This window comes from Haliotis asinina, chromosome 10, assembly GCF_037392515.1.
Source record: "Haliotis asinina isolate JCU_RB_2024 chromosome 10, JCU_Hal_asi_v2, whole genome shotgun sequence".
Taxonomy (NCBI): Eukaryota; Metazoa; Mollusca; class Gastropoda; order Lepetellida; family Haliotidae; genus Haliotis; species Haliotis asinina.
In genome coordinates, this window is record NC_090289.1 from 49,847,573 (window position 1) to 50,117,403 (window position 269,831).

At 40.5% G+C, this 269,831-nt stretch overlaps 9 protein-coding genes, 1 long non-coding RNA gene and 1 pseudogene across 16 annotated transcripts; all 11 read right to left on the minus strand.

The window, feature by feature from the left end:
- Positions 1-1,404: 1,404 nt before the first annotated feature.
- LOC137298238 (O-acyltransferase like protein-like) lies at positions 1,405-18,366 on the minus strand. The gene is made up of 15 exons (XM_067830411.1): positions 17,487-18,366; positions 15,997-16,202; positions 15,115-15,214; positions 14,562-14,658; positions 12,698-13,053; positions 12,235-12,399; positions 11,642-11,735; positions 9,244-9,342; positions 7,993-8,155; positions 7,461-7,543; positions 6,629-6,760; positions 5,725-5,851; positions 4,823-5,015; positions 3,970-4,112; positions 1,405-3,142 (listed from the first exon to the last, which is right to left on the minus strand). The coding sequence occupies exons 1-15, from the start codon at positions 18,109-18,111 to the stop codon at positions 3,035-3,037; spliced, it is 2,691 nt and encodes an 896-aa protein (XP_067686512.1). The 5' UTR covers positions 18,112-18,366; the 3' UTR covers positions 1,405-3,034.
- A 3,675-nt stretch (positions 18,367-22,041) lies between these two features.
- On the minus strand, positions 22,042-37,413 carry LOC137298025 (O-acyltransferase like protein-like). Its single transcript, XM_067830060.1, has 15 exons — positions 36,559-37,413; positions 36,065-36,273; positions 35,217-35,313; positions 34,592-34,688; positions 33,561-33,916; positions 31,801-31,965; positions 31,572-31,665; positions 29,830-29,928; positions 29,093-29,255; positions 27,887-27,969; positions 26,688-26,819; positions 25,937-26,063; positions 25,262-25,454; positions 24,822-24,964; positions 22,042-23,648 (listed from the first exon to the last, which is right to left on the minus strand). The coding sequence occupies exons 1-15, from the start codon at positions 37,181-37,183 to the stop codon at positions 23,541-23,543; spliced, it is 2,691 nt and encodes an 896-aa protein (XP_067686161.1). The 5' UTR covers positions 37,184-37,413; the 3' UTR covers positions 22,042-23,540.
- A 2,588-nt stretch (positions 37,414-40,001) lies between these two features.
- LOC137298314 (O-acyltransferase like protein-like) lies at positions 40,002-54,689 on the minus strand. Its single transcript, XM_067830518.1, has 15 exons — positions 53,842-54,689; positions 53,360-53,568; positions 52,448-52,547; positions 51,978-52,074; positions 50,951-51,306; positions 47,947-48,111; positions 47,631-47,724; positions 47,324-47,422; positions 46,087-46,249; positions 44,954-45,036; positions 44,413-44,532; positions 43,421-43,544; positions 42,954-43,140; positions 41,883-42,025; positions 40,002-40,790 (listed from the first exon to the last, which is right to left on the minus strand). Exons 1-15 carry the CDS (start codon positions 54,464-54,466, stop codon positions 40,683-40,685), a joined length of 2,673 nt encoding a protein of 890 aa, XP_067686619.1. The 5' UTR covers positions 54,467-54,689; the 3' UTR covers positions 40,002-40,682.
- Positions 54,690-59,933: 5,244 nt separating this feature from the next.
- On the minus strand, positions 59,934-72,061 carry LOC137297675 (O-acyltransferase like protein-like). Its single transcript, XM_067829588.1, has 15 exons — positions 71,141-72,061; positions 70,860-71,050; positions 69,696-69,783; positions 68,989-69,085; positions 67,690-68,051; positions 66,853-67,017; positions 66,481-66,574; positions 66,140-66,238; positions 64,934-65,096; positions 63,799-63,881; positions 63,242-63,361; positions 62,507-62,630; positions 61,824-62,010; positions 61,148-61,290; positions 59,934-60,275 (listed from the first exon to the last, which is right to left on the minus strand). The coding sequence occupies exons 1-15, from the start codon at positions 71,724-71,726 to the stop codon at positions 60,168-60,170; spliced, it is 2,610 nt and encodes an 869-aa protein (XP_067685689.1). The 5' UTR covers positions 71,727-72,061; the 3' UTR covers positions 59,934-60,167.
- Positions 72,062-78,292: 6,231 nt separating this feature from the next.
- LOC137298749 (uncharacterized) lies at positions 78,293-92,671 on the minus strand (annotated as a pseudogene).
- Positions 92,672-97,037: 4,366 nt separating this feature from the next.
- LOC137298522 (uncharacterized) lies at positions 97,038-131,501 on the minus strand. The gene is made up of 42 exons (XM_067830815.1): positions 131,436-131,501; positions 130,289-130,416; positions 129,932-130,039; positions 129,211-129,433; positions 127,687-128,525; positions 127,098-127,313; positions 125,868-126,106; positions 125,146-125,446; positions 124,300-124,374; positions 123,506-123,669; positions 123,083-123,215; positions 122,585-122,675; positions 121,748-121,868; positions 120,550-120,683; positions 120,220-120,347; positions 119,825-119,926; positions 119,185-119,398; positions 117,560-117,951; positions 116,817-117,242; positions 115,984-116,211; positions 115,450-115,685; positions 114,463-114,766; positions 113,883-113,957; positions 113,625-113,788; positions 113,184-113,322; positions 112,876-112,966; positions 112,511-112,631; positions 112,259-112,377; positions 111,824-111,951; positions 111,392-111,493; positions 110,701-110,914; positions 109,827-110,316; positions 108,831-109,158; positions 108,276-108,497; positions 107,387-107,622; positions 106,651-106,951; positions 106,343-106,417; positions 106,004-106,164; positions 104,458-104,590; positions 103,788-103,878; positions 103,030-103,144; positions 97,038-98,572 (listed from the first exon to the last, which is right to left on the minus strand). The coding sequence occupies exons 2-42, from the start codon at positions 130,371-130,373 to the stop codon at positions 98,390-98,392; spliced, it is 8,247 nt and encodes a 2,748-aa protein (XP_067686916.1). The 5' UTR covers positions 130,374-130,416; positions 131,436-131,501; the 3' UTR covers positions 97,038-98,389.
- Positions 131,476-140,985, minus strand: LOC137298750 (protein-glucosylgalactosylhydroxylysine glucosidase-like). Its single transcript, XM_067831025.1, has 15 exons — positions 140,918-140,985; positions 140,428-140,555; positions 140,133-140,260; positions 139,630-139,731; positions 139,020-139,233; positions 137,687-138,525; positions 137,219-137,446; positions 136,668-136,903; positions 135,957-136,260; positions 135,427-135,516; positions 134,797-134,960; positions 134,076-134,208; positions 133,508-133,598; positions 132,977-133,135; positions 131,476-131,554 (listed from the first exon to the last, which is right to left on the minus strand). Exons 1-15 carry the CDS (start codon positions 140,945-140,947, stop codon positions 131,476-131,478), a joined length of 2,925 nt encoding a protein of 974 aa, XP_067687126.1. The 5' UTR covers positions 140,948-140,985.
- Positions 140,986-142,288: 1,303 nt separating this feature from the next.
- On the minus strand, positions 142,289-143,489 carry LOC137297788 (uncharacterized). Its single transcript, XR_010957699.1, has 3 exons — positions 143,401-143,489; positions 142,758-142,832; positions 142,289-142,372 (listed from the first exon to the last, which is right to left on the minus strand). It is a non-coding gene; the product is annotated as an uncharacterized lncRNA (long non-coding RNA).
- A 1-nt stretch (position 143,490) lies between these two features.
- LOC137298751 (protein-glucosylgalactosylhydroxylysine glucosidase-like) lies at positions 143,491-155,418 on the minus strand. Its single transcript, XM_067831026.1, has 10 exons — positions 155,366-155,418; positions 150,015-150,142; positions 149,038-149,125; positions 148,138-148,416; positions 147,202-147,750; positions 146,350-146,651; positions 145,125-145,361; positions 144,488-144,723; positions 143,554-143,710; positions 143,491-143,516 (listed from the first exon to the last, which is right to left on the minus strand). The coding sequence occupies exons 1-10, from the start codon at positions 155,416-155,418 to the stop codon at positions 143,491-143,493; spliced, it is 2,055 nt and encodes a 684-aa protein (XP_067687127.1).
- Positions 155,419-160,076: 4,658 nt separating this feature from the next.
- Positions 160,077-166,445, minus strand: LOC137299139 (uncharacterized). The gene is made up of 2 exons (XM_067831684.1): positions 166,274-166,445; positions 160,077-161,008 (listed from the first exon to the last, which is right to left on the minus strand). The coding sequence occupies exons 1-2, from the start codon at positions 166,443-166,445 to the stop codon at positions 160,077-160,079; spliced, it is 1,104 nt and encodes a 367-aa protein (XP_067687785.1).
- An 11,194-nt stretch (positions 166,446-177,639) lies between these two features.
- LOC137298887 (cAMP-regulated phosphoprotein 21-like) lies at positions 177,640-249,266 on the minus strand. 7 transcript variants are annotated; one of them, XM_067831246.1, is made up of 18 exons: positions 248,941-249,266; positions 214,432-214,579; positions 204,348-204,478; positions 203,527-203,631; positions 202,719-202,794; positions 199,901-200,045; positions 199,390-199,530; positions 197,967-198,066; positions 197,274-197,381; positions 193,968-194,008; positions 193,577-193,758; positions 192,369-192,518; positions 190,718-190,819; positions 189,185-189,348; positions 186,987-187,142; positions 184,217-185,171; positions 183,400-183,508; positions 177,640-177,728 (listed from the first exon to the last, which is right to left on the minus strand). In XM_067831246.1, the coding sequence occupies exons 2-18, from the start codon at positions 214,568-214,570 to the stop codon at positions 177,722-177,724; spliced, it is 2,811 nt and encodes a 936-aa protein (XP_067687347.1). In that variant the 5' UTR covers positions 214,571-214,579; positions 248,941-249,266; the 3' UTR covers positions 177,640-177,721. The 7 variants fall into 7 exon arrangements, with proteins under 7 accessions (XP_067687347.1, XP_067687346.1, XP_067687345.1 ...); XM_067831245.1 differs by having other exon boundaries at positions 190,742-190,819; positions 193,577-193,782; XM_067831244.1 differs by having other exon boundaries at positions 189,200-189,348; positions 193,577-193,782.
- Between the last annotated feature and the right edge of the window lie 20,565 nt (positions 249,267-269,831).

A 269,831-nucleotide genomic window follows, 5' to 3' on the forward strand; every position in this document is an offset into this window, starting at 1 on the left:
TTATTGGGGGTGAGGGTTGGGGGTGGGGAGTGGGTGGACAGGGACACACATTTACGACGCATGTTGTAGATGTTCGGTGGCTGGGTGTAAATCTGTCAAGTTTCTTTTGGCCGTCAGTATGTACTCTTTCATGAATAGTAAACGAATCCGTCACTTTAATATACGCCAGAGGGCTAGCAACGCTATCAACCACCAAGATTTGCCTCGATGTGTGAAGAGCTCCACTAGTGATACCTTACTTCATTGCTTCATTGCGAGTCCAAACAATAATAGCCCCAGATTTTCCCTTGCCAAAATGCCGATGTCACTGAACGTCAAAACAAATGTCGAACACCAGTGTTCATATGATGACGTTCAAGAACTACTTTACAACACCCCGAATACTACTTTAGAATACCCCGAGGCAGGTTATTATTAGCCGTGTGGTTTGGGCTTTTTTGTTTCTTTATTATTTTTTTTCTTTTTAATCTAGTTATTCTAGTCCAGTCCTGGTTATTACAGTTAACTGATGGAGAATAAGTACGTTTTAATCTGGAATGTGTGTACTGTGAAATGCGCACGTAAGATCAATATATTTCTGAACATATATTTCTGAGAGATTTCTAAAGGTTTTACTTATCACTGGAAACAACCAATCTGAAAAGTTGATTGTCTTAAGATTGTCTTATACTGAACAAAATGTGTTAGGGATCATTGGTGGTTTTCAGATATATGTTTATGAAATTTTGTAGTCAAGTCGTCAGCCCTTTGAACATAACTAATAATTTTCATTCCAATATTGCTTTCTTCTTCTTCAGAAAACATTTCTATGTGGTCTAAGACAACCTTTATTGTACTTCATTCTTCATAGTGTTAATGTGTGTTATAAATGATATTTGTCAGTCAGTACATTCTGTACACGTCGTTACATTTGCAATATATAAAATGGTGGCAATCTCATATCAGATATCAAACACAGGGACAGCTTTACCCTCCTTGAAGTTAGTTCCGGTTATTGCCTGTAAGGTATAATACTCATTTACGCACATACGTTCTGCAGCAGTGTTGAGGGCCTCACCTCACTCAGGCCTGAGGATCACCTTCATAGCATGCTGAAGTCCTGGGTTCGACTCCCAAAGTGGCTACAATATGTAAAACCCATTTCTGGTCTTCTCTGCCATGATTTTGCTGGCATATTGCTAAAATCATGTAAAACCCATCTCATTCACCTCACACACCTGTCCATCATACAAGTGGGAAGATACAGATTTACATGTATCAACTCACCATGGATTTGCAGTGTTCTACATTCTATTCTAAGATTGAAATCATATGTTCCTGAGGGATAAAAAATGTCAAAGATGTCATACAACCTCATGTATACTGGTGCGTGATTAGGGAGTTATGCAATAGTAAATTCTTCTGTTATGTTTTTAATTCATTTATTGTTTCATCCATGATATATATTAATACTCCACTTACTCTCTTTATACGTATATGTTTTTATACATAACATAATATAACAAAATATTGAATTTTTATGTGCTGAATAAAGAAATGGACACATACCATCAGGCTTTTGTGATTAATGCATATTTACGGACGATGCTTTACAGTTGCACCAGCAACCAGTCTTCTATATCAGGGGTTAAAAACTGTTTTGCATATTCATCCTTTTTCATTATATTTTGGGATCACACTTTGTGTTGGCTGTTCGGCGCCTGACTCAGAGTGAGAGCGTATGTGCGATTGTAATGGACTCAACCAAACGAAAGTACCAGAATGTGTACTTTACCAAGAAATTATTGAAACAAGCATACCCAAATCAAAATGCCCTAATGGCGCGCCATAAACAGCAGATATGTTTAGGCATACTATATTCCATTTCCAAATAGTTCGTGACTAAATTATACAATGCACGCTTGTAAACGAAAATTTATAACACATCTCGACAATATAGTAAGGTTTATTAAATGCATTTGAGCTATTAGTACATCACAAACATTTCACTGAAATAATTATACCCAGAACATAGTTTAAGCTCACAACATACGGAAAGAAATGCAGATCTAGTATAACGTCTGTTATGGAAAGCGTGTTTTGAATATAGGCAAACAAGAGGTAAGAATGGTAAAAATAGAGGTAGTATCATGCATTGATTATAATTCAGTGTGATTATGTCTTCTATCGTGTCATATCATGTCATATTATGTCATGTCGTGTCATGTTATTATATTATGTTATGAATTGTTATGTTGTATGATATTAAACGGTCACAGCGGAATAATACTTTGTAATTTAGTGAAATCGTTCTCCTGCAAAATGAACAGCAAAAAAAAATACCAAGTTCATATCACTGTTCAAAACTATCAATTCTTTCCAAAATATGAATAGGGTATCGAAAGGCAGTGAACCTTACGATTTACCCGTGTATAAGCAACTGGCAACTTATCTTCTATGATTCAAATATGAGGGTTTTCAGGCCAGTACTGTGTCAATGCAATCACATATTGGCCGGTGTAAAAAGACAATTATTTCTTTGATTCGAAAAGGACACCAGGCTGTCTCTTTCACCCATTAAAAAATACTCATGGAAATGTCAAGTCTGGTTTATCTTTGTTCGTCTGTTTCCATTTTACATTGTTTCCGAAGGAACTAATACCAAGACTTTACCAAGCCAAGCCACCTAAATTCTATAAGGATTTAGAAACGCAAAACTATGGGTGGCCTTATGATATACCATTAAGAAGTTGAGAATATTCAACTAGCCAATGTCAATGCATATGAGAAATAGTAATACAAAACCACACAGATGAAATATTTCAAAAGGAGTGAAATAAATTGTCATATTTTCCCTTCATTTCTCTTCATCATTTGTTTCCTCCTTGGCCTCATCAATCTTGTAAAACCTTGACAGCTACAACTTGAAATTCAAGGCGAGACTGCAATATTTAGGAATGGTATTACAGTTTTGTCACAAAGGATGGTTGTCTGTTTGTTTAATGAATATTTTAAAGCCGTGAGACTCGCTAACATGACCGGAAGCTGTTGTGACTCAGGACAGGAGCAACTTCTCCAGCTGCAACAGGGGCGCCTCCACCAGGATGGACACCATAAAGGATAGGATGAACGACATGCACGTGTACCCGAAGAAGCGGTATACCTGGAATACACAGCAAAGTGGTGTGACATTTTTCATACGGCAGAACGTGATTTTAGCAATAGTTTCAAAATATACACTATAGGAGTCATACATGCTGAATTACCTACAATGCATTGACATCCGAACATCCGGTGTGTGATATGAACGATTCTTGGGCAACGTATTATTTTTAGCGTGTTGGGGAAAGGTAAGTTTTTTCGAAATACATTCCCATCGTCTTTCACGTATCAAGGTTGAGTCTCACATGGAACGATCTGGCCTAAAAACATCAGAAAATGAATTAATCTTAACATTTTTCCGTTTGTGTCAGTTTCCGTTGGCTGTCTAAAAACTCCAAAAAAGGCATCAAAACAGATTCCGTCAGAATTGTCTTCATGTTGGTGAGCAGATCTCAGGCTCTGTTAGAGCAAGATCAGGCGAATGGGATGAGTGCTTGTTGCATTGTCTTGGTAACAAACACTGTTTGATCGTTGTGAACTCTGTTTCATCAAGATAGACAAAATGTTGCAAGAACATTTTTGGATCAGTTTCAAACAGAGCGACGTTGCCACAAGGAAGCCCTGTATGTTTTTAATCAGATACCAGAAGCTTTGGCATCAACCTTGTAACATTTCTTCATTGTCAAAGTTTCTCTCATAATGAAATATACTCTCCGAAAACTGCCTACTTGTAGGTTTCTACCAAAGCAGACGATTCCTTTCCATGCAGTTGTTTTTCTTAAAAAATCGGAACGCTTCATGTTTAGCAAGAGGTTTTAAAGAGCATTAAATTTTGTTTCATAGTGTTAAACCCTCTACCGAACCCACTCTTCAGAGAGATGTACTTACAATGTACCCGGATGTAAAGTTGACGAGGGATCTCGCAGTGGCCGTTTCAGTCTGTATCAGCATGATGTGCATAAGGTAGGCCCCGTATGTGAGTCGAGAAAGAGGCTGCCACCAGTCCCAGGACAACATCCAGTCCACGAAACCTGTGGGAGGGGCATTGTATGTACAGATGTTCATGCTACAATAGTAAATCAATTCAGCAGTTAACTGAGGAATGAGTTTAGTTTTGCACCACTTATAGCAATATTCCAATAATACACAGTCTTCACACATTGTATCAATGCGGAGGATCGAAACCGGATCTTCAGCGTGACGAGTGGACCTTTAACCATAAAGTTACCACACCACCCCTTGCAGTCAGCTGGGTTAAATATAAAAGAAGTCTCTATTATTCATCGAAACACATTCCTTATCATCTCGTCCTCAAAAGCGGCGGGTGACATTGATATGAGGAATACGATTCAACCGGCCTAGTTAATACAACACTGTCAGTGGCCATGAGTGAGTGAGTTAATATTTACCGTTCCATCTGCAACAGTTCAGATATAACGTGAGGAGAGAAATTTGTAATTAAAGAGAAACACTTTTTGAAGATTGAAACCTGTTAAAAGCTGCTAGAGTATCACAGATAGAAAGGTAAAGCTAGCACTTTATTAAAGATGTATAATTAAACAAAATAATCAAAAAGAAAAAGAAAAACGGGAATAGATCGCCGGGAACTGAAGTAAGAACACCACACATAGGACCATGAGGGCATACAGTACATTTTCTACCTGCATGGACCAATGACCAACCAGAAAATCATAACATGACATAATCGTGACAACTTCTGAACACTTTTGGCTGCACGCACCTGCTTTCCCCTTGCAACACATGAAGATGACCCAGGCCAGGACCAGACCCCACACGGGTCTGTATAGCGTCTCATGAGCCGTCCTTGCTTCCACTCCCCAGCCATGTCTCCCCTCAGCATTGGCGTCATAGGTCGACAGTGTACAGGCCCCAGCTGCCACCAAAGCCAGGAGCCAGCCCACACCTTGCAGGAACTGCAACAAATAATATACCATAGTTGTCTAGTGCCATCTGGTGGAATCTCTGAAATTCCCTGTTTAACTTGGGAACATTGAATTCGTGTGTCGTGTTTCTATTATACTCGAATAAAATAATTCTAACTACCCAGGCTAGAATTAGTCTTAAGCAACCCATTGTTGTCCGTATGATGCGACCAAGGTGCACAGTCTCGCTGACTTGGTTGTCAACGGTTCCCAGTTGTGTAGATCGACGCTGTTGATCACTTGAATGCCTGGCCCAGATTTGATTATGAACAGACCGACGGCATATAACTGCCATTGTTTTGTTTTGGCTTAATCATCAAACAAACAAACAAACAAACTGTGATCCCACCGACTGGGTTCAAAACAAGCCCATCCATTAAACCAAACCTGTTATATACAAAAATGAGTTATGCATCTTAAATTCATTTGCCATTTCCAAATCCGCGTTATCACACTGACTGAACTTGCGTGTTTAAATAGGAGTTGGATTTGTGTTTCGTAATATGCGTTTGCAGCCAGGTCTCCGTCGAGGACAATTTAGATTAATAATTCTTATCCCCAACGTCATAATTATTATCTATATTCACGAGAAGGTCAGCGGAGTGGATATTCCCATGGGTAATCTAAGGACTGGACTGGGCGAAATGACATGTTTCTGAAATCTACTTTTCCTGTAAGCTGGACGATGTATACTACTCACTGGAGACATCTTCACCTCACGGGACTTCATGGTGTGAAGGATATAGCCTAACGTCATCCCTATAGCGAATGTTCCGATCCGACACCAAGGTTTCTCGTACACCATTTCAAAGTACACCGAAGCATTCCTGAAAAATATCAATAATCATGTCAGCTTAACTTACATTGTGTATTCTTTATATTAATTACTCAAAAGTACCCCGGGGTATTAAGCTTATTTGCTCTTGGGAGAACGGTCCGTGCAGGGATCTGTTGGTTATTTGTTCGAATCCGAAATACCGATTAAGATAGGTAGATAAGTTGATGCGGTAAAGAGGGATGGGGCAGTCATGCTGGTTAGGCTCATCCAAGCTCAAGGTTCTTTGAACCTTTACAGACAACGAATGGGACTTCTCCCAGGAAGCGCTGCCTAAGTCTATCCCACCAAGAACATTTCGGAGAATGAGTAGCCTGCAACACTCACTGCAACCTTCAGCATCATCCAGCAAACTCGTTCAATGTCAATCAAGAGATTGGGGCGTACCAAAGCTATGGCACCAAGAAGAATGGGGAATCAATAGCTGCCCAAACAGGATGATGTTTATGAATCAAGGGAATGAATCTTCAATAGCCAGGGCCACCACGTAGAGGCCTACATCAGACGTTATAACTATTTACGATAAACAGATTAAGAGTTCTTAAATCCAGCAGAGAGGTTGGGTGGTCCTGGTACAGTCGGGCTGGTAAGGTTCATCATTACCTCAGGTACCCTTGCGAGTGCATTATCAACTTAAAGTCAACACCCATCCCAGTTGTCTTGAGTATTGATGTTCGTGCGACCTCAGTAAGATTTTACACACTGTCCGAAAACAGTTGTAACTTATCGATTGAACATTTGAAAATATGTTGACGTGTTTCCTCCTTACGTGAAAAGGTCAGCGTTGTACTTGTGTACAAGTGTGGCGGTGGTGGCGACGCTGCAGATGAGGTAGCCAATCACAACAGTGACACCAGCTGCCTTGAAGATCTTCCCAGCTGTTGTCCCCGCCCTTCTCGAACTGCAACGATGGAAGGGATGGAACACATATCATTTTTGCTTGTAATCAGATACGGATGGATGAAATGGATGGAACACAGATTTTATTAATCGCAGTAAGATATTCGTTAAGACATATTTGTAGTCAGATATTCGCCAGAAACTACTTGCAGTCAATTGTACGCTAGGACATATCTGCAGTATTTATTGCACAAGAGCTGTAACCAAACTCTCTTACTTATACCTAGAAGAGGGCAAGCGCCGCAATCAACCAGACACTATCACTTTAGTGAAAGGGGTCCATTGGAGCTACCTTACCTTAATGTGTGAGAGGACTCCACTAGAAATGCCTTACCTTAATGTGTGAAAGGGCTTCACTAGAAATACCTTACCTGAATGAGTGAAAGGGCCTCACCAGAGATACCTTACCTTAATGTGTGAAAGGGCTTCACTAGAAATACCTTACCTGAATGAGTGAAAGGGCCTCACCAGAGATACCTTACCTAGATGTGTGAAAGGGCTGTACTAGAGATACCTTACTTCAATGTGTGAAAGGGCTCCACTAGAAATACCTTACGTCAGTGCCAGTCCAAAAAGAAACAGAACATCCCTTTCCCCGAAAGCCTGTGTTATGAAGCCGCAATATACATGATGTACATCAGCGTTGATGGGTTGGGGGTCCAGAAGTAGCTTTATCTCACGGGCTTAGTATGAATATGTACCTTAACGCCCATGGAACGAGGGCCAGTGGAGCGACCACGTAGAACTGCATGTCGTTTGCCAAGTACCAGCCCCAAGCCATACACTGAAACAGCGGAGGGAAAAGGAACCGTGATGTGACAATGTTAGCCCATGATCTGACCTGGTTAAGGCCATAATGAGAACTGGTGACCATACTTAGGCCATGTCGTGGAGCGCCGATACTAAGGCCATGATCTGAGCAGGAGACGATACTAAGGTCATGATCTAATCTGGAGGCCATACAAAGACGATTACTGGACCAGATGACTACACTGGACCTTTGAAGGAGGTAAGGTGAGGAGAGGGTTGGCTTGACTCCGCCCTACCCTTGACTCTGCCAACGCCAAAACAATCTTCAGTGTGATCCCAAATCAGTTTCAAAAGGGCGGGTTCGAACACCATAAAAACCTGATGCTCACCGTAACAGTGACTTGATTTGAAGTTGCATGACCCGGCGTTAAGCAACAAGTAAACAAATCACAAACTCATTCCAACGGCTGATAAAGGTGTTACCTGTTTCTTTGTTTCATAAACATTGTTGATGTAAAGTAGGCTCGTCCACCACTGTGTTTCACAGCTCTTCTTGTCATACGGCCCAACCCACGTTGGACCATCCGCCAGATGACTCACTAGGAACGTGTAGACGAACATTATGTAGGCATAGACGGGCGTCAGTCTGTATCATGAACACATTTTACATTTAACTAGAGCTATTCTTAAAGAATGATATTCACACATGCTTACATTATGGAATTGAACATTAGCATCTGTTTGTTTGTGGATTGTTTAAAGGCACAATGTCACACCCCACTTCTCCTAAAATACATAAAGTATTTCTCTCAATAATGCTAACTATCAGCCCTCAGGGAATCTACCCTATAATTATTCCCAATATTAATATTAGGTATTTTGATTACTGGATCAAATGAAAAAGTTCGAATAATGCAACGTTGCATTAAATCGACTATCGCGTCCTCCACCAGCCGAACACTATTGCAAGCGAACCCCACAGAGTTATGTCCCTTTCGTCTCTTTAAGCCTATCTTCCGAGGAACGCGTGCAACAGTTTTCGATGTACGGAGCAACCGTTTTCATTCCATACATGTATTGGTCAGTGCTACCTGTTTGGACGTTCCACTACACCCTGGATGCGGCATATACCCTAATATACAGCATAAGAGACTCAGACATATTATAGTTGTGTGGCTGATTATTGAATCTGGACCAGACAATCCAGTGATCAACAGTATGAGCTTCGATCTACTCAGCTGGAATACTATGTGTCAAGCCTAACCACCCGATCCCGTAAGTCGCCTCTATGGATAGATGAAGACCCATTCTAACCGGGATCTTCATAAGTTAAGCATTCGTGTGACATGAAACGGTTAGATAGAGGCTCTTTGGTTGACTAAGTGGACGTGTGTTAGAGACTGTTGCAAGAATCAACAACAAATTGTCGAAATTTCCCAATCGTTGCCATCAACACTTCTTAACTATTTAGTTATTGAATTACTCCATAACCCCCTACCCCACCCCACCCCACCCCCCCACCCCCCACCCCCCACCCCACCCCTTTGTCTACTATGTCCCATATTTGTATAGATTGTGTGTTTGGACAATACAAAAATGGTTTACACTGTTCCCCATGTAGCATGACCATCTAAAATACAGCACAAAGGAAATAATTATGTACTTTTTATACCGTTATACAATTTTGGTCAAATACAATTTTCAAGTGAAGCTTTCAACTGAGAGTTGACTGACCTCAGATAGCGGTGGACATAGTACATGACCATGTGCTTCACCTTCAGACCTCCAGCCTTCTCTGTCTCCTTCAGGAACAAGTACGTCACCAACAGGCCACTGCGAAACACGGATGTTAAAGTCAGCTTTTATTCAAATATGAAACCATACATGTAGTGTTTATAGAAGAATATAATTATAAATAAACAAATGAAAGTGACACATACTCAATTACTAAAATCAACTGAAAGTTTCACTGAATGCAGTGTGTGTCGATTGTATGACTCCACATAAACTCAAATTGTGACACACAAACAGCAGTCAGAATCAGTGTTGAACATGCAATGCCGTTTGTGAATTGTTATTACTTTGAAAAACAAGTGTTGCAAAATATGGTAACGATCAACAAGGCGTAAGAACAGGGCACCTGACACATGCAAAATAACCCAAATTCTAGATCTGGAGATCTAGGTCAGTGATCTCCACCATGTGCGTTGATGCAGGTCTGGCATTATCGCCGGAACCTGACTTCTTGAGTTGAAGTTAATGTTCTAACTTCAAAACCGGACTTCTCGAGTTGAAGTCAATGTTCTAGCTTCAAAACCGGACTTCTCGCGTTGACCTCGTCGAACGGTTCTCACCACATTTGGCAGATACGGGTTGTTGACTGGAACCTGAGAGGTTCCGTCACGCTGCGAGATATTAGACTAAACTATGCCTATAGTCCACGTTACCCGATCCATGGCTTGTTGAATTTGTTGACAGATGCACTTCTCAAGACTGTATTGAGGGAAACTGACTCAGCGTCTGCCATTCTCTTACACTATATGGCATGCTTTACGCAAATTTCGTGTCATACGATACTGATATACCATGCCCAAATACAATACTTATATACGAGTACCATGTCAAGATACCACACTGATACACCATAATGAAATATCACACCACCTCGGGATAGTCGATATTGATATACATGTACCATATGGACATACCAGGTGACATACCACAAGATAACATATTGATACATCACGCCAAGTAGCACGCTGACATAGCATTCCGAGATAAATCACCCACATGCCATGCCGAGAGACTAGACTGAGATACAATGCCAATATACCACACAAACGCACCATGTTAAGATATCACACTGATAAATCATGCGAGGACTTTACGTTGATATACTAAGGCGAGGTGCCACACTGATATACCATTGCCAAGACACCAGATTGATATACCATTGCCCTGATACCAGACTGGTATACTATGGTCAGGTACTACATTGATAAACCTTGATCAGATACCACATTGACATACCATGCCCAGAAACCACACTGATATGTCAGTGTATCAAGATACCAGACTGATATGCCATAGCGAGATACTACATTGATATACAATGCTGAGATTCGTCATTGATACACAATGTTCATATACCACGTTCTCATACCATGGCGAGATACCTGAATGATATACCATGCCAATATAACAAATTGGTATAACGTACACAGAGACCCTATAAATATACCATGCCCAGGTGCCATACTGATATACCATGCCCAAATACCATACTGATATACCATGCCCAGATACCATACTGATATGTCATGCCCAGATACCACATATATATACCATGCCAAGGTACCGCATTGGTATGTCATGCCCTGATGCCATATTGATATATCATGTCCACATACTATAATGATCTAACATGTCCAGATACCATACTGATATACCATGCCCACATACCACATTGCTATACCATGCCAAGATACCACATATATATACCATGCCAAGGTACCGCATTGGTATGTCATGCCTATGTATCATATCGATATGTCATGCCCCGATGCCAGAGTGATATACCATGCCCAGATATCATATTGATATACCATACGCAGATACCACATTGATATACTATACCCAGGGACCACATTAATATACCATACCCAGATACCACATTGATATGTCATGAACAGATGCCATACTGATATATCATGCCCAGATACCATATTGATATATCATGCCCACATACCATTCTGATATACCATGTCCAGACACTATGTTGATACATCATGCCAGATACCACTCTGGTGAATATAGCATGACAAAATACCACATAACTTAACACATAGTTATACATTGAGATACGGACTCTCAGCTGACTAATTCTTTAATGCCAAGCGCCTCACAGCAAACAAGGAAGATCATATCTGGTCTGACTCGAGAGGGACAGAGATTCTACCCACTACACCACAGAAGCGGTCTGAAACAACCGCAAATTACAAAACGCGTGTTTGGTGTGTGTCAATAGTTATAACGTATTAGGGCAAAATGCAACTGATCGGGGCATTTGAGAAACAAATATTGCAAAGTAAGTCTCGAATTATCATTTATATGTGACTCCTTCGAATCTTACCTGAGAACGAAGAATGAGTCAACAGAAACTGTTGCGTTCAACATAATTTGGAAACTGAAGCTTTGTACGATCTTCACGAATGATTTGGGGTTTCCTGCAAGACAAGGATAAGCGAGCTGAGGACATCCACTTGTCGAAAACAGAGAATGTACAGTAAATGTGTGTTTTCGCCTCCTTTAGCAACATTCTAGCAACATCACGGTAGGGGACACCATGAGTGGTCTGAAGAGGAGTCCTAACATTTTTCAGAAGTATGCAGATGTCGTTTACAGAACCAATGTTACTATTCTCACAAGTCGTCCATACTGTTTCATGTGCCGTATCCACACCTCACGAAGCCACTAACGGGATCGGCTGGTCGGACTCCGTGACTTAGTTGACACATATCATTATATCCCAGTTGCGTAGATCTATACTCATGCTATTGATCACTGGAATGTCTGATTCGATTACTTATTGGCCGTCGACACATGACTGGAATATTACTGATACCGGCGTTAAACAACGCTCACACAAACAAAATAAAAAAATACTTTCATATGTATATCTGTATGGGTAAATTGAATTGTTAACTATAAATCTATATGACCTACCTGCGGTAGACATGGTAAACAAGTACGTGTGGCCCAAAATGACCCAGCCGATGCTAAGGACCCGGATGCCGTGGAGACAGGTAATAGATGCAGGTGAACGCTTAACGCTGAGGATCTTCTCCCCATTGCTGACGGCAGAGAAACACAACAGGATCCGCTCCAACACTGCCAATATCAAAACAGCAGTTTCAGTGTCACTTTACGTGTTTCATTGTGCCTATATATATATTGAACTAACAATTCCGTTCCTCAAATACACAGCAAACTGGTCATTTAGAAAGAAATATCTGGCTTTGACGGGTTATACTTTGTTAAACCTGAGGCCATTTTAGTAGTTCCTTCCTATATAACTTACAATTTACATTACACAATAAAGCCACAGAACTCTAACATCGCAGTTCTGAATCTGCATAAAACTTGAGTGTAAAATGTCACTTATCAACAAGACCATTACATAACGTACACTTAGGCTTATATTTCTGGTCACGCTCTTTGTCCACTGTGCGGGGCTGTTGTCCACCATTAGGATACACCAAGTGTCCACCATTTGTCTCCTGAACTTGTGGACCTGCAGGGTTGTCTATTCCACCGTTCACAATATTGAGCCGTGGATTCTCAATCAAACCATTTGTATCTATTTTCCCATTTGTAAATGTCGTTTCCCCAGAATGGTTCAAGGTAGTGCAGATTTCTGTCAGTTTAACTTCGTCCTTACGAGGACTCAAGGGAACCTTTCGACGACGACCTTTGGTAGCCCGGATGTACAGATCCAGGCCGGAACCCAGAAGTACCATGCATCCCATGATGGCTGTCAAGACGCTGAAATCGTCCAAGACAGAGGGTATGTATACACGTGAAATGGAAAAAACATGGCTATTTGAAAAGCGGTTATTAAACAGCAAATGTTAGCTCTTCCTTGGTGCGCCTGCTTTAGTGTCCAGGAACACGCTGTAGTAGTTGGAAAGTTAAGATACTTTATGGATAACAGCGTTGCATATTCTAGAAAACGGTTTAACAACCTCCATCGAAACGTCGCATCATAGCTCTAAAAACAAGTTCTCATTCTATCCTATTCTATCAACTATCCTGTCTTTTTATCTTTTCTCTCTTTTATAAATTGCCAGTCTAATAGAGGCTGAAGGAAAGTGCATGAATGTATTTGCAGCTGCTGCGCATGAGTTCACTAAATTAGTCACCTTGTTACAATTCGCTGTCGAATCCCAGTTAGCCCCGATTAGGTTTGTCAGAACCATTCCTGAGCTCGTGGGTTTCACCAAAGACTTGCGTCACATCCGGCTTTCCTATATAACGGGATTGTTGTTGAAGTGGCGTTACAACAACTCAGTCACTAACTCCCATCACTCAGTGTAATCACATGGTCAGGTGACTGACCAATCAGTGGCGGATAACCCCCCGTCATGGTCCGGGTTAAAATATTGGCCTTCCTTAGTCCATGACTGTCGTAAGAGGCGTTCTGGCTCGCTGACTTGGTTGACTCATGTTTATAAGGTTATTTAAACAAAGATTATGAGATAGTTTAATTCTACTCTGAGAGAGTTGCTACTCTACCCTTTTTAATTCCTCCAAATGCAACTATCTGAACATTTTAAATCAGCGTTAAATGTCGAATGTTATTTATCATTTACCTTTCTACACATATAGCACAATTTGGATGCGGTAATTTTAAAATAGCTGTAGAAACTGGGCGTTACAGAAACACTGACTATATAATCAAAGATACTTTATATCATGTAAATCTAAAGATCCAAGCTATACTAAAGATTAATTCCATGCACTGTTCATTTGTGAATCCTATTCTCAAGTTAGAACAGAGGTGTATCACAAAATGTGCTAAATAGCCTTATATATTCTTTAGCAAATCCTTTCAAGAATACTAATGTAGACATTGGAAAATCTGTTGCCTTGTATCGATTTTATTATAAACATACTTGAATGATCACTGTCCCCTCGACCACATTTGGATATCATTTTGAATGTATTTTGGACCTACAGCCTTTTACTTTTTACAGTCTGACTGTCATGTCATCGGTTGCACAGGGCTATTATGTACAGAACGCCGTCATACAGCTGGAATATTTTCAGTACGACGTAAAACTGCACTTCCTGTAGGACAAACGGACGCCCAAAAGGAGAATAAATCAACCCGTTTGCCTGAGATTGTGGCACAGATATTACTAAGTGTTCTTGTTGCGAGTATCTGAAATCTCTGCCTCACCAATGACTATCTGCCACAGTGGCTGTAGTAACTCTATAACTAATAACATCCAAAACCTGCTGATGTATATATAATATATGTCAATACTCACATGGCTCCAACCGCACCACTGTCGTTACTGACGGGGCCGTTTTTTATTTCCGAATGACACACCACTCTTGCGACTGTCAAGTTGACTCGCGATAGACCTGTAAGACCAATGTTGAAACAGCATACCTAGATTGTAGATACTGAATGGTGCAGTCTATATACTGGTCACATTGGTTGGTGCTTTTTACATGTTAACTGCCTTGCAAAATATTTACACCCACGCTCTTGAAACGTGCTCGTATATGGCTTTGTCAAACAATCCTGCCATTCGAACATGAATGATTACAATTACGACTACTGTTATTTTATATCTCCTGTTTCCACAAATACTTTTTCATCAATGACGAGGGGTGGGGCCATGAACTGACCGCAGTTAGCCTTAGTCCATGAAACAGTCTGTTTGGTCCCCAAGAACTGGCACTGGTCTGGCATCTACACACATGACAAGTGCGCTTTGAGCACAAGGGATTAGGTTTTGTTATATTTACATGTAGATTAATATATTTAAAGACTACATGTTCAGACGGGTTTGCCTGTCCAAGTGACACACTCACGGCTCTGAAGCCCAGACTGGACCATGCTACCACCGCAGCTACTGGGAAGACACAGGTGCCAGTTGAAGGCCAGTTGTTGTCCGCCCAAAATACCAGCACCCTGTGAATGAAATGTCAGTTTAAATAAACCATGAAATATGTTGTATTGGGTGTAGCTTATTCAGAGCGGAGTGTAAGTAGGAAGGGTAAGGGACGTATCAACCACAAATCGCACCCCGCAATCCAACAAATCCTACATGCCTTGAATACAAGTATAGTTCACACATGCGTACTCGCACACATACTCATATTCTAAACACAAACTTCACTCACGACCAACGCAGAAACCCACCTCACAATCTAAACGCTAATTCTTCACAATCACGTCAACATTCTTCACAATGACCTAACCCTAACTGATTCAGATGCCTGACTCTTGGAGTGGATTCAGCCTAAGAAAAGAACAAAAATTTGTCATTTACTGAGAAACTGTAATCCTAAGTACAACACATGTTTCATGTGACCGCTTTCTGAATGACATCAACAGTTCATATCATACAATCGTCACCATACAAGTCCTACACAGTCCCAATCTACTTATCACTTTCACTTCCTCAGATGCAGAGGTGTCTGTTCTCTGTTCACCCAGCAGTGACTGAGTGTCCAGAAGGACGAGATTTTAATGCGAGGGTAAAATGATACGTTTCCTTTCACGTATAATATTAGGATTGCCATATCGATTGAAATACCAAATCTGGGTATCCATTGACAAGATGTTGATATCATTGTCTGATTAAATTCACAGCATAATAAAAATAACTATCCTCTTTGGTACATGGATGCAAAATCAGGCATTGATAGTTGTAGTGGTAAAAAGTAAAAGTGAAAGTAGTCGGGACATACATTTCCCCCACCTCCACCTCCGGCTCCCATCGCGGCCAGCAGCTGTGCAGGAGGTTTGATGTTTACAACGCAGGTGTCCCCCTTTATTTCTCTCCCTGTGGCTGGATCCACCTTACTGGGTCCGTCAAGACATTCGTCAAAGTTGCCGAAAAAGGTCGTTGCCCCTTCCATGATGGCGGTGCCAGGTTTTCCTGATGCATCGAACACTGCAAGAAAGGAAAAATAAATATTATTTGTAATTTTGTCCAATTATGCACCCTAGAAAAAAATATGTAGGTTACCTCTCGCTGTTTCGGCAAACACTACGCTTGCCCTTCATATATTCTTAATACAACATGAATGAAATGTATCTATTAAGGCAAGGTATCAGAAATACAAAAGCGGAATACGTCTTCATTTTGGAAAGATCTTCATTAACTAACGTTAAGTAAGAAAACCCAGTAGGGACAGTGTCGTGTTGACACATTGACCCATCTGATGTCATGCGTTGTGTTAATATGTGCCCCAATGTAATCGAAGGGTCGGTTTCAACGTCACAATATATCGCGTTGTGGCAATATTGACTCATCTGATATGAGGTATTGTCTTAGTAAAGTGGCCGCGGTGTAATTCCACTGCTTAATATTCACAGGGTCTGCATTTGAACCTTTTGTCAAAAAATTATTTATTGGCATGACAATCAAATATTCGTATCCATCGCTAGATTTTGCAGACGACACAAGAAAAAACAGATTCAGAGTTATCTCCCTTCCAATGATTTGCGTTCGCAAAATACCGGTAATTTTTGTGCATCGTGCGTGATTCAATGTTATTCGACCTAAAGGAATAATACTTCCAAGTACAGAGTGAGTTGCCATTGTCAGCAGGGTACACTGAAATGTACCTCGCTTGTAAGGGTGGTACATTGAAAATAATAGAAGTGTGCTTAGCCAATCACAAAATGTCATTTACGTGTGAGGTAAGATGTGAAGAAAAATTCCATAAATATGTATCCCAATTTAATGGAAGAGCTTATTTCAACGTCACAATATATCTAAAATCATGTGAGTAGGCACAGTGTAAACATTCGCGAGGACACGGCAATGCCCCATGTCGCATCATTGCCTTGTTTAACTCCATTAACACAAACTTTACAAGGGGCACCAAAGCCATGACTCTATAATATCGTTGTTGAAATACATTACATATTATTCAAAGCGCGAAAATGAAACAATACGAGGAATGAGTAAAATGTCACGTTGTTGCGTTGTTGCGTTGTCGCATTATTGCGTTTTGGTGTATTTCAGTACTTGTTTTGTAAGACCTACAATTCAGTCCTATGATTCTACACTCATTGGTTGTCTGTTGATTGTCTGATAAATTGTCTTTCGAATCGTGTAGTGTCCAGATTAACTAGTCATGAAAAGATTCGGGTGTTCGCACACTTCTTTTGAGTAGTACAAAGGTCAGTAACATCTCAACGCACGTCCCTCAAGGAGCATTGTACTCACTGTTAAGTGCCCACATCTTCGTCTGTAGGAGATCGGTTAGATACGTGTCCATGTCTTCAGAACATATCCGTTCCTCTGTTGTCAGTCCGCTTGTATTGGACTGTAGCAGGGCCTTCAATATGGACGGAAGCACAGGAGAGAGGCTCTTAAAGAGACGTGTGATTGATTCCAGGTCGGGCGTTCCTCCCTCCATGAGAAGGGGCAGCAGGGAGTTCCTCATTTGTTCTGGGATTATGTTCTGCTTGGACAAGACTGAGAGCGGGAGCTTTGAAGTAGTCGTGGACGTTGTGTTGACGGAGGAGTCCAGGACCATGGGCAGGAATGAGTTCAACAGCCCGGATAGGAAAGAACTTAGTGTTTGAGTGGTGGTATTGCTGGGTATCGCCGAAGTATTAACCGAAGGCGTAGTCGTGGCAGGTTGGAAGGACGATGTGTTCTCAACTGAATTGGACAGACTTGTCACAGATAATGGTGATGTTTCAATTGCTGTGTGAGTGGTCTCACTACCACTCATTGACGTACGCTTGGGAAGTGAAGATCCATGATCTGTTGTTGAGGAGGCCCCAGCTGACGAACGACGCATTGAGAGGAGACAGAAGAGAAATAAGAGTCTGCTGAACTCCATAGTATGGTTTCAAGAAACAGCCCCTGGCTGCAAATGTTTCAACAATAATCTAGGAAAGCTCTATTTCCTGTTTCACTTGATATATATTTAATGTGAGTTCATTTTTTTAGGTGATCACGTTTCTCAGCAATGAACTGGAAGGAACCTGTAACCACAAAGGTCAGCCGAAATACAGTCTCCGCAATATTGTCACCCGACCACGTACAGTCCTATCTGTTGTTTGTCAGCCCCCGTACTGATAGCAACATCACAGAAGACGAGCTGTTATCAGTACACGTTAAATATAGCATTTACTCATAAGCATGAGATCGTTGTACCTAATTTCACATTCTCCTGTATCCAAGCACAAACGTCCAGGTAAACTTGATCCCACATATAGTCAAATTAACACCCTCAAAACAGGTTTCTTGTTTCTTGGTTTATTTTGTTTTATAACAAAGAAATAACATTTTGATGGAAATAATTACACGATGTTTGGACAATGTGTATGTATTTCTCAAGGTTGAAAGTTGATTGTCAGCACAACTTTATAGCATGCACCTCATACTATGAATCAAATTTATTCTTCAAATGTTAATCACCAGATGATTATAAAAGATAAATTCATGGCTGCATGATGACTCCCACAGTGTACAAAATGTAACAGGGACGAGGTATATTCAATGTTGGAATCCCAAGAACTTTGTACTGGACCCGATGTTCATCAAGAAAGATGGGCATTTGTTCTAATATTGACATCCCTCTTTGTCGTTTAGCACAGTATTTTATAGTCCATTGACTCAAATGCGGACAGATGAATTGCAATCTAACTCGAAAATATGAAAAAATAAAACAATCCATGAAACGCTGATCACAATCAAAACATCATACCAACTCTGTGAGATGTCTGCAGAATTTATTTATTGTTTGACGGAGGCGGTGTGGTAGCCTAGTGGTTAAAGCATTCGTTCGCAATGACGAAGACAAGGGTTCTGTTCCAAACATGGGTACAATGTCTGAAGCCCATTTTTGACATGTACCATATGTTCTTATGTTTTTAGGTGACCAAGTGACTTGCCAATGTTTCTGACGCGTATGATCAATTGGACAGAATACCTTTATATCGAGACACCTAATATCACCAGTATTTGACAGTGATTCATGAACGAATCTTCTTTAGTATATTCGTAACTTATGCTCATAACTGAATATGTTCTATATGTTTGTTTATATTTTATATAACAATATTTAGCGTTCGTTTAAATACTCTGCACAGAGTGACTTACGAGTGAGTGAGTCATTCCTCCACTTTAGTTCGAAATGAGTGAGTGTATTCCTGGCGATCAGTGGTCAGTGTGCATGTGAACTCCTAAAGCCACTAGCCACTTACAATACATTTGTCACAAACGTCATTTGTTTTTATCACGATTCACCCGTGGGAGTGAGTAAGCGAGTTCAGATTTGAGTCACTTCTATCACGGCAGGGGGATAGAATCCAAATGTATCCTTACCCCCATCCCCCCTCCCATGTTTGGTATACCGTTGAGAGGTCAGAACAAACAATGGTAGTTTATTTTGCAATGCTGATAAATTCATTCATATCATTTTATGTCTCTATAGGCGAGGTCTGGTTGGTAATGTGATGGTGCGAGTGTATTCCTTGGGATGTAAAAATATAACTATGCTTGATGTTTATTATTCATATCACAGATATCATTTTCGTGAAAAGATTTCATCGCAAGGGACGGTTTGCTTCTTGTATGTATTAACCGACTCTATCAGTAACACGATGGTGCAGGGCAATACTGATGATGTCAATCAGTGGATTGTGTGTGTATTTACAGACCGTCGTCTTATAGCTGGGCAGCTGCACGGGGATCCATCATGTTACATCAACATACCCAAGGGCATCTTGAAGACGTCGTATCAGCAAATGATGGAAAATAATTGTTCTTAGATTTTACCATGTGGATTTATTGTCAAAATTCCTGAAAATGTGTAATTCAACATAAAATGTTCGGCTGTTGTGGATAGTATATTTTGTTGTCCGCCCCATCCCACGTGATGAATACACACTTATAATCAAATAGAATCATATCTGATGCCGCTTTCATCATCATGCATCTATCTATGAAACCATCTAAGATTTTTGTTGATCAGGAGTGTCCATAAACTCGTACAGTCTTGCACTACAGGTCATAATAGATCTCTACACGACCTATTTAGCACTTACCACGTTAGAGATAAAAGGCTACACTACTGTTGGCCATGGAGAGGTTGATACTCATGTTATTGCCCGGTGACTCTACCCCGTTATTCCATGATTGATATCAACACAATGAACATGATTAATACAACAATTACAGGTATGATTCATGCATTGTACTGAAGTAGTAGAGATACCTAAATATATACATCGAATATGAACTGTATACGCACTCTTCTAGTGGACCGGTCATAATCTGTTCCTACTGTCACGTGTTTGACTAGCCACTTGGCAGCTTGGCCAAGACGTGATTGCTGAGAGTGTCAAATCTTGTCTAGTGAATTTTCCTATTGTTGTGACATGTTTATGACTTAAAAGATAAGAGAGAGTGAAATCAATATCATTGTTTACACTTCTCGGGGAGGTCTGAAGCCTGTCTTAATTTGTTTCAAAGTCCATGGTACATGGGCACTCGAGAATGTAAACAAATATGTTGCAATAAACTGAAATAGTTATTCGAGCTTTAAACCTTTAAACCAGCATTTGCAATACAAAACACGCACACGCACACGCACACGCACACGCACACGCACACGCACACGCACACGCATGAGTAAACAAGTGCAATAATTTCAATGCGACATTCAACCCCTTTTCATTCACTTGCCTGGCTGTGGCTAGCACTATAACCCGAAATGTTAAACCGAAAGTGACTGATTTCATGTAAGGGAACAGCGACCAAGCGGGTGGACACAAACCTAGAACATGGTACGTTCACTAGAGGTGTCACTGACCTTACATGAAGCGAAACAAGAGGTATCATGCTGTCACTAGCATGTGGCCCCGATCCCATAACATGACACTGAAATGGAATATACTTAACCAAATTATTAACTTAATACTTGCTGCACTGAATCCAACATTGGATGTTGTGTGTACATTTTGAATGCCAATCACACTACTAACATTCGGGTTATTATTGGGAAAATAATGCATGGCGATCCCTGACACTTAATCACCTCAAAAGCGAGTTTGTCGTCCTCGAGCGGCCTTGTCTCCTAATCAGGAAAACATGCCGGAACATTCCCACCGGAAGGCATTACCATTGGTCGTTTTCGCAAGGTCTGCTGCTGTGTTCGATCGGCCTCATGTCTTGATAACAGGAAGGCCAGTCCATGGCATCGAAAACACCTTGTCCGCAAGATGCCGTGTGAAATGCCAGTCTGGGATCATGTAACTGCAGAAATGTCGGACGTACTGAGGTATAAGACTGGTGCCGATATCGTATAGCGGTAGAAACCCCCTGGCCGGCAATCAGTAGAGATCGACCGTTGTCAGAAATACCAGTCCACCCATCATCCAACTAGGTCACCCTCAGGAACACAATACTCTGTGTGATGCCAATCCCCCAAACCCCCTGCCCACTTGGTAATGTATGCTGTGCAGGATCCTGCGTAAGGATAGATTCTGCTTACAGTCATCTAGCATGGAATCCAGACGTCCGTGCTGGCACGCTGCTTCTTAGGACAGCTGTCATAATCAGCGCCTTGTGCTTCGGGTCACCTGCAACGGGTCTGTTGCAATGTGTCCCCAGAATGTGCCTATTATCTGCCGACTACAACGGATCGTTTAGCACTAAGCCTATCAATGACACGCTCACGTTGGCATTCCAGCACGGCCTTCCTATTATGTGTTCTGTTCGTTGTGTTGAATAATATACTATGCAAAAATGAAAAAGAAACGTCACAATTGAGAAATTAATTTTACTGCCAAGTTCACATGTTAACATGGGCGAATACCATACTGCCCAGGTCTAACCTGACGCATACATTGTGGTGAACAATGAGGAGTGCAGCAGAACGCTCTTTTGTGAACGTGGCAACAATTTCATGTGAAAACCTCCCACACGTGTGCTGAATTTGACGATGATTCAAAAGAACACCTTAACATCCCTTGAGACGTAGGCAGTTCCAGTACCACGTATTACAGATGTTCACACCAATTCAATGGTACTTGTAATGAAGTTACAAAGTTGAGCTTCAAGCTAGAAATCCTCATTAGGAACTTCATACCTACAATGACTGGTGCCATGAGCACATGGCCTAGAACAAGAAGTCAGATGAGAGTGTTTTCCCCTTAGTATGTACAGCTAACCTACAACTGGTCACATTAATGATACTGTGTTTAGTGATCCTCTGTTGGCCAACATACATATGTTACAGTACTTAGATTTAAATTTTACTAATGATCAAAAATTGAAAATTCATACCAAAAATGGTCTGTGTCTACCAGTCTGTGGCATGATTTACTTCAAAATTAGTGACATACGTAAATACTGTATGCTCTGTTTTTTGTTGTTGTTTTGTGATGTTTATAGGTGGATTAAACAATATTCGTTATTTGAGGCAAATGAATTTCACTGCCTTCGAGATTATTTTACGTCATTAGCGTTCGGTGTTCATTAATCTAATTTATTTGTTGATAAAACTTTTGACCTATTTCAGCATATTTTTTGTCATGTAGCTTCAATAATAACATACATTTAGTACGGATGTATGTACAATTATCATGCGATCCCTTCACACAGTACTTTTATATGTTGTCTTTCACATGCTTGACATACAGTTGGTTCAGCTTGACCTGATAAGTGATTACTAATGCATTGCCTGACCGTGTCACAATTGGTTGGGTCAGTTATTGTGGAGGGGTGCGCTTTTGTCAGGTGATTGTCAGCATGTCCGAATACCCGAGACAAGGTCACAGTTTGACATCTCAGTGTCGAGAAATCGTCATCAATGTCCTAACTTTCTTTAACAATTTGCAGATGGTTTAATGTTTTCTATTCAGACTTTTAGGCAGCCAGTAGCAGCAGTGAATCCGATTCTGAACGTAACTGACTTTACGTTGTAAAGTTAGTAAACCAAACTAGATAGCTACAGTCTTACTGTAAAAACAATTAGATTAAAACATGAAGTGATTGTCTTTTCCAGAGGGTTGTTTTCCAGGACAAGTTCAGTAACGAAACCATGTATTCATGTTTCACACGAATGCAGCAACAACAACAATCTCTGCTCCCCTATTTAATGAAGTTAACTCGACCAGCCGTTTGTGCCATTTGACCTCCCAGGTCATGCATATGTAGAGCAGCTCAGGTCAAGCTGAACAACCTGTAGGTATGAGCACTTGTATCACACAGGCCTTATACAGGTGGGGTGTAGTAGACTGCGTGGACAGCTGCTATAACTCAGGACAGGAGCAGCTTCTCCAGCTGCAGCAGGGGCGCCTCCACCAGGATGGCCAGCAGGAAGGAGAAGATGAAAGACATGCACGTGTAGCCGAAGAAGCGATACACCTGGAACAAACAATCAAGCGGTCTGACATTCTGTATATGAATGAACGTATTTTCAGCAAGCGTTTCAATAAACTACAATATGGGAGTCAGTTATAAATCCCAACTTCCGGTATGTCATATGAACGATTCCTTGTGCAACGTATTATTTTTAGCATTTTCGGGAAATGTTTTTCAAAAGAAATTTCCAGCGTCCTTCACGAAGGAGGGTTAAGTCTAACACAGAAAGATGTGACCTAAAAACATTTGAACATAAACATTCAAAACATTTCAGTTATTCCAGTTCCTTATGGCTGTCAAAATAGTAGTCGAAATAGATCCCCTCAACACATTCTTCATGTTGGTGAGCAGATGGCATGGTCTCTTGGAGCTAGATCAGACGAATAAGATTAGTGCTGAATGTGATCAAGCAGTGATATTGTCTTGGTGAAAGAACACACATTGTTGACAGACTGTTGCACAAACCTTTCTGAATCAGTTTCAGACAGAACTAGATTGCCACAAAGCGTATGGTGATTAGCTACCAGAACCGTTGCCATACTATTAATAAAATGAAAGGCCTACTGAACTTTCAGTGTTCCGTTCAGATGTTTGCCAGTCTGTCATCACTGTATCGGACCCATGTCTTCTCGAACAGAAGAGGAGTCGTGTTCAGGCTTCCCTGGATACGTGTACACAATGGCACAGGAAGGATATCCTTCCCCTGTGTTTCTGTGACTTTATGACTTTTAGTGTTAGGCCTTTTTCTGCAAGTATTTGATCAACGATTCTGGAAAACTTCCTCGCTCCTCTAGTCTATTTTTCAAAGGCAACAGCCATCATATTGTTCAACGAACGAGAATGTGGGTGTCTAAAATTGTGTATCCTGTAATGTTTACTATAATACAGTTTACTATTGCACATTTTTTTCGAATATCCAATGGTCATCCCAATGAACTGTGCTCACACATAGTTGTTGGTATGTCGTCCGGACGCACACTATTTGCTTTTAATATTTGTAGTGGCCATAATTTCATACAATTTAATTTTGGGCACGGTTGCTGGCGAGCCTGCTTCTATTTATGGAGCCGATTCCTTTCTAATGCATGTTTTATTGATTGGAATTCTCAATGTTTCATGTTGTCAAATAGTGTCAAAAAGCTTTACGAAGCCCACTCTTCAATGATATATACTTACAATGTACCCGGACGTAAAGTTGAAGAGTGATCTCGCAGTGGCTGTCTCAGTCTGTATGAACATGAGGTGTACAAGGTAGGCCCCGTATGTGAGACGAGACAGAGGCTGCCACCAGTCCCAAGACAACATCCAGTCCACGATACCTGTGGGAGGTGCATTGTATCTACATATGTTCAAGCTACAATAGTTAATCAGTTCAGGAGTCAATTGAGTTTAATATAAAACAGAACAAAACAGTCCCTATTGTCCTTCAAAGCTCATTCCATATTATCCATGTATCTCATCAATGCCCTGCTTGTCGAAAGCAGTTAGTGAGACTGATATGGTGAACATGACATCAGGTGCATTGTTTATACAAATTTGTCTATAGCCAAAAAAACGATCGTTTCAATCAAGCATTACAATCACATCAGCCTCTCAGTACTCCTGGCTGCACACACCTGCTTTCCCCTTGCAACACATGAAGATGACCCAGGCCAGGATCAGCCCCCACACGGGTCTGTATAGCGTCTCATGAGCCGTCCTTGCTTCAACTCCCCAGCCAGGTCTCCCCTCAGCATTGGCGTCATAGGTCGACAGTGTGCAAGCCCCAGCTGCCACTAAAGCCAGGAGCCAGCCCACACCTTGCAGGAACTGGAACAAATAATGTACCATAGTTGTCTAGTACCATCTGGTGGAATCTCTGAAACTCCCTGTTTAACTTGGGAACCTCGAATCCATGTGATCGGCCGACGGAATACAGAAAAGCTTCTTCAAAAAATATAATGGTTGGAGAATCAAAAGCTGACGCCCAACCACACTGAAACAGACCGCCACCATATGTTGCCGTGTGCAGCGTAAAACAACAAACCAACCCTCTCAGTTTTACATAATATCACATTGCACAGTTGCAGTATTTGTATTCAGGTGGAGAATGCGTAGTCAAAACCAGAACTACTGGTATGCCTAACACGTGTTTCAGTCAGTGATCTGCAAACGCGTGAAGATCTGACTAGAACTGGCCTTCACCAACAAATGCTTACTGTAAGAGGCCACTAAGGTGGTCCGGCTCAGGCACAACATACCAATTTCGGAAATCTACCTTTGGTTTGAGATTTACGATGTCCACTACTCACTGGAGACATCTTAACATCACGGGACTTTAAGGCGTGAAGGATGTAGCCTAACATCATCCCTATGGCGAATGTTCCGATCCGACACCACGGTTTCTGATACACCTTGTCAAAGTACAGCAGTGGGTTCCTGCAAAAAAGCTGTTGTAATCATTATGTCAACCTATAACACTGTGTATTCTTTACATTGATTACCCAAAGGTACCTCGGACATTGTCAGTCAGAGATTGGGAAGAACCAAATCAGATGAGTCACGAACAAACGGTTGTCAATGGCTACCCTAAAAGAATGATGTACGTTTGGTTCGGGGGAATGAATCCTCCCCAACCAGGTCCACCATGCGTACATGCTCAGGTACTGAGGGTGGTAGGGTGGTCCTGGCACAGTCAGGCTTGTAGGGTGATCCTGGCAAAGTCATTCAGGCAGAGTGGTACTGGCAGCGTCAGGATGGTAGGGTGGTCCTGCCATAGTCGGACTGATCATTTCTATTAGCACTATTATTGGAATTCAATCGCTACATATGGAAGATAATGGTGATAATAGCTATATTTGTCATGGTCAAATCAGTGTTTCTGTATAACTTTGATCATCACTGAAAGCCAACAGGTTCCTCGAGGTACTCTTACCGTTAAAACTCCACCTGTCACCCCCATGTGTATTGATATTCATGCGACCCATCTAAACACTGCCCTTAAACATGTGTTACTGTAAGCGACGGAACAGCTGAAAATATATTAACATGTTTCCTCCTTACGTGAAGAGATCAACGTTGTACTTATGGACGAGTGAGGCGGTGGTGGCGACGCTGCAGATTAGGTAGCCGATCACAACAGTGATACCAGCAGCCTTAAAGATCTTCCCAGCTGTTGTCCCCGCCCTTGTCGGACTGCAATGATGAAAGGGATGGAACACATATCAATACTGTTTGTATTTAGATATTCGTTCGTGACAAGGGGACTCTAATGAGACCATGTGACTATAATGAGGCCATGACTAAATCGTGACGTGACTAAACAGAGGCACGTTGTTACCAAGTGACTATATAGAGGCCATGATGTGACCACCAGACTATAATCAGGCCATGATGTGAGCACCTCACTATAATAAGGCCATGGTGTGACCAGGAGACTATAATGAGGCCATGGTGTGAGCACGTCACCATAATATGGCCACGGTGTGACCAGGAGACTACAATGAGGCCATGGTGTGACCAGGTGACTATAGTGACCGCGTGATGTCCCTACGTCACTATGATGAGGCCATGATGTGAGCACCTCACTATAATAAGGCCATGGTGTGGCCAGGTGACTATAATGAGGCCACGATATGACCGGGTTACTATTATTGGTTTAAAGGGACAGCCAAAAGAAACTTTACGACAGTTTTAAGTCTCTCTAGTTTGAAAACCAGAAAAAAGATAAATGACTGAAAGAGAACATGTTGAAAATGTGTATTAAAATCTCAGCGAAATGAAATGAGAGTCAATGGTGTGGGAGCTGTGCGAATATACGTGGGGTGGCAAAATTGAGTTTTTTACGTAATGGACAATGGGCTGACACATTAAAATCGCTTAATTCGAACGCCACGACATATTAATAGTGTATGTGACCACCAACTGGTACAAAAGACACACATTTACGACGCATGTTGTAGATGTTAGGTGGTTGGGTGTAAATCTGTCAAGTTTCTTTTGGCCGTCAGTATGTACTCTTTCATGAATAGTAAACAAGTCCGTCACTTCAATATGCGCCAGAGGGCTAGCAACGCTATCAACCACCAAGATTTGCCTCAATGTGTGAAGAGCTCCACTAGTGATACCTTACCTCATTGAGAGTCCAAACAATAATAGCCCTAGATTTTCCCTTGCCAAAATGCCACTGAGCGTCAAAACAAATGTCGAACACCAGTGTCCATATGATGACGTTCAAGAACTACTTTAGTATGGATATGTACCTTAACGCCCATGGAACGAGGGCCAGTGGAGCGACCACGTAGAACTGCATGTCGTTTGCCAAGTACCAGCCCCAACCCATGCACTGAAACAAAGGCAAGGAAGAGAAACGGCCATGTGGCATGTCACGATATGGCCATCATGCGACCATGATCTGAACAGGTGACGACACTAATGTAATAATCTGATCAAGTGACGATACTCAGGTAATGTTCTGACCAGGTGACGATACTCATGTAATGATCTGACCAGGTCACGAACATAAGGCCATGATCTGACCAGGTGACGATACTTAGGGTTTGATCTGACCAGGTAACGATACTAAAGAGTTGATCTCACCAGGTGACGATGCTAAGGATTTGATCTGAACAGGTGACGATACTCATGTAATGATCTGAACAGGTGATGATACGAAGGATTTGATCTGACCAGGTGGCGATACTCACGTAATGGTATGAACAGGGGACGATACTAATGTAATGATCTGAACGGGTGACAATACTCACATAATGATCTGAACAGGTGACGATACTAAGGACTTAATCTGACCCAAAAGGGCTTGTATCACTTAGAAACGGCGTTCGAAGGACATAGGTGTATAGGACCTACCCTAGCACTATATGAAAGGAAAGGGATGTAATGAAGAAACCACCCCCTCCTCGAAGTGTCACCGCGTAAAACATTTGTAAGGCCCCGTCGAGGCCAACGGATCGAACGCCAGATGATTTCCCTACAAAACGAGCTATAAATGGTCACAATCAGATCATTATTTCAAATGTTATACGCCACGAATCATCGAAAACAGCTACCTCCGCAATTTCACGACAAAATCATGGATCACCAAATACGGTGGAAACTCACCCTTTAAATTAGCTTACGTTGACAGCACCAGCGTTGGGCTGGATTCGACCGGCTGCGGCAGGAAAACTGACTGCAACATCTACATGTGATTTTCTGGACAGTAAGCAAACATTTTCACCAAAATCGCTGGCAATGCTACTCACTTGTCGGCAATAAGTGACCTTGACATTCAAGTGAACTGAGCAGATCTCAGGGTCATCCGTTTGGCCATTCCCTCTGTATATTTTATTTCCCACCAATTGGAACTAATTTAAAAGGTGAGTTTCCGCCGCAGTTATCGCTGAGATTAAAAACTCAAATGAATTAATTACAGGCCGTAGCCATACAACGAGTGATAAAGATGTTACCTGTTTCGCTGGTTCATACACATTGTTGATGTAAAGTAGGCTCGTCCACCAGTGTGTTTCACAGCTCTTCTTGTCATACGGCCCAACCCACGTTGGACCATCCGCCAGATGACTCACTAGGAACGTGTATACGAACATTGCGTAGGCATAGACGGGCGTCAGTCTGTATCATGAACACCTTTTACATTTAACGATACTTATACACATACAGTATGGTATTGAATATTAGAGTGAGTTTGTTTGCTTGGTTTGTTTATGGGTTCGTTGGTTGGTTGGTTGATTAACGTTTTTCTCATCAATAGTCCAGCTACATGGTAATCGCTTCCTATGACAAGCCTGGGCTGGACATTAGTGTAACATGGCAAGGATAAATAGAGGAATTTAGGTTGAATGTGAGAACATCAGTTCGTATGCAGCAACAGGCGAGAGTTTATATCCCCACAACAATGTTTAAGTTCACTAGTGGTGCTTTGGACATTTCTTGATATTCTGATCGTAACACCCCAAGAACTGTGTCTAAAATATCCCTTAATATTTGGTTCGACAATACAAAATGCGGTCCAAAAGGTTCCCCGTACGACATTGCAATGTATGCTGTCGCGCAATGGAAAGAATCTATGTTCTTATACCGTTGTACGTTTTTCCGTAAAACACAATTTTCAAGTGCATGCTTTATTGTGCCCGCCAGTATATCATCAATGATAGGGGCCTGAAGCATTCTGCTAGAGTTGACTGACCTCAAGTAGCGGTGGACGTAGTACATGACCATGTGCTTCACCTTCAGACCTCCAGCCTTCTCTGTCTCCTTCAGGAACAAGTACGTCACCAGTAGGCCACTGCGAAACGGAAGACAATGTATGTTTTAAATATGAAACCAGATAATGAATGCTTACGTAAACTATATAAATAAACAAATGAAAGTGGGAAATAGTCTCGAAATACTCACTAAATGAAAGTGAAAAATGCTCTATAAGATCATAAGAAATGAAAGTGAGAACTACTTTCCAAAATCGTAAGAAATTCCACTAAAATCAGTCAGTTTCCATTGTGCAATTCAATCTAAACCCAAAATACAACCGTTATTGACATTCAGGCAAAAAAAAGAATCAGTGGGACCTTGCAACGCCCTGAACAAACTGCCTTTATATGGAAGGCCAAATGTTTCACGGTATGGTAGCGATGAACAATCAAGGAAAACACTGCATCCGACACATGCAAAAGTGCCACAACGCAGGAGAAGGTCTTACAAGCATGTTCCCTCGGTGAGGCCACGCAACGCCAGTGAAGGCTTTGGTGAAGAATATTCGGTATTCGGAGGATTTGGACGACCTGGCAGACCTCTCTCGAATTCATCTCGGTGTCATCGTGTTGAAACGTCTCTCCTCTGTTGCAAAACTGATGAGCGGGCATTTACTAGGTGTCGGTACCCAGATGTATTCAACCTTTCCTTTGGCGTCCTTGTTACAGATTTTATCCCATCTCACATCATAACGTCCCCAGCTCCAAAACGACTCACGTCATGAACACATGGCCTGATGTAAGGCCCATCGGGAAAGAGAACTTGCCTCCAATCACGTATTCCCCATCTCCTTGACGTTGACGTCAGTGTTCGAGCATTAGAATCGGACTTCTGTTGACTTCGTCAAGCGGTTGTGGCCTCTCTTGCCAGGAACCTGTGCTGCACTTCCTATCAGTTATCATTGAGGGGAACTGATAAGCGTCTGCTTGTCTGACCTTCTAAGCACACATTGCTTTCAATTTTCTTAAAACATCTGACGTGCTTCATGCAAACTGTGCAATCTCAGTGTTGTACCCAAACTTCCTCGGTGTGTTACTAAATACCCAACTGTCTGAGTCGTGAGTCCAAGTCCAGATACCACACAGATATCGATACACTATTCTTAAAAAACCTTACCGATTTAGTATACCTATATACCGGACCGATACACTATATTCTATACCATTTTAAGATACCGAACTTACATACCATACCGATATACAGCACTTATATACCAGGCCAATAGAGTATGCCTATATACCATGGCGAGATACCACATTTACAAATCATGACGACATGCTATACTGACACACCATGCTGAGATACAATATTGATACGCTATACCAATCTACTACACATACCATACTGATATAGTATTCTTGTATACTAAGCCGATATAGTATGCTTATATACCATTCTGAGATACTGACACGGACACGACTCGTCTTTGTTTCATTCCTTTAGCGTCAACAACCGTGTTTTGGTGTGACACAGTCATGGAATCGAACTATCGACCTTCGACACCCCGGGCAGAAACTCTACCAACTTAACCAGATGTGGCGCAAAAGACACGCAAATCACATAGGATTCGTTTAGTGAGTTAGAACCAATTTGGGAAACAGTAGGTTGATCGGGGCACTGGAGAAACTATTGCAAAAATTGTCTCGAATGTCATTTATATGTGAATCCCAGGAATCTTACCTGAGGACGAAGAAGGAATCAACAGAAAGTGTTGCGTTCATCATAATTTGGAAACTGAAGCCCTTAATTAACTTCAAGAGTGATTTGGGATTTCCTGCAAGACAAGAATAAGTAAGCTGAGGCATGAGCGACATATTGCCAAGTGCGGAGTTAAACACTGAAACAACACAAACAACACTCAAACAACACAAACAACACTCAAACAAAGAGCAACACCTACATGACCTACCTGCGTTAGACATGGTATATATGTACGTGTGGCCCAAAATGACCCAGCCGATGCTAAGGACCCGGATGCCGTGGAGACAGGTAATAGATGCAGGTGAACGCTTAACGCTGAGGATCTTCTCCCCATTGCTGACGGCAGAGAAACACAACAGCACACGCTCCAACACTGCCAATATCAAAACAGCAGTTTCAGTGTCACTTCACGTGTTTCATTTCTATAAAACCATGCCTTAAATATTTCGGAATTTCTGTAAAGAGATGGGACCTTGATTTAATTTACAGTACTCTTTGTGGATCGAGGCCAAAACTATTCGAGAAGAATAGAAGTTTCTGGAATATTAGACTGAATGATATAAAACTGTATTTCTTAAATAAGGATTTTTGTTATACCATGTTTTTACATGTGTGGGAGGCACATCGGTACATTTTAAGAATAACACAGTAATTAAAATTTTGTTGATTAATTCACTAGAAATTATGGCAAGGCGTGTTTTAAGAATCAGTAAACGTAGCAAGGTACTAAAATAAATAACAGTTTAATATATTAATATAAATTATTATACTGACTTGACTGACATATTAGATTCATGTGGTTTTAAAGCAGGACTAGTCATACAAACATTATACACACATTAAGGCAGAGCAATCACTTGGTACTAACTTAGCTTCGTGGAGTCTGCTTTAAGATGTCTTCTTTTCAACAAAATATATTTACTAATAAGATTATTCTGAATTCTTCAGTCTTGGAACAGAATAATTTACAAAATTCTCAGCTGACTGTTCATGTAACTGGAATGAATATTGAAACATATTTAAACCAGATTTGATGTAATACTTCTTAGAAATTATCAGCTATTGAGGAGGTTGCCAATATTTGATGACTGAGCCAAAGTGATGTTTATTAAGTTGCTGGTTTGGGACAAATTGTTGAAGGCTTGTTGATTGTCAGTTGGAAAATGAGCTTCACATTAAATGCACACTGGTTTGCAGGAGGTACAAACTTCAAGATTATTTTCATGTGTGTATTAACCTTTTGTTATGACTTTTACCACATTTTCAAACTTGAATAATTATATTTTTGATGACACTAGTAAGTATATCAGAAAAGGAAACAGAGCAGAATTAGTGTCCTCCAGGGATGTGGTCTAATATAACTAGGATTACCATTGTTTAAGATGACCATTTGTAACATTAATGATACAATGCTTTCAACTTATGATATATTCTTCGCACCTTATGTACATTACTAATTAGCAGTTAAGTATCTCTGAGGTAAAAGGGTATATTGTATTTCAAGTAACAAGGGGGTGGGGGTGGATAACTGGATCCTCTGTTCAAAGATTTTGCATCCCATGTTTCTTATTTCTGCAAGAACGCCGACGTTACCAAATATAATATCCCCGTGCTTCAAATACTCAGTAACATCCGTAAATGGCAAAACTGAGGAAAATCCATCATGTCCAGTTAAAGGTACATTCGCGAACACCTGGTGTCATCTGATTGACATTCACCCGCCTTTCACCGCTATTTAAGTTTTCTGAAGTATGAATCTGTTTCGATGGATGAAAATGGTTAATGTCTGGCTTTGACGGGTGTCACCATGTTAAACATGAGGCCTATTTACTTGTTCCTTCTTATATATAACTTACAGTTTACATTATGCATTAGAACCATGTACCTCAAATACCACAACTACTTCTGCATCTGAATGAAACTCGGGCTGGGTTTAAAATTGTTCAAGAACAACATTACATAGCGTACACTTAGGCTTGTATTTCTGGTCACGCTCTTTGTCCACTGTACGGGGTTGCTGTCCACCATTAGGAAACACCAAGTGTCCACCATTTGTCTCCTGAACTTGTGGGCCTGCAGGGTTGTCTATTCCACCGTTCACGATATTGAGCCGTGGATTCTCAATTAAGCCATTTGTATCTATTTTCCCATTTGTAAATGTCGTTTCCCCAGAATGGTCCAAGGTTGTAAAGATTTCCGTCAGTTTAACTTCGTCCTTACGAGGGCTCAAGGGAACCTTTCGACGTCGATCTTTGGTAGCCCGGATGTACAGATCCAGGCCGGAACCCAGAAGTACCATGCATCCCAAGATGGCTGTCAAGACGCTGAAAGTGACAGACAGAGATGAGTGAACACACGTACTGATGATACATATGAATGCCAATCAAACACAATAGGTCTCAACAGAGACGTGTCAAAATGTTGAACATGCTTATGTTTGCAACGAAACGAGACGCCCTCTTGTTTCATGTGCCGCAATTCGCAGTTCCAATCCCGGTTAGCTCCGGTAGACCTATTACTCCGCCCATGGCTTTCACCAAACCTGGCGTCACATCCGGCTTTCTTACATAGCTAGAATATTGTTGAGGAGGCGTTAAAACTACTCAGTCAGTCAGTCACTCCTATCAACCACAAGGTCAGCCAGTAAGCCTGATATCTCTAATGACTCTGTAGGACCACGGCCTACGACCTTTCATTTTTTACTGTCTGTCATGTCATCGGTTCCCTATTGCTCAGATCTATTATTTACAGAACGCCGTAATACAGCCGGAATATTTTCAGTACGACGTAAAACTGCACTCCCTGTAGGGCAAATGGACGCTCAAAAGGAGAGCAAATCAATTCGTTTGCCTTAGAATGTGGCACAGATATTACTAAGTGTTCTTGTTGCGAGCATCTGAAATCTCACCCACGCCTGTCTGCCACAGTGACTGTAGTAACTCTGTAACTAGCAACATCCAAAACCTGCTGATGTATATATAATATATGTCAATACTCACATAGCTCCAACCGCACCACTGTCGTTACTGACGGGGCCGTTTTTTATTTCCGAATGACACATCACTCTTGCGACTGTCAAGTTGACTTGCGATAGACCTATTACATCAGTGTGAAAACAGTGCATACATGGACCTAGATTGTACATAGAACATGGTGCAGTATGTAAGTTTATTTACTTGTCACATCGGTTTGTGCTTTTTGCACGTTAACTGTCAGACAGGAGAGATACACGCCGATGAACCCAGACGAGGCTCATAGTCTTGCCAATCCAGGTATTCGAACACGACTGTCGTACCTCCTCCTTTACTGTAACATAGGCTTTTAAACAGTCACAGGGATACGGTAGCTTTGTGAGACGAGGCCCTGATTCTTCTTTTATGTCTACTTTCTACAAATATGTTTTTTCAATAATGACGAGGGGTGGGACCATAAACTGCCCGCGACAAGCCTCACTGATCGGCCATAACACAGTCTGTTTAATCCCCTAGAACTGGCACTAGTCTGACATCTACACACATGACAAGTGCGCTTTGAGATTATGTTTTGTTATGGGTAGAGTTATATGTTATGGTATCTACAGCCTCTGTTTTCAGACGGGTTAGCCTGTCCAAAGGACACACTCACGGTTCTGGAGCCCAGACTGGACCATTCTGCTGCCGCAACTTCTAGGAAGACACAAGTGCCAGTTGAAGGCCAGTTGTCCGCCCAACGCGTCAATAATCTGTGAATCAAATATCAGCTTGAAAGTGTAGCTGCAGCTTATTATTCAGAGTGGGGTTAACGTAAGAATGGAATAAACCACGCCCCCCCCCCCCCCCCCCCCCCCATCTAACAAAAACGTACACCCTTTACATACAAACATTATTCACACATGCGCGCACACACACACACGCACTACTCAAATTATGCACGATCACACTCACAGTCCGTGCACAACCCCACCTCTCATTCTACACATTAACCTTTCACATCCACGCCGACATACATCATTATCACGTCCACATACCAGCACAACCTACACATTATCCCAGTCACATCCTTCATAATCACATCATTCACGATCAACCCCCTATCCTTCACAACTGATATTTTTACACTGAGAGTGTAATACGAGAGTTAAGTGATATTGTGTTTATACCAAAGCTAGGCATCCATGACAAGGTGTAGGTGTCACTGTCCGAATAAATTCATTGCAGAATATAAATTTAATATTGGCAAGGAATGCAAATCATTTTTTGGCAGCTGTAGTTGGAAGTGACATGATTCTTTGAAGTAGGTGTCAATAACCTGAATTTCTTGTTTTGTCCAAGCAACACCACCAACAGATTCTAGAAATAAGGACGGGTTTGATTCCCAGCATCGGTACAGTAGTAGTAGTAGTAGTAGTAGTAGTAGTAGTAGTAGTAGTAGTAGTAGTAGTAGTAGTAGTAGTAGTAGTAGTAGTAGTAGTAAGAAAGAACAACTGTACCTACATCATTTCCCCCACCGCCACCTCCGGCATCCATCATAGCCAGCATCTGTGAGGGAGGGCTAATGCTCACAACGCAGGTGTCCCCCTTTATTTCTCTCCCTGTGGCTGGGTCCACCTTACTGGCTCCGTCAAGACATTCGTCAAAGTTGCCGAAAAAGGTCATGGCCCCTTCCATGATGGCGGTGCCAGGCTTTCCTGATGCATCGAACACTGCAAAAGGGAAAGACAAACAATGTTTGTGATTGTCCAATTGTCCAATTATGAAACCTTTGACGGTTACCTCTCGCTGTCTCGTCATACATATGTCTTGTCCTTACGAATGTTGTATATACAACACCCATGTCTCTTACATCAAGGTATCATAAATCCAAACGTTCTGTAAATTGTCGTGAGAACTATATCAGGTCCAGATTAGAAAAGAAGCGTGCGTTCTTACACTTCTAGGAGAATGCAAGACCAGTGCATCTTAGACATCTAAAGGAACATTGTACTCACTGTTAAGTGCCCACATCTTCATCTGTAAGAGATCGGTTAGATACGTGTCCATATCTTCGGAACATGTCCGTTCCTCTGTTGTCAATCCGCTTGTATTTGACGGTAACAAGACCTTCAAGATGGACGGAAGTACATCAGTGAGGTTCTTAAAGATACGTGTGATTGATTCCAGGTCGGGCGTTCCTCCCTCCATGAGAAGGGGCAGCAGGGAGTTCCTCATTTGTTCTGGGAGTTTGTTCTGCATGGACAAGACTGAAAGCGGGAGCTTTTGAGTTGTCGGGGATGTTGTATTGCTGATGGAGTTCATGAACACGTTTAAGAACGTGTTATACAGCCCGGATATAATAGAACTCAGTGGCTGAGTGGTGGTATTGCTGGGTATCTGCGTGGTAGTAACCGGTGACGTTGTCGTTGCAGGTTGGAAGGATGATGTGTTCTCAGCAGAATTGGACAGACTTATCACAGATTGTGGTGATGTTTCAGTGACTGACTGAGTGGTCTCACTACCACTCATTGACGTACTGTTGGGAAGTGAAGATCGATGATCTGTAGTTGAGGAGGCCCCAGCTGACGTACGATGCATTGAGAGGACACAGAAGAGAAGAAACAGTCTGCTGAACTCCATGGTGCGGGGTTTTTTTTCAGGAAAAAGCACCTGGCTTCAATTGTTTAAAAATAATCTAGTAAAGCACTCTTCCAGATTAACGTTTTTACAGGTTTAGTGATTACGTTTCCATACAATGAAATGGAAGGATAGTTCCTGTAACAACAAAGATCAGTGACAGTACAGTCTGCACCGCATTGTCACCCGACCACCTGCAGTCCAATCTGTTGTTTGTCAGCCCTCGTACTGATATCAGCAACACTAGTCTTTTATCGGTATATGTTAAATATAGCACTTACTCATTTTTCTGGGACGGTTGCGCTTCATGTAACATTCCCGTGAATCCAAGTGCACAAGTCCAGGTTACCTCGACCCTACAGATAGTCAAAATACCATTTCAAGTACAGGTTGCTTGTGGCGTTTATACTTTGTTTGATAATACAAATAAAGTTTTGATTGAAATAATATTTACAGGGTGTTTTGAAAAAGTGTATATCTTTCTCAAAGTTGATAGCTTTATTTTAGCATCTTTTTATGTATCTCATACTTTGAATTACGTAAATCATCAATCCGTGTCAAATGCACTTTTTTCCTCCAATGCATTGATAGATGATAACAAAAGATAAAAATCATGACAACACGACGGGTATGGCTTAACCCCACTTTTACCAATATTCAACATCATGGCGGGGGGCGCTAGAAATGGGCTTCACATATTGTATCCATGCTGGAACCCGAACTCGGGTCTTCGTCGTGACGAGGGAACGCTTTAACCACTAGGCTACCCGTTGCTCTATTATTGGCACCCCTCTGTCGTTTTGCACAACTTCTTAGAACCGGTCGAGAGATATGTTCTTCTTGGACTGTCAGAATCAGAACCAGAATCTGGCTGGATGGAATCTGAGCGCTGGTGCTTGTCCTATTCACCCATGACTTTGCACATTATTATGTATGTCATTTCAATGATGTGGTTTGCTTTCAGTGTATTTCTGAAATGGCAGTGTGTGTCAAATTGTCAGTAGTCAAGGCGTTGTAGGTAAGAGTTCCTATGTCACCTGTGGCTTTCAGTTGTAATCGGTATTTATAACAAACTGGGCCGTCGTGGTAGCCCAGTTGTTAAAGCGTTCGCTCGCAAAACATGGATTTTATTTCCAGTATGAGTACAATGTGGGAAGCCCGTTTCTGGTGTCTCTGGAACATTATGCAGGAATATTCTTTCAAGCGGCGCAAAATCACAGTCTATCATTCATTCAAACGAAAACATGCGATAGTGCGGTTTCAGCGACATATAAAAATGCAGCACGACTTCAACGTTATAACCGTAAAGGTCTCCAGTGGAGTATTTAAACTGTCACAGTAGACACGTGTACAACATTGCCAAATCCATCTGTGATAGAATGACATTTGCCATTTTGACGTGTACAATATGTTCTCATGTTGTTAGGTGGCCAACTGATTTGCCTTTGCATGTGTTTGTGTGGCGTTTGCTATATGCTGGGCAGGATACGCTAACCTTTTCGGGCATCTAGTATCATCTGTATTTGAAGGTGAATCATGAATTGCCTTGAATTTGTTGGAATCGAAAATGTGATTTTTTCTGAATCATTTCTATTTTCATGAGTTTGTATTTCATATAAGGCTACACTGAATGACTCCGAGTCATTCCATCACTAAATTTAGAAATGCGTTTTTTCACACCCTTATCTGGTATTCACCGTGACGGAGGAACGTAAACAATGGAGGGTGAAAAGTCCGACAGTTACTGAGTACACATAATGAATTTGTCACAAACCTGATGTTTTTTACCACGATGCACAGTTTCGAAAAAACGGCTCAGAGCCGTCCTATGTCCAAAGTCCAGTTTTATGAACATAAATGATCTTTGGGTGAAAGGACTAAAGAAAGGTATTTTGTGTCGCAGTGCCGATATATTTGGTCTAGAAAGCTTCCCCACTTGCGTCAAGTTACATGTCTGTGCTCATGCGCATAGAGCTCAGGGTGCAAATCAGTTGCAGTTAAGCAGCGGAGAGTCTTGAATGTGTCAGAGTTTGGCAGCTGGACTCCCATGAGTTTCTAGGACTTCAGTCCCTCCCCACAACTCACTTTAGGCAAGTCAGTGTTCAAGTTTGCCTCTTCCCCGACGCAGCAGGAAATGGGCAACTGGTGGGATAGGTTACCATTTTTTCTTCTCGATTTACTCCCGCCTGTAGTAGGCAACTAGCTATGACGTCAGAAACTCAGATGATTTTAGCCAACTATGTACACGACTGATGTACTCAACATCACCTTTTTCCAACAGCAGTGAAAATATGGAATGATATTCCCTTAGCTATTAGAAATTGCGACTCTATTGCATCAGTTAAATCTGATATGTTTCATTACTCCCTTGAATGCCCATTGTATACTTGACTGTATACTCTTCAATCTTTAGAAAACATTCAATTTGTTAAAATTAGGAAACTGATTGGTTTAATCTTATCTTCCATGGCAATATAGGTCTCTCAATATAATATAATTGCTGAAAAACCTCTCAGTAACGAACCTGTCTCTATCAAATGGGTGTCTGTCAATTGGGAGATAACCACTCATTACGCCCACAAACCAGATTTACCCACAGAGTACAATTTGTTCCACATGTATATGGGTATACTTGCGAAATAAAGCTCTGTGTGTGTGAAATTTCATTTCTGTTTCGTATATATTCAAAAATTCAAGTGCTCCAACTCTTTATCTTTAGTTCATGTTACGACACAAAAGTATTAGGATTCGTATTGTATTTTAACATGTGCAAAGAGATGCAGAAATACTTTAACACATATTTAAATACTAAAACTGAACATAAATTGGTAAATACACTATGAAACAGTGTGTTTATTCAGATATCACTTGTTCAAAGAGTTAATGATGGACAAACATGTGTCTAAATCATTACACCAATCTGGTAACGACACCATCATACAATGGCACTTAGATGACAATACATGTGGTGATAATGGGATCTGTGGAATCTTGGTCTTGATAAGTAATGATAAATAGATATTACAAATGATCCAGAATTGAAAATTGACACGAGGTTAAACTTCACATGTACCCGACAGGGACACCTTTTTAAGTGGCTATGAATTAGTTCAAACGTTTAATCAAAGTACTATAGTTCTGCTTTCCAGGAGCCGTGATTCTATCATATAGATGAAAGAACATTCGTTATTTTAGACAAACGAATTTTGCTGCTTTCGAAATTTTTTCGCATCACCAGCTTCAAGATATGTCCAGTCCAACCGATTTGCCAATAAAATATTAATTACAATATAGTATACAATAGAGTTTCGTTTTCATGTAGCGTCAATACAAACACCCTTGAATCAGTACAAGTGCATGTACAATTATCACGTGATCCTTTCATTCACTTCTTTTATATAATTGTTTTTGATTACATGCTTGACAAAGGCATAAGCACTTGTATCACACAGGCATTATACAGGTAGTTGTGGTAGACCGCGTTGATAGCAGCTGTTATGACTCAGGACAGGACCAGCTTCTCCAGCTGCAGCAGGGGCGCCTCCACCAGGATGGCCATCATAAAGGATACTATGAACGACATGCACACGAAGCCAAAGAAGCGGTACACCTGGAATATATGCAACAACTCTTGATTAATTCTGTGTCATTTGAATCAGTGCGTAAGCATTCGAAATGACGACACCAAGCGGTGTGACAACGGGAAAGATATCAATCATTCTACCTTTATCACATCATGTACCCGCGAAGCTTCGGGTTAGAATTGATCTTTAGTAACCCATGCTTGTCGCTGACGTGGTTGATATATGTAGTCGGTTCCCAATTACGCAGATCGATGCTCATGCTGTTGATCACGGGATTGTCCGATCCAGACTCGGTCGTTTACAGACCGTCGCGATATAGCTGGAATATTGCTGAGTGCGGCGTAAAACTAAACTCACTCAATGTCACATCTTGCACATTTGGAATTAATAGCGAGGGTGTTGTTTGGGATAATACTGATGTATGTCTTAGCTGCCAATATAAAATATACACAAAACGTCTGTCTTGAAACTAATTCCACTGAGCCAAAAGGGCAATACGGTTTCCAATACAGTTTACGCCGCTCAGCAATATTCCATCAATGGCACCTGAAATGGGCTTCACTCATTGTACCCATGTTGGAAATGAAATCTGGATCTTTGGCTTTGGACAAGAGAGCGCTTTAACTACGAATCTACCTCACCGCCACACATAACGGAGAAATCGATATGAAAAATCAGGTATGACATTAGGTCTTCTTGAAAAGCATGTCATGCCATCGGAAGCACCCGCCGTGCTATGTGTTTGTTGCCAATTGTCAATTTCAGTAGCAAAAATCATGTCAAATGAAATCATCTACCCCGTCCGGTGAAGATCGGGGTTAGAACTGGTGTTAACTTGTCGTAAAAGGCGACTGGTCTTGGCAGACACACGTCATCGTATCGCATTGACCATGATGTTGATCACTGGATTGTCTTGTCCAGATTTTTCCCAGACCGCCGGTATATAGTTGGAATATTGCCGAAGACGGCGTTAAACAACAAACCGACCAAAACCAAACCATCTATACCAACTACAGAGGGGAAACCTTATATTGTGAAATAGTGACCAATATAAATACTCAAAATTCTCAGATAACGCGACAGTCAAAATACATGCTTATTTTTTACCAAATACTTACAATATATCCTTGCGTGTAATAGATGAGTGACCTCATCGATAATGTTTCAGTAATCATGAGGACAAGATGTACAAGGTAGGCCCCGTATGTGAGTCGAGAAAGAGGCTGCCACCAGTCCCAGGACAACATCCAGTCCACGATACCTGAGAACAAAACAGTGAACTACATTCTGATAAATGGACATGGATGTTGTTACAGGAAGCTGTGTTGGTTAGAACATAACCACGTTGATACATACACTGTGTTGTGCTGTTGGTGTAACTTGGCGTTTCCTATGTACAAGTAGTGCAGGACAAGACACGATACAAACACAACTGACTTTGGAGGGATTATTGCATTTTGAACCACAACACAGATGAGTTAAATGGGGTCGTGTTCAATACCTTTGTACACATGTATTTGTTTCTGTACATGTGTCTGCACGTGTATCTGCATGTGTCTGTACACATGTATTTGTTTCTGTACATGTGTCTGCACGTGTATCTGCATGTGTCTGTACACATGTATTTGTTTCTGTACATGTGTCTGCACGTGTATCTGCATGTGTCTGTACACATGTATTTGTTTCTGTACATGTGTCTGCACGTGTATCTGCATGTGTCTGTACACATGTATTTGTTTCTGTACATGTGTCTGCACGTGTATCTGCATGTGTCTGTACGTGTGTCTCTGTGTGCGCATGCTGAAGTTTATCTGTCCGTGTGTGACTGATCCATGTTTTGTACGGTCAGACCACCAAGATACCGGGGAGCAGTGAATGTCCCTTATTTCTGATCTCTACACAGGGTCTCAAATGTACCATCGCTTAGGATCTTTAGTTAGGACACAACTTGAGATCCAATCCCCGACCTTCCTTTCTCAGGACAACGTTTTAGGGTTCAACTAGCAAACGTGAAACGTGCTCTGCATGATTTAGACAGAACCACCATGAAGATTCGCTAAAGCGTCAAGGAAGGCAGTTGGCAGTCAGGGCTGATGTTTGCTTCTACATATAGCGTTTGTCTTCGACAAGTCAAGTTTCATAACCGACAAATCTACAAGAGTATCTGAGATACATTCTGTCGCAAGCACCTCCTTTTCCCGTGCAGCACATGAAGACCACCCAAGCCAGGACCAGAGCCCACACAGGTCTGAACAGCGTGTCGAAAGCGGTCCTCCCATCGATTCCCCAACCTGGTCCTTTTGTGTCGTCATATGTCAACAGTGTGCATAGTCCGGCAACGGCTACAGCCAGGACCCATCCCAAACCCTGCATGAACTGGAATATATAAAGCCAAACACCACTTTTCTCAAGTCTTCTCTGTGCAACTAGGACTGTAATAAGGATGTTGGTGTGAATCAAGTGTTCCCGAAACAGTAAGCGTATCAGGCTCCGCCGGTTACAGCCGTCACATGCATATTCAAGGTCACTAATTATTGCTAACAAGGTATGCAAACCTGACAGTACAGAATAATAACGTACACCATATTGCTGGAATATGGCTGAGTGTGGCGTTTAAGAACAAACAAACAGTAACACCCAATTGTGTAATGCTCACTGGAGAAATCTTGATCTTTGATTTCTTCGTTTGAATCAGGTAGCCTACCAGCATCCCTATGGCGAATGGTCCGATCCTGCACCAGGGTTTGCTGTACACATGCAGGAACACCCCTGTGATATCCCTGTAATTGAATTCATGTTTATAATATAGACGAGTTTTTATACATCATACAGAGTAGCTGTCTTACAGTCAACTGCCCACTGAAAACAACTACATATGCAAAACAAAACATTCCGAATCATTAAAGTACAATGATACAAGGTGTTGGAGATGTGGACATACACGTAGTGTGACGTGCTTATCAGAACTATTCCGTTTTTTCTTCTCTCTGCCTTTACTTCTTTTTGACCCGTGAAGGTCCCGGGGTAGAATAGGCCTTCAGCAACCCATGCTTGCCATAAAAGGTGACTAGGCTTGTCGTAAGAGGCGACTAACGGGATCGGGTGGTCAGACTAGCTGACTTGGTTGACACATGTCATCGGTTCCCCATTGCGCAGATCGATGTTCATGTTGTTGATCACTGGATTGTCTGGTTCAGACTCGATTATTTACAGACCGTCGCCATATAGCTGGAATATTGCTAAGTGCGACGTAAAACTAAACTCACTCACTCACTCCTTTACTTCTTTTTAATGAAAGAGCTACACAACCATTTACATAATCTGCCTTCCCCTGTCAGATTCAGACATTACAGTGAGCGAATGTTTATGGGTCACAACACCATTTTAGATTTATGATACTAGATGTTGCGAAAAGGTAAGGCTATTTGGCCCTATCGGCAAGTCAATAGGTCACCTAAAACACAGGAACATTATTATTACAAGTATCAGAAACGCATTACGCATTTATGGTTTGAAAAGGTTTGCTGAGGCCGTCCATGTTTTAATTTTGATCAAACATATTTTGAGCAAGAGTCGTAGAACGAGTTGTCTATAAGTCTCCGCTCATCCTAAATGAAAAGCAAAATCAAAGACTGGGAAAATACGAACTGGAAGTTGTTATATGAATAGTAACCAGTGCAGGCGATGCTGATGATGATGCATGCGAGAGCCACGCATATACCAGTAAGCTTCAGGACCTTTCTTGTAAAGGTGTTCTTCACCTGTGAACTGACAAAATAGCAAGGGTTAGCTGGTTGATTCGTTGGTTTGATGTTTAACGCCCCACTCAGCACTATTCAAGCTACACGGCGGTGATCTGTAAAGAATCGAGGGTGGAACAGACAAACCAGTGATGAACAGCACGCCCATCCATCTATGCAATGGGATACGATGACATGTGTCAACCAAGTCAGGCTGACTAACCGATGCCGTTAGTCGCCTCTGACAAGGTGGGTAACTGAAAAACAGTTCTGCCCTGATCTTCACGTGTACAAAGCACCAGAGACAAATCGACATGTTACATCAGTTCATACGTTTTCAACACTAAAGAAAATCAGAGATCAAAATTGTAAGAAAGATAATTAGAAATACTATTGACCACGAGGCAAGACAAAGTGCATCATGTGAGAAATAAAGGGATTATTTGTACCTTAGTGCCAATGGGATCAACACCACGGGTGCCACAAAATAGAACTGCATGTCGTTAGCGAGGTACCAGCTCCAGGCGATACACTGAAACACACAGAACATATGTGATGTTTGTGTTTTGTGAAGCCATGCCGTCAATATGTTGCGTTTTTCCTTTGTTGTATTTTGGTTTCTTTTTTATTTTGTTCGTTTGGGTGTTTGACATGCTCTTTGGGGGTAGTTTTCTTTTTGGTTTTCAGTGTATGTTTTTCTGTTTGTTGTTGTTTTCCTTTTCATGCTGTAGGGGGTATTAAGCCGCACTCAGCATTATTCCGCTACAGCTATATGGCTGCGGTCTGGAAATAATCGAGTCAATGATCAGCAACATGAGCAATTCCTTTCAAAAATTCTTAACAAATCTTTCACCAAAACGCAGCTGTCCACATGCACGATATTGTACGTTTCTCACACACACACACACTCTTCTCTCTCTCTCTCTCTCTCTCTCTCTCTCTCACACACACACACACACACACACACACACACACACTCACTCACACATACGTACATGCATACATACAGGCCCAGACTTAGGCTGATACCATACAGCAGTTTATCATGAATACACCACTCAGACACATTATACTGACTCTGAGCCGACCAGTCCTTGTTGCATCCATTACTGCCGAGCGCCAGCCAGGCATCAGTAAGTACCATATTGTAACGTCTTTTGGTATGATGCGGCCGGGTTTTGAACCCGCGACCTTTCGCTCTCCGGACGGACGCCCCCACCACTACACCATGGAAGCCATTTTAAGGATGAACATTTTGTTATATGAACATACAGTGTCTGTTTCCATGCACATGTGCATACTCACAACACTAACGCATTATCACCCCAGATAACCCAAGCTGCTTGTGAGGTACTAGAAGGTATATGACCTATCCCACCGGATATCAATCGCCTAAGGTGGCACCTCGTGTGTCAGGTGTGCCTCGTTCCAGGGCAGGACTGATGTCCTGAAAACTCTCAAGAGTCAGGCTGTCAAACAAATAGAACGATGACTATATTATTTAACACTTGCTTCGATAGTGCCGTTGTGTGCAAATCATCCTGTTTTATGTCATATTGTTTTAATCTACACATGTCGTTACCATTTGGTCTGCTCTGAGTAGATTGTTTATGTATAGCATGTTTATCCACCAGTTGTTCTCACAGTCCGTCTTATCAGCAGGACTTGTCCAGGTTGGACCATCAACCAAATACGGCACAACGAACGTGTAGACGAATATCACATAGGCGTACACAGGTGTCAGTCTGAAAATGATCAACAGAAACTATTGCTGAAATTCCTTCATAAATCTCATAATCAAGAGGCGGTAGGGCAGCTTAGTGATCGAAGCGTTCGCGCTTCACATCGAAGACACCGGTTCGATTACCCACATGGGTACCATGTGTGAAGCCCGTTTCTGATGTCCACGCCGTGATATTGCTGGAATATTTAAAAGCGAAGTAAAACTACACTCATAAACAAATTATGTGAATGGTTATGTGAATGGATGACCTTATAGTTTCACTATTTTTTCTTGTGTTTTCTTCCGTGGTACTCGGTGTTCTGAAAGATATTCGCAAATCGATTCATTTCCAAGCAATGACAGTATCAGGGAGAAGTACACTTGTCCTGTTCGTTGGTAGCTTAACTCATAACGTGCACAGGCATGCACGTGTAATCCTATTGACCGAAATATGACCGTTCAGAAAAATGATGACAATCACGATCCTTTTGAGATGCAGGGCTGGAATCTGACCGAACCTGTGTTAGACGTACAGTCTCACCCACTGTCACGACAACACCTTGCACACTAAATACGCAGGTAAAAATATTTCCAAGTGCGTCTTTAGTTATTATATCTCATTAAAAGGTAAATAGCTTCCCTAGAAGAAAATTATTTGTTATCCAAAACTGACTCCCACAGTAGACATCGCTTCTGCGAGATCAGGTGATATATATATTGTACATATTGTCACAACCGAATTATCATAATGCCAATATTTTACATAGTCACGTAATAGCCTCACAATGCCTTGACATCATTAAGAAGTCATACCACAATGCTATGATATCATAAAGGTGATGACGTCAAGAAGCCTATTGTCAGTTCTGTGTTCAGATAAATTCATTCTTTTACTGTTAACTGATGGAGAATGATTATGGATTATAAATAAAATCTCTACCTCGTGACCCGACAAGCCTCGGGAAATTGTTGCTTTAATCAGCTCGTCTCGATATATTTGATACCAGCAGACACTTCGGCGAGATTTTATCTATCTCAACATTTAATAATACATCTACAATGTGTATATAAGTGGAATGAAACAGGCGTGACTGACCTCAAGTAGCGGTGGACGTAGTACATGACCATGTGTTTCACCTTCAGACCTCCAGCCTTCTCTGTCTCCTTCAGGAACAAGTACGTCACCAGTAGGCCACTGCGAACATTTTCGCAGATAATCGATTGAATTGTTTTTCTAAAGACAGTTACGTTTACTAAAATATGGTTTGTCAGTTTTACACATATAATTTGTACTGTAATAATTATTTTAAACGATGAATAGATGCACACAAACTTTGACAGTGACTATGGTTGTTCAGTGTAACTGATTATGCATCATAACGTGATGTGGACAATGCTGTTACCTGAGAAAAAAGAACGTATCCACAGATAATGTTCCATTCATAATAACCTGGAAACTGAAACTCTTTGTTATCGGCAAGAGGTCTGCTCCATTTTCTGAAAAACAAATAATCTACGATTTAATAGCACATCATACAAGTTTTCAGTCCACATGCAGTCCTTACTTCCACAGTGGTCCTCACCAGATGCTCAGGGTGTCGTGCCTTAACATAGACATAAGATAGTCATTCCACATAAGCTGATCAAGTTGAATAAACTATACACCATGATATATTCTGTGCACATATGTTGACAGTGTGAATCATATGCACGACGTACCTACGTTAGTAATGAGATTAAGGAAAGTGTGGCCCAAAATGACCCAGCTCATGCTTAGGACCCGGATGCCGTGGAGACAGGAAATAGATGCAGGTGAACGCTTAACGCTGAGGATCTTCTCCCCATTGCTGACGGCAGAGAAACACAACAGGATCCGCTCCAACACTGCCAATATCAAAACAGCAGTTTCAGTGTCACTTTAAATGTTTCATTGCGCCTATATATCTATGGAACTAACAATTCCGCTCCTCAAACACAAAACATTCAGAGAAGCCGAATATTACGTGGTTTGTTTTAGTTGTTTGCTTTTTTGTTTTGTTTTGTTTTTGTTTTTGCTTTTTGTTTTTTTGTTTTGGTTTGGGGTTTTTTTTGTAGTTTTTTGTTTGTCATTTGTTGTTTGGGTTATTTTTTGTTGTTGTTTTTGTTTTGTTTTGTTTTGGTGGGGTTTTTTTATTGTTTTTTATTGTTTCCCGACATAAAATTCGTTTTCTGACAGGTGCAAATCAGTTTTTTTTTATTGTTTCCCAACATAAAATTCGTTTTCTGGCAGGTGCAAATCTCATATCGCACACAATAGACCGATCCAGTCTTTCAATCAAAACTGTCGCATGTGTCAATTTCTACCGATGAGCTGCCCGGGCGAGCTTCATGGATTTGTCAGACCTATTTCGAAGGTCATATGCCTCGGAAGCGATTTGCTTCGAATCGCGCCATTCACGCTCGCTGTTAATTATATATTGCTGCGATTTGTGCTGTACCTTCAACAACACCAACACGGTCAAGACAAAACAAAATAGGCAGATCAAGGAATACGATAGGCCTCACGATAATTTAAATGTCGGCACCATCCTTTACGAAACCAACGGAAGCTCGAAGGTGATAATTTACACGAATTTCAAAACTTTCGCAGTTGTGCAAAATCATTACCAAGAACAAGCACATGCAACATGCAAACAGCACTTTAAGACTTTGCAAGTGCTATATACACGTACAGTTCTTGTAACTACAAAATTGTTTTCGCTTGAGGTTTTCTGTCAGTGCCTGGCATTGTGTTGGTAGGCCGAAAAACTAAAATGAGACAAGTGAAAAAGCCATGGCACAATCTTTACAAATCTGATACCTATCTGATTTCGTTTAGTGTCGATCAAAATAGCAAAACGTGTTACATTAAAGATGGTGGATATTTGCTCTTTATTTACTCGGAAATTTTTCTCATATTTTCGGACGTTTTCAATAGGCCTTGTTGTGCAGTGCAGTGTCCGTTAATAGTGCAACATATTCGAGTAATACTTTTTCATTCAAATGGACAGTGTCAGTAGATGCCTATCACGCAATATCAAATGTATTAAAATTATTCCGAACGAGTGTCTATAAAGCCATGCCTTGTTTTGAATTGCTATCAAGATTTCTATAACCTTGAGTTAAATTACCGTACTCTATGTGGATCGAGACTAAACTTATTCGAGAATAGAGATTTCTGGAATATTAGACTGAATGATATAAAACTGTATTTCTTAAATAAGGATTTTTGCTACAACATGTTTTTTACATGTGTGGAAGGCATATTGGTACATTATACGAGTAATGCAGTACATGTAATTAAAATTATGTTGAGTAATTCACTAGAAATTATGGCAAGGCGTGTTTTAAGAATCAGTAAACGTAGCAAGGTACTAAAATAAATAATAGTCTAATATATCATAAATAATTAATATATAATGATATAATAATATTATTATTATACAAACTTGACTGACATATTAGATTCATGTGGTTTTAAAGCAGGACTAGGCATTCAAACATATACATATTAAGGCAGAGCAATCACTTGATACTTATAGCTTCGCGGATCCTGCTTTAAGATGCCTTTTTTTCAATAATAATAATAATATATTTACTAATAAGATTATTCTGAAAGTAATTACCGGTATCATGACTCATAATAGTTATTTCATTGTCCAGAGAATTTGAAGAAACAAACGGCACGTTTTGGTCATACCCTGGTTAGGAATTCTTCCGTCTTGGGACAGAATAATTTACAAAATTCTCAGCTGACTGTTCATGTAACTGGAATGAATATTGAAACATATTTAAACCAGATTTGATGTAATACTTCTTAGAAATTATCAGCTATTGAGGAGGTTGCCAATATTTGATGACTGAGCCAAAGTGATGTTTATTAAGTTGCTGCTTTTGGACAAATTGTTGAAGGCTTGTTGACTGTCAGTTGGAAAATTCACATTAAATGCACACTGGTATGCAGGAGGTAAAACATTAGGACATTTTCATGTGTGTTTTAAACGTTTGTTACGACTTTTACCACATTTTGAAACAACTTGACACTAATGAGTATATCAGAAAAGGAAATAGTACAGAATTAGTGTTATGTCCTCCAGGAATATGGTCTAATAAAACTAAGATTACCATTGTTAAAGATGCAATGATGACCATTTGTAATATTATTGACCCAATGCTTTGAACTTATGATATATTGTTTGCACCTTATGTAAATCACTAATTAGCACTTAAATATCTCTGAAGAAAAAGAGTATATTGTATTGGGGTTAGTGTTAGTTGGAGGGTGGGGGTGGGTGGAGGTGGGGGCGGGGTGTCATAACTGTTCAATAACACCCGGAAATGACCAACATTTGATGTTTATCTCTAAACTGAAGGCAATGCATCATGTCCAGTTAAAGGTACATTCGCAAACACCTGGTGTCATCTGATTGACATTCACCCGGTTTTTACAGCTATTTTACTTTTCTGAAGTATGAATCTGTTTCGATGGACGAAACCGGTTAATGTCTGGCTTTGACAGGTAATACCTTGTTAAACGTGAGACCTATTTGCTTCCTCCTTCTTGTATAACTTACAGTTTACATTATATGCATTAGAACCATGTACTTCAACTGCTAGTATCACAGCTACTTCTGCATCTGAATATATGAAACTCGAGCTTCGTTTAAAATTGTCCGGTTATCAACAAGACCATTACATAACGTACACTTTGGCTTATATTTCTGGTCACGCTCTTTGTTCACTGTCAGGGGTTGCTGTCCACCATTAGGATACACCAATTGTCCACCATTTGTTTCCTGAACTTCTGGGCCTGCAGGGTTATCTATTCCACCGTTCACGATATTGAGCCGTGGATTCTCAATCAAACCATTTGTATCTATTTTCCCATTTGTAAATGTCGTTTCCCCAGAATGGTCCAAGGTTGTAAAGATTTCCGTCAGTTTAACTTCGTCCTTACGAGGACTCAAGGGAACCTTTCGACGTCGATCTTTGGTAGCCCGGATGTACAGATCCAGGCCGGAACCCAGAAGGACCATGCATCCCAAGATGGCCGTCAAGACGCTGAAATCGTCCCAGACAGAGATGAGGGAACATGCGTATTGATGATACATATGAATGCCAATCAAACAGATCACGCCAGAATAGGTCTCAACAGAGACGTGTCAAAATGTTGAACATGCTTATGTTTGCAACGAACCGAGACGCCTTTTTGTTTCATGTGCCGCAATTCGCAGTTCCAATCCCGGTTAGTTCCGGTAGAACTATTACTCCGCCCATGACTTTCACCAAAACTGGCGTCACATCCGGCTTTTTTACATAGCTAGAATATTGTTGAGGAGGCGTTAAAACTACTCAGTCAGTCAGTCACTCCTATCAACCACAAGGTCAGCTAGTAAGCATGATATCTCTAATGACTCTGCAGGACCACGGCCTACGGCCTTTTACTTTTTACTGTCTGTCATGTCATCGGTCATCGGATCTTTTATTTACAGAACGCCGCCATATAGCCGGAATAGTTTCAGTGGGGCGTAAAAATGTAGGGCCAATGGACGCTCAAAAGGAGAGCAAATCAATTCGTTTGCCTTAGAATGTGGCACAGATATTACTAAGTGTTCTTGTTGCGAGTATCTGAAATCTCACCCACGCCTGTCTGCCACAGTGGCTGTAGTAACTCTATAACTAACAACATCCGAAACCTGCTGACGTATATACACTATAATGTCAATACTCACATGGCTCCAACCGCACCACTGTCGTTACTGACGGGGCCGTTTTTTATCTCGGAATGACACACCACTCTTGCGACTGTCAAGTTGACTTGCGATAGACCTATCACATCAGTGTGAAAACAGTGCATACATGTACCTAGATTGTAGATAACACATGGTGCAGTATGTAAGTTTATTTACTTGTCACATCGGTTTGTGCTTTTCGCACGTTAACTGCCAGGCAGGAGAGATACACGCCGATGAACCCAGCCGAGGCTCATAATCTTGCCGATCCAGGCATTCGAACATGAATGATTACCAGCGCTAGGAACCAGGGCCCCGTTTAACCTCCTCCTATATTGTAACATAGACTTACGACAGTCGTAGCGCTACGGTAGCTTTGTGAGACGAGACCCTGATTCTTATTTTTCACCTACTTTCTTCAAATATACTTTTTCGTCTGACTCTTTAGCCTGTACAAGTGACACACTCACGGCTCTGGAGCCCAGACTGGACCATTCTGCTGCCGCAACTTCTAGGAAGACACAAGTGCCAGTTGAAGGTCATTTTTTGTGAACCAAACCACTCAATAATCTGTGAATTAAATATCAGCTTGAGAGTGTAGTTGTAGCTTGTTATTCAGAGTGGAGTAAACTGAAGAAAGGACACCTCCCTCCCAATCCAAAAAGCCGTACACCCTTTGAATACAAACATTACACATGTGCACACACACACGCACGCACGCTCACACACACACTACTCACAAATTATGCAAAAACACACTCACAGTCAGGGCACAACCTCACCTCACAACCTACGCATTAATCCTTCACAACCACCGCGACATATATCAGGATCACGTTCACATACCAGCACAACCTCCGCATCACAGTCACGCAAACATCCTTCATAATCACATCCTTTACGACCAACCCGCCATCCTTCACAATTGATTATATGTATCTGACATTGAGCGTGCGCGTGCAATACGAGAGTTAAGTTATACTGCCAAAGCTAGGCATCCATGGCAAGGTGTTGGGGTCATTGTCCGAATAGTTCATTGCAAAATATATAAATTTAATATTGGCAAATGAATACAAATCAGGCTTTCACACCTGCAGTGGGAACTGACTGGACTAAGCACCAAACAGCTATCTGTTTCACTTTTCAGGCCACTCCAAGCGGAGGAGGTGTCATGTGTTGTCTAACATGATTCTTTGAAGTAGGTGTCAATAACCTGAATTTCTTGTTTTGTCCAAGCAACACCACCAACAGATTAAGAAAGAAGGACGGGTTTGATTGGCTGCATGGGTACAGAAGCAGTAGTAGTAGTAGTAGTAGTAGTAGTAGTAGTAGTAGTAGTAGCAGAAACAGAAGCAGCAGTATAAGCGAAGAGCTGTACCTACATCTTTTTGTCCAACTCCACCTCCGCCTCCTATCATAGCCAGCATCTGTGGGGGAGGGCTAATGCTGACAACACAGGTGTCCCCCTTTATTTCTCTCCCTGTGGCTGGGTCCACCTTACTGGCTCCGTCAAGACATTCGTCAAAGTTGCCGAAAAAAGTCATGGCCCCTTCCATGATGGCGGTGCCAGGCTTTCCTGATGCATCGAACACTGCAAAAGGGAAAGACAAACAATGTTTGTGATTGTCCAATTGTCCAATTATGAAACCTTTGACGGTTACCTCTCGCTGTCTCGTCATACATATGTCTTGTCCTTACGAATGTTGTATATACAACGCCCATGTCTCTTACATCAAGGTATCATGAATCCAAACGTTCCGTAAATTGTCATGAGAACCATGTCAGGTCCAGATTAAAAAAGAACCGTGTGTTCTTACAGTTCTAGTAGTATACAAGACCAGTGCAGCTTAGACATTGTACTCACTGTTAAGTGCCCACATCTTCATCTGTAAGAGATCGGTTAGATACGTGTCCATATCTTCGGAACATGTCCGTTCCTCTGTTGTCAATCCGCTTGTATTTGACAAGTACAGGACCTTCAAGATGGACGGAAGTACATCAGTGAGGTTCTTAAAGATACGTGTGATTGATTCCAGGTCGGGCGTTCCTCCCTCCATGAGAAGGGGCAGCAGGGAGTTCCTCATTTGTTCTGGGAGTTTGTTCTGCATGGACAAGACTGAAAGCGGGAGCTTTTGAGTTGACGGGGATGTTGTATTGCTGATGGAGTTCATGAACACGTTTAAGAACGTGTTATACAGCCCGAATATAATAGATCTTAGTGGCTGAGTGGTGGTATTGCTGGGTATCTGCGTGGTAGTAACCGGTGACGTTGTCGTTGCAGGTTGGAAGGATGATGTGTTCTCAGCAGAATTGGACAGACTTGTCACAGATTGTGGTGATGTTTCGGTGGTTGTGTGAGTGGTCTCACTACCACTCATTGACGTACTGTTGGGAAGTGAAGATCTGTGATCCGTTGTTGAGGAGGAACCAGCAGACGAACGATGTATTGAAAGGAAAAAGAAGAGAAGAAACAGCCTGCTGAACTCCATGGTGCGGACCTTTTGTTCAAGAAACAGCACCTGGCTTGTTTTAACAATAATCTAGTTAAGCAATGTCTCTGTTTTATCTTTTTTCCGGTTTAGTGATTACGTTTCCTTACAATCAGTTGGAAGGACAGTTCCCGTAACAACAAAGATCAGTGACAGTACAGTCTCCAGTGTATCGTCACCCGACCACCTACAGTTCTGTCTGTGGTTTGTCAGGTCCCGTACTGATATCTGCAACACTAGGAGACGTTCTTTTATCGGTATATGTTAAATTTAACATTTACTCATATGTCTGAGGTTGTGCCTCATGTAACATTCCCCTAAATCCAAGTACACGACCCTACAGAGAGTCAAAATGCCAAGGTTGCTTGTGTTTTTTTTTATTTTCTTTGATAACACAAATAGCGTTCTGATTGAAATAATATTTACAGGGTGTTTTGAAAAAGTGTATGTCTTTCTCAAAGTTGATAGCTTTATTTTAGCATCTTTTTATGTACCTCATACTTTGGCGGGGGACACTAGAAATGGGCTTCACATATTGTATCCATGCTGGAACCCGAACTCGGGTCTTCGTCGTGACGAGCGAATGCTCTAACCACTAGGCTAACCCATCGCCACTGTAAAACAGGGAAGAGATGTTAGGGTCGACGTTATTCCATGTTTGTTTCCCAAGAGTTTGTGCTGGAACCAATGTTCATCAAGAAAGGTGGGCATTTGTTCCATTATTGACATCTCTCAACCTCTAAGAGGTTTTGCTCAGCCTCTTGGGACAAACCGAGAGACATGTTTTTCTTGGACTGTTATAATCAGAATCTGGCTGGATGAAATCCCAGCGCTGGCGTTCGTCTTATTCACACATGACTTTACACATTATTATCTATGTCATTTCAATGACGTGGTTTGCTTTCAATATATTTCTAAAATGGCAGTGCCTGTATCACTGTCGCATTTAAACTGTCACAATAGACACGTGTACAACATTGCCAAATCCGTTCCATCAGTGATAGAATGACATTTGCCATTTTGACGTGTACAATATGTACTCATGTTGTTAGGTGGCCAACTGATTTGCCTTTGCATGCGTTTGTGTGACGAGTACTACCAGCTGGGCAGGATACGCTAACCTTTTTTCTAGTATCGTCAGTATTTGAAAGTGAACCATGAAATGCCTTAAATTCATTTTAATCGTTAATGTTATTTTTTTTTCTCTGAGTCTTTTCCATTTTCATGAGTTTGTATTTCATGTAAGGGTAATACTACACGGAGTGACTCTGAGTCATTCCATCACTAAATTTAGAAATGCGTTTCTTTCACACCCTTATAGTGTATTCCGCGTGAAGGAGGAACGTGAACGATACAGGGTGAAAAGTCCGACAGTCACAGAGTGCACACAATGCATTTGTCACAAGCGTGATGTTTTTTTACCACGATGCACAGTTTAGAAAGACGGTTCGGAGCCGTCACATGTCCAAAGTCCTGTTTTATGAGCATAAATGATCTATGCAAAACCGACATATTTGGTTTAGAAAGATTCTTCACGTGCGTCAAGTTACATGTCTGTGGTGGTGTATGGTATTGTGCATTGAGCTCAGGGTGCAAATCAGTTGCAGTTAAGCAGCGGAGGGTTTTGGAGCGGGGAGTCTTGGATGAGTAAGAAGTATCCCGGGTTCCATTCATTATGATCAGGAGTGTCTATAAGCTCATAGAGTCTTGCACCACAGGCCATAATAGATCTGTATACGACCTATTTAGTACTTATCCCGTATCAGAAATAAACCCACACTACTGTTGGCCATGGAGAGGTTGATACTTATGTTATTGCCCGGTGACCCTACCCCGTTATTCCATGAATGATATCAGGAGGATTAATGCAGGAATTACCGGTATAATTGATGCATTGCACTGAAGTAGTACACATATGAAATATACATCGAAAGGTTAACTGATATACATTTGTTACACATTTACTCCTTGTTGTACCAACACCATACTCGGTTTGTTGACGTAGGACTATTCTCGTAATTGTATCAATTAAGAACAATCAATTTTTTCCGTTGTATTTTAATTTTATTTACCGTAAAATCAGTACTGTCACAAGTTTGACTGTTTGGCAGTATTCAGTCAAGACTTGATTTACTAGCCGACAATAGGGGAGTGCGAAATCGTGTGTAGTGAATTTGGCTATTGTTGTGGCATGTTTATGACTCAAATGATAAGAGAGAGAACTCAATATCTTCGTTTGTATTTCTCGGGGATGTCTGAAGGGTGTCTTAGGTTGTCTCAAAGTCCACGATACACGCACACTTGAGAAACTAAACAAGTATGTTGCAATTAAGTGAAATAGTTCTTTGCGCTGACAGTGCTCGTGGGAATCAAAGTGGAACTGCAACATGGTATGTCAATGGTCTGCATCAGCAATGTAACACGCACACACATGTTACACGCACACGCACACGCACACGCACACGCACACGCACATGCACACGCACACGTACACGCATATGCACACACACAGGCATGCGCACACGGCAATACAATTGCAATAATTTATAAAGCAGCATTCAAGCCTTTTTAAGTCACCTCGCTCAATTGCGCTCATCCTGAACAGTTGGAACAACCAGATATAGCGTTTTGTATGCAACTGAAGTTAAAAGTGACAAAACTCTTTCTATATTTATAACACATTTCTGATAAGTTCCGCCCGGACAGAGGAAGGCCATTTCGGGTGTCCCCGCCGTGATATTGTTGGAACATTGCTGAAAGCGGCGTAAAAGCATACTCACACTCACATACCCGGAGTTTGAAAAATGTGTCAGTGGTATCGGGTTGTGTCTACATAAACTAGCTGCTTTAAATGTGTTCTAAGTAAGGATTTAGAAAAACGTAAATGACCAGGCAAATGCATCCTACCATGTACTCATGGTCTTTCATACCATAAAGAAATGAATTGAATTGAATTCACAAGTTATGCTCATATTTCGATGTCATCAAGTGTTGTGGAGCTTAACAGGCCAGCAATGACAAATCAACATTGCCAAATACCAGTCTATGAATAGTAATGATTGTGACTTCAAACTATGTCGTTTTTGGACGTTCTGATAACACTGCAACTGCATGTACAAACATGTAATGCTGCCAAACCTCGGCTGTACTGTCTGTAACATACCCGATCACGTCAATCACTGACATTTTACCCATTGCTGCCACCACATCAAAGGGATGGCTAAAGGTTCGTACTGATACCAGAGAGGACTGTACTGATTCAGCTCTGTTACGTGCTGTTAATTTGTGTTAATACGTAGATTTTAACTATATCGTAGGTCTTCTGTACGCTGTTGAATACAATACTGAACAAAAAAAGAAACGTCATATATGGAGAAATGAATTATATTGAAAATGAGTGGTAGAAGGTAGAAGGTAAGAGCGAATATTATATTAGCCAGATCTAATATAACCTGATGCACCTATCCATTTCATCGGGGAGAAACTTAGCGGGATGCATGCAGCACGCTCCTTTGGAAAACGCGATCCAGCACATGTGTGGGTGCACGTGACCACAGTTTCATGTGCCTAACAACCAACACTGGTGTAGAACTTGACGGTGATTAGAAAAAACACGTTAACAATCCATCAGCGATAAACATTTCCAATGCCACATGCTTTAGGCTGGCTTGTCCACTGTGGCTGTGGCTGGGATGCGGTAGACGGACAATTCACAATCTGAGGACAGGTGTGCATCATACGCGAACGGCACGTGGTTTCCCCAGGTCAGGATGGCCACGTGATGTCGTAAAGCTCTGTTTAGCGGTCCCGTAACTGCCCAGGTCATAGGAAAGGACGTGCTGCCCATTCCTGACGTCATTCTGTTTGGCCGATTCTACGTAAGTAAACCGTAATTAACGTCTACTCGTGGCACAATAGCAACTGCAAAACCATGGAGAGGCCATCGAAATCACCTGACCCTCCCTGACCCTCGAACACGTATTGGAACGCTCTTGGAAGAAGTCTTCTTGCCTTGAAGGTCAACCCTAGAATGCATAAGAGCTTGGCGTCATGCTGGTAGAACAATGACGCAAGTTGCCTAATGATGTGTCCAAGGGGTGTGAATGAAGTGACGTTGCTTTGCTGCTGTGAATGTATGAAAGTGTAAACGCGGTACTGAACATGCTCCAACACAGATGCCTCTTCCCTGTGAAATAAAAAAAACTCACCCAATCGTCCAAGTGTTGGCTGAGGGTGAGCAGAGCACACATTCATACCTACCCATAACGTTCTCCCATTACGTAGACAGGTAGTTCGCAGGCGACTTAAAACAACGATTCAATGAAGAGATTAACTACTGCCTGTTGCCTACACATTATAATGGAATAGTCCAAGTAAAGATATATATACATTAATTTGATCTGATTGCTGCAATATAAATTCATGCAATTCATTTTAACCTTATCTAATGGGAGTTGAAAACAATCATATTGAAAACAGTGTTGAAACATTGTGTTATTGGAGGATTTCACTGGTGTTGTTCAATTTGGTAGGAACTTCAAGTTCATACTAAACTGGACAACACCAGTTTTTCTTCCGGATTTACTCCCACCTGTAGTAGGCAACAAGCTATGACTTAAGAAACTGATAATTTTAGCCAACTACGTACACGACTGAGTTACTCAACATCATCTTTTTCAATCAGTAGTGAAAATATGGAATGATATTCCCTTAGCTGTTACAAACTGCGATTCTATTGCATCACGTAAATCAGATGTACTTCATTACTATGTCCACTGTATACACTTCACTCTTTAGAAAATATTGATTGCTTTTAATCTTATCTTGCATGACAATACAAGTCCCTCAGTCGCTGAGAAAACTTCTCAGTAACGAACCTGTTTCAGAGTCAGCCTTCCCTACCCACGAGACAGTGGCCTGTTCCACTGTATCCGTAGGTGTTGCCCTAATTATCCCTCTTGTACGATTGTCTGTCAAATGGGTGTTTGTCGATTGAGAGATAACCACTCATTAAGTCCACAAACCAGATTTACCCACTACAGTACAATTTGTTCTACATGTCTATGGGTATGCTTGCGATATAAAGCTGTGTGTTTACACCAATCTGGTAACGACGCTATCATACAATGGCACTTAATACATGTAGTGATAATGGGATCTGTGAAATCTTGCTCTTGATAAGTAATGATAAATAGTTATTACAAACAATCCAGAACTGAAAATTGACGCGAGGTCCGCCAGTTATAGTAATAAAGTCAGATTAAACGTAAACACATGTACCCGAAAGGGATGCATTTTTAAGTGGCTATGAATTAGTTCAAACTTTTAATCAAAATACTATAGTTCTGCATTTCAGGAGCCGTGATTCTATCACATAGATGAAAGAACATTCGTTATTTTAGACAAACGAATTTTGCTGCTTTCGAAATTATATCACATCAACAGCTTCAAGATTTGACCAATCCACCTTATTTGCCAATAAAATGTTTATTACAATATAGTGTACAATATGTAAATCTTTCATGTAACGTCAATACAAGCACCCTTGATTAAATACATGTGCATGTACAATTATCACGTGATCGTTTCATTGAGGTATTTTATATAATTGTTTTTTTATTAAATGCTTGACAAAGGCATAAGCATTTGTATCACACAGGTGTTAGTTGTGGTAGACTGCGTTGACAGCAGCTGTTGTATCTCAGGACAGGACCAGCTTCTCCAGCTGCAGCAGGGGCGCCTCCACCAGGATGGCCATCATAAAGGATACTATGAACGACATGCACACGAAGCCAAAGAAGCGGTACACCTGGAATATATGCAACAACTCTTGATTAATTCTGAGTCATTTGGATCAGCGCGTAAACATTCGAAATGACGACATCCGCAGCACCAAGCGGTGTGACAAGGGGAAAGATATCGATCATTCTACCTTTATCACATCATATAGCCGTGAAGGCCAGGGTTAGAAGTGTTCTTTAGTAACCCATGCTTGTCGCAATAGGCGACTAACGGCATCGGGTGGCCAGGTTCGTTGTCGTGTTTGTTACATGTCGGTTCACAATTGCGCAGATCGATGCCCGTGCTGTTTTATCACTGGACCGTCTAGTCCAGACTGAAATCTGGATCTTTGGCTTTGAACAAGAGAACTCCTTAACTACTAATCTACCTCACCGCCAAACATAGCGGAGAAATTAATGTGAAAAATCTGCCTGAATCAGTTATGACATCAGTTGTTCTCGACAAACAAGTCATGCAAATCGGTAGCATCCGCCATGCTGACTGTGTTTGTTGCCCGATGTCAGTTACCAAAAACTATGTCAAATGAAATCATCTTCCCTGTCCCTTGAAGATCCGGTTTAGAAACTGGTGTTTGCTTGTCGTAAAAGGCGACTTGTCTTGGTTGACACATGTCATCGTATCGCAATTGCGACCGATGCTCATGATGTTGACCACTGGATTGTCTTGTCCGTATTCGAGTATTTCCGGACCGCCGCCATATAGCTGGAATATTGCTGAAGGCGGCGTCAAAGAACAAACCGACCAAAACCAAACCATCTATCCTAACTTCAGAGGAGAAACCTTATATTGTGAAATAGTGACCAATATAAATACTCAAAACAAAGATTCTAAGATAAAGAGCCAGTGAAAATGCATGCTTGGTTTTTACCAAATACTTACAACATATCCTTGCGTGTAATAGATGAGTGACCTCATCGATAATGTTTCAGTAATCATGAGGACAAGATGTACAAGGTAGGCCCCGTATGTGAGTCGAGAAAGAGGCTGCCACCAGTCCCAGGACAACATCCAGTCCACGATACCTGAGAACAAAACAGTGAACTACATTCTGATAAATGGACATGCTTGTTGTTACAGGAAGCTGTCTTGGTTAGAACATAACCACGTTGATAAATACACAGTGTTGTACTGTTGGTGTAACTTGGCGTTTCCTATGTACAAGTAATGCAGGACAAGACACGATACAAACACAACTGACTTTGGAGGGATTGTTGCATTTTGAACCACAACACAGATGGGGTCGTGTTCAATACCTTTGTACACAGGGTCTCAAATGGTACCATCGCTTAGGGTCTTTAGTTAGGACACAACTTGAAATCCAATCCCCGACCTTCCTTTCTCAGGACAAGGTTTTAGGGTTCAACTAGCAAACGTATAACGTGCTCTGCATGATTTAGACAGAACCACCATGAAGATTCGCTAAAGCGTCAAGGAAGGCAGTAGTTGTCAGTCAGGGCTGATGTTTGCCTCTACATATAGCGGTTGTATTCAGCAAGTCAAGTTTCATAACCGACAAATCTACAACAATATCTGGGATACATTCAGTCGCAAGCACCTCCTTTTCCCTTGCAGCACATGAAGACCACCCAAGCCAGGACCAGAGCCCACACAGGTCTGAACAGCGTGTCGAAAGCGGTCCTCCCATCGATTCCCCAACCTGGTCCTTTTGTGTCGTCATATGTCAACAGTGTGCATAGTCCGGCAACGGCTACAGCCAGGACCCATCCCAAACCTTGCATGAACTGGAATATATACAGAATGATAAACACCACTTTATGAACATAAGATAAGACATCTTCAAGTCTTCTCTGTGCAACTAGGACTGTAATAAGGATGTTGGTGTGAATCAACATTGATTATTCTAAGTGTTCCCGAAACAGTAAGCGTATCAGGCTCCGCCGGTTACAGCCGTCACATGCATATTCAAGGTCACTAATTATTGCTAACAAGGTATGCAAACCTGACAGTATAGACTAGTAACGTACACCACAGAATGCAGAATGAGATCATTGACACTGAATCAGTCGCAAGAGGCGACTTACAGGAATGGGTGGTCAGACTTGCCGATTTGATTGACATATCGTATCTCAGTTACGTAGATCGATGCTATTGATGTTCATCATTGCAATGTCTGGTCCAGACTCGAGTATTTACAGACTGGTCCCATATTGCTGGAATATGGCTGAGTGTGGCGTTTAAGAACAAACAAACAGTAACACCCAATTGTGTAATGCTCACTGGAGAAATCTTGATCTCTGATTTCTTCGTTTGAATCAGGTAGCCTACCAGCATCCCTATGGCGAATGGTCCGATCCTGCACCAGGGTTTGATGTACACGTGCAGGAACACCCCTGTAATATCCCTGTAAGTGAATTCATGTTTATGATACAGACGCGTTGTTTTATACATCATACAGAATAGCTGTCTTACAGTCAACAGTCCATGCAAACAACTACATATAACAATGCTCATTCCGAATCATTAAAGTACAATGATACAAGGTGTTGGAGATGTGGACATACACGTACTGTGACGTGCTCATCAGAACTATTCCGTTTTCTCTTCTCTCTGCCGTTTGCGTCTTTGTAATGAATGAGCGACACAACCATTTCCATAACCTGCCTTCTCTTGTCAGATACAGACATTACAGTGATCGCATGTTTATGGATCACAACACCATTTTAGATTTATGACACTAGCTGTTGCGAAAAGGTAAGGCTATTCGGCCCTATCGGTATGTATCGCCACAAACACATGCACCAGCAAGTCAATAGTTCACCTAAAACACAGGAACATTATTCGTACAAGTATTAGAAACGCACTACGCATTTATGATTTGAAAAGGTTTGCTGAGGCCGTCCATGTTTTAATTTTGATCAAACATATTTTGAGCAAGAGTCGTGGAACGAGTTGTCTATAAGTCTCCGCTCATCCTAAATGAAAAGCAAAATCAAAGACTGGGAAAATACGAACTGGAAGTTGTGATATGAATAGTAACCAGTGCAGGCGATGCCGATGATGATGCATGCAAGAGCCACGCATATACCAGTAAGCTTCAGGACCTTTCTTGCAAAGGTGTTCTTCACCTGTAAACTGACAAAATAGCAAGGGTTAGCTGGTTGACTCCTTGGTTTGATGTTTAACGCCCCACTCAGCACTATTCCAGCTACACGGCGGTGATCTGTAAAGAATCGAGGGTGGAAGAGACAAACCAGTGATGAAATACACGTCCATCGATCTATGCAATGGGATACGATGACATGTGTCAACCAAGTCAGGCTGACTAACCGATGCCGTTAGTCGCCTCTGACAAGGTGGGTAACTGAAAAACAGGTCTGCCCTGATCTTCACGTGTACAAAGCACCAGAGACAAGTCGACATGTTACATCAGTTCATAGGTTTTCAACACTAAAGAAAAACAGATATCATAATTGTAAGAAAGATAATTAGAATTACTATTGACCATGAGGCAAGACAAAGAGCACCATGTGACGTTCGATATGTTAAAGAAATAAAGGGATTATTTGTACCTTAGTGCCAATGGGATCAACACCACGGGTGCCACAAAATAGAACTGCATGTCGTTAGCGAGGTACCAGCTCCAGGCGATACACTGAAACACACAGAACATATGTGATGTTTGTGTTTTGTGAAGCCATGCCGTCAATATGTTGAGTTGTTGTTTTGTTGGGGTTTTGTTTGTTTTTGATTTTGTTCATTTGATGTTTGGCATGCTCTTTGGGGGTAGTTTTGTTTTTCGTTTTCAGCGTGTGCTTTTCTATTTGTTGTTTCCTTTTGTTGCTGTTTCAGTTGGTCGAACCAAGTTAGTGGATATATACATCTTAACAAAATTTTACAGCAAAATGCATGCGTACATACATGCATGCGTGCATTCATCCATACATATATACATACACACACACACACACACACACACATACACACATACATACATACGGGATACACAATGCACATTAAAACATATTAAGGATGTGGTGAAATGGGGTCTAGAATTTGACGACGTGCATATGCGTGTTTGTGTGGCTGTGCTTGTACTGGCTCAGACTGGCTGGTTTAATGGCGCTTTCTCACTGAGATACCACACAGCACGTTATCAAGAATACACCACTCAGACACTTTACACTGACTCCGAGCCGACCAGTCCTTGTTGCACCCATTACTGCCGAGCGACAGCCAGGCGGCATCAGCATTTACCATATTGTAACCCGCGACATTTCGCTCTCCGGACGGACGCTCCCACCACTACACCATGGAAGCCACTTTCAGGATGAACATATTGTCATGTGAACATATAGTGTCTGTTTCCATGCACATGTACATACTCACAGCACTAACGCATTATCACCCCAGATAACCCAAGCTGCTTGTGAGGCACTAGAAGGTATATGACCTATCCCACCGGGTACCCATTCACTGCTGGGTAAACAGAGACAATTCATGAACAAGCTCAGTCGCCTAAGATGACACCTCATGTGTCAGGTGTGCCTCGTTGCAGGGCAGGACTGATGTCCTGAAAACTCTCAAGAGTCAGGCTGTCAAACAAATAGAAGGATGAGTAATGTATTTATTTGACACCTGCTTTGGTAGTACAGTTGTGTGCAAATCATATTTTGTCAGATTGTTTTAATCTACATTTGTCATTACCATTTGGTCTGCTCTGAGTAGATTGTTTATGTATAGCATGTTTATCCACCAGTTGTTCTCACAGGATGCCTTATCAGTAGGACTTGTCCAGGTTGGACCATCAACCAAATACGGCACAACGAACGTGTAGACGAATATCACATAGGCGTACACAGGAGTCAATCTGAAAATGATCAACAGAAACTATTGCTGAAATTCCATGACTCTCATAAATAATAGGCGGTAGGGCAGCTTAGTGATTGAAGCATTCGCGCTTCACATCGAAGACAACGGTTCGATTACCCACATAGGTACCATGTGTGAAGCCCATTTCTGGTGTCCACGCCGTGATATTGCTGGAATATTTTAAAAGCGAAGTAAAACTACACTCATCAACAAGTTATGTGACTGGATGGTGTTATAGTTTCACAATGTTTTCTTGAGTTTTCTTCCTTGGTACCCTGTGTTCTGAAACATTTTCGCAATCGATTCATTTCCATACTGTGACAGTGTCTGGGAGAATTCAGCTTGCCCTGTTCGTTGGTAGCTTGAGTCAAAACTTGCACAGACATGCACGTGTAATTCTGTTATCCTACATATGACAGTTCAGAAAAGTAATGAGAATCTCGATCCTTTTGAGATGCAAGGCTGGAATCTCACCGAACCTGTATTCGACGTCTCATTAAAAGGCAAACAGCTTCCCTAGAAGAAAACTGTATTTGTTATCCAAAACTGGATCCCACAGTAGACCTGTGATATCTATATTGCATATATATACATATATATATATATAAATATATAAATATATATATATAAATAAAATGACAACCGAATTGTCATAATGCTATTATACTACTCCGTCACGTAATAGCCTCACAAAGCCTTGACATCATTAAGAAAACAGCTGACAGTGCTATGACGTGATGTTGATGATACCACAATGATATGATATCATAAAGGTAATGACGTCACTGAGACCATTGCTCAAGAAGCCTATTGTCAGTTCTGTGTTCAGATAAATTCATTCTTTTACTGTTAACTGATGAAGAATGACTATGAATTATAAATAAAATCTCATTTCCAGGCAAGCCTCGGGAAATTGTTGCTTTAATCAGCTCGTATTGATATATTTAATACCAGAAGACACTTGGGCGAGATTCTATATCTCAACATTTAATAATACATCTACAATGTGTATATAAGTGGAATGAAACAGGCGTGACTGACCTCAAGTAGCGGTGGACATAGTACATGACCATGTGTTTCACCTTCAGACCTCCAGCCTTCTCTGTCTCCTTCAGGAACAAGTACGTCACCAACAGGCCACTGCAAACATTTTCTCAGATAATAGATTGAAATTTCTGAAAGGCCATTCTAACATGAACTGGAAATTTGTGTCTAAAACCCAATTACGTTTACTAGGATATTTGTTTTCAGTCTTACACAGATAATTCGTAGTGGAATTATTATTTTAAACGATGAATAGATGCACACAAACTTTGACAGTGACTATGGTTGTACAGTGTAACTGATTATGCATCATAACGTGATGTGGACAATGCTGTTACCTGAGAAAAAAGAACGTATCCACAGATAATGTTCCATTCATAATAACCTGGAAACTGAAACTCTTTGTTATCGGCAAGAGGTCTGCTCCATTTTCTGAAAAACAAATAATGTACGATTTAACAGCACATCATACAAGTTTCTAATCCACGCGGTCCTCACGTCCACAGTGGTCATCACCAGATGCTCACCAGGTGTTCTTGTACAAAATAACAAGCGCTAAGACGATCCTAAGTCCCATGCCTTTACTTCGACTTAAGATAGTCATTCCAAATGTGCCGATCAAGCAACGATATATAGAGCTATAAAGAACTATACACTGTGATATATTCTGTGCACATATGTTGACAGTGTGAATCATATGCACGACGTACCTACGTTAGTAATGAGATTAAGGAAAGTGTGGCCCAAAATGACCCAGCTCATGCTTAGGACCCTGATGCCGTTAAGACAAGAAATAGATGCCGGTGAACGCTTAACGCTGAGGATCTTCTCCCCATTGCTGACGGCTGAGAAACACAACAGGATCCGCTGCCATACTGAAAATACAACAACTTCCATAATTATGATAAACCTTGGCTGTGAAGAGCCGAAAATGCCAACACAAGGGATATTGCAATACTGGTGTTTCCGTTTCACTGGACATAGATTTTAAAGGCTCACTGGACATAGATTTTAAAGGCTCTATTAGCGCTTAGACAGTTGTAAATTAATGACTGTTAGTCTAAGGCACTTGCAACTATCATTGTTTTATTGTTGTGAGCACATGCGTCAGGTTTAGAACCGGTCTTCAGTAGCCACTGGATGTACTTTGATCGAGAAGAGACTACCCAGGTTAATTTGTCACTGACGTGTACGATGAATAAATTCGTATTACGATTGCTCATGACTTCAATGACTGATTGACACAATTGTAATTTAGAAATCTGTCATTCATCTGGGACAATGCTGAGGACAATAGGATATGAGAGTATCCATTGTGGTGAGGAGAACACACTGGCAGAATGTCTCTATCTGAACAACAAACTTTTACTAATTTACAGATAATCACTTTCCCCGGTAAATGCGGACAACGCCTTCCACAGAATACACCGCTTGTTGAATTAATGTTAAGAACAGTTTTGAAACAATCCACACAAGCTCCCCAAGTCCGCAATTACAACTTCTTGGATATTGTTGTAGACAGAGAAAATGAAAGATATGCAACTTACACTTTGGTTTCTGCTTCTTTGGATTTTCTTCTGATGTGGGCGGCTGAGCACCATTAGGATATCGAAAGTGTCCACCGTTTGCCTCAGGTAGTGTTGGACCTGCAGGGTTGTCTAATGCACCATTCTCTACGTGACCAGTCCCTTGCCGATTGTCAATCAAATTATCTTTATGGCCATTACTAACTTGTTTCTCAATCCCCTCAGTGTCCTTAGACTGTAAATGTGCACTGATTTTTTCCAGCTGAACAGCATCCAGACCAGGAGTGACAGGGGCCTTCTCGCAATGATCTTTGGTTCCCCGGATGTACATGTCCAGAGCAGAACCCAGAAGGACCATGCATCCCAAGATGGCTGTAAGGACGCTGAAATTGGACCAGAGAAAGGCAATCAGCAAACGGAGAATGGAATTGCATGAATTTATAGAAAAAACTATTTGAACAGCAATTGTTTGTTTTGTGGCGCGTCGTCTATAACGACTAGCAACCCTATTGCCACACCATTCAACCCGGCTTTCAGCTAATGTTAATACTGAGCCTAATGTTTCTTAGCAGCAGTTCTGTCTGTGGTCTTTGCGGTGGAGATGTACTGATGCATATTTCAGGGAACTGCCGAATTCCGGTCTTCAGCAGAAAACAGTTTGAATGTACAAGGGCAACAGATAATAATCAAATCTTGACCGACATTTAGCCCCAGTAAAAAACGTCATCATATTTGAATTGCAATATCTAAAAGTAAATATACCTATCAGAAGATAGTTGACTTTGCGTGCCAGTGGGATCCAACCCAACAAAAGCAGTAGAATCTGTACTTTCAGGTGTAATCCAAAGTATAACATGTCCCTCCTTGTTAAATCCAAATAAAGTCAAAACAACTTCAGACCAGGCGCACCCCAGGGAAGATCCTGGTTACAGTTGGTGTACGGCAACCACTGCTTGTCGTAAAAGACGACTAACGGAATCGGGTGGCCAGATTGGATGACTTGTTAGACACATGTCGTATCACAACTGGTAGAGCGAGGACACATGGTGTTGATTACCAGACTGCGTGGTCCAAACTCAATTATTTACATCCCGACGCCACACAGCTGGAATATTACAGTGTGCGGTGTTAAACACCCTGCAAAGCAACCAGAGAAGACGTCTGGCCCAAGCTTTGTATATGGGAGGTGGACTGATGTTTTAGTTTCTAGATTTGTCTGACCTTTCTAACGCATTCCTGCACTATCTGACAAACGTTCTACTCTCTAACTAGTACAATCTGATACTGTCTCTAGTATACAACTTCTGTTTCATCACTCACATAGCTCCCACTGCCTCACTGTCCTCACTGATAGGGCCGTTCTTGATTTCAGCATGACACACGACTTTATCTATTGTCAGGTTCACGTTAGACAGCACTGCAACACGAATAAACGCAATGGGTGACAAACTTCAGTTATAGGACACCTCTGTCATCATTCAGGTTTATAGACTAAACTAACTGAACGATGACTAAGCTGGAAACTTCATGTATTTGATTCAGAATAAGTATCATTGGGTAGGATTTTGCACTGGCGTTATATCTGATACCGGAATAACGTAATTCTGCCATATTTGATGATGTGTCAAATTAAGGCAAAACGTAATAACATAATTTTGGGTGTCTTCCTTAATCTCTCAGGATAATATCGAAATCTGTATGATTTGACACAAGGTATCGTATCGCCCTTTAAGAGATGTGGCGTCTAGAGTCACTTCACAAATTCAGTATTGTGTGTCAGCAATGGTTATGTAACTAATTGATGGCTGAACTAACAGTAGAAACAATTATTTCCAATCACCAATGTGTGTTCTACGTTGTACGATACTCGTGCATGACGATTCCTAAACCAAACAAATTTTATATCACTTTCTTGTATTTTCAAAAACTGCAATCCATTTACAATAAACACAAAGAACCGTTATCATTCTGTAACAAACAGTTATTAGTTAAATGGCATTTGTTTAAACGAGCGACACAATACGTACTGCTTTGTAAGTCTGACTTGACTTTACCGCTGCCACATGTTCGTGGGAGGCACAGGTGCCAGTTGATGCCAAGATTCGGAGCTAAGGCCTACAAACATGATCATGGGTTATCTTCAAAACAACATTCACGATATATTAATGTCACATGATTGATATATTCGGTCTATTTTGAATAAACTGGTTATGTATTTGATACTGAACTCCATAGGATCAGAAGACAAGTTTTCCCAGGACATTTGTTCCAGGATTAAGCACCATGCTGAAATATTGGTACTGTTCAAAGCAAGGTTAAACCAATTCATTCACTCAAAACATTCTGAGTAGAAAATGTTAGTACCAAAATAAGATACATGAGTAACATATTTGTTAATCAGTGGAAAATATATTAAATCATCTCAGTGAATCAATTACCAAGAAAGAACATTAAAAGTCAAAACGTGACCGGGCTGAGGGTACTTGAGGACATTCTTCAAACTGTGTATAGCGCGAATGACAACTTTGGCAATTTCGAATACATTGATTTACACAAAAATGTTTTGATCAAGTTCATGTACATGTAGACACTCTAGGGTCCTGTTCTAGGAAGTGATTTAGCTTAAACCTATGCTTTGTGAAGTAGGACATGTGAAGTAGGACATGTGAAGTAGGACATGTGAAGAAAGGCGTATACGTAACTGTAATTGCCAAATCCATTTCCTTCAGCTGCCCAGATCCCGTCGTCTTGGACTAGCCAGTAGGATTTGTATGATCATGAGGTTAGGTGCAATTGTTTCTGAGTCGCTTTCAAGATTGTTTAACTTACATCCGAGCATGCACATGTGTATTAGTATCATTTATTTATTTGTTCCCATTTTGCTATATGAAATTTGACGCCTTGGCTATATTTCTGAACAACACCAACCCGTTAGAACTGATCTTCAGCAACCCATGCTTGCCGTAAGAGGCAACTAAAGGGATGGGTTGGTTAGACTCACTGACGTGGTTGACGCATGTTATTGTATCCCAATTATGTAGAGCGATGATCATGCTGTTGATCACTGTCTTGTCTGGTCCAGACACGGTTGTTTACAAACCAACGCCATATAGCTGGAATACTGCTGAGAGCGGAGTTTAAAGACACACAACAAAAGCATCAAACGCGGAGCTTAAAAAAACTGAACATACACTTCCGGGTCCCATCATGGCTAGCAGCTGTTTAGGGGGTTTAATGGATACAACGCATGTGTCCCCCTTTACTTGTCTTCCATTGGATATGTCCACCTCACTGACAACTTCAAGGCATTCATCATAGTTCCCGAAGAAGGTGGTTGCCCCTTTAAACAGGGAGGTACCAGGCTTCCCAGATGCATCGATCACTGTAAAGGGCAAAAAGGAAACCAGTTTAGATGACAAATTATACAAAGAAAATAACTACAAAGGAGAACGAAATGCGAAAAAGTTCTTACTTGTGAGTGCCCACATCTTCCCCACTACGAGATCGGCCAGAAAGGTATCCACATCTTCAGAACACATTCGTTCATCCTCCGTCAGTCCGCTTGTGTTTGACCGTAAAAGCCCCTTCAAGATGGACGGAAGCTGAGGACCCAGAGTTTTTAAAAGATCTGTAATAGTGTTCATGTCGATAGATCCTCCCCCAATGAGAAAAGGCAAAAGGGAGCTCCCCATTCCTCCTGGAATCTTATTCTGCATGGACAACAAGGAAAACGGGAATGACGCTAAAGGTGAGGATGTGTTGGTGGAGGGAGTGGAGTTCCCAGAAGACGTTGGTGTCATCTGTGTATAATTTGAGGTGGAAACATCCGGGACTGAGGCTGTGCTAGTGTCGGATGATGAATTTACATTCAGGGAATGTTTGGGAGAACTGGCTGATGCCCAAATTTTAGTAGGTGTAGTCGGTGCAAGTGTTAAAGAAACATCGCTGGTTGATGAGGAACATAAAGAGGACGCCACAAATAGAAACGTCCATAGAAACACACAGACGGTGAAGCTTTTCATTGTCCAAACTAAACAGTCTGTATTACGCTGTAACATGTAGATCCTCGGCCAATCGCTCTCACTAGACGATTGGGCTCACAACATCGCCTCTAAGCACAAATCACTTATGTCTTCAGATAATGAATTAATACAAACTGTCTGCTATACACTGGACGCTTTTTTCAGGAGACGATCTGCACACAGTGTGAGCACCTGAAAAGTGTTGAAAAGTGTCAGCAGCCTCTTTATATCACCATGCGTCCCTCACGAGGAGCCTTCAACATTGCCCTATATCTATGGTCTCTGTGACCTTATATGGATAGCTCTAGTGAGCCAACACGCACCATGTGAGATGTCACACTAACCGTATTTGTCAAACAATATGTACCCATGTATACATCTGTAGGCAATAAGAAGTGTTGTGAACACTGTGGTATCCAAATGCCCTTATAAGGAATACGCACGCTACTATACAGAGTAAACACTAGCTTTATATGGTATTGGTCGAGTACTGACGAGGATTCATGCTCAATGGCAAATTGCACAGGGAAGGAACTCCACATTTCTGTCGGGAAATCTCAGTGTTGTTCTATGCAGGTTGTGTTGAACCTATGGCGTCTGTTTGATCTGTTCCTGGGATCCATGCTGTGTTTTGCATGCATTGTTGTTTGAAGTGAGTGAGTTTTACGCCGTTTTAGCTATATTCCAGCAATATCGCGATGGGGGGGGGGGGAGGGGGGGGCACCAGAAATGGGCTTCACACATTGTACCCATGTGGCAATAATTCGTTGTTTGAAGTTTTAAATTGTGCACGATTTTTTTGGGGGGCATGGTGGTTTATCCCTGTACTTATTGGTAAGCCTAAGCCTAAACGTTAAGGTTGATAAACGATGTAACGATAAAGTGTGTGAAATACAACTTGTAAAGGTTTGCATGATATACAGGAGTATGGGTTATGGGCGACAGATAAACTGTGGTTTATCTAGGTTACATGTCTGCAGCACGTTCAGCTGAATAGTTGGGATGTCATGGTTGTAGTGGAGTGCATGAGGCCTGTGTTGCTGTGTCCATGGGACAGTATTCGAAATACGTGCGTGCATGCATGCGCGCATGCGTGAGTGAGTGAGTGAGTGAGTGAGTGAGTGAGTGAGACTTTACGCCGCTTTCAACATTATGGCGGAATATCAGGACGGAAAACACCAGATATGGACTCAAAGGCATTGTACTTTTGAAGATAAGCCCGGACGAGCGAACGCTTTAACCACTAACTTACACCCACTTGAGTTAGCCACATAAAGTAAACGTCACTCGCTCACTCACTCACTTACTCACTCACTCACTCACTCTAGACAGATGATAAAAACCCACGCTAATGGTCAAGTAGCCTCACGTCGACTCCTGTTCAGTCCCTCCTGCACTGCCCACGTTTGACCTCTGCATTGTTGTCTTCTGCCCATGTTTGACCTTTACAGTGTTGTTGTCTATCCATGTTCGACCTTGACAGTGTTGTCTTCTATCAATGTTTGACCCTCAAAATATTGTTGTCTGTCCATATTTGACATTTACAGTGTTGTTGTCTACCATGTTTGATCCTTTCAGTGTTGTGTGTTGTCCATTTATGACCCTCACAGTGTTGTCATCTATCCATTTTGGCCCTTACACCCTGCCCGTTACTGTTATCGCCCTGCGGTCTTTACCGACATCATGTATATTTTTATCAGTGAACATCATATATAGCCCTGAGTCAACAGCTGTCCCATGTAGCATTGCCATGTTGGAGAGTGACGCAAATCTCATCTGTCACTACTGTTCGTCACATGCCACTGACAACAAGCGATTCTGGCTGTAACTTGTTTTTGGGATTGTTCAGAGGCTTGAAGAACTGGGCCCTTATTATCGAAACGTTCGTAGCCCTCAGACTTTTTTGACCGTAGCCAATATGCTCGGAATGGGCTTAAGACGTTCGTAGGTCAACGAACGTTTCGAGAATAGCAAGCCTGAAGTATTGGGTGACATCCGTGTTGTTTTAGTAGGGTGATCTGGCTTCTATCTGTCACTGTTAATGTGCATATTTCCTTTGTCTTTTACATCTGATACTGCTAATCGTTGCATGTAGCTGCAACCTGACCATGAACCGTCACGTGTTTCTACGTCTGCCTGGACTTCAGTGTGGTCTGTCTCTGTCTACAGTTTCTTCACTTTCCTCAAAAACTGCGTTTTGTTTTAAACATATTCATGAGAAAACGATTGAGTAAAACTTATAGAGCTTAGAATACCCTCTCCGTAGTACTTACATAATATTACTTCATGCTGTTGATCACAGCTTTGTTTCCTCCAGCCTAGAATATTTACAAAACCTGCCATATAGCTGGAATATCGCTGAGCGCGGCGTAAAACAACACTCCAAGCAACCAACTAAGTAATCATTCAGCCATATATATAACACTCGGCGCTTGCGTATTCACACAGGAAATCAAGTACCAACCGTGAAATAAATGACAATAAGTGTCAGTGAATAAACACATGCACGTCAGAGCCAGACAAAACCAGTCGAAAAAGTGGAAAATATATGAATGGATAGCTAAACATGAGTGCTGACACCAGGTGTTCGCTAAGAGACTATGTCTGTTTCTCCTTCCGTTAGTGGACCCGTCGTTCGTCACAACGTTACACGTGAAATGTTGCCTGATACAGTATTGCTTAGTTCACCGACGTCCCGTATATTATCCTGCCCCAGTACGTTACAGTTCATGGAGTTCACGTTCTGAAGGGCTGTCTAGCAATGTTAGGTATATGAATTCGTTGGTACTAAAGTTTACTATTTTGGAGATCACATCCAACGTTTAAAGCTTCTACAGAGAAATACAAATATATCTCCACTAGCGCGCCTGTAATCGTTCTGTATTCAGACAGACAGACAGACAGACAGACATTTTTATTCAGCATATGAGGCCATGGCCCAGAATACAGAATAATATAACAATGTATTTGTTTCAACCAGTAGCAGTCATACATTATTGCCTTGGAAAATTATTCAACGTTTTGCACACAGTACAGGCGTAATACGTCCTTTCAAAGATAACGTGGATAATATGTGCAAAATACTGGCTGAAATTTGTGCAATAGGCTTTTATCAGAAAACATAACAATACTTGTCAAACATCATCCCCATATGACACAAGCCTTACGGAACTTTCCTTACAAGGGTTACAAATATATAGATATGGTGAGAAACATTCAATTTTACATCTTTTATGACATTGACAAGCCATCAAGAAGTCAATTACAGTACAGCATAGTGTGCCTCTTTATTGCAGGTGGAAATAATAATACCTGGACTGGCTTAAAACATGATCATTGTGCTATATAATATATCTAAGGAAAATATCTTTCCAGTGTCTCTGTGGTGTCTGACAATATATAGTGTTACGAGTGTGTATTTTCTGTATATTTTGTTATTAATTAGGCAATAATTATGATGGGTCACATTTCGTATAATAGATGGTCAACACTTTCAGGATTCTGGTTTTCCGGACATTATGTGCTCTTGCTATTTGCTACTTCCGGGAGACTGCTAGAGATTTCTACAGTGTTGGCGATGGTCGTATGTGCCCGAACTTTCGGCAAATGACTGAATATATATAAAGAGGCTCGTTGCCGTGTCACAACACGGCCATTCACTGGAGTTACATCGCCAACATATCCGTCAACGCCTGAAACTGCTGTCAGATCGCTCGCTGTGTTTTCATTCTACATAACTGTTTCTCCTTCGTACTAAGACTTTGGTGAGTTTGCTATAATATATTTTGTGACCCATTGCCTTAGATTTTGTTTCACTTGTATTGTATTTGAAATCCGTATTGTGAAATTTACTCGCGACCTTGTATAACTTGATCTCTTTGCCTAAATAATACAGAATTTTGAACGTTTATGGCTTGTCTTTGTTCTGTTTTGCTGGTTTACGAGGGATTTCTTACATCGTGTGTCACGGCAAATTCTTAACTGTAACAATAGGCACCGTACACCTTTCTAAGAAATATCATATGTATAATATTGTTCACAAACCTTTATCAGAAAACTAAGCAATACTGATAAAACATGATAAGTCTTACAAAGCTTTCCCTGCAGGGCTTACCAACAAATACGTATGATGGACAAACATTTGACAAACCACTGCTTTGTAAAGTGTAAACTATTTTTATACAATACGTAGTGTCAAGATATGATGTGATGCGAGTGGGTGATTGTGATGGTTTGTTTCTGGCGTGAGACTGAGTCGCCCGAACGTAACTTAACTGTATGGACTATTAACGGGGCTGATGGTGCACGTGCTGCACTTGGTCAGAGGAGCGTAACTGTCTGGGTGACTGTGAGGGTTGACGCTCGTCCACGGCAGTGAAAGCTGAGATACCGCTGGGTGGTGTCGGATGGCATTTGTGTAGAAATGCGTAAGTATGTTTATTTTGTATATGAAGTGGAAGAATGTTTTCATGTACTTACTTTCATGTGGTTATGTGTAGGAGAAGGTCCGAAGTCCGTCGATTTGTTTCACGAGCGAAACTTATCGACGGATTGAGAGGACTTTCTCCAACTTAAAACGAAGTCAACATTGTATTCACGTGTGGAACTAATATACAGTGACATCTAGACACCAAAACAGGTTCTGATCTCAAACGTACTAAAACATTCTGAAAAACGCACCCGTCACAAACATTCGTGCTGCACTAATCTACAGCTACGTATAATTAGGAAAGTCACAACAGAAACTACCTTCTCGCCACCGCTTACGACAGTCAGCCTAAAGAATGGATTCCGACGAAGAACTGTTTTTGACCCCAAACCAGTATAACATTACCCTTGGTGTTTTTGCCATAAATGATGAACTTGAGACTTTAATAAATCTGGATAAATCAACCACCAATGAGATTACTTTGAAGAAATTTGAAAATGAGAACTCTGTTTTGGGAGAGGGTCAAAATTCATCTGATACTGAACTTTTTCTAGCCACTCAAGAAATTGAAAACAAACAGCAGTCTCAAGCCCAGAGATTCAATCCCCCGTGTCCAAGTATCTGATAGAGGAAACAGTGCCCCTGGCACGTTTCGTTTCGGAACTCCTTTGTCGGGTAGTCAGTTAGAGACACTAAGCAAATCTGCATTTTCGACTATTTAATTCTTGGAGGGAAGAAAGACAAGAAAGATTTCCCAACTCAAGACAACGTGACCTTTTGACCTTGGCCAGAAATGAACCCGATCTGAATCGAACATTAATTATATCTATTGCCGAGGTTCGCAAGCAGAACGGAACAGAATACCGCGGGAACTCTTTGTACGAAATTCTCGCTTCCTTACAGTATTACATCCGAAGAAAGGTATCCCATTAAACTTCTTCACGGAGCACTGTTACGAAGGCCTGCGAAACATACTAGACGCCAAAATGAAAGCATTCGTTAGGCAGGTGATAGGAATGACAAAGCGACAGGCGAAAGTCATAACGGAGGAAGAAGGGGATATTTTGTGGGCGAAATCACTTTTGGGATGCGATTCTCCGCAACAGCTCAGTGACACCCTAATCTATACATCTGGAAAAAAGTTTTGCAACACCAAAATAGTCAAATTTCTTTGATTTTGATAGTGACCTAGTTGTAGAAGAAAACTCGTACTTTTTCTTCTCCTCCATCTGTTGCATCTCCCAAACACACCCATGCAAGAGGCATGCAGGACAAAATGCACGTTTAAGTCATGCACCAAGAAACCTATAAAAAGACACTTTAAAAACTTGATCAGTTCAGTACCGAATTCAAAAAGCACAACATATCTGGGCACACAGGTGAAGAAAATGGGTCCTCCACAATTGTCGACTGCATTGAGATGGCAGATAATTGGAATGAGGAACGCTGGTATGTCACTGCGCCAAATTGGTGTTCAAATTGGTCATCATCCATCAACCATCAGCCGCATTTTGAAAAAGCATCGGGAAACTAATGATGTGAAGGACAGAAGACGTTCTGGCAGACCTCGATGCACTTCTTACAGGGAAGACGGGGCCCTTCTGAGGCATGTGCGGCGAAATCCTTTTGCGCAGAGTAATGTTTTAAAACGAGAATGGCTGCCCAATCGACGAATTTCCGACAGAACTGTCCGGAATCGACTGAAAGCAGCAGGTCTTCGTGCTAGACGGCCTGTTAAACGTCAGCTGCTGACAGCTGCTCACAAAGCTGATCGTCTGGGCTGGTGTAGGGACCGCAGGAACTGGAACTTGGCATCGTGGAGAAAGGTCCATTGGTCCGATGAGACTAGGTTTTTACTCTTCATGACAGATTGCAGAACCCTTGTTTGGCGACAGAGAGGCACAGCTTACACACAGAGGAACATTATGGAACAGGTCCCATTCGGCGGTGAATCCTTGATGGTATGGGGATGTTTCTCCTACGATTGCAATCTGTCTCTGGTGACTGTAAGGGGGAACCTCAGTGGCGTTAAGTATCAAAGAGACATCTTGCAACAGGTCGTTGTTCCACCCTTTGACAACCACCCTCACCGTACAAGGCCTGTTTTTTATGGATGATAACGCTAGGCCTCACAGATCTGCCCTGGTTCGCGATTAGCTTCGTCAGGAAGCCATTACAACATTACCCTGGCCTGCACGAAGCCCTGACATGAATCCAGTTGAGCATGTGTGGGACATTTTAGGGCGTAGGGTACGACAAAGACAACCTCCAGTTCAAACTCTCGCACAGCTTGATGTGGCTGTCCATCGGGAATGGAACTAATTGCCTCAAAGGCAAATCCAACGCCTTGTTCTGTCAATGAGGAGGCGTGTTGCTGCAGTTGTTGCTGCTGACGGAGGTTACACCAGATATTGATATTCCTGTCTGATTTAATGACTTCAACAGTAATTCTTGTGACATTAATGTTCCATTACCTTCTGACCAATAGTACCTTACTGCTACGACCATAGTTATTCTGCAACCGGTTTTGTGTGTTTTGTGCGATTGTTTTAAAATGACAAGAATGGATTGAAAATATGACAGAATACATTCAGTTTTGTTGTCATGTTATTGTCAATAGTCTAATTATCTCACGATGATGGGTTTTAGTCCATTTTTTGCACAACCATATCATACAATTCGTATATGTCACAGCAGATTTCGAAAATCCTAGTGTTGCAATACTTTTTTCCATATGTATATTTGATTGGCCTTCGTTTTGTGCTCAGAGCAGGAGACGAGCATCGATTTTTTAGGACAGGAGAAACATCCCAAATTAAGGTAATGCAAAACGAGAACGAAGGGTCCAAGTACCTAGTTTACACCGAGGACATGTCCAAGACCAACAGGGGCGGCGGCCTTAAACACCGAAAGTGCGAACGAAAAGTAGTAAAGGTGTCTCAAAACAACGAGCGGCCAGAGAGACGCTTGGTTCGTTTATACGAAATGTACGTAAATCTAAGGTAAGGTATTAGGAATATGTCAATTTCAGCGATCTGTTTTCATTAAAAGCTCATTTGCAATATAAGTGAATACATGAATACTGAGCGTTGATATAAATATGAAGATTATTTTACCCTTATGTGCATGGAACTCTGTCGCGACCTTGACCTTATGTAACAAATATTGTATACCCATCAGCGAACAATTTGTCTGCATTTTCAGGCAACGTAATGGTACTTGCCAGGCATTTTATCTCGGACTACTTCGGTACCCTTCGGCCGAAGACAGATGTCTGGTTTGCTGACGTCCCGATAGGCGTGCATACTCTCACCCAAACCATCAGCCGTCTTTGCAAGGTTGCAGGTTTCAGTGGTTTCTACTCTAACCATTCGCTTAGAGCGACCACAGCAACTCGACTTTACGATGCCTGGCTTGATGAACAGTTCATCTGCGAGCGAACTGGGCACAAATCATCGGCTATCCGTTATAAGGTACGTGTTTTACAAAATACTAAGTACGTGTCATTTGATGGAGTTCAGATTGTGACGTGGGTACATGGACTGTAGAGTTCTTGGCGAGGATAACCTGTAGTTAGAAATGTATCACGGTTAATTAAAGTATGGCTTGCTAACACTATGCTTGTCGTAAGAGGCGACTAACGGGGTCGGGTGGTCAGGCTCGCTCACTTGGTTGACACATGTCATAGGTTCCCATTTGCGCAGATAGATGCTCATGCTGTTCATCACTATATTGGCTGGTTCAGACTCGCTTATTTACAGACCGCCACCATATAGATGGAATAATGCTGACTGCGGCGTAAGACTAAACTCACTCACAACCCTGATATCATATGATTTTATTACGTTTTAAAGAAGTAAGGCATACATGTATTGTATTTCCCAGTATTAAAAGCTACCACAACAATGTTTTGAATTATGGGTAGAGAGCACCTGAAGAACTGACACCGAAAGTGGACAGCATCGTACAGAGGAAGTCGAGGAAGGTGGCATCTCACAGATACGACAGGCACGGCACCAGTTACAGGAACCGACACCGATACAACACCGCCCGAAGACCTCAAAAACAGTACACGTGGTATAGCCATGATCCTTCAAGACGGCACGTACCCGTCTGTGAACACGTGATCTCGAGTGAGCAAGTAACTCGCAATAAAAGTGAACTCATAAAACTGCCAGACACTACTTTTGTTTGTTGTTTTATGTAATTTGTATATTACTACGAACCTTGAGCTGCGAATCACATGCTTTTCCTCCAGATCTGACAAAGCCCATTAGTTCGGCACGTGGGGAAAAAATCTGGGTGAAATGAAATGTGTTCCACTGCATATAATCGACTGTTATTGTAGAATAGCTTACTAATTGAGTGTTGTAAAACCAATACAGGTCTCAAATAGTTGCTAGTAGCAGCGCAACTTCGTTTTAATAAATGCTAGGTATGTAAACACAAGTAGTGATTCTTTTGTATTTGAGGCGGGTATGCAAATGATGTTTGATGTATGCATTGAATGTTTACTGCATTTGTTGAAAGTAATAGCACTTCAAGATGCATACTGTATCAAAGTGTAAAAATGTATGAATTGTTTATCAGTAAACATGTTGTGGGTGACTGGACGGGGTGTCACAAAGTTTACGAATCCATCTGTAAGAATACTGTTGTATTTCAGCGCCCAGGGCATGGTGCACGGTGTGAGCACACGTTGGTCTGTGGTCAACCGAGGGGTTGATGTGATCCCTGTGAGTGGGCAGTCGAGGACTGTAAGGGACATCACTTGGAGACGCGGGTATACAGACAACAGGCAGTGGCCAATGTGAACTATGGGAGGAGTTGGACACTGAGAGCGACTGTCAACAGTGGGCTGAAACACCAGTGAACTTGGAGAGCAAGGTTCATGTGTGGAACTGAACTGGACAGTTTGACGGAGGTCATTCAGGGATGTGGAATGTGACATGCGGTCAACAGAGGTGTAAATGTAACCCCGCAACCGTTCAGTTTCCAATGTTTAATGATAATTACCTACTCATCTAATTACAGTTGCATAATGTTGTGCATGTAGAGTGCATGAGATGTACCGTGGGTTGTATGTAGTTTGTGCGTGTGTGCAATGACTGGGATCTGAACACGCGCGCAAGGTGTGTGCTAGACATGCAGTGGGGTGGACATAAATATATTTTGGAAACTGAAATTTGTCTTTTCTGGTTTGTGACACATAGGCACTTTCAATTTCACGTCTTTTTCAGAAACTTCATAGTACTTATCAAAACATTTTCATCCTTACTTGACATGTCTTACAAAACCTTTCTTACACGGGTTACCCACATCGGTATGGTGAAAATTTCAGTTCTTGCATCTTTATAGCGTTGACCACCAATGGTCATCAACCAATGGCATATCCCTGTGACAATATAAACAAAGTCTATTACAATACGGTGCGTTATTATGCCATCCTATTTCATTCGCAAGTTTAAGTTATTACATCTGAACTGGCTTAAAACATGTTTGTCATGCCATGGGATGTAAATATCTTTCAACATGCAACATTGTCTTGCAACAAGTGAAATAATATGAAATCCTGGCTCAAACAATCAAACAGTATCTGCTTAAAGAGTGACATAAACGTTTTAACATTTCCTATGTCTTAATTTATCCATAAAACACCAAAACCAATAATAAATAGAATATTTCTGGTATGCGTTTCACGCAATGTTATGTATTCAGCGTTGCATACACTTGCCATTTGCGATTAGCAATGTTTACAACTCGCCATATGTTACGCCTGGAAATGCTATCGATGCGGCTAAGAAGTAGCTCACGAGATATCGTTACTGTAATACTGCCGGTCACAAATGACCTTTTACGGTATTGCGATAGCAGTGATAAGTGGGACTGGACTTGCTTATTTCGTCTCCGTAACTGTTTGTGTATCCAGGACAGCAACGCCCTGTAGCAAGCAACGTAACCGGGCTTGGTATGGGTGCGATTGTGGTGTTATCAGACCGTCCAAAGACCACAAAGGTTCACTTATCTCATTGCTGTTAAACGGTTGACAGGCTGATATTTGGCAATATTGAATTGTCACTGCTGATATGTAAAGTGTCATCGCACTTCGTGACCTCAAAACTGTGTACATAAATAGTCGACCTTTGCAAATGTTAATTAACGCCTGCTAACATGAAGTGTTATAGGTAGATGGCGCTTCATTGCTATCGGAATCGTATGTTGGTACGTTTTAATCCGTTATTTGTCATTGGGAGAGTGTTCGAGTTTAGAGACCAAAAGTCATCGTTAGGTGGTATTTGCATTTTTCGAAAAGGTTCTCCGTCGCTTCCACAACAAAGCTTCTAGGAGGAAGTCTCATTCCTTGTATTGTACTAAAGAGTGAGTCCCGAGTTGGTGTGATGAGCCTACCCAGTCTGACGGTGGCGAGATAACCGAACCTGGCATCTTATTGTCAAAAGAGTCCAAGCTTACTTCGTCGCTTGACCGGTATGCATTCGTTATGGGGGAACATGATACAATGTTTAGAGAAATGGAGATCTCAACATGAATAGGACAATACATACTTTGATAACGGGAGAGTGAGTTTAGTTTTGCTCAGCAGTATTCCAACTATATGGCGGCGGTCTGTAAATAATGAAGTCAGGACCAGACAATCCAGTGCTCAACAGCATGGGCATCAATATACGCATTTGGGATACTGTGGCACGTGCCAACCACGTCAGGGAGCTAGATCACCCTATCCCGTTTTTGCGCCTTTTGTGATTGTAATGAGAATACATCTGGATTGCACAGAAACATCGTAGTTTCAAAATTCAATGTATCATTCATAGAGGTATTCTACAAGTATCTGATGGTCGAGGAAGTAGTACTAGTAGTCATTATGACTTTATTTAGGTCACGTTTCCATCAGTGCTTTATGTACACTGTGTATAGGTACAGACCGATATAGCTGAGCCATTTCAGCTCTGTGAGTGAGTGAGTGAGTATGCTTTTACTCCGCTTCTCGCAATGTTCCAGCAATATCACGACTGGGGACACCGGAAATGGACTTTCCACAAGTATCCATGAGGGGAATCGAACCCGGGTCTTCGGCGTGACAAGCAGACATTTTAACCACTAAGCCAGCCAACCGGCGCTAGGTATCATAAAACTCACCGCTTGTCTGCTCAGGCAATGGCTCTGTGTAGCTGAGACATTTAATGCTCTACGACTTTTTACTATCTTAAATGTAAGGCGTAAACTTACAATATATCCAGATGAGTAAAAGAAGAGAGACCGCATGGTACCAACCTCTGTCGTGATGAAGATAAGATGGATGAGGTAGACCCCGTATGTTAGACGAGAAAGACCAGTCCCAGGGCAACATCCAGTCCACGATACCTGGGGCATAAGTAAGATCAAGCAAATAACTGCTGATCTAGAAACCAATTTTGGAAACTGAAATGATTTATCACATTTTCATTATAAAATACTTTTTTTTACAAATCCCACATCCACGAACTCCACTTATTTACAGAAAGTAAGCTGGCAGCATACTAGGAAAATGAGTCATGTGGTTGTCAATACTTCTCGTCAGTAGTACCTCCGGCCTTTGGTCTTTTTAGGTTCATGGTGTTTTTAGAAGACCTGAACTAGATTCATATGGTCCTTTTTCCAAACCTTTATGAAGCTTTCAAAACATTTCATGGCAAATACATGGTGGGCATTTAAAATAGAAGTACATAGCATCCTTCTTTGCCAATTCCTATTTTGGCATGTGCCGGTGTATTTCATTTTAAAAAATCTGACTTTGCATTACCCAGAATCGCACTGCGAACTCTTCTTTAAGCAGAAACTACTTAAGATTATGGATAAAGCTTTCGTCGCTTTTGTATGCAACAAGAACGACATTGGCTATATCTACAACACACATACCTGCTTTCCCCTTGCAACACATAAATATGACCCATGCCAGGACCAGCCCCCACACGGGCCTATATAGCGTCTCATGAGCCGCTCTGGCATCATTCGCCCAGCCGGGTCTCCCCTCACCAAAGTTATCATACGTCGCCAGTGTACAGGCCCCTGCCGCCACCAGAGCCATGAGCCACCCCACGCCCTGTAGGAACTGAAAGGGAAAGAAGACCAGTAGTTCAGCATAAAATGGTATACATCAAGACGGATTGAATGTGTCTTCATATTTATTCAACTTCAAAGAGAGAAAGAGATTAAAGAATGATGTTGAAAGATGGAGAGGTGGAATTTTTCGACGTCAAGAATTCAGAATTTATGCATTTTAATGAGTGGTGTGGTAGTCTAGAAAGCATCACTAGGATTAAAGTGTTCGCCCGTCAAGCCGAAGACCAGGTTCGATTCCGGAAATGAGTATCGTTGTAAGCGAAGTTCGTTCTAAGCGATTCGGGAATGTTCGGGAATATTCGGAAATTACTAAGAATCATCACCACGCCACTGGTTTGAGACAAGATCATGTTCACACAGAAAATAAAATAAGACAAAACCAACGAACATATAATTGTCATGGATCGTTCATTTCATCATCGATCATGTATTTTATTATGCATCTTTAACAAAATCGGTAATTTTGTGCTTCTGTGACGTCGCCAATCATCAACTGACTTGCTGTCAACAGACGAGCTTTCTCCGTGTGTCATGGCTGAACATATCCTTCGTCGCTTCTTAAATCTCTCTAACCACGACTGATTGGCCTTGAAATCTGTATGTCCAAGTCAGCTGCAATGTCAGTCTTGGATTTACCGCCTGCATCTACAGCTTGGATGATTTGGTATTTTGTGTCGAGATCTAGAGCTTTACGTTTCCGTGACAAGCCTTCCATGCTGACTTGAAAGAAAGACTTCCCAGATCGCTATTTATGCCTTGACAATGTCAACAAGATTCACAAGATTAAATAAATGATAAAATTTCACAGGTAAGTTTATTTTATTATCCCCTTCATCCCATGTGAGGAAGCCTGTTTGTTTTCACAAGCTAATTGGTGACACGTGAGATGACACGCGAGTGGATTCGGATCAGCTGTTCGTTATAAACACGTCAATTAACGCGTGAAATAGCACAGAGGGACCCATCAATTTGTTTGTTGTAACAGATAATTCGTACTATCAGCGTTCGCTGTATACGGTAGTTAATTCATAACAATATATGGGAAAGCAGTCGGGACTTCTGAATTTGTTCGTTGTAACCGGCAATTCGTTGTAAGCGTGTACGTTATAAGTGAACTTTACTGTACACTGTACTAACGACTTTTTCAAACCATTACATGCAAGTGTTTGAAATTTCTAGCCAACGAACCCATGATTATGTGGGCGGAAGTGTAACTCAGTTAATACAGAAAAGACCAAGAACCCTTTTTGTATGAACTGTGTGTTTCCTTTAAACACCGACGTATTACGTTGTTTCCGCGCTTTGACAACAGTAAGTACCGGTCTGTCTGTTTTGAGGTTTAATATACGTTTCTGCCTGTTTGGAGTTCTGCTGTAACTATTTGTCTGCATCAAAGAAGACCATTATTACCTGCCTATTTGAAGACAGAAGATATGACACGTCTATTTGAAGACAGAAGATATGACACGTCTATTTGAAGAAAGAGGTTATCACCTGGTTATCCTCCTTGTAGACGTCATTGATGTAGAGAAGGTTTGTCCACCAGTTGTCTTTACAATACAGGGAGTCAGCAGGCCCCGCCCACGTCGGGCCGTCAGTCAGGTAACGCATCAGGAATGTGTTGATGACGATCGAATAGGCGTACACGGGAGTCAGTCTGACAAAAATCAGTACATCCACCAGACGCAGGTATAACACATTGAAACATGTTCCCAATACTAGTTATACTTTACTACAGAGGGGGACACGACAACAGCCCATAAGAAATCGCGAGTCAATAGCTTTAAGAAGTAAACTTGGAAGGTATAGTAACAGAACACCGTGATGCCAATAGCGTAGAAGTCTGTTTTTCAAACAGAAAACGACTGAGAATTGACTGACCTCAAGTGGTGTCCACCATGACCATGTGCTTCCCCCTCAGACCTCCACCCTTCCCTGTCTCCTTCAGGAACAAGTACGTCATCAGTAGGCCACTGAGAACCATTATAGAACGTTTTAAGTAAAATGAATATACTGAGTGAACGCAGGGGATATAGCAGAAAAGTCGAACATTGAACGTTCAAGGTGTGTAAGTTTGATTAGGGACCAAATCTCGAGATGACGTGTCTTAGAATTCACTTCTTTGACCAGGGTATTGGTATGGCGTTGACAAACCTAGGAACTTATCATCCAAAACTGACTGCCACAGAAGAGATCAAGCGATATCTACAATAACGCAACAATTGAATTATCATAATGCCATTCACTTAAAACCAATTGGCAGGTCCATTTGCATGTGAGAAAACGAAAAAAAACCAATCAGCTGAAGTTCAATGATAACCAGTTTAGTTCCTAATAAACAATAAGTTTGGCACTTACGACTACCACAGCGCTAAGAGACCTTTGAAAATCTAGGCCTGTGACATAGACTCACGACAGTCATAGCCCTGCGGTAGCTTTGTGAAGCGAGGCTCTGGATTGGCACCTATGATCAATTACGCCTTTCAGAAGCAGCTCCAACAGCGAATTCGTCACTCAAGATGGCAAAATGTGTTGTTAAAACATTTACTTTACGCGAATTACATGTTTTTGGGTGATGACGAAAATATGTTTACATGTTAGTAAAGATTACTGATGTATATAATACAGAAACAATATACAATGTGCTTATATTTTCAGATGCACTGCCATTGGTGCATTGGTTAAAGAGTCGTTCCAGCTTATATTTCTGAATATGTGTAAACATATTTCACTTACGACACATGTGCACCACGGAAAAGATTGGTGAAAAATGTCGATATTTTTGCAAAATATAGGACTGTCGTAGGTTAGTTCTAAAAAGGACACCAAAATATATTTTACTTCTTTTGATAAAGGTGACAACACAACAATAAAGGGTTTAAATAACTGTCTGGAGATATGGATATCGGTACAATATTTCTGATATTACCTGAGGAGGAAGAATGCGTCGACTGACAGAGTTCCGTTCGTGATAATTTGGACACTGATGTGCTGCGTTAGTTTGCCAAACATCGATGGGTTCCCTGCAAAGCGTAATCAACACAACATTGATTGCCATAAACGTGTATCATAGGTTTCGTATCTGAACGCCTAACTGGCTATGTATCCGAGGAACAGGCTGCAGGGCTCCTGTTGTAAAATTATTGAACCTTTCTTGCATACAACATTTTTCAACCAGCATCTCAACCCTGTGTTCATTGTATAATTAGTATAGTAATTTGAATGGAGATTTTGAAATAAAGTACGAAAAACACATAAGAAAATGCAAAAATAACATTAATTGAGTTTTACCCATTCTAAAACAGTGCCTAATGGAATTTTCTTGGTGTATTTTGTTGATAGGTGTAATGTGATTGTTTATCTTGTTTGAAGTGTCAGGTTGACATATCCCATGCCTTACTTTCATTTTAGGGATCGCGTGGATAAATACATATCGTGTGTAATGAAGCTCGCATCTGTTCAGCAACGCTATTAACAAATGCTACGTCCAGTCTGTCTACAGTTATCTAGAATTATCTCTAAACTTATACTGGTACCAACGTATCACCATTGTAATGTTCAAACTCCTTGTGGATTGTAGGTGTGAGTGGTATGATATTTTATCGCTTTGGCAACTATTTCAATGTAAACGGACAAACCCAGATACCATAGAGATAATAAAGCTAGGATTCCGATCAGATTTACTAAATTGATTGGTCTCACACCTTTAGTGGAAACGAAAGTGGTACACAGTTATACTTTGACTTTTCAGCTCACACTTTGGCCTACCTGTGTTAGGCATGAGCGAAAGAAACGAGTGACCCAGAATGACCCATCCCATGCTGAGGACCCGGATGTCGTTAAGACAGATGAGAGGTCCAGGTGAACGTTTCATGCGGAGGATCTTCTCCCCATTGTTGATGGATGAGAAACACAACAGGATCCGCTGCCATACTGAAAAGAATGAATCTTTGAGAAGCACCAACATCTGACAGATCACGCAATTACAGAGTGAGAAGAGTAACGTCCTATTCAATTATACCACAAGTAGGCCATAGTCTCCGCTGAAAGCCAGGCTTGTAGCATTTATAGGGAAAACATCACAGATCCTCAAGGTAAGTTTTAGTCGTCACATTTTCATGCAATAGGATGATTGTAGCTGATATTAACATATGGGCTCCAAAATATATCTTCCACTCTAAAAAGTGCCTTCAAAGCAGAGGTCATGTTTAGGAGGTAAAATACTTTTGTTAGGTTCGTAATTGCTTATGGCAGCACACGATTTGAACTACCGGGAATATATGTCAGTGTGTAATGTGACCTGAATAGTTGCTGCTGCAATTTCATGACTTACCGTATCTTCCTTTTATTGCAAACGTACTGTAAATTTGTGTTGTTTGATACTTATTCCAGGCCTTTATTGGGTCATTTACTGACCAGTTCACCTGTTGGCATCAAACTGGAAACTACCCACAATGTTTATTGTAGGCGGATAACCATATTTGAAATTGTTTGTAAGATTACAAGCAGGGTCATGACGTACACATAGACTATATTTCTTGTCACGTTTATGGTCCACTGTTCGGGGCTGCTGTCCGCCATTTGGATGCACCAAGTGTCCACCAATTGCCTCCTGAAGTTGTTGGCCTGCAGGGTTGTCTATTCCAACAGTCTCCAAGCTGGGAAGTGACTTGTGTTCACTTACTTTCACGCTGCTAACTGGTACCTCTGTGACCTTCACGTCCAGGGCCCGAAGCTGGTTGTTGATCTTAGAGCACTGAACTCCATCACGTAGGGCGGAGACTGGAATTTTATCAACACGACCCTTGGTAGCCCGGAAGTTCAAGTCAAGAGTAGACACCAAAAGGACCAGGGAGCCCAAGATGGCCACCAGGACATTGTCAATGAGTGAGTGAGTGAGTGAGTTTAGTTTTACGCCGCACTCAGCAATATTACAGCTATATGGCGGCGGTCTGTAAAGTTTCGAGTCTGGACCAGACAATCCAGTGATCAACAACATGAGCATCGATCTGCGCAATTGGGAACCGATGACATGCGTCAACCAAGTCAGCGAGCCTGACCACCCGATACCGTTAGTCGCCTCTTACGACAAGCTGAGTCGCCTTTTATGGCACGCATGGGTTGCTGAAGGCCTATTCTACCCCGGGACCTTCACGGGTCCATTGTCAATGATTTATTGAAGTAGTTATTACATAATGTTTCGAACTAGTTTAAAATGAAGATATTATGCAAGAGATTAAGGCGGATACGCTCTCAAGCACAGAGCTCTGACTCCAAGCCGACCTTGTTTTATAACCTCGCACCGAACGGAATCCGTCGTGAAGAAAGTCAGGAATAGCCTTAATTTCATGATAAATTAACGTGGTGAATTAGGAGCATAAGGTAACTAGGTCCATTCTACGTCCAGCTTAAACAGGTTCTAGTCACTGCACTTACATCGCTCCTACCGTAGCATTGTCATCACCGACGAAGCCAGGCTTTATCTCAGCGTGGCACACCACACTCTGTACTGTCATATTGACCTCGGAAAACCCTAGAACATCAGCATGTTCACATGATAATGGGGCTGACGGATAATATACGGAAATACCTTCATGTTTAAAACTTAACAGAAAACCACAGACATCAAACTTTAGAATTCCCTAAGTTCCAAAACATTTGAGCTATACCTTTCAAGGTAAACCGCAATAATGTTTTATTTCCGATTGCACAGATAACACGCTTTGTATTTAAAAATAAATTGTCCAAATCGGGTTTAAAGCGGACCTGCTGAGACATGATGAAACACATGACTTCAGCAGAAGAAAGTTTCTCGGCAGTCTAGGGGCATGCTAAGAGGCAAATATCGCAAACTGATATATAAAAATTAATGTTTTTCTTATGAAAACAATATCGTTCATAATGTAATTAAACCCCAAACATATCAGTGAATATTCCCTAACCACTGGCGATAGCGCTGAAGCTACGAGTCGGATGGCTGCAGTCAACAGGGAAAGTGCGCGCGCGCGCGCGTGTGTGTCTATCTGTGTCTGTGTGTGTGTCTGTCTGTCTGTTTGTGTCTGCCAGTTTGTGTGTGTCTGTGTGTGTGTGTCTGTGTGTGTCTCTGTTTTTGTGCCTGTGTGTGTCTGTGTCTGTGTGTTTGGTCAGGCATTCCAACGGGTGTCACCATGATATTGAGCTTGGGCAGGGAATGCGTTCGTTTGCTCAGGTTGTTCATCTGTTCTTAACGTTCCTGGATCTATTTCTAAACAAGCTGTCCTGGGGCGTAGCTACCTTTATGTAAAAGAATCTCGGGCTTACTCATCATTTTTTGCAAAAGTTCACCATGAAAGTAGGACAAGCCCTTAATACTATATAATATAATGTTTTGCAACCCACCGAGCTTACACGAAACAACTGGCTTACCACGCGTCTGATGTCCCTTGACACCATTCTCACGACAAACACATGACTTGAACCAGTCACCACACTGAACTGCACTCATTCCACTGTTGACAATATCCCCAAGTACCCACATCTCTGAAGACCAGTCTTCATACTGTTGCTGCCACAAGAGCGAGGGACACACAGATGCCAGTTGATCATAATGTTCTTAAACATACCAGAAAACACGCCATCCTGTGCAGAAATGGTAACAATAGCATTAGGTAGTAGAATATTCAGGATTTCCGAAGGTAATCCAGAAAAAAGAATTCAAGAGAACTTTAGTCATTATTCAAACGTTTTGGCTTCATTGGTTTGTCTGGTGATGATTACATACTATCAATTGTTTTCACAATTCAGTTTTGCTTTGCTTTTTACGCTAAGTGGAATGGACAGAATACAAAAAAGGATTTCACTCTGGTGTGGACGTGTACCATCGTCACGCCGACTGCCCTCAGCCGATTCTTCACATGCGTCCATATGTGGAGCCAATCAACCTGTCTCTCATTGATAAGACCGGCACAAAATCTCATCATTCTATGACACAAACTGTATGCACCGCATCCGTGAAGTCCAGGCTAGAATTGATTTTCACAACGCATGCTTGTCGTAAGAGGCGACTGATGGAATCGAGTGGTCAGATTCGCTAACTTGGTTGACACCTGCATCGTATCCCAGATATCCAGATTATTTATAGACTGACGCCATGCATCTAAGTGCGACGTCCAACACTAATCAAACCACAACCCCCACCCATTCAGGAATATATACCGCTCCCGCCATCATAGCCAGCAGCTGTTGGGGAGGGCTAATGCTGACAACGCAGGTGTCCCCCTTTACTTCTCTCCCTGTGGCTGGGTCCACCTTAGTGGGTTCGTCAAGACATTCGTCAAAGTTGCCGAAAAGGTCGTTGCCCCTTCCGTCATAGAGGCACCAGGCTTTCCGGACGCATCAAATACTGAAATGTAATACCCGTGTGAGTGCGAAGACTGTTTGATGTATGAAGCTGAGCTCGTAATTTTACTGGTTTTTTCTGAAAGACCACGGTCTATAAAAGCGTTTTGTTCTGGACGTGACAATTCAATGAGTGACGTCATTTACATGGATCTACGTATTTGGGATACGATCCAGTCACCGATCCAGATCAGCCCAGTTTGTTAGCAGCCTCTATAAGGACTCCCGATGCCCAGTGCTAGCAGGCATCTTCACTGGATGTAGTCCACATGTAACAGAATAATAGTCTTTCGTCTAGATATTTTATGTGATAAAAATGATTATGCATGGATATGCTATGTTGTTCATATATGTTACGGTATTGCAACAAAACCTGTACTCACTGTTTAGAGCCCACGGCCTCCCCTGTACGACATCGATAAAGAAAGTATCCATATGTTCAGAACACATTCGTTCGTCCTCAGTCAATCCGCTTATGTTTGACTTCAACAGACTCTTCAAGATGGAGGGAATCTGAGGACCCAGGCTCCTAAAGAGACGTGTAAGAGACTCAAGGTTAACAGACCGTCCCTCCTCCATGAGCAAGGGTAACAGAGGGTTCTTCATTCTTCCTGGAATCGTGTTCTGCATGGTCATGAATGAGACCGGAAGTGATGTTGAGTTGGTGGACGGAGTGGAGTTGACGGCAGAGATCAACATGTTGACCAGCATGGACAGGAAAGGATCAGATGTACTGTTGGAGGTGATATTACCGGAATGGGAGCTGTGTAAATCGTCTCTAAGTTGTTCAATGAAACAGAGGTCCCGGTTGTGACGTAGTATCAGATGCAGACTTTGAAGAGGCAGATTGGATTGCTGAGGCAGGTTTCAATAAACTAAAGGTTGGTTCTAACGCATTTTCTGAAGAAGTTACTTTACCTGACGCACTGATTCCTCGTTTAATGGAAGCGGATGTTGTAGAATAATCTCCGGCTGTGCCTTTGGTGGAACCAGTGTCTGAACAATTTGTGAAATGTAGCCAAGAACAAAGGAACACCAACGCCGTGATGTATTTCATTGTGCCGATCGTGCAGGTTCAAAATCACAAGCTGATGACTACAATGCCATCAAGCAGTGCTACTCGTTCGCTTTGCTGTGAGTGTATATAGTTTCAGAGCAAACACTATTGCCTGCTGAAGTCATACTCTGTCGCCTAGAAAGGACGACAGTGCAGAGTGATCAACCCCTGTACGTCCCTGAAAGTTATCACCTGATGAAAAGCTAGCAATTAGTAAGGCCCTCGTGGTGAACTAGTACCGTCCAGCGTACCTCTTGCTCCAGGTTGTGTTGGAAGTTTCGTCCACATTCATCCGACATGGTGACGCGGATGGCATGAATGTACCTGTTTAATGTAGCAACATTAGCTCACAATATCAACGGGCATGTCGGTGGTGGAATTATCTGGGGTAAAGGCGAGAAATAAAATGACTCAAAACTCTTAGGTCAGATGAAAAGCCATATGCTAAGGCCCCTTGGCGGACCTTCCGACGGAAATACAAGAACAATGTTACTCATTCATAGAGCAGTGTCACTTCATTGTATAATTGTATATATGAAAGTTACCGCATTTTACAAAGAGGGCAGGTATTTGTTTCAATCGTCACGACTGTCTGCAGTTCAAGGAAATGGATTTATCATCCAAAACTGTGTTCTACAGGTGATATCTCCCATTGTAAACCAAAAGTTACTGTGTTCTGTAATCTGATTGGTTGAAAAACATGATTAAATGGTATTAGATTCCCGGAAACTGAAAGACTATTCACCGCGTATTGACACGTAAACAATTGTTTTGTTGTGTCATCAACAGTGGTGACGTCATTCAAATCATATTATGACGTTAGTTACAGTTAGAAGTTAGAATGACGTCACAAATGAGCAACTCCAGATGCTACCATGGGAACCAGCTGAAACGGCCAGCTGATGACACTTTACTGCTGTACTCATACCCGATGTAAACGAGTGCAGACAGTAAAACCCCTTTGGTTTACTTTTGTGTTTACAATGTCGATAAACATCATGTGTTGACCAATTTCTGGGTGTTATTGAGTATTTGAAGCACGGGAATATTTCATTTGAAACCTCCGGCTGACGCCGTCGGTTCCAAATGCATTCCCGTGCTTCAAATACTCAATAACACCCGGAAATTGGCCAACACATGATGTTTATCTCCTAAGGAGATACTGTTTTGACGGTAGATTTTGCACAATGCCCTGACGTCATGAACTTGATGACGTCACAATGCTATGACACCGCTGCACTGCAAATCTAATGGCAGTGCTGTGTTCAGAGATGTACATCATTCATTAAAAACAAATGAAGAATAATTTTGATGTGATAAGAAGATTCTCACCTTAGGCAAGCCTCGGATATTTGTTACTTTATGAACTACATTTGATATCAGCAGACACTTGGGTGAGATTCTCTATATAACATGTGAAGTCTTTGTTTCTGTATTACCGAGGTCTTGATGAAACAGTGTTAAAAGACATCAGATATTACCCACAGTATTGATTCGGGTATGACATTTTGTCGTGAATCCCTAGTGAGTAGCTTTTACAGCCTTTCAGGATATAGTTTCAGATATAGCAAGGCTGTACACAATGTGCCAATGTTTGAGACCGAATTTCGATATCTTTGTCGAATGAAACTAAACACAACCCGGCCAATGTCTGATGTTACAGAGTGACTTGTTCATGCATTACACAGTAAAGTGCAATCGGACAGACCTCGGAGACTTTGGGGAGGGTAGTTCGAATACTAACATTTGGTGTGCTATCTCATCGACCTCTGGGGTTCAATCGTGAGGGGGCGGCGGCGTGACCCCGTGGAAAGCGTTCGCTCGTCGAATCGACTCCCTACATGGGTACAATGTGTGGAGACCACATTTGGAGTCCCCCAGCGTGATACTGCTGGAATATTGCCCAAATCGGCGTAAAACTAAATTCACTCACTCAAGGATCACTTGTGGTACTGTGCCATGATACTTTGATACAACAACCAAAGCAACACTTGATCAGGCGATACCACTCTCAACGTTATACCGTTTGACGACATTGTCAAGATCTTTAGTTAAACCGAGAGACGTTTCGTTGGAGTAAGAATGTGTTGTTTGTTACACAGATACAGATAATGCAAAATGTGTATGCATTCAAGTATGTAAATTCATCCATTGTCTGTGGGGATTAGTATCGTTTTCCACAATGCTTCCTGAATATTGCTGCCATCCATCTGTCCCGATGTTATGGAAAAATGATTGTCTTAACGTCATTTTACCGACATCCATAATCAATAACATTTAAATATACGTCATCTTCGTGAAATAAACCATTTGATCAGATACCCGTATATTTAACTTGCAAGTGAATGGTCTTTGCTGATGAACTGATAATAGTAAATAGGTTAACTATACGAGGGCACCCTGTACATAGCGGAGCCTCCACAACACAAAGTAGCGGTTGATATCAGCTATAACAGCTCACTCCGTCAAAGTATGATGATAAACTAGGTCACCCAGCCTGACAACACACTGATCTAGACGCTCCTGTTGTGATGCACAATTACACACAACCGATTTATCATTTTTTGTAATTGTTTATCATTACGTATAAGCTGCATACGTGTCATGAAAGCTGATATGGGCAGATATAATTAGCCAAATTCTAATTTAAGACAGACTGTTCTTGATAAATTTGGCACAAGGTACATATCGTATTATCTTACGCACACATAAATGTCGCCTTCGGGCTCAGGGAACACAAACAAACATTGAGGGTACATCAGCCCCATGATCAGGGACCAACTTATAATGTAATGACGTGTCTAAGAGGGACGTAATGTCGCTTTTGATAAAATATATGCCTTCCTGAACGATTCCTGGCTGTGGGGTAGCCTAGTAATTAAAGCGTTCGCTCATCACGCCGATGGTCCGAGTTCGATTGCCTACATGGGTACAAAATGTGAATCCCTTCTCTGGTGTCCCCCGCCGCGATATTGCCGGAACATTGGTAAAAAGTGCGTAAAACCAGATTCACTTATGAATGAACTCACGATGTGGGTCGTTTCCCATGCTATCGACCACTGGTGTATCTGGTCCTGAAATTTAGCGGCAGACCTGGCTTAAATGATGGAATCAAGCCCCCACCAACTAATCCACTCACTAAAACATTTCATTTCTGGTATCCCCCCGCAGTTATGTTGCTGGAATATTGCTAAAAGTGGCGTAAAACGCTAAAACATTCAACTCCTCATTGACCATTAAATCAACAATTTATCATATATTCAACGTCTTTTTCAAAAAGTAACCCAACCACTCACTCCTCTCTCTACTCATTCACTCACTTCTAATTATATTTAACCGACCCGTGAAGGTCCGGGGTAGAATAGGCCTTCAGCAACCCATGCTTGCCATGAGATCCCTCGGTAGAATAGGCCTTCAGCAACCCATGCTTGCCGTAAAAGGTGACTGTGCGTGTCGTAAGAGACTAACGGAATCGGGTGGTCAGGTCCGCTGACATGGTTGACACATGTCATCGGTTCCTAACTACGCAGATCGATGCTCATGTTGTTGATCACTGGATTGTCTGGTCCAGAATCGACTATTTACAGACCGCAGTCATATAGCTGGAATATTGCTGTGTGCGGCGTAAATCTAAACTCACTCACTCACTCATATTTAACCACTCCAGTACAGATGTCCCATGTACTGGCTGACATTCAGGGAGTGTTTTCTGGGCCACAACTCTGGGGATTAGCACGTCGCCCTCTAACTGCGAGATACAGGCACGTTACCCAGATAAACACAGTCATCCTGTTATCTATACCAGTACGACAGACTATAATTCTTGTCTCTTTTGATCTTGTGTGTTGTGTGGCAACGCATACATCTATATGTACATAAAGTTCTGAATCATACAAAAACATCTTACCCCTTCGAGAGAAATTGTCAGGTGCTTCATGTAAAATATGGTTCGTCCCAGTTTGTGTGACATATACAACACATTTACAAAATATATGTGTATGTTCTTGCTCTCGTTGAAAACTGTGGCTAATTGTATAATCGATTTATTATTGAGGAGAGTCTGAAAGATATTCATGTATGCTACTCCACGTATAATTTCTTTACACCGTTTTCATTTCATTCAAATTTCCAAATTAGACAACTTTTCAGTTACGAAAGATATAACAGATGTTGTTATGACCAATTTCTAGCTTTTCACACATAATGATTGTATGCAGTCATGGTCTTAATGGGGAAGAAGGGGGGCACATTGTTGGCAGATACAGTCGTAACAAGGGACTATAGACAAGTTGTTTGCAATCATGGTATTAATGTGGGGCCACTGACCCCGTCTGAGGTCTTTCCTTAAGATAAACAAGTCAACAAGTGTACAGTCAGACTGTTTAATGAGTTAATAGAAAAATATAGAGAATGACATCAAAGCAGTGACATCGATCATCACACTGACGCAACCCCAGCCTCATTCTGTTACTAGCCAATCGGACAACAAAATACCATTCGTGAGTGTGTCTTGTTCCTTTTCATTGGAAACATTTATCTCAAATCCTTTGGTTAGTCAGTCAATGTCATGAAATCACATGGCGTTTAAACATGTAACGAATTCAATTTTTCATGTCAGTCCCAAACCGTTCTTACATTGTCTATGCTACATACTGCAATATATCAGCCTCGATCAGACTGGAACATTCAAAGCAGTGTTATACGTAAATGGTTCATGACGGGAAATTAACCTACACGTATCATTTCTCTTCTCCTTAATCTCAAATGACAATCTTGAAGGTGAGGCTGGTGACACTGTATATCCTTTAATGGTTCCAAAGAGGGGATCAAATCTTTATCTTTCCTCCTGCCTATGCTATTGCAGAGGCTGTATATACGGGGATGCTAAAGAGTGATGCGTCAGAGTCAGATTCAGATTTTTTCAGAGTGACAGTACATTTCGCACAGATAACAGAAGTACAGATGAAGCATGAGAAGTATATTTGTAATAGATATGTAACACTGAAGCACACAGTGTCATGTAGTTTGACACACTGCTAAGGGTGTAGTTTCGGATGTTATTACTGTAAATGCAACTTAGTGCAATAACCAGTCCAGAATATATAGACGAATTCATTTAACTGGATACATAAATATCTATATACGGTGTTATTGAAGTTTAAAATTAAAATTCATTTGTAAATATCATTTTCTCATGATACAAAGAATTAGAAGTCAGTGTAACCCTTCACAAGAGAAAATTCCTACGGGCAGAGTCATTGGCTAAAGAACATAAAGAGACACGTGTTTCGGTGTGGTGTTTATATTTCCTAGCGCATAAAAAAGTGCGATTCTACAACCAAATGAAGTGACGAATAAACTTATAAAAGATTACGTTCAGATATACCTACAAAAAAACGAAATATTACACGCAAAACGCCAACACACATGTCAACCAGAAAGGCAAATCACTATGTATTGCTGATTTTATAGTGGACATAAAGCTCAAAACAGATCGAAAAACAAAACTAACAATGTGGATATACCTCGCATCAAACATAAGTATACTTTGTATCTAGATGGGATACATTTAAGAACGCAACTACCAAAGTAAATGAAGTACAGTGGGAGCTGTCCAATCCGGCAAGCTGCCACGACCGGCATAAAATCTCGTTTTCAAATAACATCCAGATGTTATATATGATAATGATTGGATATACAGTTTAAACTGTCTTGTCATTACCTGAGCAGCATGACTGATATATATGATAACACAGCGAGGGTGAGTATAGCGTGTGAGGGGCTTGCTGCACCACATGTCACCGTGGGTCCGGGGCGGTTCGTTGGGACTGGTGAAGGAGGGGCAGTCGGAATCGTTCCACACTCCGGATCCAGGAATTCTCCCCCAACTTGATGATTACTCTGGAAAAATATGTGATATATTCATATATACAACATTCATGGGGTATATTGTTAAAACCAAACTTTTATTCAGTCCTAGTAGACAAAGGGTGGCGGTGGGGTAGCACAGTGATTAAGGCGTATGTTCGTCACGCTGACGACTTGGGTTCATTCCCCTACGTACTACAGACATGGGGCAACTGACCAGTGTCCAGTTTCAGTCGCAGTTTAGATTAATGGTTCATTACTGGCCTGATGAAGAGTACCAGAATTACTACAGTACTGACAGAAACTGAATTTATTTTCACATTTATAGCTACAATTTATGTGGTTGATATGTGAAAGTGTGTTATAATCAGTTCGACCTAACTAGAGTCTCAGTGGTAGGGTGATAGGAAACGTAAAAAAGGACTTTACTGAGGAGAGATTAGTGCAGAAATGAGCAACGTGGGTTTTTCGAAGTCCAAAGCAACTCATTTGGAACGGACCTTTGCTTTGTGTAAATTAGTGTGCGATGATATTGTACTGCAAAGGACACTTTTTATATGTCCATTTTAAAATCAAACTTAGCTTCACTATAAACGTAAGCTGACGTAAACAATAATAATTATAGTACTGAAACTATTAAGGGTTAGCTGCCGTAAAGTATTTTTGTATATAACTATAATACTGAAACTATTAAGGGTGTAGCTGCCGTGGAGTATTTTTGTATATAACTATAATACTGAAACTATTGAGGGTGTAGCTGCCGTGGAGTATTTTTGGATATAACTATAATACTGAAACTAGTGAGGGTGTAGCTGCCGTGGAGTATTTTTGTATATAACTATAATACTGAAACTATTAAGGGTGTAGCTGCCGTGGAGTATTTTTGTATATAACTATAATACTGAAACTATTGAGGGTGTAGCTGCCGTGGAGTATTTTTGGATATAACTATAATACTGAAACTAGTGAGGGTGTAGCTGCCGTGGAGTATTTTTGTATATAACTATAATACTGAAACTATTAAGGGTGTAGCTGCCGTGGAGTATTTTTGTATATAACTATAATACTGAAACTACTAAGGGTTAGCTGCCGTAAAGTATTTTTGTATATAACTATAATACTGAAACTATTAAGGGTGTAGGTACCGTGGAGTATTTTTGTATATAACTATAACACTGAAACTATTGAGGGTGTAGCTGCCGTGGAGTATTTTTCTATATAACTATAATACTGAAACTATTAAGGGTGTAGGTACCGTGGAGTATTTTTGTATATAACTATAATACTGAAACTATTAAGGGTGTAGGTACCGTGGAGTATTTTTGTATATAACTATAATACTGAAACTATTGAGAGTGTAGGTACCGTGGAGTATTTTTGTATATAACTATAATACTGAAACTATTAAGAGTGTAGCTGCCGTGGAGTATTTTTGTATATAACTATAATACTGAAACTATTAAGAGTGTAGCTGCCGTGGAGTATTTTTGTATATAACTATAATACTGAAACTATTAAGAGTGTAGGTACCGTGGAGTATTTTTGTATATAACTATAATACTGAAACTATTAAGGGTGTAGGTACCGTGGAGTATTTTTGTATATAACTATAATACTGAAACTATTAAGGGTGTAGGTACCGTGGAGTATTATTGTATATAACTATAATGCTGAAACTATTAAGGGTGTAGGTACCGTGGAGTATTTTTGTATATAACTATAATACTGAAACTATTAAGGGTGTAGCTGCCGTGGAGTATTTTTGTATATAACTATAATACTGAAACTATTAAGGGTGTAGCTGCCGTGGAGTATTTTTGTATATAACTATAATACTGAAACTATTGAGGGTGTAGCTGCCGTGGAGTATTTTTGTATATAACTATAATACTGAAACTATTAAGGGTGTAGGTACCGTGGAGTATTTTTGTATATAACTATAATACTGAAACTATTGAGAGTGTAGGTACCGTGGAGTATTTTTGTATATAACTATAATACTGAAACTATTAAGAGTGTAGCTGCCGTGGAGTATTTTTGTATATAACTATAATACTGAAACTATTAAGAGTGTAGCTGCCGTGGAGTATTTTTGTATATAACTATAATACTGAAACTATTAAGAGTGTAGGTACCGTGGAGTATTTTTGTATATAACTATAATACTGAAACTATTAAGGGTGTAGGTACCGTGGAGTATTTTTGTATATAACTATAATACTGAAACTATTAAGGGTGTAGGTACCGTGGAGTATTATTGTATATAACTATAATGCTGAAACTATTAAGGGTGTAGGTACCGTGGAGTATTTTTGTATATAACTATAATACTGAAACTATTAAGAGTGTAGCTGCCGTGGAGTATTTTTGTATATAACTATAATACTGAAACTATTGAGGGTGTAGCTGCCGTGGAGTATTTTTGTATATAACTATAATACTGAAACTATTAAGGGTGTAGGTACCGTGGAGTATTTTTGTATATAACTATAATACTGAAACTATTAAGGGTGTAGGTACCGTGGAGTATTTTTGTATATAACTATAATACTGAAACTATTAAGGGTGTAGGTACCGTGGAGTATTTTTGTATATAACTATAATACTGAAACTATTAAGGGTGTAGCTGCCGTGGAGTATTTTTGTATATAACTATAATACTGAAACTATTGAGGGTGTAGCTGCCGTGGAGTATTTTTGTATATAACTATAATACTGAAACTATTAAGGGTGCAGGTACCGTGGAGTATTTTTGTATATAACTATAATACTGAAACTATTGAGAGTGTAGCTGCCGTGGAGTATTTTTGTATATAACTATAATACTGAAACTATTAAGGGTGTAGGTACCGTGGAGTATTTTTGTATACAACTATAATACTGAAACTAGTGAGGGTGTAGCTGCCGTGGAGTATTTTTGTATATAACTATAATACTGAAACTATTGAGGGTGTAGCTGCCGTGGAGTATTTTTGTATATAACTATAATACTGAACTATTAAGGGTTAGCTGCCGTAAAGCATTTTTGTATATAACTATAATACTGAAACTATTAAGGGTGTAGTTGCCGTGGAGTATTTTTGTATATAACTATAATACTGAAACTATTGAGGGTGTAGCTGCCGTAAAGTATTTTTGTATATAACTATAATACTGAAACTATTAAGGGTGTAGCTGCCGTGGAGTATTTTTGTATATAACTATAATACTGAAACTATTAAGGGTGTAGGTACCGTGGAGTATTTTTGTATATAACTATAATACTGAAACTATTGAGGGTGTAGCTGCCGTGGAGTATTTTTGTATATAACTATAATACTGAAACTATTAAGAGTGTAGGTACCGTGGAGTATTTTTGTATATAACTATAATACTGAAACTATTAAGGGTGTAGGTACCGTGGAGTATTTTTGTATATAACTATAATACTGAAACTATTAAGGGTGTAGCTGCCGTGGAGTATTTTTGTATATAACTATAATACTGAAACTATTGAGGGTGTAGCTGCCGTGGAGTATTTTTGTATATAACTATAATACTGAAACTATTGAGGGTGTAGGTACCGTGGAGTATTTTTGTATATAACTATAATACTGAAACTATTAAGGGTGTAGCTGCCGTAAAGTATTTTTGTATATAACTATAATACTGAAACTATTAAGGGTGTAGGTACCGTGGAGTATTTTTGTATATAACTATAATACTGAAACTATTGAGGGTGTGGCTGCCGTGGAGTATTTTTGTATATAACTATAATACTGAAACTATTGAGGGTGTAGCTGCCGTGGAGTATTTTTGTATATAACTATAATACTGAAACTATTGAGGGTGTAGCTGCCGTGGAGTATTTTTGTATATAACTATAATACTGAAACTATTAAGGGTGTAGCTGCCGTGGAGTATTTTTGTATATAACTATAATACTGAAACTATTGAGGGTGTAGCTGCCGTGGAGTATTTTTGTATATAACTATAATACTGAAACTATTGAGGGTGTAGGTACCGTGGAGTATTTTTGTATATAACTATAATACTGAAACTATTGAGGGTGTAGGTACCGTGGAGTATTTTTGTATATAACTATAATACTGAAACTATTAAGGATGTAGGTACCGTGGAGTACCGTGGAGTACCGTGGAGAAGATACAGGTAGGAGGGTTCGTCTCAAAAGTAAACTCAGGTGGGTGTCGCAGGCGATATCTGAGGTCGGGGTGGGGGATGGAGAGATCAGCTAAGATACGACACTCCTTTCATAACAATTTCAAATTATATACAGTCCTGTCGATATTCGGGTGGTCATACCACTTATATATTTTGAGACATTAAATACGATGGCTCATTTATGCTTTTCTGTGAAAGAAAGACACGTAAGATTTTATTCAATATATGAGATCCATATAACACATGAAAAAGCACACAATATCTTTGAGACATTACTTCGGGGTTGCTGATAGTGTCATTACTGCTAGTATTAAAAAGGGGTAACTCACCCAGTGTCTGAATGTCATAATTTCACAGAGCATCAGATCGCCGGGACAGGCGGTACATGTAGATGGCGCCACTTGCTTCTCCCATAGCAACGTGTAGTTCAATGCAATCTTGTTTCTGTAGCATGTAACAACTGACTAAATAGGAGTAACGCAACTACTTGTAAACATCTATACCCGATGTTTGTCTGCCTTTGACAAATAAACATTACGCTTCATATAACAGTTACTATATTTCATATGGCATTTCTCTTTAATATTGTACGGCCGCTTCGAACAATAGGTTCGCGTATTTCCACAAAGCCGAACTGGGAGGATAGAGATTGCGGAGCTACAGTGAAAATCATTAAATTGTCGATTTCTCCAAAAACTATGCAAAAAGACCCGTAGTTACATAGGTTCTGCTTTCGTTTAAATTTGGTATGTCCAGATTTGTTGATGTGGTTATGCGGAATCGAGAAAAAGAAAAAAACATTCATTTGGTGAAGGAGCAAGAATTAGCTCTGAAACGTCATGTGAAGAATATAAAGAAATTGTCATTCGTAACACGTGTCACGTACTCAAGAAAAATTGTGTCATTTCATCTTAATAGTTCATGCTGACATTAGCCATTGTATGATTGATGTATGCGGTTACCTGTAATTTGACACAATGATCTGCATCAGGTTTTACTTGTTTAAAATGCTAGTGAATTCCTGAAAGAGTCAAGAGCGACGACACTGACGTCATTGTGGTATGCCACAAGGTATTGATGTCGTTACCTCTCCATTCCACATTTGATGAGTCTTCTGATTTGGCTGACGACAAGTTTTGAGGGTCGATGATACGTAAAATCCCCGATCACTGCAACACCTGCAAATGAGGACGTGAGCAGAATTTGTATGATATTTTCCATAAAACTAAACAAGGGGGACACATGAGATAATGTTTGTGGTATCTATTACACGTTCTCGCAATTTCTCGTTACATGTCCCAATTCGAGGCTGCGAGATTATGCATCATATCCAAACGTTGCACACTTGCGCTCCCGATTTTATTTACATAAAGAGTAAACTTCTGTTATCCTGAAGTGTTTCTGACATTTCACACTTTGTACCAAATGTCGAATGAAGTAAACTTCCATTATCCCACTGGCATTATTTCAGCCAAATGGAACGATGGAAAGCGTTCAAACCAGATAATGCAACCATGTCCCTCAGAATCTCATAAATAAAGATTAACGATTTCGTTCGTTAACAGAAATGTAAATTTCCCATTTTGGGCAAAACATTAGAATGAACTGGAAAGGACTGTATTTTCACACACAGCCACATATATGCATTGCCCATACAGAAAGCAAAAAGGCAACTCGAAGACGTTTTCTTAACCATTTGGGTACGGACCAGAATAATAGCATTATGTGATATGGCCAGATCTCTGTGCAAGTCCTACCTATTGCCTCTGTGTTGAAGTTGTCGGCGAAGTCCCCAACAGCGTTCCATCCCCGGCCCTCGTAAACGCGGCCGTCCCCACCCACGAGGAAGTTGTACTGCAAGTCCTGCTTCCCAGAGGACCTCGCGGTAAGCTAAAGAAAACACATGAAAAACAAATTTCTTAATGAGTTTGTTTTTACCCCGCTTTCAGCAATATTCCAGTAATACCAGCATACGAGACACCGAAAATGACCGTCATTTTACTGATATGAGGATTCGAACCTTGTCTTTAGCGGTAAGAGCGAACGTCATGTAAAGTGCTAAGCTACACTAGCGCTTTATTTCCATCTTAGAAATCAAATATCTCAGAGCATCCCTAACTAAATATCCTCACTCTGTTTTATAACGGGTATTAATTTAATTTCTCGAGTCCGTGTTCTTCTTGTAAAGATGTAGTTTATATTATTTAGTATAATACATGGCATTGTATTGTAAACTGATCCACCCAAATTCTAAATACAATGGTTTTAGCTCTTAAGGCATATTTCAGGTACAACACTTAAAACCATACTACAAGTCAAAACAAGCCAGACAACAGTCTCATTTCCTACTGACTGAGTTCTGTCCTACTGCGCAACAATAACCAGTTCAGAACCAGAAAGTCTGGCGGTCTGGTATGGATTTCATAATCACATTATACTTTACAAAAATCCACATAGTACGCGCAATTAACACATAACAGGGGGAAACATTGTGCCAGATGCATTTTACGACCTCTTCAAACAGGGGTGATCTGTGACGTCTTTGTTTGCCACATGCTGCCTAAACCTCGACATAACATCATAAAATATAGAAATTTGATTTTTTAAACTTTAAAATTAAAAAAAACTTATAAACACCATTTTCTGAATATACCCAAACATTACATCATTATAAGTTGTTCACTGGTCACGAGGAGGACATGGGTTGACGAAAATACACAAACAGGGAACATAAACAAACATCGAGGGTACATCAACCAATGTGCGCTGAGGAACACATGAACAACACTACGTATTTATCACCGAACACCTCAATGTTAATTTTGAACTGTTTGTAGCATCGTTCACATCAGTCAACCTGTGTGAATTGAACGATTCGAATCCTGCTTCTTCCAGTTTTTCCCGCAGGTATTGCCTTAGTAAAGTCGGTATTCCCCGTCTTAATATACACAGCGGCTACATTTGAACGTTTTGCCAAAATTTAGTTATTGGAATGCGAGGCAAAATATGTTCGTAGCCATCGCTGGATTTTGCAGACGACACAAGAAAACAGATTTAAAGTTGTATCTCTTCCATGGATTTTCATTCGCAAAAACATCGGTAATTTTCGTCCATCATCCGTGATACAATGTTATTTGAGATAACGAAGTAGTACCACGTAGTACAGAATGAGTTGCCATTGGCATCGGGGTACATTGAAATGTACCTCGCTTGTAAGTGGGGTACATTGAAAATAATAGACGTTCGCTTAGCCAATCAGAAAAAGACATTTATGTGTGAGGTAAGATAATAGTTCATGTATACCTGCATTTGCTGTAAGGCTAGAGTGCAGTCCCTCCAGTTCGTGCACGTCTCCCCGCCTGTCTGATGTACAACTACATAGTTCTCCAGGGACGGGGAGCCCCGTGGGCGAGACAGCTCTGACCCCCAGTCCGACCGCTTCACGATCTCGGGACAAGAAGACTCTGAAAGGATTTGCACTTATAGCACTGATTAATAGCAACAATAAATATTTGGACTTTGTATCCTTAGCTTCTGCATGTAAGCTTTCCATACAGAATGTAATGGTTTGAATCAATCAAAAAGATTTTTTTATCCAGCTCAGATTATTCAGGTCACCGTTACTGGTTGTATGGGGGTTACCTTCTGGTAGAGGACACTCTGAAAGCTCTGTAGTTCTGATGGAGAATGGCTGTCGGGAAAGTAGCATCTCTTCATCTTTAAAATAAGTAACGATCATTAATATGAGTATGAATGTAAAGAAATATATAACTTGACATCATGTGTTGAAAAACACATTGTATACTAATGATACAGAAAATATGAAAAGAGTGAAATTATATCTTTAGGTTTCAAGGTAGAAAACAGTCAGAATTGTAATTGTAATTGTATTTAGTTGTCGCCATCACACCCATATACCCAGAGTCGTTGACGATGTCTCTCTCACTCACCTTGATGCAGATGGTACACAGCTGTTGTCGCATCAACTCTCAGTATTAGCGGGAACGATGACGTCTTCCTGACCACCACGCTCACATGATCTGGCCTTATCCAAATGTCCAGGCTATTTCCGAGATAGTCTAAACCCTCGAAAATGAGGCCTTTACTGCCAGGGAGAACACGTGGGTTGAAGGAGAGTTGCTCGGTGTGTATTCTCAGACCTCCGTAGCCGAAGATGACAGACTGCAAGAAGCCTCCCATTCCCGTGATGAAGTTCACGGCACCGATACCAGCACGGGTTTCCGTCCATACCTGAAGCAGATTTTAGTGGAAATGGTTAAGCCTGGCGTACAACACGGAATTTGGCACCATCCCACCAAGTCGTTAATGGCATGATGTACAGCGGTTTGTTTAACTTACCCAGCATTACTTCAGTAAGTGCCGGCGGTCTGGAAAACATTGATAATGGACCACACTAACTTATGACCTGACATCAAGAGCATCGATCGACACAAATGGAATATGATGACAACCAAAGTCAGCAAATCCTGACGACCAGATGCTGTTAGTCTGGTTGTCTATTGTTCCAAGATTTCCGTCCGGATTACACAGCGTTTACTTAATAATGAAATGATGTATTACGTTTTTACTGTGACTTTTGTCCAGTACTGATGCGAAAATTTCGTATTCCGCATCCAGTTAAGACTAATTTCAATGTATATCCGATCCTCACTGTGTGCAACATACCCTGAACGGTTCTCGGACATATGGTCGGTAGCTGTGATGGAAGAGTTCCTCCGCTTTGTCCTCCTGGTCCAACTCCAGCCAGCCTATACTGAACATCCCCCATGTCATGGCAGGTCCCATCACGTTCGTCACTTTCTCGTATTTCACCAGGTCGTTCCGTCTCACTTCACGCTCGACTGGCCACATCTGGGGGTACCCGAGCAGGATCACGTCCGCCTGCTTCACCCCTCGGTCATCTGAAGGGTCAAGGTCATACGATGTTCACTAATGACTCAAATGTCGGTGTGTGTAAAAATGGCGGTCTCTCTACACGGACGTCATTTCCAGAGTCATGGTCATAGGATGTCAAGTAATGATACTGGCATTGCCTTAGGCTGCGATCATCTTCAAGGTGAAGGTCATGAGAAATCTCTTTAAAGTAACGTCAAATGCGTTAAATATGCCAGCATGGCAAAGGGCACAGAATCTCGCTCGCAATCGATGTCGGAAACATTTCAAGCTATGAATTTAAAATGATCGCAATTCATTCTGACAAAAATAGTTATTTATTGATAAGAAACGTATCATTCAGTTTCTCAAAAAAACAACGGGTTAAAGTGTGAGCTTTGATTTGCATTCGAAATATATATTATGGGGCTGAAGAGAAACAGTGAACACGCATATGAAGAGTGCCATGTGAGAGAAGCGCACTAATGGTTACTAGTCTACTGTTTACCTATATACTGAGCGAAAAAAGAGGGATCACATGAAAGGACAACTGGTTTTTTTTATTGTTTGTTTTGTTTTGTTGTTTTTGTTTGTTTGGGTTTTTTTGTTTTTGTTGGGTTTTTTTGCTTTTGTTTTTTGTTTGTTTGGTTTTTTTTGGGGTATTTGTTTTTTATTCTCCTACCATCTCCATCTTGATAGCCTTCATATTCCGGATGGAACATCTTGACATCATCGTACGGCAGGGCAATCTGGTCTGCTATCCTGGACCAATCAGTGTCCACGTCGTCAGTCATGTTGTTGAGACAGGCTGCGTAGCGAGCGAAGTTGATGGATAGCTTGGCGCCGACGTTGGTGTACACGGAGTTGGTGACGTTGATGGCGTGTTCATCCGGGGGCATCACACCTGAGGAAACAGGGCTACAGTGGACTGATCGTCGATTGAGAGTTTGAAAGGTCTGCGAGATATACTGATGACTAACATAATTTTTGGATGTTGAAAGGGGTGTGGCCAATACTCATTCATGATATTGATCCCCCATCTCTGACCTACCAGATGCAAAATTTACAAATAATCCCAAGTAGTAGTAAGCTTGTTCGTATTATCCGTCAGCTCGTTATGAGCGCTGTTTATTATAACAAGGACACAATGGGAACAAGGAAAGACTGCAAACATGAACAAATATTTACTACCAATCAGATCAAAGGCATTACTCTCCACATGTCTCCCCGTGCCCACCTCTGATGTCATACTTTCGCGTTTGCTCATTCCACTCGACCCGACTGGTCCAAAACTTTCCCATGTCTCGGATCAGCTGATACCCCGCCTGGTCCTTCAGCCAAGGCAGGTCTCTGGTGACAGTGAGGTACTGCCGGGCCGCCAGGGCAATATCCCCGGTGATGTGTTGCTGGTTCTCACGGCATGGGACACAGATCTCTGGAGTCTGCTCGGCACCAGTGAAGGCGCTCTCCCATGGGAAGCGAAGACCCTGATATCCTCCCTCCCGAGCGCGCTTGTACGCTTCATGCATGCCATAGATCCTGTACGATAGCATCGCCTTGGCTAGCTGTTGCAAATATATTTAAGAAACGGTAAACTGACCTAATAAAATGTGGGTGTGTGCGTGCGTGTGTGCGTGTGTGTTACCCAATCAGGATATTAAGACATGTACCAGAAAATTCAGCTTTGGCCCCATACGATCAAGAAAGTTGTTTCATACGACAAGCATGGGTGGAAGGTCAATTCCAGCCCCGGAGATACATTTAGAAACAACTTATCTTGAGTTAATTTAATAAGCACAGATAACACGGATAACTCATAAATCAGATATATTTGTTTTTAGACTGTCTTTCAAGGTATATACTGGGATTCTGTGCGAACGTGGATAGGCTTTCTGTGCATAGTTAAAAACAGGGATATTTTTATGCAAGCTACGCGATTGTATAATTTAATTAAAATCACCTTGGAAAGGAATGTAGCTTTGGTGTCAGATGGCAAAGAATTAATACATGTATCTGTTCCACAACACCACGACCACGTGTTATCTCCCTTTAGCAATGACCTAACCTCGGCTCGTTCGAATCCCAGGTTTAGCCTGAATGTGTCCAGGTCTGTCAGCACCACGCACGAGCTACAATGTTTCTCCAGCTGTTAAACGTCTTCGACCTACACCACTTTGGACAGTTTCCGTAACCTGACATCAAGGTAATACTCACAGATATTGCCTGTACATACCTCGGGGTGAAACGCCAGAATACCTGGATACATCCACGTTTCCATGTCCCAGAACACGTGACCCTGGTAATCGGTCCAGTTGGCACCATTGGCCAGACCTCCAGGACTGAGGCCATAGAACTGGTCATTGGGGAAGGAAGGATCAAATGAAGGAAGGAATGAGAGAAGATAGTAGAAGCATCCATTGATTAGTTTCGATAGGAGTACATTTCCTTCAACCAGCACTCTTCCCCTCGACCATCTTTCAGTCCAAGCAGTGACATGACTCTCATAAAGACTGTCTTTATTGGACTCAACAAGTGAGATGGCATCATCGAACGATGCCTTAGCAACTCGGCCGTCCTTGTCGATGGCTGTGAAGAAGACCCATGTGTCTGATGCTACACCAGACTTGAGTGTGAGCTTGTTGGGCAGTTTGGAGTAGTACATGACGACATCGCTCACGGGAGTATCTGCAGTCTCGGTCTGTTTAGTCTGGCCAGTCTGTTTCCTGGAAAATCGACGCAGTATGTGTTTTAAGCCACAATAAGTATAAAATGGAAGCTGTATTACGATTCACAACTATCAGGGTTATAAATTGTATGCCGCATCAAATATTACTTATTCTTCGGAAAGTAAATATGAGATAAGCAAAACGTCAAAAGGGGAGACTCCATTTCTGAAGTATCAAAGGACAAGAGGTCAAAGGACAAGAGGTCATGGATATCCAAAACTGTAAATATTGAAAGGGAAGTAACACTCCATCCAGAGTTATGTCGCTCAGTGACAATTGTCTGTTACTCTTGAGTGACAGATGCGATTATACAATAGTAACATGCAACCAGTTAATGAAAAAAATCAATGTCACGCAAACGTAATACAACGTCCAGCCTACCAGTAATCCCCTCTGTATGTCTGTGCCTCGTTGAAAGCTATGTCATCACTATCCTCTCCCCTGTTATTGGTCAATGTCATTGTCACCTGACCAAGGCTTTCAGACAGTCTTTTTGCTCGGATCTCCGTGATAAGGAGACGCGTGTGTTTCTGATGAGCATACGTCCGGATAATAACCTCAGTGTCCGGTGTGGTCAGTTTCTCCTCGAACGTGGCTAGGAGATGTCAGAAAAGCAGACATCAGAGAAGAAGTAACATTTTATACACATTTGAGTATGAAATTTGCATTATTCTATTTAAACCAAACTGAAATTCGTTCCAGTATATGTGTATTGTAACGGAAGCATACGGTGATGCACGATATCCGCATCTTTCCACTATCTGTTGGTATTACTTTAATGGTGCTTCATAACGATATAACAGAAATTTAGAGTGAGGTCACTTTCACCTATATAGAGGGCAGGTTTTTTTAACTGTCTTTGACATTAGTCTTCCTGTGTTAACAGATTTTAACCTTAAAACGAATTGTTTAATTAAGGGTTTATTTTTTCTGATCTCCTTTTTCATATATTTTGTATGGTATCTATATATGTAGAACGTACATCACTTAATATTTGTACAAACTAGTTTCTCTGCAACAGCAATATCAAAGAGGATGTGAACAGACTTACAGATACTCTAGATACCCTCACCTTTCTCTGTGTCCAGAGTGTAGTGGTGCTGGACATCAGTCTCACTGTCCAAATGGACCCGCATAGCCTGTGTGGACGGGATCCGTGCTCGGTGACTCCAGCCTGGGCAGCGTACACATGAGTGAGCGAGGGTGACTTGTGACGTGCTTAAAGTTGGACTACATTCCACGGTCTGATCGCAATTTTCACGTTGAAATTAGTGACTTTGTGTCTGAGCTACAGTCGAAATAGGGTAATATTTGACTCCCAGATTGATATTATATACTGCGAAATATGAGTTACAGACACAAAAATGGAATGTTTACTGCAATAATTAATTATTATGAACGACCACAGGTGTCCTCATGTACTAATAACGGCATTAAAAATACCAGCTAAAACTAGCTGTTCCTGTAATGAGTTCTGTATTTCTGTGTACACAAATCATCTCACCAAATGGTCCATTGTAGAGGCCATTAACATAGATTGTATCGCTGTACACGACTGTTCCTAGATGCCCATTGGCCACAGACGCCATGTACCGGAAGTCGATCATGTTGCTTCCTGGAGTCATCGGGAGTCTGAGGGTCAACGTATCAGTATACAGTTGTGAGAAAATAGACAATCAGGCAGGCAAAACAGTGTGTCGGTATGACACAGGCGTGACATTATAAGAATTTACACTAGGTTTCTATTTGAAAATACACCCGTCCTACGGAAGGAATAATGAAGAAAAGCAAGCGATTTAAATTTATCATGAGCGTTAATGCCAGCAGATAAATTTGTAAGTGCTCATACATTATAGGACGTTTGAGATTTACGGAGATGACCACCCATATATGCGGAGTGGTTAACAAAATGGCACAGTTCTTTTATAACCCACAATACCTGTCCGTTTCGAACAGGTGCGCGTTTGGCCCTGTGTCAGGGTAAAGGTTGGTGGAGGTGCTCTCTGTGACGTCATCACATGGGGTGGAACAGTCCGGCTCCCGGTCAGTGTGGGTTTCCTTAAGCACAAGTTACCTTTAATTACTACTACCTGCATAGACTATAACATTTAGAGTAAGATGAATAATTGACAGTTGACGATATCGAGGTTGAGCTGAAAATATATCTGACATGAAAATTGCGTTATCCTACCCAGTGTTTCATCGTGGTAACGGCACAGAAGAGCCTGTCCCCAGGGCACCTGCTAGCTGTGCAGGGTGAACTGCTGACCTGGGACTCGTATTTCACCCGGTAGTTCTCCGACAGGTGTCCCCTAAAAACACACATACAATTCCATTACCTTTATTGTGACGCAGCGTTCACACTCACTCACTTGTTTACCAATTAGAAAGGACATGAACGCATTTAGATTTTTTTAAACGTAATGCAACTGAATTTTTTTCTTCGAAAGAGATCACCTCTTGTATCCATCCACCTCCCCATCTGTTGAGCTTCACTTCTACAACAGCACGCAGAAACGGGCAAAGTTAAAACAAGATCCTACCAAGTAAACTTACATCTCTACGGCACACTTGATGAGTCTCTTCATGGCGTGAATGTAGATATCGGCAGGGTCTGTGCAGGTGAAGTCGCCGATAAACCCAATACCTGCAACCAGTAGTAAATATAAAATTTATCTCCACCACAAATCGTTGTATAATAACGGTTACCACAATCATGCGTTGTTTGGGCAACAAACTTTGATTATTTCTTTACTTGCTAAACACATTATTGCACTGTAGTAATATTCCTTCACAATATACATAGTGAATCCTTCCCTTGAATATCAAATTAAGCTCTATGTATCTGAATGCGAGTCACTCACTGATCGAGTCTCTGCTGATATCCTCATCGTGTTGCTGTGACATGACGCCCCAGCCCCGCCCCTCATAGACACGCCCATCTTTTCCTACGAGGAAGTTGTACGGTATATCGCTGTTCTTCTGCGTCTCCTGGTGCATGTACTTAACGAAAAGGAAATAGTAACATTCGGGTAAATCATGATATTGGAACAAAGCAGATACTAATACGAAATAATTATTTATGTATGATCCAATGTTCTTACTCTGAGTCAACGAAATACCAGCAATCTCTAGGACAGGTACATCAGAAATGGGCTTCAACAAGTGTATATAGAATCTCAAACTAGGCCCTCATGGACACTAACGACCATTTTAACGGCCAGACTACAAACGCAAACGTCTGTCATATATAGTTTACGTATGCACTTGGTTGGGCACACTCATCCATGTTCCCCAAGACGCACCTGGATGTGTTTCACGGATCTCTTGCAAGCGTCCAGTGTCTGACACACTGGCCCTCCTGTCTGATGAATCAACACCATAGTCACGTGATCAACCTTCCCAGCAGCCTCCTTGGCATCCGCTGCACCCCATTCACGGCGACCCACGATCTGCGGACATGATGTCTCTGTGGACATAATCATCGATAGGATTTCATATCGGTGTCATGACGCACTCAGACCACAGATTACGAAGCAAGGAGCGTTGTTACTATGTCATACCTTCCGGAAGCAGGCAGTCGGTGACCTCCAGGGACTGGAGACTGAAGGCTTGGCGTGGCATCAGGAACTCCTTCCCTGGAACACGGCATCATGACTCAAACAACGTTGAAGCGTTTATATATAACTGTACATAAAAATGTCATTTTGTCGTGTACCACTCGTGCATTTGTTAAGGAGTATTACCGTGAAAATGTTCAGTGCAAAGATCCGATACAGAGAGCAGATTCGTTCCAACATATACACCGAACACAAAAATCAAGCGGTTTGGAAACATATTTCTGTAGTAAAGAAAAACACAACAGATTTAATAAAAACAGTTAAAACATTATCCCTAGTTCCTTGACCGGTATATCATAATAAACTGAAACACATCCATTTGAACTGTTTGATTGATATTGTTTGATGGCTGATTTCATTCGGGTTACGTTTCAAATGAAATCATTAAGATTTCCATGTTTCAGGCTGAAAAACATCCGTAAGAAGCATTTTGACGTTAGAGAAGGATTAATGATGTGCCAGGTCTAAAGAAGTGTTACACTAACCGATTTCGCTGTACATGATCTATCTATGGTAGGCTCACCTGTCTTCAGTAGGAATAAAGCACCAGTTTTCTTGACCGTCAACAGTAGCTGGTTCAGAGGAGACTCTGACCGGAGGAGCACAGATACATGATCTGCTTTGATCTTCATGTCGATGCTGTTGCCGAGGTAGTTAAAGCCGGTGAAGCGCATGCCTCTGGATCCTGGGGGAAGTCTGGGATCAAAATCCAGTGACTCAGTGTGGAGACGGGCTCCTCCGTAACCGAAGAATACAGCCTGGAGAAAACCTCCCATGCCAGTCAGGAAGTTGACAGCCCCGATACCCTGCCTCGCCTCGGTCCAGATCTGTAAGCAGCCATGTCAGTTTAAATGAACGGTGGGGTAGCCTAGTGCACGTGGTTAAAGCGTTCCCTCCTCCCGTCGAAGGCTTGGTTTCGATTCCGCACATTGGTACAATGTGAGAAGCCCATTTCTTGCTCCCCGCCATGTTATTGATGGAATATAGCTAAAAGCGGCGTAATAACGCACACACTCTCTCAACGCTTAGCGTGATAACAAAAGACACATAACCTATCCTCAACTACTTCCTCTGATAAACAACAATATATAAAGAGGTTTTTGTAAAACTAATTGTACAAATAGACCGATAAAAACATAAGAAACGACTATTCTTTGTATTTGATGCGCATATCATAGTTTGGTTTTGGACTTTAAGCTTGTAGTGTTTCAATAGCTTTTCTTAAAGTTTTGGGTTAAATCCATTTTTAGGAATGGATCTTTTTTCGCCTGACAGATTATTCAACATAGCGCTTAAACACTGTGTCATTAAATTATCATTACTAACTGCCCAAAATGTTAAAGCATCCCATAAGATAACATAATGTTATTCCATGGTTCAAAATGGTCTGACCAATCTGAACATTGCTGACTGCCGCGTTAAACAAGAACCGAAATAGAACTTATTACTCCAACTTCTAAATTCCTCTCAAAGGCGAAAGAACCGAAATGACGTTTAACGTCATCATCACCTTAAATGGTTCCCTGTTGTAGAGACCGTAGCTTCTTTCAAACATCTCAGCTGCCTTTTCCTCATCCCCTAGTTCCAGCCAAGCTATGGAGAACATCCCCCACGTCATAGCTGGGCCGAGAGGGTTGTTGACACGCTCGTAGCGGACCAGGTCATTTCTCCGGACTTCCTCTGGCATGGGCCACATCTGGGGGTAGCCAAGCAGGACAACGTCGGCCTGCTTCACCCCGCGGGGATCTGGAACAACACACACACACACACGGGATCATCAGTTGAATGAGTGAGTGTGGTTGTAGGTTAAAGGTATTTGGTTTGTTAAGGGGTACTAAAACAGGCACAGCAGTCTGCCAGCGATTGATGTTTTAGTATTAATTCAAGTACTGTAGCATTGATCTCGTAATTTTGATGGTCAGAAAAATCAGTTTCTTCAACATAAACGGTTCGTAAATCCCATCCTGTCCCTGGTTAACCTGACCAGTAAATGTTACACAAGGCACGCATAAAGTTGTATGTTTTACTGCAGGTCGTTCCTTACCTTTCTCATCAGTGTAGCCTTCGTATTCTGGGTGGAAGTTCTCATTCTCATCAAAAAGAAGCGCGATCTTTCGGGAGACTTCCAGCCATTCATCCGGCACCTCGCTGTGGGCGTCTTTACCCGCCAGACAGGCAGCGTATCGCCCGAAGTTAATGGCGAGTTTAGCGCCTACGTTGGTGTAGACGGAGTTGTTGACAAACTCAGCATGTTCATCTGGGGGCATCACACCTAGGGAGCAATTGGCTTGCCGTTTAACACCCAGCACAGCAATATTCTCGGTATGTTATGGCAGCTTTAACATAACTGAGGCATGACAAGGCGAACCAGCTATCAGTATCAAGCAAAATGATCTACGTCGTTCTGGTAAAGATCCCAGCAGTTGCCAACATCATCGTATCAGACCACTATAAAACGGGATTCCCATGGAGGTGAACGGATGAAATAATGCTTACATCTCGCTCAGTCAAGAATACAAATGAAACCTTATTCATGTTGGGTATTGTCAATATATTTTCTGACAAGGTTGCATATAATGTCACAGGGCAGAGTAGCCTTTAGAATGAGTGATGATTTCAGCAAAAGACATTGACAAATTCATCTGAATAGACAGTAATTCTGATTATGGTCACTGACCACAACGATCAGTACTTCACTGTTTGATTGTAGATCTTTAATAGGTAGCCTAATAAGGTCACCACGACGCAAGTCTATAACATACTGTTCACGTATATGGTTGCGCAAAGAAATCCGTGTTACCTAAAGGCTCATCTAAATGTGCTTGCGTGCTTCTTCCAATTTTTCATCGATAATGCTTTCCATACAACAATCATTACCATTAATATCATACTGGAGAGTTTCGGGATTGTACGTCGGCCTTGACTTCCAGAACCGCGCCATATCCTTCAAGAACACATAACCCTTCTTCCCACTCAGCCAATCAATGTCCCTGGTCGCTGTCACGTACTGGCGTGCTGCCAGGGCAATGTCTCCGGTCACATGCTGTTGGTTCTCCCTGCACGCAGGGCAGACATCTGGGGTCACCTCAACCCCTGTCTGTGCACTCTCCCACGGGAACCTAAGACCCTCGTATCCTCCGCTCCGGGCGCGATCATACGCAGGTTCCATGTTGTTGATCCTGTAGGACAGCATCTGTTCGCCAAGTTCCGGGTGGAACATGAGCATTGTGGGGTACATCCACGTCTCCATGTCCCAGAACACGTGACCCTGGTAGTCAGTCCAGTTGGCACCATTGGCAAGACCTTTGAAAGTTATTAATCGATATCAGTAGCAAATAATGCCAACCAAAGGCTAATGCACATATACCCTGTATAGTGACTGGATGAAATGCAAGCGACTATAATTTTTCGATATCTTTCATTATACTTCAACCCAAGATGTCGCATACATGTTCGCGAATGTGCAATTAAAATGATGTTTTCTTACAAGTATATGTATACGTTATCCATATGGTTTCTTGTGTTAAAAGTGTCCGCAAAAATGGTTTGTCAGGGGCAAACTCCGAGAATGGAAAAAAAAATAAGCCTTGGGTCCCTCGGGCTACATCAACAGACCGTACCTCCTGGACTGAGGCCTCCGAACTTCCGGTTGGGCAGGAAGGTGTCCATAGATGGCAGGAAGCTCATGAGGTAGTAGAAGCAGCTGTTGATGAGCTTGGAGAGTTTGGTGTTCCCGTCAACGTCAATGCGGCCCCCGTCCCACTTGTTTCTCCAGGCCTCGAGGTGCCTTTGGTACAACAGCTCCGGCTTGATGGCCATTATCCGCAGAGCTTCATCAAAGTTGTTCCTAGCAGTATACCTGTCAGGGTCAATAGACGTGATGACACAATACGTCTTGGATTTCTCTGAGCTTCTAAATGTCAGGGTTGATTGAATGGTGGTGTAGTACAGATAAACGCTCTGTGTGTCCTCGCCTTCAATCTCAGGTATGCGTGTTCTACCTTCTTGGAATCTGGAACAAAATCCAAAATACCAAATTCTAGAAATAGATTAGGGTACGTTTTGTGCTATCATATCAATTTTCTGGTGTGTATATATATAGCAAATATTGGCAGTATCATCGGCAGTGATAATTTGAAATGGCTTATTTAAGGTCGCTGTTCTCACCCATATTACATAACTTCAGCACATGGCAATGTAAGTCTCGCATCGCAGTATCGTGAGTATATTTGGCAGCAACACGACAGATAATCATTCGAACTTGAACTTGAGAAATTGTGTTCTGTATCATGAAAGGGTTACATGGAATAGATGCAATAGACTATAATCAGTTGATTTCAAGATGTTGATTAAGAAAGTCACTAACTAATTTAGTAATGTATTATGTGTGAAACGTGATAAGAAACCAAATTATGTGAAAGTATTTGTGGTTATTGCTTATTGACAATGTTTACCTGCTAGTAGCTCTGTTAAACTCGACGGGGCGTGTTCTGAGTTTATCACTACATACGCGTACTATGTGTACAACACAAACGCAGTAAAAGAAAGATTTATACTTCTGTTTCACAAATAATCTGTCAGGGCTTTTGATTAGAGTAAGACACGGGGTTAGTTTTCCTATATACACTGCAACACGTGATTCGCAAAAAATAACCTGTGTTTTCCCTAGTCGTTTGTCATTTTCTATCCTGCTTTATGCTACTGCTAGTTTTGATACACAGTGTTCTATAAACGTGATATGCTTTCATAGAACATTCCATAAACCCAAAGTCTTTATCTAATAATGATAATAGTTATATTCATTTATAGAACGTGCAAATTCACAACATGAAAGTGTTGTTTGCGCTAAAAGAAAACGATAATTTGAAAAGTATAAGTGTAGAAACAACTAGGTCTTCAGATGAGATTTGAAAGAAGAGAGACTGGAGGCAGATTTGAGATACTCTTAGGAATGTTCAAAGAAGGAGTGTTCTTTTGAGTTGAAGTATTCACTCTAGGGGTTGCGAATAAAAATATATCTCGTGATCTTAGAGTCCTTTGTGGGCATTAAGCTGGTTGGAGTTGTGTCAAGTACAAAGGAGCACTGTTGGTAAAACATTTATGGGCGAGAACAAGGACTGTATAGTCAATGTGTGCAGCTACCTGAAGCCAGTTGAGTTGTCCTAGCAGTTGAGATATATGGTCAAATTTAGGAGTCTACATATATCACGTTTATTAAGTAACAATCACAAATACATATACATACTTATACATGGATGACACATAGTCCTCTGGCTCCGTGAACGTGATGTCCTCGCTGGGGCCACCGTGGTTGTTTACGACGTTGAACACGATGTCCTCAGTTGCAGATGTCCGTGTGAAGATCACGTCAGTTACTAGCAGGCGGTTATAGTACTGGTGGGCATATGTTCTCTGTGTGACCTTCACACCGGGCAAAGTCAGAACCTCTTCGAAGGTGCCTACGGACGAACAGGATAAGTGAGGTTTCATGTCAGCGGGTAAATGAAGGGTTTGACGCCAGAACATAACCAGCCACGATTATAGCCCGATTTCGTGGAGCGTTAAAGGCATAATTGTGAAAGAATTGACGAAATGCTGAAAATCGGTGATGGCTCAAGGCGTGAGACAGACGGTTAAAATGCCCTGCTCTTAGGCGAACAACCAATGAAGATCACATTTAATACTGACGTAGGGTGATCTCGTATATGTTAGTTTGAAGAACTAATATTAACAGAATGGAAAACCCATTTCTATTGTCCAGCAACTTTATATTGCTGGATTATTGCTATAAAAACGGTGTAAAACCATACCCATTCACTTAGCAAGACAACTAAACAGGCGCTTGTAATCACACATATATAGACAATGAAATGTTTGCACCCTACCCTTCTTGACATACAAGGAGTAGACCCGTGTGCCTTCATCCCCATCCTGGGGGGTGACAGTGATGGCTTGTGTAGCGGGGATCCGGGCCCGGTGACTCCAGCCTGGATGGGGAATAGATGTGGGTCAGTGAGTGAGTGAAGACAAACACACTCATAAGTATCACGCCTTCACCTATATAGCTACTCGCGATGACACAAGCTGACAAGGAACGACTTAGCGTGCAACAGGGCACAAATAACACACTATACCATGACGTCATGTTTGAAACATACAATGAAACAAATATCATTTAAAACGAGTAATTCATTACAGGTTTATGAAAATCAACATCCTATTAATATGAACCGACGGTGACAGAGATTGACGAGACATATTGATGACAATGGCTCCCTACCTTTAGGGCCATTGTAGAGGCCATTGACGTAGATGGTGTCACTCTTTACCAGCGTAGCAAGGTGACCGTTGCCGACTGAAGCCATGTAGCGGAAGTCTATCTCCTCACTGTTATCTTTCAGCGGCAGTCTACCATGAAATGATATAAACGTTAACCAACATCAGCTTGTTTGTTAAGGACAATTCAGTTGACAAAAACGAAAATGATGGTAACATATGTTCGCTATAAATGATTGCCCTTCTGATATAACATAGAATAGTACGGTAAACGCATTCTGCCTGAACATGTTTAGTTCGTGTTGGGTGAACGAACTGCTACAGAACCACTCACTTGTCAGTGCTGAAGATGTCTGGGTCGTCCGAGATGTCACTGTACTTGGAGACTGGCGAGGCTGTAGCAGTCGGCGAGAGACACAGGCCATCACAGTTGGGCTCCCTGAACTCTCCTCCCGTTTGAAGGGGTTTCTGTAGTTACAGAGGTATACATCACATTGGGTGCAAGTGAGAATTGGGTGGCACGGTCTTGTTTGTACATATATGTGTAGATGTATAGGCTATCATAAGCAGTCATCTTGATACAACCTGCTGTTTGGAGTGAGTGAGTGAACATTAGTTTACGGCGCTTTAGCATTATTCCAGCAATATCACGGCGGGTGACACCAGAAATGAACCTCACACATTGTACCCATGTTGGGAATTCAACCCAGGTCTTCGGCGTGACGAGAGAACCCTTTAAACCTAGGCTACCCCAACGCCACTTACTGATTGGCATGTCAACCCATAAGGGAAACGAGGAAAGGACAGTTTCAGTCATGTAAGTTTTAGTCATGAGAAGCTACATGTAATCTATTTGTAAAATACTTAAAGAAAACGAATATAGTGTATTTTACGGAAACGTAGTAGGGCCACGGTGATTGTTTTAGGATATAGGAGATACAGTGGAAACTGTCAAAACCAGCATTTTTCCAATCCGGCAAGTTGTCAACACTGGCGTAAAATCTCAGCCTCGTCCGTAGCTTGACATTTATCATCAGCACTACAATTCGGCACATTGTCTAAACCGGATTGTTTCTTCAGCCCCAGTTAGTGCCGGTTTAGACAGCTTCCACTGTACTAAGTCCTACGTATGAGATAATATGTCCTACGGTGGCCTAAATAACTCCTAGGTAGGAGATAGTGACACCAACAAAAAATGGCCCTACTAGGCTTTTGTAGTATTTTGATTTGGATATGTTTGTTTCTCAGGTCTGTACATGAGCTGTCCAGGTAACTGTTTCACATTTGACTGTGCAGCAACATCATTCCGGTAAAACCTACATAGTACTCACGACTGTTTTCACTAATGGTTTTACATCGTTGCGTTATTTAACTGAAAACACTTCATGTGCATGATAAATATTCCCCCATTCCATAGCTATCATGTGATGGTGAAATACCAAATGCGATTTTCGACTGGTGATGGTATCGGTAACTTTCTTGGGAATATAACAGCACTGGGATGTACAGAAGTACAGTGATAGTGGCAGTACCCAGCGTCTCCAGGTCTTGAGGGCACACAGAAGCCGGTCCCCTGAGCAGGTGAGGGTGGGGCAGGAGAACGTCTTCACCTGCCGCTCCGACAACACGTTGTACTCTGCCAATATCTTCTTCCTGGTAACAGATAAAGGACATTTGTTTCAGGAGACACTCGGGTGGATGCGTATAGCAGTGAGATGCAATGCATGTGTGACAGTAAAGCCAGGTTACAGGTGAGCCAGGATAAAGAAGTCTTCAGTGAGTTAACAACGATAGCTAATACAGATTTCCAGTCCCGTCACCTGATCCTGGTACGGCTAAGACCGTTCCCGACCACTGATGCACTGGAGTGTTACACAGCCAAAGCAATATGTCAGTAAGCGTGAATGTACGTACAGATCACATGTGTCCTGAACAATCAAACGTCAATATATCAATACTGTAAAACGTTAACGCCAGAGAATAATCACTCAGTGTTTATGGAAACAGTTTCCAATGGGCGGAAAAGGCAAATTGGTATTGAAAATTATGTGCGAATGGATTATTGCAAATTAAGGATGGCATCATAGATGTTAGCAAAAAGGGTAAGCATATTCTGCTGTACTGGTAATTCCTGGCACCGACAAAATATTCCTATACAGTCGAGTTCTGTTTGTTGGCAGAGGTGAACCGGAACACCGGAGGTAACGCTGCTGCGGAGTATTCATGACCACGAAAACCGCTCCTTTAAAGGGCATTGTGGCCAGTGTCAATGTTCAGTGTTGTGTGAATTCACTAATACATGCCCATCTAATCTACATGGTACATAAAATGTTAGACATTATTTTTGTTTGTCTTGAATATCAGCTTACTTCTCAACGCCACATTTGACGAGTCGTTTCAGAGCTGCTAGCGCCCTCTCACTCGGACGGCTGCACGTGAAGTCACCAAGGAAGCCAACAGCTGAATTATATTTCCAAAAATGATCACTTTTTCACAAAAATACAGTAGCATGTTGAATTGTGAAATATATGCTAAGTTCTTGACTACTTAATGTCACTCCTGGCTGTGAATGGTTCATTGCTACAATAAAGTACCATAAACTTTTGTGAGAATTAAAATATTCTGAAATATAGTTTGTATGTGTTTCAGCTGATATAGTAAGTCAGTGTAATAAGAAAGGATATTAGTAATTCCAGAAACATCATTGAAATGGGCTTAAACAACGTTCCCATTACGGAAATCGAGATGGACCCTTCGGTTACGTGAGTGGTCGTTAGAACCAAAAGGCTGCGCCACGTAAATGTTCGAACTATTATTGTCGGTTCAAAGATGCATATATAAGTGTGAATGGATAAGTGTTGGCTTACCTAGACTGGTATCAGCATAGTCTCCCGTCAACACAACCAGTCTGTCCCAACCTCGACCCTCGTACACGTTGCCGTCGTTGTCGATGAGGAAGTTGTAAGCGATGTCGGGGCGCTGCGTCGTTACTTGTTGTCCCTTTGATACAAACCAAAGAGTTAGTTTGGCAAATCCCTGACATGATGCCGCCACCAGGAGATTCTAACAAGCAGGAGACGTGCACAAAGACTCAAAGACTGACCAGATGGGACGTGCGTGCGTGCGTGTGTGTGTGTGTGTGTTTTCCCTCAATACAGAGTACAACAAATTGCTTCAGGTCAGGGATACGAACCAAAGAGATTCCCGTCTGGAGGTGGCACCTTGCACTTAGGAGATGTTCCTAACAGAGAGGCATGGGTACACACATGTTAAATACCTAACCTACTTACCTGTATATGATGCATCATTCGTTTACACTTTACAAGCTCCTCACACATTTCTCCACCAGTCTGATAGACTACAACATGGCTATACATCGAACTCCTCGGAGTAGAGGTGTCCACATCTACCGCCCGCCAAGCACGTCTGCCCAGTACGACCGGACACGAGGAACCTAGGACAGTCATAGCCAAACAGTATTCAGTCAACACAACATTCAGTGGCTGAAGACAGATGGGTGCTCGCCAAGTTATGATGAGTGCAGGCGGGCTGTGATGTCTCTGTCCTGGCTTTCTGATACAGAATGGATTACATTTTGAGGACATCCTTCACTGTGATCAGCACCAGTTGCAATATCTCATGGACCGCAATATGAACCAATGGATAAAATATCTATTTGATTTCTATCAAATCACTTCAAAGCAAGTATTACATGAAGTAAGCTCTTTTAATGTAAAATCAACTGATCGCTGCACTGGTTTATAATAAAGGCCACAGAAACATCATTGTACACTCTGCCACAGCCCTGGTTCGTCATAGCAGACGAATTATATCAAAATACATGTTTAAAGCTTAAAGTCAAAAGAGAACAAGTACAAATTCAATTTTACGGCAGGGTGAGAACAACACTGAAAAAAAGGTAAAAGAATGAACCTTGACTTTAGTTGGGGTTCACGAAAACCATACTTCTTTGTGTCAAAAGATAGATAAGTTGGAATATCCAATCGTGAAACCGAAGGGTCTAATTTATAGACGGCCAATGCAATGACTACCACACGAGATAGGGTCCATCTGTTCGTTATACCTTCAGGAAGAGGGCAGTCTGTTGTATCAACACCGCGGATACTGAAAGCTTCCCGTGGGATGACCACTTCGTTGTCTGAAATATATAGTTTCAAATTTATTAATATTGCAGTCGTAAGCAAATCGAGAGATATGTTCTTGCACTTTCATATAACCGCGCTCGAGCTGTACGTATGTGAATAACAGACAAATCAGCGACTGGTACAATCAGCATCGGTTCACACCGTCGTCATGCGACGATAACATCTTTATCTAAGTTGACTTGGGGTTGGTGTTTAGTCAAAGATTTATACAGTTTATCATTACTATCGTTTGTATAAATTAGAATTGCTAAATAAAGCTGGTTCAGAGACAAATAATGGTTATCATTACTATCTTTTGTATAATAGAATCATATGTATATGAACTTGGTATTTTGTCACCCCTGAATATCTCATGATGTGTTCTGTGGGACTTTTTTCAAATAATCAAATCTTGCATCGAATGAAGGCATGTTTGGTTATTACGATGACACGAAAGAAAGATGTCGCGGAAAATGACACTCCGATCTGGTAAGTAGCTACATTATACGAGGGCATGCTTGTGATGGACCATAAAATTTTATCAAATTCAGAATTCAAGAATTAAATTCAGTTCAGTGTTTATTAATATCTTGGAAAACAGCCCTTGAAATTGTTCCAGTGGACCCCTATAATATTTATTTCAATATAAGTTATATTAGTATTGGAATGTGTTATTACTCTGAGTTATTTTGTATCCTTTTTGTCCTTTATGGAATAGTGTCACTATTGGTACATGGAACAACTGTGCAGTATCTTGTATGTTGTTCAGTGACATCATAACAGACCTCTTTCTAACAACAATCTCTGCCCAGTTCTGTTGACGATCAGCTCTATGTCATGTTCCGATGACTTGCTCTTGACGACACGTACGGTGTTGATGCCGATGTCGACGTCCAGGGAGTTACCTAGGTAGTCGAGACTGACCAGTCGCATGCCGGATGTCCCCGGAATGACCTTAGGGTCAAGGTCCAGCGTCTCCACGTGAAGTCGTGCTCCTCCATACCCGAACAGCACAGCCTGGAGGAAGCCCCCCATTCCAGTGATGAAGTTGACCGCACCGATGCCCGACCTGGCCTCCGTCCAGATCTACAAACATATGCATTTGATGAATAACTGCACAATCTTTGTCCGACAAGGTATCAACTGATGTGGTAACCGCATGAAAACCAATAAAGCTGTAATTCATACAGTAAATAACCCTAGTTACTTACATGACGATGGAGGACATATGGGTTCATTCTTTGTTACAGCTGATCCTATTTCGGAGCTCTGTCGCACATGTGTAACCGTTAACAGCAACGTTCAATGTTGATGCTGAGATGGGTAGACATTTCCCGGCACCAATATGTTGTGAGTCGCCTTAAAGAGTTCGCGAGCATAGAGCGAGTAGCTATTGTGATGGATGCACATTTCCTATCGCCATACCCTTGTCATAAAATCTATATAATCCTAATGCATAGTCACATTTTCTCGAGTCATTACAGAAAGCAGATATAAAGGGAGTCACCTTGAAGGGTTCGCGGGCATAGAGCGAGTAGCTCTTATGGAATAACTCTTTGGCCTTAGCTTCATCCCCGAGCTCTAGCCAGCCGATACTGAACATCCCCCACGTCATGGCCGGGCCTAGCGGCGTCGTCACATCGTCGTACACCTCAAGGTCATTCCGTCTCACCTCCCTGGACATCGGCCACATCTGGGGGAAGCCGGCAAGGATCGTGTCCGCCTGCTTTACCACGGCCTTCTCTCCTACAAAGGACATATATTTTACTTGTTGACTGCTCCACCTACACATAAACACCTGTTGTCTAAAAGGCAATTCTTTCTAACCTGCAAGAGTAAGTCTCCGGGCCATTTCCAGTACCTGACGCCCGACATATTTCATAGCACTGTCGATAACCCACTCATATACATTTGGAGTCGATTAGTAATTTGAATAACGTGACAGTATACGCTTCCTATACGGCCTTTAAAACACAATACTGTTGGGACAGATATTATCATCTCCTTTGACTACTGTTGAGTTACAATGCCACTTAGTGACATAACTTGCTTTCAAAGGAGTATATAATTATATATAGTTTGCCCATTGCTGTGAGTGACGAAAGCCTCCGTTGGAGAAGAACAACCTTTGTGTCAAATTCTGATGCCATCAGTGTTTGCCAGTGATGCATGCGAACCGTTTTCATCACGACTGTTTTTGTAGCGCAATGAAGTTCCTTTCGAGTCGTAATCGAGACTGATTATTCACTGGTGTGACATGAAATATACCCTCTGAGGTAATAAAATGGTCGACTACTGTTGGTGATTCTGCTGCCACTTTGTAAGTATGGTGGAATTACTAGAACTGTTACTCAACTGCAGTATTATCAGGGTTCAGTGAGGTCATGTCATAGGAATGTTTGCTTTCTGCTTGTTTGGTTGGTTCGCCTGTTCTTTAACGCAGCGTTCAGCAGTATTCCAGCCATATGGATTTGGTCAGGACCAGACATTCCAGCGACTTACCTCATTAACATCGTTCTTCGCCTTTGGAGACAATGGCATGTATCAGCCAAGTCAGCCAGCCAATGGCATGCCATCCTGACCATCAGATCCCAATCGTCGCCTCTTACGACATGGGCTGCTGAAGATCAGTTTTAACCTGGATTTTCACGGGTCTAAGAGTAGAGTTTGAATCGTGCACTGAATTCCCATCACCCGTCCGTTTTAAATACTTGTATAACTAATATATATACATTACCCGTAACATCTTCATAGCCCTCAAACTCTGGATGGTACTGTCTGCGTTCATCAAATGGAATGTATATTTTGTCGGCAATGTCCGTCCACGTGGAATTGACGTGTTCTCCGGCCAGACAAGAGGCGTAGTTAGCGAAGTGGACGCTGAGTTTAGCTCCAATGTTGGTATACACTGAATTGTTGATGCTTATCTGATGTTCATCAGGGGGCATTACACCTTAAACAGATCATAACATCAGGTATACTAGTTCAGCACCTATTATTTTGGATACGGTTAGTATGGAAACGGAAAATATCATAATAAAGTTATGTAACGATTTATGATTTATAAATGAACCTTTGTCAAAGTTGGGTAGTCTTGTGCTTAGAGAAGTCATTCGCCATACTGCAAACATGATTTCGCTTCTCGAAGTGGGTACTTCGGACTTTGAATTAGCCATCTCAAGGGTCAGAGGCTCAGTCACCACTTCAAACATCCACTAACCCTTTCAATCACACACCAGTAAAACCAACCAGCCAGGAACTCGTTCACGTAAACAAAACGAACTAACTACAACTATTAAGAATACATAATGACATACAATTCTCACCATTTATTTCAAAAGCTTGTTTGTCTTCATTCCAGGCAGGTCGCGTGACCCAGAACTTGCCCATATCTCTGATAAACTCATACCCTTTCTCGTGTTTCAACCACTGCATGTCTCTCGTGGCTGACAAATACTGGCGGGCAGCAAACGCAATGTCTCCTGTGATATGTTGTTGGTTTTCACGGCAGGGAACACATATATCTGGCGTGACCTCGGCCCCAGAGGACGCCCCCTCCCAGGGGTACCGTAAACCTCCATAGCCCCCAGACGCTGCTCGTTCATATGATGGCGGCATGGCATAGATCCTGTAGGACAACATCGCTTTGGCCAGACCAGGATGAAACATCAGAATGGGAGGATACATCCACGTCTCCATGTCCCAGAACACGTGCCCTTGGTAGTCGGTCCAATTTGCACCGTTGGCCAGACCTCCAGGACTGAGGCCATAGAACTGATTGGTTGGTAGGTATGTCTTCTCTGAAGGGAGAGAACTCATGATGTAATAGAAGCTTCCATGTACCAGCTTAGCCAGCTGGAGATTGTCCTTGATTTCTATATGTCCATTATTCCACTTCGCCGTCCATGCATCAACATGGCGCTGGAAAACCAGATTGTTGTCTGATAGGAAGTCCCGTCTACCAGCTTCAAAGTTCATGTTGCTTCTGTCAATAGTCTGGTCAATGGCGGTCATGTAGATCCATCGGTCTGTGTTCGAACCTGTATGGAGCGTCAGAGTGTCGGGGATCTCATACCACGCAATGTAGATATCCTGTAGAGGAGTGCCCTCGCGTTCTGGTATCAGGGTCGTCCCCTTTGTCCTCCAACAGTTCCACCGAGGACATCTGTATGGAAGTCACATTCTACATCTTATTTACACCATATGAGTAGTCCTTCAGCGGTACATGCTGACGTTAAGGCTAGTTATACGGAATAATTTTGGATTTATTCCCAGAAACATACTGTTAGGAAAGAGCATCTTTGAAATGAACAGGTGTGTGAAGTAGCTTGACTGTGAAACCGGTTTCTGATCCTTTTTCATATCACGGTATGTCAGTATTGCGTGAAAAGAAATCATGAAAAATTACAATGCTTGGCTTTACCCCACCTTTCGATGAAATCCGTTAGCATGGGAGGTTGAATAAAACAAAGAAACCTAATCCGCGGGATATTTAATAACGGTAACGTCGCTTGTCTTCCTTAAACAGCGGGGTGGTAACATATATTTTCTTTTACGCTTTCTCAGTAAATTCTAATTCTACTAGACTTTAGTACTTCCCATATTTTAACATACAGCTGACTACTCTTTATATGGCAATACGTATTCACACAGGTGGTGGGTAGAAATGGCACGTGCATGAAATGATTATTCAGTACTGATATGTTGATACAGGATGCTTTCGTAATGTTTTTAAAGTTTCCAGTTTTCAAGTGCATACATTTTTCCCGGCATTTTCATCGTCCACCAAATTCACAAATGTCACACACTTTGATGACTTCATAGACACGTGTTGCTATGTCAGTACTTACAAGTCCTCTCTTCCAAGGTTCACCTTGGGTTCAAACTGAATATCCTCACTGGTGAAGTTGTTCTGGAAGCTGTTCTTGACGTTAATGATGACGTCTTGGCCCTCCGCAACAGCTTTTCTCGTGACGATGACCTCTGTGATTAGCAGTCGGACGTAGTACTGATGAGCATATACTCTATGCTCAATGCTCAACATAGGAGTGTCGATAGTCTCAGTGAAAACAGCTGCCAACAAACAACAGCTTCATGTGAGTGAAACGTAGCTAGTTCACTTACACAGCGTTTTCAGACATTATTTATTTTGTACCGGGTTTTCCTCCAAAATGACACAGGGCGAAGATAGTTTCAACCAAAAAGCCATTGCACCGGAAGGCCAAGATTCATAATGGAATAGAAATGTGACTACAAACAGAAACGGCGACCCAGACGCAAGTAAAGGGACACAACTGTGCACAAGAACCCGATTCAGCCGATTGTTACTGAAAGATAGCCGCCTGCTACGTTTACGCTAAGGCGATATTTCTAGCCGATGTTGTTCTTTAAATCGTCAATTCTGGGGAAAAGTAACGAACTAAAGAACTCTGATTGTGGTAAACACCTCAGACGTGCTTCAGATGCATCACTTTCAATACATTCAGGAAAATGTGAAGAAGAAAATAACCACTCTCGATTATCTGCCAGAAAGTGTATCTACGTAGCCAGTGATGTCCTGTGCAAACTCACCTCGCCTGACGTCCAGAGAGAATGTCCTCGTGGTGTCAGTCTCGCCCACCCCCGACACCGTCAGATGTAGAGAATTGAGGGAAGGGATGCGGGCGCGGTGTGACCATCCTGCCAGAACGTAAACACAATATTACAGCTATACTTACACATATACCGCTATCAGGAATTATTCCATGTAGGAGTAGAAATAGTTTTATTAACATCGTGTCAGGCAAATCTGTCTTAATTTTTTATATATTTTTCAAAAGTGGATCAATCAGTATGATTAAAAATGATCGAAACAGTTGCAAACAATTTCTTGTTTATCTTAATGCTGCTGATATTGAAGTATGATACTTTAACGTGTTATGGTATTACCAGTTGGTCCGTTGTACAACCCGTTGACGTAGACGGTGGGGCTGAGTGCCACCGTGGCCAGGTGCCCGTTACCCACAGACGGCATGAACCGGAAGTCGGTCTCCCCCGTGTCACCACGAGTCGGTAGTCTGGAACAGGCAGTTTCTTCTGGTCACTGATTATCAGGCCAGCAATCATTTGTATAAGCCGTCCTTTCCGTGTCAGTTTGTGATTTAATCATTAAAGTAAAATATACATCGGATATACCTCACAGACAGATAATGTGTCTCTTTGTGATTCCAAAAGAAAAGTACGGTAAATAGAATTCTGAACGTGTTTCTCGTGCAAAAACAATAAACGTCTGTTGGAAGTTTCGAATCCCTGTAATGTGTTGTAGAATAAACAATGTCTCTGACGAAGACAGTCTATTATCTTGGAACAGTTACCCAAATGTATTCCTGTGCATGGCCAGGGGAGAAACTATATTCGGGAGCCTAATACTGCCGACCTCAGTAGCATAACAAAAGAAATATAGAAATGTGAAATGGAACATCTTAAATTTGGACAAGCCGTCTAGACCGTACGACTTATATATAATGGGGCGAGATGGCTAAAAGCGCCAGGCTAGTGATCCAGCGAGGTTGATGTGTCGGGACCAAGCCCACCTGTTACCGGGTGTAAAAACCTTGGAGTCAACTTTGTGTGCAGACCTATTTCGTGTTGTCACATCCCCTAGTGTGCAGTACACAACCCTGTGCACTTAAAAAAAAAACATGAATTCGTTGGTATATGACCAGATGGTGGCCACATGAATACATGCATACACCTAGTTGCGGGTACAACAACGTGCAGTAAACTTGGACGAAGTACTGTGACTATCTGTTCCAGTCTACCCAGCTGTGAATGGGTTCTTCGTTAGGATGAGACAGCCACAATTATACTTGGAGCGCCCAGTTTCAGCAAGAGGTGTTTCAGCTGAGATTGATAATGCGATGTGACGCTGAGACTGACATGACCGAGGGAAACAATGTCCACTGCCTTGAGCAAGCAATAGTTGCATGAATATGTGCACTAAATAAATATCCTGTTATAATTATACTTGGTGCTAACATATACAAAAATAGAGTGGTTATGTAAAATGAAATGAGAAGCTATTGTAATATCAGACCTGTCACTAGTGAAGACTGTGGGTGACGTGCTGGTGTCCTTCACCCCTCCGGGAAGGGTGGGCGTGGCATCATCACAAGGCATGTCACAACTGTGGTGCCACGACGAATCGTCACTCCACTAGAAAAGCAAGGGAAGTGGAGATGTACGACAATGCAACAAGTGGTGTTGCTGCTGTTTCCACTACAAAAGTACTTGTACTGCAATACCACAATTGTACTGACCATCACTTGCCTTCTCATCACCTGGACTTAATACAAGACCTTGCCCGTGCTCTAATGCAACACGAATGCAACACGCAATGGCGAAATTATTTTATTATTTTTTGAGTTTGTTCTCCAAATACCCTAAGGGTAAGTGAGATACCAATATTAATATCTTGGGGTAAGAATCAGTTATTGAAACACGCAACCATCTGCTTTCACGACCTCGGTAGCTCTCTTGGCCAGTGCATGAGTACTATGCCCAATTATGTGAGTTATACACAGACACCACCTATGCCTGTTTGGCAGAACCTCTGAGAGTACCTGTAGTGGTTCCTTACGTCGCTCTGTCACGCACTTATGTAGAGAACTGTCGCACACTCGTATGTCACAACACGAGCTCAAACTATCACAAGGTGCCGTACATTTCCACATGTTCAGGAACATTTCAGTAACAGAGCTAACACCAAGGAAACACGTATAAGCTGTATGCAGGATGTTATGTCTGTCTCTATGGTGTGGGCTCATAAACATGATACTGGTTCATGGTTCACGTGGAGGATATTCATCCGGACACAGTTCGGGTGTACGTGAATTAGCGTGTGGGGCTTAAGAAAATGGTAGTGAAGAAACCTCAGCGTATTGAGGATATCTATTCTCACTTTTAGTGGCCATGCAGCCAAGTGATCATCTTAAGTCACATTCGTTTTAAATTTCGTCTTTTTTGATCCACCTATTCAAGTAACATATTGCATAACCAGTGCTTCCACTATATCTCAAATAGTGCTTCCAATATAATTTATATCTCACCTATTGCTTCTAGTATATATCTCAACCAGCTCCCCAACCATACATCTAAACCAGCGCTCACATTACATCTCCAATATATATCTCACCTGGTGCTTCCAGTTTATATTTCACCCAGTGTTTCCAATATATATCTCCCCTAGCGCTTCCAGGATACATTTCACACAGTGTTTCCAGTATATATCTCACCCAGTGCTTCCAATATATACTGGTCAAAATAAGTTAAGATATTGGGATTTTATGACTGATATTTCATCAGTATGTCAATGAAAAAATACATCATTATTTATAATTTCAAAATTTACAAATATCTCTACCTATTTTTGTCCAGGATATACTAGTATTTCACCCAGTACTTCCACAATATATCACACCTAGTTCTTCCACTACATATCTCACCAAGGGCTTCCAACATATATCTCATCCAGTGCTTCCATGATGTATCTCACTCAGTGCTTCCATGATATATCTCACCCAGTGCTTCCACTGCATATCTCATCAGCGCTTCCAATATATATGCTGTACATCTCACCTAGTCCTTCCAATAAATATCTCACCCAGTGCTTCCAGGATATATCTCACCCAGTGCTTCCAGGTCCGGAGCTGACAGTGGACAGCGAGAGGCACAGTCGGCATGTCTCCTTCCACCCCCGTCCCGCCCACCAGGTGGTAGTCAGTGTTGATCTTACCACTGTGATACACAGACAGGTGTAAGTTGATATGAAACGTTACAGCATTGGGTAATGGCGGGTTTTGTAAAATATATGGCATGCCGTAGACAGGTTTGTGACAACGCAAAAAGGCACTAGTCCATATCAGACAGGTACGGCCGTAAAATATGACGTTTTTGCGAGTAAATAATGTTGCTTTTCAAACTATTTGTATAGATATGTTAGTAGAAGTTATTAGTGAAAATATTTTAAAACCCTTGGGAAGAGTATTAATAAGGCTAGATAGAGAACTAAGGCCGTTCTCTGGCATACTGTATATTCCATATTATATTCGGCGACGCATTCAAGAGCACAGAGGATCTGATCCTACAAAATAATGATTTGACACTCACAGTTCCACACCACACTTGATCAGTCTCTGTAGTGTTTCTTGTATCCTCACGTTTGCCGGTTTACACCTGAACACTCCCACCAGCCCGATACCTAGGGGAATGGTCAACAGTACAGCGTCATAACTCCTTCCAATATGTACATTAGATGAACACTTTATGTAGCACTGGCTTCAATTACGATTATCAAATGTTCGCTTTCCTTGTCCAAAGATAGAAAATCAACATCTTTATCGACCAGTATGTACACACATGTATGCATCTCTTCGTTATCGTGTCAAGTTGTGAGTATGGTTTACCTTCTGTTTGCAAAGACCGCATGGTCTGTATGAAAAAAGAATGCTATATAATATATATATATAATGTTTACATTGCAAATATCATGTGTTTTATCCACGCATGTTTCGTATTTTAGCAATAAAATGAGAGGTGATTAAACATAGGAAGAGCAGATGTTTTAATTTTAAAGAATATTGAGGGGTCTGCAGCAGTATGTATATGTTTTCTATTAAATCTCTGTTCTGTTTCATTTGTTGTGTCTTTACAAGCTAACCCCAGAAAAGCGACTCACTTAGAGATTCCTGACTACGGTCAGTGGCATTCCCGGGAACAACATCCCAGCCTCTTCCTTCGTAAAGACGGCCATCCTCGCCAATCAGGAAATTGTAGGCAATGTCTGGGTACCCGATCTTCTGATGCCAGTCCTGGACCGAGCGCAAATATAGCGGTTAAAGGGAAGTAAACAAGTTTATAATGGCTGTGGTAAATGCCTTGATCACGCAAACCAGGGACTTAAAACATGGACAGCAAACAACCACTACTCCGACAACACTCCATTAACCAACTGGTATATAATACCTATATCAGTCGGCTATTTCGAGGACACGAGCTACAGAGGACCTTTCTGGTCCGCTTTTCACAACGATATTTCCTTCTTCTTCATGCCTAAATTATGCACTAGATTATGTATTCGGAAAGGCCAATAGTTAGTGCTTACGCCATTGTCCCCGCGTTAAGTCATCGTTGAACTCTCAACAACTACATTTATCACCTACCTTAAACGAATGTTAGCATTCGCAAAAGTGTTCTTTAAAATAATAATACTTCCACATATTTAGTACACATTAAATTCCCCAGTAAAAATAATATAAAAAATACGGCTGAATTTGCCTGAATACTATCTGTACTAACAAATATATACAGAAAGTTCTCAAAATTTACATGACATTAATATATGGAAACATTCACGTTGAATCACTGAGACTTAATCACATGCATGCATAAAAAGTTACCTGTATGTGTTTTATAGCACGGGTACATGTTGCAAGGTCTGTACACATCCCCCATGCCGTGTGGTCTACGACAACGTAGTCTGCTGCTGCCGACGTCGGCTGCGTCGCATACTCATTGTCCGCTTTCCATGCGGACCGAGCAATGATGTGCGGACAGTTTTTTCCTGGTGGTCGGAATGATCACATGCTCTTGTTTTGCATATATTGGTAAGATAAGTATACCTGGTTTTGTGTAGAGGGAATATAAATGACATATCATATGGTCTTTAGGCCTGTAAGGTTATTTAAAAAAGTGAAATGTTTCTCGTGCATCGGCGCGTCACTTTTTGTGTGCTCGTAACATTTTTTTTATTGCCATTTAAAACCATATTTTTGACTTGGTCGAGTGCCGATCATCCATTTGTCCACTATAACAATAAGTGTCTGTAAGAACGAGTGTGACTGAATGGACAACGCATAAACAGGTGACAAACTTCCCAAGCTGTATTTCTGAGAGAAAAAATATACAAATGTGTTCCTCCTCCTGACTTTTTTATCTATAAAAAAATGTTCATGCCCTACGCCCTCGCCAAAAATGTGGCTGAGAAACACAATTTGGTGTATGCAGCCTAAGTACTTTGGAACACTCACCTCTAAGTACTTCATCCTTAGGTAGAAGGCAGTCTGTGACCTTGTGTGTTCTGATGGAGAATGGGACCCGGCCGATCACAATCTCCTTACCTGAAATGAAACAGGGAGATGGGTAATCCTGAGAAAATAATGCTTGATCGAAAAACAAGGTTCGATTCCCAGGTGCTATGTGTATACTGTGCTATGTGTGAAGAATTTTTTTTCTGGTGCCATGATATAATGCTAATGACAATGGGCAAATACCCTCATTTTCGTATTAAAATTTGCATTTTAAATTCATGTTTGCATAAAAAGTTGAGAATTTGAATAAATGAGTGTTTAGGGACAGAACTTCACATTAATCAGTACGATATTAGACCTCTTCTTGTTAAAAACCTGCATCGTTTGTCCTACTAAACGCCCATCTGAGTATGCTTCACTACTGACAGTCATTGCATCACCTCTATGTTATCACCATCCACCGAACTGATCAAGCGAACAATGAAACACAGTGATGACAATCATGTATTACGTCCACCTGCCCGACTGACCTTGCCGTAGCCAATGTTCAGCGCCTGTACCAGTAACCCTCAAGATTAAGGGATACTCTGTTGATGCTTCTCTGGTTATTACAATCACTTTCTTGGTATAGATCTCGATATCCAGCGAGTTGCCGAGGTAGTTCGTCCCGATGAACTTGAGGGCCTTGTTTCCGGGGGGAACCCGAGGATCAAACTCCATGTGCTCTGTGAAGATTCTGGTGCCACCGTAGCCGAAGAACAGTGCTTGGAGGAAGCCCCCCATACCGGTGATGAAGTTCACTGCTCCGATACCTGACCTGGCCTCTGTCCAGATCTGTTGAAATAATGAATTTAGGTAAAGCATTTTCATACAACACATAATGAACTATAGTGGCAAATAATTAAGAATAATTAAGTGTGGGTTGTCACTCCAAGGTATGTGCGGCGTTAAGATCAATGGGTGTTTTCTAATAACACATCAACTACACATCCCTACTATAGACGGATTGTAAAACTTAACCAGCTCATTTTCCTTCTTACTCATTCATTCTCATACGGCCTTCAGTTCCAGTCAGACTACTACTACTACTACTACTACTTGTTTCAGGGGTAGTAGTAGTAGTAGTAGTAGTAGTAGTAGTAGTAGTAGTAGTAGTAGTAGTAGTAGTAGTAGTAGTAGTAGTAGTAGTAGTAAACTGTAGTAGTTTTGAAAATAAGAATACAACATTAATTCAGTCTCACCTTGAACGGTTCCCTCACATATGGAGAATAGCTTCTATGGAAGAGTTCATGGGCCGTGTGTTCATCCCCTAGCTCCAGCCAGCCAATAGCAAACATTCCCCAGGTCATTGCGGGTCCCAAGGGGTTCGTGACCTTTTCATAGGTTACAAGGTCATTGCGTCTGACCTCAGAGGTCATAGGCCACATCTGAGGGTAGCCTAACAGAATGGTGTCAGCCTGCTTCACGCCCCTCTCATCTGTAACATCAGCAGGAGCATCATTCCCTGGCACCCAATTAGCGTACAGTCGTAATAAACGGATTCATAAATATGTACAGATCCAGTAAGAAGAGTTTTAAATGATAAGATGTAAATGAAACACTGCTCTGCTCGAAGCTATATGACGGTGATCCGCAAATAATTAAATCTGGACAAGACAAGTCATGATCAACATAATGAGCATCGATCTACGCAATTGCGATACGATGGTATGTGTCAAAGAAGACACCTGACGACCCGATTCCGATTCCGATTCTGTTATGACAAACTTGACAGGTATGTGAAACTTCATACCTGTCCAGTCTTCAAATCCCTCAAACTCTGGGTGGTATTGTTTCTCTTCATTGAAAGGTACAAACAGACGATCAATGACGTCTACCCAGGAATCAGGTACCACTCCTGTTGCATTCTCTCCGGCGAGGCAGGCAGCATAGCGTGCAAAATACACGCTGAGCTTAGCACCAACATTAGTATAGGCGGAGTTGTTGATGCTCTGAGCATGCTCATCAGGCGGCATAACTCCTGAAGAAGTGAAATCATAAGACCAGTACAAGACTTAGTAATAAACCAAATAAAGTAGGCTTCTCTTACTAACAAGTAAATCCTTCAAATGCATACTCCAAATACCAAGCTGTCATGAATTGTAAGACGAATATTTCTTGCAGAGAAGAAGGGTGGTTTCTTTACGCTAATAATGCTGTTCACTACAGCAGGAATGTCTGCTGAGAAAGGAGATATCAACCGCAATAGAAGCCAACCAACCGTTGATGCTGTAGGTGTCCCTCTCTTTATCATACGTCGGACGGGTTACCCAAAAGTTGGCCATATCTCGCAACATTTGGAAACCTTTCTCCCTCTGCAACCAATCAACATCTCTGGTGACTGTTACATACTGCCTTGCTGCCAGACCGATATCGCCAGTGATGTGAAGCTGGTTCTCCCGACACGGCACGCAAATATCTGGAGTCTGTTCAACGCCAGTCAGGGCACTCTCCCACGGGAAGCGTAGTCCTTCATATCCACCTTCCGCTGCTCTCTCATACGCAGGACCCATAGCGTAAGTACGGTAAGAGAGCATGTCTTTGGCAAGTTCAGGGTGGAACATGAGCATTGTGGGATACATCCACGTCTCCATGTCCCAGAACACGTGACCCTGGTAATCGGTCCAGTTGGCACCGTTGGCCAGACCTCCAGGACTAAGGCCATAGAACTGGTTGTTCTTGATGTACGGGTCAAACGCAGGCAGGAAGCTCAAAAGATAATAGAACGAGCCATAGATTCTTTTAGATAGGTAGGTATCCCCATCAATTTCAATGTGCCCTCTTGCCCATCGTTTTGACCAAGCCTCCACGTGGGAAGTGTATAGTGCATTTATATCATCTTTCAGTAGGTCCAACGCTTTCTTGAAAGTGCCCTTTGCGTATTCGTCAAACATGTCAATAGAGGAGAGGAAGACCCATGTCTTGTTGGTCACTGCCGCTGGCAATGCGACACTCTCCTGGACCATTGTGTTGTAGATGTGGACGCTTCTTGGATCTGTGGTGTTACTTTCGGTCACCAAGGTTACCCCAGTTTGGTAGTGGCACTCGGACAGACAGTTTCTGGAAGCAATTACAAGCTAGGTTGAACTCGTTCATTTGCGGACTGGGTCGAGTTGTCAGTTCAGAAAAAGACGCCTGTCAACAAATCTATTTATCAGCTTATGTATCATTTGAACGTTGATATATTCATATAAATTTAGGAAAAGTAAAACCTGGGAAGTGGTCTTTCCAGCGAAAAGTAAAACCTGTCCCTCCAAACCAAAACCTCAAATGCGGTTATTCTGAGAACCACACTTCAGGCTTATATTAAAGGTCATACGTTGTGTATCAGTATCAAGGGTCGACAGACATTCTGAAAGTTTGAGATGAATGAAGAAGGAAGTGTTTAAATTTCATACAATATCACGAAGTGTTTCTCTCCAAGTTCCTGTGTCAAAATACGGTGCAAAGGAAATCAAATAAGACGTATGTTTATCGATATACAATTCTTTCTCGTAGCTTGGAAATGGCGTAAAACCAAACGTAGTCATTCACACAATGAATAAGGAACTTACTGAAATTCTCCTGAAATATCCACCTCTGGCTGAAAGTTGATGTCTGTGCTTGGTTCACCTGGGTGATTGGCTAGCGTCACCGTGATAGTATCAGAGTTATCTCCCATTCTGTGGACCGTGACCTCTGACACCAGGAGGCGTGTGTAGTACTGGTGGGCGTACAGTCTCAGAATCACCCTCGATGTCGGAGTCGTCAGCGTCTCCTCAAACACACCTAATGAACAACGTACAAATTCCTAAACAGATCTGTACAAAACTATCCATGCCATATAACACCTTTCTGGGCTCATCCATACAAACAGAGTACCATTAGGCCTTCTGCCGATATGCCAGGAGACGGGCTGAAAAATAAAGGCTGATAATTGCTGTCTCCTCTCGAAGAATCAAACCCAGGCTTCAGGCTTCAGCATATAGTCTACAGTTCCTAGTCGCATAAATGTTACATTCTTGGCTACGGTGTTCTACGACATCAGTTTCTTTGTCTCATCCTTTCCAGAAACACCACCCCATACAATCGATCACCTCCAGCCTCATCTCTCCAAATTTTGAAAGGTCAGCTCATTGTTTAAACACTGTTTTTGATAGGAGACACTGAGATGATGAGACCCACCTCTCTTCACGTCAAGGGCGTACAATCTCTTGGCATCCGGGTGCCCGCTGATGTTGGCCGTGAGAGCCTGAGTTGAAGGTATTCGTGCACGATGACTCCATCCTAAAGGAAGACAACTAGGCATGTGAACGCATCACAGTCACAACGTTTACATCACCAATTCAATAGCAATACATTACTGAAAACACTTAGTCTCGACAGTGAATTTTATAGAAATCTGAATTGTTTGCATCGCTGTCTACTTTATGTACCAAAACGGTGCCTTCAGTGCTGTACGATACACGATGTTGATGGTCTTGATGCTGACAAACCTACACACATTCGGCGTGGACCAGGATTTTAACCCTCGATCAAATATTGTTGGCGTGCCCAACGGATACAACTCTACACAAAATGTCCTGGGTCATCCGGGTTAATTAAATGCTGTCGCTACAAAAGGTATTATGATTTGTGAATTGTTTTGATTCAGTTCAGAAGCTTCCCGACGATGCTGGTGTGTTTACCTGTGGGTCCATTGTACAGTCCATTTAGATATACAGTGGGACTATAGACGAGGGTAGCGAGGTGGCCATTGCTCACTGACGTCATATACCGGAAGTCTATCTCATCAGAGTTGCCTTTCCTTGGTAGGCTGAGCAGATGTCACATTATCACATAAACATCATCAAACAGCATATCCTATTCTTAGCATATCCTGAAATACGTTGAATAATACAAGGAACTTTTCACGAATCTAAAAAATCAAAAGTTTTGTTGGTAAAATAAAATTAAATTGTGAATACAGCACATTAGATTTACCTGTCTGTCTGGAACACTGTCGGGTCGTTACTGATATCTTCATACTGGCTAGCTGGTTTAGGGATGGGGCTGAAGCATTCTCCACTACACCTCGGAGCTGTGTACGGCCCGCCTCGCTGATACTCCATCTGATGGTTCAAGGCAAGGTTTATGACGGCGTTGGAGGGAGCGTAAGCCTATCAATCGCCTAGTGTTTAATCCAACCCGTTCTGGTGATACCCCGTACCCAAAAGGATTACAATAACCCTATAATCACCATGCTAACGTTGCAAGGAACCTAACTCAACCTATACGGTATCCATCCACATCTAGCCTCAGCTTGCACGGTGTTTCCGGAAGCCGAACATACTCAATATCTGTCTCCATCAAGCTCAGCATGCATGGTGACCGTCTTCTCTAGGCTCCCTCTACATCTATATCTACCAACCTAGTGCCTGCCTCCATCTACATAGACAAGGTGAAAGTGATCCATATATTTATATCTACCTACCCAGTGCCTATCCGACATGATCCTGCACATGAGACGGTCGTGGTCACTGACGAACTCTGAAGGAAGCTGTGTTTGCCTCCCTCCCAGTAAGGTGAAGTTCTGGGACACGATGTTCCTGGTTCCATGTAAAATGCAATTGCTTTAAAAAATACACCCAATGGAAATATTATAGGAGTTTCCCTGTTGTAAAGATGAGAACATCCATAAATTGTGAATGTAGCTTGTACAATCAGTATGAACAAAAAGAAACAAGGAAAGTGTCGTGGAGTGAGTGACACAATGTTGGGCTGTCGTGAACTAATATTTACTTTGTCAAGTCGTCATAGAGCGCTTTGAATAGGGTTCCACGGCATGGCGTGATTAATCAAAGCAGATACCACACGGTGTGTTGTTAGGTAATACGCTAGTGCAAACCCCTTACTTGGCCACGGCACACTTGAGGAGATGCCTGTAAGACCGTAGAGCGACGTCGTTAGGACCAGAACAGCTGAAGTCGCCTATAACTGCTATGTCTGTGAATGAGGAGAAGAGAGTTTAAAATACTCTTGTTGCGCCACCCATCTCGGAAACCCATTGGATCTGCCTCTATGCCTCCATATCAGATGAGCACTAAATGAGACTATGATGAGAATAGTCAATCACAATCTATTTTCATGTCGTTCGTTCGATAACGATTTTGTTAGTTTCAAGAGTAAAAGCACGAACTGTACAGATGTTACCTATTGACTGTTTAAATCCCGCAAACCCAATAAAAGACCCCATTTCTCATCGCCTGTATCACCAATACTTGCATTATCCGGAAGTGACGTAAACAACGTACTGAGAGAGCTGGTGTTTATCCTGGAATTCCTGGTTACGTTCCATCCTGCACCTTCATAGATTCGGCCATCTTCCCCGAGGTAGAAGTTCACAAGAACATCCTGTTCCTGTTGCTGAAGAATGAAATATTATGAAACGGTATAGCAATAACATATCAAATTGTAATGGTACAATTTATTAAGATTTGTCCACTATCTACTGGAAAACCGTTTTCAGTTGTGACTTCTGAACACATGTCCATCTCAATGACGCCATACCTTTAATTGCATCTCTCTCTGAACACCCCCCCGGAGTGAGCAGTTGTCTCCTTTCTAAATGACACCATACCCTCAGTTGCACCACTCTATTGGCACACATCCAGATATTGGATAAGTTGTTTCCCCTATCTACAGAGCAACGTAATTTTCACAGCACCACTCTCTCAACACACGTCCAGAGACTAATCAGTTATCTCCCATTTCTAATACAAACACACCTTTAGTTGCCGTATTCTTTCAACACACGTCTGGTGCTGGGTACAGTTATCTCCCCCTGTCTGGCTCATAACGATGTAGTCTACAGTATCAGCTGAAGACAATGGCGCAACTTCGTCGACCATCGCACCGTCAGTAGTAACGATTGTTGGACATGATGAACCTGAATGGATTACACGTCAAACTGACATATGGATTCAGACTGGTTCTGTATTCTTTTTCATGTATCATGAGTATGCAATATATTCCGGGCATTTTGCAAAAGCTGTACCCGGGCATGGTGTTTCTTTCAATGTCCTTATATAATCTCCAAAAGATTCGTAGCAACGAAAGATCTGTTTTATGCAGTTTCGATCAGGAACCATTTGTGTCAAAATGTGTGGAGAATATCACCCAAATGCTAATATAAGTGCATGTATAGTACCATGAATGTAGTTTCTCTTATCCTCAGCACACGTTAGACATCCCGGGCTAGGTGACTAACGTGACCTTGCACAATGGATTTTGAGTGGAGCAGTAGGTACACTACTGACTCTTCCTATTCTTACCTTCAGGTAGAGGGCAGTCGGATACCTCCACGGTGTACAGGGAAAAGGCTTCCCGTGGGATGACCAGTTCACGACCTACAGAACATATACACACTGTGCTGGAAACACTACCTATTTCCAACAGGAGACATTCACATTCAAAAAGTTCTCAAAAACAACTCACCATAAGTAATTCTCAAACCGGGTGATAAATTTAACTTGCGATACACAGAGTTTCTCCCTTAAACGTATGCAAGGAACGGTATTGGCATCAACACACGTCTAAAATATTTGGTAAAGTGCTGGTATTCTTTTTTGGGACTAGACGGGTTAACAACTTTGTTCTGGGGTGTTCTAATGCAATTGTAGGAAAGCGTAGAGTATTCCTACTTATGACACCCTACCATATCAGTTTGCTAAGGGGGTTAACTCCCATGGTCATGTGGGTAACGCTTCCAACCTCGTCGGAGAAGGCCCTTGGTTCGAATCCCATCACAGGAGTAAACAATTACATCACCGCTACACAAAAAACAAAAATGTCTCTGCCACGACGTCCCAATATTAAATTGGCTCTATCAGGACCTCCCAATATTAACTGGCTCTCCCTGAACTTCCCAATATTGAATTGGCGGCCCCTGTGCGTTGTACATATTAACACTGGTACCTTGCTTGAGAACCCACTCTGTTCCTGTGACCTTCAGCCTCAGGTGCAGACGCTTGTACAGGGTCTCCGATCGGTTCTGGACAGTCACGATCACCTTGGACGGTAATATGTTGAGACTGAAGGAATTTCCAAGGTAGTCGAGCCCAGTCAGACGCAGGCTGGTCGTATTCCTAGGCAGCTTTGGGTCAAAATCCAGTTTCTCTGGATGGAGACGAGTGCCACCATACCCGAATATCAAAGCTTGCAGAAAACCGCCCATGCCAGTGATGAAGTTGACGGCACCTATCTCCGCTCTCGCTTCAGTCCATACCTGCAGGAGCGAGTGAGGAGTTTGGTTTTATGTTGGCGTTATTCTAAGTACTGTCACCTCGGACTTCACTCATTGCACTCATGTGGGGAATCTGACCAGAGGTTTCGCGCGAACGCAATGAAACACAAGGCTAAACCACCGCCCTTCATAAGAATCGACAAGGGAAACATGTTTCCTTTAATAACCAACCTTTTGATACTCGATGGGTTCAATAAACTGCCTTCAAGACAATTCTGGAAAGAATACTTTGTCCTCAGGTTTTACCAACAAAAACAAATAGATCCTTGCAGCATCCTATATTCGGATTAGTCTGTATATTAGAGATTCTAGTACTTTTTGAGGCTCGCGTCCCATCCGGGTTCGAATCTGCAGTGTACTAAAATCTGAAATGTGACGATCTTATTCACAAGTTCACATATGCTTATTTGGCCACTTTCTAAAAGCAATTGTGTATTTATATAGTTGGCTATATACGTCTCACGTAATAAAAAGATGCCTTTCACTTGTTAGACCGTTGACGTGTCAATTTTAAATTAAACAAATTTGTCATTACATATTTTGATGCTATGTGCAAGCATTTCTTTCTACAAATAAAGGGTTCCCGGGTGTACGAGTTCTACATTAGAAGGTTCCCGTGTGTATGAGTCCTACGTTAAAAGGTTCTCGGGTGTAAGATTCCTACATTAAAGGGTTCCCGGGTGTACGATTCCTACATTAAAGGGTTCCCGGGTGTAACAGTCCTATACATTAAAGGGTTGCCCGGTGTACGAGTCCTACATTAAAGGGTTCCCGGGTGTACAAGGCATGTGACTGGTCGAACATCTGGTCAGCTTTGTCCTTCTCGTCCAGTTCCAACCAGTTGATGGAGAACATGCTCCAGGTCATGGCAGGTCCACCCAGATCCGTCACGTTCTCATAGATCATCAGGTCATTGCGGCGGACCTCCTCGTCCATTTCCAGCATCAGAGGAAATCCCAGCATAATGACGTCAGCCTGCTTCACGATGTGGGAGTCTGTGACATAAAGCCAGAATATTATATCTCGTTGGTTCACTGTGCAGGAGTCTACATTGCATGATGCCTTTTCTCCACAGCATTCCATCACAACACTAATGAAGCGTTCCTCACAGTCGCGAGAGGGTACCATGTTACCTCAGCGGCGTCATATACGTTGCTAATACGTAGTTGGTTTGTCTGATCCGACTCAAAAGTTGACAAACCATAATGGATACAGCTGGGATATTGACGACAGCAATGCAACAAGCAAGAAATGACTCATAATCACTCCGCCCTGTGCATGGTTCATAACCTAATTCTTCAACCTGGTACAACAGAACCGTTAATATATCAGTTGAGTCTAACTTCATACACCTGTAATGATCTATCTATGTTACATACGGAAAAGTAATGCCTACCATTTACAGTGTTGGTGTAGTCGTACCCCTCATATTCCGGGTGGTACTTGCGGCTGTCATCGAACGGAATGTACAGATTGTCAGCCACGTTCAGCCAATCAGCGCCCACCTCATTAAACTTGTCAGTGTCAGTCAGGCAAGCGGCGTACCGGGCGAAGTGGATGCTGTTGCGAGCACCGATGTTGGTGTAGATAGAGTTGTTGATGTACTTAGCATACTCATCAGGGGGCATAACTCCTACAATAAAAAGGCATGCTCTCTTAATCTGTCGCCAGTAAGAGCACAACAACATTTTAATTGGACTCCATTGATTGTTGATGAGTGGGATTGAGAACGATTAAAGTAGTGTTTAATGCCTGTTTCATTGTCATTCCCTAACCCCTGGTGATTCAGGTTACTACTCCATCAAACTACACTAGGCCAGTTAAACGTCATCGTGTGCCGAAGGCGGCGGGTGCGTTGTCTGCTATCTCACATAGATTGAATACCCCTGTTAATTAATCACGTTTGGTTGGTTGATTGCTTGGATGCTTGGTTGGTTGTTTAACGTCACGCTCAAAAATATTTCTGCTCAATGACGACGGTCTGCAGATAATCGAGTCTGGATTAGATCATCCATTGACTCGCATCACTGTCATCACGAAGTCGGCGAATCTGAACGCGCCATCCCGTTTAGTCACCTAAGAATGGGCTTCTGAAATTCAGTTCTAACTCGGATCTGTACGCGTGGGTTTTGAAACACTGATATTTAGTCATTCATATCAAGGGTTGTGTGCGATATAGCCACTTGCCCGCTAGCTCGGGGCTAGTACAAATCCAGCATAATATACGTCCGTCCGACGTGTTAAGCTATAATACACTTTCTCCGTCTTTTGCCTAGTTTCTACATTCAAATTTCGGAATAGTTAATTATTTTGTGGGCTAGTAGGTTTCAGGCATAGCTAGTCCGACTGGCTAGTAAAATATGGAAACTACTTCGCACACTGATCAAAGGTACTTAGCTCCATATTCTGTTGCCCATTTACAGCAAATATCCGTATGTGTATGTAAAACCGAGACCCCATCATCTGCGTCATGGTAATCACTGGATGGTGTGCATCATAAAATTGGAATACACAGAAACATACAGTAATCAAGTCACCTAACAGTGCCAATTGTCTGAAGTCTAAGTGAACACCAAATACGCCAAGACGCTACGACATGTACAGTGTCTTCTCACAATTACCGTTAATCTCATAAGCTTGTTTCTGTTGGTTCCACGTTGGCCTGGACTTCCAGAACTTGGCCATGTCTCTGATAAAAGTGTACCCATTCTGTTTCCTCAGCCACTCTACGTCCCTGGTTGCTGATATGTACTGCCGAGCCGCCAAAGCAATGTCCCCTGTGATGTGCTGTTGGTTTTCCCGACAGGGAACACAGATGTCTGGGGTCTGCTCATCCCCAGTGTAGGCGCTCTCCCAAGGGTAACGCAAGCCATCGTAACCACCGGATCGCGCACGATCGTAGGCAGGATCCATCCCGTGTATTCTGTAACACAGAAATCATCTATTTTAATTTCAAGTGTGTGCAGGTAGTAGCATGCTCTTCCAACAAAACCTTGCAATAAACTTTAAGAGATTCCAAAACGAAAATAACAATAACGTAATAATAGTCCATTTACCGTGTGCATTGTTCCATGCACAATGCATGCTCGAAGCGCCCAAACAATCAGATAGTTAAATAATAGTCCATTTATCGTGTGCATTGTTCCATGCACAATGCATGCTCGAAGCGCCCAAACAATCAGATAGTTAAATAATAGTCCATTTATCGTGTGCATTGTTCCATGCACAATGCATGCTCGAAGCGCCCAAACAATCAGATAGTTAAATAATAGTCCATTTATCGTGTGCATTGTTCCATGCACAATGCATGCTCGAAGCGCCCAAACAAACAGATAGTAAAAATACATTGTTCTCAATAAGCCCGGCTGAAGGAGGCATTCTTCAAAATAAAAGTAGAAACCAGCCCTTTTTTAATAACTACCTGTTGCATGTACGTTCATTCACAAGTTGCTCACAAAGTGACGTCTAAATACCTGTACGAGAGCATGTCCTTGGCAAGTCCAGGAAATAGCATCAGAATGGGTGGATACATCCACGTCTCCATGTCCCAGAACACGTGACCCTGGTAGTCGGTTCCGTTGGCACCGTTTGCCAGACCTCCAGGGCTGAGACCATAAAACTGTTCATTGGGTTGGTTTGGATCTGTTGACGGGAGTGAGCTGAGGATATAGTACAGGCTGCTATGGATTAGTCGAGACAGGACGTCGTTTCCGCTCACGTCTACCCTACCCTGGTTCCACTTGTCGGCCCAGGCTGAGAGATGACTGTTGAGGAGTATATCTGGGTCGTTCCTCTCGCTTGCCTCAAAGAGGCGCAGGGCAGCGGACTGGAACGCCGTCTTAGCACGTTGTTCGTTGGCGTCCATGCTTGTGAAATACGTCCACTTGTTGGACTTTGTTCCAGCGTCCAGAGTGATGACGTCGGGTATGCGCGTCCAGTAGAGGAAGACCTGGCTTATCTGTGCTCGAGGGGATTCGGTGGTGAATGTCTGACCGCGTGTCTGGAAGCATCTGCTTGGACATCTGGGAAAAAACGAAAAACATTTAAAGTGGTGCTGTGCTCACTGTTCTGGAGACAAACCAACACTGCAATTACTGTGCCTCTCTGGAAAGTGTTAGGGGTCTGGTGGATGGCAGGAATTCATATGTGAGAAAACACACAAAGTGGAAAGATTTCGATTGATTACTTGGATTTCAAATGGCGAAATCATGGCCACCGCAACTCATCTCTCCATTCTGACCAACCTCTCAGTCGCTACCTACCTCTCCACTGTAACGTACCACTCAGCTGCGACTTGACTCACCAAGGGTACTTACCTGAACGACGGACTTCACTCTAAACTCAGAGTAACTAACCTGACCACTACAACTTGCATCTCTACTGTAACTCACCTCTCCACTTTGACTCACCTCTCCACCTCTTCGCTCTCCGTGATATTGTCAAGGACGAGATCAACAGTGCTTCCAATCTCCGATCTGGTGAGATTGACGGTAACGACAGCAGCCTCGGCGTCTTGTTTCCGGTCTACGACAATCTCAGTGACAAGGAGCTGCGTATAGTGTTGGTGCGCATATGTCCTGTGTTTAATGACCACCGATGTTGTTTCAATTGTCGTCACGAACATACCTAGACATGGATCAAGCAGGTAATGTTTGGGTTGTGTGATACACAATCCAAGGAAATACGGACTTTACATGAGTCTAACAGTCCCGTACATCATTTCAAAACACCGTGTGACGAATTTAACACCCTTAAGATCTTTTAATATAGCTTATCTTTAAACAACAACATTCAACATTCGACAGAATGAGACGCGAAATGTTTCGCCATAGTTCCTGAACGATCGTAAAGGGGGATAACTCGGGATGGCTTAGTTTATGATAACAAACATGAAATTTGAGGTCTTGTTAAACGACAGGTGAAATACAGAGACATTTTATTTTGTCAATACATTTATTAACACAAACAACAAGAAATTATGATAACATTGTTTTACCTGTTTCTACTCATAATTGTATAAGTCAGCTTTAATATTTCGAAGCGATCAGCCGGTTGGAAGCCACATTCCATCTAAGGTCAAGGTCATTCGTATAACCCGTGTAGTGTGTCACGTGACAGATTTGCCGGGATGTACGGTTCGTACACCCTGGCAAATCCGCCGACATGGTTTCGCAGGCTTTGGCTATTAACCAATCAGAATTCGATAAATTTACCTTAAGGGTAATAATGGTTGTGTGTATCACGCTTGTAGGTGTGATGTAGTTGACGATCAAATCGCGGCTATAATCAATTTTTCCCTACCTCTCCACATGTCCAGGGCGTGGTTTCTGTTGGTTTCCCCCGCAACGGAGAGAGTAAGGTCGTGCTGTGAGTGGATGGCCGCTCGATGGCTCCATCCTAAGGACAATGTGTATTCATTACTTAATAGCGTAAAAACAGACTCGATTCTTTGCCATCAAGTTGATAAGTAAGACATAAAACCACTAACAGGCAGGTTTATAAAGCGTTAAGAAAATGATTTGAGCTACAGGAAGTGCTTACCTAATTGGAAAGCTGTTTGTTGCAAAACTGAAGTCATCCCTCATGTGAATTTTGTTTGTATTGTTTTGTCAATCTGAATCTTTATACATAGATTTATTCCTCGTTTTTTTTTGCTAATCCGAACCCGTGTTCTGATTCATGTTCTTGCAACATCCCACTTCTTGCCAACACGTTTGTCTTATAAACAATGTTGTTGACGATGCGTCTTTGTTGTTGCTCAGGTCTCAAATGTTGTTTCCTTACGTTCATAACTCTGGTGTACACAAAATTCTCATACGGGCAATTAAGCATTATGTTATCTCATCTTATCTCATCTTATCTCATCTTATCTCATCTTATCTCACCCTATCCCCAATTGTCACACTGCTGTAATAATTAAGAAGTCCGGCATTGAGTATATATTGGTTCTTCAGTGAACTTTAAGTGGCACTGCTTTCATTTCGGAGAAACTGTCCAGAATAGATAGATTAAGATGGATGAATAAGCACATTTATTTCCACCTTTTTGTTTGAATGATTTTCTTCTTAGAGTGTGCTCAATGGGATAACTTTGTACGAAGTTCAAAAATATAACATTTTACGGAATATTAATGATTGATATTATATCATTATTCAGCTTGATCTGAAGTTCGCTTGGCTATGTAAATTACATGACACTGTGATTGAAGCTGACCTTGTGACACATTCAGTGATGTTTACATGTGAATCTTATGAAGAGTTCTATATCCTTAAAGCGGGCTTGTTACCTTGAGGTCCATTGTAGAGACCGTTCATGTAGACGGTGGGGCTGTAGACGACTGTGGCGATGTGGCCGTTACCTACGGAAGCCATGTAACGTAGGTTCAGTTCCTCACTCCCATCTTTCTTTGGCAGACTAAAATATAAGTAGCAACGTTTGTTTTATAATAGATAAAAGAAATTAAAACGATACAGATACGCATTACTTGAACACGCCCTCCATCAAGACTTGCATGCAATAGGTCAACCTCGTCTGATACAACCAGTATGGAGGTCAAGGATGTTATTGTATATGGCGATGTTACACAAGGTACTGAGGATCTGCTCGGTTATCTACACTTAAGTGATTTCTTGCAGACTGCATGTTGTTATAGTCATTCCACCAGTTATCATCACTACAATGTGAGCTTATTTTCCCTACGTTTGCCCCTTTGCGTAAGCTACAATTTTTCGTTCTTTTTCGTTTACATTTGCTATTTGGCTATTCCCGGTGGGTCGGTTTATGGTACGTACAAATACGGTTTGTTGAGTTTATTTGCTGTACTTAATGGTGGCATAATGATACACAAAATATGGGGTGGTGCGATACGTTTTTCCTAGTGTATGCATTAGTACAACGTCACGCGTTAGGTTTTTCTCTGCTTAACCTTCTGGACAGCGGTGTCTTTGTCTGACTCCACCGTCATACACCGAGGTCTTTTTACCAGTATGTCTCAATCTGATCTCAACCCTTCTTCGGGAAAAAAAACTGATCTGAGCTCCATTTTCTTGGTGATAAATGAGACCCGCTTTTTTACACCTTTTTATCATATACATAATTCGGTCAAACATTCAGTGGTTAAACAACTCGCGTTGATCAAACATCGACATAGATGGAGGGTCAGTGTGGATCAGAGGGGCCTCATTGTGGGTGGCGTAACACTAGATGATGAAACTACACAACGGAAGAAAGCTGTCTGTGGTGTCTTATTACTCTCGTTTGTTAACAAACTACCCAGCATGGACTTGTGAGACTTGTGAAAACAGCTGATGATATCAGCAAGTCGATGTAGAAAACGTTTAGAATGAAATATCTGTAGATATATCAATATGAAATTACACGCATTAAGAGCGACCCTCCTCGCCGCTTTCATTGTTATTGCTTATCTGGTAATAATGGAATCGTGGTTTCTTTAAGTTTTCACGACATGATCCTTAACTTTCAGACATATCATTAATATCGATATCAAGCCTGTTCATATCCATATTCTTACCAGGCCTATGTATTAAAGGTACGACGTCTAGTCCATACATAATATCCGTATCAGGCATGAATCTAGTCATGGTATTTTGTTTACTACAAATACCAAACAAATTGCATGCGCAATGCATGGAAGACGGAGTGGAAGGTTGATGAATAATTAGCACTTTCCTTGCAAACTATATGTAGGTGTCAAAAGAAAACAGTTTGTGTAGTTTTCACATAATGTGGTCCTGGTTGTCAAGGGAATGATAAGTGACCTTCAACACATTAAAGAAAATAGCGGTCTCAAACCAAAACCAAATACTCTCATTACATGTCTCAAGGAGTGGCCAGTGTATTTCCTTGCTGGTCCCTCATCCGGATGATTTTGTGTTGTAGGGTATACAACTGATCACACATGTCTCAAGGAGTGGCCAGTGTATTTCCTTGCTGGTCCCTCATCCGGCTGACTTTGTGTTGTAGGGTATAACGCTGATCACACATCTCTCAAGGAGTGGCCAGTGTATTTCCTTGCTGGTCCCTCATCCGGCTGACTTTGTGTTGTAGGGTATACAACTGATCACACGTGTCTCAAGGAGTGGCCAGTGTATTTCCTTGCTGGTCCCTCATCCGGCTCATCCGGCTGATTTTGTGTTGTAGGGTATACAACTGATCACACGTGTCTCAAGGAGTGGCCAGTGTATTTCCTTGCTGGTCCCTCATCCGGCTGACTTTGTGTTGTAGGGTATAACGCTGATCACACATGTCTCAAGGAGTGGCCAGTGTATTTCCTTGCTGGTCCCTCATCCGGCTGATTTTGTGTTGTAGGGTATACAACTGATCACACATGTCTCAAGGAGCGGCCAGTGTATTTCCTTGCTAGTCCCTCATCCGGATGATTTTGTGTTGTAGGGTATACAACTGATCACACATGTCTCAAGGAGCGGCCAGTGTATTTCCTTGCTGGTCCCTCATCCGGCTGATTTTGTGTTGTAGGGTATACAACTGATCACACATGTCTCAAGGAGTGGCCAGTGTATTTCCTTGCTGGTCCCTCATCCGGCTGATTTTGTGTTGTAGGGCATAAAGCTGATCACACATGTCTCAAGGAGTGGCCAGTGTATTTCCTTGCTGGTCCCTCATCCGGATGATTTTGTGTTGTAGGGTATACAACTGATCACACATGTCTCAAGGAGCGGCCAGTGTATTTCCTTGCTGGTCCCTCATCCGGCTGATTTTGTGTTGTAGGGTATAACGCTGATCACACATGTCTCAAGGAGTGGCCAGTGTATTTCCTTGCTGGTCCCTCATCCGGCTGATTTTGTGTTGTAGCTGATCACACATGTCTTGCCGTGCATGTGAATAACGATCGACTGACAGTCGATAAATCTCTCAAATCATGTTGAGTGGAGAGTAATACATGCATATACCTACAGTAAACATACTACAAGACTAGGCTTCACACGGCCAACTTGATAATATTACCGGCAGAACCGGATATGGTCCTTGAGCGGTCGCCACGTATGCACGTGTTAAAATTGCAGAAACTGTTGTTGAACGCCAAACGTGAGTGAGCTGTTTCGGGATGTTTGAAAAAAGGAAAAGGAAAGCCCAACAATAAAAATGTGTCCACTAGTATCACCATCATCATCATCATCATCATCATCATCAACATCATCATCGTCATCGTCATCGTCATCATCATCGTCGTCATCATCGTCGTCATCATCATCATCATCATCGTCGTCGTCGTCGTCATCATCATCGTCGTTATCATCATCGTCGTCGTCGTCGTCGTCATCATCATCATCACTACCATCATCATCATCATCATCACCATCATCATGATCATCGTTCGTGACACATTAGTTCGATTCCCCACATGGGTACAATATATGGAGCTCTTTCATGGTGTCCTCCGCCGTACGTGATAACTGCTACAATATTGCTTTGAAAACGGACTTATGTTATTTCACATAATAATGCCCTGTACTCTACTGCTATCAGTCGTGCAGTAACCAAGTCCCACATCTGTAAAATACGATAAAACATTCTCTCATTTCAGTGATATTGTTAGAAACTCTATTTTTGCACTTTAATCGTCAAGGCTGATAACTGCAGACTCTACAAAATGGCCTGTGATTTTGTAAAGGACAAATGTTTCTTGTTCAAATAGTTGAATATTCAAAATATTTCAGAAGCCGACTGAAGAAATATTACCGAAAAATTTCCACCGGAAGTTTTACCAGTCATATTGCATTCCATGGAAAGATTATCTCGACGAATACGTATCCAGTTACACCATGGGTGATCACGCAACCCTTGTGTCTGTTTAATACCCAAATTCTGCAATTTATCAGAATGTATTATATTCAACAATTATGACATTTAATACATTTGTTCGGATGTCGGACTTTTGAAAATGTGTTTAGAACCAAGTGTCTTTTGTACATAGGTTTCAAAATACAACTTCAAGAGTGAATGAAACGTGATGATCTTATCCAAATGAACCCTTAGATGTTTCCATATACATGTACACTGTTCTGCAAAATATCTGTTCAAAGATCGAGCATTTGTGCACAAGTTGTAACCTTGAGATTCTGGCTGCAAATTAGATTTCAATTGGCACTTGAGATGAAGGGGTGAGAAGTCAGTACACGGTGGCCTAGATGCTCCCTGCTACGGAAATGGAGAACTGTAAGACCAGTTGTGGCTTCTGTTGACACTTCGAGTGTACATAGTAATATGTACTTTGTAGGTCAAGGTGCGACACGGCGCGTCCTTCTCAGGATAATCCGGGTCTACCATCAGAGGTCAAAACCAGGAACTGGGGGACCTACACGGCGGGTCTGGATGGAAACCTACATGGTCTGCTAAAGGTCTAGAGAGAGACCTACAAGGTGTGTTAGTGGTCTAGATTAAGATCAACTTGTCAGTGGGTTTAGGTAGAGACCTACATGGTCTGTTAACGGTCTAAATGGGGATCTACATCGTCTGTTACAGACACGTGATATGTAGGTATTCGTGCAGACCTACGTGGTCTGTTATGGTCTAGATGGATACCTATGCTGCCTGTTGGCGATCTAGATGGAGACGTACATGGTCACTGTAGTTTTGGATAGAGACATACACAGTCTGTTAGCGGTCTAGAATAGAAGGAGACCTTTATGGTCTATACGTCCAGATGGAGACCTACATCTTCCGTAGGCAGTCCAGAAGAAAACCTTTCATGAACAGGGAGTAAGTTTGTAATGCTTATAGTTAAAAGCTACAAGTGACATTCTAGTGAAATAATCGATGAAATAATCGTTATGTATAAGTTATCCATCATGACCAGAAATGAGGCAGTCCTTTCATGAAGCTGCCACAGTAACAAATGTGATAGTATTGATCAGCGTGGCACAAAACATCATTCATACTCTCACCCCAACCCCAGGGAGTACAAATCTTTATTTCTTCAACGATTTCGCGAGTATGGTTTAGACCGCTGATGGCAATACACAGCGGGGGACACCAGAAATGAGCCCAACGATAGTTCCTGACTTTAATAACTTTAATGCCTGAAACTGTAAACCCTTCAGGTGTACCGGATGGCAAAATCATTGGATGTGAACGTAATGAGATCTGCACCAGACTTCAGGCCTGTAAGGATATATACTTTAGACTCGGCTGTAAAACGACAGAACGTTACGATGTTTCTCGAACATAATAATTTTGTTTCTACAGATACACTACAGTTCAATACGTATAACCATTAATTGCTATCTGTAAATGAAATCCAAGAACAACTTCAGTGATCAACAGCATGAGCATCGATCTAGTTGATTTGTATACGCTGACATGTGTCAACCAAGTCAGCGAGCCTGATCACCCGATCCCATTAGTCGCCTCTTACGGCAAACATGGGTTTCTGAAAATCAATTCTAACCCGGTGCTCCACGGTCTCTTGGTCTGGAATCAAAACACAGTTGTCTTCACCCAAATCGCCAAACGCGTTAAACTGACGTGCGGTGAAAATATACTGTTTTGCAAAGAGACGAAAAACAAACACGAAGAGACATACACATGTATGCGGCACAAAATTATAGATACGAGACGAAATGTAGGTTTACGTCCAAAATTAAGCAGTATAATTACCTTTCCGCCTCCAACATCCAGGTGCTGGCCGCGACTCCATGCACGACCGCCATCGCGAGACACGCCGTCAACAACATCGCTGCGATATTCAGAACTCAGTGTGCACGTGCTCCCATTTTCTACAACTAAGAAACAGGGCGTGAGAGGTAACTCTGGGGCATGATACATTACTTCCCGGATTGTAGGTGCACATTCAACACAGATAGCTGAGTGAGGATTCTGGATGCAGCTAGCAGCATGGGTGTCCTTGGAAGCACTTTTTCCCTCTCTGATCATTCAATTCCATTTAATGGACAAAATGTGCATAATAGTGACAAATGAAACAGAGAATATGTGAAATGGTATAAAATTAAAGGCACTGGTACAAAAAAACAGTACAGTTAGACTTAATTACCATCATAATTTTATCATACATGTACAATTCTACTTCCAGGAACTCTATAACTGTTTCTGAATGTATATCATGTACTTCGATTCATATCCATTCGCTTGAAGTATAATCATTCGATGATGCGATTGTTAGATATATCTTGAGTATGTTGAACAGAACAAACACTCATCTGTCTCACCTGTACCGTGCGTAGCTCAGCCGCGTGTGGGCGTCTTCCAGCGACTGCAGTATGTGATGACAGTGTTGGTCGTTGTCGCGCGTTCCGCCTCTCCCGGAGGGGTGTGTGTTACTGTGACATCCTAAACTATGTCAACACTACACACAACTAACCATGTACACTGGGAGATAAATACATGCAGGACGGTAGAAGGAGAAAGTCAGTTGATAAACGTTCTAGAATATCATTAGGGGTATATGTCGTTTTATAAGTCAGGTTTTGTATTATGAACCAGATGCAACTGGTATATACCTCAGCGAGTTACGCATGAAGTCACATAGACCACAACCTGCAATTTTTCATCGAATTCATCTTACAGATACTTTCCAATCTTCTATTATAAAAATCTTAAACAAAATAAAAAGGGAGGTGGCTTGTGCTATGGCAAGCCGTTTACACGTTTTAAGAAGTACTGATACTTAGATCACTTTAAACACACCCCAAAAGAAAATAGATATAAATTGAATTGAATTGGAGATATCTTGTAATTAATTAAAGATATCTCAAACAGAAGTACCTTTTCGGTTCTTTCCTGATACTTGTATTCTAAATATCAATAATTAATTTATAGATATGTTCACATTTATTAATAATATTTTTCATTTGATGTTAGATAACAGTAAAGGGCAGAAGGAAGATCAATGTAACTGAATTAAAGATATAAGGAACACTATCAAGAACAACAGTATTACGAGACATTTCTGCATTTGCGTTTGGTATCGTTGGCCTTTGGCAATACGTACACAATCATTGTGACTGTTACATAGCAATCAAACACTTTTCAAAAGTCCGCCCGTTTGTTTTTAATAATCCCAGAGCACTAGCTGCCAGTATAGCTAGTCACACGAGAGGCCCGACGACTTATGGTCAGCCCCTGTATGCATGGGATACTCTGATACAAAGGTGTAGTAACTGTAATAACATACCACTCAATATTTCATACTAATACTGAGATATTTCACGCTGTTGCGTTGTATGACAATCGACACACGTCGTCGTATCTCATTTGGGTAGGTCGGTGCTCATAATATCAGTCACTAGATTGTCTGGTTTATACGCGATTATATTTACAGACCGACGACATACACAAATAAAATCGTGGATTTGCAGTATTTAATTATTGCTAAAGTATCGATATCGATCGCGAAATAAACACTGTATTTTTAGAGACAGGAAGCGCTATATTGCACCATCGCTATACATGTAATGGTTCAGTATAGTGCATAATATAGCTAAAGTGGGAGAAAAACCTTGGAATGTTTCCCTTGTCTGCGGGACATCATAACACTGAGTCCGAATACTACCGTCTCCAGCACAGTGGGAATTCGGGCAGAATAGGGCTTCACGACCTGTCAATGTGTCATACAGTGCGTTCAAAAGTCGATCCTGTTGCATTCAGGATCGTGAAATCCCCGGGCGTATGCATCGTAACATAGCCCAGATGGTAACGTTCTTCAACGTATCCCAGTTGCACACACCGACACTAATGATGTTGATCCCTGAATTGTCTGGTCCAGACTCGATTATTTACAGACCGCCTCCAAATAGGTGGAATACTGCTGAGTGCGGCGTAAAACAACAGCCCCCCAACCAAAGTCGTAGTGGAATCGTCCGGTTAAATAAACGTCCGAAAATATGCTCATGCAATGAAACAATGTCTGTTTGTATGTTCGCATCGGGTTAAGGATGGATCTGAGGTAGGTAAATCGGTCAAGGATAATTCTCCGAAGTTAAATATGGATATATGACCCTGGCTCAGTCACAAGTTACCTGAAGCAGGTTATCTCTCTTGCATCAGTTTACTTCAGGGCATTTTGAAGGAGGACCAGCTGCGAAGCTAACTTGTGATCAGACAACTTGCACTAAGGGGCAAGCCACCTTCTTTGAAGGCCGCCCGAACCACGAAAATGTGTTGTGTTTTGTATACTTGGATCATTTGGTAAATATTTTGTTGATTTCTGTTGGTGTAAAATAAACAATACGGTAGACAATTTATATGTCTGCATGACAACCGATATGTCAAAATGTATTTGGAAAATTATGTAAGATACAAATGTCAGTCTGACAAATGATGCATATGTCTTATCCGATCGTAATATATAACTATAAATTTTGAGACTACCCACGGTCAGTTATTTAGCATTCACTGTCCCTCGCAGCTTTTATAAAAAACAATAAGTGGTAGAAAATCGAGCAGACCCATCGACATCTACCTCCGTAAACAGATGATAAATCCAATTTGTGATTATCAAACCCTATTTAGAAACGTAACTGGAAATATAAGGTGAACACCTGGTAATAATTACGACACAATATGTCTTTAACAAATATGTTTTTCTTCTTTCAGATGTATCAATAAGGTTTAATTATTTAAAACGAATAAACAAAAACAAAAACAGCACAACAGTGCATGAGTGCTTCAGTGATATTAAGCATCAAACGAGTTATCATTCCTGTTTGAAGTAGTTCTGATGTTCGGAGGCCAATATGAAATCCTTCAAGAGGGGCACGAGTCTGTAATCGGTTTGTCCGGGAATAACATGAGTGGGCCACGAAAGCATATGGCTTGTTACTTATAAGAATTATGTAAAATGTGGAATATGATCATTCCGTGCGAAAAATGCATTATGTTGGAAGCACATGTAAAATCTCCAAACAATCATCAACACGTTGAAAACGTCATCGCGTGAGGATACAGGTATAAGGACATGGAGTGGTGTTTTGTCGGAATATATCTCTAAATGAACTAATCAAACTAATTTTATTACTTTTCTATCTCGTTCTTGTGATGAGTTTGTCAATGGCGTGCCAACGTCACATGACAGAGTTGACCGGTTCTCACATTACAAATAGGTCTTACATCTGGCATAAATCGATACTTCACATCTTGTATCCCTGGGTATGCTGCGATGCATATTTGATCTTTTCACCCCTCGTTCCCTGGTTATGCTACGATACATATTGTATGTTTGCACCCCACGCACCCTGGGTAGCTGCGCAGCATACTGGATATTTGCACCCTTTGTTCGCTGGGTGTGCTGTGAAGCATACTGGATATTTGTTTGTAAAGTGTAAACGCATGGTACATCACATACAGGTAAGTCCTGTTAGGTTAGGTATTTAATCTGTGTGTACTCATGCCTCTCTGTTAGGAACATCTCCGTGGTGCAGTGGGCAAGGTGCCAGCTCTAGACACGAATGTCATTGGTTCGCATCATTGACCTGAAGCAATTGATTGTACTCTGTATTGAGGGAAAACACAGAGAGAGAGAGACACACACAGAGACACACACAGAGACACACACACACACACACACACGCACGCACGCACGCAAGAACGCACGCACGCATGCATGCATGCATGCAAACAAAACAAACACACACGCACGCACACAGGCACACGCACACACCACACGCCGTACCCTGGTTACGCTGCGCAGCATTCTGGACTTCTCTACGTCAGAAAGCAAAACACCCTCGTGACACCATTTGCTGTCGCTCTTTGGGGTGCAACAATGAGTCAAAGTTCGCCTCTCAAACCGACAGTAGGTTTTATTTCAGTGCAGAAAATATGTAGTAAATCTCTCTCTTTCTTTCTCTCTCTCTGTGCGTGTGCGTGTGCGTGTGCGTGTGTGTGTGTGTGTCAAAGAGCATCAAATCTACACAATAGGGATTCAGTGTCATGAGTCAACCAACTCAGCGAGTCTGAGCACATGATCCCGTTAGTCGCCTCTTACGGCAAGCATGGATGATTAAGAACACTTGATCCAGCACGATGTGCCGGGGCCACATAAAATCACCGAGGTGCATCTGCTACACAACACATTTAATTTCGATAGAAGACAGAAGACAGTAGTGATCATATTATGAGCGATCGGTCCCTATGTGTTTCTACAGACCAAATCTTCCATCTAAGCACAACGTTTAACGTCCCTTAGTTGTTTGATTCATTGCATTCTTCGGCTCAGCGCCGGGTGTTCATCTGAGAGTTCATAGCTATGTACAAATTGTCAACATACGTCCACACAAGCATATGAGGTAGATATATATATATGCATGCTTGAGGTCGCAACAATTAGACGTCATTAAACATCATTCTGTGACTACTGCTTGTGAAGATCCTGAGCCTGAAACACGTCGGTGTAGCTCCTCCCAAACACATATGTAGCCGAGTCTTCATCCGGAATCCTCATCTCAGGAGGGTCGTACCCTCGTATGTACCGGCACTTGGCCACCTCATCCCATACAGTTTCCTCCTGGTCCCCATCATCCCCGCCTCCAGTCTCACCTTTGTTCGGGTTCTCCTCCTCTTCCACCTTCAGACCGGGGATCAGAGGTAGAGGTGCAGGAATGGATTCCTCGCCAGTGTCCTCGTTGTAAAACATCACACTCACGCCGCGTTGTTCCTTGAACGTTTTGGCAGATTTAGAATGATTTCCTCGTTTTGTCTTTTTACCGAATGTACGTTTGGTTTGCATGTTAGTGTCTTTAGATGTCCTTGGTCGAGAAGACGCACCTCTGACTGGTTCGTGGAGCACATTCATGCTGAGGGAATTTACAGGCACAGACCCTCGCCTAGGTCGAAGCCTGCTGGGTTTCACGCTTTCCGTTTTGGAAGTGTCCGTGAACATATGACTCTTGTTGTTGGAGGACATAATGTGGATCCCTTCAGTAAGAGCAACTGTGCCTCGCCGTTTAGTCAGTCGACTAGAAGCGCTGGTAGTTTCAACACCAGGCAATGTAGACTCCAAGACTCTGTTCCAGCTCTCTTCCGGTTGCTCTTCAGATATATTCAAGATGTTTTTCATGAGCTGTTGAAGGTCACTCACTTCCTGTCTGCTCACTGCCACTGGCTCGGACTGTCGCCTGCTCACCAGACGCGAGGCAAGAGGCAGGAACCCGGGGTCAGGCTCCTGGAGGTAAGGAGGAGTTCTGCTAACGCTGGTCCTACCCGCAGGAGGAAGGAATAAGGATTTTGAAGTACCTTTATCCAAGTTCTGATGGCTTTTCTTGTACGTTCGAGGACTACCCAAACCTGAAATAGAAGGAATGCAGTTTTTAAATGACACTTTACCCAAACTAATGAATAAAGGCAACGTGATTTGAAAAATAGAGATATAATGAAAGGGTCCATTGCACAGTATGTTTGTATAAAAGAAATACCAGCAGCAACACAGCAGCTGTATATTCACGCTCTTTCTGTCAAACCTGCTTCATCGTGAAAAACATTAACAGGAATAGCCAAATATCCACAAGGAACCATGAAGCATAGACCTAAGTGAAAACCTTCTCACATCCTGAAGGTGAAAAGAAAGTATTCTCCCCAGTGTGATAATGACCGGAAAATGCTGCTGTCGATGGTGATGTATCTTATCTGCGATTTTGACCTTCCGTTTTACAATAGTGCTTCAGCCTGTCTCAAGCCAACTAATGTTCAGTAATTACTTTCTGCTAATGTTTAGTTTTACATGGAATGTTAACTTTCAAAATTCTGAAATAGCAGTTCCTAGCACAACAATATATTCGTTGCCCTTCACAAAATCTGGTGGATATCGTATATCCTAAAGGCAAGTCGTCCCAGAATCAGTACTGCCACCTTTGTTTGAACCACCTGCATTTAACCTGTTCATTTATTAACTTCTTTGAGTGGCATGTAGAAGTTGGTGTGATGAACAACATGGAGAGTTCTGGGGATTTACAACTTCACTGATATAATACGAGCGACGGTTCGGTGTAGCTTTTAATACCGTTGTCCATCACAGTTATCTTGCTTGATAACGGTGTTAGAAGCTACACCGAAACGTCGCTGGTATTATTTTAAAGTAAATCCATAGAACTCTCCGTGTTGTTCAGTCATTAATTAGCGTTTAAAATTCTTCGATATAAATATATATTCCATACAAGCTTAATTGTTAAACACAAAAAAACGACGTCATGCCTTTGATTCAACTATAACGAAGTATAAGTAGAAAAGATTGTTCCTGATCACATAGTTAAGTGTATACCTACGTCTGACAAGTCAGCCACTCCGCAGGGTATTTGCGTAAACTACTTCAGCAGCGGTCAGAACGAGTACGTGCCTTACAGTGTTATATATTCTCTGATCCTATACAGGTATATAATCTCCCTCATATACTCTTAATCAGGTCAGTAGGGGATAATCCATTAATCCTCTCTCCAACCAATTCATCAATACTATTATTTGAAACTACTTGGGGTTTTTTCCCCAATTTACAACAACTACTACAGAGAGCAGATAGTCAAATATCACATGTGCATAATCTACTATCACTGATAATCGTCCATGTAACACAGTGACGGGATTTCAGTGAAGATATTTGGATACATGGGAAGGCCCGTTGTTTTCCGGATCAGTAGACCTGTTACCAGTTATTCCAGATCACCTCTTTAGTTACGTGGTTCCACTCACCGATCATCCTGTGAACCAGAAGGTCAACAAACAAACGTTGATGTATACCTCATGGCTCCTTAAAACGTGGAACCCGTGAAGGTCCGGGGTAGAATAGGCTTGCAGCAACCCATGCCTGCCATAAAAGGCGACTATGCTTAGGGCGACTAACGGGATCGGGTGGTCAGGCTAGCTGACACATGTCATTGTTTCCCAAGTGCGCTGGTCGATGCTCATGTTGTTGATCACTGGATTGTCTGGCCCAGACTCCATTATTTACAGACCGCCGCCATAGAGCTGGAATACTGCTGAGTGTCATGTAAAAAACAATCACTCACTCACTTCTTAAACATGGTAGATGATGCATATTTTTGCTTTTTGTGGTTTTAAGTCAATGTTCTTAAAAGCTGAGTGATGCATGTTTGTGGCGTTTACTATTCAGTAAAGACTATATGCAGGATCTGTTGCAGACAAATCAAGGATCATATTCGAGCGAATCCGGGATTTGAACCCAGGACCACCGAATACATTACATCGACGTGAGATCTGCATAGCTGCACGAAGACCTGTTGGACCGGTTGGGTCAGTTGGATTTGTATTCGTTTTGAATTTCTATCTTAATTCTAAACATGTTTAGGTTATTGGGCAATCCACAATAATATGCACTGTGTTGTAAACGTGTTTGAGTTCTAAAACTGTTTAGGTTAAAGGATGCTTTGCACGGGGGTGTTTAGAAACCATAGCTTTATCCATTCGTTTAGGCCGTAAGGGTGTTTAGATAAGACACACCGAGTGTGCAATGAGTAACATCCGAAGACACTCTTAAACATGTTTAGATTTAAACATGTCTTGCATGTTTTAATGGCAGAAACTGTCTCCCAAATCAAAGATGCTGGTATATGTTTCTAATGAGGAGATACATTCTCTCGTCTGTTCTCTCGAAGCGTGTGCGCCTATTCTCAAAAGCGTTCCAGCTAAGACAGATCCTGACTAGTTAAAGACAGCAGTTAGGAAATCCTGCTTAAGATAACACCCATTCTCGAAACGATCTCATCCATGTCCTAACTTTGGCTACAGATCAGAGTTAAGGTAGCAAGCTCTTCTGTAGGTGAGATAGAAAAAACCTTCATTGAGCTGGGGATTCACCTAAATATTACCCACAATTCATTGTATGGAAACCACATATATAACGGAGACTACAACGTCGTATACAAGATAAATGGTGAGACTAGAAATCGAAGTAAACGGTTTTGAAAGCGGTGAAATTCAGCTTTTGGTGGACTTTATAATTATTTATAGCTGTAATCAAAATTTATATCTTGTATCCAGAAAAATAGAGAGTGAACTTGTACACGAATAGAGTGAGTGAGTGAGTGTGTTTGGTTTTACGCCGCTTTTAGCAATATTCCAGCGATATCACGGCGGGGGACGCCAGAAAATGGGCCTCACACATTGTACCCATGTGGGGAATCGAACCCGGGTCTTCGGCGTGACGAGCGAACGCTTTAACCACAAGGCAACCCCACCGCCCCTACTCGAACAGATGTAAAATATTATATCAGATCATAAAATTATATTATTATGTATTATTGTTAGATAAAATATATTGTTAATATATTCGATATTATCATCACATCAAATTCATTTACATTTCTGGTACAGAAGTGTCTCTGGGTAATGTGAATTTGATATTAACATGGCGTCCGATATTATTGCACTTAAATATTGCTACGTACATTGTGTCTGGCTGCCCATACCAACCCACGGAGTTATGCCATTGTTTACATGAATTCATCACTCAGAAACATGTAATCCTCCGAGAGGATCGAGATTCCCTTGCTGTACGCCATTAATACCAAAACAACAAATCACAATCTGATACGGCTACACGCACAACACACATGAAGTGTACTATGTGGAAGTACACTAGACCTCGGAGTGAGTGAGTGAGTGAGTTTAGTTTTACGCCGTACACAGCATTATTCCAGCTATATGGTGGCGATCTGTAAATAATCGAGTCCGGACCAGTCGATCCAGTGACCAACAATATGAGCATCTATCTGCGCAACTGGGAACCGCTGACATGTGTCAACGAAGTCAGCGAGCCTGTCCACCAGATCCCGTTAGTCGCCTCTTACGACAAGCATAGTCGCCCTTTATGGCAAGCATAGGTTGCTGAAGGCCTATTCTACCCCGGGACCTTCACGGGTCAGTCGTCTCGGATGTTCAAATAAGATATTACATATAGAATGCAATCCTGGCAAACAAATGGTTTCTCATTTACATGATCAAGCAGCTTCCAACTCTTACTTATATGTATCTACATTTATGTAATGGAACCGTCTCGCAAATACTGCAAATAATATTACATAAAATCTTTACTGAGAAGTAAATGTGATGTTGTATTTTATACAAGATGAGCTGGCAAACAAATGGTATCTCATTTACATGAACAAGACTCTTCCGTTTTTTATGGTTTATTTATTTGTATTTATCGACATTAATTTTATAACGGGACAGTGTCGTATATACTACAGAAAATATTACGGGGAATCTGTCCTAAGAAATAGGTGCGGCCCAGTTCAATGAGATCCCTGTTGTTTAACGTTCACAGTACCCAGTGTTATATTTCACGTGACTGAAGATCCGAGTCACCCAGCGCAAATACTCATCGGTATTCTAATCATTGGATATCCCGACTACTGACGGTATAGAAGGCGGCTCATACACCAATCACCTTATTGTGAACCATGGGTTAAAAGACCGTAACACTATTCAGTCCTCGTACACATCGAGCACCACGCATTGTAACTGCCCGTATTCATGGCTGAATATGCGTCATACTTTTATTAGGGGTCTGTGGCCGACATTCTTGAAGACCATGTCACTGACCTATCATACTGGCATCAACACACGTCAATCGGACCACTGAGTACAGTGTCTTCTTACTACGTAGGATCATTCCCGGGTGATATTGACCATGCTCTGACTGTCATCTCAGTCCAGTGGATAGAGCGTTGTCAAGAGATCGGACGTTCCCTGGTTCGATCCTCGGGTGCATCGTACCAAAGATGTTACTTGTTACATCGACTGTCGGTCGGCCCTTGTCGGTGAAACAAAGCCTGGCCGCCTCAAAGTCACTATCATGTATCTGAGGGGCATAATATTCAGTGGGAAACGATTAAACAGTCCTTGGTCGAAGCTAGTGCAAACACACACACACGCACACACACACGCACACACGCACGCACGTACACACACACGCACGTACACACACGCGCACGCGCACACACAGAGGCACACATGTACATGCACGTCGTGGTTATGTAAAGTTCACTAATTTTGACGTTAATCCCCATTTAATAACAACAATAACAATTCATTTATATAGTTTCTACTTTCAATCTGTATATATCTGCTCACTGGGTGCTGCAAACAGAATCTATTATTACCCAGGATACCCCAATATGTTGGACGCTATAAGGTCAAATGACTTTATCCCATCGGGAACCCATGATGGTGAACCTAGGCACTTTTGAACGTTTACTTGTCCGAGGTGAAGCCCCATGTATTTCACCTAACCTCACTTCAGATCGCCTCACCTCACTTCTAATCTCACCTCAGCTCTCCGTGATCTATAGTGATATAGACATATAAATCTTTCAAGGGCATTTAGAAGTGGAATGCACAAGAAAAGCAAGATTTTTGGATGTCAACTAAATATTTAGTATAGCACGACGTTTCGAAGCGTGTGCTTGATCCTTCATTCACGCTCCGAAACGTCGTCTTACACAATGCTCTAAAGAAACGTAATAATGCTTCAAAAGAAAATACACAGCTAATCGACCATTTTCACAGAATTTTGAAAGTTAAGCCACGTTGAAACCTCACCTTTCCTAAGGTCAGGCGTGGATACAGTCTGGAGATTGATCAGCTCACGTTGCAAGTCTCGAAGACTCTCATCTCGCCGGTTACAGATGCTGGCCTGCTTCCGGTCCAGATCATCCATGTGCTTGGCGAGGACCTTCTTGGCCGCATGGTGTCGATTAAAATCCCACGACATGTCTGCGATAGATGTCAACCGTCACAATTTGCAGTGCATGAGGTGCCTCAGTCTCTAAAAATGGAAAATACCGGGACTGGCCAGCTTATTGCTTTACGTTCCAGACAGTAGTTCCTTAAACAGGTGAAGGCGACAATTGATCTCCTTACATTATGGGATGATCGGACAAACCACTTGTTTTGACGTCACGTGTATTGTTATGTCACACAAAAGTGGCTCGATCTATGGTGGCTCCGAACGTCATGGCGTCTTCAACCAAGTCTCTATCTGGCCAATAGTACAAATTCTACAGCGGGTGGACCACTTCCAGAAACTACTCTTGTAGGAGGGATCGTCCAGTTCCTAATACGGTAAACTCCTTCTTCCACACAGCAGTAAATGTACAATAGGATCGCTACACGGAAACCGAAGAACTGCGAGGCGAAGTGACAGTAACTTAACCTCTAACGAATTACTAAAGGTGACGTTCTCCGAGTTCATCCGACATCCTCCGAGGTGAAAGTTCGTCTGTCGATTAGGTCGTCACTGTCGTACACTGCCCCGCACACAAAGATTTGACGCCTTAAAGCTCCTCAATGCCACTATAGAGAAAATCTGAAAATTGCCGCTTACCTCTGTGTTAGTGAGCCTTTCAGTGGCAGCATTCATTCTGGGCAAGCCCGTCTTTGAACCTGTGGATCTGGTGACTGCAGACATACATAATGCCTCGTGTATTCGCTTGTTGACCCCGTCACATTATCCTCGGAGATACTAGAAGTCAGTTGTCCTGTTAATTCAGATACGAGAGTATGTGATACACACCGGAACGTCAGCATTTAAATGGAACCGGTGCCTCTCAGTACTCAAGGTGTAAGATGTTTCTTAAGGTATATCTTAATTTAGGAGTGTAAATTATCTATAGTGTATCGGAGCAGGGTGCGATCTCTATAGCAGTTTAGTGTATGATGTATGCACTTGCATTGTCACGAAATAAACAAACACTCGCACCTTTCACTCCACCTCGCTTATTGCCATTAATGCGTTCTTGGTTATCTAACAAGACCGTGGCTTGAAGTTTCCTGTATAGTAATATTATATATTCATTTTTTTTAAAAAAAAATAAGCGTACATACTTGGAATTAAGTAAATATACATAAGCGAAACTACAACACGGAAAATCAATCTCGTTAAATAAACATTCCTCTAAATAACTTTCAAAGGTGTAGTGCAAGGAGTAAATTTGCGAGCTGAACTGCATAAGGGTCCCCAAAATGTGAATGGATGACTGTTTCATAGCAAGAGAGTTTAAGTCAGTGTCCATTATTATATATCATACACATGAAACCGCTGATGATCATTCCCGATTTTTCCTGATATATCCATATTCATTTTGATATACATGCTATATATTCTCAAATGTTGATGTATTTAAAGGCATGCCTGTTTCGGGTGTGCTGTGTGCACTTTCAAAGTTAGATGATATCAGCTTGTATCAGTGTTATTTTAACTTCACGTATGATTTGTGTATGTGAAATACAGACGTAAATACAGGCTGTATCTGCTGTCAACATAGACACACAGCAGCAAATCTCACCAGCCAGTTCCTGAACATAGACTGATACATTTCATCTTCAAAATCCCCTTCGTCACATCCAATGAACGTGGAGACCTGTAAAGTCTCAATACAAACGAGCATCGCCAGCGTCATTTCTTCCGCAATAACGAACCTAAAGAGGTAGGTCCGAATATTGAACAATAAATCGTTTTAAAGATACATCCTCGGATTGCTATGGCAATATGGCTTTCTTGAGCAGCAAATATCTGCTCGTCAGACTCACAAAAATATAGTAAAAGGTAAGTCATGCAATGCAAGACTAGACTCTAAATAAGCGTCGCGCTTTGATTGATGTCATATGAACATGCGTCATTTGGATGACGTAGTCTGTTAATGATCACATGATAGATCATTTGTCCATGTCCCTTCTTGTCACATCTGACTTGATCTCCGACTGACATACGACTACATTGTTTTAAAGCACTGCAGGTAGTACCTGTCTGGCAGTATATTTGCATATTTCTTCGTTGTGGCTGGATATGTTTAGTAACTGCATTTGCCAATTTGATTCGTGTTGCTGAAGGTCTTCACTGTGAAGATCCGGGTTAGAATTTGTCTTAGCAGTCCATGCTTGTCCTCAGAGGTAACACCCGAAACCAGGTGATCAGACTTGTTGATTCGGTTGATCCATTTCATTTTGCTTCAAACCTCGTTTCAACGATTAAGCCCATTCCATTTGGCACCATTTACCATTCCGAAATTTCCCATTTTGTGAATAGCAAATACTCCTTCATTTGACAACATTGCCGCCGCGACTGATACATTCGTCGTCACTTTTCAATATCGTTCATGGTGGTCGAATAACATTTGAATAATACAGTTCAGTATCTGAGATAGGGAAGAGTGGTTGTATGTTTACAAAAAGTGGAATGTGGACTGTCTGGCGCAACGCCCAGCCGTTGACGTCTACGGCTGGTTAAATTGGTGTAGACGTACTAGTGTGAGTTACTTACTGTATGTGACCCGGTCTCTCATCTCGCAATACAGGCCAAAGAGACGATATCTGTTAACGCCTTCGAAATACAGACGACAATAGAATGTATTTTTTTTTCATTCATGGCTTTTTTCAGACAGCAACACTAAAGTTCCACGAAAGATATGCCAAACCACTTCCGCGTGTATATTCCCCATTGTTTAAAAAGGCCTTTGTAACTTTCAGTGGTACCATTTTGTTGGAAATTATTATCCACCTGAAACTATACATGGTACCTTGATCACACGTCAAGCATGACCCCAAGACCTACATATACTTTTGTGTGTACCTGTGTGCGTGCGTGAGCATGGTTTTTTCCGGTTTCCATAGAAAGCGTCAGTAACTATGAGGATGTCATCATGTCCGGAGCAGATCTTCAAACCATACATGCTACATTCCTCAACGTTGGTTCATGTGTCAAGAATAATTCCTACATGTGCCTTTCGAGGTGTAGCCCAGATATGAATTTTATTAGTTAGTTAGTTAGTTAGTTAGTTTTGTTTTTCGGTTTTCATGGAAACGCGACTTGGACTGTGGCTACGTTCATGTCCAGAACAGAACATTAACACCGTTCAATATATCTTCACAAAACTTGGCAGATAGATAGGTCTAGTAGTGTACTGTTGCCTTTTGGTGGTTTCTGAATAAAATATACTATAGACAAAAAGTATGTGAACACTCTAAAATTTGATGGGCATATAAATATTTAAACGTGGTACGGTGATGTATAACCTAGGTAAATGCAACTTTATGTGTGCTAAATGGGCACTGCAAACGACATGCCAGAATATTAAGCGAAGCAACTGGTTCAATGTTAGTTAAGACTGAAATGAAACACAGTCAAAAACAGCGAAATTCAACGGTGTTGAAACACACCTGAACCCCGTTTGATTAAACTCCCAAAGACAACAACCAAAACGCATGTGGAAGTCTTCCATATTTTCCGAACACCTATAAGCCGGTTCCAGAAAAGTAAAAATGTAGGAGGCCGTGATAAGTTCACGCGAAATCATGTAGGGAGTTGAGGAAAGGGAGTTAATGGCGGTCTAAATACGATTATCTCCCTTTGACCACAGCCCTCGTCTGTGAGATTTTCGCTTTTACTAATCTTCCTCGATTTTCAGCAATCGATCCTCGGTTCGCGCTACCTGCCCTACTGAACCAGATATGCCGAGTTTGTGATGCTTCTGAATCACTGAGGTACATGGTGTGAGACATGCCGACATCAACATGACATTCTCCATCATGCTGAAGCCAATCATGATTTTGTTTTGTTAGTTACAATCTTACATGGTTATTTTTTACATGTAAATACAGTTACAATTCAGCTGAATAAGTTCTCATGTTCCATGTGCATCACTGCACAAGATGTTCCTTCAAATTTCTATTCAAATTTAAAGTATGGGAATAAACCATGACTTGAATCTTCAAAACTTGCGTAAGGTGAATGCGTTTAAGTTTATGGCTGATTTCAGCAATATTCCAGCACCAGCACCAACAGGAGCACCAGCACCAGAAATGGACTTCATGAAATGTTCCCATGTGGGGAATCGGACCCAGGCCTTCAGCATAGCAAGCGAACACTTTAACCCCTAGACAACACCACCACCCCTGCTTAAGTTAAGATTGAAGCTGTACTGTATGCTCAGACGTATATGCCAGTTGCCTATCACGGCTCTCACCCGAGTTGCCAATATCAATTCTCAAGACCTCCGTAAAAAGGGACTCCCTGGTCCCAGCTCTTCACTTTCCTCTCAGACCATCAGCATTTAGCTAGAAAATTGCTTTCGCAAATGTTAAATAACAAATGCTTAATGTTTTCATGTGTATTAACCATTGCAAATGTATAATCAACTTTGCAATTTGACCAAGTTTGTTCATTGGACTGGAACAGATGTATTTGGTTGACATCAGTGATTATTAACTAATGTGGTAATTGTACAATGAGACAAAAGCAACAAAACTCTATCCCATCCACATCAGCTGCAGACACCTGGTTCACTGCGAGGACACTTGAAGTAAGATAATTACAACATTATCATTGGAAGAAGGCCCAAAGTGATGCAGGTCTTTGAAGTTCTTGATTTTGGTGAAGTCCAAGAGAACAGGTGCTGACAAAGCAAAGATCATGGGATCAAAATCCACATCAGGTTTTCAGCTACAAATTGAGATGACACTGAGCATAATGAAGTGACCCAGCAAACAATCATCACTCTGGTCAACAGCTCCTCTTTTCAGATACAAAAAGCTTGTGTTTGGCAAAGCATCTTCTGTCTGTTTGCACAGTCCTTATCTGGATCAGGAAGACCAAGATTGATACAACTGTCCAATGCCATCAGAACATGCTTGAAATCAACCAAAATACTGATCCCGACAGCCTGGCACTAAAAGCCATACCAGCTCATTTGAGTCAGTTGATCACGGTCTTCAGTCTCATCAAGGATCATCCAATACTAAACAGCTGTACCATATCTCCAGGTAGCTGTTATCCATGGATGTCACACCAGTGTAAATACTGAATTTTCAGTCTCCATCATGTCCAGTGCAGTCCAGTTCATGTCAAGGCAGTAAATGACACATTGTAACATAAATGAGTAATCTCTAAAGTGATTTTGGTTCATTCAGTTGTGATTCACTCGTACATTGTTTTAACATGGCAGAACCATGCCACAAACAAGAACACTCGGGTAGGAAACCAAGAAAAGGCTTTACACTACTTACCCATCTTGTAAACTGACCCTTGGTGTTTAATGAGATGAGTAATCGGTGTACATGTGTCATATACCAGACCATATAATTATTATCATATGGTCTCTGATCATACAGAACTTTCAACAACTAGAGCATGTCTGTCATCACCAAATAAAATATTTTCATGACTTCATAAATAAATAACAGAGAATCAACAGGCAAATAAATTTTACTAGAGCATGGGAGTTCCAGAGTGGGCTGACAATACTGAGTCAACGCAATACAACATGAAATAGATAACCCAGACTCAACTGTAGAATAGCTGAACTGTAGCACATCCCTTCCCACCAGGGTCACAGCCACCATTGGAACTAGGCTAAACTATCAGCTAAAAACATTAGGGACTACCTAATGTGTCACTAACATATGTAGATTCTCTGTGACAACACCCAGAGGTTATGCAAACAGAAACTGAAAATCTATTGGTAACCTCCTCACAATGTGCAAGTCTGCATTAACCACAAGATTAAAGAACAGTCTTGGACTTCAGAGTAGACTTTGAAAACAACCTCCTGAACAGTATTGAGATCACAGGTTGTTCAAATGTATAATTTAGTGGTGAACAGGTTATCAACAGACTTGGGTACTTGTGCCAGTAACTCTGACAAAATATTATCCTTCCCTTTCTGTCTGCCTAAATCAACAGGTATTGGAATGGAGCGAGCCTTAACCAACTCCACTTCTTGGTAGATTGAGTCACAAGATTCATACTATGTTCACACAACAGTGTCTGCCTTGAGTGTCAACAATGATTCTAATTCCTCCCTAACAACGGTTACAAACAACAACAATAATGGACACAATATCTTGTACACGGGTAAGCAGACAACTTAGACACAGCAAGAACAACAACTAAGAACTAGGTAGCACTTTCTGACAGTTTTGGCACAGGTAACCTCTGAGTGTGATTGTCTATCTTTGTGGAGTTACAGGACTAACAGCAATCTAGCCTTCTGACACTTGCATGTAAGAAATTGTCAAGAGGTTGTGTCATTGAATACTAATTCACACAATGATCTCCAATCAAATCAGAGCATCATTGTTATCCCACAATTCACTCACAGGTAAACCTAACTTACAATGACAAATCCCAAATAAACACACTGTGTTAGAGTGTCTCTCACTGAAAGGGTAACTACAACCAACTACACTACACAATTATGTGCATAGTAGGTAAACATGGACAATACTTCTATATGTAAACCACCGGTATGCAAGGGCAACTCAACAGACAACTGTAGACATGGTATGAAAATTGGACCTTACACAACAGGATGGAATAACGAGTACTCAAGAAACCTGGATAAAATAACAGATATGCTTGATATTTACGAATTACCATCACAACGTAACTACCATTATAAACACTGACCCATGTAACTCCTTCAAATTTCTGTTTAACTAAAATAACATGCTGATTATCAACTACGAGATCTTCCTGGAGTGGATAGTGAGAAGGGGGTTACAAGGGGAATAATAAATTATCACTACCGGCTGCTGCTGCAAACAACTACATTGGTAGCTTGTGGGAATGGCTTGCATGATTTGATGGCAATGTGACTTGTGACCCTGGAGGGGAAGGCGGTGCATGGTGTTCAACTTACCATTACATCACAATGCAGTCACACAATGCTAGGATAAGAAAACATATCAAAAGTATGGAGGTTGTCAGCGACGACAGGACACAAGTAATGGACCACTGGATATCATCACACAGGTGGTAGGATTGAGGGAGAGAGAAATTAATTCTATGTACAGTGGGAGGGAGGGAGAAGGGACAGAGAGACTATCTGTACATGAGATCTCATGCTACAATACAGCACCCTTGAGTGTGAGCTTGAACGCCAGACTTGGAATACCAACTGCTCTCCATGCATTGGTTCACATCACTATACAAAATGAACATCACAATCAAGTGAAAGTATCACAATCTTTTGTTTTCACCTGTGTTCAGTAACCAAGTACACTGTACTCCCTTACAACCCAAAACAGTTAAGTTCCACATATCTGCAATTCAAGATCACATCCAAGGGTCGCATCAAAGCTACATATCAAGACATATTTTCTCATAAAAACTTTCACTGCTCATCAACAATCAGATTATAATGATTTAATGAACCTGCATGGTACATTTCTTAAGTCTCTCACATATGGATGTCACTAAATCCCCCAACAGTCTTGATATTTCTTGTTAAGGTAAAAGCAGTGGGCACACACCAGCCAGATGCCCCTCTCCACATTCAGTTGTGATCATGCCCATTACAACGACTGCCCTGATAGTCTCATAGACAGCACAAACTGATAGTTCCTACCAATTTGAAAATAATGTTTTCCAAGAAGCCTTTTCCTCTGTAGAAGTGGCACTATTGTAGTCATTAAATGAAAGGGTGAATGAAAGATATACCTTAATATGCTTCATGTTAAACACCTTTCCATAGTACAGCTTCTGTAACATCTGCAGAATCAATGTCTCTTAATTTACTCAACACACTGTAATCATCTGGAAAGTGTCACCGGCAGATGAAATCTACTCAGGAGATTGGTGTGTGTAGTAATGGATCCACACCGGCTCTACAAAATTATCATATCTGATCAGTCTCATTAAGTACTATCCTATCATATACTTACATACTCGTAGAACTTGATGATTCTTTTGAACCAGTTCACAGTTATTTGACTGGTTTTATTGCTACACACTGTGTGTAACAACACAATTAAATTTGATCATTGTATGACTATATGCCCAGATGTCAGATTTATATCTAACATGTTGCCAATCTCTAACATTAGCCAAGTAGAATACTCAAGAAGAGCTCAAAAGTGGAACGTATAATTTCATGACTCATACATTAACAAGGTAGATTTATTCTGTCTCATTTGTAAGGTTTACATTTCTTCAACGATACTCAGGTATAAATAAAAAATATCTGTTATCACTTGCTCTAAGGCAGACAGAGTTGATGCAAGCTTAAACTGATTTGTTTACTGATACAATGAATTTATCTTTATTTCAATGATACCATGCACTAATAATGGTTACTGTTGAATTTTGGTCTCAGAAAGAAATTCCTACAATTATCTTGTACCGACCATATTGCAAATGACTGAACATCAACCACAAGTTGGCAGCATAGGAAAGTAAAGTCTGTGATAATTGAGCAACTGTTATTTAACACTGTCTATTACTGGAAGAACTGATGTAGCAAGATGAACATATCATTTACTCACAACGAAATGCATCAAAAATACTTTTGAAAGTTGTCCTGTATGTCAAACAAAATTTGTCGGAATTTCATAACAGCCAACGCTCCTTTCAAATGATTCTAATGGGTAAATCTAAAATATATCAATAAAGTAACAAACTGACTTCAAATATAATAACATTTTCAACAAGTGTAAACATGCATCTCTTGATCAACATAAAATTACTCTGGTAGTGAAGGTAAACTGACACATTTTGATAAAATTTTCTACTTCTTCAGCAATATACAAGTCCGATTTGAGGCAGATTTGCCAACAGCATGCAATTTCTGATTCAGATAAACCTTTGAGAAGTCATTCATTACTGAATGAACCATCTTAACACTTGTGTAATATCTGCTATAGTCATATATTAAAACAGTTTGCTAAAACTGAAGTAACTGCATGATGATCAAGGTGATTGCATACTTACTACAAATAGATTATAAAATCACTCTTTGTTAATCTTAACAGGTGATAAGAGCAGCCATCCCTGCCATCATAAACGATCAACACTCTGCACCAATACAAAGCGTAATTTAGAAAAATAATGACAAGAAATGTCACTCTAATAACTTTTACATACTGTTTCAGTACACATTTACCCTCAAAATGAAAATGATTAAATTTAGAAAAACAATTGATGTCAAGAATCAATGTTATTTACTTTCAACAGTCTCAGCTGTTTCAGCATGTCAAAGAGGCTTTAAAAAGAAAGGAATATTGTAAAATGTTTAAAGGGTGTGTATTCGATGTTCTCCCTATTGCTATCAGCAGTTCTTTTCTCAGATTTGACCATGACACTGACGGTTAGGAACACAAGTGTAAGTGACAGGAACATTGCAAGTAAATATTGCACCAAGAAGTCACAAGTCCGGACATACATTGTGCAAACCAACAAGAGATGAAGGCATAAAGTAATAAACATACATCTCCACATCTCCACAGTCTCCAACCAGCTGCTGTCTCACATCATGATCCCTTCATACAAAGAGTTATGACAGACTCAAGTGCAACAGATAGATACAAAGGTGCTTTTGACAGGCAGCTTTCAAACTTTATAAAAACCTCCCTTTCCAAGATTCAATGATGGCCAAGCCATAGAAAATCAGAATTAATGAATTTAGACATTGACTGCTTCAGACTGTGGAGAGGTGTTCACATTTGTTCCTATCTGACTTCAACCCTGAACATGGGGCCAGCAAAACAACAAACTTGTCATAAAATTTCACAAACACAATATGAACTGATATCGAATATTCCACATTGGTTGGCTGGCTCAACCTGACCCATGTCTGAGAGCAGAGTTTGATAAATAAGTGTATTTGGTTGACACGGAATGAAACACATGGCTGATTATGTAGCCCCAGACTGAGGTACATGTGGCACACAATGGCAGGGGCTGTGCAAGATGGTATGCTTCAGTGTCAAGATCCTAGCAGCTTCATTGTCAGACAATAGCTTCCTATTCCAGACTGGTGTGATATAACAACATGATGCTCGACAGTCAACTATACATGACATACAACAAAGTCTCCAGTTGGCTACATCAACATACACATCATCATCACATACACAACATTTAGTGCAAATTCATAGTCGGGACTGATTTACCTCATGGAATAGTAACTTGTATCTTAACGTATGTATTAGCATCCATTTAACAATATCCGACTTAAACTAGAACAATACCTGACAACAATAAATAATGTTTCAGAATGATTGTCAGATGATTTCAGATACCCTTTTATTAAAACATGGCCTGAAATATACAATTGGTTCAAAGAATTCAAGATATCCAACTGCTGAGCACTTTACACATTAAAAATAACCAAGAAGTCTGGCTTGGACTTCATGGAAACAGTAAGGCATATCTTGCACAGTCCCTGTAAAGTGCCCTACAACTGACTACATAACTGGTGCATACACTGGTGTGAGTTTCACTGGGAGATTGTAACAACAGACTACAGGAATGACTTGGTGCTATAATATATGTCTTATGGATGTACCAGGTGTAATTTTTTCTACTGCTATCAACACACAATGTGCCAATTCTAGGAAGCTGACTCTTGTGACTCTATGCTCTTCCAACACCCAATCCCCAACAGTTGTTATCCTCAATGGTCTACAAGTAATTCATCTCCATCACAAAGTAATGTGCCTCATAAGCCAGTTACTACACAGAAGACTGACAAATGCTTGAAACACACAATCTTTCACTCTAATGACATCGTCTCGTAGTTGTTTTACATTTATATGTACTTGAAATGAGTCATCCAATTCTTTAGATCTCACCTGATCTCTGAATAAAACACTTTTAAAAATTCCTATAAAAATAATGATCTTTCTTTAATCTTAATGAGACCTGATTCGCTCATGTCTCGCAGATGTTGACCTTGTCTAATGACCTTGACCTGTCCACAATCCCAGTCATGGTGACACATCAAGGTGAGGCAGCTTCTCCTGTATTTCACTATATTGCTAAAACATGGTGTTTACAACTGTGATATGGTAAAATTTGATTGTTGTTGTTCCCCAACTGATGGTTGTCTGTACGCAGGTACGAAATTGCCGGCCGGCAGTGCAGACGATAGTGCCAGTGGCAGTGGCAGATGATGTGAAACTAGAGATAGGCACCCTGTGACAACAACGATGACGACGACATTGCTCTATCAGATCTCCAGGTCAAGGTGAACTCACATGCCCAACAGGGACAGGTCACTCTCTGCAAAAAGAAAGTTGAAGAACGATTACAGTGAACAACATGAGAGTTGACAAAGAGATGTTTTCAATAGAATTTTATTAAAATCTACATATTTTAGATATTTAAATACTTCCCTTACCATAGGTCTTATGCATATTACCTCAAGTTCCGCTAAACGAGATCAGATTCCCATGAATGGCTACCTCATGTACAGACGAATGTATAGGCACGGAAGTGACGTGATCTCCGTTCCCGCACAAGTGAGGGCCATCCAAAATTCACTTTTACTGAAAACTTGGTCCTTGGAGCCCAGAGTGGGGAGGAGTGTCCAGCGTTGGGAGGGAGTTACCGCCCTATGGTAAGGTAAGTATTTAAATATCTGAAATATTTAGATTTTAATAAATTTTTAACTTACCTTACCATAGGTCTTATGCATATGGATTCGACAGATGGATGGTGGTGTCGGGCTCCACAAAGGGACCATCCTCAGGATCATCCTGAAACATGAGACAGCAAGTAACTCAAGGAACCCGAAGGACAACGAAGACACCTAAAAGGTGAAAGTTATCCAGAAGACCAATGGTAAGTAACAGTAATTACCTAATGGTGGATGGCTAAGTGAGTTGCTGGGCAACTACCAACGGACCAAAGAACTGCAGACCCTCCACATCTTCTACAGCTAAATCCCTCAGGTAATGACTGGCAAAGAATGTCGTCAACTTCGAAAAGCAGCCTTCCATTATGGCAGGGACAGTACAATTTCTATTTAAAGCCATGGTGGAAGCTAACGCTCTAATCTTATGCGGATTATTAGCTGAAGGGTGAGGGAGTTTCGCAGTGTTGTAGGCTGCCAAAATGGTCGTACAAAGCCAAAGCGCCACCGTATTCTTGTTGACCTCCCCTTTAGCCGAAGAAGAAAAGGGAATAAATAGCCTTTTCCTAGAGCGTCTTCTGGAAGCCGATCTTGCGATATACAACTTCAGTGCTCTGACTGGACAAAGAACTTCTTCCTCCAAGTCTTGAGGCCCCAAGATCAAAGAAAGAGGAGGAAGAGAGAATGTCCTGTCTGGTTGACCTGGAAGTTGATTCTTAGCAATAAAGTCCCATAATAAGCCAAGATGCACACTGCCATGTCGGGATTGCTCAAACCGAATGCGGGCGATACCCAGAGCATGAAGTTCACTCACCCTTGCCGCCGTGGCCAGAGCTAAGAGAAACACAGTCTTCCTCGACAGGTCCTCAAAGGAAGCTTTGTCCAAAGGCTCATAAGGAGAACCTCTCAGATGCCGAAGAACAATATTTAAGTCCCAAGCTGGAGGATGGAGCTTGACCTTCTGGTCTTCCAACTTGAAAGCCTTTAGCACAGCAATAAGTTCTGGCACCTTGCAGACTTGCATGTTACATTTCACTGCCAGAACTGAAATCAAAGGCGACAGGTACACCCCAATCGTACTACCTTTAAGACGTCTGGACTTTCGAGGATAAAGAAGAATAGTCCTTAGCCTTCAAAGCTGTCTGAAGATGAACCAGGCGTGAAGATAAAACCAACGAGGATTGGGGTGCAACTGATGGCTGTGAGGATGGCGCAGAAGATGCGGCCAATCCGGTGGGGGTATTAGGCTTCCCCTGGGAACCACAGCCTGGTTGGCCAACAGGGCGCGAGCAAAAGCAAACGGATCATCTTTGACTTTGGCAACAACTGCTGGAAGAAGAACTGGTGGTGGGAAGGCATAGGCCTCTAGCCCTTCCCATGACAGCGACATCGCGTCGACCGCCCAAGCTTCCAGCTCTGGGATGGGAGACACGAACAGAGGCAACTGCCAATTGAGACTGGTGGCAAATAAGTCTATCAGGAGACGACTGTGGCTGCGGCATAACAACTCAAAAGGTTCTGGATGGAGCATCCATTCCGTCGGAAATGGCTTGCCGGGTCTTGATAGGGCGTCAGTGAGGACACTCCTGCACCCCGGAATATGCCGAACCTTTACTACTATGTTGTTGTTGTCCAGATGACTGGCTAATTGGAACATCTGGTTCAATAACTGCTGTGACCCTGTTGTGCCTTGATCGCGAATCATCCAAACCACTGTGGAACTGTTGTATGAAATCAACAGGGTGGAATTCCTCAGATGGGAAGTCCAATGTTGTACCGCTAAGATCACTGCTTGGAATTCTAGATTGTTTATATGCCAGCCCTGTTTGGCGCCTGACCACAGCCCTGAGGTGGTCTGACCGCCGAGGTGGGCACCCCAGCCTTGAAGAGATGCGTCGACGAATAACTTGTGGTCATGAGGACACTCTGTCAAAGAGACTCCGCGCAAACATTAGACTCCACTATCCAACATCAAAGATAAGAATGAAGATGTAGAGGCAGAAGAATCCTGACCTTCAGATCGTTCGCCTGAATGTGAGGCAGCAGAAACCGTTGCAATGGACAAAGCATCAGACGTCCCCTGCGGCTTAAGTCTTGAGCTGACATGAGAAGACCTAACAAAAACTGCCACTCCCAAAGGGTCAAGGGATGAGCAAGACCTCTTCGACCACTGATCCAGAAGGATTCTGACAAGCTTGGAGTGTGCCAGAAACCATCGCCCCTATGAACATCAACTCCTGCGATGGGACTAGATGCGATTTTTTGACATTGATCATCCACCCCAGTTGCTGAAGAAGACAAGCGGCAAAGTCCAGTTGTTTGCATAGCAACTGAGGATCGAGGTTGTTCAGGATGGAATCGTCTATGTAGGGGGCGATGTCTATACCCTTCAGATGTAGGAACCGAAAAATCGGGGACGTAACCCGAGTAAAAAGCCAACAGGGCCGTTGAAATTCAAATGGGAGGACCCTCAATTGGTAATGAGACCCACTGAACACAAATCTCAGGAACTTCCTGTGCCAAAGAAAAATCGGTACATGAAGTTAAGCATCCTGGAGGTCCAGACTGGCTAGCCACGCTCCTGGTACTAGTTTGGTCTGCATCTGCTCCAGCGATATCATTCAGAAATGAGGTGGTTCCGGAAGATAAAGACTGTTGAACACTGCCATGTTGTGGATCATCCACATCTTGTCCGAGTCTTTCTTGGGTACGAGAAAAATGGGTGAGTAAAACTGGTGAGGATCTCGCACAATCTCTATTGCCTGTTTGGTTGACAAAATCTGAATGTTTTCTGCTAACAGAGCATGTTGTACCTGAGAATGCACGCTTGACTGGGGCATCAACGTCAGCGGAGGGGACACGGTGATTGGCAGCTTGTATCCTGTCCTCAGGATGTTGGTAACAAAGGGGTCTCCCAGGATTTTCCAATTGGGCCAGAAGATCCCTAGTCTCCCGCCTACAGGCGTAGGACGAACTGGCACAACTGGGGGCGGGAGGTCCCAGTCGTGGGAGTCTCAAGTCTTCATCAGATAGAGTAAGGTCGCTTGCCCCTCTCCCTACCTGATGCCGCAGGAGGCTCACGGACACGCTACTGCTGTCTCCTCTGTCCATCGGCATCACTTCTCCTTCGTCCACGGCTTCTGGCGAAGGAAGTCCGAATAGCACATAACGGCATTTGGCCCTGCCTCTGGACGAAAGGTGGACGCTAAGACCTCAAACGTGGAGAGAGACACTTCAGTGTTGGTGAGCTCTGTGCTGCCAATACACTTCCAGAATCTTGTCATCGAATAGACGTAAATGGGGCTCGTACCAATTGCGTTTAAATTCTTCCTGCCAAGAACAAAGCTCCAAGAATCCAGAATGACGCACAGTTGAAGTCATGGCCAGTGCAGTACATAGGTGCGCAAGTAAATCATGAAACACCTTCCCCTGCCATTGGAAAAGCGTAGAAAAATGTTCTATCTTGGACGCATTGTCTTCTGTTAAATCCCACGCCACTGCTGATGTGGCCGAAGCAAGGACTGATATAGGTTTGAACATCTGTTTTAGTTCTGTATCAAAAGCCGCCAATTTGGAGTCATGCACACGATATGACGACCAAGGTGAACCCGATAAGCGTTTCAAGGAATCGTCCAGCATAGCACCAGTATCGGCAAAATCCAGGCTGTGCACTTTACAGTCTGCCTTCCTTGATTTAGGACCCTTAATTATGGGAATAAGGGATAGCTTGGAGAAGCTAGGCGTTGGGACAATGAGGGCAAGGATGCACCCTGTGTGGAATCCTTCCTAGACCCAAGAGACACATGAAGCGAGTGAGAACGATGACGTCAAGGAAAGCGCTGCAGCAATCTTGACCTGGATGTGCGGTGACGCTTCATCCGAGTAAGCGCAGTATAGGTAACGGCGCTGGTGTGCAGGACGGCTTAGGCACCGGCGTCAGAGTCAGTGTCAGCGTCAGCACTGGAACAGTAGGAGGAGGCACTGGTGTCGGCAAAGACGAATCGGAATTTAAAGTAGGCGTCAGCACTGGCGATGGCATTGGTACTAGCAGGGAACGTAGTAGCTTCTGCACTTCAGGATGAGAGAGCGCATCAGGCCTTGATAGGTATACGATGGCGTCACTAGGCTGATGATCCGGCGACTGAGTCCCAGGCGCTGCTGATTCATGCAGAGTTTCTAAGGCTGACACTGAAGGAGAGCGTTGGTCTGGAGTATCCATCAACGAAGACCGGGAGCCCAAAAATGAAGCTGGGGAAGACATCTTGCGCTGACACTGAGTGAAGCGTTTCCTCTTAACCGCCAAGAGAGTCTTGAATTCAGAGGTCGACAACGGCGCACAATGGTGACAATGGTGATCCAAGGTGCAAGCCGGCGACGCACAATCGGGACACCAGGGGTGCGGGTCCTTGGCCGCCTTGAGGATTTTACAAATGGTGCAAAACTGGCGAGTCATGCACAAACACTGTAACATGCAAGAAGGGGAAAACGTAAAAGTACTACGTTAACAAAAAAAAAAACCCTACACAAAAGTGTAGCAAAAAACACTCCTGCGCGAACAATAGGCATGCCCCACTATGCAAAACAGCTGAGGGAGACAAACCAAAATGGCTGCCCCCACTCTGTGAGTGCCACGTACAAAAAAACCAACAAACATACCAGCCATAGAGAGAAAAAACATGGCTGAAATATGGAGAATATAAGAGAAGACAGCCAAGAGACTAGCAAACTTCCCAAATACCCGTATAAACAAGGAAGAATGAAACACCCACATGGAAGAACAACACGAGGTAGCCAGGTAAGTGAAATATAGGGAATAAGAACCACACCTACCTTAGAAAAACAGATATTAACTTTAATTCACCAAAGATAGGTGGTCTGAAAACAAACCAACGACACGTCCTCACTTGAGGACACTTGAAGTAAAAGTGAATTTGGGATGGCCCGTGCTTGCATGGGTATGGAGATCACGTCACTTCCATGCCTATACATTTGTCGATACATGAGGTAGCCATTCATGGGAATGGCGAATCAACAACTGTCTGATCTCGTTTAGCGGAGCTTGAGGTAATATGCTTAAGACCTATGGTAAGGTAAGTTAAAAATTCAATATTTTGTCTGGAACTGAGGGGCTATTGCAAGTTACACCACTGAATGACTGTGTTGTTGGCTGATGATCAAACACTTACATGACAACATCCTGAGCAAACTAATGAAAGTATAAAAACAATGTGAAGCTTTCAAATATAGAACGAGTCCCTCTGATATTTTTCAGCAAATACACACAGCAGTCCACTTTGACTGTGTTTATATTCGCATCACCTTGGTTTGTTGGGCTGTTGGGTTGGGGGCTGCTGACCAGTTGCTCTCTGCCCGAACTGTAAAGGCTGTAGCTGCGGGCGATATGTCTGTCCATACATTCGCATGTCACCTGACGTAAAGAGGAAACAAGTTATAACTATAACCATTTTCATCTTACCTAATACAGGGATGAGAATGGGTGTGAGCGAAAAAAAAAGAGGAAAATGGGACAGTCATCTTTGGAGTCATGTTAATTGAAACAATATAACATATATCATGAATGACACCAGTGCCATCAAACATACGGAACTCTGTGGATTCATGGGAAATTCTCATCCCTGCTAATACAAATGACCTGGAATTATTTGCGAGCCCAGTAACAATCTGCTTGTGATATGTACACCCAGCGGTGATACATTTTACATGAACTGAAATTTGGAATTGTGATACTCAAGAGACAAAATAAGGCCCTACCCAGGACAGTTACACTATTACCAAAATAATGCAAATGACACGCCATCTTCCAGAGGATTTATTTGCAAGATGTCTCATTTCATTTTGAAAGGTTGGTTGGTTTGCTGTTTGACACTGTACTCAAAAATATTCCAGGCTATATGGTGGTGGTCTGTAATTAATCATGTCTGGAACAGACAATCCAGTAATCAACAGCATGAGAATCAATCTACACAATTGGGGATACCATGACATGTCAACTAAGTCAGCAAGACTGATCACTCAATCCCATTAGTTGTCTCTTATGACAAAGAATATGTCAAACAACTGCAAAACACACATTTTATTAACAGTCAGTAATGGTTGATGCTAAACTGCGACTTACCCGTTCCTAGTTGCTGTGGTCTCACACTGGACCCTGATGCCATGTGACCAGTAATATGGCTGAGGTTGCCTGGCAACACGGTGGGAGTAGGTGCCGTGTCCTTGCTGCCATCACCTCCAACACTCTGCTTCTGGAAACAAGTGTTGATAGAGTATCCCTTGAACCCCATTGCATGCTGCCCGATACTACCTGCTTGTGGCGGGATGTTCCCCGCAGGGAGGCCAACTTGCATACTTGGTCTAACGATGGAGAATGGCTGTTGGGTTGAAGGGCCTGGTGTAGCATGTGACTGAACACCGGCAATTTGCACGACCTGATTGACAGGCCTGATGGCTGCTGCTGCCTGCTGGTGAAGCTGGGGATAATAGGTTCCATACTGCGGCGAGGTGGCAGTACTGTGCCCACCACCAGACCCGCTTGCTTGCTGCTGAAAGTTCACAGGTTGGGCCATGTTTATTGCTATGCTAGGGTTTGGTATGTTGTTACCTTGACTAGGGGGTGTAGTGGGTCTAATTGTGGAGCCAGTTGGCCCAGTAAAGCTGAAGCCCAGCTGAGGAGTAGTGGTGGATACACTATAGAACACTGGGGACTGGGCCTGCTGCCCATAGCTGCTCTGCTGCTGCTGTTGCTGGCTATAGGGGCTGTATTGTATAGAGTACGAGGGAACATTACTGTCCTGGTGAGGACCTGTGAACACTCCAGTCTGTGACACATTACTAGATGCTGACATGTCTGCATTTTGAGAAGCACTCTGTTGTACCACCACATTTGGATAGTTTGTTGTTGGGTAACCTGGAACATAGGCCTGTGAGTACTGTCCTATATGGGGTACACTTGCTGGATGTGGCTGTGGCTGACTTTCCATAGAACTCTGACTCTGCATCTGATATGGCACCTGATACGTGTAGCGCACTGGTTGGCCTGTCACACCTTGTGGCCCAGGGTAGTATGTTGGCTGTAACACAGATGGTTCATAAGTTTTATTTGCTTTTAAGGGAATACAATCCATATTTCAAATACAATCGATGTACATATACTTAAGTTAAAATGGGAGATCATTTTCTATTTCGAGCTTGAAGGAAGACATGACTGAAAACATTGCATTGCATTGAAATTTACAGAACCAGAAGTAAACCATGTTAACAGACTTCTACCAGTGAAATATAAATATATTGAGTGTAAATGTACTGAATATAAATAAAACACACAAGAGAACTATGCAAGCTGTTGGTTGTCCTTAAAAATGGGAGGCAGTGTCTATGGTAACGGAACGATTTCCCCCATATTGATTCTTTAAAATCCAGACAAATGAGTCCGTCCCAGCCAAGTTCATAATAGACAGATTCCACTGGACAGAGAGCGGGTCTCCTCACAATATTCAACAACTGATTTCTTAGGAACCAATGTAACAGACGACAAATTTCCATTCAGTGTGCACCCCTCATCTTACAGAATGGTGTTTGAAAGTAACATGACATTGGAAGTAAGTTTTGGATGTCTGTCTGACCCACTGAAAATTCACAAAACCTACTGAATAAAAAATATACACACATTTCAGACTTAACATCCTTTATAATTGGCACCGAAATTATTAACAAACGTTAAAGTTCATAAACAACAAACACGTGTGACATGTCACATACAACAAACATCACGTAATACAGTCAGATACTGGGGTCGAGGGTTCCAGACTCTCACCGGGCCATTGGGTAATCTGCCAGATTTGTCAAAGGGTAAGAAGCTATTCGTGAGCTCTGACATAATACTCAATGGACAAATGAAGCTATTAGCAAGTGGACATCTATGGGAGATAACCTTGTGCATTTGATCTTTCTACGCTTAAAGTCTTACCAAAAGAAAGGCACAAAATAGCAGAAAAGATTATCAAAACAATTCCTGCCAACATCACATGAACATTTCATGGCCACTACCTGGCAACAACAGTCTGGTGCATGTTCCAATGTTGCGTAACATGCTTTTGCGCATTTTCTACAATACAGAGAAAAAAGAGTTAAGCACCAACCCATTTCAAAACTAAGATGTGATGTGGTGGAAATATAAGGCTAAAATAATTGGGAAGACCAATCTTTACTTAGAGAAGGTTCATCTAGTTACTGATTTAGGGATATCATTATCATTTTGTTTTTTAATTAACAGAAATATTGATTAAGAACTGAGGGTACTGCTTTTAAAAACAAAATAAATATTTCTATCCTGCTTATACAACTGAATTAAATTTAGGTTTCACTTGTAAAGAATGACAATCATGTGACTACATATCACTTCATTTTTGATTTTCACTTATCAAAAGAAAGTAACTTATTTGAGGAAAACAAAATGCCTGTTTTCCAAAAGCGCACACATTCTGTTCAAGGTAAAAGATAATTTCAATAATTGTCTAGTTCTCAAACTGAAAAATACTATACCAAATAATGATAGCTGTTTTCTATCAGACAACAGATATTGGAAAAATATAAAGGTGGCACATAACTTTTTATTTTAAGCATATGTATTGTGACATGGAGTCAGAGTAATACAGCATGTAGCAGAGTGCCAAATTCTGAGTCCAAATTCACAACCAAATGATTATGGCCTTCAAAAACTTTCAAAATATCTTTGTGTATGAAAATATACATACAGTTAAACTGAAAACATTCAGTAATAACATAATGGCTGGTGCTCAGATGTGCCTGTGGTCAATGCAACAAGACAAAATGGTTACTGTAAACAGTTCAAAGGTGTGGGACTACATTTAGACAGTGTGAGTTACCTGTATATATGGAGGTTGGGTTTGGTAGGGTTGCTGGGTGCTCATCATGATGTGTGAGCCCTGCTGGGTGTGTGGGGCGGGTCCACGCTGCTGCAGGGATTCTATTATGTCTGTTGACATATGCATGTTTGAAAACTGATGTATTGTGTCTTGATCCTGGAAAGAAGAAAAGTGTAAGATTAGTGTCTGGAACAGTCTGGGAATGCAGCTTTGATTGTGAACTATTATTATCATAACAAGGACATCAACCCAAGATTCCAGCATGCCTGCCTAAAAATTTGTCAGGTCTGTTCCCAATTCAAAAATAAATATTTATTCATAACATTTCAGTAGTTTTGCACGGCAAAATTCCTAGGATAATAAATGTACCCGGTACATTTCCAAAGGCAGTGAAAAGTAAGAGTGAGAGGTTCTAATTTGTTACTTTTAAAAACAAGAAGACATGTTCATCAGTATTTCCCATCACAGTGTTCTGTTCTTATTGGGTTCCTGTTTTTAAACATCACTACAACATTCATATACTGAAAACACATACCAAATTTGGTTTCTATATCTGTCAGGGATTTACCTTGAGTCCTGTATTTGAGGGTCCTTGGGACTTATATTCTTAATTTTCATGGGTCCTGGACTACAAATTGGGGGTCCTAGACACTTAAAGATTATTATTAATACTCTGTTATAATATTCTTGCAATTCAGTGACTGTTTTTGTATTGTGTACCATGATCACAGTATTTACAAGAGTCATCAGAATATCCCCCTGGCCCCCACATGTTTGAAAGGACAAAAAATCTAAGAGTTACTCATTGCTTTTTTAAGACTAAGTTTGAATTGTGTCCATGGAATTCATGGAAATTATAAATACCATATATCTGTAATCAGCAAAGTCACAATTTCAAGATCTGTCTCATATATCTGCTAAGATCTGTTGAAAGATATGAAATAGTTTTCGAGTTGGAACTCTTGGAACGAAGCCTACCCCTCCATTTTGAGACTAAGTACAAAACATTTCCATGGAAACCAAGAAAATAATACATCACAAAAACCTTTAAAAACCAGAAGGTACCACTTTGGGGTCTGCTACACATATCTAGAAAGTTTTACTAACAGATATTAAGAAGATTTTGAGTTCTGCTCTGGAAATGAAACAAACCTCTCACTTTTCAGACTAGGTCCAAAATATTTCCATGAAAACCGAGAAAATAATAAATAAATAAAACCTGTAAATACCAAAAGGCACCACTATATGTCCTGACTGATATATCTACCAAGTTCTGCAGAAAAATATTGTACGGTTTTTGAGTTCTGCTCCGGAAACGAAGCACATCCCTCCATTTTGAGACTATGTCCGAAACGTTTCCATGGAAACCATGAAAATAATAAACCACAAAAACATGTACATAGCAAAAGGCACCAATTCAGCTTCTGACTAATATATCTACCAAGTTTTGCAGAAAAATATTGTATGGCTTTTGAGTTCTGCTCTGGAAATGAAACACACCTCTCACTTTTCAGACTATGTCCGAAACGTTTCCATGGAAACCGAGAAAATAATAAATCAGAAAAACCTGTAAATAGCAAAATCACAACTTTAGGTTCCGATTGATATATGTACGTTTTGCACAAAAATACTGAACGCTTTTTGAGTTCTGCTCCGGAAACGAATCCCACCCCCACATAAGACTAATACTAAAATGTTACATGCAAAAACAAGAAAAATACAAATGCCAAAAATCTGTAAATAGGAAAAGGCACAACCATAGGCTGAGATTACTATATCTATCAAGTTTGGTAAAAAAATATTGAATGGTTTCTGAGTTATGCTCCAGAAACAAAATGATGACAGACGGACAGACGGACTGACAGACAGAGGTGTCAACTGTATCTAAAAATGCAAATGATACCATAACCCAGCTAGTAGCAGACTCAGTGATAACTTATTGTTACTTGATCAACATACTTAAAATCATATTTGAACTTTTTCTGTCCCTGTGGATGAGCTCGTCTTATTCATTGTGTCCACTGTCAATTTTTATGTGTATAGGACGCAGGAATTTGCGTCCTGTGAATCCATAACATATTTTGAGAAAATCGGTCACCATTATCTCGGCCAGACAGATCTCAAACCAATATCCCCTTCTCACCTCATGGCAGGGGCTAATAAACAAAAAGTTGGATTCAAGACAACTGTCAACTTACAACATGGGTACATACACTAGAATATTGTGTTGGTAGACTATTTGGGAATGATGTTGATGAAGGTGTTGATGGATGTGCTGATGACCCTGCACTGGGTAGCCAGGGTGGTGGCTGGGCTGGATCGTATCGATACAAGGACCCATCAGGATTCACATGGGGTTGTACTGAAACATGAAATCATAGAAGCATTTACTACGACATTTCTTCAGGTAAAAATCAACAGACATCATGCTTTGAAAACACTCAATTTATCAAATGTAAAAATTATTGTGACTACTAAGCTTAGTAATGAAGATATTAGGAAATAATCAACAATTACACACTTAAAAAGAAACAAATTACTAAAACTAAAAAAACAAAGTCAATCAAATAATCACAATCAAATAAATAAATACAAAAAGGCCATTCGGCAACACAAATCACTCAAAGTGCACCATAAAAGACACCAATCCATTTCAAATATGCCTATCAAGCAGTATCATCCAAGAAACAGGCACATGTATCCACAGTATGAAAATCCACACTCTTGTAAACAAAGCATGCATAAACACAAAATTACAAAGTAATTCAGTACATAGTATGTGAACTATCAGTGACATCTATAAAGCTTGTGATTACAGGTGACAGTTCCAATATACTGTACAAGCAGCTACAACTGATGCAATAACTTAATGATCAGTTAAAACTGGAACATTACAAAAGGTAAAGTAAACTGAAATAATCTCACAGATCTAGGCCACAACCTGGCAGTGATAGAAAATCAGAGGAGGTCTCTGACTTTTTTGGCTTCAGTATTATCCCCTATTCCACTAAACAATCTTTGTCTCATGTAGGGCAATTAAAAAGCATGACCTTTTGAGCATCTTGGCAATAAGATCATTTCATAGATCATGACTCTGAATTACTTTATTTTCATTTCAGCATGAATGTGAGAGCAGCCAATGACCAGGCAAACAGTGAATGTCAGATGTTCATGGTTTTGGTACAATCTTTATTCAACTTATAATGAACATTAAGTTCATAAGGACGAAGGTGATATATGGTCCACATGGAAATGTTTAGACAATGCAGAATAGAACATTATGTAACAAATTCTTTCTTGTAGAAACCATACTTAGGATAGTACATTTATTACAGCAGGATTCACTAACAATGAAAACACAATGCATGGATATACACACAAGTTATAATCCAGTGCTAACATAACACAAACGTCTCAACACTTAAAATAACCACAAATTGTCAAAACACCTTTTTTAGTGTACCTTAAGAAAACATTTTACATCCAATGAAAATAATTAACAGGACTAATTTCACAAAAATATAAAGAGCAAATACAGGCATTTGAAATTACAGAGAAGTTCCATAAGTGAGTACCATAAACCATCTGAAACATTCAACTATGTCTGGCAGCTTGACAGGCATACACCTGAGAGATCACAGAAACGAAATCAAAATGTACAAAGACAGTTATAAGGAGCAAAAAGATGGAAAAGGGATTCATGCTTGTTAAAACAGAGAAATCCCACCCACATGTTTGTGGGTTGATTATCATACTTCCAGGCGGGATGTTGGTAGGGTCCATCGCTACCAGGAAGGCATATTGGGAACTTGGGCCTGGTCCACCACCACCACCTGAACAAAGTAAAGGAGCTGCTGTCAAATATATCGATACTCTACTCAAATTACAGAATCACTTGAAGAGGTCATTGACACAGTGGGTAGAAGCGATACAGTTAACACATCACTGCAGTTTGCAACTCTGGACAAAGTTTTTCAGACTCAAGGCCTCATCCTTGATACAAACACCATTTCACATTAAAAATTTGATTAAGAAGAAAGTCAGTAAGCACTATGCTGAGACGTATTTCATACATGATTTTTCTCTTGGGCATAAAGGGTTGTTTCACAGATCACAATAACCTGTGTAAATAATTTAGTGATGATGTTTCAACTTGTTAGATGATAATTTGTATATTTCAGATTGTGTCTTATAACATTAACAACCCCACTCACAAACGAGGCTGTAAAGCCAGTATACAGTTCCATCAACACTTGTCATCGCTTTCAACAGCCAGAAACATTTCTGCAACATGGCTTTCTTCATATTTCAATAAATGTCCTTATCAGAGAAACATTCTAATGACTATAGCTACGTTCAAGGCAAGTTCAATACCTGACTGATGTTTAAAGTTATCATTTATACTGTAATCCATGTCATCAGTTCAGATGGTTAGCACAATATTTATCTCTAAGTCATACTTCAAATACCTGCTTGAACAAATTACTACTATCTGGGATTCCATGACTAGAATGCCTTCAACTTTAATCCAAGTGTGTGGTGATGATGGCAGGGGAAAACAAAATTTCCTATTCCAGCCATTAAATGATGCCACAATCTGCTGTATGGCAATAGCAGAGAAAACAGTTCTCATACCGGTAAAGGATGCTATACTCAGGAGCAGAAAAGAGTTCTTGAATCAAACCTAAGCATGTGCTGATGGTAGAGAACATGAGTGTAGATAATGATCTAACAGCCTAGGTTTCTGGTGAAGGTAACGTGAACTGTTAACATCCTGTCTAAAAGCCTATCATATGAATTCAATAAATAAATGTCCTCCCCATACAATGATGACTTGGTGATTAGGCATCATTAAGGAAATTTGGATTTCACATTGATGCTTGTTTGTACTTGAAGATACGAAATCCTGATGTCAACAGCTGGGGGATTCCTCAGACAGCCAAATGAATCTTGTAGGTTCCAGGTGTGACTCATGGAACAGATGAGTGAACTTCACAGGCACAACATAACACTGAAGAGTGACATCAAGGTCTATTTCAAGAAATTCCTGTCACTTGTATAAGTTAAAGGTGATCTTTTCAGCCTCAAACTAGATCCCTCAAAATAATCCAAAAGCTGTTCTTGTCCTTGTTCCCACTGAGATGACTCTGATCCTGTAGAATGTCCCATCATGTTACTCCAACAGTCTGTGACTTCAGCCACACGCTCATTACATAAGTCCAGCAAAATACTGTTCCGACAAACAATCTCAGTCAATAAAAAGCCTTGAAGAAAATATTCCAAAAATGGTGAAAAAGGCTTCTTTCCTCACCCTACTTGTGTACAAACTGTTTTCTCACCTGAGGTGTTTGGTGTTGCATATATCTGAAAAAGATGTCTTACCTGAGGTGTGTGGTGATGGCACAGGGCCAGTGGAACTGCTGCGGGAGAGAGGCGAATGATCCGACTGGCTGCCTGGCGGGGACGTTGGCACAGGGTATGGACGACCAGACCCACAGTCGAAGCTACCCGATGTGCCACTGCTTACTGAATCTGGTTGGAGAGGACATTTTTCAACAAAAACAGTATAAAGTGTTCATGGTATTACAAAGTGAGTTTACAACAAAAACTGATATAGCACACATCAAATCTTTCTTCTGCAAAACAGACATCCCTTCCTGGGATTCTTGCAAAGAATAAGTGAAATGAAAATATGAACTAAGTGATCTGTCACAGTGACTTGGTTGACTGCTCACAATTATCAGCAGTTTGCCAGGTCTTTGATAATAACATTCAAAAATACTGAAAAAAAACACACATATGGTACATATGATTTCAAATTTGTGTGTCCAACACCAATTCTTGTATTGCAACGTGATGTATGATGAGGGCAATGACGAACTGATCACAGCACTCCTTCCAACTAATATGACAAGAGTCATCAGAAGATGACATATCCCCCCGACTCCCCCTTTTTTGAAAGGACAAATAATCTGAAAGTTACTCATTGCTTTTTTAGACTAAGTTTGAATTGTTTCCATGGAATTCATGAAAATTATAAATCTGTCACCAGCAAAGTTACAATTTCAAGATCTGTCTCATATATCTGCCAAGACCTGTTGAAAGATATGAAATGGTTTTCGAGTTGTGCTCTGGGAACAAAGCCCACCTCTCAAGTCCGAGACTAAGTCCGAAACGTTTCCATGGAAACCGAGAAAATAATACACCACAAGATCCTGTACATAGCAAAAGACACCACTATCTGTTCTGATTGATATATCTACCAAGTTTTGCAGAAAAATATTGAATGGTTTTTGAGTTCTGCTCCGGAAACGAAGCCCATCACTCCATTTTGAGACTAAGTCCGAAACGTTTCCATGAAAACCAAGAAAATAATAAATCACAAAAACCTGTAGAGAGAAACAGGCATCACTTTGGGGTCTGCCACACATATCTATCAAGTTTGGTCTAAAAATATTGAACGGACGGACGAGGCGTCCACTGTATCCCCCCGCATTATATGCCGGGGGATACAGTCAACGCCTTGTCCGTCCATAACATGAACTTGCACTCTGCCTTTACTCTGACAAATGGTTACTGTATTACTTTACCTGCTTTGGAGAAGCTTGATGAGCCATGACTTTTCACCAGTGGATGTCCTGGCATGCCCCCGTAGCTGTTGGCTTTCTGTATGCTCAGTCGAGACTGTTTACCCGTGTTTTCACATGACCCATACCCACTGGAGTCTGTACTTGGCTGACGTGAACCAAGGTCTTCCTTGCTGCTCACAAGGCTGGATTTACCCGATCGACTATTACTAAAATATCATAAACCATCTTGCATAATTCCTTGTTAAATTAAACCAAACGTCTGGTTATAAGTGGAAATAAATCTTCACTTGTACTGTGTGAAAACATCTAATTTGAAAAGCAATACTGAAGTACATCAGATCAATATACAAGCTGATTCCATGAAGAGATACCACATTACTGACACACATACCTCACTAATGGAGCACAAGACAGGTAATCTTCAGAACCACCCTGTTGAAGAAAACACCAGATTAAAATCTTTGTACTTGCAGGAGACATGAACAAACAAATCCACTATTAATAATGTCAATGTCAAGAGCAAATGAAAAAGTCACAAGTTTGTCAATTTTCCTGAAAATGCACTTGTTCCTTGTCTGTAGTTTAGCTACAGACTCTGCAACATTCCAGCTACATGACAGTGATTCGTAAACAATCCCATGAACAACATTGCAAGCATCAGTCTAACGCACCTGGGATAGTCAATAAAATGAAATGTGTCAAACAAGTCAGAGAGGCTGACCAAACAAACATGACAGTCACCTCTTTCAAAATGCATTGGTTGCTGAAGACCAATTCTCATGCAAATCTTCACAGGTACACTGTACTTACACATTCTCACAAAGAATTAAAAAACTCACAATATTGCTAGAAACTGTGTAAATGTAAATGTGCAGCAACACACGAATGCTACTGCACTTCTGAACATACAGTCGTGCCCCGTTTATCCAAACCTCAGATATCCGGAAAACTCGCCTTCCGAACGAAAATTCCTTAAACAAATTCACAATGCTGTAAAATTACTCACCTGTCCGGAAATCCAGTTTCCTTAACCATACGGTCATTTTCACATACAAAACACTAAATTATATGCATTTTTTGTCTCGTATATCTGGATGGCTGAGCACCTGTATGTTTACACACGCGATTACCGAGGGTCTCGCGTGCTGTAACATGAAAGAAGTCAGCAGTCTTTGAAGCGTGAGAAGATTAACTACCTCTGAGTAGCAAGGTGACACTCAGTGAATTTTGAGGCGTGTCAATTTGTGGGTCACTATAATTAATTAATCCAGATGATCAAGCAAGCCTGGACAGCTGTGAGTGAAAAAACAATTTCTAACTGCTTTCGTCATGTGGATATTATCCAACCAAACGAGGACCCACAAGAAGATATGGCCTTGTCGGAACTTCGCGATGCACTACGATCCTATGCACAAGTTGCAACTGTGACTGTTACTGCCGGTGATCTTGTGAATGTCGACAGTGATGAACTGACTGGTGAACGTCCTCTCACTTTTCTACACAGCCAGTGCAAAAAGCTGAGACTGATTTCTTCAAGCGTGCGTAACTGCATGAACAGGTATAATACATTTTATGTATGCACTGATATTTGTTTATGTGTTATCAATAAAGATTATGTTGGATGCATACTATGTTCGTTTCTTTGTACGTTTCTTTGGACATATGCCCCGTGGTTCAGATATCCGAAAATTCGCTTATCCGGACAATTTCAATAAAAACACAAGTGTTCGGATAAACAGGGCACGACTGTATACTGTATTTAGCCCACCAGGTGCCAAGCTAATTAAAATCTCAAATATGCATGGGTGGTGGATGGGATAGAGGATTGGGGGTGGAACGCTAAATTGGAACAGACCTAAAATCACACATTATAGTCAATCAACAGGTTTCAGCACACATCACAAAAGCTGGCATACTTAAAGGTTCATGCTCGCAATGACTGAATCTATCAAACATTTCATTCAATATTACCCAGACTAAATTCATCTTAATCTTGGGGGAAGTTCTTGGCAGTGCACCAACTCACCATTATTTACAACAGACACATTCAGACAACTAGTACCATTACAATGAAATGGACTTTAGTTGACAGAGAATGGGTGCATTTATCATAAAGTCTCACAATTTGCCTGTAACATGCCATCAAAGATTTTTTAATTGCACATGAATGCCTTACAAGACTAGTAGAAAAGATCTTAAATGTAACCTTATCTAATCACAGCAATCAGTTTTACCAAAGTGCTTCGCAAATTATCAATCCTTTATGTATCTCTAATGGAATGGGGTGGGGGCGATCTTGCAACTAAAAAAACACAGCAATACTGGAACATATCATATGTGGCCCAAAAAAATAAAACAGAAAAAAAGTTTTAAAAACATTGCATCAAGGTATATTTCAATTGAATCACTGATAGATCGGAGGAAACGTGCACAACTGACATATATTTCTGGCTTCATTTACTGGACAATATACACGCGAATCTTAATCTCCACATTCATGGCAATGCCCAACAGAATAAGATATAACTTAAATGTTAAATCTTTGAATCTTGTAATGTTAAGTATCAAATTTCCAATTTTTATAGACATGACCTGAATTTGCTGTAGGGATACAATGTAGTCTTTCATCTGTCTCTGATTTACCCATGATGATCTTTTCCTCTAAAATAATGAGTTCTGTAGCTGGGGGTGTTGTGTATTATACATGGGTAAGAATATTTGACTAATTAAACCCTATCCCTTCATGAATTCAATTGCTGATAACTAGAATTTCTAAGATGAATATTACCAATGAGCAATGTGTTTTTTCATATTCATTATAATTCTATGAAAATTACACATCAAGGGATTCCCTAGAATTTCCACTTATTTACCAAGAGTCATCAGAAGATGACATATCCCCCATGCCCCACACATATTTGAAAGGACAAATCATCCGACAGTTACTTATTGTGTTTTCAGACCAAGTCTGAATTGTTTCCAAGGAATTCATGAAAAATATAAATGACATATATCTATAATCAGAAAAAGTTACCATTTCAAGATCTGTCTCATATATCTGCCAAGATCTTTTGAAAAATATGAAATGGTTTTCAAGTTGTGCTCTGGAAACGAAGTCAGCAACGTGTTCATGGAACCAAGAAAACAATACATCATGAAAACCTATAAATAGCAAAAGGCACCACTTTGGGGTCTGCAACACATATCTACCAAGTTTTACTAACAGATATTAAGAAGTTTTTGAGTTCTGCTCCGGAAACAGAACACACCTCTCACTTTTCAGACTATGTCCGAAACATTTCCATGGAAACCGAGAAAATATTATAAATCACAAAAACCTGTAAGTAGCAAAAGGCACCACTTTAGGTTCCGATTGATATATCTACGTTTTGCACAAAAATATTGAATGCTTTTTTAGTTCTGCTCCGGAAACGAAGCCCACCCCACCATTACACTAACACCAAAATGTTCCATGCAAAAACAAGAAAAATATAAATGCCAAAAATCTGTAAATAGCAAAAGGCACAACCACAGGCTGAGATTACTATATCTATTAAGTTTGGTCTAAAAATATGATCCGGAAACAAAATGATGACGGACGGACAAGGTGTCGCCTAAACCTCCCCCCTGCATTACATGCTGGGGGGATAATAATGCAGTTCATGTTTCATCTCCAGTCACAGAACACCAAGTCTACCTCTCCATTCTTGAATATCCTAGCTTTGGCTTCTTCATAGCTCTTCTGTCTTTCTTCCAGCGATTTGGCACGGTTGCTACCGAATAAGTGCTTTTCTAAACCTTTACTCTGAAAAAATGAAGATTGTAAAATGCCAGTTGGATTGAAGTACAAAACTGATAAATGGATTTTTAACCAATCAAATAGATATCAATACTCATTGCAAACATGTCACTAGAAACATCACATAATACAACACTGCATATTTGACGAAGGAAAAACAAGTTCTATTATAGATAGTCAACTTCTTTATTGATACTATGTCAGAAATACAAACACTACTATCAAGCGACACTTGATATCATCACTTGCTTGACAACAGTGCTAGAATCAACACCAAAACATCACATTCATTGCAATTAATCTATACAACTTGGATTTCCTTCATCTTTACATCTAAAATGCCTCTCAAGAAGTTAAATATTTCACAACTGTCATGTGCATCCCTGTTAAACTGTTTTAAAAGAAATGTACTAAATATCAAATCAAGTTTTGATCCCTTCAAGGCTATGAAATACATATATCTTGTCCATATAAATATATCGTTTCTACTTTTGCATCAGGCACTTCAGGTTCATTTAAAAACACTGCAAGTGTCTAGTCTAACTAAAATCAGCGGACTAAAATTCCACTAAGACATAATCTAATACTTACTTCTTTTTCATCTAAACTTGGTGCTTTCCTAGGTAATATTTTCTTTTTAGTACCCATGTCCCCACCCTTCTGTATATGGTCTTCAAAACAAAAATCAGGTCTGCAAATAAATAACAAGAGTCATCAGAATATACCCCCGGCCCCCACATGTTTGAAAGGACAAATAATCTGAGAGTTACTCATTCCTTTTTTAGACTAAGTTTGAATTGTTTCCATGGAATTCATGAAAATTATTCATGCCATATATCTTTAACCAGCAAAGTCACAATTTCAAGATCTGTCTCATATGTTTATGTGTTATCAATAAAGATTATGTTGGATGCATACTATGTTCGTTTCTTTGTACGTTTCTTTGGACATATGCCCCGTGGTTCAGATATCCGAAAATTCGCTTATCCGGACAATTTCAACACAAGTGTTCGGATACACAGGGCACGACTGGATACTGTATTCGATGTATTTAGCCCACCAAAAACCTTTAAAAACCAAAAGGCACCACTTTGGGGTCTGCAACACATATCTAGAAAGTTTTACTAACAGATATTAAGAAGTTTTTGAGTTCTGCTCTGGAAATGAAACAAACCTCTCACTTTTCAGACTAGGTCCAAAACGTTTCCATGGAAACCAAGAAAATCATACATCACAAGATCCTGTACATAGCAAAAGCCACCACTTTAGGTTCTGACTGATATATCTACCAAGATTTGCAGAAAAATATTGAAAATGGTTTTTGAGTTCTGCTCCAGAAACGAGGCCCACCCTACCATTACACTAACACCAAAATGTTACATGCAAAAACAAAAAAAAATATAAATGCCAAAAATCTGTAAATCGCAAAAGGCACAACAATAGGCTGAGATTACTATATCTATTAAGTTTGGTCTACAAATATTGAATGGTTTCTGAGTTATGCTCCGGAAACAAAATGATTACGGACGGACGGACGGACGGACAGACAGACGAGGCGTCAACTATATCCCCCTGCATTATATGCCGGGGGCATAAAAATATAATAACTAAATGCATAGATACTAAACTCTAACAATGAACGAACTTAAGGACAACATCAAACACATCACTCATGACTTGTGATGTGTCCATCTTCTACACCACAGGATACTGATGCTAAATTCTTCTGAGATCCTTGATATTGATGCTAAACTCTTCTTCTTAGATCCAATTTATACACTTTTAACAAAAATACCCTTATCATTACTGTGATAAAGATTCTGCATGTTTTGGGTTTTTTTTAATAATTTGGTAACAATATAACATAAGCAGACACAACTGAATAGCATAACATTGCAAAGAAAGTGCATTTTCAAGATAAATAATGTTTACAATAATTTTAATCATTAAGTACACGCACCTACTAAAACAAGTACATAAAACAAATCTGAAAAAGATTAAATAAGCTACTCACATCCTTGTGATTTTGGTTTTACTGACAATTACTGCTTTGCCACTCTGGTCAACATTGTGGTCCAGGCCGAAAAACGCCGCAATTCGATGAACCAGCATACGATCATACGACGACATCTCAGCAAACTGGAGAAACTGATGTCTGAAGAAATGATTTCATGAAAATAAGCACAAAGTTTAATAGGGAAACTTGCTTACATAGTAAATGGTTACAGTAACAGTGCCTGAATTAAGATCATTATTATCTATCTGACATTTTCTGAAGCAATACATAATGGCATATTCAAAAGTACTAAGTTTTCGTGTACAATTTACAGCCACTGCAAACCTGTCGCTTCACTGCCAAAAACTGTATTTCACATGTAAAGATTTGTCATAATTGCTACTCACACAGCCACACACGCAAATGCACACACACACTGACCCGCACTCAGATTCATGCTGATATGGACACAGGCACATATACAAAGAGGCAGTCAAACACCCACACACACATACACAGTAATACTTACTTTGGTTCTTTGACAAATTTCTTGAGATCTCTAGCTAACTGTAAAATCATTTTCTTATCTTTCACAGATTTATTTAAAGTCCTTTTTATAAATTCTTCTAGGTCTATCCCAGTCGAGTCTTTGTACTGCGTATCTAAACTGGATTCTGCAAGAAAACATGACAGGAGTGGAAATACCATCAATCAATATTCATACATCCGGCACTACGAACTGCAGAAGATAGTCATCATTATTAATTACATCACAGATCTGTCATATTGTTTTTCATAACAATTTGAAGCCCAACATAAACTGATTGGGTGTTATTAGCAATATCTGTGGCTCTAGAGTATACAGAAGCAAGCTGGCTAAAGCGCCAGAGTAGTGATCCAGAGAGGTTGAGGTGTCTGGATCGAGCCCACCTGTGACCAGGTGTAAAAACCTTGGAGTCAAATTTGTGTGCAGACTCATTCAGTGTTGTAACAACCCCTAGTGTGTAGTACACAATCCTGTGCACAACCCAGAACCCACGAATCCATTGGTATATGACCAGATGGTGGCCACATGAATACATGCATACTCCTAGTTGTGGGTAGAGCAACATGCAGTAAACTTGGACAAAGTACTGTGACTGTGTGTCCCAGTCCACCCAGCTGAGAATTGGGTACCTCGTTAATGCAACTTGGCACGCCTCGTGGCAACAAGAGTTGTATACTCCCTGGGGAGTTGAGATTGATAATACAACGTGACACTGAGACAGACATCCAATGATCAAGGGAAACAAATACCAACGTCTTGAGCAAGCAACAGTTGCATGGATATGTGTGCTATATAAATATCCAATAATAATAATAATAATAATAATAATAATGAGACTTGACTGATCCCAAACACTTCCGCCCTATCACGTGTTTGAATACTCAATATAAATTATTCACAGGGTGTTTGTCAAACCTCGTGTCATCTCACTGCTCTTCCAATGAGATAATTTACAGAGAGCAGAAGGGGGTGAGAAAGGGATGTTGGGGGTGCAAGGATCAACTTATTGTACAGAAAATGATTTTGGAAGAGGCTAAAACATACCACCGCAAACTCTCCATGTGCTGGAAAGACTACAAAAAGGCATATGACTCTGTTCCTCACGAATGGATTCTGAAGCCTCTTCAGTGTATTGACCTCCCTGAGTGACTCAAGTCTTTAATCAGTTGCTGGTCGAATCAACTTGAGATGTACTCGCAAGGAGAGGTGCAGACTTCGGAATCTATTCCAATCAGAAGGGGGAATTTTCCAGGGGGACTCCTTCAGTCCTTTGCTTTTTTGTCTGTCTCTAAATCCTTTGAGTTTCCTGCTCAATAGGGAGGAAGGTTACCATCCCGGGCCTCCTCAGCACAGGTCCCCAACACCTCTTACTCATCTCCTCTACATGGATGACATCGAGCTCCTTGCCAAAGGAGATACGAATTTGAAAGAACAGGTTCTCCTTGTCGAGTCCTTTTCTAATGATATTGGCATGACATTTGGACTCGACAAATGTAATGCTCTTCATCTGAAACGTGGCAAGGTAACCAATGATGGATCGGTCAAGTTACAAGGGGGAGGAGTTATTGAGCATCTTGTGGAAGATCAGGCCTACACCTATCTTGGAATGCAAGTTCGAGACAAGCTCCAGAATGCCCAGATTCAAGATAAACTTCGGGCCAAGTATAAATCTCGTTTAAAGAAAATCTGGAGTTCAGAGCTAAATGCTCGAAACAAGGTCAAAGCCATCAATACCTTTGCTGTGCCAGTCCTCTCCTATTCCTTTGGAGTAGTCGATTGGACAAAACAAGACATCCAGGGTCTTGACCGCCTGACCAGGAGGATTATGTCTGATAACAGACCACACCACCCTCGTTCCTCTCTTTATCGTTTATATATGCCAATCAATTCGGGAGGTCGGGGTTTGATTAATGTGGAAGCTCTTCATGACAGAGTTTTATTGTGTACTTTTGCACATATTTATTTATCGGATGATCCTCTGGTGATGCATGTCAAGACTCCCGATGAAAGCAAGGAATTCCACAGCTACTTTAAGCGTGCCAAGGTTGTTGGACACAATCTGAAATTTGAAGTTGAGTTTGCTCATGGTGATGTACTGCTGGACGGTACAGCAATGGGAGTAAACCAGGTGAAGTCCTTCACCAAGTCTGCCCAGAGTCGGTCCTTTGTGGAGAAGCTGTCTGAGAAGCCATTGCATCGTGTGTATATGCAGTGTGTGGAACAGAACAGCAATCCAAGTGACTCCTTCGCCTGGATGAAGTCGGCTGGTCTCAAATGTGAAACTGAGGGCTTCCCTTTTTGCTGCTCAGGACCAGTCACTTCTCTTGGCGCAGATCAGGAGAGTGCCCGGGTTCTCCACCAGGAGCACAGCTCTTCTGACAATCTGGGTAATGCAGAAGGCTGCAGTGTTGGGGAGCCTCCATATTCTCCGGAAAGTTCTTGGTGGGTTCGACTAGGCAGTGTTTCCTGGGAGAAGTCCCATTCGCTGTCTGGGCTGCGTGTAGAGGGGGCGAGGGCCCTGAGCTGATGATGAGCTTGACCAGCCTGACTGTGCCAGGATCACCCAAACCCTCTCTGCTGCATTTCATTTCTAATCTGTAAATAATAATAATGACTTCCAGAATCAATCCAAGCAGTCAATCTGTGTTGATTCATCAATGTACCACCTACGATCACTTGCAACAGTCACACAGTGTCAGGCCACTGCCATACTTTCACCTTCTTGTCAACATATGACTGGAATCTGTTTTATCTGGTACAGTGAGTGCTAGGAAAGACATATTGGCATAATTTCCCCTACCTCTAGATAAACTTGATGAGGTTCCTGCCTCAGAGCTTTGAGATCCACTTTTCTCTAACCTTCTCTCATTCTTTGTCTGCAAGTTGAAACAATTCAGACAGTGAGTACAACTGACGTTTCAAACAGTTTCAATGATTTTTTTTACTATATGGCATACCATATCACATTCTGAAAGACAAACTTCCAAGGCCAATTTCAGGTAAAAGAAGGTACAAATCTGGAGCATCTTAGCAATATCACTAGAGTACACTTTACACTTCTACATATACTGGTATCAAGCCATGAATGCTCTCATTTAGGCAGGGTACTTCATAAGGGTGTCATCACACGTCCCTGCACTATTCTCAACCATAAGACCAAGTCAATGTGCATATAAACCTCCCTTGAATAATAGGATGCTGAAAATACTTGGATCTCTTGCACACAATACCTGCAGAAGAATTGTCAAAGGCATCCAAAGAAATTCCCTACATTTCAATGAACATTCAAGGCTTCATGACCATTATCTCGGCCTATATCTATACTGCTTAAAATTGTTCATGGGGTCAAAGCATGATGCTGGCAACAAACTGGAGGGGAGAGGAAAATTTGAAATGAGAAGCACCATCATCAACTTGAAACTAACCTGACCACCTTTCATCTGTTTCAAAGAAAAGCTTAAACATCATTAACCTTATCAAGTTTACACATTATGGACACAAGGAAGTCACAAATAGTTTCAAAATAATGTTGAAATGCTCAAATCAGACACAGACTTCAGAGACAGTCTTCAAGTCTCCAATGTGATTTTTTTATTTTCCTAACACACCTTTGATTCCTTGGATTCCAGATGTTCTATTGGGTACATCACATCAGGAGGAGGAGAACTATCTTCACACAAAGCCTCAGCTCGTTGTAAAGTTTTCATTTTACTCTGAAATGGAACACATTGATGTTGTGTTAACATGAAGAACTACAACATATATATAACAGACATCCAAATCTGATAAATTTCATTTATCACACAAAACTTCAGTTGCCCACTGTTTCCCACTTATTGCAGATTTATTAGAGGAGGTAACTTTCAACTGCAAATGCTGATGATCTACTACTAGGAAATCTGAATAACTAGTGGAGTGAGTCAGCGAGCAAGTAGTTTTACACCACACTCCGTAATATTCCAGCCATATGGCAGCAGTCTGCAAATAATCAAAAACTGGACCAACAATCCAGCGATCAACAGCATGAGCATCTATCTGTGCAACTGGGAAACAATGACGTGATTGTGTCAACCAAATCAGAAAGCCTGACCACCCAATCCCGTTAGAGGCGTTAGTATCATCTCAAAACAAGTCACCTTTTGTGGCAAAACATGGGTTGCTGAAGACCCATTCTGAACATGATAACTCAGTAAATACATAAATTTCATAACATTTCAGTGAACCATAAATGGTGAATGATACCACAGAATAGAACCAACATTAACCCCATTTGAAGTTGAAGCCAATACTTTATTACAAATGTTACTTTGAGCCACGTGTCATACTGAGTCTTGGGAACAATCCAATACCATGTTACTCACACTATACTACGTACATCTCAATCCGTTAACCATAGAAGATAAGTATACATCAAAATGGCTGGCATCACCTGTGAATTTGTTCGTACTGTCTGATGGTGCTCTTGAATGTCTGACTTTCCATCTTGGGATGAGACTGTCTCATATCCAGTCTCTGAATCTGGAGAACCTGTGGCTGACTGGGCAACAGGGGTTTCAATACCTGCAAGAACATTTTTGCACGTTCAACATGAAAGCAAGGATTTAAAGGGTATTTTTTCTTTTATGTGCTATATTTGAATGAAACCTTATCTAAATGTCATTGACTAAATGTCAATGTACGGAGAAAATATCAAGGGCCTTCATCACAATCATCAAAATATGCAAAGACCAACAAACAATAGAAAAACATAAACAAAATTCCTCAGGGACACCTCTTAATTTCTGACCTTGTTCACTAAAAACAATATGCACCACAGGTTTCAAATGCCACTAACCGTTTTGTCTAACCTCTTTAACAAAAACTATGGCCAAAATAGTGATGAAATCAGTAATCACTGAATGTAGCAGGCATTTTGTTGTTAGTATGAGCAGAAGTGAAAAGCCAATTGTCCGTTGTTTGCACCTCAAATCCATCTATTTACATGGAGCACTCATCTGAAATCAACAGGTGTCTATCATTGTTTTCAACACATCAACAATAACACCTAAGTTGACCAAAAATTCATTCAGAAAGTAAGTATCCATCAGATGATGGCGTTCATTAAGACTTTTCATCACACAATAAGATGAAGACTTCTATAAAGCATTGTCCTCAATCTTCAGTTACAGATGATACTTGCTAAACAAACCATGTAGAGTGAGAATATTAACAGCTCTTATAGAAATCTACAACTGTCAACTGATTGTTAAGTCCGACCCAGTTTGTGGAGTTTACATAGGAAAAGCTGTATGGTCCTACTCGATATCAGTGTCATTATTAGAGCAAGACATTTCTTACTTAGTTCAACATGTGTTCATACACATTAAGTAAATTTGGATAGTGTAGATGACACACAGGACAGATTGAGTGGTAGTGAACATATAATTCTGATCAAGGTGAATGATTTCTTCCAGACTTATAATATGAAACATATATGAATGAACCTTTCCCCTAAACACTTGAGGCATAATTAAATCACACAAATGCACTTGTGAGTGGACAATATTTCATTCCCTATTAACAGACTGATATGAGGTTGAGTGTGTGAGTTTAGTTTTACACCGCTCCATACAATATTCCAGTAATACCACAGTGGGTACACCTGAAATGAGCTTCACACATTTCAACCAAGTGGAGAATCGAACCCAAGCCTTTGGGAGAATCGAACCCAAACCACTAGGCTAACTAGTCCAATTTGAGGGAAAATCCTCTGGTGAACACTGAGCTTAAAAGCTTGAATATCTGAAAATCTACCTGGCCTCACTGAATTTGTTTGCTGTTTGCAAACTTTCTTTCTCACTGAAGTGAAAAACATTGATATCAAGACCAGTTCACTTGCAAGTGGTAGCCCATTCATGCCTATTATGGGGACAAATTCTTTCTGACATTTTAAGCTATGTGTCATAATTGTCACAACCTGGTATTGAAACAGTCTGCCTTGATGTCTTCACAATATTCCTGTTGGAAAACAATATCTCACAAGTGACACATTGAACGGAATGTGACTTTTAGACAAAATTCAATCAACATAAAGTTTTAAAGTGTCAGTATTCATCCTGTATGCAAAGATTTTGATATCGCCATGTCTGATAAAATAAGCTGGGACTTACTACTTCAGTACATCACATCAGTTCTCATGTACAGAACAGTTTCATGATTCAGACATGAAGTCATCCCACAATTTTGTTATTATAATCACAATAGAAAATATTGGCAAACATTAGTACAAGAACAACTAACAAGTCAAATACATTTCTCACTATCTGACAACATATGACAGTTTCATGGCACTATAAGCAGTAATCCTCTTATGGCTGCTAAAACAAACAGTCGGAAGGTGCAATCTGCTCATCAGATCCCAACATGATTTTACCAAATGTCATGTGAATTCCTCTAAACTTGAAAATAGACTGATCCAATGCAAACCTTGCACAAATTACCATTGGTTACTGATATAGATGTACACTATTTGACATATCCTATTACATCAATCATGATACAAGTTCTATCAAGTCACATTGTTCTTACATCAGCATCTCCACTCTCTATGCTGCCAGTTGGACAAGAAACTCTTTCTACCAAAAAGATAATTTTGCAACTGATTAACTGTTTAGTTCAGGCCAGTTCTTGGAAGTAAGTTGAAGATGCTCAATATTGCCAAACATTAATGTTAGATAATCGCTCACTACTAGCTCTGCATCTGCTTAAACTATAGACAAAAGAAAAAGCCATTACCAAATCAACCTTGAGCTGCTTGTGGACCAATATATAGCGACATGGATGAAAAGGATGCAGAGGGCAAACTGGCTAAAGCGCCATAGTAGTGATCCAGAGAGGTTGAGATGTCAGGATAAAGACCATCCGTGACCAGGTGTAAAAGCCTTGGAGTCACCTTTGTCTGTAGACTCTTTTAGTGTTGTCACAACCCTCTTCACTTAAAAGAAACCATGAAACCACTGGTATATGACCAGATGAAGGCCACATGAATATGTGCAAACACCTAGTTGCGGGAACAGCAATGTGCAGTGAACTTGGACAAAGTACCTTAACTATGTGTCCCAGTCCATCCAGCTGTGAACTGGGTGCCTCATTAGGATGAGACAGCCACAATAAACTCAACGCAGTTGCATACACCTCAGGAAGTTGAGACTGATAATACAATAAGATTGACATCCAATGATCAAGGGAAACTAATACCTGCGGCTTGAGCAAGCACTAGTTGCATGATTATGTGCAATATATAAATATCCTTTAATAGCTATAATACTTAAATGGGTATCGTATGAAGTGAAAAATGAGACAGGGTTGTAGGGAGCTTAGGTCCCAATGACCCCAATGAGATCAAATCCATGGGATTCTGCAGTAAATTCCCATCCCTGTATTAAGCATTTCAAACACATAATAGGACAACAATTCTAAGTGTAACCCTGAGTCAAAAACAATTCAATCCTGATCGTTTTCTGATTCAATGCTGTCACCATTCAGATAAACTCTTCTGAAGTGAAAATTACACAAAACACTACCTCTCTCATCATGCAACATCTGATGATCGTCCACTTAACTTCACATTTAACACTTCAAGAAGGAATTAACAAAATACTTACTAACTTGCCAGAGGCAAAATTATGAGACAGACAAAACACCAACTTATTTGCATTCATGAACATAGAACTTAAAACTGAAATTCAACCCCTTAAAAATACCCAATACACAAGACCTCAAGCAATGAGAGTAATTTAACAGTAAATACTCAAAATGGCATGAATAATTATCTGATGCACTGTCAGATGCAAATTTGTCATGCCCTGATATATTTGAGGACCATGACTCCCACTCAATATTATCACAACAGATTTCAAGACAAGAGTCATCAGAAGATGACATATCCCCCCGGACCCTACATACCTGAATGGACAAATCATCTGACAGTTACTTGATGTTTTCTTAGAATAAGTTTAAATTGTCTCCATGGAAGTCATGAAAAATATAAATGCCATATATCTGTAAACAGCAAAAGGCACCACTTCAAGATCTGTCCCATATATCTGCCATGACCTGTTGAAAGATATCAAATGGTTTTCCAGTTGTGCTCTGGAAAAAGCTTATCTGTCCATTTCAGGACTAAGTCAGAATTGTTTCTATGGAAACTTGGAAAAATAAAAATGCCAAAACATTGTAAATGGCAAAAGGCACAACTTTGTGGTCTGCCTCAAATATCTGCCATGTTTTGCTGTAAGATATTGAATAGTTTTTAAGTTGTGCTCTGAAAACGAAGCCCATCCCTACATTTTGAGACTAAGTCAGAATCATTTCCATGGAAACTGGGAAAATGATAAATCACAAAAAATTGTAAATAGCAAAAGGCACAACTTTAGGGTCTCCCCTACATATCTGCCAAGTTTTGCTGAAGTAGAAACACATCTCTCACTTTAAAGACAAAGTCCAAATCATTTCCATGGGAACCAAGAAATTAATATATCACAAAAACCTGTAAGTACCAAAAGGCACCACTTTAGTTTTTGATTGATATATCTACCAAATACTGCAGAAAAATAGAGAAAGGATCTTGAGTTCTGCTCCAGGAACGAAGCCCATCCATCCATTTTTGAAAAAAAGTTCAAAATGTTTCCATTGAACTGACTGATGTATGTAACAAGTTTTGCAGAAAAATATTGAACAGATTTTGAGTTGTGCTCCAGGAACAAAGCCCAACCCACCATCTTGAGACTAAGTCCGAAACATTTCCATGGAAACCATGAAAATTATAAACCACAAAAACCTCTACATAGCAAAAGGCACCACGTTGGGATCTGCCACATATATCTACCAAGTTTTGCTGACAGATGTTAGGAACTTTTTGAGATATGCTCTGAAAATGAAACACACCTCTCACTTCTGAGACAAGTCCGACACGCTTCCATGGAAACTGAGAAACTAAGAAATCACAAAAACCTGCAAATAGCAAAAGGCACCATTTTCACTTCTGATTGATATATCTACCAAGTTTTGCAGAAAAATAAAGAACAGATCATGAGTTCTGCTCCGGAAACAAAGCCCATCCGTCCATTTTTTAGATTACGTCCAAAACGTCTGAAACCGTGAAAATAAGAGATCACTAAAAATTGTAAGTACCAAAAAGCACTGACTGATGTATGTTACAAGTTTTGCAGAAAAACATAGAACGGTTTTTGAGTTTTACTCCGGAAACGAAGCCCAACCCTCATTTTGAGACAAAGTCCGAAACATTTCCATGGAAACAGAGAAAATAATAAATCACAAACAAAAACAACAGCAAAAGGCACCAGTTTAGGATCTGCCACACATATCTGCCAACTTTTGCTGACAGATATTACAAAGTTTTTGAGATGTGCTCTGGAAACGAAACACACCGTTCACTTTTGGGTCATAGTCCGAAATGTTTCCATGGAAACGAAGAAAATGATAAATCATAAAAACCTGTAAATAGCAAAAGGCACAACTTTAGGTTTTGATTGATATATCTACCAAGTTTTGCAGAAAAATATTGAACAGTTTTTGAGTTATGCTCCAGAAACGAAGCCCACCCCACCATTAGACTAACACCAAAATGTTCCATGGAAAAACACAGAAAAATAAAAATGCCAAAACTCTGTAAGTAGCAAAAGGCACAACTATAGGTCTAGATTATTATATCAATCAAGTTTGGTCTAAAAATATTGAACGGTTTTTTGAGTTATGCTCTGGAAACAAAATGATTACTTAAGGACAGACGGACAAGGTGTCGACTATATCCCCCTGCATTACATGCCGGAGGGATAAAAAAACAAAACAATGTGTGACACAATACTAAGTGTATATTTATAGTGTTTATCTCTATCAACATTTATCATCATATGAATCAATAAGTCTCACTGGTACAGACTAGTTTACATTTGACAGAATAATTCAATCTAAGGTGTCAAGGAAACTGAGAAAGCAGCACAGACAGTATACATTGTACAGCAAAAAGCAATAGCAACAATACAGAATAAAAAAAATATTGGCCAACCTAAAAGTTAGTGCTAAACACTATGCCATGAGATGAAATTGGACTGTCTTCAAGGCTTACATATCTTGAAATGACATTATATCCCAAAGGCCCATAAAAGAAGTTTTGGAAATGGCAAATACAATTCATGATGACATTGCATGTAAACAATCAAGTCAACAGTAACATAATAGTGTGCACTATTCACAATGGATAACAGCCCTATGTTTGAATCATTCTATAGTGGACTAATTGATTAAAAGAAAACATCTTACATTGTGCTGCGGTATTATTCTCTTTGGATTTACGAGCTATGAAAATCGAGAATCAGCCTTGTCATAAACATATTATGTGACAATTTTCTGTTTTCATTTAGACATTATCTGTAGATCTGTTGGCATAGTCTTTGTATCTGAATGGATTGTTATTATTAATGGATTGTAAATATATATTGTTGTTTAATATGCACTCGCTGACTGTGTTTTCCATCCATCTCAAGGTTTTAACTTGTATAAATTTGACTACACTATGCAAACAAAAAAATAATAGAAATCTTCTGTCATCACAGCCATAAATCTATTCTCAGCTGTGATGAGTCACTAATGTAGCCATTTTCTTTCTACCATGGTGAAAGGAACTCTGTATGTATGTGTGCATGTGCAAAGTCTTTTTACTGTCTCCAAGTTCCCATCAAAATTTCTGACATTAAATGCAAAAGGTTGTACTCTAATCAGAAAATACGTACAAAAGAATATGTTGAAACAAAAATATACTTCAAAGAAGATGCTGCACATTGTATGACAAGAGTCCATTTTAATTTAGCATTTAAGTGTACATTTCATCAGCTACACCTATCCACACGGCACCATAATTTCGTTTGGTGCAGAAGGACTTGCATGTATCAGACACAACCAGCTGTGTAAATGTTTCCAAAAATAAAGTTTGAGCTATGTTGTTGTGGTAGAAATATCTCTCTACAGCAAAGTCATCACCTATGTGGTGTAACTTTTCCTACATGCTTGAAAAAGTGCCATGCTTATCTCTGACTAGAGGATCATAATGTCACATTTCTCCAAATCATGAACTCATGTTTAGAATAGGGCAATATATTGAGTACTGGTTTCATAAACAATAGGAAAATATCACTGTTTAACAGAGACTGCAGATAAAAAGTTACATCTATTTAAGTTAATTTACATGCAATTTCAGAAATTCCTAAAAAAGAAACATCACAGTAGCATTATATAGAAGTTCAGAGAATGTGATACCACTGTTTGGAATAAGTAAAGGTTTAATGACTGCAGAAGGATTCCTGCGGCCTGGAGGTAATATCAACATCACAGCAGGGATCACACAAAATGGTGCTTCACCAACTAACAATTCTCACAAGGGAACAAACGATGTAATCTGCTGCAAAAGAACAAGGCTCTCTTTCTTGCCATGCTTACAGCATGATTTATGTATGTAATTACAACTCTTCCCTCCATAACACAATACACCTGGATTGTTCTATATCATATCAATTAAATTACAATCATCACTTTCATCAGATTTCTTCAACCTGCAGATAGCAGAATGCCTGGTTTGTCCAGGAAGGACAGGTGACATACGTATTGTAGCTTTACAACTGTGTATCATAATAATAAAGTTTTCAATCAGTAGGGAATGAACATGCTGCGTGGATGTCTGTTCCCTAAACAACATTCAAAATCTCAGCAATGTGTGACCCTTTCACATGTAACATCAAGGTTACACTGATCTGGGTTCAACTATCTTCTTTCAGATCAGGGATACTGAATAAACAGCACTCTCACTATCAGAAGTAAAACACCTTGAGGTTATTGAAGGGCTACAGACTTTATTGACATTCTGCTGAACCATGTAACTTTCAAAAGTGTTCATTTCACTTACCAAACATCAAAATACTACAACCACAATTATCTGAATCACATAGCATCAACCTGCAGAAATTAATAAACGTTAGATTGTACTGAAAAAGCCTGCTGACTTAATTTTCTTCCAGTTCATATCGTTGCACATCCACAGTCAACATTACAAATTGTTCTTACTTTTAACCAAACTTGGTCTCATCAAAGGCTCAACACTGTCACCATCTGCGAAGTCTACTTGAAATCCAGTGCTATACCATCCCCACTTTTATAAACTCACTGACCCTTTTCATCTTTTTAGATACCCCTGTGTGCACTTCTCAATGTCAATTAGCTGTTTAAATGAGGTCACTCACATGCTGTCAGTTCACTATCAGCAAATATTTTGCACTTGCAAAAGGGATGTTTTGGTACATTAAGCAGTGATAATTGTCCAATACTTAATTTTTACACAATTTCACACAGCATACTATGTTTCATTATGGTTAGGGGAAAGGAGATACAGTACCAAGAGTTTATCAGTAGTCTTTGCAAGGTTTCAAATAGAGCTGCGTCATCACAAGGCACATTGTGACTGGTGAATACTGATCAAGTATCAGAAGCTCTGGAACTCCAAAGAAGTTCTACTTTTTCAGTTGCTCTGATGCTGGTATGTAATCCGTACTGGGAAGTGGCTACTGAACTAGCACTTTGGTACTCAGTCATCTGTTGGTCAATCATCACTGCATCTTGGATCCTCTGAAATCATGTCTGGATGGAAGACCTTCCAAGGTGGGGTCCTCTCTTACTCTTAGGGCTGTCTGTGGTCATGTTTAAACTCAGCTCTTTAACTTTTCAGCATGGCACAAGAAGGGTCATCCATTCCTTGTGATGACTCTTGATGTGAAAGCCCTCTCAATGGAAGCACTTTATGTGCAGCATTTTTTAATAATAACTGGTCTCGGCTTATTTCAATGACATTTCACAATGAAACAAAATGCTAAAGTTTTATCTGGAAATACCTCAATGACATCACACATTGTTCACAAGATTTCACTTTACCAACTTACTGTGATGTTCAGAATTTATCAATCAAACCATAGACATGATATGAAAAAGAAACTGTCAGCGTGTATGTGAACACTGCACTTATTCTCCTCTGATACTAACTTTGCTTGGGCGCAATGTGTTGTATTGGGGCATTTGGGGCATCAGGGTTTGTACAGAATATACAAGCAAAATTTAAGGCTTTTCTGGGCAAAATTAATGCCAACATGACAAGCAATCATATATGCAAACCTAACGGAAATAAAAACAAACAAGACTTCTGAGCACTGCTAGGTTTAATCTGAAATTTGTATTTCAGCCAGTGTCGGTGTATCTATGGAAGGGCATGAAGACTTCTAGATGAAATAACAAGGGAAGTAACTCCAAACTTGCATTGCATCAGACACACACACAAAGAATACACAAATGCATAAGGTTGATCAGTTGTTTTCCAGGCTTTTAAAGACAAAAATTGATTTTACAGACTTTTCAACGCCAAATGCCAAAATTCCAGGCTTTTCCAAAATTATACGAATCCTGGGTATTCAACATATATTTCTCACTACTTGTTGCAAAAATTCTGTAGAACAGAAACAAATAAAAGAGAAATGCTCATTGTGTAGTGTGTTTTCAAACGTTACTCCATGTTACAGAAACTCAAATACTTTGGTAAATTATGTTAAAATATATCTCCAGATGATTGTTCCACAGACAAGAGTACAAGATGAAACTGTGGTAACCTGACATCTTAAGACACTGGAGTACATACTGTCCTTACATGACAGAATTAGTAAAGATAATAATGAATTTCTTCATCACTGCCAATGTTTCTGTGACAACAGAATGTTCTCTCACCCTTGGAATGCCCATAAGACTGGCAATGTGGTGCTCTATCTAGTGCAGGTTGGTCATGACATATTGTACATTTGCTGGATCACTTCTAATGTTGAAATAGTGTTGGTGGTAATGGAAGTGTTCTGTCCAGTTCTTTCAGGGTGAAGTTATCATAGCTATAGATTTACTGTTGTTATGTGTACCCTTGTCAGAATTTTCAAGCATAATAACATATTTTCACAAGACTCAGGTTTTGGACTTGCAGCTAATCTTGCTGACAGACTCTTCTTAATAGGACTATTTTATAAAAAAACAAAACCTCAAATGATTCTACTCTTCCACGTTCTAGAAAAACAAGTGCAACAACGACAGACCAGACTGCATATTATTATACATGACCTTAAACATCAAGGCAACAGAAATCAAAATACTTTTCTCAGAATAATAAGGCAATGCTTCACCTTTAGAGTAATAATATCTAGTACATAGAATTCCTATTAAATACTTGTCAAAAACAACAATGAGGTGTAATGGTTGTCATGTATAGGCATTACTAGACATGTTAATCAGAGAAACAGTTATACCTATTTGACTTGATAGCCATCAAGTATATATGAGCCTGCAGGTAGTGATGGACGATTTATGCAACAGATGATTAGTTCTCCTACGCATGACTAAAAAATGAAACAATGTATGTACATTAAGGCTAATATGTATACCTGGTGTAATGGTCGTGTCAGACACGTCAGAGTTCGGACTTCCATTTGTTTCTTGTTCTCCCTCCTCCACCTCTTCTATCTCTGGTTGTTTTTTCAGCGGTGTTTTGCCCGACCGACGTTCAGACTCCGCCATGGTCATTTAGGGCCACTGAAACAAAATTAACAAGTGTATATATATATATATAATGCTCAATTATTTCTCTTGTCTTTACTAAGATCTTCTCAAATTTCAAAATGATACACAAGTAAATGTAGCATTTATCCTGTCCAGGAAGAAAAACAGATCATATTTCTGAAAATGAGGAGGTCCTTCAATGACACAATCAAAACAAAAACATTATAGGGAGTATGGCTCTACGCCGATTTTAGCAATATTCCATCAATAAAGAAATGAACTTGATACATTGTACCACTGCGGGGAATCAAACCCAAGTCTTTGTTCAATGTTATAACCACAAGGCTACCCCGCTACCCCCCAAAACGTAAGGCACTCTCGAACTTTCCAGTGTCAGACATCATATGACTATATCTTGACAGATTACTGAATGTAGAGGGCCACGAGATGTGAGCTTAGTTCAGTAAGACAATACTAAAACTGACCTCCTTGATACTGACGGACAATATGACACACAGTGTAACAAGAAGATACATAAACACAATTTGTAGATTTACTTAACTATTAACACAAAATTCACTGTCCACCAAGGCCACTGCAAACTCATCATCTAGTGGTCCAGATAATTTTTTAGTAGCCAAGGACCACAGGACCAGCATAAATTTGGCACACAGTAAGCATCATATCAGTGTTAATGAATGGTGTTTCATAGTAACAGGATATTGGGTCCTGTAAGCTTCAGGTGTCTGTCTGACCCACTGAAAATTCACAGGACCCACAGAATAAAATTAAACACACATTTTCAGATTTAAAATTTCTCATTATTGGCCTTGAAATTATTAACATTATATAATGACAAACATTTTAAACATTAATTTATAAACAGTGAACAAGTGTGGCATGCCACATATAACAACTTCAGACACAGTTATTGTGATGTATTCAGTCAGACACTGGGGCCAGCAGGTTGGGAACTTCTGTGTGACCGTTGGCAAATCTGCCGGATTTGTCAGAGGGTCAGACACTATTCGTGAACACTGTCATATGCCAGCACAAGTATTGTATCAAATGTCATGTATCATGTATTCAGCAGACACATCAATGGCTGACTCGATTGTTGGTTAAATGTTTAAAACATCACTCAGCTGTAGTCAACTTACAATATATGGGTAGACATATTTTTCCAGGTCTCCACAGGTGCACATCAATGCCAACAAAATGAAAAAACCAGTAATAACCTAGACCAGGTTTCACTTTCCAAGCTTCAACAAGCAAGTCCTACTCAAGTTTAAATATTTCTATGACAAATTTGATCTTGGAAATGCAAAAAACAAACAAAACCACAAATCTGTAAGCATTATAAGATGCCATTACAGGGTTTACGGAATGTACAAATGTGTTTCCAGTGTGCACAAATGTACACAAATAAAACAAAATATAGCATCTGAATAGACACACAAAAATACTGAGAGTGGATTGTTAATTACCTTTTTTGTGCAAAAAAAGTAAAATGACCAATAAGAAAATATCCCTTTATCAACTAAGGTCCAGTAATTACCCAAACAACTGAGTGATACTAGATTTTCCACTTCATCCAATGATCATATAACACAGGCCATACTAAAGCAGAAAATGGCTACTTTCATTATTAAGTGTATCATGTTGACATTTGATAACTGTAAAAGTCTACGTCCCATGACAACCAGCTGGTTTCTGACAGACAATAGGAGTTGAATAGTCAGTGGATGGTTTGCAATATCACTGGCAAGGTCCTCCCACATCGGCTGGAGAATGGAAAACATGTCATACATAATTTGTTGTGCAGCATTTAAAATCCAAAAGATCTTGCATAACAAAACACACGACGAACATCCCACATAAAACAAACATTCTGTTCAGGTAACACAATTCATCAATTTCTGGCAAAGGTTTAATGACTCACCTTTTCTTAGCTAAGTCAAACCTGAGATATGACATTCAGTAACAACTTATTTCAAAATCTGCCATTAGTGCTGCACATTATGGTTCTACCACTTTAATTGGTTTCAACCCAGGAATTACTTGTGCTGCTTGTGTGGTGGTTTTGAACCTATTCCTTTATCCCATACCTGCTGCACCAATCAAAACCTGTTTATGGTAAATATGGACAACCATACCCGGGCAAGAAACGAAAGTTGTCCATTGGCTGATTACATCTCAAAGAGATGTTATTCTGATTCCATCAAAATGATCTGATTCAATGAAAACATTGTTTTGCAACATTTTTGTATGCATGTTACCACTGGTACATGGATTTAATTTTCAAGTAGTAAAACATAACTGAAAAACCTAAAAAAAGATTGATTAAAACCCCAACACAGGCATTTATCATGCACAATTAATGAAGAAATAACCCTTAGCTACTATTCAAAACAGAACAGCCGAACGATTCTGAGTAGCTGATGTTAGATTGACAGTTGATCCAAGATGGTGGTCAATAATTTGAAAAACAAGACGACAAAGACATCAATATCGCCTGCAATGGCAAAATACTCTTTATTAATATCTACTTATTATGACTAAAGTATGCCAATGTTTTGGTGTGCATATGGCAGAGTGGACGGAGAGTATTGCAAGTTTTTATAGTTCTGGGCGTAGATTTTCGAAGCTCTTTCAGCTATAAGATAGTGGTAAGTGCCAATCATTAACATTAACTTAGACTATGTTAGCACTATGAGAGCTTCGAAAATCTAGGCCCTGCTCAAGAAAAGAACACTACCACCAAATTCATTCGAGGTCAAACTTGTTGCCACAGAAACACAAAAAATATTTTATTCAGAAGTAAAAACCTACCAAAAGGCACCAGCATACCACAAGACCTATCTATGTGCCAAGTTGGATGAAGAAATGGGGAACAGTTTTAAGGTTCTTCTCCGGAAAGGCTCACAACCACCAATTTCAGTCAGTCAAACTTGTTGTCATGGAAACAACAAAAAATAAAATTCATACATTGGTGCAACCCCCAAAAGGTACATATACGGACCATGGAGAACATGGCAAACATGTGTACGAAGTTTGATAAAGTTTGGAAGATTTGCTCTGGACTCATCTTGTCCTCATAGTCAGAGTGAGGGAGTTTAATTTTACGCCACATTCAGCAGTATTCTTTATGTATTGCAGTAATCATTGTCAGAGCCACATTCCATGTTTCTATGGAATTCACAAAAAAATTTAATTCATATATGGGTCTAATAGCCAGAAGGCAAATTTATGGATTATGCTTGAAATATGTACCAAGATCCTTGAACCTAGCATTATAGTTTGGAAGATCTGCTCCAGACAAGATAACATCCTCATCATCAGTCATAGTCTCAGAATAAGCCATGTTTCCATGGAAACTGCAATAAATAAATAAATAAATAAATAAATAAATAAATAAATAAATAAATAAATAAATAAATAAATAAATAAATAAATAAATAAATAAATAAATCAATCAATCAATCAATCAATCAATCAATCAATCAATCAATCTGGGGCTAACTCCAAAAAGGCACATTTAGGAATCATGCTTGACATGTGCACCAAGTTTGGTGAAGCTATCACAAACAGTTTAGGAGACAGGCTTCAGACAAAGCATGACAGACAAGGGATAGACAGAGGGTGTACTCAACTTGTTTCTTTATCCCGTCAACTTGGTTGCGGGCAGAGGATAATAAAATCATAAGCAACATATCCTTCAATAATGTAATTTAAAACATCATGACAAACGGACAATTTTAATCAACATTCGTCAACTTAGGTTCATATTTTGGGGGTGATCAGAGAAGTCTAAAGGTTGTAGTTATTGCCTCATTTCAAAGTCACTTTGTACCAAAGTAAATTCAAAGTTATTTATTGGCTTATTGTATACAGATAAAAATTGAAATTGATATATAAGATAAGAAAGTATCACAATTCAAATAAGGAATCTTCTCTGATGTCAGCACTGGGAACATGCATCATATCTCATATCAAGTTCAAAACTATAAACTGACAATCTTCATCCTTGTAATTCAGCTATCAAGTGACAAGTATGTAATTTTCTGCTTGGTGTTTGTAATCAATCAAGTTATCTATGATGCAACGAACAAGATTTCCACTACTACAGAACAGGTTTTCATTTGACAAATCAAATTGTTTACCTGAAGCATATGCTGTCCTAACATATTCAACATTCACTAACACACTGACAAAATCTAACAGCTCCTCAACATGGTCTACTTCTGAAGACAGAGAGACTTTGGCTTCGAAAACATAGAATACAAACCAAAGTGAAAACCTACTTTCCATCTCAAGGTAATTTTATATACATACTGATCAATATTGTTGAACAAACATTCCGTAAACCAACTACATGAAGAGACAGAACATAACTCATCATAAATTTGATAAAGACAACATTTCTGCAGCTCACACAAAGACATGAAGATGAATATACTCAGAATGCTAGATGATATATTGATGAAGCTTCCTTGTGATCAAAATATCCTGAACACTCCACAATGATAATGTGTCTGTTTCACACTAAACCAATATTCCAGCTTCTGCGATACACAGCCTTAGTCTGAGAGACAAGTAATACAATAAGAGATAGGCCGAGTAGGAGCTGTGTTTACATGTTATAAGGGAGCTGAGCAGGTGTTGTGTTGGCAGACGGTGGCTGCAGCAGCAGCAGCACTAGCCAGCCCAGCAGTTGCTGCTCCAGGTAGTAGTACTCTGATCGTGTGTACACCACTCACAATGGAACTTCTAAGAATGGAAACACATTTGGAAGAGTTCCAGGTTGACGCTTAACTTACCCTCATAACCTGACCCAACCAACTGACATGCATACAATTACAACCCATATTACCATGCTTGGATTAATGTAGAAAACCACTTGCAGCTTGCCCTCACACACTGTTTAATGATGATTAACACATGCAGCGAAGGAAATACCTCATACTGTAGCAAAAAATGACACTGATGACAAAGCTACAGATGTGTTGCAACAACATTATTGAAAATTATTATCTAAAAACCAGAAGCCAACTGATTGTTCAATTACTAAAGGAAAAAAACATCAGAAATTATCAAGAAACTGAATGAGTAATTACATTTCCTTAGTATAACCTAGTTTGGAATGGGGTGTTCAAAACAGTTATTAAGAAACCTTGAGCAAAAGCAAAACGCTCTGAAAAAATTAAATATCTTCAAATCAAAGACACAACAATAATTCTATCAAGATCTTGTTTATAATAAGATCCCAATAATGTCACTGACAGTAAAGTTTATTTAGTATGCTAAGTGAGCGATAAAAGAGTAGGGTGCTACTAAAGTTGTGAAACTGTGTCAACAGGTCAAGGGTTGGGCGTACGCTAACCTACATGTAGACCAACATGGTGATCAATTGTACACACCAGAGTGGGCCATAACTTTAGTTCCATGAGAGGTATCTTTGTCAGGCTCTACCTTGATCACTTCCTTGTTCAGTACGAATATGAAGCAATCTCACTCTCTTGATGCATAAAATAAATGCCAGTCCTCAAGATATAATCATATACAAATCAGGAAGTCTTCCTCTTGTCTTACCCCTGAAAATGTGATCATACTGCTGTGCTCATGTTTCGAATGCTTGAAAGGAAGATGTAGAAATGAAACACAGTTATGAAAATAAAAAATCAGTTATCTTCAATGAAACATTTCAATAATTTCAAATGACAATAAATGAAAAGAAAAAAAACTCTAGAAAAGAGTGAATGTAATTTTAACATCATGACCTCTAAAGTTTAAAATCTGACTTAAAACTTTCCTAAACTTGATTAAGACACCAAGTCTCATATCACAATTTGTTTTGTATATGTGATCATCCAATTGTCTTTATCTTGTACAGTCAAACACATAGGTAGCATATTTATAGAATGGATTGTAGCAAGAATATTTAATCTCACAGACAGTAACCCTTAAAACAGCAACTCTTCAAAATGTAAAATCTCATTTGTTTCTGTGTTGCTTAAAGTCACACACAGCATTCTAAACCTGTAATCCCCAAAGAGAGTGTGAAATGTATTTGAAGAGCGATCAGTAACACCGATACGTTACTTTTTCACCAGGGACTGATAATGAATATTCATGCAGTCCTGCACTGTTTACACAAGTTAAAAAACTTTCAAAAACAAATGCCTATCAGTATCACAGTGTAATCCAGATACAGGATTATATACAAACTAAAGGTCACTGTGTTCTGTATTCTGATTGGTATAAAAACATGATCAAATGGTATTTGATTCCCGGAAACTGCAAGATTGTTCGCTTCGTATTGACACGTAGAAACATCGCAAACAATTGTTTTGTTGTGTCATCGGTAGTGGTGACATCATTCAAGTCATATTGCGACGTAAAGTTAGAATGACGTCACAGCTCCAGATGCTACCATGGGGACTACCTGAAACGGCTAGCTGATGACACTTCACTGCTGTACCCGTACTCGCTGTAAATGACTGTAGACAGTAAAACCCTTTGGTTTACTTTTTGGTTTACAATGTTGATAAACATCAGTGTTGGCCAATTTCCAGGTGTTATTAAGTATTTGAAGCACAGGAATGCATTTGGAAAAGACTTTCAAAAACAAATGCCTATCATCAATATACAGGGATTGACTTGGGCCGCGATATCGCGATTTTCTCGCACCAGTTGCTTTAAAATCGCACTCAAATCTACCTGCAGCGATTTAAAATCGCATCCTGCTTACCTGTATGATAGGAAGTTTTTAAATCTGTTTTACTGAGAAAGGATTTGTCGTTATTTTGTCCTGTCAAAGATATTCCCGTTGCTTTCTACCTATTTTTAATCTTCGAAACATAACTTCTGGTATGGAACACCGAACATCGTTACACAGTGCTGCACAAAATGAGCTGCGCTGCAAGGAGTACGGCAAACTCTGAACCCCGCAGTACTGTGTTGTTTATGCACAGTGCGACGGTGTACAGAGTTCGCATTTGGAAGTTGTGTTCTGCAACGTCACACAAAGGGCAGCTTCTAACGAAACCATCTTATTCGATATAAAAATCTTTAAATTCTTAAAGACTACGAATGAAAACGAAGAAACAACTTGACCCATTCAACACCGTAGAAAAATTGGCCAAGACATCGCCAGTCCCCAGGAGCTGTAGGTCGAAAAAACGACCAGTCAGTAGTTGCATGAAAATGATTTATACTTTTCGGAACCTAACTAACATATGATTCATTTATCAAATCTATCACTCTTCATAATGCCTGTCAACACTTATTACATTTAAGATAGCCATATTTATCGACAAGGTTAGAATTGAAAACTATTTTCTTTTTCCGCAATGTTATTTTTAAAAAAAACTATTCTCACACACATGCTTCGGCAACGGGTCCACATCCGAGTTCTCAGTGAGCAAATCAACAATGCGTAGAGGATATAATTAAACAAATCACATAAACTGAAGAATAAAAGCAACAACAGTAATCATAAAAATTGTCTAAGAACATTATAACTTACTATTTCAAACGTTATTGTGCGATCGTGTCATGTCATTCTTTCTCGTTTGTGGGGGGGGGGGGGGGGGGAGGAAACAGTATCCATTGCTGTTATCTGATTGGCTGACTTAGGTCACTTGTCTGAATTTGACCGATCACGATCCTTACTGCAGGCTGAGGCTAAAAAGCGTCATTAGAAACCAATGTTTATCCAATAAACGCGCTTCTTACAACTATGAAAATACTCTAGGCAAGGATACCGTCATTTTGTTGATGTTCAGAGCTTTCGAATGATACCCGCCATCAAACGAATCGCCTCACATGTTCTTCATTATCAGACAAAGATTTTAAAACGGAGGTTTTTCACGCTGTTGTATCACGTTACCAAGCGAATTGCCACTGATATCGGGAAATACACGACCATACATATTACTTCTGAAATCTTTCTAGAATAATTTTCTGATCGTGTATAAATGAACATATGAAAGAAAAAGTGAAGGGGATGTCATGACTTGTTACAAACAGAAAAAAACGCTCCAGGTTTTTGTTCCTCTGTGGTTCATCTAGACATATAAATGTCTATGCCTGCATTTTCATTACAAATTAACTTATTTAAGTTGTAGTCGTATTACGTGAAACATATGATAAAAATAACTTTCAGATTTACAAACAGTAAGATTAGTCCTTTCAACTGGTGTATGATATGCAGTAGCAATAATGATTTATAAGTTGATATTTTCTCTTGATAAACATAAACTTCATCTATGACCTCAGAGTTGCTCAGAGTTTATGCCGCTGGTTGACTGGTGTTGAAAGAGTTAAGTCGTTGACCTTGACAACCAGAATGCAGACACCAATTGTGATGCTAGTAGATCTACAGACTTTTAATTCATTGCAATTCAGGATTGCTTGACTTGAAATTGATTATGACAATGTTTTATTTGTCTCGTTATCTTTTTCTTCTGAACGATCATGAACAGTTAAATCTCATAAGACTTTAAAAAATCTCATGCTTTTGATCCCATGTGAGATTTTATCTCACATGTTTTCTGAGCCAGGTTTATCCCTGATATAGATACAGGATACAGGGTTATATCAATGATCTCTCATCGCAGACACTGTCTGAGATGTGAAATTCACATTAAATACTCATAAGGCACATCAAGGTCTTGTGGTCTGGGTTTGTGTCAAGTAACTTGAAAACAATCCAAGACCTGAACACAGAGATTTTTCTGGGTTACATCTTTTTATTCTTAAATACAACATTTCAGGGTTTGTTCTGGCCCCATCATCACTCCAAAACCTATTACTGCTATTACCTGATAATCCATTGTCTCAAATTGATGAAAGATGCTTCATAAAATAATTGTGACTTGAATGTATGTGCATATGATTTATTCATATACATTTGTATGGAGTTCATTATGTGTATTACACCATGATCCTAGCATCCCAACAAAACCTCTATAAAATCAATAGAATATAAACAAAGATAGTGAGAAGACAGACATATCAGTATTAAAGATTCAAGGCAGGTTTCTGTGATTCAGAGTGGTTTCAGGTGATAAGTATACATTCACAATGACCTATTATTTCACACGTTTTTTAGAAAACCATATTTCAAGCCATCAGATATACACTAATATAGACAGCTTGATCCATTTGCTTTATAATGGGAGTTGTCTTATTGATCTAGGTCTTCATATACAGGGCTAATTGTATGTAACAGACGTGCAAGTCATCATGAGACTGATATTATGCACCATGACCACAAGAATATTACAGTAGCAAAATTTACAGGAACACCTAATGATGCATGAATTTGTGTGTCACAAGAGATGCTGTCATTGTTTACATATACAAGTGATGTGAGTGAATGGCACCGTGCCTTCATGACGCTGCCATCACACAGGGACAGTTTGCTCAGTCTGTGGCTAAAGCAGTAATACATATGCAGGATCTCACCATACATGTGATATATTATAAACACTACAGGTTCGAAAAAAAATGAAGATGATGTAAAAAATGAGTCCATGCATTGAAAATATTACAGAACCCACAGTGGGTACTTCACTGAGAAGAAATACTCACATTATCAAATTAGTCACCATTCACATAAATATAGCTCTTTATCAAGGCAAGTATTATTCACTTACTTTTTACTTGCAACATATGTCACTAGTTAAAGTCACAGTGGCTGAGCGGGCTAGGCGGCTGACTTTGTGTGCTGGCAATTAGGTGCCTGACTCTGAGGGTTCAGGTTCGAATCCTGGATGGGACTTAATCAAAAAAGTACTACAATTTGTACTTTACTGAGAAAGTGAAATCCCAAATATGACATATGTTGCATTTGACCACTTTCTAATTGGCATCGTGAAATCGTGTTTTTACTTGAATTTGGAATAATCTATTAAAATGAAATAAGTAAAATGGATTTTTTCCATGCCAAACATGATAATAATGAACACTCTGCTATATCAAATTTAACATCAATGTGATCATAATTAATACTACCAACATGATCAAAAGAAGTAAACACAAAATCCTTTGTCTTCATTGCATTGCGGGCTTGTTATTGCATATTGATATTTCTTATTCAATACTATCAATATGCAGCATATTCATCTCTTTGTGGATTTGCTGCAACACTACTGTCTACAAAAATAACTACTTTCTAGAGGTAGAGTGTAGTCAAATTTTACAGCATCGTCCAGTCCTCTCAGAAAAGACAAGTGTCAATACTGAACCCTGTATCCTAAATGTTAGAATTTCTACATGCCAATTCTTTTCCTATTACTATTATTCATGCACACGAAAAATCCTAAAGAATATGCATTGGTTCCTTTGCAAGTATTTTTGTACATGATGAAAGGAGGCATATGTATTTTCTGTGGCATATAATCTCAATATTTCACTCAAAGGGCTAGAACAAAAAAAAGAGTTCATAAAAACTACCGAGTACAAACATCATTGGTGCACTGGTAATGTTATCAGGACAGCATTGTTCACGGCATTCAAATCTTATTGTGACATGAGGTGTTACTTATCTTGCATCAGAAACATCATTGTTGTAGGCTGGCTACATCATTCAACATACGTAGAGACAAGTAGAGCCATCTGAGCATTTGTCTGCAGAATTAAAGCATAATGTGAAATGAAGAAATATTAAACCTAGTCTGCGTGTCTGACTGATTTTACAAAACTTGTGTAAGTATTCTTATTACCTTTGGTCTCCCTTAGAAAATCCAAGAATGGATCCTGTTTCACAGAATCTGTAAGACACTGATATTTATACATTGTGGCTGTCATGAATCTTGCTCAACATTTACTAACAGTACTGAGCATAAATGGACATACCTGACAGATTTCATTACATAAAACACATGTATATATCAAAAGGTACAATGACATATATATACATGGTATTTACATATATCTCACCGAAATCCTTATTTGTAACCTGTTTACAACATAGACAGTAATGTAAGATACAGCTTACTGTTTTCTCATCATAATTCCTGGAAACATTCCCCAACACAGACATGAGTTTCACTTATAAATGTTACTTATGTGTTGTGATATTACCTTGACATAGTAACTGCACATAATCAATCTGAGGATCTCTGATATCAGACAAGTGTTGGGTCTGTTTTCATTGATCATACTTAGTTCCAAGAAATATTGATGTTCTAAATTCAATCTAAATCAGAATATGATAAGTGACATCCTCTAAAAGCAAGTAGCACAATAAACTGACACACAACAGATGCCCTTCCCACCTATTTCAGCTCTCCAATCTCCAATCATACCTGCTGATTCCAAGTGTAAACATAGGGCAGCTGCTGGATACCACTGCTATGTGATGTTACAATGAGGTCAGGTGGGAGACATGGGTGGAGCTGTCACAGGCAAGTAGCAGTGAAATGCTGCTCTGGTTACACCCTTTAATCAACTCATAGCTTATTGTCAAGTGAATATGCTCCAACGCACCTTGTTTGTTTCTTTCCCTGAAATACTTGAACATCCATGCTTGGTGATTTTGACAACAATGCTCCTTCAACATTTCAATGTGTAAACCCAACAATATGACAAGACTTCAACAGGCACATGAGTGGGACCTTATTCCCAAAGACCTCTGCGGACAAAGAAGGAAAATGTCTAGCCTCTATTCTTTAAAAAGTGTCAATGAAAAATATGTAATAAAGTCAACCCATTACATTTTTCCTATTGAGAGGATTTGTAAAGCAGTATATTAATTGTTGTCTTCACAATTTAAACCAAAGGATGTCAATTATGTGGTATTTTTAAATATGTAGCTTAATGCTTAATAAAAATGATCGGGCAATAAATATTTTTATTCAACCAAAATTACACACATGAACAGAGACAAAAACATAAAAAAACAAACATTTTCATTCATGTCCAGTAAAAGAAACAATCTATCGATTATCATCGCTGTTACAGTATAACAGAAGGACCTCACATCCAATGAGTAACTGCTTAACACCACAGTGTTTCAGTCAGTACCTGAAGCACTATTAATGTAAGAAATGCATAAACAGAACCACTGTATGTTTCTTATCAGGCCAATAACATATCATCTCTGCCTTATATTAAAAGAGCCACTGGTACTTATTTGGGATAGTCTGACACAAGAAGAATGTAACAGGTCATCTGGGTTCAATATGACAATTCCATGGACGTCATACTGATTAATACATATCCTTTGGGAGGACCAATGGAATATTGATCTTTTCATAAGATATGTTTAACTATCTTGATATAAAAAAACCCTGACTTCCCAATTCAAAAACAAAATCTGGTAGTGCGTATTCCATGGTGCTGGGTGCACTTTAAACAACCATGACAAATTCACACGCTTGTTGCATGTAATAATTATTACCCATATGGTCAACATATGGGTAGTGGCATACTAGTCTTGTATTAACCACATGGCCAGGGTAAGGGTAGTTCCATACTAATCTCGTAAATCACTTAAGTGCTGTATAATGTTGACCAGTGTGGTAATGGCAAGACCTGAAATTCTAATAATGTGATTGATACTACTTTTTCAGTCATTAGGAGGCTGTAGGAGGTGATGACAACTGACATGCATCATGACGTTGGTTACCAAGGGGGCAGTGGTAGTGACATCATGCAGGAAAATGCTGTCTTTTTGAAACCAGTTTCGGTTTGAAACCATTAAATTAACAAATATATGCTACTTTGTCAATTTAATGCATGTCAGATGTGGGTAATACATAAAAGACTACACTTGGTCTCATTATACAAAACTCGTGACCTCACTTTGGCTTAGTCAGATACCATAATGATACTTGTTTCGTACAATTTGTATGTAATGAGATCTGGCGTGCTGTATTCTCTAAATATATCATTGTAATTTATATGTTTTATGTTTCAAATTTCCACCACATGAACATCATGAGCACACAAATATATCAGCAAACTGGTAAGAATGTACATGTGTATCTACTTCCATCAATTTTTAACCTGCAGAGACAGGAAATGGGAAGGAGGGGCACTCTGCAAGCTATATTTTTCTAATTGGGTTACTTTTTACTGACGGCTCACAATTGCATCCCTTGCAGTCAAACTCATTAAAATGTGAATCCACTTCTTTTCTCATGACAACAACAGATGCGAAGAGGCATATCCCGATGAAATGTTTGATGTCAACTTTATTCCATCTTATTCCTCTGGCAGGGCAGCACTAAGTTCATTGAGAGTGGTCGATGATTATTGACAGTCACATACGTGACATTCAAGGATATCCCAAACATGTTCAATAGGTGAGAAGTCTGGACTGAGTGCCGGCAATGGTATTGTAAGGTGCCTCCTCGGTAACAATACAACATGTGCTCTTGTGTAGTCATCCTGCAGCACAAAACAAGGTCCATGTAGCCCCACAAATAGCACCACATGTTCCTCCAAGATCTTACCGCGATACTACTGCCCAGAGATACATCCACGAATAACGAGTAAAGATGTTCTGTCAGACAGTAATCACACCACACACCATTACAGACCAACCCATCTATTCATCCAAAATTATCATTGAACAAAAGCCTTGTTTCATCTGTAAACGCATTTGCCAAATGACAATTTGGCCAATACTGATGCTCATGTCACCAATGACATCAAGCAGTAACTTCAGTCTGTGAATCATGTGATAACACATAGATGTTGGTTATGCAGGCTCCATCTGTGCAGTCTATAACAAGGGGCACTTACTCGGTGCAGCTTATTGCCAATTAAAAGGTACATTGACCAGTTGTGCAGCAACGTGATTCTGAAGAAACCATCTTGTAAGATGGAATAAATTAACTTACATTACAATGTTACAATGACAGTTTTAGTGTGATTCTCATTCTGAACATTTCACATAAATGACAGGCTGATTTAAAATCTGTGATTGAAGGATTCTTGATACTGAAGAGTTTTTATCACAACATGAACATAAATTCATCAGAGCAGATACTTTAAACATCCAATGCTGAATAGACTAACGCCTAATCTATAATTTTGATTAACAAATAAAGCCATATAAATTGAAAAGAAGCCCTGGTGAGATATGAGATTCAGAAACTGAGGGAATCTAGACTTGCGTCATTCAGAGTTAGGCAATAGACCTAAATATGGTTCAAGGACAGCATGGCAGATTAAATGTCGAACTTCGATCTTGCAGAAATTGTTGGTTGCTGTAGTAGCACCCTGACACAGCCGCCATTAAGCAGCAGTGCTGGATCACAACACACTCATTGATGGCAGCATACTGATGGGAGCACACCTGCATCCAGGTAACAGATAAAAGCAGACCTAATTGCAGGATACTGATATAAGCACATCTTCAAGTATCAGAACTGGACAAAGTATGTTGAAGAAAGAATACCTGCATGCAGCTGACAGATGGCAGCAGACCTAAATGCAACGTATGGATGAAAGCATATATAGATTCAGCAAACTGTCACCACACATGCATACCTAATAACCAATACTTGGGGCAGTAAACTTAAATATAGCATAATGATGGCAACAAATATACATACTGGTTGCAACAAGCATACATCATAAATACTGGTTGTAATACACATACAGCATACACAACACTTGTTGAAACAGACATACAGCATACACAACATCAGCTGAAGTAGACATACAGCATACACATCAGTTGTAGTAGACATACAGGATACACAACAATGGCTGCAGCAGAGTTGCAGCATAGATCATACTGCTTGTTGTAGACATACAGTATACACCATACCGGTTGTAGTTGACATACAGCAATTGGGTTGCAGCAGGCATACAGCATACACATCACCGGTTGAAACAGACATACAGAATACACTATGGCTGTTATGATACACTCACATATTTCGTTAATCAGACCATAGTCCTTAAAGAATACAATTCGTTATTTGTGGTCACCAGAAACAAATATGAATGAATATTTACAATTTTTTTTATCTGAGCTTGTTTTTACTTGAGCCCATAATAAAGTATATGGAATATATACTAGCATTGCATGCATTGCAAGTCATGTTAGTTTGCAATGGCTGCCCATGATATTGTGGACTACAACTATTAGTGTACAGCATACTAAATTTGAGTGTCATGTCAGATCACCACTTAGTACTACAACAAATTTACAGTCAGCATGAGGGTCCCGTATTGTGCATCAATCACTTACATACAATATTGTATTCATGAATAAATTATTCATATTCATTACCCAAAATCATATTTAGCGCATAGTACATTTGTTGCAGCTCTAGTATACACCATACTGGTTGTAGCAGACATACAGCAACTGGGTTGCAGCAGACATACAGTATACAACATACTGGTTGCAGCAGACATACAGTATACAACATACTGGTTGCAGCAGACATACACTATACAACATACTGGTTGCAGCAGACATACAATATACAACATACTGGTTGCAGCAGACATACAGTATACACCAAGCTGGTAGTAGTAGACATACAGCATACAACATCCTGGATTGCAGTATACATACAGTATACACCAAACTGGTTGCAATAGACATGCACTGATACAGTACACAACACTCTGGATACTGGTGGCAGTCATACAGCATATCAATACAGTAGCTGTATGTTGGTGTAGTAGCACCCTGACACACAGCCTGCAACAACACACTTTGCTGGACCACAAAATATTGTTGAATGCAGCAGTGCAACAGTGACTCATAAGATGCTTTTGCTGGAACGAGCTTCACAGATCAAGTTTCTATGAAAAGAGTTACTTCAATGCAAGAGTTGTTCTTGGTGCTCCCTTTCTTATTATCTATGTTGTATCAATGGACTTATCCTGACAGGGCTTTTTCTGCCAGCTGTATGCATTAATGTCCAACATCTGGGTATGTACACATAGCAGTACCATTTGGTCTCCAGGTCTTCCTATGAGCACGCCTAAACATGGACACACTTGAAAAATGTCAGGAATGAGAACAACCATTTTTTTTCAGGAATGTCCCCAGAAAGGGCAGTTGCTTTAAAACCTAGAAACAATAACACTTTCTACTAGACAGTCAGTAAAGGTAAGAATGCATTTCATGTGTGGTGACAAATGTAACCAGCCATGAACAGCAACACAGGCAGCTATCAAATATTTCTTGAATTGCTAATGTACATTGGTACAGTGGCACTTGCAAAATCACTTGCCCTGATAATTTTTCCACTATTCCACTAATATTTTCTTGTTGATTATTTTCAAAAAACAATATAATTAACAATGGAAACTCCACTGGACACTGTACAGCGTGACCTACAAATTAGCTTGCCTGACAGAAAAAACACTAGACTGGGACATCGGGCCATGAGTTATTTCCACCCCTGTATCAGTATTTCAAAGAATGTTTCAAATACACAGGTACCATAAAGATTCTCTCTGGAAGAGACTATTCAAAGATCTTTATAACATGTGAACAATAGATGCCTAATTTGTTTATGCACAAAATTATGAAAGGAAGGACCCACAACATTTCTTTGCGAAAAAGCACAATAACCATCACAGCATTGGCCAGTCCATACAGATTTGGTTTGCAGAATAACTCAACATCTAACACATGCACACACACTGTTCAACTTCAACATTAAATTTCTTAAACTACATGACACAATAATGAGAGTTTTCCTCACAAATATAGGGGGCATAAAATCATTCACAAAACAGAGTTCTTCCCATCCTGCAGTTCTGAGAATTGTTTCATAAAATATCTGTGTGTCTGTAGTTTTTTTTTTATTCCATTGTCACAGTAGAATTGAAGGCTACAAAATTTATCAAAGTCAGGCTTCTATCAGTGCTTAGACTGTTGCAAACTTTTGTTGAGAAATAGATGTTTTAATCATCTTAACATTCAGATCACATTGTGGAATGGGGCCCCAAGTCATGGAGTCAGAAGAACTGCCTTTAGCAATGCCTGTTTACCCCTAACAGTCCCTAGTTCACAGTTTCGTAATATAATTTAGAAATAAAGTTCCGTCAAAAAGCAAAAGTTTCAATCTCAGCATAATACTAAAAAAACATGAAAATGCTACAATACTGAAAGACTAATGTATCTTTTGTCTAGCTGAGCTTTGTTTTGTAAGAAATATTCTCCTAGAAAAAAACATGTTGGTCAGGTGAGCTAAATAATTACACAATTAGGTATGAAAGGTGAATTACTATTTTAATTAACTAAAAGTCATACGCAAAATTTATGAATGACAGCAACTCTTGAAATACACAGGATTTCAGTCTTGTGAAAACAAAAGGTGCACGATCAATGCTCTGTGTAATAACACACCAACAGTTCATTGCAATCTCTGGCTGGCTTCATCTCATACTGCCCATGGACAACCTGTGATGATACATGCTAACACACCTTTAGTGAGAGCTTCAAAGAGCATTTCATGCATACAAACAACATCTTACCTTGCAAATTGTAAGAAGCTATGCCAGATATCTTGAATGCTTTTTGCATAATAACTTTGCATTTAAACTACACACCTGTGTGTGTAGGCACTAAAATTCAATTACCTACCTCCAAATGTCAAGGAGTGACTTAGCAGTCAAAACTGAGTTACCTCCCTTTGGTCACTAATTGCATTTTGTTAAGCTGAGGTTGAAAATGAAACAGAAACTTTCACAAAGACCAGGTGGAGAAATTACATGTATATCTACTTTAGCATTTTGTTAAATCATATTTAATTTTGTAAATTGACAAGAAGAAAGAAGGAATCTTGTGATTCAGATGCTAATATTTTTCTCTGTTATAATTATCCTTAACAGATTTATGTACCCTTGCAGACACTTGACAAGGTAAGTTTTAGGGCATATTACTAAATGTAGAAATGTACAAAAATTGTTGATGTGTACAAAACAGCTCAAAACAAGAACAGTCTTGGACGAGTTTGTATTCCAAATGAGAAAGTCAATAATGATTAGGGAAGCCAAACCAACAGTTATCAGGTCACATGTCACTAGTTTGTTATACTTGTTTAGTCCTTATTATGTTTTAAAAGCACATCAGGAGTGAGTAAGCATAATACCAAGTTACAGCTTTCTACTCTCTTCAGCTAATTTTGTACTCAAAACCTGAACCCTGAAAAGCAAAACAACACTAGTGAACGATGTGTTGAACAAGCTGATTAATCTTTCTCCGTTCTTATCAATGTCACTGGAAACTATGAGGGGCACATCAACACAATTAGCAGTAATGATTCAACCCTGTTAAACCTGCTTTGATATAGTAATTCAACAAATAATATTGCTGGTAGTGAAACAAACCTTTGTCCATAAATATATACAGAACACATCAAAGCTGCGTTATTTTGTTTTGTATTATCTAAGATGACAGAAGTTTCTGAAAGAGAATACTTACAATGGACATGCTATATTGTCAGCTGATTATTCCATTTTTGTACAATAGTTCCATGATCTGTATTCTTAGACTGTAGTCAAGAACTATGAAAGAACACACAATAAACATATAACTTATTATAAGCACTACCAATTCTGGGACTTTACTGGTATGCCAGAGATGTTATGTGCGTAGTTAATGGCACCATGATGTTTGATGACAGATTTGGGTCACTTGGAAATAGTTCAAAATGAATATATCAATTAGATTGGCCCTCACAGACCTGTACAAATAAACTACAGGTTATACTAATAAACTGCAAAAATTATCATGGATGGGATGTGACTCATCACTATCAAAATGGATTCCAAAGGTTCATACAGAGAGGCCAATTTATGAACAATAATTCTGATATTTTGGTAATTAATTGCTAAAATGCTGATTAACAATAAAAATAAATCACTTCAAATTCTTTACTTTGCTTTTTCAGTCATTTTTTTCTTCTCATGCTTTATTTGATACCATGGTCAAAAATACAACTTATTTATGTTAGCTAACAAACCTCATTATCTGTAAGTGTAACTGATTAAAATGCCACAGTTCTCAAACACATTAAATGTAAATAAGGTCATGTGAAGAAAGTGTTCCCATATCTACTGTCACATCAACATTGACCAACATGACGATAATTAAACAATACGTAATGATGCTATTATTGATCAATCTGTACTGATAACCATCCTTAACAAAATGGGGCATGGACCAGTGTCAGACTGTGCACAAGTAAGGATGAAGAAAACATAATGGAACTGTTATTGTAAACTGTACAAGATAAACCCGTGCGAAACTAGTCATAAAAATGCTTGGGATCCTGCATCCACTTACCTAAAAATGTTCAAAGCAATAAACAGGTCAAGAGAAAAGACCTGAAAAATGCTAAATTTATATCATCAGCCATATGGCAAGCTTGTAGACAGGTCTGCAAACAGGATATTTCAGTGAGTGGGAGGGATATGTTAACAAAGCGTGCACTGCCAGTATTCCAATTCCAATTGAATCCACTGGTCGCCTGAAAGGCTAAAGGGCAATGCTACAAGAAACTCAACAAAGAAATTAAGGTTTTGCCAATAGTCGTGAAGAAGTGTCATCTTTCAGCTCTCGCCCACTTTGACCATTTGGTATATAATACACAAATGTGAGAGTCTGTAGAAAATGCCACTGATACAATACAGACCTCCTACCTGACTTTCAAACATTATTGATTGAAGAAGATGGACTGTGACATCTCTAAACACAAGTACTTGCTGAATGGCATTTGGTAAGATAGGGAAATATACTAGGTTCTGACATCATAAACATCACACATGCAGCCATCTACATTCCCATACCAACTGCACATTTTCCAAAAGGAAAGGAAAGTCATAGATTATATTACTGATAGATATATATAGTGATGGATAAATTAACTTATCTTATCCACTTTAGCAGACATATGTACAAAGACATGGAAGACTGGTTTTCACAACTGTCTCGAAAAATAACTTCGGTATCTGTGAAACATTCCATGGATATACATAGACACTATTAGACATATTAAAATGGCAAATTGACAGGTGAAGCTTTCTTATGAACCTCATCAATCACTCAATTACTGATTGAGCACACAATTTGACTTACTGACTCTACATATGTTTTGTATCAGTTTTCCAAATATCACTGGTAACCCATCTTTCATATTTCACACAATGAATGTTTTAAGTCTTTATCACACAATACGAATGTACTATTTTGGAAGACAGCTTTCGAAAACAAGGTCATGAATGATTAAGAAATCAGAATGTAGAATAATTACAAAGAACTACCAAGGGCATGTATCCAGACAAGCCGAAATCATACTTTGTAGCCATGGAAGCAACAATATTAGAATGAAAGTATAATAGCGTCAGTGCACCAGTACTGTAACAAAGAACTGGGTCAGAATTATCTATCTGGCTTAATGTCACTTCCTCATAATTACATCAAAATGTAAGACAGTCAAATCTGCATCATAACGAACTGTTGGATATCACAATGCACACATTTATACAGTAAATGACGATGACTGCTTTCTATGGTAAAGTCAATTAAAAAAATGAAGTCTTGAATTCAGTAATAATAAACAAGTCTGATATTATATGTGTGGAAGTGACAGAGTTGGGCTTACACTGCTTCAGACTGCAATTTAATTATTTCACTTTGTCAGTTGAAAAGCCCAAAATGATACACATAGATGTTGACCACTTTGTTGAAACCCATGGGCACAAAAACTAAACTGACAGAAAAAGGCACAAATCTGGGATACAAATGAATGCAGATCCTTGTACTTTACACGGGTCACAGTGACCCATCCAACTCTGCAAAGCATGTTCATCAGGTGGACATTACTCCTGTTAAGAATAAAAATGTGGTTTATTCATATTCACGTTTTCACATACACAGTGTGGGTGTGTGATAAAAGCTATCTTTAATATCTATGCTTTGCAAACACGCAACAAACACAGATTCTTATCAAACTGCAGGTAACACTTCCTGGTTACCTGACACATGATAAAAAATATACACATTAAATGCCACAAGAAGACAACTTGAGTTTGCTCTAACTGGCCCAAGTTTTCATTACATATTCCAGTTCAGAGGTCACATGAGGCAGTTAATGGCTAGTTCCCAGTTCATGGGCGCAGAATGCATTATCTGCAACAGATAATTGTTAACTGTGAGAATGCTAGTTAGTTATTTATCATGATTACAGAAGATGTTTGTATGTGAGAAAGGGAGATATCAACATTGCATTGTTTACAAATTTCACAAGCAATGTTTTGATGATAAAGGAAAGTTCAGTCATTTGTTCACAAATCGTGTCATGAGGATTGTGAATCTGGAATGATAATTAACACAGAGCCACCAGCAATGTTAAAATCGTGCCACCCTAAGCTAAGCAGGTCCTCTTGTGTATTCAACAGTCAGCTGACAAGGTTGTAAACACACTGACAGCGACATGTGAACTACCAGACCAATGCTTCTGCCTTGCTCTCCCCTCAGCTCCCCCTACCTAGTCTATGCAACTGGCAACTAGCGCATGACTCATGATCAAAACACAGTCTGCCTACGTACAACTGATCTGGCTAAGTCAACATGACTAAGTTCATCGAGAAAATCAATGATCAGTCTCCCATACCCCAGAAACACATTTCCCCACTCAGCAGCCCATAATTACTCGCTTTACGTTAGAATGCTGCAGCCACACACCTTGAGTCAGTTGTAAGGAAACAGTACGACAGACAGAACTGGGTCAATACATGCACCATGGCTAATAGCCCTGCAATATGACAAGAAGCAAATAAGGGTCAATACGGCCCTTGCCAGTAGTGATTCAAAATCTCAATATCTTAATGATGAGGCAGAATCTTCTCTGCATAGATAATGCATCTGCAAAATGATGCTTTTATGAATACAAGTTGCAGCTAGACAGGTAGATCAGCAAGCCAAGGGTTGTTAGCTCACCTGGTCAAATTCACGATGCAACAAATGAAATGCTCATGCTACTTTGCATTTCCACAAGAAAGCATGTTATGTTGCCATCCCAAGATTAGTCTACAACCAAAATAATAACCAAACACAAGTAACATATTCATATTCACTCAAAAACATATGTTCCAACTGTTTGAAACAAAATGTAAATCAAGAAAGAAACATGCTGAAATCACAACATATGTCATATTTGGGATTTCACTTTCTTGGTAAAGTACAAATTCTAGTACTTTTTTTTGGTTGAGTCCCATCCGGGATTCGAACCCGCACCCTCAGAGTCAGGCACCTAATCGCCAGCACACAAAGTCAGCCGCCTAGCCCGCTCAGCCACCGCGACTTCCACAAAAATGAAAGTCGGACAACTGGTAGTCTAGACTGCGTACTTTGTGTACCCCTCTGATGGCTTCTGATAGATTTAATCTGTTTTCAAATACTGCAATGAAAGAAATTTTCACAAGTTGCTTTTAGTTTTGCTTCATTTATTGTAATACAATTCTTATTTATGATTTTGAAACTTAATACATACTGGAAAATCCAAATATGATCCATGAGATTGAAGTAAATTGGATTAAATAGCTTTTGTGAAAAGTAATGTCAAAAGGATTCCTACAATAGCATGGTTGGCTTAAGAGAACTTCAACCCAGTGTTATTTTGACCTACTGTATATTACAAGCACTTATAAAATGGCTTTAACAGCAAAGTAATACATCAATGTTCTGTTGTATTTTAGCGAAGATGCATTAATAACTTTGTGTACTTTCCAGTTCATATCTCTGACATTATGTCATCAGTCTGCATAAGAGATGATGAATGGAACACAAGACAGCATCTGAGATGTGTATAAAAACAATTAAGACTAATAAGAGCACTGAGTGAAAATTGACAAATATGAAGAGCTCTCCTATACAGTGAAAAATAGGGTGATGAAGATAGGCTCATTTAAAGAAATTTTGTTAGAACTCCACACAATCATCATGGCGTGGACTGGATACAGTGAGTTAAATTTTCTCCAGTTCTTTGTATATATTTTTCATTTATGTGACAGTGATATTTGAAGATGGGCTAAAAGATATGAAAAAGTATTACAGATAAAAATCAATTAAAATATCAGCATTCTCCAGTTTCAGTATAACACATTCAATACTTATTAATGATTCAGAAATATATCCAAACAGAATCATCAAAATGAACAAAATACAATTCAGAAATGATATCATCAATCAGATTTAAGTGATTCCTGTAATTCTATGAATGGCATTTTATAGCATTAAAGAACTGATTAAAGCTACCTTCATATTATTCAAAAGCAATGTAATGAAATGAAAGCCACTAGTACAGTTTTACAACAAGTGATGTGACACCACTTTTGCATACGGAAAAAAGTGATTGAAATCAATCAAGAAGTCAAGAGGTCCTTGTGATCAACACAAATGTCAATACATTTAGGGCATCAATGACCATTTCCAATACTAACAAATGATGAGATTTCATTTCCACTCTAACCCACCAAAACTACAACAAAAGCCAACAATTTCTCCTTGTGCATAAAACTTTTTGCCCCTGTCATAAAAGGTCAAGGAAAATACAATAACTGGAAACATTGTTTAACAGGTTTAGAGACTCTTCTGTAATAACATCGCTACCTTTGAGATCACAAGCACAGTTTACATATTATTTCAGAGTCAACCAATCATGTTTCAGGGTGTAAAATACTGAAGAGAACATTTGGTTGAGTTAATAAAACGTATTTCAGACAACTACTACAGTCGCTGTCATCTGATTTATTTCCAAAGAAATGTATTATTGTAACAGGGGATGTTATGAATATACTCAAAACATCTGAAAGCAAAATGTCCAATTCTTCACAACGATTTGTTATTTGAGCTTGTAGGGACATACCAAGAAAACATGAATACAAGGTGAACATAGGAAGATGGATGGATAACCTGCATGGATATTTGCACGACCCTCCCTGAAAAGACAAAATACAAACAAATGTTGTTATTTTTTCAATGTTGAATTATTATTTTTCATGACACACTCCTAATCCTCTTATAAATGGCTGGTCCCACTTGTAGAGGTGATATAAAGCATCTGAATTCTGTAGTAACCAACCTGAATGTGAGGTTCCATTAACGACAGACTATTTAGTCCCAAGATAAGTGTCAGTAGCATGTAAGTCTGGTCTATAAAACTCTTGAGCTTTGCAATGAAACAATTGTTAAACAGAAAAATGCCAGCCTTTTCAAAACAGTATTTCTTTTTATCAGCCATGTTAGTAGCCATAAGAAATCTACTGAAGATAGATGTTTGTCTGTCAGCACTCTTTGCACAGTCTGGCAAATATTTTCGTGATAATATTGCGTAAATGTTACACGATTGAAATACATGTAGCTGTGATAATTGTTTCTTAATCTTTACTACTGTTTGTCTAAATAGAAAAGTGTTTCCTTTCTTCACTATTCTCCATACCATTGCTTTTTTAAAAACTTGGACAGTTGGACATAACCATTTTTGAGAATAATTTTCCTGAACACTTTTTGTGTAATGTTAAGCTTACGTGTCATAAGCTTGTATGTACAGTTCTGAAAAAATGTCAATGCTTTAAAACATGAATTATATATTTTACCTTTCATCTATGCTTCAGAAGGCTTAGCTTGGAATTCCTGTTGTAGATAATTTATCTTGATCAGTTGGGAAGCTGACTTAGTAACTTGTTCTTTTGCTAGACCCCCCTTTTGTTTATGTCGTCCTTTATGTTAGCTTTCCTATTGTTATCATTAATAAAAGTAATCATCAAGCACTGTTGGTAAAACTTGTCATAGCATATTAAGCAAACTCTACTGAAGCAATCTAAGGGTGACATTTGTACATGTTAGGGAGCAGTTATGGCATATTTCTGGGTTCAGTTCTTCATGTGGGTTCAAGGTGTGAAGCCCATTGTGATATACCATACATATTGCTAAAAGCAACAGAAAACAATGCACATTTTCATGTGTTTGGACTGCGGGGAAGCCCATTGGTTAAAGTGTTCACTCGTCACACCAAAGGCCTGAGTTCGATTCTGCTAAGGGGTACAATGTGTTAATCCCATTTATGGGGTTCCTTCTCATGATATTGCTGGAATATGGCTAAGAGTGGCATAAAACTCACTCATGCTGTCTTTGTGTATAACAGTTTTCATGTTTTCTTATATAAGGATTCACATAAAAATATGACATGTATTCAAGTGGTCATTATTTTTTATACACTTGTACATCAGAAGTCTCTGAAACTGGCCCACCACCTGAAATGACTGACAGGTCCCGAAGTTCCACTGTATCTGAAGTTGTGCATCACAAAGTACCATTTCACTATCCAAGAGATTATAGAAAGATAGAGTAAGTGAATAAGGCCACATGCCACTGTTAACATTAGATTACAGTTGTCAGGAGATAACTGAAAGTAGACAAAATAGAATGTAACCAGCTGGTAAGCAGTCTATCCCAGACACAGCATTGACTGAAAAGACATTGATATTAGTTTCAGAATGGCACCGTTTCAGGGCAGGAACTGTTTTCAGACAACAGAAACTTCAAAGGGCATGACAAACCTCACCAAGACTAAATCAACGGTCTCCAAGAAGACTTTCTCATTCTGTGTACAAGTTCTGGGTGCTTACTTGCTGATAGTTGATCTTGTTTCACTTTGGTATACCATAATCAATGTAATTAGTGCCACTCACCTAATGATCAGGAGAGTAAACTACTGCATTTAGATAATGAAAGTGAAACCTGTTGATTATCTGTCTGGTAAGGTCCAGTCCAATAATGGCAATAGTGTTGAAGTACAATATCTCAATAAGCAATCCTGTCCGTCATGGTATCCCAACAAGGCTTCAGATTACAAGCAGTGTTAAAAGCCTAAGCATGAAGGTTATGTAGTCCTAATTGTAAGCCTTATATTAATCCAGGTATCAATGGAGAAGACCCCAAGCAATAAAATCTTTGGATGACATATTCGGTTGACTCTTTTAGCTAAAGTTTGGATATTTACTTTACTTCGGCTCCTAGTCACTGATTGGTACAAAAGTGAATATTTGTGACCTTGAGGTGAGGTGAAATAGGCTTTAACGACGAACTTCAGAATATTTCATTCATATGGCAATGTCCATGCATGTATATGTATGGCTGCTTGTACTAGCTGAGAGGTAGGCTGGTTTTATGCTTTTAAATTATAGTGCTTGTTCTCTGAGAATGAGATATCACGCCATCCTTAAGCATGAATACCCAACTCTGACACATTAAACTGACTCAGAGTTGACCAATCATTGTACCATCAACGCCAAGCACAAGGCAGGAACCAACAAGTATCATGTTTTAACCTGTTTTGGTATGACATGGTTGGGGATCAAACCCGTGTCCTTTTGCTCTCTGGGTGGACGCTCTAATCACTACACTACAAAGGCAGTTTGTCGGCTTGCTGCTGAGCATGTAAAGTTCAAATTTCAATGAAATAAGTCCCCCAGAGCTCCAGATAAGCTTTTTACATTGTGGGTATGATACCCGTACTTTTGAAACTAAATGGAAATTTCCATTTTCAAGTGGGTATCTACATCCATGATCTAGGTATTCATTTCAAATAAGTACAACAGATGCAAGATTTTCAATTCAATAATAAAACAAGCATTGTCACTAAGGTAACATAATCATCTGCCACAAATCATAAAATTAAACTTTAAAAGTAATGAAAATGAAGGTAGCAGTTTAAGATGAAGTTAAATGCACCTTCCCAAGATAAAGCTTGGTAATAAATAAGTAAATCCAGTGACCAGTTCTTGAGATATCGTGTTGACAAGCTTAACATGCAGGTGAACATGCTGAAATCATCAAAGTGTCTTCGTGGCCTTGAACATAAGTAAAGGTCATCAAAATCTACTGGGCCCTGCACGTTCCTTAGATGAAGCTTGATGTTGAATGTGAAGAAAATCCAGTGAACAGGTTCTTGAGTTATCTCGCTGACATGTTGAAATCTTCAAAGTGTCGCCATGACCTTGAAGAGTAGGTGAAGGTCACCAAACTCGACTTGGGCACTGCACCTTCCCTGGAATAAGCTTGATGCTGAATATGAAGAACATTCTGGTAATGGTTCTTGAGATAACTCGGGTAAAATGTTTAAGTCCCCTTGTGACCTTGAAATGAAGGCAAAGGTCACCAAACCTGACTGCAGCCTGTCTTTTACTATGAAGAACCCAGGTACCAAATATGAAAAGAATGTAGTGAATGGTTCTTAAGATATTCCAATTTGAATATCTGATATTTGATATTCCAGACTGACAGTCTCATACTATATCCACTGCTTCACACTACATGCGCTGTGGGGGATGATTTAGACAAAATCCATCCAACAATGCCAAATTATAGCTAATACAGCTTTATAATAGTGTTTTGAAACTTTTCTTGAAAGAGTTCTTGTTGTGATTATGGTTAAATGCATTGTCAAGGGCATTATGTCACATATTCATTCTACTGGTCAGGCCTGCGTAGAAATGGGGAGAGCACTCCACGCTAAAATCGCGTTTCCACGTGCCACAAGTCACATGACCTATTGACACACGTGCAATTGATTATCTCCGTAGCAGAGAAGAGTGTCATCTCAGAAAAACATGGTTTTATGGTTAATTATTCGTTAATTTGCAATGCAACGACTGTCAAACATTCAGAATGAACATGCCATTGGAATGCTGAATACAGGAACGTCTGTCACTGATGTTGCGAGGATTATGGGATACAGTCGACAGACCATCCATAATCTCCAGACACGTATCCATCAAACTGGCACCACAGCTGACCACCCCCGTCCTGGTCAACCACGTGTGACGTCACATGCAGAAGACAGACAGATTGTCTTATGTCATTTGCGTAATGTTTGTCACTCCACATCCACTGGGAATGTATTGTTTGGAAGTCGAGTGACTGCCCAAACCATTCGAAATCGCCTCCGCTCTGCCCATCTTCATGCATGGCAACCATATAGTGGACCACAGCGTAAACATGGTTATCTTGACACATAAATGTTACTGTCTGTTTGGCTGAGTGCTCTTCTGAGCTGCAATACACCCCACGGCCAATAGGAACTCATTCCGTACTTCGTTTTTGTTATCTCAAATAACATTGCATCATGCATGGTGCACGGAAATTACTGATGTTTTACAGATGCAAATGGATGGAAGGGAGATAACTCTAAATCTGTTGGGTTTTATTTGTGCCGTCTGCCATATCTAGCAATAGCTACGAATAAATTGCCTCGCATTCTAATAAATAAATTTTGACAAAACATTCAAAAGTAGTGAATTATAAGAAGGGGAGTTACATCATGGCGACTTACCTAAGACAATACCTACAGGAAAAAACAGCTAGATGCAAGATTTGAATCCTCTGATTCACTCAGGTTGGTTGAAGTGTACGATCCGATATTCATGCTTTAAACAGTTCAAAATTAACATTGAGGTGTTTGATAAGATAAACACATTGTTCACTGGTCCCTCAGACTCAGGGAACATAAACATCAAGGGTACCTCAACCCATGGTACTCCAATGGCCAGTGAACTTATAATCATTTAATTATGATAATATTTAGTGTGTTTTTTTCATACGCTAGCATTTATTTTTCTTGCATGTTTCAACTTTTCTATAGCATATTTTACGCAAATACGCAGCTTATCTGGAGCACTGGTACCCAAGTTGATCATAATGATATCTGCATTCAATATTCAACAAATACATATCTTAATAGCTACTTGCCAGCAACTATCACATCCTCGATATCTCCAGGGTATACGTTCCGATAAGTCTCCACTATACCCTGGATGCATCTATGGCTCGGTCAAAAACATTTATTACCTCCCTTTACTGGCTCGCATCCTCACAATCAGCCAATCAGCTAAGCCGCCGTTACAACTGAACCTGAAAGTGTCAATAAAGATAGCGGTTGCAACCGCGAAGGTTTGTTCGCAGTGCGACTCAGATTTATGAGAAATCATACACACACATTGATAGGTCCGAAATTTCAAAAAACATATATGCAAGCTCTCCTTCTGCCTCTTTCAGAGAAGCCCTGCATGGTTTGTTTTGCCAAGTTTAATCGGTTAGATAATTTAAAAACCGTAAGTGTGTCGTGATTGGCTCACTCAGCTTCCCAGCGTATACACCTGATTGGATAAAAAGTCAGCCAAGGGAGGTAATAAATTTAGCCATAGATGCATTCAGGGTATAGTGGAGACTTATCGGAACGTATACCCTGGAGATATCGAGGATGCATCTATCTGTGATTTTGCAAAGTTCATGTCAATGTTGTTAACAGCACATGACACCATTACAGTACTGTCCATACTACTACTGAACTACTACTGAACTTGGATTGGAACATTTAGTGTAACTCCAAGTTAGTTTATACATTTATGAACATTTGAATCTATTCTTGACTTAAATAAGATAAAAGATATTTTCATATGCACACTACTGGGCTACAGATATTTGACTGGTTGCTTGGGATATGAACAAAATATCTGAGCTCAAATGGTCAAGGGTTGTTGATTTCTTTAAGATCTATAGATTTATGGTCTTCAGCAACCCATGCTTGATTAATGGGAGTGGGCCACCAGACTAGTAGTTAATTTGGTTGACAACATGTCATCCTATCCAGTTTTTTAGGTCAATGCTCTGGATGTTGACCATTGGATTGTCTGGACCAGAATAGGTTATCTACAGACTACCACCATATAGTTGAAATAATGCTGAATGTTTGTATTTAACACCAAAGAAATAATAAGTCATATGGCTATGAACACAACAAAACACTTGCAAAAATATCTGACACTTACCCACTTCAGTCATTAAAACAATCATAAACAACTATTTTGTTGTTATTTCAGATGATGGAAAAAAGCACAACAGTAATTAAAGTCAACATAAAAATGAACGCGAAATTTTAGAAATTAAATTAGCATACCTTGCTTTGTGAAGTAGTGCCAACTTTCCAATTGTTTAATCAACGTGTTCTTTGTTTTAAGGATCACTGCTAATCTGATAATCAGCTAACATATAATGTATTTTTCAATCCTAACAAACAAGCTTAATGCAAATTGAGGGTTTACAGCATAAGAACGAAAAACCACAGGATATGGAACCTTGGACATGGCAAAAGGATCTACTCAAAATGCCACATAGAAAAATATTAGTAGGAATCATCGAGAAATATACATATCTGATCTCCTTTTCATGTTTTTAGCATTCACATAGATCCCTAAAAATAAGCATATCTATTTTGACCAGGCCAAACTGTTTCATCATTCCCAAATATTGAAACTGAAACCAACAAACCATCTGACGAAATGCCCAACTAAACTGAAGACATGATCTAAAAACAGTCTTAAATCATACATGAATTATATAGAGTTCATTTTAATGACATTTCACTGGTTTGGGATTTTTCTTGCGACCACTGCTTCTAACATTAAAGATCAATCTAAACATACAAATACTGACATCTTAACACCCCCTGCAGAAACCAATACATCCATGACGGGCTTCCATGTCTTGGCCTTGGCAACGGAAATGTAATTAAAATCACGTCACTACTATCACTTCAAACAACTATCACATACATAGTTCACTGCAAGTTAGTTAAAATTTCACTTTGGATATTTTTCCTGTTAGAGAATTAGATTTATATCTGAATGTAAATGTAATTCCTTCTGAAATCCAGTGTGCAACATAACTAGTGGCAGATAGCAAGAATCTATTGTAAGTTCATGATACCATTTGAAATTGCCAAACCATCAATGAAGGCATCTATGACCGGTTTCCTGATAACCTGACATACTTTTACCACATGCCCTCATTGATGCATGCTCCATATATCTTCCATGAAGTGCCAGCAAATGTGCTGTGTATCAAATTGCAAAAGGATATTTCTACTGCCTGAAATGAGACAATCTTAATATTTTATTCAAGTGATTAGTTCAATGACAAATTCCAGTAGAGCCATACTCCATGCCACAAAGTTCTTTAATAACAGATATTGAAACCTGTTGTGTGTATCAACAATGATGTAAGTTGTAACACATGTACATTTGTGTACAAATATTCTTTTAAGCATGGTAATGAATCTTCCACAATTAACGTCAACTCAGGTAATCAAGTTATGAGATCAGTTAACTGTATGGGACATCAGTATATATTACATAACCTTTGCTCTTAAACCTGATACCTCCTTTACAAATCACTTTTCTTCCTGGAGGTTTTTTATGCCAGTAGTGAAATGGAGTGGAGCTTCCCTTTCATTACAAGTATAAGCAATCACATATTTAACAGCAATAGCATTAACTAAAAATCAGCAACACACAATGCTTCCAATCCAGATATCTCGCAAAACAGAGATAACGAAAGTGATATCCTAAGTGCAATGATCTATGTTGTATCTCACAATATCCAGGAACCAGGAAGTAGTCAGGATTCCTGGTAATCTTATTGGACATTATTCAGGTTTAGCCATCAAGCATTTCTGCTACTCTTCAAAACATTATTCATGTCAGTAATGATTCTTCTTGTTCAAATTAAACAGTGTAGAATTCAATGACATCAGTATTAATAAAGCACACCTATGAAATAAGACATTTTCTCATGGAAGGTACTGTATATTTAAGGGAAGACCATACCACCTAAGCTGGATCACATAAGACTAGATCAAGACGACCTAATCAGTACCAAGTGCAACAATGAGACATTCTCCTGTGCAGTGATGCCAATCACTGGCTGCTAGATTGATGTACATCAAACTATACATAGACAAACCATGTGGATTTTGAAATAACTGAATCGCACATGCTGGGATCAAAAATGGCTCACTCCTAGTTCCCCTTGACCTTACTTTGACGATGTGATCATCGCACGTTTTGGGCCATATCGTGAGTAAAGTTATAATTTCACAATAAGTAAAGGCAAATCATAAATACCTGTCAGCGACGGACATTACAATTAACTAGAATATCACAAATATAACTGTAACTAGTGTGAAAATCTAAATTATCTTAATAAAAATACAATATAAAAACAGTCTATAGATCGCCAACAACTGAAGGCAGATCACCATACTAGGGACTAAGGGGACTTTCAGTGCCTTTGCTACTTGCATGGACCCTAGATAGACTTTCACCATCCCTTCATCTGCTGGCAATTGTAGGAACAAAAATGGTATGTTTTAAAAACCTAGTAAGGTTAAATTAAACATTGAAAGTGTTGGGACTTACGTATGGCACGAGTTGAATAAAAACTTCCACCGGCACTCTTCAAATACTCAAGCATATACCTCACAGCATACAAACTTTCCACATTCTGAAGAATGCAAGGGAAATAATTATTCTAGTTCTCATCAGTCTCAGTATGATATTCCACAAGGGGTGGGAATGACAACTGCAAGCATTTATCCTCAACCATCTTACTCCCATTTGAACAAAAATGCAGTCTATTCCGAAATATTTTAGTCTGCATGTTGAAACTTAGCTGTAACTGCAAGGAAAATTGCAATGCTTTATGATGTCATATACCAGCAGGTTGAAAAGTATTTCATAGTGTAGCGGCCACAAAATTTCCGAGTCCTGTGCTGGGAACTGAACGACAGACTTTCTGATCCGAAGTCGGACGCCTTGTCCACATGACCAAAGACGTTAACGTCAGCTATCTGACAAGGTAAGGATGTCATATTTGGGATGACTCAACGCCCTGCTACATACTCCCCCGTCAACAGAAGGCATGTCCCAGGTCACATAGTTGGGTACTGAGGCTTATTTTGTTCAAATTTGATATGAACCTGCTCAGCCCCACATTGGGCGCCAATGTAGCGGCCACAAAATGTCAGAGTCATGTGCTGGGATTCGAACGACGGACCTTCTGATCCGAAGTCAGACGCCTTGTCCACATGACCAAAGAGGTTAACCCCATCAGCAAGCTCACAAGGTAAGGATGTCATCTTTGGGATGGCTCCACGCCCTGCTACAATAGCTTTACTATCTTGAGTAATAGTTTCATCATAACTGATCAGTTAGACTGTTTAGAGTTCAAAGTTTACTACTAAATTACCCAATCTAAGAGAAGCCTCTTAAGGCATGTACAAGCAGTGTTGCAGTGTTCACGAATAGTGTCTGTCCCTTTGACAAATCCGGCAGATTTGCCAACGGTCAGACAGAAGTCCTCAACCTGCTGGCTCCAGTGTCTGACAGAACATATCACAATAACTTTGTCTGAAGTTGTTATTTGTGGCATGTGACACTTGTTCACTTTTAATAATAAATTAATGTTTAAATTGTTTGTCATTACATAATGTTAATAATTTCAATGCCAATAATGAGAACTGATAAATCTGAAATGTGTGTTTAATTTTATTCTGTGGGTCCTGTGAATTTTCAGTGGGTCAGACAACCATATGAAACTTACAGGACCCAATGTCCTGTTACTGTGAAACACCATTCATGAACACTGGTGTTGTGAAAAAAAAACTTCAATTTTTATGTTTCTCCAAGATTTGAACATCATCAGGCTCTAATGAACAATCTGGATTAATAGTCACAAATGGCTCATGAAAATCAAGTCAAATCACTATGGCAAGCAAACTACAGAATACAAAATAATACAGTTCGAGGAGTATAAAACACAACATTAAAAAAATTATCTTTCTTGTCAAGTTTAGCTGGTTGGTGTTGATGGCAACAATCATCTGGACTAGACAAATTTGGATGTCTGCTTTACCAAACTGCCTTGCTTCTTTTGGTGCTTGTCCATTTGATTGATACCACATACACTGTCATACAGACACTGTAATAAGGTTATGTTACAAGTATACTTTATGTTGTAAGGAGAGTTTGGTCAGTAAATGACCTGTGATGCAGCTCCATCACCATGATTTTGAGAACACCTGAGGGGAAATATTACTTGGTGTGGTACTTTTATTTTTTTATTCCAATTCAAGTGTGGTGTTCTGGTGAATGATCACAAACCAGAACAGGGTCATTCGATGGTAGTGTCTTCAGTTCATGAACTTGTGCATGTAAACACATGGCAAAGCACTTACACTGAAGTGAAGTAAACATAAAATCTCAAGTTGACATTTAAAATCTCACGTTACAATCAAGCACCGAGCGAATGTTACATTATTTTCCAAAGAAATAATGCAGGAAAGTTTTATTTTGAGACAAGTGTGTACCTGTGAAGGTACACAGGGAAAAAACATGACAATACATGAAGTTATGAAATAAAAAGAAATGCCATGTGACAGCGAACACCTCAACAACGCTGGCTGTTGATATTTCTTGCGCTAACGCTCACCTGACAGCGGCACAAACGTTCACTTTAGACTAACTGAATAGATTCGGACTCTCGGATGATGAATAATTACCTGTAACTGCCCTTTGCAATCCGCCTTGGATTTTCTCCTAAATCGAAGTTTATGTGATCCGATGATGCACTTTTTCAATGTGAAGCATGCACTCTCCGGTAAAAATCGGTGTGGAAAATTGAGGGACTGTCAGGGAAATAAGGTGTTAGAAGCTACACAATTGTGTTAAATTTCTTCTGTTTACATTGTCACTTTCTGTCATGGTAAAACGAGGTCCGAAAGGCCAACAAATCCTGGCCTGAAAGTAGAATACCTGGCTGGTACGATAGATGTGCCTTTCTCACTGAAAAATGGCAGGCGAGTGCTGTTGTGACGTCACAGGAAGTAGCGTTCACGCGCGTGACATCATGAGCTTTGCTGTGGGGGCGCTTGCTCCAAACAGTAGCCAGTTCGTATCTCATAAACGTATTCTCGAAATCGGATTCGGCGAAATTAAGCATTTCCAAAGCTGTTATTATAATGTCATTTATATTAGAATCTGAACATCGATTGCAGTGTCTGTTTCACCAAGCCTGCTTTGTAAATATATCTTACAAATATGTTTATATGGCGAAAACAAAATTTAAAGACGATATTGAAAAAACAATATTGATAAAAGTAACAATATGTACATGTGTGGGACGTGAGATTGTTTCCAGTGATGCAATGCATTTGTTTTTAAATACAGCTGTCTGGCAATGGAAAGAAATTACTCAAAAACTGTATTTTAAATTCATCACTACCGAATAACTATTTCTTGTTTGTGTCATCACAGTAACCTTCAAACGTATTGTCGTCCAACAGCAATTTGCATCATCATATGTTAAGACATATGGACTGCTTAATAATCGCAGTGCACCTTCCACCATATCACACACACACGAGCGCACGCACATGGATGTATTACATAATCTAGACTCAATACACACCTAGAGTGACATCGGTCTTAAGCGTGGATATTGGAGAGAAAGTGATAAAGACGTTGGGGTACGATTCACCAAGGAGTTCTATAATAGGGTCCGTGTGTACGATAAGTTTATACAATGTATATTGTAATGAACGCCCGTAGCAACAAACATGACTGATTCCATGTAAAGCACGCCATCTATTACACGCAACGGTCTAAATCTGCATAATAAAACACGAATAGCAGTTCCCACAAGCAGCAACACCGGACATCGTTATTTTGAAGAACTAGCATTGAATTTTTAAAAAACCTTAAAGAAATTAGATATGAAGTACATTCATAACAAAAATAAATATTACCCTCAGTCGAATAACATTGTTGAAATACGGGTGACTAATCACTGCAAGGGCGTGGCTGGTTTCATCGCATCACTGCACATCGCGAGCTACTAGAATCAGCTAATGTATGCGTGCCCGTAGCGTTATATCTGAGCATAGGAGAAACATAAAGTTAGTACATGTATAACATCGTAGAAAGCTCGGACATTAGCCTTAAAACGTCAGATAGACAGGTGGAAAGGTAGTGAGAAGAGCGAATAGATAACTACATACGTGAATAAGAAGTTGAAATGAATACTGGATTATTCAGACGGACAGACAGGTGGATAGAAAGACGGATTGACTCGCAGACGGATAGACAGGTAGATTGGCAGACTGATACATAAATGGATTGGCAGACGGGTAGGCAGGCGAATATAAATCCGTACAGACAGGAGGATAGGCAAACGTTTAGTCAGTTAGATAGACAAGCAGGCAGATAGATGGATAGACAGGTGGATAAGCAGACGAAGAGACAGACATATGTGCAGACGGGTAAGCAGGCGCATAGATGCCGGACAGACAAGTGGAAAGAAAGTGGGATATACAATTGGATTTGTTTAGATAGATAGACATGTAGATAGGCAGACGGGTAGACAGGCGGATAGTTACACGGATAGACAGGTTGATAGAAAGTCGGACAGACAGACTGATAGACAGGTAGATGGACAGAGTTGCAGATACAGACAGGTCGATAGAGACATGGATAGACAGGTGGATAGATAGACATGTGGAAAAGCAGACGGATAGGTGGAGAGGAAGGTGGACAGGGAAATGGATAGACAGGTGGATAGGTAGACGGTTAGACAGGTGGACAGAAAGCCGGACAAACAGATGGATAGGTAGACGGATAGATGGGTAGATAGCCAGGCGGATAAAAAGGTAGGTAGGTAGACGGATAAACAGGTGGGTAGTTAGACGGATTGCGAGATAGATGAATAGACAGGTGAATATGTAGACAGATAGATAGGTGATAGATAGACGGTTAGGCAGGCAAATGGACAGGCGGATAGACAGGTAGACAGGCAGAAGAATAGCCTGGTCTGTAGAAAGCCTGACACGCAGTTGTATCGGTTGACAGACAGACAGCCGGATAGGAGACCTATAGATATGCAGACGAACAGACAAGGAAATAGGTAGATCAGTATACAGGTGGGTAGGTAGACGGATAGAGGCAGATAGGCAGACGAATAGACAGGTAGACGGATAGATAGGTAGACGAATAAACAAGTAAAGAGACATACAGATAGGCAGATAGACTGGTAGACAGGCTGACTGATAGATAGCTGGGTTGATTTTAGAGACAGATATGTCGTAGTCAGGTAGATAGATAGATAGATAGATAAGACACAAAGGACATGCGGACAGATGGATATTATATGAGACAGAAAGGCGATCGATAAACAAATAAACAAGTGAATAGCTCAACAAGCACAAATAACTTAAGGGTAAGCCTCCCGATGACCCTGTGCACAGCTACACAATGAGACAGAAAAGACGGGTAGGCAGTCAGCTAGACGGACCAACAGGTAGATACACAAGAAAATACATTAAAAAAGATTATATTAGATGGATGTATATAAGGAATCTGATTGCCAGGCAGAAAGATAAACAGCTTGCTATATAGGGAGGTAGATAAACTAGATGGATAGACAAGCTAAGAACCACGTGGGCAGGTGGATGGATGACTGGTTTCTGAATGGAAAGAAAAACGAGATACAACTGCAAACCTTCCAGCGATTTATTAAAATACCAAACATAACTATCATATGATGACATAATTGTTGTAACAACCCCACTTCTCGTTTGACAAGAAACACCAATAGTCGCCAGCCACTGAACCGGACCGTGTCATTTGAGCGGTTAAGCTGATTGTGTCGTCAGAGTGACTGACATCGCAACGCCGGGTATCACACACACACACACAAATCCATTCATCCCATCGATATAAACAGTTTGTGCTGGTGGGATCATACCTCGCCATCTTCAGGAACGATAATCCAATCCCTAGTGATCAATATGTCAATAGACGTGTGTAGTTTGACACTAGTACTTATCGAAGACTGACTCGTCTATGCCAATTAATGTACACAGTAAAAACTTAATAAAGGACCCCTTGTATTTTTTGCAACGATAGGTTTTCAAAACGTACCTAAAACTTCTCGTGGTGGCCACGATGGAAAAACATGAGTTTTTCTGACCCGTATAATTCTTTGAGTCTGCATATATGTACATCGCTAACAGTGTCGTAAAACAAGATGTAGTCACTGCATCACAGCAGTCTCTTACATATATTGGCGAACCCTTGATCCATAGTGGTATTGTATTGGGATTGAGTCTGCAGAGTAGACATGAAATTTCCGCTGCTGCCAGAGTACATTCAATATTAAAATCCCATGTCTTCATGACACCTTAATCCCACTCCACACACCCAACAAGCCCTAAGTGGGAGTGGACTTGTCCTACAAAGCGATGTTAATGCTTAGATGATCCCAACTCCCATACTTTAACATCGGTGAACGGTGTGTTTTGAGGACCGGCGCCAAGCTGTCAACGCACTTTTTAATGGAAACGATCACTTAGATCCGACTTTGATGCGTTTGGGGAACGCAGGGCGGACTTCTGTCCCTTTTTTGTACCAGGATTTGCTGGTCGTGGGTTCCGATCTCAAATGCGTTGATAATGGCCTAGGTTTGTCAGGCTGTTAAAGGTGTCAAGTTAAGTATGTCTTCCACCTGGGCGAAGAACATGTAAGTCATGTGTCAGAGCATAGCACATGGATCGGGTTATGAGACACGTATCAATTTGTCACACAAGCATCAGTTTGTAAGACTGGACCAGTTTGTAACACATGGATCTGTCTGTAACACATGCATCAGTCTGTAACACATAGATTAGTCTTTAAGACATGTCATGTGACATATTAATCTATAACACATCGATCAGTCTGTAACACATCGATCAGTCTGTAACACATCGATCAGTCTGTAAAATATGAATCGGCCTGTAACGCATTAATCAGTCTGTAACACATCGATCAGTCTGTAACACATCGATCAATCTGTAACACATCGATCAGTCTGTAAAATATGAATCGGCTTGTAACGCATTAATCAGTCTGTAACACATCGATCAGTCTGTAACACATCGATCAGTCTGTAACACATCGATCAGTCTGTAAAATATGAATCGGCCTGTAACACATCGATCAGTCTGTAAAATATTAATCAGCCTGTAACGTATATATCAGTCTGAAATTAATGGATAGGTCTGCATGCCATAGATCAGCCTGTAACACATGGGTCAGTCTGTAACACAGAGAACAGTTTGTACCCCATGGATCAGTATGTAAGACGCGTCAGTGTGAAACATGAATTAGTCTGAGAGACATGGAGCGGTCTTTCACGCACGAGTCAGTCTGTAACACATGAATCAGTCTATAACACATGTGTCAATCTGTAACGCTTGTAACGCATGATCAGTTTGTAACACATGAATCAGTTTGTAACACACGTGTCAATCTGTAACACATGAATCAGTCTGAAACACACGTGTCAACCTGTAACACTTGTAACACATGATCAGTTAGGAACACATAAATCAGTCTGTAACAGATGGGTCAGGGTGTAACACATCGGTCAGACTGTATCACATTAATCAGTCTGCAACACACGTGTCAACCTGTAACACTTGTAACACATGATCAGTTAGGAACACATGAATCAGTCTGTAACAGATGGGTCAGGGTATAACACATGGGTCAGCCTGTATCACATTAATCAGTCTGCAACACACGTGTCAATCTGTAACACTTGTAACTCAAGATCAGTTTGTAACACATGGATCAACCTGTAACACCCGGGCTAGCCTGTATACCAAGGGTCAGTCTGTAACACACATATCATTCTGTAAGACATTGATCAAACTTTAACATATGTATCAGTGTGTAACACATGGATTAGTCTCTAACACATGGATCAGCCTGTAAGTCATAGATCAGAATGCAACATGGATCAGTCTGTAAGAAATGGATCAATATCTAACCCGTGTCAGTCTGCAACACATTGACCTGTCTGTAACAAACACATTAGTAAAAAGCAGTGATAAACTCAGTATTAAAAATAGTATTAAAAATAATTAAATGTAACGAAAACGGACTCTGATACTTTACTTGAAAATCTAGACTTGCCACGTTTTCTAGAATTGTCTTGACCTTTCTGGTAATATTTGTTTCAGGGTCTGTATGACTGACCGCATATATGTTAGTTTAACATAATGTCTGCCACCATGAACATATTACCATGATAAGACTGATATCACAAACAATCGTAACCCTTCCTAAAGTTATTAGCACCCTTCTTCACTATTTTACATGTCTACAGAGCATCGCATTATGTATCTATCAGGCCCTTCAGAATTTTAATCTAAATCTCATTCAGTATTATCTGTTACCAACTTCTAAAGGCATAGGTTTTGGTCCCTTGCTGACATTGATTACCATACCATTCGCACCATGCAGGAATGCAGTAGATGTTTGACATGCGAACCGATATTCTCGAGTAGTAAACCCACTCAGTGACTGTTTTCACCAAGTACATGGCAGTTCGCACAGTGCTTGATTTCTTCGAGACAGCTCGGTTGTGTTCGGCCTTTTCCGTAACATGCGGGGGATTCCCTCCCACGCATTTGAGCTCAGCGAGCTGAAGGTCATGGTTTGGTGGCCCGCCAGGCTGTTTTGACGGTCAAAAAGAATACGGCATTAATAACCTAACTGAATGGCATGAACAGGATCTGGGCAGAAATTAGTTCACCCAACCTGTTTCCTAAAAGCAGCGGCAACTTGCAGAGCGGAGATCAGCGTCCATATTCCTCATCTGTTGACATTAGGGACCCTAACCGACTTGTTGAACCCTGGAGTCGTGTTGCACTCTGGGTAATAGACTGCTTGAGTGTAGGATGCATAAGAAGTCATGTATGCCACCTTCCTCTCGTCTCCCTTTCTCTAAGCCTAGTTAAACCAGATAATGGTAATGACATTCCTTTAGTTTAAAGATAAACTGTCGGGAGAAAGAAAGAATACAACTGAAAAAACAACAATCCAAAACACAAGCCTGAGTAAGTATATTTTGGCACCACTTTTAGCAATATTCCAGCAACTGGGAACAGCAGAAATGGGCTTCACACACTGTACCCCTGTGAGGAATCGCACCCGGGTATCCGACCGCCCCCCAAACACAATACGTCATCAAACTGAAAAACGTTTGTTTTTTATCATTGTTTGCCTCCATCAAATAGGGATATATGTCTGTAGTATATATGGCTTGGTTTTAAAATATCCATATCTGGTATATATACACACAGATAGAGTGTCACGTTGTGACACACGAGCGATCTACAGTGAGTGAGTGAGTCTCCTTGACAGTACGTCGGCCATATAGCAAGGCGAACTACTTTTGTATTCATTGAAACTAAACGTAGTAACAAACAGACGCCAGTTTAAGTGACAGACCCCCGGGTCTCCAGAATCCAGATAGATCGACACATATAACCTCTCACCATCTGACATCATCGTCAAAGTCTGGGCGCAATGTAACATCACAGACCACACATGGTCGGTTTTGCAGATGACCTATAAAAGGGATTTATCTGAGCCAGGTTTTCACTTTTATCGGTATACTGCGTGAAAATTGACTTTTTACAAATGCGTGTCCATGGTAACAAATTCAATAACAGCTGGTAGTATAAAAAGATGGGAATTACGAAACATTCCCGAGACCTTCAAAAACTTAACCCACCTGTTGACCTATATACCATACGTCACATTTCATTGACATATGTGGACCAGATTTTCTATATGCTTTTGAATAGTATTGATTATCTTCAATGTCTCAATCATACCTAGGGTTACGTCCACCGTCTGTGAAGGGCACTAACTAATCAGTATATCTAGTTCAGCGCGTGTCAGCCAGGCAGACGCACGCACGCACGCACGCACGCACGCACGCACGCACGCACGCACGCACGCACGCACGCACGCACGCACACACACACACACACACACGCCGGCCTTAAATTATGAACGGTCCCTTATGACACCAAATTCCTTGTCGCACCGAATTTGAGAATAACTGAAAGGCCATGGCATGTCCGAGGGAATATAACTGGGCCAGGCGTTTGAGTTCACACATGGTACTAAGCCATGTGCTACTTGACGTTTCTCTATAATAAACCAGTAGTTAAAATCAGCAATGTACGTGTCTTCAACGTGGTCGTGTGCTCGCCAGCAGTGACGTGTTTAGTTCATATCATCGCTTCCCACTTAATGCTCATGTTGTCAATCTGTGGGTTGTCTGGTCCCAAGTCGAATATTGCAGACCACCATCACATAGCCAGAAAATTGCTGAGTGCGGCGTTATACAACAAACAAACATGTATCATGTGGTCGTCTGTTTGTCGCTCCGTGCTGGTTTCAGTATCTGCAGGGGCTCGCGTGTGGCGCCATACTAGTCGCACTTCGCAATATTAACCTGAAGTCATTTACACATAAACGTCCTTTCATTAATAGTCAAATGTTGTTTTTATCCACGCGAGGGTGGTTGAACTACTTTCGCGTCTACCAATTGATTATTAAGAGATCAAAGCTTTGCACCCCGTGACATTCATGTAACCGTGATAAGTATGTCTGGGAACCATGCTATGAAGTATATATCGGTTAAATATACACTTTTCACTCGACTGATGGCCCAGATATAAATGTAATGCATATTGTTAAAATAATCAGATTTATGCCCAAAAATGCTTTCCTGTATTCTGTTTAACGTGTGCTTATTGCACACTGAATGGCATACTGATAAGTGCACAGAGTTATAACATCAAACATTTTCTCACATTGTCTCAGAATATTTCTCAAATCCCGGTCTATGCACACCACTACATGCTTTGGGCTTATTTTATTTATTTATTTATTTATTTATTTATTTATTTATTTATTTATTTATTTATTTATTTATTTTGTATTGCTTGTTTGATTGGTTTGGAGTTTATTTACTAGATGTTAAAAAAAATTGTTAGTTATCAAGTCAATTGTTGCATAGTGTCATTTTGTCTTTTTTACACCTTTGACAGTATTTCTCATGGCGGCCTGGAAATGTTCATCAAGTCCAGTATCGCCGGATACCATGCCACTGGTAAAAATATAGATGACCAACAGCCTTATAGTAAGACGAGATCTCGTGCACCTGGTCATCTTCCGCGACCTGGGCGATTATACGATATCATATTCCATATGACTGGATCGGTGGTCATGATTTCAGTAACTGGGCAATCTAGACTCGTTATATAAAGCTAAATGACCGTTAAACAACAAGTAAATAAACAAAACCGCGATCCATGTTCAATCGATTTTTTACTAAACTGACCTAATTCTGACCCAGATTGTGTACCGAGATTATGCGATGTGAATACGTTCCAAGCGCTCCAAACATCTGTAATGATTGATTAGAAGATTATTCATTGTTTATGATGATGACAGAGTAAGCTCTGTTCACATGTGATATACACAACCCAGAAGATCGATGTACATAAGCGTGGCCATTTGAACGTTGTCTGTTTAAAAATGTCTGACTCCAGCACAGCTCTCTGAACAGCATAACGGTCGGCCTGAGCTTCGTTGCTGATGATGCCTTTCTTCCACTATCTTGAAATGAGACACCTGGTATCTATTAAAAACTATTACGGTGACAAATCAATTTTCATATTTCCTGAAATGGAAACGTGCGCTCATCAGTGACTGGATCAAGGTGTCTGACGTCATCAGCACGTTGTGAAGTCACGGCAGACATTTGATGTCAGAATTAGTAAACACGTTGATATTTGGCAGCAACAACATAAATAAAGATGCACAGGTTATTATTAGAAGAATAACACCCGCTGTCCTTGGGCAGACGACACACAAAGACACACGTTTGCCGCAGGCTTTTAGCATACTTAGGGAAACACGAACATATACGAGTAAATATGAGAAAAATAGGAAAAATGTCTTCTGGGCTTAATGTTTATTTGAGAAAGCTTTGAAAAAATCCCTATTAATTAAAAATGTGTTTCCATATGATTAAATGAACAGTAGCATCAAACGCCAAAGCCCATTATTATTTATTCTTCCTAATTCTACGCATCGTCAAGCAAGTGTAACAATGGTCAACTCGGCAACGAAATCATTGGACTTGTACAATGCCTCCCATATTTGTTGTTCCTGGGAGGTGTGTAATATATCTCGGTAATTAATTGAATAAACCCTATATTAACACCAACACTATTCATAACGAAAACACCATAGGTGAAATTATCGGGTGCGAATTTCTGAACATGCGGTTAGTCAAGAGGAAAGAGGTCAAATGTAAGTGTAATCCCACCTCACGTGTTTTATTTGGTCAGTTATCCGTCTTGTTTTTCTGAATGAAGCTCCAGCCTGTTCGCAGTCGTTTCTAATGTGTTTGTCAACCGTGTGACGTGAGCCCCCCATGCCCCACGCCATATCAGTCTCTGATGTCGACCTTCAGACTTACGCGGCACCGATTCACAAGAGTTATTCCCAGAAAAACACGGAAATGTTACAAGATAGTCCCAATATGAACTAATGACGTCATAACCATTTAGAAGGTATTGTTCTACTGGTGAGAGCGCGAGCTGTGACGTCATATCGCCCCGGTGACTATTGATCGTGAGATGGTGCCAGCGCGTTGTGACGAGCAGCCGCTTCACTTACAGACGAGAATTAGCCGAGCTTGCAACCTTCAGCGTCTGGTCACATGTCGTTCCGTCGTTAGATTTGCATGACGCGGGAGCACTGATCTTTGCAAGAAAAGATGTTGACGATTTTACTAAAGGTCAAAGCTAGCTGACCTTTTGAGAGATGATCTCTTTAACAAAACTGCGCATGTGTAATGTGCTCGCCTATGTGAGTCTCGAATATACATTTCTATGTTTAGGTCTTTCATAACATCATGGCATGTTGTTTTGCTGGTGACGTGAACAGAAGACAAAATTAATCACATAAACTCTTGGTTTAGGTGCAGGCATGACCATGGGTTTGGTGCGTTAAGGTATTTGTCAGTCATGTGCAACATATTGGTGGCCCATTATTTCACACAGGCCGATATAGAACGTATTGATCTCTTTGGCACGAAACGTAATCTATCAGAGTATATGACTCCGCCAGACAGGTGTGAAAAAGATTCAAATAGGTCCCTGGTGACAATATACGAACCAAACCTTTTAGAAACGCTTGCCCGGGCCGTAATGCGTGTTGAGGGTCCAAATTCCTCTTACTAATGGCCATTCTCAATTAAATATTGAGCCGTGACGAGGACGGTGTGATTGGCTTATCGTCAGCTGTTCTGTGACACCCGTATGCATTCGGATAGCACCCAAAGGAACCCAACAACATTATCTATTTTTCAGTTATACAAAACCGCTGATGTTAGAATCAGTTAATTTTTTATCAGAGATTGTCACAAGTATTTGAAGTCCATTGTTGGCCATCTGAAACAGATTCTCGTCCACAATCTAGCGGGGCACGGTGTCACGAAACGATCTCAGCATTAAGGCCACACATAGCTGCAAATGTGAATATCATCACACATTTTGTCGTATGTCTGTTAAATATGGGAATTACGATCGCCATGGCCATTTTAGCGTTGAAATCGCTTCTTGAAAGGGGGCCCCCTTGAAAAGTGAGTGAGTGAGTTTAGTTTTACGCCACACTCAGCAATATCCAAGCTGTGTGGCGGCGGTCTGTAAATAATCGAGTCTGGATCAGACAATCAACTGATCAACAGCTCAATTCGATCTGCTGAATAAGGAACCAATGACATATGTCAACCGAGTCAGCGAGTGTGACCACCCGATCCCCTTTTGTGGCAAGCATGGATTGCTGAAGACCTAGTCTACCCCGGATGTTGACGGGTCCTTGACGAGTTAATGTTATTACACGTTATATGTACACATGTAAAAAACTATGGCAACACTATATGACGATACCCCGATTACAGCGATTTATATTGATATTATAGTTATATTAGTGTGTAAGATTATTGTGATCTTTCGTGATACGGTCTAAAGCGTGCAATGAGAGTACCCGTCATTAAGCACCTAATTAATTATGCTATTTCATTAAACTGGTCTTACAGCTCGATAACTTGGAAAATTGATTGAACTCGTTGTTGATAAAGAAATCTTGGACCTTCTCAAAGATGACAAATTACTAGTAACCGGATTCTTGGCATGTCTTTGAGCCCGAGAGACGTTGGTGGTCATCCATCGACTACAGCCAGTTGGCAAGAAAACATCAGCAATCTAATGAGGTAAGCACCGTCAGCATTCAGTAACAACTCGAAGATAGGACAAGACTTCATCCCTTGAAATCAAGTCTCGTGTTAAAATCTGGCTTCCAACACGTCGTTTGCCTAACACAATCGTTTAGAATTGTGGTGGTATAGAGCTGGAGGGCCCATCAAACATCTGTTGTCATCACCACTGCACAAATTAAGCAGCACGATCAGGTTGGTGTCAGACCCGAATTTGAGGGCATCGGGAAGATCCAGAACAGACTTGACGAAAGTCGTTTTGTTTCGATCAGATGGCCAAGTCCGTGTTCGGCGCTGCAGAAACACTGCATATGCCCAGATGGGAATCATAGAGCAAGTACCGTTTTGGCAAGGGTCCGGTAGACAAGGCTTAGTCTACGGGTACCTCTCACCTGACAATAGACTGGACCGCTTGACAATCAGACAAAATCTGAAGGAGACGGTTGTTGTAGCAAATTTCGATAATCGAAAATCAACCTCTGAAACCCTTGGGGTGCTTCCCAATGCAAAACCTTGAGGTTCTGGTACATGTGCTCCATCAGGAATGGCTCACAATGCCTCAACGTCAAATTCAGTTTCTGAGATGCCATCAACGAGAATGGTCAGGAATTACATTGCAGTCAGCACAGATTACACCAGATACTCATACTGTGTTCGGTTGTTGTTGTTGTTGACAAACATGTTTTTTCTTTAGGATTGTATGCCAGAATCTTGAAAATATACGTACTTGCTATCATCTTACCATGGTCATCAGCACTTCAAAATGCGTCTGTGTTCTGCCTGGTTTGCTCATCAGCATAAAATAAAGTTTACTCATGTTACATACGGGTTTGCTATTCAGTTATTCCATTTTATCCAGACACTGTGAATTAAATTTTGAAAAGTACCTAAGGCATAGTTATTGATAGCATATTTATACTATAAAAAAGTAAGGGTTGCCATACCTTTTTCCATTTGTATAAGTCGAAATTCCGTCAGACCGACAGAATGGGCAATACGACGTTAGCAGGATAACATGACCGGTGCAGTACGGTTTTACTCTGGCATGTGAGAGGGCCAATGCGAAGTTTCGAAATTTCATTGGCAAAAGCCAGAAAGACAAAAGACTTTCTTTCCAACTCCAACTCCACCGGTTTTCTCCAACTCCACCGGACACTGTGTTCAGATAGTCAAAAAGTTAAAGGGGTAGTTTCATATTGGCCTTGTTAGAGGTCAGTCCTTGGCCCCCTGCAACATTACAGCATATTTCAGGCCATTATGACTTGACCTTGAAACCGTAACAAGGAAAATAGACATATTTGACATGATGATTGAGTTTTACGTCGCACTCAGCAATATTCCTGCCATATGGCAGTGGTCTGTAAATATTCAAGTCTTGACCATCCAGGGATCAACAGCATGAGCATCGATGTACATATTTGGGATACGATGATAGGTATCAACCAAGCCAGCGATCCAGACGATGTGACCCCGATGGTGGCATCTTACGATGAGCTTGCGATGATGATTGCTAAAGACCAATTCAAACGCGGATCTTTACGAGTGGAAATGTCAGGAGTAGTGACAGCAAATAACTACAGCTTTAAACATCATTGTATTTCATAGTCTCTGCAGTTAGTATATATTGTGCGTGTTTGGCTCAAGAGAAACAGAACACTGAGACAATATTCGCTTTCAGTCTGACATATATTTTTTTGTTTTACGGTGTTTCTTTACATGTTCAATACTGTATGCGTACCACAACGACACACAGTGGTGTAAAGTACTGTTGGAAATAGAAACAAAAAGTGTTTTGGCTTTTTTCACGTTTATCACTACAGTTTATGTAGTTGATATGCGAAAGTGAGAAATATCAGATAAAACAGTTCGGCCTAACTTTAGCTCCAGTGGCATGGAGATGGGAAACGTGAAAAGGGGAAAAGTGCCGAAATGAGCAAGTCCAAAGAGAATTATTTAGAACAGACCATGCCTTTATGCAAATTAGTGTGCAAAGACATTGTGTTACAAAGGGCACTTCTTAAATGCCCATTTTGAAATTAGACTTAAGTTCATTATAAACTATATTAAAAGTAATAACTTTCATGCTGAAACTATTAAGGATGTGGCTACCATGGAGTCTCACTATCACTACAAAAGGAAACAGGTAGGAGGGGTCGTCTCAAAAGCAAATAAAAACTAGGACAGGTGAAGCAGACGATGGTTAGGATCGAGCTGGGGGATAGAGTTATATTACCTAAGACATGACAATCCTGCAGGGGAATTAAAGTAGGGAAGCACACGGCATGTCCTAACATATATAACAATATCCAGTCCTGTCGATCTGTGGGTGGTCGTAATACCTATATAGTTTGAGAGATTTAATACGATGATGGGTATCATACTCTTTTACCCATCTAAACATAAACTTCATGAAAGAATGACACATAAGACGTTAATAAATAGAAGGACATGGTCAACAAGCATGAAAAAGTACAAAATAACTTTGAGATGACTCCTGGCGACAGTAGGCAGCGCATGCAATTCATGCCAGGTGAGTCAACGGTCTGTCGTCATACCCGGCTGAGCGACCCAAATGCCATCTACAGTCTGATCTATTGTTTTCAGCAGCTATTCGTATGTTTTCGAAGTTTTGCCCGATTTACGAGTAAACATACTTTTCTGGATATCCCCTTATACACATCCCACTGAATGCCCAGTTAGGCCTAAATGAGTTATTTCGATATGCATAATGTATCATATTTGCAGTTGCATAAATTTGATGGATACAGAGTAACAGCCTAAAAACAGTTTTTTTTCTATTTCCGAATGTTTTTACATTTCAAAATGTAATACAAAACCCATTATCCACAATTTTAGCATCTTTACTATACAGAGATTCTCGGAAAGCGTTCTCCAGCAAACATCGTTTTGGTGACCTGGAAAGCCTTCAACAGGTATTTCAGGCCGTAGGTGTTTCAGTACTAGTCATTCAATAACTGTAATATAGTCAGTATTCACGTTTCCTTACTGAATAACGTAAAGCTCCTTACACAGTCATTATATAAAATAAATGTACGAATAATACAACCAGTTGTAATGCTTTGTTGTTCAAGAGCAGAGATATTGAATGGCGTCATGTATACACCTTCAGACGTCCCGGCTTGTACCCGACTCTTCCTCTCGTAGAGACCCTGCAAAATGGTGACCCGTGGTGCTTCAGACGTCCCGGCTTGTACCCAGCTCCCCTTCTCATAGAGACACTGCGAAATGCTGACCTGTGGTGTCACAGTTCAGTGTGGCGAATGGTTGTCGTTGGGTGAGCCTCAGTCTTCACGATCTGACTTCACCAAATCTGGGTCGTTCAGGACGTGGGCAATGCTTCACATCACTGGTTTGTCTGTATTTTCTGACCAAACAACGGACAACTGGACATTCATTTCCTGACATGTGGTACGTGCGCTTTCTTTGGGAGACAGCTTCCAACAAGAACACTAACAATAATTTCTTAAAGCATCATACACAAGATGAACGTTAACATGGTTGTTGACAGTCAGCATATTTAGGGTTGCTTAGCTTTTGTCAAGTATATATAGTAACCGTAACACGATAACCGTCATCGAATGATAATTTGAGTCTCTTTTAAAGAACCGGGTGATATCATTACATGTATTTTGGAGTGTTCATCGTTTGGACTTTTGTATCTTGCTGATACCAGAATACCAAAATTGAATTGTATCAGCTGATGATGTATAAGCGGAAATCAACACATTCTAGTTCATTTTAACGCTTTTTTCCGAATGTTGCTTTCTCTGTAAATATTTTATTAGTTGTAGAATGACAAGGTTTTGCACTAGAACACCTATAGTTCCCTGTCGCATAGCGCTCTCGCTCCGTCTCTGTGAATGTGAAACGGTATCCCTTTCTGGCCTATGAGTGAAACTGTAATGTATTTTAGCGTTGTATTTCACAGGTACTGCCTAGAAGCACTTTTAAAATAATGAAGTTGAAACATGATTTATACTTAAAACGTGTCGCTTCTTTTTCCAAGGTAGTTAATAGGTTTAATAGGAGGCCACTCTGCTTCACATGGGCAGGTATTAACTATTGTCAGGGAAACTGATCCGGAAGAAGCATATGCATTACAATGATAACATAGCCGTCGCGCAATGCAACTGGTAGCATTCCAAGGGTGAGAGATTGAGTTGCGATTTACGCCGCTTTTAGCAATATTTCGGGGATATCACGAGTAGGGACATCAGAAATTTACTTCTTATCTTGTACCCATGTAGGGTATCAAGCATGACGAGCTGGGTTACCCCACCTTCCCCACTATTCTTAGAGGTGGAGTAAAGTGAAATGACTCTTACCCGCCATGTGAGCCCTAACTGAAATATTAAAATTGGTCAACAATGTGTAAAAGTTTGGCAACGCAAGCATTTTAGCTACGCTGTTATGATCTATTCAAAACTAACTCATTTAGTTCTTCCAAAATGCTAGTACTTTGACTGCCTACTGTTTTGTATGGTAGAGAATTTGGGGTAGGACTTATTTTCATTGTGTAGGAAAGGTACAAACTACATTTCTAAAACAATTTCGAAATCTAAGTAAATTTGCTTCTAATAATGCTTTATATTGGAGAAACTGGTTGATGTATTATTTTAGTGTTCAGAATACGAGCAGTTTAATATTGATTAAAGTTGGTAAAATGTGTTTTATAAGGTATCCTAAACAGGTTATCTTTTTTTAGAAATCACAAAATGATATTGGTAAAGTTAACTGGGTTTCTAATGTTAGACTGTTACTCTTTTCTACTGGATTTTTCTGTGTATGCCTTGCCCAAGGGGTTGGCAATGAATACTGTCCTATATCTCTTTCCAAACAGCGCCTAAGTGATATTTTCATTCACATTTGGTTTATCTTCATCAGTACTTCTACATATTTAGTCGTCACGATATTGCCGCTGTGACGTTAAATATTAACTCACTAACTCTACATATTTAGAATCGTATGCTTTTGATAACTCTTTGCTAGAACCAGAATTGTATATTTTAAATTTCCGTGATAAATCTCTGTTAAGAGCTTCATGTAAATCAAGAACTGGTTTTCATGATTTCTGTATAAACAGAACACATAAACGTGGTATTTCTATAGAATTGTATTTCTAATGGTACTACATGCGATACAGAGGATGATTTCCATGTCATGTTTGTGTGCACCAAGTTTGCGAGAAAGGTATATGCCTTTTCTTTCAAACACTGGAACAGACCCACATTCACTGACAAATTTGTTAAATTCTATGAATATTATGACTGCTAAGTCTGCGAGAATGTTTATCTGAACACCTCCTTTCGCATGTCGGAGGAAGAGCGTTAACACCAAAGACCGGGGACTCTTGAGGCACAGGAGCCTACACTGAATGTGTTGACACACTTCAAAGTAATGTGTGACAATCGTAGCATCCTGCACATGTATGCATTTGTATGAAAACACCTTGGCTTCAGTCGATACACCACCAAGAGGCTTCTGCATATTTCCATCTGCCGAAACATTGACGGTAAGTAAATAATCCAGGTAGACTGGTGTATTTTTCCCACTACACTGTAAAACCGACAAATGTCGTGTGCATACCAAGAGCAGTGTCGTTAGGCGTGAGTTTCAGATTGATAGGGGTTTTTTTTTTTGTTTCCAAGATAAAGCAATATTTCTGATGACAGTAACTGACAGATACTTGCTAAAGACCTTTCAAAGACCCCCCCCCCCCACCCCCGTCCTAGCACAGCAGCAGGGACATTTGCCATGTTAGCATATGGTACTTGTGTTCTCTGATTCACAGTGGGAAATATTCAAATCAACAAGACGACCATCTTGATTAGGAAGAAAATCTGATTGTATCAGATCCTAAATCTGATAGGATTTTAACAGTATCAGATCCTAAAACTGTATACAATGCCCCAACCTCATATCTTTCAATGAATTCTAATTATTAATTATTAATAATTATTTTGTTTCTTTCACACTTAACTATAGCATACTTAATGGACAGAAAGACTTTCCAGTAGAATTAAATTCAAGCGATTGATTTCTTTCTTTAAACAACATTTTCTGCGATTGCACGTGTGTATTGTTATTGTTTTGCAGATTCATATCTGCACATCAAAATTTTTCTCATCCTTTTTTGTGTATTTTGTAACTTAGAATGCCTATCTGGAAGACAGATTTCAGATTTAAAAATCTTAATGTAACATTAACTTTCTCATACACTTTAGTACGTTTCTTCTTTCTTTCAGTTTTGCCATTATTGGTGTGTGTTTTGTCACTTGTATGAGGGCAAGGCATTCCCTTCACAAGAACATAGAATTGGTGTGGTGATTCTCACAAAGGGATTCCTAAATCGATGTGTATATGTCAACTGAAATTGTATTAAATTCTCTTATTTCACAATTTGTACATAAATGGAACAGAAAAAAGGCTTGTCAGTTCCATATTAATTTTCAGATCGTACTCAGCCATTAAACGCGCGGGAACAGTTGCGGAAACTTGGGCTGTACCATCACAGCGAGGCCATTTTCACAAAGCTGTCATATCGTCTCGTCGTCGCACGTCGACTGTCGCATTTTGAAGTATGTCCTCTTTACAGTGAATATAGTTATAGATATTAATACTGTGGTAAGAAGCCCCTGGTCAAATGTTTATTGAATTGGTGAGATTAAGCGATAAGGATAGACACATACGAGTTTCGGTCTCTCTTAAAATGTGTTCTTCGATCGAAACAAAACATCTGTGAACACATAATCATATACGTTGCAATAAGATCTATATCCTCCGTGTGGCGCAAATGCTTGTCTTTACCTTGCTGATGTACTGTTAGCCTCATGGTCATCAAAACGTTATACTGAATGAGGAAAAGACAAGTCATTATATGCCCTTGTCATAACACACTTATTTCCCTTCCTGGGTACTCGATTCCTAGACACAGGACTCGATTCCAGCTGTACCCGACCCGGATTCGAGTACCCATCCCAATCCTAGAATTTTTACGCTGCTTTAAGCAATATTCCAGCAACACAGAGGGGGTCACCAGAAATGGGTATCACACATTGCACCCATGTGGGGAATCGAACCCGGGTCTTCGGCTTGACGAGCGAACGCTTTAGTCACTAAGCTACCCCACCGGAGTGACATCAGCGTGACACTTCGTGACATCCGAGTACCAAACCTATTACATAGTTCTTGTATAAACTCTTAAATGATAAGAGGCAGTCTGTTTCGGTTTATACCCACGAACTCAAGTTTGAAAAAGGAGAGTTGTTATTACATTCATTCATATGTTACCAGTATCTGTTCAGAAACAGTGGTGGTTGTTATGCACTGACGCTTTTAACGACCGACCTGCATCAAGGTATATATGGTCACTGTCAGCTGCTTAATAGATACCATTTGGGTCGAACAACGGTTTCCTGGGCCATTCTTTAGTCAGGCGAAAACCTAGAGAAACTCCAGTCGCAGATGTATTTAGCAAGACAACCAACGATTCTGACTAAATTGGGATGTCTATTAGATTTATGCCTCTAGAGGCGGTTCCGGATACGAAGAAGGTGCGTAACTCTGCACTGCTTGTCGCTGAGCCTGAGACACCTGAGAAACTGGAGGCTTGCTAACCTCATAATAAAGTATCACGGGAGGTTTGAGACTAATTTTACCGCGATATCAGTCCAAGAATCTTAATTGTGACGTCAACCCAATTTCACATTACCTTGTATTTGCTTGCAGAAGACCCCCCTGAAGGTTCGGATTACAATTAACGTTCAACATCGTCATGAATGGTGGCTGACGGGATCGAGTTCATTTATTTCGTAACAGATGCTATTTGCGCCTTTCGTGAATTGGGTGTTAAGGACACACAAAATGTTTCAAAATACTGGAACCATCCTTAAAGTTGACACACTCAGAGAAATGTTCTCAAAAAAATCATTTTATTTACTATTTATTCACTGGATTTTCTGTTACAGACTCTATCATTTGTCGAACGCCACGTACCTATACCAGGAACATATTTGACAGTGGCCTTAAACAAGAAACAAAGAGACAGGATATATTGGCAGTTTCCCTCATTCCTTCCGGTGCCACTTTATATAAATAGTGATATAAATAGCAGCACGTCATAAAGTTGCTTATTGGGTGCTCATGCTCTCGTAACGATGTTTGTGTTCACTGGTTGACGAAATTCAAAACCAGATCCTTGTGGAAGAAAAGGGAAACTATACTTTAGCATACCGTACACGCGATAGATTCTGAAACGACCGATGACTATTATATAGTGACAGGGCTAAAATTACCCCCATTGCAAAGACTGATGCTCATAATATCGATCACTGGAGTATGCCAACATGAGGTTTTATGTAAATAGCCCCCTTCCTGTATATGGAATATTTCCCAAAACATTTTCTCTTCTGATTTCCAGTTGGTCATTAATTGTCTAAACTTGTAAAGTTCTATCTTTGAAATTTAACGAGAAGAACGATCTAATTGTCATCATATATAAGCTACAGACCCCCCAGGTAGCTAGACGGTCCAATGACATGTTATGCAACTATTTGGAGATTGTTTGATTAATCAGATCAGTTTTGAAGAGGTAAATGAGAAAGGAGGAAACAAGAACATTCGGAAGCGTGTATCTTAGAAACAGTCAGATGGAATATTCTATGATTGACATTCTTGAAGATGATTTCACAGAATCTTTTGTCTGTCTGAAGGTAATACAAGGGACGGTAACAATTATACACAGATGTTCTGTTTCATAGTTTCAGAACCTTAGCTGTAACGATTCACTCCGTGAGGCACACAATCCTGTGTTCTAAAAACATTTCCGCCTTTTCTGCTGAAGGTAGGTAAAAAATTAATGAGCGAAGAGCGACGGGAAGGAAGCAAAAGAGTGAAAGAATTGGGTTATAGGCCGCTTTGGGCAGTGATCCGGTTACATCAGGGCTTTGGGTCTTGAAGTGGGAGAAAACCCCAAATTGATACAGGTCCCAGATGCGACCTCAAGAAGTGGTACTTACAAGCCAAGACACAATAAAGGCGAATCCAGGCTTGACCCCACAAAAATTGATTTCTGGCAGCCTTGTCAGGCCTACAAATGTCACTCCACACGTAAATCTAAATATGCCGATTAGCCGAACCTGTATAAGCCTCCAGTCAACAGCACTTCAAATTGACTCGCCGGAGATTGCTTCCTTCTATGAATACAATACTACAATACCTAAACACCTGTATGGCATATATATG

Excerpts from the sequence above, each read along its gene's own strand:
- LOC137298238 (XM_067830411.1), bottom strand. The coding sequence starts at position 18,111 with ATGGAGTTCAGCAGACTCTTATTTCTCTTCTGTCTCCTCTCAATGCGT. Across the intron at positions 16,203-17,486 it reads GAAGATGTGGGCACTTAACA|TGTTCGATGCATCAGGAAAA; the intron begins GTGAGTACAATG and ends CCTTTCTTGCAG. Across the intron at positions 7,544-7,992 it reads TTTATGAAACAAAGAAACAG|TGTATGGCTTGGGGCTGGTA; the intron begins GTAACACCTTTA and ends CCGCTGTTTCAG.
- LOC137298025 (XM_067830060.1), bottom strand. The coding sequence starts at position 37,183 with ATGGAGTTCAGCAGACTGTTTCTTCTCTTCTGTGTCCTCTCAATGCAT. Across the intron at positions 29,256-29,829 it reads TACGTCCACCGCTACTTGAG|ACTGACGCCCGTCTATGCCT; the intron begins GTCAGTCAACTC and ends TTCATGATACAG. Across the intron at positions 26,820-27,886 it reads CTCGTTCCATGGGCGTTAAG|TCCGACAAGGGCGGGGACAA; the intron begins GTACATATCCAT and ends TCATCATTGCAG.
- LOC137298314 (XM_067830518.1), bottom strand. The coding sequence starts at position 54,466 with ATGGAGTTCAGCAGGCTGTTTCTTCTCTTCTTTTTCCTTTCAATACAT. Across the intron at positions 53,569-53,841 it reads GAAGATGTGGGCACTTAACA|TGTTCGATGCATCAGGAAAG; the intron begins GTGAGTACAATG and ends TCCCTTTTGCAG. Across the intron at positions 40,791-41,882 it reads ATTACACGCAAGGATATATT|GTGTACCGCTTCTTTGGCTT; the intron begins GTAAGTATTTGG and ends CATATATTCCAG.
- LOC137297675 (XM_067829588.1), bottom strand. The coding sequence starts at position 71,726 with ATGTTACAGCGTAATACAGACTGTTTAGTTTGGACAATGAAAAGCTTC. Across the intron at positions 69,086-69,695 it reads CAAGTCAGACTTACAAAGCA|TGCTGTCTAACGTGAACCTG; the intron begins GTACGTATTGTG and ends TTCGTGTTGCAG. Across the intron at positions 62,011-62,506 it reads CAGAGATCAAGATTTCTCCA|TTCATGCAAGGTTTGGGATG; the intron begins GTGAGCATTACA and ends TATATATTCCAG.
- LOC137298522 (XM_067830815.1), bottom strand. The coding sequence starts at position 130,373 with ATGCCGTCTGTGGGTAACGGGCACCTGGCCACGGTGGCACTCAGCCCC. Across the intron at positions 122,676-123,082 it reads CTATGCTGATACCAGTCTAG|CTGTTGGCTTCCTTGGTGAC; the intron begins GTAAGCCAACAC and ends AATATAATTCAG. Across the intron at positions 114,767-115,449 it reads ACAACAGGGAACCATTTAAG|ATCTGGACCGAGGCGAGGCA; the intron begins GTGATGATGACG and ends GGCTGCTTACAG.
- LOC137298750 (XM_067831025.1), bottom strand. The coding sequence starts at position 140,947 with ATGTGCAGGATCATGTCGGATAGGCACTGG. Across the intron at positions 140,556-140,917 it reads TCATGTCGGATAGGCACTGG|ATGGAGTATCAGCGAGGCGG; the intron begins GTAGGTAGATAT and ends TTGAACCATCAG. Across the intron at positions 138,526-139,019 it reads GATATTTCAGGAGAATTTCA|AAACTGTCTGTCCGAGTGCC; the intron begins GTAAGTTCCTTA and ends AATTGCTTCCAG.
- LOC137298751 (XM_067831026.1), bottom strand. The coding sequence starts at position 155,418 with ATGGCGGTCGTGCATGGAGTCGCGGCCAGCACCTGGATGTTGGAGGCG. Across the intron at positions 148,417-149,037 it reads AGAAACCACGCCCTGGACAT|TCCGTATTTCCTTGGATTGT; the intron begins GTGGAGAGGTAG and ends ACTCATGTAAAG. Across the intron at positions 143,711-144,487 it reads ACACCCGGGAACCCTTTAAT|GTATGGACTGAAGCGAGAGC; the intron begins GTAGGACTCGTA and ends TCGCTCCTGCAG.
- LOC137299139 (XM_067831684.1), bottom strand. The coding sequence starts at position 166,445 with ATGTCGTGGGATTTTAATCGACACCATGCGGCCAAGAAGGTCCTCGCC. Across the intron at positions 161,009-166,273 it reads CACGCCTGACCTTAGGAAAG|GTTTGGGTAGTCCTCGAACG; the intron begins GTGAGGTTTCAA and ends CTTCTATTTCAG.
- LOC137298887 (XM_067831241.1), bottom strand. The coding sequence starts at position 214,570 with ATGACCATGGCGGAGTCTGAACGTCGGTCGGGCAAAACACCGCTGAAA. Across the intron at positions 193,783-193,967 it reads TCTTGTGCTCCATTAGTGAG|TAATAGTCGATCGGGTAAAT; the intron begins GTATGTGTGTCA and ends ATGATATTTTAG. Across the intron at positions 183,509-184,216 it reads ACCACAGCAACTAGGAACGG|GTGACATGCGAATGTATGGA; the intron begins GTAAGTCGCAGT and ends TCTTTACGTCAG.